The sequence below is a fragment of the Acomys minous genome, assembly GCF_964271855.1.
Source record: "Acomys minous genome assembly, chromosome: 5".
Lineage (NCBI taxonomy): Eukaryota > Metazoa > Chordata > Mammalia > Rodentia > Muridae > Acomys > Acomys minous.
Window position 1 is genome coordinate 116,214,772 of NC_140494.1, and position 215,174 is coordinate 116,429,945.

The window sequence follows — 215,174 nt, forward strand, 5'->3', positions numbered from 1 at the left end:
AGGCTGCAAACTGTTTCTCTATCCAAGGACTCACAGCAATTACCAGCCATGGTGACTCATGGCAACGTAAATCTCTGCTACAAAAGCTTATAATGTCCAGGGGTGGTAGCGTGCATCTTTAGTGCCAGCACTTGGGAGGCAGAGGCAGGTGGATCCCTGTGAGTTTGAGGACAGCCTGGTCTACAAAGTGAGTCCAGGACAGCCAGGGCCGTTACACAGAGAAACCCTGTCTCAAAAAACAAAATAACAAAACAAAACAAAACACATTCTACACTCTGTGCCTCATGCCTGTAATTTCAACACTCAGGAAAGCAAGGCAGGTGGATCTCTGTGAGCTCAAAACCAGCCCGGTCTTCTATAAAGCAAGTCCAGGATAGCCAAAGCCAAAGCCAAAGCCAAAGCCAAAGCCAAAAAAAAAGAAAAAAAAAAAAAAAAGAAAAGAAAAGAAAAGAAAAAGAAAGAAAGAAAAAGAAAAAGAAAACCAAAAAAGGGAGGGGGGAAGGGGGCTGGGTGGTTGGTGCACATCACATTTTTGTTTTTTTATTTTTGGTGGGTTTTTTTTTTGTTTTTTGTTTTTGCTTTTGGGGTTTTGTTTTGTTTTGTTTTTTTGTGGGGTTTTTTGTTTGTTTGTTTGTTTGTTTGTTTTTCTTGACAGGCTTTCTCTGTGTAACGGCCTTGGCTGTCCTGGAACTCACTTTGTAGACTAGGCTGGCCTTGAACTCACAGAGATCCACCCGTCTCTGTTTTCCAAGTGCTGGGACTAAAGGTGTGCGCCACCACGCCCAGCTCACATCACATTTTTAATTCCAGGTCTCAGGACACAAGTTTGAGGCCAACCTGGTCTACACAGAGTTCCAGGTTAGCTATGGCTATAATAATGAGACACTGTCTCAAACAGACAGACAAACAGACACATACACAAATGGGGGAGTAAGGAGAATGCGTCTGGACAGAATTAGAGTAAGGGGTGGGTATAATCAAATTATGCTGTATGGAATTCTCAAAGAATCAATAAAATATTTTTTAAAATAAAATAAAATAGCCTAGGCAGACCAAGAACAGCAGCACAAGCATGTTGTTCTAGCGCTCAGGAGGCAGAAGCAGGAAGATCAAGAGTTTGAGACCAGCCTAGGGTACAAATCAAGACCCTGTCTCAAAAAAGGAGGAGGAGGAGCAGCAGCTGGAGCCAGAGAGATGGTTATACCCACATCTGCTGCTCTTACAAAGGGCCAGAGTTCAGGGGACAGCTCATTCCTGCCAGTAATTGTAGCTCTAGGGCACGCCAGGCCCTCTCCTGGCCTCTGTCGGTACCCTCACTCATGTGCACACACCCCAACACAGGCACATAATTAAAAGCGGTAGCCGGGTGGTGGTGGCACCCGCCTTTAATCCCAGCACTTGGGAGGCAGGGGCAAGCGGATCTCTGTGAATTCAAGGCCAGCCTGGTTTACAAAGCGAGTCCAGGACAGTCACGGCTACGCAGAGAAACCCTGTCTCGAAAACCCAAATTTAAATAAATAAATAAAATAAAAACAAAGCCAAAGAGGGAGGAAAGCAGCAGCCCCTGCTGCTCAGGAGAAAAGGGATTACATGAGGCTGAACCTATCTGTGCCCTAGGCAAGCGCTTGTACCCTCTGGGACTACCTTACTTTAGCTAAACCATGAACTCTACAGTCCCTCCAGGATGCTCTGTAGTCCCAGGCCTGTCTCAGGTACACGAAGCACATCCTCCAGGTGATGCTGGGGGAGTCAGCCCAAGCCTCCTTCCTTCCTCCTTCCCCCTCTACATCCTTGACCCCGATGGTCCAGTTCTTGGACGGTTCCCTCCTCCATCTGCCTGGTGCAATAGATTCCAATACACTTGGTTTCTGCGCTTAGTCTGCTATCAAATCACCTCAATGCTGCTTATCTGAGAAACTGAAGAGAACCGTACCAGCTACTTAGTAATACAGACCTTGCTGGCTCTCAGGAGAGGACACTTTTTATGACAGGATAGCCATTTCTAGGCTTTTCTTCCCCCAAATGCCCACGTGGGCAGAACAAGCTGGTTGAGTCAAGTTCAGCTCCAGGCTCTGTGTCACATCAACATAGAGACCGACAGGTGAAAACTCTCCAAGGTCACCTCATGGGTGAGAGCCCTTCAGGTCTGGTCTCCTGACTCCCCAGCACGGGCCTTCCCTAACTGTTCCCTCACATGCCCACCACTTGTTCAGATGTCTAGACAGGATGGACAGAATCCTGGGATCCAGGACCAAACGTCCTGTTCTTTCTTTGAGGAAGACCTCTATCTGCAAGGCTGGTACAGGATGCTCTCGGGCTGCAGTTTTCAAAGCCTGCCCAGTTCTGTCTTAGACTAACTCCAAGCTCTCCTCTCAGACTCACTCTAGACTCAGGACAGAGCTCAGAACTCAGAGAAAGCAAGGCTTGCACTGCGTGAGAAATGAAAACAGCAGCTGTTTCAGGCTTCATGGTCTCTCCAGGCCCTGACTCAGTGGAGACTGAGATACGGCCTCTCCTACCTTTCTGCCTATCTGAGGTAAAAAGGACAATATAGCTTTATTCCTTCCTTCCTCCTCCTCCTCCTGCTCCTCCTCCCCATCCCCCTCCAATGAGAGCTAGGAGCACCAAGTGTGTGGTAGACACGAGGTTGCTTGCCCTTTTGCCCCAAGTCTGGCCTAAGTGAGAGTCTCTAGCCACTGAGTCGGGGCAGCTGTTTAGTCATTGTGCCTAGCCTCTTGCTGCCCACACAAAAACATGCCATCCGAGGAGCTGGTTAAACCAGCTTTCCCAGGCCTAGCACAGTGTGGGGCTCCACTTCCGTACAGGGAGGCACCAGCCCTGCCAGGCTGGGCCCACGCTACCTGCTATCTCTGGCCTGAGTGCAAAGGCAGATCTATAGAACCAGCCTGAGGCGCAGGGCGGGCCTTCCCCCAGAACCTCTGCTTTGAAGGCCTAAGGAGATAAGGTCCAGGGACACAAGGCACACTGGGTGCAAAGCTGCTTGAGAAAGCAGGCTTTGAATCCCTGAGGCTGAAAGGAGGGGAAAGGTAGGAGGAGACGTGAGGGCTCAGCAAACAAAAGAGGGAAAGGAGGAGGTGAAGGGGGAAAGCTGCCTGGAAGCCAGAGACTGCTCTAACAGCCACCTTCCTGATTAAGACAGGGGCCTGGGGAGTCGAGGTGACCTATATGCTGTTCCCTATGCTCAAGACAGAGGGCCACCCCAGAGTAAAACTCTCTGACCTCAGGCCCTAGGGTCCTGGGAGCCAGCTCCACGCCCTACATATATTCTTCCTGAGTTACTAGCCCCAGGGAGAACCACACCTTCTGCCTTGACGTCTGCCGTCCCTCCCTATACCCCAGGACTCAAGGCCTGACTCAATCCATAACACAAGAGAAACCCAGCTTGGGAAGGGGAGCTAGATTGGCCCAGGTGAAGAGAACCCTGGACCCCTGGTTGCATTCCCCCCCCCTGCCCAGCTAAGTGCCCCATGTGACCCAGGATGAGTCACTTCGCTGGCAGTTCCTTAACACTTCCAGCAGCAACAGGCAGGGGCTCATCCTGTCCCTCCCCCACACAGGGGGCCATGAGAACTGACAATGTGATAGGCCTGGGAGGCTGCCAATATGAATGTGTCCTTGGGGAGCTGGAAGGAGGAAGGGATAAGTCCCAGCTGAGGCACAGACTCGTGTGCAACCACTCTGCTGTGGACACAGACTTCATCTGCAAAAACAAAAACCAAAACAACAACAAAAACAAGGACAGAGATCCTCCTGCGCTGATAGTCAGTCACTAGCCAACAGGGCAGAGGCAGAGTCTGGGCTCAGATGCTGCAGACGTAGGAGTGAGCCTATGAGACTGAAGAGACAATTGGCATTGTGTTCTTACCTGTGTCTTGGTCTTGGGTTCATATAAGGCAAGTCCTGGGACCTGGTTATCTCTGTGTTCCCAGAACCCAGAGTGATACCTTGGGGTTCACTGCATGGTGGGGTAAGTGGGAGAAAAGAACCCAATGGATAAGAAGTATACACCGAGCTCAGTGAGAACAAAGGCCAAAGCTGTCCACACCAGCCCTCTGCCTCCAACAGCACCCTCCAGAGAGCCACCTCAATACACTTGTTGAGCCAGGGAGGGAGACGGAGACAGGGAAAGATCATGAGCCAGCTGTTTATCATAAAACAGGCCGTTGGGTCTTCCCAGGGACCAGCAGAGCGCCACACTCAGGAAGGGCTTACCTTTCTGCAGGTGGATAATGTCAGGGAAGTTGGAGAGCAGGCCCTGGTAGAGAGACAGCGTGTCAAGCATTTGGAAGAGGTCATTCTTGGGCTGTTCGGCAAACATCTCACCAACAGTCTCATAGGTCCGGCCGGTGTGAGAAATGGCATTGTTGAGGGCCTCAGAGCTGAAGGGAGGATCCATCTGGAAGGCATGGCTAATGGCCTGAAAGGCGCTTCCCAGCTTCTGGAACTCCTTGCGGAAGCCCCCCACGTGTTTCCGCACGAGCTCCGAGGCCACGGTGCTGAGCTGCAGGACGCTGTCGTCCATCTTCTTGCTGAAGGCCTTGAACGTATCGACGCGGTCCTCTACGTCCTGCAGATCTTGGTGCTCCGTGGGGATCTGGAAGGTGAGCAGGAAACTGGCACCCACCATCTCGTCCTTTTCCGCCCGGCGTTTACCCATCTTCCACTGCTTGTCATCCAGGCAGCTGAGGAAATGCTGGAAGCCCTCATACTGGGACAGCACAGGGTGGCTGGTCATGTGGTCCATCCAGAGGATGAGCCTCCGCTTGCGTTTCTCAATGAAGTCCTCCTCAAAGCGGCCCGTGGCCTGCTTCTCAGGCAGGTGGGGCACCGAGATCACGGTGAACTTGTGCAGAAGGCGGTTATAGAGCCAGTCGAAGTGTTTGTAGCGCCGGTACACAGGCGAGCCAGCGTGGGTGGGTGTCAGCTTGTAGGAGATGTAACTTTTGATGCCTTTGAACTTAGTCTGTTTGGTGGGGTCTTCTATGGAGCAGGCAAACGGGTGGGGGTTGGCTTTCCACTGAGGGCCTCGGGGGCCCATCTCAATGGAGTATGTCTCAGCAATCTTGGCCATCATGGGCACGTCACCAAGGATGAAGGCCTCCACTCCGGAGCGCACGAAGCATGAGAAACGATTGAGGTTCCTCCCTACCACACTGCCCCGCTTGGCAGACGCCAGACTGTCCTGCCTTTCCAGGGGTGCCTTGGGTCGGAAAGCCATATGCTGGTTGGGGTAGGCACCCGGGTAGGAGAGGTTGAGTGGGGGGTGCCCATTGGTACCTAGGCCACCAGCCCGTGGCTCCTCTACCACTGTGCACCCATCGTCCCAGTCATCCCAATCATCGTCATCGTCATCCTCAAAGCTTCCTTGGTTTGAGAGGAAGCCACTGCCCCCACCACCCCTGGCTGGACTGGCCATACTTGGAGTGTTATACAAACTCACCTGGGTGCCCAGGGAGCCTGCGCCGCTGGCGTAGTAGTCCATATGGTTGGTGCTGATGCCAGGACGGACAATCTCTACGTAAGAAGCAGGGAAGAGCCCCGTCTCCCCGCGGCTGTTCTGACCCTGCAGCCAGCCGTCCAGTGAGGTCTCACTGAAGATAACTAGATCTTCATCTTGCTGGATGCTGATCTCCTCCTTGTTCTCGCTGTGGAAATCATAGAGGGCTCGGCCTTTCAGTGCCATGGCTAAGCGATCTGGTGGTCAGGATTGGGAGGGGGAAAAAAAAAGTCTTACCCAGACCCAGGATGCTCAGCGGGGAGCCAAAGATGTACTTTGCAGCTCAAAGTCCTGTATACACCCCCCACTCAGGCCCTCAGGAAGGGCCTCAGCATGCACAAATGCTGTCTAGCTGCCTTCTTTTCAAAGATCCGTCCATGGTCTAGAAAGTGCCTATCCAGCCTTGGGGTATCTATCTGCCTGTGAGCAGGGAGGGGTTGGTCATGACCACAGTCTTTCTCCTCTCCCTGGGCAGCCCCTGAGAAGGAGGGAGTCTCTCCCTTCTCTCACACCAAGTAGAAAAGTCGAGTGACCTAGAGAAACGAGCTCTGCTAGAAAAAGAACAGGAAGGACACTGTCCACTGAAACAATGTTGTGCGACAGAAGAGAATCACGCGCAGACCACAGTCCCGAGAACCCAGGCAAAGTTCTGCTTCCCTTGGCTCCCAGCTCCTACTGGCTGCTCCCGGCTTTGGGAGGCTCTCACATTCCTCTGAAGATCTGCTCCTTCCTCCTTCCTCCCCGGGCCACCGCGTCTTCAAGAATCCAGAAAATCCAAGAGGGGAAGGGAGAATAACAGCAGAGTCCTGAACCAATTCCAAGGGTGGATGTGTTCGGCCTCCAAACGAGCCCGGCCAGGAAAACAAGGGCCAAAGCCTGCAGAACCGGCCGATAAATACTGGACCTAGGGGGTGCGACCCCGTCTCGCCTGGTTTGGTGCCCTCTTCCCGCCCTGCAAGTGGCCAGCCCCGACCCCCAGAGAACAAGGGGGCGCGACAAGCCTCTCAGAGGACTTCTGGCCTCTCTCTGTGCTCCTCTTTTGTTTGCCTAATTCCTCGGCAGTTTCGGAGTACGAAGCTGACCCGGATCGGAGTCCCAGAGCCCTCGTCCAGAAGTAATGCTGGTGGAAACCTCCACCATCACCACCCCCACCCCTGGTATGCCATCAAACACTCAGCAGCAGTTGGTAGATGGAGCTCCGTCGAATAGATGGCGTGCCCGGCTGTTTGTTCGTCCGTCCGTCTGTCCGTCGGTTCTTTCTCCGCGATGTCCTGTGGATCCGGAGCGCCAGCCTCCTTTCCCCGCACTTGCAGCTCCTCAGCGCTGCTGCCAGCAGGAATCTAGATCCAAAACAAACACCGCCCCCCCCAAAAAAAGGGGGGGGGAAGGAGTCCAGGAGGTGGCGTCCCGAGGAAGGAGGGGAAAGCTGTAGGGGAGGTGAGGGGTGGAGAGAAAGAGAGGGAGGTTTGAGGGAGGGAACGCAGGCTAGGGAATTGAGCAAACTCTACCGCACTTCCGCGCGTCCTGGTGAGGCAGGGACCGCGCAGCTCCGCCCTCCCGCGGCGAGGGTGGCACCGGCGGCCTCCCGCCCTCTTTCCTTGTGGAGGACGCCCTCCCTCCCTCGGGTTCAGTCCGGGTGGCGAGGATCCAGGAAATGGACCTCGGAGTCTGGGAGCTGCGAGCTTTCAGCCGCCGAGGTGCCGGCGCCGGGAGCCACCTCTCGCCCGGGTTGGAGCGCCACGCGGGGGAGCTCGCCAGCCGCCGCCGGACTTCGCCTCCTAGACTCGGTCACCCGCCTGCCTTTTCCGTGACGCAAGTGCAGGGAAACTCCGAAAGTTTGCGGAGCACGGAGTGGCAAGGAGGGAGCTAAAGGCTAGGAGAACCGCGTCGGCTGCAGGGGAGCCAGGAGCTGTGGACTCCCTTTTCCCAGTCTCCTCTCCCGTCTCGCGTTTCCCGATCAATCTAGGGGCTAGTACAGCTCTGGGATTGTTCTCAAACCGAGAGGCAGTAAACTGTGCGACCCTGGTGTCCCGCTATGCGAAACCCGATGCCGTGAACCTGATAGGGCCAGGGGCACCCCTGCCTTGGGCAGTTTCCTTTGGTATATCGGGCGGGGGGGGGGGGAGGGGGCGGGGGTTGCCGCAAGACCACATACTTCTGCAGTGACAAGTAGCAAGCTTAGGCATGGACGGATTCTGGGTTGCTTTGTCCTTTCACGGGAGCGGGATCTTCCATTCTGGCTAGCAACAGCAAGGAGAGGGAGGAGTGATTTGGTGGATAGCCTCTAGGCTTCCAGGACTTGACCCTCCAGTTTATGCAGAAAGAGGTGAACTCTGAGTAAGACAGGGATTGTACTGAACTCTGGAGCAAATAGCGCAACGATTAGCACTGCTGCCTTGCCCCTCTGGTCTTTAATTCACAGTCTGTCTCAATCGTTAAGTTATGTATTCCAAACAACAAATTAACCAAGTACCGCTAATCTGCCAAGCCCCTGGACTACAAAGACAATAAAGTAAGACACCGTGCTTATCTTCTGGAAGCTCGAAAGTATCTTCACACGTAGGCAAGATGTTCCTGCCTAGTGTGGCCAGTGCCGTGAAAAATGCATGAAAAGACACTTATCTCAGCCTCAGTGGAACACATATCAAGGACCTCCTCGGCAGTGGTGGAGACAGAAGCAGAGGCAGAGGCAGGCGGATCTCTGTGAGTTTGAGGCCAGCCTGGTCTACAGAATGGGTTCTAGGACAGCCTGGGGCTACACAGAGAAACCCTGTCTCAAAAAACCAAAACAAACAAAAACAACCTCCTTTTCTCTTGGAGATGTCTAGGAGTCAGACAAAGATTTTAGCCCCGACCCTTTTCCACGGTAAGCCTTGTTTTCCCGCTCTGGTGAGAGCTTGCTACCTCTTCATTCCTATAACCGATTAGCTGATTAACTGGTATAAATTAGTGCTGCTAAAGGTTGAGGCCTTTGGCTGTCTTGAGGAACCCATTTTCATTGGTAAAAATCTGAATTGGACTCCTTATAAAAATTAATATCTGGTCGTGGTGACACACACCTGAGAGGCTGAAGCTGAAGGGTCCTAAGTTTGTGGCCATAGTAGGGAGTGCCAGGACAGCCTGGGTCACATAACAAGGTCTTACCAAAAGTTAAAAAAACAAAACAAAACAAAAAACCAGGGAGCTGACCCAGAACTGTCATTATTTGGAGGCTGGACAACTGTGTAGGCTAAGCTATAATGTGAGACCTTTTCTCAAACAAACAAAAAACTAGCCAGATGTGGTGGTGGACACAGTTAGTCCCAGAACTTGGGAGACAGAGGCAGGTGGATCTCTGTGAGTTCTAGAAGACCAGCCAAGGATATATAACAGGACCCTGTTTCAAACTATAAATTGAAGAACCCTGGGCATGCCCATAGTCCTAGCACTTGGAAGGTAGAGATCAGGGATCGAAGATCACGAATTTGAGGTTAGCCTTGATTCTATGCGAGTTGGAGGGTCAGGGTGGACCGCTTAAGAGCCTGTCACAAGGGGCTGGAGAGATGGCTCAGAGGTTCAGAGCAATGACTGCTCTTCCAGAGGTCCTGAGTTCAATTCCCAGCAACCACATGGTGGCTCACAACCATCTATAATGAGATCTGATGCCCTCTTCTGGCTTGCAGGTGTACATGCAGGCAGACCACTGTATACATAACAATAAATAAATCTTAAAAAAAAAAACCTGTCACAAAACAAAATTGGGTGTTATGGTACCTTCCTGTAAACCCCACCCACTCGGAAACAAAGGCAGGAGGAACACTGTAAATCTTAATTCAGTTTTGTCTATATAGTAAATCTTAAGCCAGCGAGAACTATACAGAGACCCTGCCTCAAAAAAATAAAATAAAATAAAGGAAAAAGTGAACAAACCATAGACCCAGAAAAAGCAGGTGTGAAGCAAAACCTTTTTGCATCAATAAGCAAGAGTTGACATTGCTCCTTGGAACACAGAGTGACCAGGTTAGCCCTTGAACCTGGCACATCACACACTCACACACACACCTGGCAAAAAACTTGGTACCTTCCCATATGGTTAGCCTTGACCCTAAGGATGCATGTTTCTCCTAGCTGCTTTCTTTTGTTTTGACAGGGTCACGCTATGTATGTAGCCATAGCTGGCCTAGAACTGGCTACAAGACCATGCTGGTTTCAAACTTGCAAAAATTTCCCCATCTCTGCTGGAAGCATTCCCCTACCTGCTTGAGAGTCTCTTTTCCCTATAATCTCTTGTTCATGGACCTTTCTCCTAGTTGAGGCTAACAACAGCAACTATCTCCTTAGTGCTTGCTGGGTACTGGGCATTGCTGTAGACACTGCCCCCCTCCCCCACCCCCCACCCCTTCCCTCCCCCCACCCCCCACCCCCACCCCAGTGAAACTAACTTAATACAATGGATAGGCTTTCCTAAGAATAGGGACATCCCTACTCAGGGCTTTTGGGGATCCTGCTTGAGGTTTAATTAAGACAGAGACATCTATATAGCTTAAGGTTGTTGGGCTTTGCTAGAGTTTTAATAATTAAAAATAAGAAGCCAGGCAATAGATGGAGAAGTTTATTAAATGAGCACGAGGAGAGAAGAAAAGGGGGGAGGGGTACCCCAGGGAGAGAGAGAGAGAGAGAGAGCACGGGAAAGTGGGTAAGAGGGGAGGCCCGAGGTGGGTCTGTCCCTTTATGTATTTCACAGGGCCACGCCCTCGGGCCAGGTAGGCAATGACATCACACACAGGCAGACTGAAGCAGGGCAGTGTCTCGGCTTGCTTCTAACTTAACCAACTCCACCCACTGTGTCTCTCCACGTGTTCTTGCTGTCTGCTTTCCAGCTCCATCCAGTCTCCCTTCTGCTTGGTTCTGTCTTTTCCTGTGTCCCTCAGCTTCTCCCACTGGGAGTCCTTCCTGACCCAGTGTTGGCTGACAGCTCTTTATTATGCAAAAAAGCCACTTTCTTTACTTGGTTGGTTTTGAAGGGGGCGGATACTGTGTGGAGGGTTACCTTCCTTAGGACAGTTTGCCTTTCTTTCAAAGGCAGGTGAAGAAATGACACAGTTTTCACATCCTGCATCCTGGTGTCAGGCTCATACTAACAATTGAAAATACCAGCTTCACATGGTGGCACATGCCTTTAATCCCTGCAGAGGCAGGTGGATCACTGTGAGCTTGTGGCCAGCCTGGTCTGCAAAACAAGTCCAGGACAGCCAATGTGGGGGAAGGTCATTCCAACATACTCCCTACCTTGATTGGTGTGTGTGTGTGTGTGTGTGTGTGTGTGTGTGTGTGTGTGTGTGTGTGTGTGTGTGTGTCTGGGAATTGAATCTAGGGACTCAGGCATGTTGGGCAAGTGATATATCATTGAACTCAGTTATCTTTTGAGTTAGAGTCTCAGTACATTGTTGCCCAGACTGGTCTTGAGTTAGCTCTGTAATTCAGGCTCATCTTCTTGCCATTGTGGCCTCAGTCTCTGTGGTAACACGCTTGCTTCCTGTATTGTCTTTACTTTGCTTTCAAACACTTCAGTCACATTTAAATGACAGACATTTTAGATTTATATATGATCTGGGTATGTTTTTCCTAACTCCTACCCTCATTTCCATGTTCTTAGGAAAAACAAGCATTTCACCCTAGAGAGATTTCCAGAACTCCTTAAACCCCAGGGGTCCTCTTTAGCTCTAAGGGTAACAGCCCCATGGTTACCAGGAAACTGCACTGACCTTTATGATTTCATTGCATCCTGCTCATCTCTTCGGAAAGGATCCCCTTTCTTTTTATTTGCTTGTTTGGTTGATTCTTTTGTTTTGTTTTGAGTCAGGGGTTCTCTGTGTGACAGAGCCCTGGCTGTCCTGGACTTGCTTTGCAGACCAGGCTGGCCTATGCTTATGCCTCCCCAAGTGCTGGGATTAAGGGCATGCACCACTATGCTCGATCCTTTCTTCCTTTTGATTGGAACATGTTCTCCTTCCTACTGGGGCCTGATTCATAGGAAAGAACACTCATCTTTCACCCAGGCACGAGATGGAGTTTCGTCGTTTAGGAACGGGGAAGGAAGCCCGACTAAGCGGCAGTACAGAAGACACACTATTACTGTGTAGTAGCCCAGGAAGCAATGAGGAGGGCCTGTAGTGGGACAAAGGTAATGGGCTCTGCACAGTCAACCTGGCAGGCTTTTGGGAGGCAGACTAAGCTAGAACGGTGATCACATATTTGAAAAGATTTTCTCAAAAGCTGGGCGTTGTGCTGCATGCCAGTAATACCAGAATTTGGGAGGCTGAGGCCACAGTATCAATATAGTTAAAATGACCAGGCTTTGTGGCATATGCCTTTAAACCCAGCGCTCTAGAGCCAAAGGCAGGCAGATCTCTGTACATTTGAGACCAGTTCGGTCTACAAATCAAATTCAAGGCCAGCCAGGACCATGTAGTGAGATCCTGTCTCAAAACAAACAACAAACAGGAGTTAAAACGACAGAAACTAGCATGAGGCACAGGCAGGGAAATGGGTAGGTCGGTCCAGTTGTGTCGCGAGCAGAGAGTTTACACTCAGAATCCGGAACAAAAGAGTCAGGCCAAGAGCAAGTGGTACGATTAACAAGAGAGGTTTATTAGCAATACAAAGGCAACTACAGCAAAGGGCAGCGGCTAAGGCTCCAAGGCCAAGCCACCAATACCATTTCATTACACTCTTAAAACTATCTTAATTCTAATAGGAGTAGCATTTAGCATCTTATAATATCAATGTTCTGGGAGTTTATGCCATTAGGGTATACGACCTGATATCGCGAAGTTCTGCCGAACAGGTTCGCTGCTGCGACTTGATTCAGTTCTCGGGTTGTTTTCTGACAGCATGTCTGTCTGCTCCGTCCTGGGAGAGCGCCCATCGGCTGGTAGCATTTTAGGTAATCATGGTGACAGCGAGAGAGAGAGAGCTAGAGAGCTAGCGAGCGAAGAGAGCGAAGAGCGAAGAGCGAAGAGAAGAGCTAAGAGAGCTGGCTGCTTCTTCTCAGGGTTTTTATACTTACTTTAGCCTTACCCTCTCTAATTCACACATCTAGCTTTCTGCGGCACTCTTATCACCAACTTGCAGTCCTGGCTGCTCCTAGGTCAGAACTTACTACTAAGGTTTTATCTATCACTCACACATCTGGTCAGACGTCAGCTTTTTGGGCTGTCAGCTATTTTCTACGCTGGGCCTTGAAACAAGCCCTGACATGTAGCTGCTTCCTACACTGGGCTTTGAAACAAGCCCTGACATGTTTATTACAAGTTGGCCTAGTTGCCTCCTCCTAGTTTCAGTCACATATTGACAGTCCTTATAACCTTTAGGCAGAGGTGCCTCTTAAAAAGAACAAAAGCAAGCTTGGTGCAGTGGCACAGGCCTGTAATCCCAGCACTCAGGGAGGCAGAGGCAGGCAGATCATTGTGAGCTTGAGGCCAGCCTACTCTACAAAGCCAGTTCAAAATAGCCAAGGCTACACAGAGAAACTGTCTCAAAAGCAGCAAAAAAAAAAAAAAAAAAAAAAAGGTAACAAACACAAAAAGCAGAACTCTTCATATATATATATATATATATATATATATATATATATATATATATATATATATATATGAATTGTATGTGAGTTTCACATCATGGGCCCCAATCCCACTCATCTCCTGACCCTTTGTACCCACCCTCCACCATTGCAGGCTCCCCCACAATAGAAAACAAAAAAACAAAAAAAGAAACCCCAAAATGAAACAAACAAAATATCTTGCCTTAGAAGATGCATGTGTCAGGCTGGGCAGTGGTGGTGCACACCTTTAGTCCCACCACTTGGGAGGCAGAGGCTGGCAGATCGCTGCGAGTTCGAGGCCAGCCTGGTCTACAAAGTGAGTCCAGGACAGCCAAGGCTACACAGAGAGAAACCCTGTCTCAGGAAAAAAAAAAAGAAAGAAAGAAAGAAAGAAAAAAGAAAGAAAAAAAGAAAGAAAGAAAGAAAGAAAGAAAGAAAAGAAGATGCATGGGTCACACATTTTGCCCACACATCTTTATTTTCAAATGCTCATTGCACTGAGTCATTGGTCTGGTTTCAGGCCTCTGGCTTCTGCTGCACTATCCACACTGGATCCTCCCTGGGAGTCCTCTCAGATGTCCTGTTGTTGCCCTGTGTCATGGGGATTCTGCAGGTGCCCCAGCAATTCATAGTTGGGGTGGAGCCTGGTCATAGTGGTGCTGGTCCCAGGACTCAGGATTAAAAGCAGACTGGATCTCTGTGAGTTAGAGGCCAGCCTGGTCTACATAGCGAATGCCAGGACAGTCAGAACTAAAACAGAGAAACCCTGTCTCAAAAAGTAAAAAACAAAACAAACAAACAAACAACAACAAGCAAAAACATAGTTGGGGCCAATCCTGATGGTATGCATCTTTAATCCCAGCACTCAGGAGGCAGAGGCAGGCAAATTTCTGTGGGTTCAAGGGCAGCCTAGTCTACAAAGTGAGTCCAGAACAGCCAGGGCTCTTATTACACAGAGAAACCCTGTCTCAAAAAAACAAAACAAGGGGCTAGAGAGATGGCTCAGTGGTTAAGAGCACTGTCTGTTCTTCCACAGGTCCTGAGTTCAATTCCCAGCAACCACATTGCTCACAACCATCTATAATGAGATCTGATGCCTATTTCTGGCATGCAGGTGTACATGCAGATAGAGCACTCATGCAATAAAATAAATAAAAGCAAAGACATAGTTGGGGTGGGCCAACTCAAAGCCTTGGGTCTGGGCCTGGGTGGAAGTTGAGTTGGTCAGCCCACAAGCTCTTTAGCAGTGGCATCACCTGAGTCCAGCATCTGGCAAGGGGCAGGGCCTGCTTTCTAGCTCACAGGACCTGTCAGTTCACCCAGGCCACAGCCACCAGGATGAGCACTGCTGTGTTCCTGAGCGTCTCAGTCAGTGAGGGGTAGAGTGAGCTCTGAGCAGCCCTAGGATTTTTTTAAATATTTATTTTTATTTTATGTACATTAATGTTTTGACTGCATGTACATCTATCTGTGTGAAGGTGTCAGATCTCCTGAGACAGGAGTTATAGACAGTTGTGAGCTGCCATGCGGGTCCTGGGAATTGAACTTGGGTCCTCTGAAAGAGCAGTCCCTGCTTGTGGAGAGCCACAGATAGCAGCGCCCCCTGCTGCTTCCCCGGCGCAATGCGCCCCTTATGCGCATGCGCAATGCGCCTTTGCGCGGCATCGACACGTGCTCTTAACCGCTGAGCCATCTCTCCAGCACCCAGCCCTAGGATTTCAACATGGTCCCAGGTGGCAGCCCAAACCGGTGACGTCAGTATGGCCTTTGGTGGTAACATGGGCCACAGACATGAACACAGAGGCTTGCTGCATGGCAAGGGACCTCAGGGGCAGCATGGGACAGACTTTCCATAGCCTTCAGGGGCAGCACAAGTTACTCGCATCAGGCTGTTCCCCAGCACCCTTGTGTCTCTAATTCTGCCTGTCTTCATAGTGCTCAAACAGTTGGTCTTCTCTCTCTCTCCCATCTCTCCACCACATATTTGCATATCGTAATGGCTTCTGGTTCGGTGGGCCAGGTGGTGGGGTGGGCCTCTGGGTTCCTTCCCCCTGTGTCTTCTGATATTTGTGGCCTCCAAGGAAGGCATCCTCTGATCTGCTGCCTTGGTTCTTACCATTCCCTTTGTTGAAGAAGTGACCCTAAAATCATTTAGGAACCAGATCAGGGGCCAAAACATTTTTGGCATTTCTCTGGCCTCCAGTCAGGACATTTTTTTTCTTTCTTTTTTCTTTTGGTTTGTTGAGACAGGGTTTCTCTGTGTAATACTGGACTCACTTTGTAGACCAGGCTGGCCTCAAACTCACAGAGATCCACCTGCCTCTACCTCATGACTGCTGGGATTAAAGGAGTGCGCCACCACACCTGGCTCAGTCAGGACATTTTTGAGTCATTACTGAGGACATGGATTGAGATCCCTATCTCTAAACTGCCCCACTTTTTTGTTTGTTTGTTTGTCTGGTTTTTTTTTTGCTTTTTTTTTTTTTGAGACAGGGTTTCCCTGTGTAGCCTTGGCTATCTTGGGCTTGCTTTGTAGACCAGGCTGGCCTCAAAGTCTGTGTCCCACTTTTTGTTGTTGTTTGGTTTGGTTTTGGTTCTAGACAGAGTTTGCCTGTGTAGCCTTGTCTGTACTGGACTAACTCTATAAAGCAGGCTGGCTTGGAATTCACAACGATCCACCTGCCTCTGCCTCCCCAGTGCTGCTGTGTGCTGCCATGGCCGATGTCTGTCCACTTTTTATCTCCCAGCCTCATCATTCCTGCCTGAAAATGGCTCTGTCTGCCATTTAGGAACTTGGGATGATGTTGTTTATTATGTTTATTTGGGTGTGTGTGCATGCATGTGCATGTGTGTGTGTTTGTATGTTTGTGTGTGTGTGTGTGCCCATGTGCCGGGGGACACTTGTAGTCTGTTCTTGCCCTCCAACATGGGGCTTCAGAAATCAAAATTAGGGTTTCTCCAGCCTCCTCTGTGCTGGAATTAAAGGCGCTCATCACTATACTTGGCACTATTTAACTTGGAGTAAATGTTTCCAACCTACCGTATACCTAATGGAATTTCTGATCTTGACCATGCCCAGATCTGTTCTGTATGTCTATCTTCTTTTCCCATCTCACGTGGTGTGTGTGTGTGTGTGTGTGTGTGTGTGTTGTCTAGCTGTTGATGTGTCAAAGTCATCTTTGACTTTTGTCATAATTTTCTCATTCCCCCTTTACAAGCATCTCAGTACTGCTTTTCTGGCTTTAGGTATCTTCTTTCTGATCTGAACTGGATGGCTATAGTAGCCTCCTTATACTTTCTGTGCTTCAGTCCCTACACACACACACACACACACACACACACACACACACACACGCACCACTGTTCCCAACACAGAATTTTTTTCAGATTAAAATTGTTTTCATTTTTGTTGTTTGTTTTTCAAGACATGGTTTCTCTGTGTAACAGCTCTGGCTGTCCTGGAACTCACTCTGTAGATAGGCTGGCCTCAAACTCACAAAGATCTGCCTGTGGCCAGGTGTGGTAGTGCCTGCCTTTTGTTTTGTTTTGTTTTGTTTTGTTTTGTTTTGTTTTGTTGTTTTTTGTGCCTGCCTTTAATCCCAGCACTCAGGAGGTAGAGGAAGGCAGATCTCTGTGAGTCAAGGCCAGCCTGGTCCACAAAGCAAGTTCAGTACAGCCAAAGCTACACAGAGAAACCCTGTCTTGAAAAAAAAAAAAAGATCTGCCTGTCTCTGCCTCCTGAGTGCTGAGATTAAAAGCATGTGCCACCACCACCTGGCAAGATTAAAATTTTTGTATTGCCTTTATTTAATTGGTGTGTGACACAGTGCATGTACTGGGCGTCAGATGGCGACGCGTGGGAATCAGTTCTCTTCCTCCCACCATGTACTTGCTGAGCCTCTCCCTCTGATGCGAGCTGGCGTACCCTGCCCAGTACCCTGAACTTCCCAGCTCAAGGGCAGGAGCTTCCCCTCCCCCTTCACTATATAAACCGTTCATTTTGGGTTCTCTCTCCTCTCTCTCTCTGTATCTTTCCTATTCTTTCTCCTACCCTTCCCCTGTATGGCAGCCAAGAGCTGCTTCCAATAAACCTGCGGTTTTATACTTTTTGTCTTGCCTTAGTTCATATTGCCGCTTCAAGCAAGTTTGCCAAGTCCTAGGGACCGACCTCGGATCATCAGATTTGGCAACAAGTATTTTTAACTGCTAAGCCAATTTGCCTCAGCTCCCTTTAGAATCTGTGGCCCTCTAAAAAGGCTTGAAGTGTATTTCCTTCTAGGTCTGGGATGCCTATAGAGCTAGAGAGACAATGCAGCAGTTAAGACTGTATACTGGCTTGGTTGGTATACATGGATGGCTGTACCACATGCATGCTCTGCCCTTTGTTTCAGACCCAGAAGGACAGCAAAAAAAAAAAAAGGGGGGGGGGGCAGTGAGTGTCTCTCTGGCGACAGGAACAGGGGGACTGATCCATCGACTGTTTAGGTGGTAGCAAGTTGAGGGATTTGGAGAAAGGGGAGGAGGAGAGGGAAGAAGAGAAGAGGAGAGAGACCATGGAAGGGGCTGGCACTGCAGCTCTAGAGAAACCCTCTGAGGTTTCAGTGTTGGATTGGAGTGAACCTGGGGATAGGAGCTGACTCTTCCATCTCACTTCTGAAGTGACGATTGTGTGCAATGGCACCAGGAGCTTGATGTGTGGTAGGGTTTGAGCGGGGAAGAGCCTATCAGGGTGAGTATAGAGGGATTTTAATTCAGAACATGGCTGCTCTGGCAAGAGATCACAGCCAAAGACCTTCTCGGTCTGTGTGAACCAGCAGGAATACAGACACACCTTTAATCCCAGGACACAGAGGCAAGCATACCTCTGAGTTCGAGGCCAGCCTGGAATAGAACAAGTTTCAGGTAAAGAAAAGCATAGGTCTAGTCCCAGCACTCAGGACACAGAGGCATGCAGATCTCTGAGTTCTGGTCAGAGCTGGTCAGGCAGTTCGGTGGAAAGGGAGTTGAGAGGCAGTGCAGTAGAGTTGACTTTGTGGCAGCTCAGTTTGTGGATTTCAGAGGCAGTTTTTACTGGAGAGTTTTACAGATAGAGGTTGAAGAGAGAACAAACTAGACACAGGTGAAGACAGAACAAGCCAGAGAATGAGAAGGAGCCAGAAGATTAGAACAGATCGCTAGAGTTAGTTTGAGGCCAAGCAGAGCAATCCAGTGAGAAACTGAGAGAAGCCAGATAAAATCAGTCATCTTGGAGAGGAGTTTGAACCACTAGCCAGAGTTCAGAAAGAACTAAGAAAAAGTGAGCTCATTCAGCAGTAAGTCTCAGAGGCTGAAAACATTCTAGATTGTACAGAGGCTTGAAGTTTCCAGGACTAGGTCTAGGTTAAGCCTTCAGAGATAACCATTACAGCAGGCAAATAAAAGATACTTTTACAGGTGAGGGCTCAGTAGAAAGTTTTCTGGCCTTAGTTCTGCTTCTGTGATTTCAGATAGGAACTGTTCTGGCAGAGTTTCGTAAGCTTGGGAGTTTCTGGGCAAGGGTTTGCCAGACTGACACATCTTCATCCTTTACAGACAAAAGGATTAAGACTTGTACCTACACTCTGAGTTTCTCATATTCAGTGAGCATCATTAATTACTGAGGATTGTTGAAACACAGAACTCCCAGCCAGGGGTGGTGGCACATGTCTTTAATCCCAGCACTCAGGAGGCAGAGGCAGGCGGATCTCTGTGAGTTCAAGGCCAGCCTGGCCTACAAAGTGAGTCCAGGACAGCCAAGGCTACACAGAGAAACTGTCTTGAAAAAAACAAAAGCAAACACAAACAAACAAACAAACAAACAAACAAAAAAGTAAGAAACACAGAAACTCCAGATCAACCTGAGTAACATAAAAACACCTCTAAAATAAGTTAACAGCCAGGCATAGTGAAGCAAGCCTTTAATTCCAGCATTCTGGAGGAAGTGGTAGTTGCATCTCTGTAAGTTCTAGGCCAGCCTGGTCTTTGTAAAGAGTACCAGCATAGCCAGAGCTACATAGTGAGGCCCTGTCTCAATAAAATAAAATAAGTAAGATGGCAATGGTGGCTCATAATCTCAGCATTTTGGAAGACTGAGGCTGGTTGGATTGTGATGAATTTGTGGCTGGCCTGGGCTACTCTGTCTCAACAGAGTAGAAGGCAGATGTCAAGGGTGTTCCCCATCCTGATTATAGGTTTGGTGCTGCTCAGTACTACGTGGCAAGGAGAATCCCTCTGCCAGTCCAGTGACAGACCTGACACTTGCTAGAGCAAAACTCTTTGTCAGCTCTAGGGACCACTGGAACAGAGAAGTTTGCACAGTTCTAACTTTTTTTTTTTTAATTTTTTTAGACCGAGTTTCTCTGTAGCCTTGGCTGTCCTGGACTGTCTTTGTAGACCAGGTTGACCTCCAACTCATAGTAATCCGCCAGCCTCTGTCTTCCTGAGTGCTAGGATTACAGGCGTGCGCCACCACTGCCTGGCCTAACTATGTTTTGTTGTTTTTCGAGATAGGGTTTCTCTGTGTAGCCTTGGCTGTCCTGGACTCACTTTGTAGACCAGGCTGGCCTTGAACTCACAGCGATCTGTCTACCTCTGCCTCCCAAGTGGTGGGACTAAAGGCGTGCGCCACCACGCCCAGCTCTAACCATGTTTTTTAGCAAGAAAAATCCCCTCAAAGGCAGTCACTCTTCTGAAACCTGGTACCTGTAGCTATTGAGGGAGCGACTCTCTTCAGAGTCACCAATGGCAGATATTTGAGATCAAATTATTAAAACAAGCCGGGCATGGCGGCACGTGCCTTTAATCCCAGCACTCGGGAGACAGAGGCCAGCCTAGTCTACAAATCGACTCCAGGACTGCCAAGATAACATAGAGAAACCTTGTCTCGAAAAACAAAAAACAAAACAAACAAACCCAAATGTATTAAAGTACTAAACTATGGGCTGGAGAGATGGCTCAGAGGTGAAGAGTACTTGACTGGTCTTCTAACAGTCCTGAGTTCAACTCCCAGCAACCACATGGGGGCTCACAACCATCTACAATGTGATCTGATACCCTCTTCTGGTGTGCATGAAGACACAACACTCATATAAGTGAATAAATAAATCTTTATTTTTTAAGTAAAGCACTTAACTAGAAAATGTCCCCAAGCTGTTTCACAGGGTACGCCTCTCTGACCTTCCGCTGGCCTTTCTCCGCGCTCCACTTTCCAAACAGGAAGTTTCTTGAGCAGGGCCAATGAAAAAAGGGGCGTGGTCTTCCGCTTTCTTTTTATTGGCTCAGGGGTCTGAGCGGCGGGGTTTTCTCGCGTCCCGGCGGAAGTTGCCCTGCGTTCTCCTCAACGTGCTCTGTTTCTCAGTCATTCTCCATCATGGTGCGGAAGCTTAAGTTCCACGAGCAGAAGCTGCTGAAGCAGGTGGACTTCTTAAACTGGGAGGTCACCGACCACAACCTCCACGAGCTGCGCGTGCTGCGGCGGTACGGGCTCCAGCGGCGTGAGGAGTACACGCGCTACAACCAGCTGAGCCGCGCCGTGCGCGAGCTGGCGCGGCGCCTGCGCGACCTGCCCGAACGCGACCCATTTCGCGTGCGTGCCTCGGCGGCGCTGTTGGACAAGCTGTACGCTCTGGGCCTGGTGCCCACGCGCGGCTCGCTGGAGCTCTGCGACTCGGTCTCAGCGTCGTCCTTCTGCCGCCGCCGCCTGCCTACTCTGCTCCTGAAGCTGCGCATGGCGCAGCACCTCCAGGCTGCTGTGGCCTTCGTGGAGCAGGGTCACGTCCGCGTGGGCCCGGACGTGGTCACCGATCCCGCCTTTCTCGTCACTCGCAGCATGGAGGACTTCGTCACTTGGGTGGACTCATCCAAGATCAAGCGGCACGTGCTGGAGTACAATGAGGAGCGCGACGACTTTGACCTGGATGCCTAGCGAGTGGCTTCTCAGCTGCAGGTCACTGAACTGGGGGGTCGGGGGGAATTGCCCCAGTGTTTCGGGAAGTTTTCGTTGATTTTCGGCTGATTAGTGACTTGTGTCTTGAGAGACAGTTGGGAAGAAGCGGTTTTGGATTGCACCGGGGATCGGTAGCTTCTTCTGCCTTCAACATTGTGGTATAAAAGTAGGAATGTTACGCCTTCTCTTCTTGGCTTTATCGTCTTAAAATAGGACTGTACAGATGGAGAATTTGAGTTCATTTTATATATATTATATATATATATATTTATATCTATATGCACACACATGTGCGACTTGACTAAGAACTGGTGTCGCTCCCTCGTTTAAAGAAATCCTTTCCTATGCCAATAAATATCTCGACCACCTTGTGCAAATTTTTGTCTGGTCCATCTTTTTGCCTAGGCTCTTACCTAGCCCTATCCATTTTGCTAGCTTAAGAAAGCTAAGAATAGGAGTAGTATTGTAGGCGTGAGGTCTGCCGCGTGGAGGCTGCAGGGAAGTACAAGCTGGGCAGATTTGTCGCTTTACCAGCCCTTTTCTCGGAATGAGTGTTTTGGCAGAGCTTTTATCCACAGGACTTCCTGTTGATATTCCAGCCCCAGGAAATACCATATTAAAAGCTTGGAGTGTTTGCTTGCCTAAGGAAATGTTCACTCTGTAGTTTGGCCAGCTAGTGGTTAGAAGTGACCCAGGAGGTTCCTGAAAACAGATGTTCTTAGGAGTGGAAAAGTAGGAGCTTAGTCTTAGGAAACAAGGTCCTGGGTTCAGAGTTAAGAACTCCAAAAACAAACAAAAGCAGTGGTGGCGCGCGCGCTTTTAGTCCCATCAGCTGGAGGCTGAAGCAGGTGGATCTCTGAGTTTGAGGCCAGCCTGGTCTACAGAGTGAGTTCCAGGACAGCCAGGGCTACAGAGAAACTCTGTCTCCAAAAAAAAAAAAAAAAAAAAAAAAAAAAAGAGAGAGAGAGAGATTGGGCTGTAGGTAAGTCTGTGTAGGACCTTTTTAAAGATTTATTTTATGTATATGAGTGCTCTGCGTGCACACTAGAAGAGGGATTCAGATTCTATTACAGATGGCTGTGAGCCACCATGTGGTTGCTGGGAATTGAATTTAGGACCTCTGGAAGAACAATGATCTTTTTTGTTTGTTTGTTTTGTTTTTTTTGAGACGGGGTTTCTCCGTGTAGCCTTGGCTATTCTGGACTCACTTTGTAGACCAGGCTGGCCTCGAACTCAACAACGATCCCTCTGCCTCCTGAGTGCTGAAATTAAGGGTGTGTGCCACTAAGCCCTAGCCAGACAGTGACCTTAACCCCACCCCCCCACCCCCAGGGTCTTTTCTTAACTATTGATTGATATGGGAGGGCCAGCCTATTGTGGGTGAGGCGACTCTTGGCCTGATGGTCCTGGGTTCTTTTAAAAATAAAGCAGGCTGAGCAAGCCGTGAAGAACAAGCTGTAAGCAACACTCCCATCATGACCTCTGTATCAGTTCCAGGTTCATGCTCTGTTTGAGTTCCTGTCTTGACTTTCTTCCAGGATGAATAGTGATGTTGAAATGTAAGCCAAATAAAATCCTTTTTTCTCCAGCTTGCTTTTTGCCTTGATATTTCATTACTGCAATAGTAACTCTAAGATAACCAGTAAGCCATCTTTTCAGCCCTCAACTCAAAAGTTTTTAATTTTGATTAACCTATTTTCAATAAGCTTGGTAGCACAGACTTGTATCCCACCTACTAAAGAGGCTGAGGCAGGGGCTCTAAGGTTTAAGACCTATCTGGACCCTGTGTGGGTTCATGGTTAGCCTGAATAACTTAGTGAGACTGTATCTCAAAATAAAAAGTAAAAAGAGGGCTGGAAGGGGACTGGAGATGGCAGAGAGGTTAAAAGCATTAGCTGCTCTTACACAGGACCTTGGTTTGGCTCCCAGAACCCACATCAGGTGGCTCACACCACAGTGTAACCTCAGCTCCAGGACTCACTGCTCTCTTCTGACTCTTTCGGGCACCAGGCATGCTTGTGGTACATAAACAGGCAAAACACACACATACATGGAAAATAAATCTTCAAACAATAAGTAGAAATTGGGCCTTGTGGTGGCGGATCTGTAATCCAAGCCACTTGGATGATAAAGCTGGGGAGCGTAGAGTTACGCCTTCCTAGACTTAAGTGTGAGTCTGTGCTAGTCTGGGCAACTTCATGAGACCCTATCTGAAGATGAAAATTCAAAGAGGATTGCCTCTAAACGGCTAAGGTTCTCCTTAGATTAATAATGGAATGGCACAGTTAGCCCGTGCAAAGCACTAGCTTAGAATGTTAGGGTTCAAGAACACCCACATAGCTGGGCGTGGCGGCGCACACCTTTAATCCCAGCACTCTGGAGGCAGAGGCTGGCGGATCGCTGTGAGTTCAAGCCAGCCTGGTCTACAAAGTGAGTCCAGGACAGGCAAGAATATACAGAGAAACCCTGTCTTAAAAAACCTAAAAAATTAAATTAAAAAAGACTAGCCACATACCAACCACTTTAACACCAGACTGGGATTAATGGACGTTTATTTGGACTCTATGAATTTAGACTGTGACATTGGTAACAAGACTGACCGGTCAGGGCCAGGGCCAGAACTCTGGAATCAGACTGTGACATTGGTCTGCTTAATAAGGCAGGCTTTTTGAGACGGGGTTTCTCTAGGTTGCCCTGCCTGTCCTGGACTCACTTTGTAGACCAGGCTGGCCTTGAACTCACAGTGATCCATCTGCTTCTGCCTCTTGAGTGCTAGGATTACAGGTCTGTGCCACCTCGCCCGGCTGTGAGATTCTATCCCTTCCCTTCCTCTTCCCAAAAAGAAGGAAGATGAAGCCGGGCGTAGTATAGTCCATTGCAACCTCAATAGGTGTTAAGGACTTACTTCCCAGCTGCTCAGGAGCACGAGGCAGGGGTGTCCGCTAACCTCCCTCATCTCCAGCTTCAGGGCTGTGACGTGAAGTTCAAGCTTAAGTAGAGGGCAAAAGTTAAGCCTAAGAAACGATGGTTAAAGTGGTCTAATAAGTTGTTGGAAAAGTGTCAAGTCTCTTTCCAGGAAACAGTTTCTTTCTCTGGCTGGCACCAGGCTTCAGCTACCTTTTCCCCTCCCCGACCTCCCTTTCCCAAAATGGGATTCCTGGGGAAATTCCAATTCCTGATATCCGAAGGTATATCTACCTCCCCACCATCCAGGACTTAGATCTGCCCCTCTCTGCTCGTCCTGGCTATGGCCCTGTTTGCCTTGAGACCCTCTGATGTCTGCCTCAGTTTGGGTTCTGACAGAATTCACTTCCTCTAGCTTGGTGGCATTTTCTTCTCTCTTTTTGCTTTTTGAGACAAGGTCTCACTACGTCGTAGTCCTAACTATCCTGGAATTTGCCCTTGAACTCACAGAAATCTGCCTGCCTCTACCTCCAAAGTTCTGGGTTAAAGGATATGCCATGATGCTCAGCTGTCATATTTTGCTTTGGTTACTAACCATTGTCCCAATTCTTTCTTTTTTAAGATTTATTTATTATTATGTATACAGTGTTCTGCTTGCATGTACAGCTGCACACCATGTACACCTGCAGGCCAGAAGAGGGCACTAGATTTCATTATAGATGCTCGTGAGCCACCATGTGGTTGCTAGGAAGTGAACTCAGGACCTTTGGAAGAGCAGGCAGTGCTCTTACCCTCTGAGCCATCTCTCCAGCCCAATTCTTTTCTTTTCTTTTTCTTTTTTCCTCTTTCGAGATAGGGCTTCTCTGTGTACTCCCAGCTGCCCTGGATTGGATCATAGACCAGGCTGGGGTCGAACTCAGATATCCGACTGTTTCTGCCTCCCAAGTGCTGGGATTAAAGGCGTGCACCATCACCACCCGGCCATTGTCCCAATTCTAAATCCTCAAGTTTAGGTTCATGAATGGGGATTTTTCTCCAAGTAGGGATTCTGAGTCTACTCCAGAGATCCTAAGGTAGATTCAAGTGTAGATGTCTGCATTCTGAAAGAGCCTCAGACATGACCTCGATAACCTGCCAGATGGTAATCACTGACTTAGTTTGGGGGGTGGAGAATGGGGAAAGAACGTTTATCAGTTCGGAACTTGAAAATCATTCAGAAAATCGCATAGGTAAGACAAAGGAGCTGTCGGCGCATCTCTAGAGCTTGGGCAGACCCGGAGAGGTGGCGCCCACGAAGTTACAGTTTTGTCTGCGACAGGAACCGGGACAATTTTGTGCTCAGGAGTAAAGCCTCCGCACCACTAGTAATCTAGCCTGAATCGCAAACACCAAGTCAGGAAGCCCCTCCCTGGTGAACAAGAGGAGCCCCACAGTTCAGGGAGGAAGTAATGGCCTGCGGCGACTCAGCTCCCGTGATGCACCACGGCAGGCGGAGCCGGAAGTTTCGCATGAGGAGTCTGAGGGGGCGGGCCTAGCCCCGCTACGGCAGCTCATTGGTCATCCCGCGGAGCGCCGGCGGAGTGAGCGTGTGGCACCTTGGTACGGTAAGTCAGAGTTCGGCCCTGTCTGGTTTGGAGTAGTCTCTCAGCCGCAAGCTGTAACTCCTTCCGGCGGACCAGGACTCTGGTTTTCCAGCAGTCGACCAGTCTAGGGTTCTCGGGTTTGGCCATGTTTCTGTCGTATGCTAGGCAGTTTGGCTCCAACTCATGCAGGAACGTTATTGTGTGGCCGGGCGAATTCTGTAACCGAGAGACAGACGACCCCATTGCCAGAGACAGTGGCGAGGAGGACGGCAGAGTCCACGGCCGCCTGGTGGGAACATCTGTAGGCTGGGGAAGAGGCTTTACTGGGTCCGACACTTAGGACTTAGCTCTGTTTCCTTCCTGCGCCTCCTGCCTTGCTCCCATTGTAGGCGTGTACCAGCCCCTTGGGTACCGTTAGGGACAGTTTTAATGACATACTGTTGGGGATACCATACGGGGGTGAGGTGAGGAGCTCAATAATTCCCCACGGGATACTCCTGGTTATGTTACAGATACTTTGATACATTAATTAACACTGATAATATGTCATTCTTTTTTTTATAAAGATTTATTTATTTATTATTTGTACAGTATTCTAACCGCATGTGTGGCTGCATGCCAGAAGAAGGCACCGTTATAGATTGTTGTGAGCCACCATGTGGTTGCTGGGAATTGAACTCAGGACCTTGGGAGGAACAACTAATGCTCTTAACCCCTGGGCCATCTCTTCAGCCCCTAATATGTCATTCTTAACACATTTTCTTTAAAAAAAAAAAAAATCCCATTCTTAGTGGGCCGTGGTGGCACATGCCTTGAATTCCAGTAACTCGCCGGCAGATCTCTATGATTTTGGAGGCCAGCTTGGTCTACAAATCGAGTTCCAGGACAGCCAGGGCTGTTACACAGAGAAACTCTGTCCTGAAAAACAAACAGGGTTTCTCTGTGTAGCCTTGGCTGTCCTGGATTCACTTTGTAAACCAGGCTGGCCTCGAACTCAGAGATCTACCTGACTCTGCCACCATGCTTGGCTCAGAACTGTATATTTAAATGGTGAAGATGGTGAGTCCATGTATGTTAGCCCCACCCACCTCACATTCAATCAAAACCAAATACTGTCACTGAGCTTCAAAGCCAGTTGCTTAGCTACCTTGATTGACTGGATTGCAGAACTGGGAACTGAACCTGAGGACATCACACATACAGTGGAAACACTCCTCTATTGAGATATAATTCCAGCTACCTACTTAAAAAAAGGTTTTATTATGTGCCTAGCTGTATGTATGTGTATAGAGGCCAGAAGAAGGCATCATATTTGTTGTGGGCCACTGTATTAGTGATAGGGATTGAACCTAGTTCTACAGGATTGGCAAGTGTTCCTAACCCCAGAGCCATCTCTACAGCCTGTTTGTTTTTGTTTTTGTTTTTGTTTTTTGAGGCAGGGTCTCAATAGGCCCACACATGTCTAGAATTCCCTGTGTATCTGAGACTGGCCTTGAGCTATGGATCCTCCCTCCCTGCCTTCATCTCCCAGTGCTGGAAATTTAGGTATTAGTGAGCCTGGATCCAGCCCCTTTTCTCTTTTCTTTCCTTTTTTCCTGAGGTAGGGTCTCAGCAAGTTACGGAGGCTGGTTGTGAGCTTACTCTATAGGCCAGCCAGGCCTTTAACTCTTCCTCTTTCTCTCCCTGTGGAGTAGCTGAGATGAGATTACAGGGCTGACTCACCACATTTTTGTTTTTGTTTTGGAACAGGGTCTCTCTAATGTATTTTTGGCTGGCTTGGAACTCACTATATTATAGACCAGCTTAGCCTTCAATTTGCAGTGATCCTTCTGAATGCTGTGGTTATAGGTGTGTGCTTCTGCACTGGGCTACCTTTTTTTTTTTATCATATCTGTAGTTATTTACTTACTAATAGCAAATAAAGACTTAGGTGTCATTGTGGTATATTCAGACAAAATCTGTTTTTATTGTTTCTTTTCCTACCATCTCATCCTGTTCTGTCTTTCTCCCAGCCTTCTTTCTGCTCTCACTCATGTCATATATGCTCTTTTTTTGTCCCTTCCTCCTTTAAAAGGATTTCTTTTTATTTACTATCTTCTGTGTATGAGTGTTCTACCTGTATGTATATATGTGCAACATGTACAGGCCTGGTGCCCTCAGAGGCTAGAAGAGGGCATCAGGTCCTTGGAGCTAGAGTTACAGATGCTTTTAAGCTGCCGTGTGGGTGCTGGGAACTGAGCTCAGGTCCTTCAGAAGAGCAGCCGGTTTTTGTTTGGTTGGTTTGATTTTGAGACAGGGTCTTTCTTAGCACTCACTTTTAGACCAGGCTGTCGTTGAACTCACAGAGATCTACATGCCGCTGCCTCCCATGTGCACCACTAGGTTCTTTTGTTTTTCGACACAGGGTTTCTCTGTGTAGCCTTGGCTGGTCTGGACTCACTTTGTAGACCGGGCTGGCCTCAAACTCACAGAGATCCCTCAGCCTCTGCCTCCCGAGTGCTGGGATTAAAGGTGTTTGCCACCACACTGGGCTCAAAAGTTATCTTTTTAAGTCTTCATTACTTCACTTAAAATAATGCTTTACAGAGCTATCCATTTTCCTTCAGATTTCAGCCTTTATTGCTGAATATGTATGCTGTATATACTCTTTGTCTCCTTTTTTCCCACGAGACAGGTTTCTCTGGGTAGCCTTGGCTGTCCTGGATTCACTTTGTAGACCAGGCTGGCCTCGAACTCACAACGATCCCCCTGCCTCCTGAGTGCTGAGGTTAAAGGCGTGTGCCACCAACACCCGGCTCCTGTATGTTTTTTTTGGGGGGGGAGGCGTCTTTTATTCCACTGCTTTCCATGTATGTTTTTGTGCCTGTTTTGCAACTTTAGTGTAATTTGGGATCAGATGTTGTGATATCTTCAGCAGTGTTTTCTCTGCTTAGTATTGCTCTGGCTATGGGTCTTTTTCTGTTTCTATATAGAGTTTTGATTTTTTTTCCCCCTAGTTCTGTAGCAAGTGTCATTAGAATTTGGAAGGAATGTTCATGGAAATTGCATTAAATTTATGGATTACGAGCCAGGCGTGGTGGCGCACGCCTTTAATCCCAGCACTCGGGAGACAGAGGCAGGCGGATCGCTGTGAATTCAAGGCCAGCCTGGTCTGCAAAGTCAGTCCAGGATGGCCAAGGCTACACAGAGAAACCCTGTTTCGAAAAACAAAACAAACAAACAAACAAAAAAAAACACCAAAATTTATGGATTACTCACAGAGATCCATCTGCTTCCGCCTCCCAAGTGTTGGGATTAAAGGCAAGTGTCGCCATGGCTAGCCCTGTTTTTGTTTCCTGAAGCAGGGTTTCATATAGTGGAGGCTGGTCTTCAGCTTCCTCCCAAGCTGAGGATGGATGGCGCTGGTTTTCCCCTCCTCCCCCATGAGCCTGCTTCCACTTCCCAAGTGTGAGCTGCCATACCTGTCTCCTAGGGCACTTCTCTTCTTTCTTTCCTTCTTTCTTTTGTTCTTTTTTTTTTTTTTAAAGACTATGTCTTAATCTCAGCACTTGGGGGCAGAGAGGTAGTTGTATGTGTGTGTCTGTGTCTGTGTATCAGTATGTTTGAAGTCAACTAGGGTTACAACACAACAAAAGTTTTCATCAGAGTTATATTTGTTACTGAGTGATGCCTCTTTAGAACTATTTAGGAAAAGAGTTAAGATGCTCAGTCACGCTGGGCACGGTGGCACACGCCTTTAATCCCAACACCCGGAGGCAGAGGCAGGAAGATCACTGTGAGTTCAAGGCCAGCCTGGTCTACAAAGTGAGTCCAGGACAGCCAAGATAACAGAGAAACTGTCTTGAAAAACAAAACAAAAACAAAACAAACAAAAGATGCTCAGTCACATTACTGGATGGCAGGAGTTGCTCATTACAATGGAAAATAGAAAAAAGCCAAAGACTAACTTTATTCTCTCAGTTATTAAACTTAACATTATTGAAGTGCTGGTAGAAAATAACATTATTATTGCTAATACATGACTCATTTATCATTTTGCCTTCTTCCACAGAAACAACTAATTTTTAGTTCCGTGAGCTTTTTTAAAAAAGTTACGTCATAAGTGCCTGTCATCATGGGATGCAGTGAACTAATGAGATATTTTCTTGATGTTTTTCTTTATAGGGAAGATGGAAGAACTGAGTCAAGCCCTAGCTAGTAGCTTTTCTGTGTCTCAAGACCTGAACAGCACAGCTGCCCCGCACCCTCGACTGTCCCAGTACAAGTCCAAGTACAGTTCCCTGGAGCAGAGTGAGCGGCGCCGCCAGTTGCTGGAACTACAGAAATCGTGAGGGTGCTTTCACTCCCTGGGCTCCTTTCTCTATGCTGGGAGCTGCGGATCATTTGTGGGCAGCTAGACTTATTTCCATAGAATCCCCTTCACAGAAGGCCATTCCTGTCCAAGGTTGGGTGGGTAAATTCTGTCACAGATAATTATTTTTCCCCCTACATTTTAGGAAAATAATGAGGGAAAAACTGAACTTTTGAAGCAAAAGCTCAATTGTTTGGTTAAAATCTTTTATTTTTCCTGGCAACAGTATTGAACTTTGCAATTTAGGGATTTGAAAAAGCCATGCCGAGACGTCCCTCCCTGGATTGCTCGTGTGTGGCTTCTCACTCATTGTGATGATAGTCTTGGTATGGTCCTCCCATCTGCCTTCAGCTCAGATGTTTCTGTAGTACCCTTGGGAATTCAAGCTAATTCCATAGCGAACCGGGCAATGTTTCCCATACACTTAATACGAAATACAAAAGTGAACAAATAGGAAAAAACCCAAGACAGGCGTGTTTTAGGCTGCCCTCTTTGAAGCCCTGTCCTTTTGTTCTCAATGCATCTTTAGCCTTTTTGGGGTCAGAAGTGAAAGGAGTGGGAATCAGAAGAAACTAGCCATGCTGTACACTTGCATTGACTGCGTTTGGTGAAGTGCTGTGTCAGGAGATGAGTTTAACACAGACAGTTGTTTGTGAGCTCTGAGCTGTTTGCTGATTACAATCCCAGTTCATCCCAGTTCACTCTTTTTCTTCCATGTTCTTCTTTCCTTCCTTTCTGCTTAATTTTCTTTTTTTGTTTTTTGTTTTTGTTTTTCGAGACAGGGTTTCTCTGTGTAGCCCTGGCTGTCCTGGGCTCACTTTGTAAACCAGGCTGGCCTCAACAGAGATCCTCCTGCCTCTTCCTCCTGAGTGCTGGGATTAAAGGCGTGCGCCACCGTGCCCGGCCTTTTTGTGGTTTTTTAAGACAAGGTTTCTCTGTGTAGACCTGGCTGTCCTGGAATTCAACTCTAGATCAGGCTGGCCTCAAACTCAGAGATCTGCTTGCCTCTGCCTTCTGAATGCTGGGTTTAAAGGTGTGAGCCACCACCACTGCCTGGTTCTTTCCCTGTTTTCTTTTTTTTAACACACACACACAAACACACACACACACACACACACACAAACACACACACACACACACACACACACACACACACACACACACACACACACAATCTGCATGTACACCTATGTGCCAGAAGAGGGCATCAGATTGCATTATAGATAGTTGTGAGCCACCATATGGTTCCTGGAAATTGAACCCAGGACCCAAGAAGAGCAGCCAGTGCTCTTAAACCAGTGAACCATCTCTCTAGCCCTCCTTCTCTGTTTTCAATTGTAATTTATTATTTTCAAATTAATAACACAGTCATATGGCTCAAAATACATAGAAAAGTGAATGGTAAAATGCTCCTTTTTTCGGGCTTGGTGACGGCACGCCTGTAATCCCAGCACTCTGGAAGGCAGAGGCAGGCAGATCTCTGTGAGTTTAAGGCCAGCCTGATCTGCAAAACCACAACAACTACAATGGCTGGAGAGATGGCTTAGAGGCATATATACACATGTGTACATGCACACACACACAGAGAATAATTAAAAGAAGAAACCATATTGGTTTTAGTGTCTAATATCTTCGCTTTCTGGAAATTGTAAGATATATGGTATTCCTAATTAGTCTGTAACAATTATGTTTGAAAAATTTCTTTCTTCCAATTTACTAGAATATATTGGGGTTTTTTTTTTTGTTTTTTGTTTGTTTGTTTGTTTTTAGACAGGGTTTGTCTGTGTAGCCTTGATTGTCCTGGACTTGCTTTATAGACCAGGCTGGCCTTGAACTCAGAGATGTGCCTGCCTCCCCCTCCCGAATGCTGGGATAAAATATGTTGTTTTTAATAAATAACTTGGGTATATCGATGCACGCCTGTATCCCGCATTAAGGAGAAGGTAGAGGTAGCAGAGTTACAAACTAAATTTTAGGGCTGGAGCGATGGCTTAGTGGTTAAGAGTGCTTGCTGTTCTTAGAGAGGACCCAGGTCCAGCTCCCAGCACCAGTGTTAAGTGGCTCACAGACGCCTGTACCTCCAGCAGCCAGAGCAGTGGTTCTCAGCTCCTCATGCTGTGACTCTTTAATACATACTTTTTGTTTCTACTTCATAACCATAATTTTGCTTCTGTTATGAATCGTAATGTAAGTATCTGTGGTTTTGGATGGTCTGAGGTGACTCCTGTGAAAGGGTCATTCAACCCTAAAAGGGTCATGACCCACAGGTTGAGAACTGCTGACCTAGAGAATCTGATGCCTTCTTCCGACCTCCATAGGCAGCTGCACACATATGCACAGAGAGAGTGTCATCCTGGGCTAATAGCGAGTTTCAGATCAACCTGAACTACTTGAGACTCTGCCTCAACAAAACAAACCAAAATCCTGGGTGTGGTGGTACATGCCTGTAATCCTATCACTTAGCAGTTAGAAGCAGGAGGATCTGTGAGTTCTATGCCAGTCTGGACATTGTAAGTTCTAGGACAGCCAGAACAACATAGAGAGAGAGAGACCATTTCTCAGGGAAAAAAAAAAAAAAGGACTGGAGCGATGGTTCAGGGCTTAAGAGCACTGGCTACTCATTCAAAGGTCCTGAGTTCAATTCCAAGCAACCACACGGTGTCTCACAACCATCTATAATGTGATCTGATGCTCTCTTTTATCCGATGCTTGCTTCTGTTATGCAGGCATACATACAATAGAGTGCTTAATACATGAATAAATAAATCTTTAAAAAAACCAAAAGACAAAACAAAAGGTTGTGGCTGGAAGGTTCTCATTTATCTCATTTATTTATTTAATGAGTGCAGGATCTCACTCTGTAGCTGTTCTGAAACTCACTTTGTAGACCAGGTTGTCTTTGAACTTGGTGCTGAGATCAAAGATGTGTGCCACTACATCAGGATAGATGTCAAGTCTGAAGCCAAGTAACCTCTTTCAGAAGTCAGACAAGAAAAGCCTGAGTTTTGAGGTTTTTGTTTGTTTGCTTGCTTGTTTTTATCAGCATGCTATCTGAAGTGGAAAGCCCCAGAAGATGTTCTTGGTTTGGACTTCTCACTGAGTTTAGTGTTTCCTCCTTCCCTTCTCTGAGGCCTTTGATGAGTCTGCCAGGCAGGAAATGTTAACTTCTCTTCTGGAGTGCAGCGGGGTAATGTGGGTTCAGTTTACTCAGCCAGTGAATCTTGGAAATTTCTTTAAAAATAAATATTTTACTTTAAACATTCTTAAGAAACTGAGGGAGGAAAAAAAAAGAAAAGAAAAGAAAAAGAAACTGAGGGAGGCTTAGTATGTTCAGAGGGAGTTTCCTGATTCGGAGCTATGAGGAGACAGTGACTAGTTTAACTTTGCAAAGGAAATTCTGTTATTTCCTAGTTGCTTCCAAATTTGTCATCCTTGAATGGAATGAAATCTGTCACATTGTGGGATATCTTTTTATGGTATGTTTAGATCTGACCTTGTCTTTTTCTCCTCCAGCAATCGGTTGGATTACGTGAACCATGCCAGAAGACTGGCTGAAGATGACTGGACAGGGATGGAGAGTGGAGAAGAAGAAGATAAGAAAGATGAAGAGGAAATGGATGTTGACCCTGGCAAGAAGTTACCAAAACGCTATGCTAATCAAGTGAGTGGTCCAGAGTTCTGCACCTTCCACAGCAACAAAACCCACCAAAATGAATGCTGATATAGCAAGAGGATCAGCAAGGCTAATGAATAAGGACTTGCTGGTGTGTTTGTGAGACTGGATGGTTGCTGGCTTATAGTTCTGATGGCTGACTTAGGAGCAGTGATGAAGTTGGATGTGGTGGAGCACCCCACTTTTAATCCCCGCAATTGGGAGACAGAGGCAGGTGGATTTTCTATGAATTTAAGGCCCAACTGGAATACATAGTAAGTTCCAGGACAGTCAGGGCTACATAGAGAGACCCTGTCCCAAATAACACAAATACAAAAACAAAGAAAGCGCTGATGAAGTCTGTGGACAGTGATTTGGAGTTACTAGCCTATGGTAACCGGACCGGCTGGCTATGGAAGTTCCTGAGCTGGGTCTCTAGTAACATCTTCGTCATCCTTGTTCACTTCTTTGGGCAGGGAATATAATCCAGGGCTTTTGTGTGCTAGGAAAATGTTCTTCTGTCACTGTTGAACTGGAATCCTAGCCTCCTTGTCTTTTGCCCTTGTTGGTTTTTGAGATATGGTCTTTCTGTGTAACTCTGGCTAGCCTGGAACTACTGTGTAGACCAGGCTGGCCTTGAACTTATAGAAGAACCTTCTTCTTCTGTGATTATGGGCATGTACCATCATACCTGGCCTTCCATGTATTTTTATATATATGTATATATTTTTTTTAATTTTAATTCTTATTTGCTTGCTTTTTGTCTGTCTGTCTGTTTGTTTGTTTATTTATTTATTTATTTATTTATTTTTGAGATAGTGTTGGCTATCCTGGAATTAGAACTCAATGTGTCAACCAGGTTAGCTTTAAACTTATAGAGATCTGCCTACTTCTACTTCCCAAGTAGTAGGATTAAAAGGTCTGTGCTACCACACCAGCTTTTTTATTTTTAAATAGACACTGTATAGTTGGCTGGGATGGGGCCTACCCACCACCCTAGTGTCCTCATGCCTTCCTTGGTTGGTAGTCTTTCCCAGCTATAATATTAGGAGGCCAGTCTTGGCAGTGTACACTGAAGTGGTACTGGGCAGGAAGTACATCTGCCCTTAAAGAAAGAGATCTTGTGCAGAACAGCCAGTTGACTAAGGTACTGTTGACCATGAAACAACCAATCACTATGCCACACTCAACTAAATGCTCTTATTATGGCTTGTGGTGCTACTGAGGAAACTGGAAAGAGACGGTGCCAGGCAGTCCTGGTGTTCCAGAAGAAGAAAGGCTGTGGGTCTGAGTTGAAGCAGGAGCCTTTCCTGTGTAATATACCACTTTGTAGAATCCTCTTGCCTTTAGAATTTAGAAATACCTGTTTACCTGCTTCTCTCTTCCAAATATAGTACAGCTAATACCTTCTGTGAAAAGGTGCACTTCAGGTTTTGTTTGTAACAAGGTTTGGCTGTGTAGCTCAAGTTGGCCTTGAACTAACATTGAAGGACTTCCTGTATGCCACCAGGCTTCATTGTGTGATGGTCATAGACCATAAATAGCCCCTATATTCTTAGAGTAAGTGTAGAATATAACTTTTGCTATAAGAAAACAAAATTCCTGAGCCAGATGTGGTAGCTCCTAACCCCAGCTACCCCAGCATTTAGTTGAGAGGCCAAAGCCTTGGCTGAGGATTGCCAGGGGTTCAAGGCCCACTTAGGCTACATAATAAATTCTAGATCAGCCTGATTCTCAAGGGAGAAAGAGAATACTACAATTCTATGTCTTTTTAGTATAAGTCATAGGACAGTGCAGCTATGACCATTATTCAATTCTAGGATATTGTCTTTCTGTTTCAGAGTATGTTTATTAGCTATATATGCTTGTTTACAAACATATACTCACCCTTCCTCACCTTTCACCTTGTCTTATTACATCTTTCCCATCCCTGCAACTCCCCTCCTCACTACAAATCCCTTCCCCAAATTCATGTCTGTCTGTTTTCTGACTTTCTGCATTTAACCAGGGTCATGCTTGTGCCTGAATTTGAATCTGTATACTGGAGCCTGATGGGCTCATATGTGCATGTGCATCTGAGGACATTGACTCCCCACTCCCAGGATCCGCCACAGCCTCTAGTTCAGCATGGAGGTGTAGGCCCTGTTGACAAGGCCAGTCTTTTGTAAGCTCAGTGTGCTGGGTGTGGTGATGCACACTCCCAGCACTCGGGAGGCAGATGCAGGTGGATCTTTGTGAGTTCGAGGCCAGCTTGTTATACAAAGCGAGTCCAGGACAGCCAGGGCTATTACACAGAGAAACCCTGTGCTGGGCATAGTGGCACGCACCTTTAATCCCAGCACTAGGGAGGCAGAGGCAGGAAGATTACTGTGAGTTCAAGGCCAGCCTGGTCTACAAAGTTAGTCTAAGACAGCCAGAGAAACTGTGTCTCAAAAAAAAAAAAAAAAAAAAGAAAAGAAAAGAAAAAAAAAGAAACTGCAGTTGTTAGGAGTTCATGATTGCAATGGTTAGATCATGCCCATAAGATGGAGAAGATGGCATTTTATAGCCCTTCTCCGCATTTTCTGTTCTTTCTTTATCCTCTTCTAAGATGTTCCCTAAGCCTTAGACAAGGAAGTATAAATGTCTTATTTAGGACTGAACATTCAAATACCACTTATTCTCGGTACCTTGAGTGGTCAAACATCATTCTCTATGAAGAGAGTCAAGGGGCCATGATTGGACCTTGAGGTTAGAAAGCATCAAAAGGACAGTTCATTATATCAGACAGCATGACAGGGCCTTAAAGAGAAAAAAAGGCTTCCTTTTAAAACCTGGAAATGAGACGTGTAAATAGTATAGTCTTTTTATTGCAGTATGAGAAGCAGAGGCAGGCAGATCTCTGTGAATTCAAAATCAGTCTAGTTTTTAATACCGTGTTATAGACCAGCCAGGGTTACATAGTGAAACATTGTCTCAAACAAAAACCTAAACAAACAAACCCGGAAAGGAGACTCATTTAAACATGATTGCTTAAAATAAAAGAGTGATAGATTAGCTACCATGGACTGTATGACAGAGGACCTGAAGGGTCCTGTGGGGAAAAGGCCTCTGAAAGTTGTTCTGTCACGACCACATGTGCACACTCAGGATGCACACACACAATAATAAGCAATGAAACTCTTTATTTTTATTTTTTATTTTTTTGGTTTTTCGAGACAGGATTTCTCTGTGTAGCTTTGACTGTCCTGGACTCACTTTGTAGACCAGGCTGGCCTCGAACTCACAGTGATCCACCTTCCTCTCCTGGCAGTGCTGGAATTAAAAGCGTGGATTAAAGAATGAAACTCTTTAACAGAAGGAAAATAAATGTTAAATGGTAGAACATTTTCCCAAAGGGTATATACACATGCCTTGGGTGGGCAGGCTAGGAGGAGTAGGATGGCCTGGTGGCAGGTGTCTTTACCCATCTTGCTAATCAGAGTTTTTGTTTGTTTGTTTTAATATATATGTATGTATATATTTTAATACAAATTTCCGATTTTTAAAATATTTTATTATTTATTTTCTTTTGTGTGCTGACTATTTTGCCTATATGTATGTATGCACACCACATATATGCCTGGTCCTTGTGGAGGTCAAAAGAGAGGGCATCAGATTCCCTGAAACCAGAGTTATGGATGGTTATGGCTACTGTATAGGTGTGGGAAACTGAACCTTGGTCCTCTGCAAGAGCAACAAGTACTCTTAACTGCTGAGCCAGCTCTGTAGCCCTCACAAAAGGTATTTGTAATGTAGACTTACTTGCAGGAGTTAACAGAAAGAGAGGCACTAATGGAAAGAGTAAGGCACACCAAGAGCCTAGATGTAGACTTTTCAAATAGAGTTGCCCTTCAGTTCCCTTATGATAGACGTACATAGGATTTTGATGAGCTTTGATGTTACTGTCTTTAAAGAGTTGCTGGAAGGAGCTGGAGAGAGTGCTCAGCAGCTAAGAGCTGCTCTTCGGAGGACCTGACTTCAATTCCTAGCACCCACAGGATCATTCACAGCAGTCTATAACTCCAGTCTGAGGGTTCTGACACCCTCTTTTGGCCTCCTTGAGCACCAGGCATGCATGAGGTACACAGACAGACATGCAGACAAATACCCATGTACATAAAGTAGAGTAAAAATAAAATTGCTAGGAGATTTAAATGAGATCACAGGGTAATTCCTGAAACCTATGGAACAGGATTATACTTTGTAAACAGAACTGTAGATCACAGGGGTACAGGAAGTTAGGATATTGTCACTGTAAGTAAAACTGCATAGTTTCCTTTGTGAGCATCACAGAATATACTTAAAAAGAGTAAGGTCATATCCAAGATATATGCTTAGGTATTTTGTTAACATTCTTATGTAAAGATATCTTTATATCAAAGGAGCTCTTCCCCCCCCCCCAATTTTTTTTTTTTTTTAAGAGGGAAGGTCTCACTATGTATCCCTGCCAGCCTGGAATTCACTGCGTAGACCACAGATGGGCCTCAATGTACACAGTCTTGTGTACCATGTGGTTGCTGGGAATTGAACTCAGGACCTCTGGAAGAGCAGCCAGTGCTCCTAACCTCTGAGCCATCTCTCCAGCCTGGCCTGTGATTTTCAGAGATCCTCCTGTTTCTGCCTCCCAAGTGCTGACATTATAGTGTGGGCTGCTACACCTGCATCAACCAAAGGGGAAAGAAAAAACATTTTTTATAAATTATTTATTTTTTATTTTATGTGCATTAGTGTAAAGGTGTCAGATCCCTTGGAACTGAAGTTACAGACAGTTGTGAACTGCCATATAGGAGCTAGGAATTGAACCTAGGTACTTTGGAAGAGCAGGCAGTGTTTTTAACTGCTGAGCCATTGCTCCAGCCCCTGAAAAAAAATTTTTTAAAGATTTATTTATTTATTAAGTATACAATGTTCTGCCTCCATACCAGATCTCATTATAGATGTGTGAGCCACCATGTTGTTGCTGGAAATTGAATTCAGAACCTTTGGAAGAGCAGCCAGTGCTCTTAACCTCTGAGCTATCTCTCCAGCTTGGAAAGGAACTTGTTAAAATGTTGTTTTGGGGCCTAAGAAATGGCTTAGTGATTAAGAGCACTTCTTTCAGAGAACTTGAGTCCAGTTCCCAGCATCCATATTGTGACTCACAGCCATCTATAACTTCAGTACCAGAGAACCCAAACTCTCTTTTTTATCTCCTCCAAGGGCACCAGGGGTATGATGCATACCTGAAGGCAAAACACTCACACATAAAATGAAATAAGTGAATCTAACGTAGCATTTAAACGTGTTTTCTATGGGTGAGTAGCCCTCACCAAAGCTATGGGCAGTCATAGTGATTATGCCTATGCCTACACCCGTGTCTGTGCCCCAAATGCATGTAATACGCTGGGATTCCACCCCCTCTCCCAGACAGGATTTCTCTGTGTAGCCCTGACTTTCCTGGAACTTTCTCTATAGGCCAGACTAGACTCCAATTCAGAGATCCACCTGCCTCTGCCTCCCAGGGCTGGAATTAAAGCTGTATGCCACCACTGCCAGTTCAGGCCTGCATTCTTAGCATTCAGGAGGTAGAGCCAAGAGGATCCTAAGTCCAGAGTCATTGTCACCTACATAGTGATTTTAAGGCCAGCCTTAAAAATTTGAGATAACAGGCCACGCATGGTGGCACACGCCTTTAGTCTCAGCACTCTGGAGGCAGAGGCAGGCAGATCACTGTGAGTTCAAGGCCAGCCTGGTCTGCAAAGGGAGTTCAGGACAGCCAAGGCCACACAGAGAAACCCTAATTGAGATAGCATCTCATTAAGTTGTTCAGGCAAGCCATGAATTTGGCAATCCTCCCACCTGCGCTTCTCAAGCAGCTGCGATTGTATACCTGTGTCACCATGCCTGCTTCCTAACACCTTTTTATCGTAACGCCTGGCATGTGAACTTGGGAAATGATAGTTAAGTCTGAGCATGACTCAAGATGAGTATTCATTTCCAAGGCATAAACCCAGAATGTAGTAGTTATGCTGGTAGGCAGTTGGCAAATAAGGGAAGGGAACAAGTCCCTGACTTCTGGTCTTGAAGTCAGGGAATAAGTAGGATGCAGATGGTGATACTAAGGGCAGATGCCAAGTCACCAGGGAATGCCTTCCACCTGTCAGTTATGCTGGAGACCTCCTTGCTTCCTGAGAGTGCCCTGGGGGGGATGTACCTCTGTTCTCAACTTTATCTGTATTTATATTATGTGTGTAGGATGTGAATGCTTTCTTCTTGTAATGTTTGAGTGACACACTCCTGCTAATCTTATAACGCCATTTTTTTTTCCCCCTAGTTAATGCTTTCTGAGTGGTTAATTGACGTCCCTTCAGATTTGGGGCAAGAATGGATTGTGGTTGTGTGTCCTGTTGGGAAAAGAGCCCTTATCGTGGCCTCCAGGGTGAGTAGCTGCTTCTTGCCTCTCATGCCTCTCATCTGCCACATCAGCTGTGCCTGGAGTTGGCCTCACAGTGCTTTCCTGCCAGAAGAGGTGGTTGCAAGCTATTTCTGGGCTAATGGCAACCCTATAGAAGAGAGAAGCAAGAGCCAAGGGTGCCTATGAACGCCTAATGAGAATGGTAGTTTCTCCCTACAGGGTTCAACCAGCGCCTACACCAAGAGTGGCTACTGTGTCAATCGGTTTTCTTCCCTTCTGCCAGGAGGCAACAGGAGAAACTCAACAACAGCCAAAGGTACCCAAATCTCATGCCTATTTACTATGTGTTTTGGTCTTTCTCCCCCACTATCCCTTTGGTGCTGGGGCTCAATCATAGAGGACCTCTGAGACAGTCAGGCACCAAGGTGCACGTCTTTAATCCCAGCACTGAAGGAAGCAGAGGCAGTTGGATCTCTGTGAGTTCCAGGACAGCCTGGTCTACAAAGTGAGTTTAGGACAGCCAAGGCTACACAGAGAGACCTGTCTTCCAAACCAAAACCAAATCAACCAAACACACACACACACACACACACACACACAAAACCAAACCCAAAGGATCTCTGAGGCTTAAGGGGCCAGCCAGCCAATTCAGTAGGTGAAAGTGCTTTTTATCAGGGGCCGGAGAGATGGCTCAGAGGTTAAGAGCAATGGCTGTTCTTCCAAGGGTCTTGAGTTCAATTCCCAGCAACCACATGGTGGCTCACAACCGTCTATAATGAGATCTGGTGCCCTCTTCTGGCATGCAGGCACACATGTAGGTAGAATACTGTATAATAAATAAATAAATCTTTTAAAAAAAGAAAAGAAAAGAAAGTGCTTTTTATCAAGCCCACATAACCTGAGATTGATCCCTAGAACCTACAGTGAAAGTTAGAGAGTTAGCTCCTAAGAGTTGTCCACATGCCCATACACATGCAACAAACACAGAAACAAACAAACAAACAAACAAACAAACCCTTTAAATTACTACAGTCCCCAGTTTTGTTTTTCTTGAGATAATGTGAACATGTGTCTTAGTTAGGGTTAATATTGCTCTGATGAAACACTGTGTCCAAAAAGCAAGCTCAAGAGGAGAGGGTTTGTTTGCCTTACACTTCTGCATTATAGTTCATCATTTAAGGAAGCCAGGACAGGAGCGCAGAAGCCATAGAGGTGTGCTGCTTTACTGGCTTGCTCAGCCTGCCTGCCTGCTTGCTTTCTTTCTTTTTTTGAGACAGGGTCTCTCTGTAACAAGAGCCCTGGCTGTCCTGGACTCAGTTTGTAGACCCTGCTTTCTTCCTTTTTTCTTTTTGGTTTTTTGAGACAGGGTTTTTCTGTGTAGCCTTGACGGTCCTGAACTCACTTTGTAGACCAGGCTGGCCTCGAGCTCACAGAGATCCACCTGCCTCTGCCTCCCAAGGACTGGGGTTACAGGTGTGTGCCATCACGCCTGGCATGGGTTCTTAAACCAGAACTACCAGAGCCCAGAAGTGGCACCATCCATAATGGGTTGGGCTTTTCCCCATCAGTCACTAGTTAAGAAAATGTTCTACAGGCTTGCCTACAGCCTAATCTTATGGAGGCAGTTTAGTTTCTTTTCTTTTTTTTTTTTCTTCTTCCTTTTTTTTTTTTTTTTTTTTCTTTTTGAGACAGGGTTTCTCTGTGTAGCTCTGGCTGTCTGGAGCTCACTTTGTAGACCAGGTTGGCCTCAAATTCACAGTGATCCTCCTGCCTCTGCCTCTGCCTCTCGAGTGCTGGGATCAAAGGTGTGCGCCACCACCACCTGGCTTCATTTTTTCAAGATTTATTTATTTATTATAGATGGTGTGAGCCACCATGTGGATGCAGGGACTTGAACTCAGGACCTCTGGAAGAGCAGGTAGTGCTCTTAACCTCTGAGCCATCTCTCCAGCCCCTGGAGCCAGTTTCTCTCTTTTTTCTTTCTTCTTCTTTTTTTTTTTTTTTTTTTTGGTTTTTCGAGACAGGGTCTCTCTGTGTAGCCTTGGCTGACCTAGACTCACTTTGTAGACCCGGCTGGCCTCGAACTCACAGCGATCCGCCTGCCTCTGCCTCCCGAGTGCTGGGATTAAAGGTGTGCGCCACCACCACCACCACCACCCGGCTAGAGGCAGTTTCTTAATTGAGGTTTCCTCTTCTCAGATGACTTTAGCTTGTGTCATGTTGACATAAAACTATCTAGCATACCTTGTAACCAGGCTGACCTGAACCTCCTGATCTTCTTGCCTTAGCCTCCCTTGTGCTAGGATTACAAACTGAGATTATAAGCATGTACCATTATACAGAGTTATTTACTAAGTGTTTGTCATTTTTAAAAAAATGTCTTGGGAGCTAGAGAGATGGCTCAGTGCTAAGAGCACTGTCTGCTCTTCCACAGGTCTTGAGTTCCATTTCCAGTGACAACATGGTGACTCACAACCATCAATAATATGATCTGATGCCTTCTTCTGGCATGCGGGTGTACATGCAGGGATAGCACTCATTTACATAAAAATAAATAAATATTTTTTTTAATATCTTGTATAGCCCAGAAATATCTTGTATCTTCAAGCCTTGAAGATTGAACCAACACTTGAAATCTTTATCTTCTTGATCTATTTCCCAAGTAGTAGGATTATAGGCATGTGCCTTTATGCCTGATTTATTTGCATTTTTTATATTTTTGGTTGTGAGCCTAGCCTTTAACAGCTGAGCCATCTCTCCAGCCCTTACTTGCAATTTAAAAAAAAATATTTTTATTTAATTTTTAATTTATGTGTATTGGTATGAGGGTGTCAGATCTTGGAGTTACAGAGAGTTGTGAACTGCCATGTGGGTGCTGAATTGAACCGGGTCTTTTGGAAGAGCAGATGGTGCTCTGAACCACTGAGCCAATTCTCTAGCCCCTTATTTGCAATTTTTAAGAAACTAGTACAAGATGGCTTTTGCTTGGTTATTTTTGTTTGGCCATTTGTGTGTGTGTGTGTGTTTCTTTTTTCCCTGTAAAATTTTTAAAATATATTTTATTATCTTGTATTTATGGATATTTTGCCTGCATGTATATTTGTGCACCATTTGTATGCTGTACCCGAAAAGTTCATCAGACCCCCTAGTGCTAAAGTTATAAGCTACCGTGAGTTACCATGTGGATGCTGAGAATTGAAACAGGATTCTCTGAAAGAGCAGCCTCTGCTCTTCTGAGCCATTGCTCCAGCACCACGGTTTTGCTTATGAGACAATCTCATATTGCATTGGCTGGCCTTCAAACTGCTCTGTAGCTAAGGATGATCATAAAGTTCTGATTCTTTTCTCTCTGCTCCAAAGAGATTGTAGGCACTTGCCACTAAGCCTTGCTTTAATAGACCGAGTATTGAACCCATGCTTTGTGCTTACCAGACAACTACTTTAACAGTGGAGCTACATCCCTGACTCTATGTGTTCCTGTTGTTTGTCTGTTCAGTGAGTTGCAAATATTCTCTATGGGAAAAAGCAGAAACAAACCAGACAGTTGCACTTAGCATTTCAGCTGGTGACAGGAAGAGTGGGATATTTCTGGCTACTCAGTGTGAGGGCCGTGAGAATTGAGTGAAGCCAAGGAAGTTGGGGGAGGAGCTCTCATAATTTGGGTGGATTCCTAGGGCTAGTGATGTAATCTTGGAGCATGGGATGGATTTCAGGAGCAGGGAGGTGCATTTCCAGGGTCTGAAGGTCAGACAATGAAATGAGTGAATGGCTGGATGTGGTGGGTTGATACGTGAATCAGAGAGTTGGACACCCAGTGTTAAGGTGGAGCCTAGGAGCTGGTCAAGACTGCTGGAGCAGTGTGGGGCCTGCGGTTAGAGGCAGACCAAGCAAGGTGAGAGCCAGAACTGATTCATGCTCCCTGGGTCTTGAAGAGACACTGGATGGGACTGGGTGCTTATGTAGAATTGGGGTAAAAACTAATAATTGGCAGGGCATGGTGTCTAGGACAGCCAAGGTTACACATAGAAACCCTGTTTGGAAAAACCAAAAAAACAAAACAAAACAAAAAGCCTACTAATTGTTTTTTAGTTCTAGTGGATCTAAAAACTTGTCTTTGGCCTTGCTAGTCTTTCTGCTTGGCACCTTGAAGACAACTGGAAGGGCTTGGTCCCTGAGCAGTTACACTGCACTGGTTGAGGCCTCCGTCTTCTGGTTACAGCAGACAGGAAATGGTGGAAGTGCGTGTTGGCATCCCAGGCTGTCCATCTAGTACAAGAGGCTCTGTGCCCTCTGCTTCTTTGCATCCCAGGCTGCTGACCCTTCTCTGGCATGTTAGCTAGGTGGGGCCTCTCTAGCTTCCATGGGTGCTCTCTGGGTCAGGTTGTCTGATGCTTCTGGCCTCCTTATGTAGAATCAGGCAGAGTTTGCATTGTAAAATCCCAGGTGGTTTTCTATAAAATATGAGCTGTCATTGATTTTGATATAGTCTTGGGGCTAGCAACTGTTGGTTTTCTTGTTTATCCCTGTTGCTTTCCAGGGAGGAGGCCACATCCCCATTCCTAGTCTTGCCTCCTGGTCAATGCTGGAAATCCATGGGGGAAGGCCTTGGGCTTCAGAGACAGAGGAAACGTCCTGAGCCCTCACCATCAGAGCGATGCTACAACTTTGCTGTGTGCATATACAGGGCAGACTTTGGTTAGTTGTTTTAATGACCCACTTTGGAAGTATCCTCCCTTCAAGATCTGGTCTCAGTTGCATGATACACACAGCTAGCTCTGTGAGGCTCACTAAGCAGTACGTCTTTGAATGAAGGTTATCATGCCTTGGGCTTTTTATTACAAAATGACATGCAATTTTTCCCATAAATGTCCCTGAGAGAATTTCAAGTGTAATGGCACAGTGAGCTGTTTCTGGGGATTCCCAGCTCAATTTCCTTTCATCTTTGGTTCCGTTAGCTACCTTAGCTTTCCTTCTACCTGGCCTCAATAGGTGGACTAGGGTTATAAGAATTAAATAATGTATTCTTGGTTGGTTTGAGAGGAACTGGTAAAACTGCTCTGTTCTCTACCTGCTCAGGTTTGTTGAAGATTTCTCCTGTGTTGCTTATGTAGTAAGGCTAGCTTTCTCTTTTGGGCTGGCTCTTTTGTTTGTTTGTTTGTTTTTGTTTTTGGAGACAGAGGTTCATGTAGGGGTCAGGTTGGTTTTGAAGTCCTGATCCTCTTGCCTCAGCCGTCCAAGTACTGGGATTACAGGAAATGGAACTGTAGTCTTCCTCTTTTACTCTGGTTTTCTCCTACTAGAATTCCTGTTGCTCATAGTGTATGTTGTACAACTTAGCTATTGCCTCTTTCTCTGATCGTCTAATCTCTGTTTCCTTAAAGAAAGTGAGCTGGGTATGGTGGTGCACACCTTTAATCTCAGCACTCCGGGAGGCAGAGGCGGGCAGATCTCTGTGAGTTCGAGGCCAGCCTGGTCTACAAAGTGAGTCCAAGACAGCCAAGGCTACACAGAGAAACCCTGTCTCAGAAGAAACAAACAAACAAACAAACAAGTGACAAATTGACAATTTATACTTGATACCTCACAGGGCACAGTACTTAGGATAAGAATGTAACAAGTAAGGGGTGGTGGCCCATGCCTGTAATCCCAGCGTTTGGGAGGCAGAGAGGCAGAGGCAGAGGCAGAGGCAGGCGGATTTCTGTGCCATCTTAAAATAACAAAATAGCAGGTTCCATCTTAGCACTTGGGAGATGAAAGCAAGACCAAGATTTCAAAGTCATCTTCAGGTACACAGTTAATTTCAGGATAGTTTGTCTTAAAAACCAAAACAAACAACAAACCAAAACTAAAACCTGAGCTTCTTTAAAAGTAATGTCTCATCTTGTTTAGAATTCCCATTTGTCTAAAGTGTTGTCTTGATCTCTCATACTGTCTTATGTCACAGCAGCCTTAAACCATGCCAAGTAGCTCCCGGGAGCTATGTAGAACTCTCTCCTTGATGAGTCTATCATCTTTAGTACTGGCAATTCCCATAAGTCCTGGGATTGTTCAACTTGGGCCTCTTAAGATGGGGCTCTTAGCTGGGCATGGTGATGCACACCTTTAATCCCAGCACTCGGGAGGCAGAAGCAGGCGGATCGCTGTGAGTTCAAGGCCTGGTCTACAAAGCGAGTACACACGACAGCCAAGGCTACAGAGAGAAACCCTGTCTCGAAACAAACAAACAAACAAACAAAAACCAAAAACAAAACCAAGAAAAGATGGGGCTCCTTTCCTCATGGTGGATGGAACCCTGGCTGAAGATGCGTTCTGTGTTGACTTTCTTCCTTGTATCTGTAGACTACACGATTCTGGACTGCATTTACAGTGAGGCGAACCAGACCTACTATGTTCTGGATGTGATGTGCTGGCGGGGACACCCTTTTTATGACTGTCAGGTAAGGATTGATAATCTCGTGTCTTTCCTGTGTCCTTTCCTCCCGGGAAGGTGGTTCTGCATGTGGGTTTGGTATGTGACCAACTTCTTGGTATGTACAGGATGTGGTAATCAAGAACATTATCTAATGCTCCCTGCATCTTTGAGGGTGCTTGAATTAGCTTAATTTTAAAGATAAATATGAGGAACTAAGGGAAAGATAGGAGTTCTTTTTGTGGTGGGTTTTTTTTTTTTTTTTTTTTTTTTTTTTGTGATATAGGGTTTCTCTGTGTAGCCCTGGCTGTCCTGGAACTCACTCTGTAGACCAGGCTGGCCTCAAACTTAGAGATCTGCCTGCATTTGCTTCCTGGATGCTGGCATTTAAGGCATGCCCCCCACCACCTGCTAATATAACAGCTCTTAAGGAGGAAGGACCAGCAGGGTGCAGGCTAGGCCTATGTGAGCAGCTGTGAGTGCCCCCTTGCCTCTTTCCAGAGGATGGGAAGATTGTTGCAGGGGTGGTTGAAGGGTAAGAAATGTACTATCTTATGCAGACAACACCATTAAATAAACTCCTGTCCCTCTTTCACCCACTACATCCTGTCCCTGAAAATGCCAGGTCATTCTTTGTATGAAACAGAGCCTCCATTCTCAAAGCTTGCTCTAGGAAGAGATTACAGGCATAGACCACTGTGCCTAGTTGTAAAAGTAGCTTTTATTCTCTTGACTCAATTGTCTTACTGCCTCTATCTGCTAACCTAGGACTAGTCCTGGAAGCTTCCAGCCTTTGTACAACCTAACCTATGCCTAGAATGTTTTCAGCCTCTGAGTCTTACTACTTAATAAGCTCACCCTTTCTTGTTCTTTTATTATTATTATTATTATTATTATTTTTTCCCCCGAGACAGGGTTTCTCTGTGTTACCTTGCCTGTCCTGGACTCACTTTGTAGACCAGCTTGGCCTCAAACTCACAGTGATCCGCCTGCCTCTGCCTCCCAAGTGCTGGGATTAAAGGTGTGCGCCACCACTTGGGAGGCAGAGGCAGGCGGATTGCTGTGAGTTCGAGGCCAGCCTGGTCTACAAAGTGAGTCTATGACAGCCAAGGCTAACATAAGAGAGACCCTGTCTCGAAAAACAAAAACAACAACAGCAAAGGTGTGTGCCACCACGCCCGGCTCTGGCTCAAACTCTTCTCCCAGCTGTCTTACCTAAAAGTGCCTTCTCATTTGGCCTGAAGTTGCTCTGCTTGGCCTCAAACAATTTAGTAATCTGCTCTAATCTTCTGGCTTCTTCTCATCTTCTGGCTCGTTCCATCTGAGTTCTTGCTCTGCAACCCATTTTTCTATTCTGTCCTGGTAAAACTGCCTCCTCTTTCTGAAAATCTGCCTCTTCAGTAGCTTTCCTTTCCTCTCTTCTCCTAATAGTTGGGTGTATCCTATTCTGTCATTGTCTCTGATTTGTCACCTTTTCTGCCACTCAATTAGACATCACTTTCAAACATGGTGCTTCCTAACTTTACCTTCCTTTGGAATCAAAGGCATGTATCACCAGCCCTGAATCTAAGCTTTTCTTTATGGGATATTTGCTCTATACCAGGCTGGCCTTGAACTCAGATCTGCTTGTCTCTGTCTCCTGGATTAAAGGCGTGTTTGTATTCCAGCCAATCACACAGCCTTGGATCTTTGGATGTGATCTCTTGGGATCACATAGACCTAGAAGGTCTTTGGATGTGATCTTGCCTGAACAACCATGTTCTGAATTAACATTCTTCTACACCTAGCTCCAGATTGATTGATTTCCTTCCTTCCTTTCTTTCTTCCTTCCTTCCTTTTTTGAGACAAGGTCTCCCTATGTAGCCCTGGCTGGTCTGAAACTCAACGATGCACCTGCTTCTGCCTCCTGTGCTGGGATCAGAAGCATGTACACCACACCTGGATAGACTGCTAGACTGCTTCTTTGTATAGCTATTATCATATAGTGAATTTCAGGAATGCCAGCTGATGATGATTTGGTTTCTTTGTTTGAGAGAGATTCTTGCTATCTAGCCCTGCGTGGCCTGGAACTCATTAAGTAGCATATACCCAGCTTTGTTTTTGAGACAAGAAGTCACTATGTATCCCAGGCTAGCCTCAAATCTATGATCCTCTTCCTGTCTTAATCTCCCCAAAAGGTTGGGATTATAGACTTTGGTCATCATTCCTGGTACCAGGCCTTCCTTCATTTATTTATTTATTTATTTATTTATTTATTTATTTTTGGTTAAAAGATATTCACCACTTGTAGTCACCATGAACAGATTTTTTAATTAAAACCACACATAAAGCTATGCTATAAGGAAAAGACCAGTTTGGCTGTAGCGCATGCCCGTAGTCCCTTAGTTGCAGGCTGACACTGGAGGAATGTCATGAATCTCAAACCTGGACTGGCTTTTCCTGTCTCTGCAAAGCAGGATGCAGCTCCGTTGGCAGAATGTTTGACTGCTTTATTCCTATAGCCTCCATAGACATCTCTAATACATAGCAAGTTTGAGGCCAGCCTGAACTACATGAAACCTTGTCTCAACAAAAACAAAGAAGAAAAAACTACTTTTATTGTTTCAAATTTCCAGAAGCAAAATAAAAGAACAAGGAGTGTCTCATAACTATAGAAGGCTACATATCAATAATTCAAAGAATCATTACTGAGGAAAAGATTCCGCTGTGCAGCATTTTTAATAGCCAGATTAAAGTGAAGCAAGGGAGTTAGTATAATGTGCTTTGGAATGGAAGAATCCTAGGGCTCACAGGATTTTCTTTGTTCACCCAGGCAAGTGACTTCATCTTTCGGATTCTAAGTGTCCTCAACATGTAAAATATCAATAATGACAATATAGTCCCTATAGGGTGTTGAAGTTACTTATTTATTCATTTATTCATCTATTTATTTGTTTGTTACTTTTTTTTTTTTGAAACAGAGTTTCTGTGTGTATCCCTGGCTGTCCTAGAACTCTGTAGAACTGGCTGGCCTCAAACTGGAGAGATTCACTTGCCTCTGCCTCCTGAGTGCTGGGATTAAAGATGTGTGGCACACACCTTTAATCCCAGCACTGGAGAGCCAGACAGATCTCTTATTTGAGGACCAGCTTGGTCTACAGAGCAAGTTCCAGGACAGCCAGGACTACACACAGAAAAGCCCTGTCTTGAAAAACCAAAATAAAACCAGACAGTCTCATCTGTAGCTCAGGCTGGCCTGGAGCTATGTAGCCCAGTGTGGCCTAATCTCGTGGGCAGTCCTGCTTCCACCTTTCCAAATGTGGAGATTTCAGGCATGACCCACTATATCTGAATGAAGGTTGAGTTGCTGTTACTGTTTGAAGCAGGCTCACCCTATGTAAGAAGTTGAAGTTTAATTAATTAGATACACAGGTATTGACTGGGTCAGGTAGCACATGCCTTTGATTTCAGCACCCAGGACAGGCAAGTGGATCTTTATGGATTTGAGGCCAGCTTTAATCCCAGTACTCAGCAAGCAGAGGCTGGTGGAGCTTTGTGAGTTCAAGGCATTAGATCTTGCTACATAGCCCCGGATAACCTCCAATTTGGGGTCCTTCTGCCCCAGACTTCTGATTGCTGGTCTTACAAGCGTGAGCCCACATATCTAGCCATTCTAAGTGTTTATTTTTGAAGGAGAATGGAGTCGAGACAGGCCATATGCAGTGAAGTCAAAAGATGATCTGTCTCTACCTCCTGAATGCTGGTATTTGTGCAGATTTAAACTACTATATCTGGCAGCTTGCTAAATTTTAAAAGAAGAAAGTCTTTAAACATATACTTCTATACAAATGTTTTTATGTAATACAATACTGTGTATGATATAAACAATGAAAATATATTTCATAGAATTTTATTTATCATTATTGTGTGTATGAGTGATGTGTTTGAATGAATGCACCCAGCACATTGAGACCAAAATTTCTTTTGGGTGAAGGTTTTCTTCTTCCAAGTGTGGGATATAAAAATCTAACTTAGGTTATCAGTTTTGTTTGTTTTTTAGAACATTTGGTTTTTTTTTTCTTAAGATTTATTTATTTTATGTATACGAGTACACTGTCTTCATGAACACCAGAAAAGGGCATCAGATCCTATTGCGGATGATTGTGAACCACCATTATTGCTGGGAATTGAACTCAGGACCTCTGGAAAAGCAGCCAGTGCTCTTAACCTCTGAGCCATCCCTCCAGCCCTGTTTGTTTTTTGAGACAGGATTTCTCTTTGTTTTTCTGGATTAACTACTGTAACATCTTCCCATTGCATACTTTTATAGAAAAAGTATGACTGGGAGGTAGCAATTGCTTTGCATAAGAAAGGCTGGGTTTAAGGGCAACCAGGGCTAGATAGTCGGACTCTTTTGTTTTGTTTTTGTTTTTGTTTTTCTTTCTTTTTTTTTTTTTTTTCTTTTTCTTTTTGGTTTTTCGAGACAGGGCTTCTCTGTGTAGCCTTGACTGTCCTGGACTCACTTTGTAGACCAGGTTGGCCTCGAACTCACAGCGATCCGCCTGCCTCTGCCTCCCGAGTGCTGGGATTAAAGGCGTGCGCCACCACGCCCGGCCTTGTTTTTGTTTTTCAACACAGGGTTTCTCTGTGTTAGCCTTGGCTGTCATGGACTCACTTTGTAGACCAGGCTGGCCTCAAACTCACAAAGATCCACCTGCCTCTGCCTCCCTGAGCACTAGGATTTAAGGCGTGCGCTGTGGGGCTGGTTATCAAGTTTGTATGGTAAGCATTTTTAGCCACTGATCCATCTTACTCTTTGAAACACACACACACACACACACACACACACACACACACACACACACACACACACACACCCCTACACACCTTAAGATCTTGAAAGATTTGATAAACTATGGTTATAAATGGAAATGGGGATAGCAACAGCAGAGCTTAGGTCTTTATAAGTCACATGGCTATTAGAATGAGATGTTTTATTGATAAAAGAGTTTGAGATGACAATATTTTATCTTTTTACTTCACCTTCTCATGGTAGACTGATTTCCGATTCTACTGGATGCATTCAAAGTTACCAGAAGAAGAAGGACTCGGAGAGAAAACCAAGATTAATCCTGTAAGGCTGTTGTTGTTACGGTTTGTTTTTGAGACAAGGTTTCATATGGCCCAAGCTGGCCCTGAACTAGTTAGCTATGGCCTTGGTCTAACTGCCTTAGCTTCCCAAATGTTGGGATTATAGGCATGAGCCACAATTCCTTTTCTCTTTCTTTCTTTCTTTCTTTTTTTTCTTCCTTTCTTTTTTCCTCCTCCTCCTTCTTCAGATTTATTTATTATGTATACAGTGTTCTGCCTACATATATGCCTGAAGAGGACACCAGATCTCATTATAGATGGTTGTGAGCCACCATGTGGTTGCTAGGAATTGAACTCAAGATCTTTGGAAAAGTAGCCAGTGCTCTTAACCTTTGGAGCCATCTCTCCAGCCTTGGAACTTACTATGTAGACCAAGCCAGTCTCAAACTCAAAGAGATCCACCTGCCTCTACCTCTGAGTGCTGGGACTAAAGGTGTGCACCATAATGCCTGACCCAAAATTATTTTATGTGTACAGGTGTTTTGCCTGCCTATATGTCTCTACCACTTGAGTGCCTGGTGCCCACAAAGACCAAAAGAAGATATCAGATCTCCTCAAACTGGTTGGGAGCCATAATGTAAATGCTAGGAATCAAAGCCAGGTCGTCTAGAAGAGCAGCCAGTGCTCTTAGAAACTGAGCCATCTCTTCAGCCCCAGATCTGCCACCACTTTTTTTTTTTTAAGATGTATTTATTTATTATGTATACAGTGTTTTGCCTGCATGTCGACCTGCAGGCCAGAAGTGGACACCAGATCTCATTATAAATGGTTGTGAGCCACTGTGTGGTTGCTAGGAATTGAACTCAGGACCTTTGGAAGAGCAGACAGTGCTCTTAACCTCTAGCCATCTCTCCAGCCCAAGCCACCACTCTTGATTGATGAGTTTATTTTTTCAGGCAGCATATTATAATAGCATAATGGGAAGACTATGTATGAGTTTAATAGTCATCCATATTTTATTTTTGTTGTGTGTTTAATGATTACTAGGGTAAAAGCTGGAGGTATGACTCGACTTGGTATACAGAACTTGTCTAGCATGGGTAAAGCCCTAGCTTTAATCCCTAGCACCATTAAAAATAATAATGTAGCTGGGGTGTGGGAAGGTGGGAGGAGGGGTGGAGAGGTGGCTCACGCCTTTAATCCCAGCACTTGGGAGGCAGAGGCAGGTGGGTCTCTGTGAGTTCAAGGCCAGCCTGGTCTACAGAGCGACTTCCAGGACAACCTACAGAGCTGTTACATAGAAAAAGCCTGTCTGGAAAAAGCCAATTAAAAAAAAAAAAGAGGAATTATTAGGGTAGTAGCCTCATTTGCTTTAATTTTTTTCATTTGCAAATGATATTAATAAGCCAGGAGAGGTTATTCATGCTTGTAATCCTCCCACACAGGAGCCGAGGAAGGAGGAGTTCATGTTTGGCGTTAGCCTAGACAACAGTGTGAGATCCCATTTCAAAAAATAAAGGATAATATCAAGAGTTACCCAAAGAACCAAATATAAGCTAGGTGTGGTGGTGCACACCTTTAATCCCAGCACTCGGGAGGCAGAGGCAGGTAAATTGCTGTGAGTTCGAGGCCAGCCTGATCTACAAAGTGAGTCCAGGACAGCCAAGGCTACACATAGAAGCCCTGTCTCAAAAAAACAAAACAAAACAAAACAAAACCCCCAAATAACCCAAAACCAAAAGCCTCACATATATATTCTCATAGTTTAATTTTTATGGTAAGACACTTAGTATATGATGCTTAATGCTGTGTGTGTGTGGTATATAGTAACGGAACCCAGAGCCTTATGCCTGCTCAGCAAGTATTCTACCACTGAGCTGTACTTATGCTATGAGACAAAATTTTGGAGGGGAGACACAACACATATCTACTTACCCCAGATAGGGAACCCATGATAGATCAAAGTATGATACCACCAAAGTCCAACATGATGAACCAGTAGGTTTTACTGGGGTTGCTTAGAGGAACATGGGTGAGGGGTTGCTTATAGCAGCACAAATTACTCCAAGACAGCTGCATCGCCAAAGCCTACCTCAGCATGGGTGACAGCTCACAAACACTGAGAAGTCTGAGCATCTGTAGGTTGCTCAACAGGCTGGACACCGTCCTTCCCAAGTAACCTGGTTTAAACCCATTCTAAGTTTTCATTGCAGCTTTGTTCTGAATGTTCAGCTTTTATTGTTTCCTCTGGCAGGGCAGGGCTTAGTGAATCTAGTCAACTTCGGGGACTTCCTAAAGCTATTTTAATACCTTCCTGCTTAAGGAGATTTCCTGTAGGACAGAATATTTCAACCTCGAGGAAACTATTATACAACAACCTATTAGGTTTTTTTTTGGTTTTTGTTTTTTTGTTTTTTGAGATAGGGTCTCACTTTCACTGGCCTAGGGCTTGCTATGTAAACCAGACTAGCCTAGATCTCTGTGGCTGTACCTGGGACTTGGTGAGATATATACTTCTGGAATTTTCAGAGTGCTGGAAGTGGAGTCCAAGCATCTGGATTTTTTTTTCTCTCTTTTTGTTTTGTTTTGTTTTGTTTTTTGAGACAGAGTTTCTCTGTTTAGCCTTGGCTGTCCTGGTCTCGCTCTAGAGACCAGGCTGGCCTCGAACTCACAGCGATCTACCTGCCTCTGTCTCCTGAGTGCTGGGATTAAAGGCGTGAGCCACCATGCCCAGCTATTCTCTCTTTTTTAAAAGACATGGTTGACCTTGAAATGTGAAACTCATAGTTATTCTCCTGCCTCAGTTTCCTGATAAAGCTTTTGGATCACTAGAACTAGTATTATTTGAAACATTTATTAACTGTTTGTTCTAATTTACATTTCAGTTTAAGTTTGTGGGGCTAAAGAATTTCCCGTGTACTCCTGAGAGCCTATATAAGGTGCTGTCTATGGATTTTCCTTTTGAGGTAACAAAACCATTGTCTATTGCTCTGAATGATTTATACAGTACCAGGTGACTTGGGCACATGCAATCTTAAGAAATCCTCTGGTTTGTTTTGTTGTGTTTTGTTATCTAAGCATCAAAACAGGGCTGAAAATTAATTATAAGGAAATGATGTCATTGCTACCCTCCAGATTTCACTCCTACTACATAAATCAGAACATCAGAGTTGAATAGTCCCCCGCACCCCTGGAAAGCTGAGGCCTACAGAAGAGCAGGGCTGTCCTTTATTCTACATCATCTCTGGGTGCCTTGTTCCCATAAGCACAAGAATCAGGCCCCTGGTTGTAAAGTAAGTCACATGGGTATATGTGGCTGACTGACCCCAAGAAATGTTTGAACCTTAGATTCTCTTTTTTGTTGTTGTTAAAGCACAGATGGTTCCTGGTATAACCATGTTTACTAATCAACGGCATGGTTGTTGGGCCAACCCATTGGTTTCACCCATACTTGCCACCTATTAGCACTGAAAATCTGTCCCCAGGAACTCCTGAGTCTGGAGTAGTATTTTATCCTCAGAACCTACAGTTACTCTCTTGGCTTAACAAGTAGAGTTTCTTTGCCTGTTATCCCTTTTAAAATTCTGCCTAGTTCTAGGTGCGGGGGTGCACACCTATAATCCCAGCACTCTGGGAGGCAGAGGCAGGGAGATCTCTGTGAATTCGAGGCCACCCTGGTCCACAAAGCAAGTCCAGGACAGTCAAGACTACACAGAAAACCCCTGTCTTGAAAAACAAACACAAAATACTAAAATTCTGCCTAGTCACAGTCAAGTTTTTGTTTGAAGTGTTTTTTATTTTTATAAAGGATAACAGCTTCCTGGATAAGGAAATAACAAAGACTAAGTTGCTTCATTTCTGGCAGTCAATTAAGAAGGTGGTAAGAACACCATCTTTATTTATAACCCTTATATCCCAGTGGCAAGAAATGCTTTTTAGGGGTGAGTCACTGAATCACAGAAGAGGAAAGTATGGGGATGTAGGAGGTTTTCCCGGTTAGAAACACTGAGTTTCCCAGAATATGGCTCCGAACAGCCTGGTGGGGGGAGGTGTTTAGACAGCAGCAGTAGCACGAGAAGCAGGGCCTCTGAACAGGACTGTCCCTGTCCCTGATGGCGATGTCTGCATCTCTTGCTTTCACCCTATACAAGGAGCTCAGCCTTACTACTGAGACTTTTGAGTGTAGAAAGTGTCCAGAATGTGAGGACAAGACATGGACTCAGTTGAATTTATGCTTCATACTTTCATCTTTATGGAGGAGCCTAGAGTTTTCTATGGTGAGAAATCCCATCTCCCAAATAGCCTCTGCAAACAGAACAGTGTTTTTTTATGTTTTATTATGAGAGCTTCTCTCCTTCCACTCCTTCTTCTTTTGGATAATTCACTATGTACCTCTGTCTAGTTGACCTTGAGTTCTTTCCTCCTTCATCCTGTGAGTCCTGGGATTATAGGTAGGTGTATACCACCATTTCTAGCCCCAGCCCTTTCTTTATTTGAAGAAACTGCATGTGAAATGCAAGGAGTCTTTTTTCCACTTGCATTAGCTTAGAATAAAAAAGGAAAAATTGGCTGGACATGGTTAGACACTCCTTTAATCCCATCGTTCAGAAGGCAAAGGCAAAGGCTGGTGGGTCTTTGGAATTCAAGGCCAGCCTGGTCTGCATAGTAGGACAGGTAGGCTACATAACAGTTTTGCTTCCCCCCCCACCTCCCCCCCCCAAATAAATAAGGACCCACAAGAACTGCCTCTGTGTAACTGTCTTGGAAATATGTGGCCCCGAGTCATTATGATTCCTGATCTCTCCTATAGGTAGACGGACTTCTTTTCTACCACAAACAGACCCACTATAGCCCTGGGAGTACTCCCTTGGTGGGCTGGCTGCGCCCCTACATGGTGTCAGATATTTTAGGTGTAGTCGTGCCAGCTGGCCCGCTGACCACCAAGCCAGAATATGCTGGGCACCAGCTCCAACAGATTATGGAGCACAAGAGGAGCCAGGAGGCCATGAAGGAGAGACTCACACACAAGGCTTCTGATGGGCACTATGAGCTGGAGCACCTGTCTACTCCCAAGTTGAGGACTCCTCCCCACAGCCCTGAGAGCGTCATGGACAACTAAAGTGGACAACCCACGAAAGAGTGGGGACGAGGACAGTGATGAGAGGTGACTTTATTTCAGAGTACGCTTTCCAAACTCACACTACCAAAACCAGCCTGATCCTTGTCTGGAATGTTGGCTCAGACTATTGGGGGTGGGTCTCTTTTGAATGGAGTTGGAATCTGGGTAGATTTGAATATCTCTTGCTGTGGTAAGTATGTCCCAGGTCTACAAGGTAAATATATGCCTCTTAAGAAAAAGTTGCTTGTGCTTATTAAGATTTAGAAATGTTCTCACTTTCCCATTACTCCCTAGGACACTTACAGCACAACTGTTCAAATCTTGGCCCATCTCACCCCTTTTAGTACTCAAATATTCTGCTGAGTTTCCAGCTGCTGCTGTTGGTAATGCCATTTTCTGAAAGGTCTTACCAGGAACTGCAGTTCTTGGTATTTGAATATGTTCCTTCTTCTGAGAAAACAAGTGTGATTTTTCTACTGTTTAGACCTTTCCAGAGATAAAATGCTAATGGGCTTCATTTACTTTAAGAAATGTTAGAGCCCCTATCAGGAGATAAACCCTGTGCTAGGCCTCTGAGATGTAGGTTACTGAGGCAGACAAGACCTTGAGGGGTATGCCATCCCCTGAGAAAATAAGCACCACAGCATGTAGAGCATGGTGAAGAGATTGCTTAGTGCAGAAAAGTGCCCGAGCTTAGGAGCAGAGGAAGAGCAGATTTCACAGAGGTGCATGGAACGGGGCTGAGCCTCCAGGGAGGGACCTAGTATACTGTGCAGGCCATGAGGAAAGCCCGTCCTCAAAGAGTGACATGATATGTAGCACACTCCCCTAGAGCAGGGTGGGACTTGGTCTGGAATCAAGTAGGTTCAACATGAGTCCAGTATAAAATAGGAGTGGAAAGTTAGGGAGAGGAGGCTTGAAGGCAGAGGGGAGCTTTAGATTTTTTTTTTTTTTTTTAATCCTAGTGAAAGAGAATTAAGGAAAAGCCCTGGGGCAAGATCCCTTCAGATCCGTGAACCAAAGCTCTTCATGAGCTATAAAAGTAGGAAATGGTGTTTAAAATTACTTAGTTTTTATTCTGTTCACAAAGTCTATTCCAGGTCCTGTGGCCTCAGTCTGCAGCCCACACTGCTTTCTGAGTTGCTAGGACTTCTCTTACTGGACAGACTGGCATCATCATTCTCTTCAGCTGAAATAGTGTCCTGTGGAAAGAATTTCAAAGGGATCCAAGTCAGGTTTTGTGACGTGCAATGACCCATTAGAGTTAATTAGCTCTGAGGACAGATCTGGCCAGTAGTGGTTAAGCAGAGCCTGGTTACACAGGTCAGTGCATCTAGTGGAACTCCCGAAGGATCTGCTCTTATAGGGGTTAAGCTCCTGTAATCAGACTGGGAGACGCCCTGTTCTTACTCTCACCCAGGGATAGAGCCCACTGGCTACAGGGTTAGGCATTTGTCTATATAAACACTCTCCAGTATGTAGGCCAGGTTTGCAATATGGATATAGTAGCCTTACTTATGTTAAGGGATATGTAGAAATGTTAGAAAATTAGTGTCTGCAAGCTGGCCTTGAATTTGCTTTTCAGCCCAGGCAAAGCTTTGACAATCCAGTCTCAGCCTCCCAAATAGCTGGGGTTGTATGCCTTTACCACCAGGCCCTGACTTGTTTCTTAGTCTTCTGAATTCTTCACTTTTCTTTTAGAAGCCAGCTTTATCAATATGGGGATTGTGCAGGTCAGTGTCACAGCAACTGGGCAAGGCTTGGCTTTGGGTATGGTGGCTTATGCTTATTTATTTATTTTTGTTTTTTTGAGACAAGGTTTTTTTATGTAGACTAGACTGGCCTCGAACTCAGAGATCCGCCTGCCTCTGCCTCCCCAGTACTGAGATTAAAGGCATGCGCCACTATGCCTGGCTGGTGGCTTATGTTTACAATCCCAGCACGTAGGAAGCTGAGATAGGATTGCTATGAGTTTGAGGCCAACCTAGGCTATAGTGTGAGACACTATCTCCAAAGTAAATATAAGTAAGTAAAACCCAAAACAAACCTAGAAAGTCCTCAAATTACTCACTGTGGAGTCAGATGCATGTATAAGTCAAAACATGTTATCAACTAAATTTAACAAGTACAATTTGATTTTTTTTTTTAAAGTTTTATTTTTGAGACAGGGTTTCTCTGTGTAGCCTTCGCTGTTCTGGACTTGAATGGTAGACCAGGCTGGCCTCGAACTCACAGCTTAGGTCACACAGTGGTTTGCCAGTGAAACCTGTCATCTTCAATTAGAGCTGCAGAACTTTGGCTGGAGAACCAAATCCCTCTAGTATGCTTTTTGCCTGGCTCTTCATTCTCCGAGTGAGTCAAAGCTCCAGCTGAACACTCTGGCAGCAGGGGAGGGTTGTCTCTTCATTTCACACTGCACACAAGAGCAGGGGCCGCCATCAGGCGTGGTCTATTGCCTCCTCCCAAGTCAACTTAGTTCTAGAAAATTTAGTAGGGAGAAAACGTGTATTTGTTACTTTTAAAATTATTTTTGGGTTTTTCGGTGTAATAGTTCTGGCTTTCCTGGAACTCTCTTTGTACACCAGGCTAACCACCAACTCATAGCTATCCACCTGCCTCTGCCTCCTGAGTGCTGGAATCAAAGGCTTGCGGCACCAAGCTGGGTGAAAACATGTATTTGTTTAGATGACTGTTTTATTTATTTATATTTTGGTGATAGGGTTTCACTATGTATCCCTGGCTGTCCTGGGCTATATAGACCTGGCTGGACTCAAACTCAGAGATCCTCCTTGCTCCCTGTGCCTCCTGACTTTTGAGATGAAAGGTATATTTCACCAATGCCTAGCCTAAATGACTATTTAAACATACACAAGTTAAGCTATGCTGAGCTAAGACAGTGGTTGCCCTTCAAAGCAGAAGTGGCTGGGAGGGACAAAATAGGACTTTGTTAATGTCTTATGATAACTATTGCTGTGAAGAGACATTGTGACCATGGCAACTCTTAGAAAGGAAAGGAAAACATTTCATTGGGGCTGGCTTAGTTCCATAGGTCCAGTCCATTATTGCCATGGAGGGAAGGATGGCGGCACACAGGCAGACATGGTACTGGAGAAGCTGCTGAGAGTTCTACATCCTGATCTGCAGGCAGCAGGACACTGTGTGCCACACTGAGCATAGCTTGAGCATATTAAGGGACCTCAGGCTGGGTATGGTGGCGCACGCCTTTAATCCCAGCACTTAGGAGGCAGAGGCAGGTGGATCGCTGTGAGTTCGAGGCCAGCCTGGTGTACAAAGTGAGTCCAGAACAGCCAAGGCTACACAGAGAAAGCCTATCTTTAAAAAGAGAGAGAGAGAGAGAGAGAGAGAGAGAGAGAGAGAGAGAGAGAGAGACCCCAAAGCTTGCCCCCACAGTGACACACTTCCTCCAGCAAGGCCATCCCTAGTAATGCCACTCCCTGTGGGCCAACATTCAAACACCAGTATGGGGCTATACCCATTCAAACCACCATAGTTAAGACGGGAAAATTCTATTTCTTTTTTAAGACTTAATTTATTTAGTTTGTTTGCTTTTGGAGGCATGCTTTTTCTGTGTAGCCCTGGATGTCCAGGAACCCATTTTATAGACTAGGCTGGTCTTGAAATCTGAGATCCTCCTGTCTCCCCAAGAGCTAGGATCAAAGGTGTGGCCCACTGCTGGGTGTGGTGGTGCACCTCTTTAATCCTAGCACTCAGGCAGCCAGAGCTCTGTGAGTTCAAGGACAGCTTAGCCTGTAGATCAGTTCCAGGACAGCCAGAGTTGTTACACAGAAGAGATCATGTCTGAAAAACAACAAAACAAAAAAGGTGCAGTACTCTGTCTGCATGTACCTGTGCATGCCAGAAGATCTCACTGTAGGTGGTTGTGAGCCACCATGTGGTTGCTGGGAATTGAACTCAGGACCTTTGGAAAAGCAGCCAGTGCTCTAAACCGCTGAGCCATCTCTCCAGCCCTTTTTTTTGGCTGGGGGAGGGGGGCGGTTCTTTATATACCAGCCCTGGCTGTCCTAGCGTCGACTTGTACACCTTGCCTCCAACTCAGAGATCCAGCTGTGTCTGCCTCCCAGGTGCTGGCATTAAAGGCGTGCACCACCACACCCTGCTAAAATTTACTTTTATTTATATGTACCTTTTCTTATGTGTGCACAGGTGCCTGAATTGGCCAGAAGAGGGTGTTGGATATGAGGGAGCTGGAATTGTAGAAGGTTGTAAGCTGCCTGATGTGGGTTCTGGGAACAAGGTCTCTGCAAGAGCAGCAAGTGCTCTTAAGTGCTGAGTCATCCTCTCCAGCTCCAAGTTCTATATCTTGATTTGCTGGTTTCATGACTATTCAAGTTTATTAAAAACTCATGTGGCTGTATATATTTTGATTTTCTGTTTGTAAGTTATATATTAATAAAAAAGCAAACAAAATGTATTAAAGTCTTCCTTTCAGCTGTTTGCTAGACTGCCAGTTTCCTTCTGAAAACAGTTACCCTTCTTGTGTATTCTTTTAAAGTTTTTTTTATATAAATGAGCTTACAAATAGATACTTTTTTATATAAATGACATTTATATGTTATGCACACTATTTGAGTCTTGCATTTTAAAAAACGTTTTTATCTTTATGGGTGCTTTTTTCTCTCCTGCATGTATGTCTGTGCAGCCCATGTTCCTTCAGAGGCCAGGAAAAGGTGTTGTTGGATCTGGATCCCCTGGGACTGGAGTTCCCCAAGGTTGTGAGCTACCATGTGGGTACTAGAATTGAACCCAGGCCTCTCCAAGGTCAGCCAGTATTCTTAACCACTGACTCATTGCTCCAGCCTCTGAGTGCTTCTGTTTTTACTTCCCTGATACATCTTCCCTAATCTTATACTGCCTAACTTTAACTCCAGTGCAGTGCCTGATATTTAAATATCCTTGTAACTGACTGTCTTCCTGTCTTCCCAACTCCTGAGTGGGTTCCTGAGTTCATCCTAGAGTCCATTTTACTGGTGGCAAAAGACAAACTAACCTAGCTAAAGTGGCTAGAAGGGATGGGCACGCCTTTAATCCCACCACTCTTGAGGCAGATCTCTGTAAATTCAAGCCTAAGCCTGGTTTACACAGCCAGTTCCAGGACAGCCAGGGCTACATAGAGAGATCCTTTTTCAAAAACAACACCTCCACCCAACCCCCCAAAAAGAAAAACTTAGCAGGGGTCACCTGAAGCTGCTACTGCACTGGTGCAAAAATGGGGTTAAGAATACACTGTGAGGGCGCTGGAGAGATGGCTCAGTGGTTAAGAGCGCCACCTGCTCTTCCAAAGGTCCTGAGTTCAATTCCCAGCAACCACATCGTGGCTCATAACCATCTGTAATGTGATATGGCGCCCTCTTCTGGCTTGCAGGAGTACATGCAAGCAGAGCACTGTATACATAATAATAAATAAATAAATCTTTAAAAAAATCATTTTCAGTTACAAATATTTAAGGTTAGGTGTGGTGGCACATGCCTTTGATATCACCACTATGAAGGCAGGTGGATCTCTCTGAGTTCAAGGGCAGATAGGTCTACAAATGTCTGTCACTAAGGGGTACATAGAGAAACCCTGTCTCAGGAACCAGAAACAAAACCTACATATATCTGAATCTCAATCACTTGAACCCAATAGGTCAAAACCAGCCTGAGTAAAGGAGGCCAGATTCCATCATGCTTTTAAAGAGTCCTCCAAGATGAACATCAAAACCCAACCACTTTCTTTCTTTCTTTCTTTTCTTTTTCTTTTTTTTCCTCTCTTGAGACAGGGTTTCTCTGTGTAGCCTTGGCTGTCCTGGACTAGCTTTATAGACCAGGCTGGCCTCGAACTCACAGCGATCCACCTACCTCTGCCTCCTCAGTGCTGGGACTACAGGCGTGCCCGCTGCACATTCTTTTCTGAAGACGCTTCCCTGGTTCTTTCTGCGCTTCAGGCCTGGGGGAGTAACTGTTGCACTCCGTTTTCTTGATATCCTTCTCGAATACTTAATTTTGGTCTAAAACTATGCACACTAACAGCAGGCCCAACACTACCTTCACAATGCCGCTATCCGGAGACCCAAACTTTGCCCCCACTTGCTCTAGAGGAAAGCCGAACATTTACAAAGGCCGTGGGCTTCCTGGATGAATTCTGATATAGGATGTCTTTTTCTTGTACGCGATTAAAATTAGCTACAATGATGCTGGACTACAGGATACACTGAGCAAAGAAATGTGGCCCTTGCTTATCTGTCAGATCCTAGGCAGCTGAACATCTTGGACCTCTCCGGCAACCTTTAAGACACTAAGATGTGGGTTGTCACGAATTAGTGGTAGCCGCCTGTGGACGCCGGGGAGAGTGCCCGGTCGCTGCATAGTTTTAGATCCTTTTTAACACTCGGTCCGGTCTTCCTCCGGCTCCTGCAGGGGAGTCGCCTCTTGTCCCCCGCAGCCCCTCCCGCGCCGCTCCGCTCAGCCTCCCCTCCTCCCAGCTCCTCTCTGTCTCCCCCTCTCGGACAGCGTCCCAGTTCGGCCCGGCCCTCCCCGGCGCCTGTTTGTGAATGAGATGCTCAGTTTCTCAATGGAGCCGCGGGGGGCTCGGGCGGACGCGGCGCAGGCCGCAGCGCTGGCCCTGAGCCGGGAGGGGGACGCCTTTTCCTCGCTCGCTCGCGCCCGCCCTCCCTCTCGCCGCCGCGGCTTTTGAGGAACTGGGCCGCGAGGCCGCCGCGCAGGTCGCAGGGCCCCGCATCCCCGCGGACGGACGCCCGGGCTGGGCGGTCTCCAGGCGCCGGCGAGCTCCGCGGGGGAGTGAAGACGCTCCGGAGGCCTTCGCGGTGGGCTTTAAAAGTTGTCGATTCTTTTAAAAAAAAGAAGAAAAGAAAAAAGAAAAGAAAAACCAAAACAAACAAAAACCAAACCTCCGGCTGCTGCTAGTTCCTCGCCCGCACTGCACTTTCTCCTCCTCGGGAGAGGAGGGGTAGCGTGAGGAAAGGAGTGAAGCAAAGAGGAGGCATTTCCTCCCCGCCGGGAGCGACAGCCGAGTCTCCGCGGCCAGCGGGAGCGGCGTTGGCAGCCGTCGCGGGCGCCGGGCCGCGCCGGTCGGTCCCCACCATGCGCGAGCCGGCCGAGAGCTGCTGAGGCTCCGGGCCGCAGAAGCGGAGTTGGAGTGCGGCGGGCTCCCGGCGCTCGCAGAGCAGTCCTGTCCCCGGGCGGCGGTGGCGGCGGCGGCGGCGGCGGGATGGAACCCGCGACCGCGCCCCGGCCGGACATGGCGCCGGAGCTGACCCCCGAGGAGGAGCAGGTAAGCGCGGCCGCAGCGGTGGGTGTGTCCGAGCCTGCGAGGCCTAGGCCGGCGTCTGCTCGCCTAGCTGCGCTCCTCACCCCGGGGCCCTCCGAGCTCCTGCTCAGGTTTCAGGCCTGCAGGCTGGCCTCCCCGGCCGGAGACCGCGCCCCAGGCCGCCGCCCGCCCAAACCCGGGAGCTGCGGGACCCCTCGCTCTGAGCTGCTTATGTGCGATCCCGAGGCTACCGTCGCGTGTTCACCACCCTCCCCCCCGCCCCCCGTGCCGCTCCATTCCGGAGATTATTAAAGTTCCCCGAACTGGGGTAGGCTCCCCACTGGATGATCTCAGAACACCTTGGCCCCCGGCCCTTCTACTCTTTTATAAAGCTTTTGCTTTTTTTCTTCTTCTTCTTCTTTTTGAGGGTCGGTTTTTTCAAGGGCAAGGAAAGCCATTTGGAGGAGGGTCCTTAGGTGGTTATCTCCCTTCCTAAGAAGGGGGTTGGGGGGGCGGTATGTAGCGCTGGTAAGTAGGTGCCCCAGATTCTCAAAGGAACCCTTCAGGCTTTTCAGGCTGCTGTGACAGGCCTACTTGGACAGATTCTGAAAGATCTGCCCCATCTCTAGCTCCCCAAGTCCCTGGCGTTGACCCCCCTCTTCTGCTTTCCCAGGCTGGGCTCTTCCCCTCCTCCCCACTTCCCTGCCCCCACCTCAGCAGACTGTCTCCATCTTTCTGAAGCCCACATTGGAGTTCCATTGTCCCCTTTTAAAGCTCATGACCTTAAATTCCCAGAAAGGAGTGACTTGCATTATCATTTGAGGGGTTTCAGTAAGGGAGAAGCCCGCCGCTCTTGTAACTTTCCACCCCACCCCCACCCCATATTCCAGCTGTGGAATCGCTGACTGCTTCTGAGGAAGATGAGGTTCCCGAACCTATGGGCTGGGCTCTTGCTGTCTCCTTGGCACTGCACATACCCAAACATAGCTGTGCTCAAATATGGCCATAATCTGGTTGTATCTTTAAAAAATAAATAAAATAAATGAAAGAGGAAGAGGTGAGGCATGCTGGTAATAACCCATTTCATGCTCTCTAGCCTTTGTTCACAGGGTCACATTTGTTAGCACAGTCTGTAGCGGGAAGACCGACCCTTTCGACAAACCAGTGTTGGTTTAATGGGCTTATTTGAGACTTGTTTTTTTAAGGGGGGGTGTGTTTGGTTTTTTTGATACAGAGTTTCTCTGTGTAGCTTTGGTTGCCTTGGACTCATAGATCAGGCTGACTTTGAACTCACAGAGATCCTCCTGCCTCTGCCTCCCTGGGTCCTGGAATTATAAGTGTGGGCTACGTTGCCCAGCCTGTTTTGTTTTGTTTATTTTTAATAATTTATAAAAAAATTTTATGTGAATTGGTGTTTTACCTGCATGTATATCTGTGTGAGGGTGTCAAGTTACTTGGAGCTGGATTAGGGATGGTTGTGAGCTGCCATGTGGGTGCTGGGAATTGAACCCAGGTCCTCTGGAAGAACAGCCAGTTGCCAGTTCTCTTAACCCCTGAGCCACCTCTCCAGCCCCAAGAACTGATTTTTGAAAAGCCTTTGACTTTTCTTTTGTTTTGGGTGGAAATTATGTTGTTTGTATTTGGTTTAAGACCATACTCTTAATGCCTTTAGATAAACTTGGCATGAGTTTTTTAAAAAATGTTTTACAAACAGTGGTAACACCTTGGTAACTGCAACTGGATGTTTCCAAAATGCTAGTGTGCTGGTGCAAGGAGGTGGTCCAGGAACCTACTTTCCCAGAACTGGGGAGATGCCTCTGTCCTAATGTGTTATGCAGATTTATTTGTTTTGTTTATTTATTGCTGTCTGAGTGGCTTATTTTTCTTTCATTCCCAAAATGATTTTAAGATATTGCTGCATAATAGACACCACTTAGCCGGAGAGTGGTGGCGCATGCCTTTGATCCCAGCACTTGGGAGGCAGAGGCAGGTAGATCTCTGTGAGTTCGAGGCCAGCCTGGTGTACACAGTGAGTTCCAGGACAGCCAAAGCTGTTACACAGAGAAACCCTGTTGGGGTGGGAGGGGGGAGGAAGGAAGGGAAGTAGACCTCACTTTATAGTGACCCTTCCTTCTTCTCTTTTCAGTTTTGAGGATTGAATCCAAGGCCATATCTCCATCCTTCAGAGCAGTTTTTATGTACCATTCTCTTTCATGCACAAGATTGCGGGCTTGTTGAGGCAGGGACTTTGTCTTTCATCTTTCTAACACCTGTGTATGTATGAATAATGAGGGCTAAATATATTGTGTAGTCACAGAGTATATTCAGGAAAAGCTGAAAAATCCAACACCTACTTTTGTTATTTTCTTTCCATTATTGATTTAAAAAAAAAAGAAAGAAAGAAGGAGAAGAAAATCCTGTCAACTGTAGAAGCATTTTTTAAACTGCATGCTGATTATCTTTTAGGAACCCAGAGACACCTTCAATCCCAGCGCTTGGGAGGCAGAGGCAGGTGGATCTCTATAAGTTCAAGGCTACCTCATCTACAGAGCAAGTTCCATGACAGCCAAGGCTACACAGAGAAACCCTGTCTTCAAAACCCAAACCAAACCAAATAACAACAAAAAAGAAAAAGAAACCCAGAGTCAACCATTTTTTTTCCTTTTTATTTTTTCATGGTCCCGACTGGTTTTATTATTGATTTTTAGAATGAGACAAATCTTCATTCATAAAATAAAATAAGTGCCACTGTGGGCTGAGGAGAAGTTTGGTTTTATAGTTAAAGAAGAAGAAAGCAGAACCAAGAGCTAACAGGAGGTTGACCCTGTCAAAGTGAACTACTACTACTACTACTTCTTCTTCTTCTTCTTCTTCTTCTTCTTCTTCTTCTTCTTCTTCTTCTTCTTCTTCTTCTTCTTCTTCTTCTTCTTCTTCTGTTTTTTGAGACAGGGTTTCTCTGTGTAGCCTTTGCTGTCCTGGACTCCCTTTGTAGACCAGGCTGGCCTCGAACTCGCAGAGATCCTCTGCCTCTACCTCCTGAGTCCTGGGATTAAAAGTGTGCCCCCCTCACCACCACCACCTGGCTATACAGGGTAATTATTTACTTTTGGTTGTTTCTCTGTGTGTCTCTGAGTGTCCTGGAACTTACTCGGTAGACCAGGCTGGCCTACAGCTCACAGTGATCTGTCTGCCTCTGCCTCCCAGAGTGCTAGGATTATAGGTGTGTGCTATTGAGCCTGGCTTTTTTGTTTGTTTAGTTTTCTGTGGTGTTTTTGAGGTAGGGCTTCTCTGTTTAGCCTGTCTGTCCTGGACTCCATTTGTAGACCAGGCTGGCCTCAAACTGACCCTGTGGTTCTTCTTTTCTATTTCTATTTGTTTACTTAGTTTTTTGTAGAAAGGAGGATAAAAGGCAGAGCCTTGGTTTGAGGCAGGCACTGCACTGTTCATCTATACTCTGTCATGGAACCCTATTCTGTAAGAAGGTAGATTACACTGGATTAGTATATACTCAAAGGGTGGGGATGTGTTTTTTTTTTTTAAATGTTTCAGCTGCTTTACAGCCACTTGAAGACTACTCCCTCCTGAATAGTATGTTTTTCTGTAGTCATGCCAATGAAAATCTTGGATACTTTATTGCCCTTATCCATTGTATAAAATGTATCATTAGCTTTTCTTTTTTGTTTGTTTGTTTTTTGCTTTTGTTTTTTGAGACAGGGTCTCTCTGTTTTAGCTTTGGCTGTCCTGGTCGATTTGTAGACCAAGCTGGCCTTGGAACTCATAGTGATCTGCTTGCCTCTGCCTCCCAAGTGCTGGGATTAAAGGCGTGCGCCACCACACCCACGCCCGGCTCTCATTAGGTTTTCTTAAGTATTTCTTTCATTTATCAGTGTCAGGCTATCTGTCACCCTCACTATGATCACAATCACCCTCGTCCAATTACTGTCTTATCCTAATAAGCGTTTACTTAAAACTTCAGTTTTTTTAACGTTTATTTGTGTGCGTGTGTGCGTGTATGGGTGCACATGTGCTGTGCTGGGAGTGTAGAGGTCAGAAGAGGATAACTTTCAGGAGTTGGTTTTCTCCTTGTTCCAGGTGTGATACATAGATTACACTGAAGTGGCAGGCTTGGTGGCAAGCATGTTTACCTGCTGAGCTGTTTCTCTGACCTCCAACAAGAGATGGGATTTGTTTCTTATCTGTTCCATCTATATTTGAGAAGCTAAAGTCAAATTGCAAATCTGATTGCATCTTCCCCTCAGTCAGCCTGCTCTCCAAATTATCACTACAGGGATGATTTGTTTGTTTTGATGGTTCTGGCAATTGAATGTCTGGCCTTGCATGGGAAAAGCATGAACTGTAGTGTTCCTTTTAAGAGTTTTTCATTTTTCATAGCTGGGCGTGGTGGCGCACACCTATAATCCCAGCACTTGGGAGGCAGAGGCAGGTGGATCGCTGTGAGTTCGAGGCCAGCCTGGTCTACAAAGCGGGTCCAGGACAGCCAAGGCTACACAGAGAAACCCTGTCTCGAAAAACCAAAAAAAAAAAAAAAAAAAAAAAAGAGTTTTTCATTTTTCAGATTTTATTTATTTATTTTGTTGTTGTTGGGGGGATTGGAGGGTTGGTTTTTCAAGACAGGGTAGCCTTGGTTGTCCTGGACTTGCTCTGTAGACTAGACTAGCCTTGAACTCACAGAGATCCACTTGCCTTTGCCTCCCCAAGTGCTATGAATACAAGCGTGTGCCACTTTTATTTATTTATTTATTTATTTTTAAGATGTATTTTTGTTTATGTGTATGTTGGTATGCTATGGGAGCCAGATACCTTGGAGCTGGGGTTATGGGTGGTTCTGAGCTGTCCAGGGTAGATGCTGGGAACTAAACTCAGTTCCTCTGCAAGAGCAGAACTCACCGTTAAATGCTGAGCCATCATCTCTTTGGCCCTTCACCCTGTTTCTACCTCAGGCATATTAACCGCACCGCCCTCCATTTTTGCTGTTTGCTCCTGCTGTAGCGTCTGTACAGGCTGCTTTCTGCCTCTGGAAATGGCTCTCATTTGACCTCTGCCCTTTTACCTTTAGTTTTTAACTTCCTGGTGGAAAAGCCTTAGGTCTCAGGTTTGTTGGCTCTTACTTAGCTCTCTGTCCTTTATGTTGTTTATCACGAGTTTGCACTTCTCTGGTTTCATGGCTATAAACTTCACAGAGTTGAAACATTTTGCTTTTTCTCACCATCATATGCAAATTGCCTCACAAGGCTAGAACTTAAAGGTCAGGAAGTACTTGTGGAATGAAAGAAGAGTAATGGTCCCTTTAGAATCATTTGTTTTTGCTTTTTTCCTTTTAAAAAAAAAAAAAAGGACATTGTCCATCAGGGATGGTGGTGCAGGTCTGTCACCCCAGCACTGTGGAAGCTAAGGCAGGGAGATTGGTTTGAGGCAACCCTGAGCTACAGAGTGAGACTTTGTCTTAAAAAAACAAATAACAAGGGGTTGGGGATTAAGCTCAGTGGTAGAGGGCTTGCCTAGAGGCCCTGGGTTGGATGCTCAGCTTTGGGCGGAAAAAAGACAAAACAACTAAAAACAAACAAACAGAAAAGACAATAGAACTTTAATATGTATTTTGATAAAATTTTGTTTTTTGCTTGTTTTTATGAACTTAAACCAGGCTCCATGTTACATGCCTTTAATTCTAGCACTTGGGAGACAGAGGCAGGTGAATCTTTGTAACTTTGAAGCCAGTCTGGTCTACAAAGAGAATCCCAGGACAGAAAAATTAAAATAATAAAAATAAAAGCCGGGCAGTGGTGACCCACGCACTCAGGAGGCAGAGGCAGGTGGATCACTTTGAGTTCGAGGCCAGCCTGGTCTACAAAGTGAGCCCAGGACAGTCAAAGCTACACATAGAAACCCTGTCTCAAAAAAAAAACAAAAAACAAAATTATTGAAAAAGTACTGGGAGTGGTGGCACATGCCTTTAATCCCAGCATAGAGGCAGGTATATCTCCTGAGAGTTAAAGGCCAGTTCTACCATAGTCAGTGCTATATAGAGATAGACCCTATCTCAAAAAACCAAACCAAACAATAATTGCTGAAAAGGCATATGGATGTTTCCATGTATATTGTGTGTTCCTGTGTGTATACATGGGTGTTCTTGTGTATGTATGGGTGTTCCTGTGTATGTATATGGAGGGCAGAGGATAACTTCTGGTATCTTTTTAAAAAAATTAATTTATTCAGCCAGGTGTGGTGGCGCATGCCTTTAATCCCAGCACTTGGGAGGCAGAGGCAGGCGGATCCTTGTGAGTTCGAGGCCAGCCTGGTCTACAAAGCGGGTCCAGGACAGCCAAGGCTACACAGAGACCCTGTCTCGAAAAACTTTTTAAAAAAAATTAATTTATCCATGTTACATCTCAATTGTTAGCCCATCCCTTGTATCCTCCCATTCCTCCCTCCCTCCCGCTTAACCCCTACTCCCTTCCCCTATGTCTATGACTGAGGGGGACCTCCTCCCCCTGTATACGTTCATAGGGTATCGAGTCTCTTCTTGGTGACCTGTTATCCTTCCTCTGAGTGCCACCAGGCCTCCCTATCAAGGGGACCTGGTCAGAAATGGGGCCCCAGAGTTTGTATGAAAGTCAGACCTCACTCACCACTCAACGGTGGAGAATGTCCTGTCCATCGGCTAGGTCTGGGTAGGGGTTCGAAGTTTACTGCCTATATTTTCCCTGGCTGGTGCCATAGTTTGAGCAGGAAGGACCCCAGGACCCAGATCCGCCTGTCATAATGTTCTTCTTGTAGGTTTCCAGGACCCTCTGGATCCTTCTATTTCCCCATTTTCCCATGCTTCTCTCACCTAAAGTCCCAATAGGATGTCCTCCCCTCTGACCCACTTTCCTGGTAAGTAGTCTTTCATGGGACCTAGCCCTTGGGCTAGTGTCCTGATATGAGTATATATCATTTGTCTCTTTTTGCTTCTGGATGAACTCACTCATTATGATCATTTCTAGTTCAATCCATTTGTCCACAAATTTCGGGAATTCCTTGTTTTTAATAGCTGGATAGTATTCCATAGTGTAAATGTACCACAGCTTACACTACCAAATCAAATAACCCAATTTCGAAATGGGGCTCAGAACTAAACAGACAATTCTCAACAGAGGAATAACAAATGGCTGAGACACTTAAAGAAATGCTTGGCCTCGTTAGTCATCAGAGAAATGCAAATCAAAACGACACTGAGATTCCCTCTTACACCCATCAGAATAGCTAAGATCAAAAACTCAAATGACACCACATGTTGGCGAGGATGTGGCGAGAGAGGAACACTCCTTCACTGCTGGTGGGAATGCAAACTAGTACAACCACTTTGGAAATATATCTGGCGCTTTCTCAGAAAAATGGGAATAGGGCTTCCTCAAGACCCAGCTATTCCACTCCTTTGAATATACTCAGAAAATGCTCTACCACACAACAGGGACATATGCTCAACCATGTTCATAGCTGCCTTATTCATAATAGTCAGCACATGGAAACAGCCTAAGTGCCCCTCCGTGGAAGTCTGGTATCGTCTTTAAGAGTGCCATTTTTCTTAGTCACTTTTCTTTTGCTGTCACAAAACATTATGACAAAGCAACTTATAAAAGACAGTGTTTAATTTGGCCTCTGTATCTAGAGGGTTAGAGTACAGGGCTTGAAGGCAGCAACGGCTGAGAGCTAACATTTTAATCCCCAAAGTAGGAGGTTTACAGACGGCATGGGGAATTGCAGAAATCTTTTCAAATCTCGAAGCCTGTTCCATGCCACACCTCCTCCGTCAAGGCCACCACTCCTAATTCTTCCCGAATGGTTCCACACTGGGGACCAAATGTTCAAACATTTGCACCTTTGTGGGCTGTTACCATCCAAACCACGACACCATTCGTGTTCTTGGGGTTCATCTGTTAGACTGGGCTGGTGGGCCAGTGACCTCAAGGGCCTGCTTTCCTCAGCCCTCCTAGCCTTGGGCTATAATTGTGTGCTATCAGGTCTGGCAGTTTTACGTGGGTTCTGAGGAGGAGGCCAGGTCCCTGTGCTGGCAAGGCATGCACTTTACCAACCAAGCCGTGCTCCTGTCCCCTCTTCCCTCACTTTCTTTTGAGTTTTTGAAATGAAGTTTCACATGGCCCAGTTTGCCGGCTATGTAGATGACCTTGAACTCTGATCTTCCTGCTTGCCTCCACCTCCTCAGTGCTGAGATTGCAGTGATGAAGTCACCATGTCCGATTTTATATGATGATATGATCAAAGCCAGGGCTTTGCAAGTGAGGCAAAAACTATAACAGTTATAACCTGTGCCATTAATTGTATTTTTAATTGTATTTATTTATATATTCTTTTGAGGTTTTTTTTGGGGGGGTGGGTTTCGAGACAGGGTTTCTCTGTATAGCTTTGGCTGTCCTGGACTCGCTTTGTAGACCAGGCTGGCCTCAAACTCACAGCAATCTGCGTGCTTCTGCTTTCTGAGTGCTGGCATTAAAGGTATGTGCCACCATGCCTGGCCTAAGATTTATTTTAAGTTAAAAAATTGGGGGAAAAATTAGTGTGTGTGTGTGTGTGTGTGTGTGTGTGTGTGTGTGTGTGTGTATGAGTACGAGTTATGTAAGAGAACAGAGGCATCAGCCTGGTATGGTGGTGCATGCCTGTAATCCCAGCACTCTGGAGGCAGAGGCAGAGGCAGGTGGATCTCTGTGAGGCAGCCTGGTCTACAGAGCAAGTTCTAGGATCTCCAAGGCTACACAGGGAAACCCTGTCTCGAAACACACACACACACACACACACACACACACACACACACACACACACACACAGAGAGAGAGAGAGAGACAGAGACAGAGACAGAGACAGAGACAGAACACAGAGGCATCAGATTTCCCTACATCGGGAGTTACAGGGCTTGTGAGCTGTCCAAAGTGGATTTTCTGGGATCTGAACTGCAAGAACAGTACTTGCTCTTTATCACCAAGCCATTCAGAGATGCACCCGCCTCTGCCTCCCGAGGGCTGGGATTAGAAGCGAGCAGCTGCCTTGGTCCTTATATGCAGGCCAGAGACAACCTCAGGTCCTCACTCGTCACTCTTCTCATCGTGTTTGACACAGGACCACTTGGCAGCAAACTGCATAGGCCAGGCTAACTGGCCTCTGAGCTTCTGAGGAGTCTCCTGTCTCTGCCTTTAGTCTTCCCTTTATTTCAGGGCATTACAGATGCATTTGCTCCTCTTCTGGCTTTTATGTGAGTCTGGGAATCGAAGCATAGGTTGTCAGGCTTGATGGTGAGTGGCTCCCATCTCCTCAGTCCTCTTTGTTACTTTATTTGCCGCCCTAAAGGTGGACTTGAGGGCTGTGCGTGTGCTAGGCAGATGGTTTTACGGAACTACTTCCTTCCCAGGTGCTGGGATTAAAGGCGTGCACCACCACGCCCAGCCGTGGAGTTAAATCTTATCATTTTGCAAACAAAATTCAGACTGAAAGAGGAAAATGACCCAATATGACTTAACTAGCAAACGATGAACTGTAATTTCTACCCATGTCTATGTTATTTTGTCAATACTGCAGTATTTACTCCATTTAAACCTCATTATGAAGTAAGTGGCTAGTTTATTCAGATTCCGCTTGGGCCGGCATGCTCCTTAAGGCAGCATTGGCGGCTCTGCATCTCAGCTGTGGCCACAATCTCAATCAAGTTTTGTTTTCTTTGTGCCTTCTTTTTTGCTTTAACACAATAGAAATACCTATTATTCAAGCCTAATATAACAAATATTATCTCTTCAAATTAAAAGCTGAGTTGTGTTTTTGTGTTAATAGCCACTTTTATAATGAGCTTGTGATTTGTCACTGTGAGAGGATTTCTTTGTTTTCCTTTTTTGTTTGTTTGTTTTTGAGACGGCGGTTTCTCTGTATAACTATGGCTGTCCTGGACTTGCTTTATAGACCAGGCTGGAACTCACGAGGATTGCTTGCCTCTGCCTCCCAAGTGATAGGAGGATTAAAGGCGTTCACCACCATGCCCTGCTGGGTTGTTTTTTGTTTGTTATTGTTGTTGTTTTGGGGTTTTTTGTTTGTTTGTTTGTTTTGAGACAGGGTTTCTTTGTGAAGCCTTGACTATCCTGGACTCGCTTTGTAGACCAGGCTGGTCTCAAACTCACAGAGCTCTGCCTGCCTCTGCTTCCCTGAGTGCTGGGATTAAAGGCGTGTGCCACCATGCCTGGCTGTTTTCCTCTTTTTATTAAACCTATTTACTTTATTTTATGTGAACAGAAAGTTGTGATGTAGATGCTAGGACCCTAACTCACTCTTCTCTAAGAGCAACCAGTGCTCCTGATTGCTGGAGTACCTCTCCAGTCCCCCAAAGGGTAATTTTTATATATCACTGTTAACTTTGATTTTCATTTTGTGCAACCTACAGAAGTTAAAATGGGTTTTGTTTAGTTAACAGTTTTTTGTCTGTAAGGACACACTGTCCTCTTTGAAATAAGCCATCAAAGTCATGGTGGCTCACAATGTAATGTAAACCTGGGAAACGGAAGTTGGAGGATTGCCATGGGTTTGAGGCCAACCTGGACTAAACAGTGAGGTTCCATCTCACAAAAAAGGGACGGGCGTTGAGGAGTAGTGTATTTAGTCAGGTGCTTGCCTTGTAAGCATGCAGTCCAGATTTGATACCCAGACCTCACAAAGACGTTCTGGGTATGGTGGTCAGCTCTGTCATCGCAGAGCTACGGAGGTGGCAGCAGAGAGTCCCTGGGCTCCCGGCCAGACAGCCTGGCCTAATTGTTGGGTCCGAGATTAACAAGACACGGTACACACACACTGAAAAAGGAAGAAACCGGAAGTAGTGACTCACCTAGAACTCCATAGTGATAGTTAAAAGTTAGTAAAGTGAATTCATGAGCCAGGTGCAGTGGCGCACACCTTTAACCCAGCACTCAGGAAGCAGAGGCAGGGAATCTCTGTGAGTCTGATGCCAGCCTGGTCTAGAGAGTGAGTTCTAGCTCAGCCAGGGGCTACATAGAGAAAACCTGTCTCCAAAAACCAAAATAACCCCTCCCCCCAAATCCCATTGTTTCACATTGTATATAGCTCAGTTTGTTCTGGAACTTGCTATGTGGTCCAGGATGTCCTGAAACCTACAATATAGTACAAGATGGCCTTGAACACTTGGAAGTCTTACGCCTCGACCTCCTGAGAGTTGGGATTAGAAATGTGAGTGCCCATGTCCAGCATGTGGTTTAGTTTATTCGTTTTACTATTTTAGTGCTAAGGATTGAATCCAGGCCCCCAATTAATGCTAAACATGCACTCCAATATTAATCTATACTCCTAGTTCCTAGTTTTATTTTAATTAATGACTTTTTTTTTTTTAATTGGCTCAGTGTTCTCACTATGTAGACCAGGTCAATCTAGAACTTGCCAAATAAATCAGGCTGGCCTCAGATTCATATTCTTCTGTCTCTGCTTTCTGAGTGCTGGTATCAAAGGTCTGCGTTACCATGCCTTGCTTGAGTTGTTTTTTTGTTTGTTTGTTTGTTTGTTTGTTTTTGTTTTTGTTTTTGAGACAAGATCTCATTATGTGACCCGATTAGCCTTGAAAAGTCACTGCTATGAGTTACCTATTAATATTTATTTGCAAAGCTTGTAAAGAAAGTCCTTACTTAAGATACCATAGCATTGTAAGGACTAAGAAGAACTCACTGGAGCGCTTAGTGTGATGCTTACATGGTAAACAGTCATGTTAGCCGTTATTACATGCCTCTGAGTAGTGGACTTCTCTTGATTTAGTTACTTAAATCAGTCCTGAGGAGGAACAAGGATTTGAATTCACCCTGAGGCCTATATATTTTGTAAAATGTTTTATTTATTTTTAAGAAATATTAATATTTAATTAGTTGGTTTAGTTTTTTGAGACAGGGTCTTACTGTGTAGCCTTGGCTAGCCTGGAACTTGCTTTGTAGACCAGGCTGGCCTTCAGCTCAAAGATTATTCCTGGCTGATTTTATACATATACATAAATTATGTGGACATGTGTGTGTGAATGTGGGTTTGTGCATGTGAGTGGGGTGCCTGGAGAGTCTAGAAGAGGGGTGTCCAGTCCCCTGGAGCTAGAGTTAACAGGCAGTTATGAACCACTGTGAAGTTACTGAAACTGACCTGGGGTCCTCTAGAAGAGCAACACCCACTCTTAACTGCTGAGCCATCTCTCTAGCCTTTCAGTGTTTTGTTTTTGTTTTTGTGTGTGGATGAAACTCAGATTTGTGTATTCTGGGCAGTTTCTTTACCTCTGAGCTCCAACCTCCAGCCCTAGTGTGAGCTTTTCTGAAAGCCAGAAAGTGGGTACTTTGAGTCTTTATAGTATAGCTTTCAAAAAAGCAATTCTAATTTAATGCTTTGGTTTTTATTTTTATAATAGAACATTTTAAAGTTAAATATTATTATTATTATTACTATTATTGTTGTTATTATTATTGAGACAGGGTTTCTCTGTGTTGCCTTGGCTGTCGTGGAACTTGCTCTGTACAGCTTGGCCTCGAACTCAGACATCCTCCTGTCTGCCTCCCAAGTGCCAGGATCAGAGGTGGGCTGGCTAACATTAAATATCTAACTGCTGTAAAGAGGACTTCAGGGATTTTCTTTCCTATGGGCAGGAGTTTGTCCTTTTTATTTTTCCTTTCCTTTTTTGGTTTTTTGAGACAAGGTTTCTCTGTGTAATAGCCCTGGCTGTCCTGGACTCACTTTGTAGACCAGGCTGTCCTCGAACTCACAGCGATCTGCCTGCCTCTGCCTCCTGAGTGCTGGGATTAAAGGCCTGCGCCACCATGCTCAGCTGAGTTTGTCCTATCTTGTGGCTAAGAACTTTCCTTTCCCACAGTCTTACATGTCCTGTGCTGAATGTCATCTGTCCCTCTGGAAGGAACCAGATGTCAAGGACCAAATGATTCATGATGTTAAATTGAGACTTTCCTGAGAAATTACTATGGAGATCATTAGAGAGAAATGGCGGGAAAGGTGAAGGGTTCTTTATTTCATCACTGTAATTACTAAGTATGTAATTAGCAATTAGGTAAGGTGTTACTTGGGTTTTAAGTATATTTGGATATAAGAGTAAAATAAGAATTTTACTCTTACAATTTTGGAGGCTGAGTGTTGGAATTAGTAATTTTGTAAATATTAAGCACCTGTAGGTTTTCTCCTATAATGTGACCTATTATTTGCTAATTCCTAAAGCTTCAGTTACTGATGTGAGCTTCCAGACCTGGCAGGCTTAGTGTATGGGAATAACCTTTTCTAAGTTTGGCTTTATTTTATTGGAAAAGACATAAGCTTTATTTTATATCAGAAAAACTGGCGCATTACAGTCTCAATACTCTGGAACTGAGTCCTAGCTCTGGTATTTTATCAGCTATTTTACATTGTCTATTTTGACCATCCTGCTTTAAAAATCCAAATGATAGCATATTTTGTTTTTCTGGAGTAACTAGTGTAACATTTTCCCATTGCACACTTATATAGAAAAACTCAAAAAGACTGGGAAAGAGCAATGGCCTTGCGTAAGAAAGGCTGGGTTTGAGGCCAGCCAGGGCTAGATAGTGACACTCTTTTTTTTTGGTTTTCAACACAGGGTGTAGCCTTGGCTGTCCTGGACTCACTTTGTAGACCAGGCTGTCCTCAAATTCACAGAGATCCACCTGCCTCTGCCTCCCAAGTGCTGGGACTACATGCGAGCACCACTGTGCCCTGCTGAGACTCTTTTTTAAAAAGACAAAATAAAACCAATTCCTTGCTTGTCCCCCTTGGCTGAGGGGTTGATTGCAGGTTTCTGTTCCTGCTCCTTTGGAACAGGGTGGAGAAACTCCTGTGCCGGGTAAGAGCCCTGGAGTCAGCTGCTTCTCTGCCTGGTTTTGGAAGGGATTCTGCGTGGGGGGGAGGGGAGCTGGCCTGTTGCAGCCCTTCGCTAGCATTGCTGTGTTCCAAGGTTCATCAATAGCACCAAAACAGAAACGGAAAGTTACTGTTGGATTTATTTCATTTGGGGGATAAGGATCTAAATATGTAGTTTAGACCGGCCTCCATTCCGTTTTCTGTTGTTTTGTTTTCTTTTTCTTGTTTTTAGAGGTTAAGTCTCACACTGTAGCCCAAGTATTCTGACACTCTTCATGCTTTTGCCTCAGGAGGGCGGGGATTACAGGTGTGCGCTGCTACACGCCAAGGCTCTAGGCTTCTTGACTCTCCTCCTCCAGCCTCTTAAGTGCTGGGCTTTCCCCCTTCCCCTAACCGAGATAGTATCTTTTCTATTGTTGCTTTGTTTAGTTTGAAACAGGGGGTCTCTGTGTGGTCCTGGCTGTCCTGGAACTTGCTCTGTGGACCAGTCTTGAACTAAGAGATCTCCGGCCTCTGCTCCTCAGTTGCTGGAAGTAAAGGTGTCTGTCACCACGCCTGGCTGAGCGTTAGGTTCTTACACATGGAGATTAAGAGCAGGAATAGGATGTGAAAACTGGGAAGCTCCATGGCCTATGGGAAGCATTATTTGTTCCAGGATTATTCTGGGATGGTTCTTTTGGTCTGGACTGTAAGAGGCTGTGACCCAAATAGTAGATGAGAGATCACTTTTTAAACTTAGGTGTATGAATGTTTTGCATGGATCTCTGTGAGTTTGAGGCCACCCTGGCCTATAGCACTAGTTTTAGGACAGCCACAGCCACACAACCCTGTCTCAAAAAGTAATAATAAATAAAACAAAATAAAATAAAATAAATTTGCTGCTAAAGGCTCCTCTTTCCCCATAGTGTACCTTTGAGATATTTCTCTTCTATGAGAATGGCTTTCCAAGGCTCCCTTTGGTTGTGCGGTTCACTTTTCCTCATGTGAGGTGACCAGTGGACTTGCTTTTTTCAGAATGGTAAGGAGGTTCCTGTTCTTCAAATGCTTGTTCCCCTTTTGTCTTTGTCCTCGTCTTTGTCCTATTTTTTTTTAAAGATAGTTTTTAAAAATTTATTACATATACAGTGCTCTGCCTGCATGTACATCTGCAGGCCAGAAGAGGGCACCAGATCCCATTATAGATGGTTGTGAGCCACCATGTGGTTGCTGGGAATTGAACTCATGACCTCTGGAAGAGCAGTCAGTGCTCTTATCCTCTGAGCCATCTCTCCAGCCCTAACAAAAATTTTTATTTAATCACTTACTTATTTTATTTGTGTTGATGTTTTGCCTGCATGTATGTCTGTGAGAGGGTGTTGGATCCTCTGGAACTGGAGTTACAGACAGTTGTAAGCTGTCAGGTGGATGCCAGGAATTGAACTCAGGACCTCTGGAAAAGCAGCCAGTGCCCTTAATGGTTGAGCCGTCTCTCCAGCCCAAGACAATTTAAAATTTTTGTAGTTGTTGAATTTTTTTCTGTTGTTTCTGGGAGCTCTGTATACTTTCACAGTCTGTGCTGGAATTGTTTATCTTGTCTGTGCCTCCTAGGCAAGGCCTCTACCTATGGGGCTGCAGCTCCACCACCTACCTCACCCCTCGCTTTATTTATTCTACTTAATTTTTTTTTTTTTTTCTGCAAGCCTTTCTTTTTAAGTTGCCCAGGTTGGCCTACAAAATATGATTCTCCTGCCTTAGCCTTCTGAGTAGCTGTAATTACAGACCTATACCCCCAGGCCTGAATTAGTAGTTTCAGAGTCTGGCAGGAATGTTTATAAACATTAGCAAATGCCTCGAGCAGGAAAGTGAGTATGGCACATGCAGAAGGTTCCTGTCTACGACTAGAGGTTCAAGGTCTTATGGGCTTGCAATGACGACTGTCAAAAGACACTATCAGTTGGTAGAAGAGTTTAAAATTTTTTTATATTTTATTATATATATGTTTTTAGTTCTTAGGTGACCCAGAATGGCCTTAAATTCTGTAAGTAGCTACAATAAACTTGAACCCCTTATGTTCCTTTATTAACTCCAAATTTTGGGATTATAGGCATGTGCCACCCACCCTGCCTGACTTAATTTAAAATTATTGTCTGTGGGTAGAGGGGCCAGAGATTCTACGTTGGGTGTCTTCTGTTGCTTTCCACATTAACTTTTGAGACAAGGGCTCCTTCTGAACCTGGTGGTTGCTGGTTGAGCTCCTGGCTAGATAAACAGCTACCTTCCAGTGCTGGGATTACAGGTTCACGCTACTGTGCTTGGCTTTTTGGGGGTGGGGGTGGGGGTTGTTTGGTTTTTCAAGACAGGGTTTCTCTGTGTAGCCCTAGCTATCCTGGAACCCACTCTATAGACCAGGCTGGCCTTGAACTTAGAGAGATCCCCCTGCCTCTGCCTCCCAAGTGCCACTGTGGCCACCCCTAACCTAGCCTGTGCTTGGCTTTTCATCTGAAAATTTGGGTCACACACTGTGGGCCTCATGTTTGTGTAGCAAGCTGCTGATCCACTGAGCTATCTCTTCAACCCCTGAAAATCTTTTTAAAATATTATGTTTAGTTAGGTGTGGTAGTCAAAGCATGTAGGAGCTGAGCTAGAAGATCTCAGAAAGACAGCAGGGTGGTGGCGCACGCCTTTAATCCCAACACGTGGGAAGCAGAGGCAGGTGGATCTCTGTGACCTGGAGGCCAGCCTGGTCTACAAAGGGAGTCCGGGATAGCCAGGGCTACCTCTCTTGAAAAACAAACAATCATGGGCTGGAGAGATGGCTCTGTGGTTAAGAGCACTGCCTGCTCTTCCAGAGGACCTGGGGTTCAATTCCCAGCACCCTCATGGCAGCTCACAACTGTCTGTAACTCCAAGATCTGACAGCCTCACACAGACTTACATGCAGGCAGAACACCTATGCACATAACATAAAAAGAAATGAATTATATAAAAAAGAAAAACAAACAAAACAACAACAACAAAAAGATCTCAGAAAGCTATCTGTGAGCTAGAGCTGTATAGTGAGTCTGTGTCTCAAAATAAATAAATAAAAACCAAAATTGGCAAGATGACTTAATGGGTAGCAGTTTGCCTTGTAAGCTTGGAGGCCTGAGTTCGATCCCAAGGGTTGTACACTTGAAGGAAAGAGCCAATTCTACAAGTGTTTCTTCTGCTCTCCATAGGTGTGCTGTGACGTCCACCTCTAGTCACGTACACACACCATAATAAAAATCAAAAATATCTCCAGAGATTCCTGGTTATGTGTCTCCTTCCAGAGTAACTTCGTGCTGAGACAGACCCTCATGTTCCTTCCTTGTGAGATGGATACTGTAGATCTTGTAGTTCCTCAGGCTGTCTGTGGAGTGGGAAGACTGTTCTGAAAACATTTGGATTCAAGTTTAACGGTTGATTAGCTCAGTGACCTCGGACACTTCGCCCACATGCTGTGAATCTCTTTTTTCTTCCTCCCTCTTTTTCTCCTGTCCTCTTTTGTTGTTCTACTCAGGATCAACCAGCCCTTCTCTGTCTTCCTCCCGAGTGCTGGGATCACGGTCCTGAGCCATCATGCCTGACTTCAAGTTGTCTTTACTATGATGTGTGACTGGCAGCCAGCCTTGAACTAAGTGGTACAGTCTAGGGGTCTTGATTGAGTTAGTTTTCTCTGCCAGGTAAAAAATTAAAATACAAGAAAAATGTAAACTTAAACAGCTTCTAACTCCCGCAGAGAGAGAAGGACCTCAGTGTAGCTCAGACAGTAGCCCACACAGAAATAGGGCCAGTCGCTCTGCCTTAGGGTCCCTGATCCACAATGTTGTCCACCTGGAAGAGAAGAAACTTAACCATCATCCAGTTTTGTTTTTAAACAGTAATTGGTCTGTCTTAGTCTTAACATTGCAGAAGAGTCAGGATAGGAGAAAAATCTGAAGCTATGTCTGTCTCCCTATGAAGAGTAACTTTAAAGGTTTCCCTAAAAAGTTTCCGAGTGTCTCCTTTAGACACCCAGGTCAGGTTTGGTTTACCCTGGCGACTGAGATAACATCACCAGACCTTAGGTTAATAGTGCAGGCTTAGTGCCCTACATCCCCCACACTTCCAGTCGGGTTTTCTCTGTGTAGCCCTGGCTGTCTTGGATCTTGCCTGGAACTCAGAGATCCTCCTGCCTCTGCCAAGTGCTGGAATTAAGGGTAGGCATTGCCTGGGAGGATCAGGTTTGGGGTTTTTTTTGCCACTTAAAAGAATTAAAAGGCAGGAGAGATCTGAACTGCAACAGGCGGCAGCGGAGAATTCAGCAAGGTCCTGCCACAGAAGCAGCGGTTTCAGGAAGCTGTTTAGGGTGGGTGAGGAAACACTCGTGCAGAAACCACAGAGAAAAAGGCTCTGCAAAGCAGAGGTGGACTCTGGACACCAAGAAGCGCAGTGTCTTGAGGGCTGGGGTCTTACAGCGTCTGGAGGGTTTCCTCCCTACTTTAGGGTTGGTTAGTTTGAAGACAGGATGGTTGATTGGTGTGCAGCTGGGGTGACAATCCTGAGCAGCCCTTGAACTTGTTGAGCCAGTCCATCGGTAGAGGACCAACTGCTAGAGCAAAAGCTGCCAGGTTTTTGTTTCAAACCGGAGGGTGAGGAAGAAGCTGGCAGTGTTGGAAATGGACCACCTTTGTTACCTAGCTGTGGCCCCTCTCCCTGTCTGTCTGCCTACCAGGAAGTCCGTCTAACCCTTGCTTTCTCATAAGGAAGACAGAAGACATTTTGTGTGTGTGTTGGGTGTAGGGGAAGTTGGGGGGGGGGGTGGATGGTACTGGGAATGAATCTAGGACTTTAGTCATGCCACAGTCACTCAACCACTGATGTACCTATATCCCCAGGCCAAATTTAGTATTTACAGGGGGATAGACATTTTCTGTTTGCCAGGTGTTAAAGACGCAGTGGGCCTTTAACACTTGGCTGTTGGAGTGTTGATAAGCCTTACTCCTTCCTTCCAGTGGAAGGAAGTCATTAACGCTAAAGAGCTTTTCATGTTTAATAGCCTAATTAACTCGGGGCCTTTCCTTGTAGCATGAAGCTTTGGGGAGCTTTACTAACTTGTTCAGCCTTGGTTCCCCATTGTTCAGTTCTCAGTGTGACGTAAATCTTTTAATTGTACTTAGCTTTTCCCCCTTTGGTTCTTGTACAGTGATTGATGTCATAAGTGGGAGTGTTCTGAATTTCAGACCATTCCCTTTACTTTCATTTAGAGGGTGGATGGATGTTAAGCTTTTCTTCATAGTCATTTGGCCTTACGATCTTCAGAGCTTTGGCCAGTGCCACTGCACACAATCACCTTTTCAGAAGTGCAGTTGTAGCCGGGCGTGGTGGCACACGCCTGTCATTCCAGCACTTGGGGAGTCAGAGGCAGGCAGATCTCTGAGGCCAGCCTGATCACAATGAAGGAAAGATGGGGAGGCAGGGACAAGGGAGAGTAGTTTACTACAAGCATCTGTTGCAGGATAGCAGGGGAAATAGCATGCTATTGAAATACAGAAGTAGCTTCAAAATACCAGACATTGAGATTTTTTTACTTATTTAGGTCGTCAGTCTTGGGTGTCTGGCTGTACTTTCCTCCTGATGTTTGTCTTAGCTGAAGTAAGTCCTTTATGATGGTAACGAGCAGTCTCTGAGTTGGAACAGTGTTGTTAACAAGATCTTGTGCTCAGTGCTGAGTCACTGTTCTATTGCTCTGAAGGGTCAGGTGACCTAGGCAAGTCTTACAAAAGGAAGTTTTACAGTGGGGGCTCTGTCCATTATCATCATGGTGGGCACCATGGCCACACGCAGGCGTTGGAGCAGTAACCTGTACGTCTTGATCAGGCAGCGAGAACCTGGACCTGGCATGGGCTTTTTGGGGGGGGGGGATGGGGGGTGGTTTCTGGTGTTTTGGAGACAGGGTTTCTCTGTGTAAGCTTGGCTGTCTTGGACTTGCTTTGTAGACCAGGCTGGCCTTGAACTCACAGAGGTCTGCCTGCCTCTGCCGCTGGAATTAAAGGCATGTGCCATTCACCCCCACCCTATCCCCACCCCCCACAGCATGGGCTTTTGAAACCTCAAAGCCCACTCCCAGTGACACACTTTGTCCAACAAGGCCACACTTCTTAATCCTTCTAATCTTATTAGAGAGTTCCACTCCCTGGTGATTAAACATTCAAATATATAAAAACAAAACAAAACAAAAATCCATTTAAATATATGAGCCTGTGAGGGCTGTTTTCATTTGAACCGGGATAGTAGGCTTGGTGCTCCAGGCTTGTTATTTCACCATCATAGAAAGAATCACAAGTTTGGGCCTGGAGAGATGGTTCAGAGGTTAAGAGTGCTACATGCTCTTTCTTTCTTTCTTTCTTTCTTTCTTTCTTTTTTATAATTTATTTAATTTTATTTTAGTGTGAGGGTGTTGCCATTGGAACTGGTTTTATAGACAGTTGTGAGCTGCTGTGTGGTGGCTGGGAATTGAACCCGGGTCCTTTGGAAGAGCAGACAGTGCTCTTAACCACTGAGCCATCTCTCCAGCCCCACTGTATGCTCTTTCAGTAGGCCCTGAGTTCAATTCCCAGCAACCACATGGTGGCTCATAACCATCTAAAATGAGTTCTGGCCGGGCGTAATGGCACATGCCTCTAATCCCAGCACTTGGAAGGCAGAGGCAGGTGGATCACTATGAGTTTGAGGCCAGCCTGGTCTACAAAGTGAGTCCAGGACACAAAGACTACACAGAGAAACTCTGTTTCATAAAAATAAAAAAATAAAAGAAGAATCATAAGTTCATTGCTTGCCTGGGCTACTGAGTAAGTTCAAGGCCAATTTGGGCAGCTTAGGGATGTATCTGTTCAAAATAGAAGGAAGAAATCAGCTGGGCATGGTAGTGCACACCTTTAATCCCAGGACTAGGGAGGCAGAAGCAGGGGGATCCCTGTGAGTTCGAGGACAGCCTGGTCTACAAAGGGAGTCCAGGAGAGTCAAGGCTACACAGAGAAACCCAGTCTGGGGGGGGACACCAAACAAACAAACAAACAAACAAAAAACCAAAAAAACCCCACCAAAACCAAACAAAGCAAAAAACAGAAGAAGGAAGAGGAGGAAAAGGAGGAGGAGGAAATGAGGGGCTGGGAACACAGGAGAAAACAGTTAGTGCTTGGATGGCAGTGTTAGTCATTGGGGCTGCCATTATCGTCTGAGAGCAGAAAGCACTTAGAGAAGGGAGTGGAAATGAAAATTCTTCCTGCTGTAACTGCCCTGTGTGGATAAGGAAGAATTGCTCCCTTGGAGGCTCTCCCTTCCCTTTGTCTTCTTTCAGATGAACACATACTGTAGGTTTCTATTTTGAAATTATGCCATCGGGTATAATGGAGTAGAAAGGCTGAATTGATTTAGGCTGCAGGGACAAAACAGGAAACACAATTCTAAGGAACTCTCTGTTGAAAGAAATTTTGTGTGAAACAACTGGATTAAAGAAAAAGCAAACAAGATGGGCTTGGTGGCGCACGCCTTTAGTCTCCGCATTTGGGAGGCAGAGGCAGGCGGATCTTTGGGTTCAAGATCAGCCTGGTCTACAGAGTGAGTTCCAGCACAGCCAAGGCTACACAGAGAAACTCTGTCTTGAAAATCCAAAATCAAACCAAACCAACAGCGAAAAGTCACATATTCAGAGATTATTATGTGCCAGGTTTGGTAGTAGAGTCTTTCTCCTTCATTGTTCCATTAAGCCTTATCTTTTCAGAAGAAAAAATTTAGATTTAGAAAGGATCAAAGCGAGTCCAGGACAGGCACGGCTACACAGAGAAACCCTGTGTAACATTGAGCGAGTGAGAGGGTGAACTCTACTTTACTCCCAGACCTTCTCTGCATTTGTTCTTTGATGATTACATGGCTGGGATCCCAATGGTTGGTTGGTTTTTACTTTTGTTTTTGTCTGTGTATGTACCCTCCTGTGGAGGCCAGAGATCTTCCATCGTAAGTCTTCCTCAGTTACTTCTCTATCTTCCTTCTTTGTGACACTAAGCCTGGAGCTCACCAATTGGCTAGGCGAGCAGCCAGTGAGCCCCCATAACCCTCTTGTTTGTATTCCATCCCCAGTACTGGGATTATGGGCACACATGGTCATATCTGGCTTAATTTGGGTGTTGAAACTGCATATTGTGCAGCAAAAATTATGACCCGTTGAGCCATCTCCCCAGTTCTGTGGGGTTTAAGGTAGGGTCTCTCACAGGGACGTGGGACTAGCTGTTTAGGGTAGACTGGCTGCGGCCCATTTGTCTTTGCCTTGCCAGTTACCACAGACAGCTCTGTAGGTGGTTGTTGAGGATCAGACTTAGGTCCTTCTGCTCTGTTGTCCCAGAGCTAGAAGCAGCTGTGTTCTTTTTAAATATATGTTTGGTTTTTAAAAATGTGCATGTGAGTGAGTGCCCGAGGTGGCCAGAAAAGAGTGTTGAATCCCATGGGGCTGGAATTACAGGGGGTTGTGAGCTGCTTGATGTGGGTGCTAGGAGCCAAACTTGGTTCCTCAGCAAGAGCAACAGTGCTCTTAACCTCTGAGCCGTCTCTCTCCAGCCCCTGGGAGCAGCTGTCTCAGAAGTCTGTTCTTTACTCTTCTGGGTTATTCTCCAATGTGGGAGTCAAGATTACTGTCTGTGGAACTGAGAGTTCCAATGTTTTTTTCTTGATCCATTGTTAAGGTTAGTCTCTTGCCCAAACTTTTTTTAAGTAGCAGCTCTTGAGAGTTTGGTGTAATGTTGAGACTATGTTTTGTTTTTGTCAAGACTATGTTTTTGCTATTTTTGTTTTCTTTCCTTCCTTCCTTCCTTCCTTCCTTCCTTCCTTCCTTTTCTTTCTCTCTCTCTCTCTCTCTTTTTTTTTTTTTTGAAACAGTGTTTCTCTATGTAGTCCTGAATGTTCTAGAACTCACTATATAGATCAGGCTGGCTTCAGAATTCACACAGATCCTTCTGCCGCTGCCTCATTGAGTGCTGGGATTCAAGGTATGCCACCATGTCCAGGTATTTCTTTTATTTTTTTTGTTTTTTAAAAACTTTTTATTGAATGTCTATGATTTACACATCATGCACCAAAATCCCTCTCCCCCAGTAAAATAAACAATCAGACAAACAAAAAAATCTTGTCACAGAAGCTGTAGTGAATCATGCAGTATAGACTTTTGTCCATATATGTTTACTTTCAGATGTTCATTGCTACGAGTCATGGGTCTGGTTGGAGGCCTACACTATCGTAACCAGATCCTCACTGGGACGGCTGTTGGATATCCCGTTGTTGCGGTGTGTCAAGGAGATTCTTAATCTTTGAATCTGCAGGTCTGGCCCCTTCATGTGTTGCAGCAGGTCATACATGGGCTAGATGTTGGAGTGAGGTCAACTCAGAGCCCTGGATCAGGGCCACCTCCCTTGTTCTCAGGGCAGGGCCTGCTTACCCGCTGTTTCTTTTATTCCTGAAGAAGTGTTTTGTTAGCCGGGCGTGGTAGCGCACACCTTTAATCCCAGCACTTAGGAAGCAGAGGCAAGTGGATCAATGTGAGTTTCAAGCCAGCCTGGTCTACAAAGTGAGTCTAGGACAGCCAAAGCTACAAAAAAAAGAAGAAGAAAAAGTTTTGTTAAAGATCACTAGATAGGTAGGTATGGCCAAACGTTGTTATCTTCTATCCCTTTCCAGCAGTATAAATGGGATGCTTACAAGTGGGCACAATCCCCATGGTGGTTCCCAGGCCTATGGAGTGAAGGCCGTTATGACTGGAATGGGCAAATGGAAGCCATCAGAGTTGCTCTTCCTGGGGAAAACAGTGAACCTAAAACAGTATCACATCCCTAGAGGGATTAGAGAAATTATTGCCACCTTCAAAGGCTTTGAAGGTAATGGTGACGGTTCCCACCATGTCCCCCTTTAGCCCTCCTATTTGGTCCCTGCAAACAATAGATGGAACATGGAAAATGACAATTGGCTGTCACAGAGTTAGCCATGTAGTATCTCCAGTTGCAGCTGATGTGCCAGATGTAGTGTCTTTGAGCAGATCAATACACCCCCTGATACCTGGCATATAGCTATTGATCTAACAGATGCTGTTCTTCTCTATACTTGTCCACAAGGACCAACAGAAGCAATTTGCTTTCATGTCTTAAGGCCCACAGTATTCCTTGACTATTTTACCTCAAGGGTATGTTAACTCTCCAGCCCTGTGTTATAACTTGGTTTGACAGAATCTTGATTGTCTCACTCTTCCACAAGGTATCACGCTGGTCCACTAAATTGAAGACATTATGCTAACAGGACCAAATAAGCAGGAGGTAGCAACCAGTCTGGACCTGGTATCACATATACTTAGAGGATAGGAAATAAATCCAGTAGAAATTCAAAGAGTGCTCTAGTGCAGGATGTGTAGAGATAGATGTTCCTTCTAAGGTAAAATAAAATTTGTTGGACTTGATCCTTCCCATCATCTGAGAGGAAGTATAGTGTTTGGTGGGCCTGCTTATCTTTTGGAGGCAGCACATTTCTTGGTTGGGTGTGCTGTTCTAGTCCATATACCCAGGGATCCAGAAAGTTGCTGCTAGCTTTGAGTGGGGCCTGGAACATGAGCAGGTTCTACAACAGGCTACAATATAGGCTGCTCTGCCATTTGAGCTATATGAACCAGCAGACTCAGTAGAGATGCTGTTTGGAGCCTCTGACAGGTACTCATAGGTTAATCATAGCGGAAACCCTGTGAAGCAAGGCCTTACTGCCATCTCAGGTAACTGTTCTCCTTCTGAGAGAGAGCTTTAGTAGAAATAGAACATTTGATAATGGGCTACTAGGTTACCATGTGGTCTGAGCTGCTTCTTATGAACTGGGTATGATCTGATGTGCCAAGCCATAAAGTTGGATATATGTATCAAATGGAAATGTGATCCTGCCTGAGAAGGTCCTGAGGGCAAAAGCAAGTGGCATGAAATCACTTTTTGTCATAGTGTTTGTTATAGCATCAGAAAGCAATATAGAACATGCACTGCATCAGGCTTTGTGCTTGGGTTCCATGAACCAAACTCAGGTTATTTTGCTTACACAGGAAATGCTTTTACCCATGGCCTTGGAATGTATGTTTAGTAAGGAAAAGTGAGGAGTGGTTCCATGGGAGGAATTTCTAGCATTTCACACATACATACATACATACATACATACATACATACATACATACATACATGGGGCTTGAGAGATGGCTCAGCAGTTGAAGGCACTGGCTGCTCCTCCAGAGGACCAGGGTTCAATTCCCAGCACCCACATTTCTCTCACAGCCATCTGTAACTCTAGTTCCGGGGGATCTGACACACGCTTCTGGCCTCCTCAGGCACTGCACACATGTGATGTACAGACATACATGCAGGCCAAACACCCATACATGTAAAATAAAAATACATCTTAAAAACATAGTCTTGTTTATTTGTTTATTTGGTTTTGAAGCAAGGTCTCATGTATCCCAGCTGGCCTGGAATTTTCTGTGTAGGCCTTCAACCTTCTGAACGGTAGGATTTTAGGCATGTACTCCCATATATAGTTTATGTGCAACTAGGGATTGAACCCAGGGCTTTGTGTACTTTAGCCAGTTGCTATGACAACTGCACTAACTCTCCAGCCTTATTTATTCTTGACACAGGGCCTCACAGTCTAGCCTAGGCTTGCCTTGGAATCATTGTCCTCTGATTCACCTTGAGCTAATGGTAATTCTCTTGCCTTAGCATCCTGGGTGCCAGGGTTGCAGGTGTGTGCCACTAACATGCCAGGGTTGCAGGTGTGTGCCACTAACATGCCAGGGTTGCAGGTGTGTGCCACTAACATGCCAGGGTTGCAGGTGTATGCCACTAATGTCCAGTCTTGTTGGTTTTCTTCTCTCTGTACGTTATTTCAGCACCAGTGGATAGCATCCAGCATGTCATCTGCTTAATTTCCAGTTTTCTCTGCTGTTTTATAGCAGGTTCTCAAACATCTTTGGCCTTGCTGCTGTAGTAAGCGACTTGCTGGCCTGTGATCCAGCCCTTGGGAGGCAGAAGCATTGAGATCTCTAGAAGTTCAAGGCTAGCCTGATCTACATAGAGGAGTCCCAGGCCAGTTAGGGCTACACAGTGAAACCCTCAAACAAACAACCCCCACAAAAAACCCACTTCAAAATAAACTCCAAATAAACATGATTTGTGGAGTGTAGTTACACTCTCTGTCTTTTGCTTGTACTGGAACAAATCTTAACTTTTACTGGAAGAGTCAGTTGAAGGGGATTGTAAGTGATAGTACCAGTTTTTCAGTATATTAATTCAGATCTTTTCCCAAAGGAAGATCAGTGCTATTTGAACTGTGACCCCTTGTAGCTACTTAGAAGCCAAGATGTATTCCAGCATTGACCTTGAGCTGAAATAGTTTCTAAGCTGTGACTCATCTTTTGGCCTGTTCCTTTTTTCACCAGGAAATACATTGAGAATTAATTTGAAGAATTTCAGTTATCCCTCTTGAAGAGTATGTTGCTTGTCAGAGTTTCTAGGACGTGTTTTTTTCTGGTGATCAACAAGGAAACCACTGAGTGTACACACACACACAACACACACACACACACACACACACACACACACACACACACACACTCATCTTATTGGTGGTACAAAATTCACATGTAAGAAGATACGTAAATTTATCTAGAAAGACTGTGAAGATGAGACTACCCTTTCTGACTTTTTTCAGGTTTTATCTATTTTGCCAGAGGGATGGAGATGCAGGAGTCTGAGGCCAGACAGAACAGGTGGTGTGTGTGTGTTTGTATCTGTAAACATCACATCACTGTTTACAGTACATTGGTCTCTCTTCATTTAGGGCCTGTACAAGCCAAACCAGGAGGAATTGTTCCCGTGCTTCCAGCCAAGAACAACATCCTGACCAGCAGGGGGACAGAGGTCAGCTTAAGGCAACAGCTATTGGGAGAGAGCTGCAGGACATTAAGAATTTTGGAGGAACTGAGTTTGTTAAAAGCAGACACAGTGCAGAAAAGAACACTTGATCTTAACCAAAAGGCTGAGAAGTAATTAGAGAAGAGCCAACACTGCATGTTCTCATGTATTTATGGAATTTAAAGTATTTGAAGTCCAGAGTGGTGGGCACCAGAACTGGAAGGGGAACAGAATGGAGAGATGAAAGTACAACCTGGTGTGAGGTGACAGAGCTCCTGCATAGGGTAGTAATTATAGTTCATGGTAAGGGTAAAAGTAAAATTGCTAAGAACACATGTGAAGTGTTTACATCATAATAAAATAATTAAGCCTGGCATGGTGGCACACACCTTTAATCCCAGCACTCACGAATCAGAGGCAGGTGGATCTCTGTGAGTTCCAGGCCAGCCTGGTTTACAAAGTGAGTCTAGGACAGCCAAGGCTACACAGAGAAACCCTGTCTCAAAAAACAGAAAGAAAAAAAACCAAAAAAACAAAAAACCAACAAAAAAAGGAACCAAACCAAACCACCCCCCCAAAAAACCCAAAAAGAATAAAAATAATTATTTCAGCTAATAATTTGCTTGATTTAATCATTCTGCAGTGTATGAATATGTACACATGTAGGTATAAAAACATCATACTGTTCCCCATAAATATATCATTAATTTTTCATTACATATTAAAACAATACAAATTAAAAACATGAAAGATTTTCTATGCAAATGAATTTTAAAATTTTATATCCTGGGTATGGTGGCTCATGCCTTTAGTCCCACCACTTAAGGGGCAGAGCAGGTGGATCTGTATGAATTCAAAGCAAACCTAGTCTACAACGAATTCCAAGCCAGCCAGGGTGTCCTAGACTAAGTCTCCAAAAAGAAAGGAGAGCTGCGCACGGTGATGTACATCTCAGCACTCGGGGAGGTAGAGACAAGTGGATCACTGTGAGTTTGAGGCCAGCCTGGTCTACAAAGAGTCCAGGACAGCCAAGGCTACACAGAGAAACCCTATCTCAAAACAAAAACAAAAACAAAAACAAAAAACAAAAAAGGAAGAGGAAGAGGAAGAGGAGGAAGAAAGTTTTTTTAAAAGGCAAGATATGAGGGCTAGGGAAATGGCTTAGCGGTTAAGAGCACTAACGGCTTTTCCAGAGATCCTGAATTTAATTCTCAGCAACCACACGGTGGCTCACAACCATCTGTAATGAGATCTGATGCCCTCTTCTGGTGTGCAGGCATACATGCAGGCAGAACATTGTATATGTAATAAATAAATAAATCTTAAAAAAAAAAAAAAAAGGCAAAATGTACTTTGAAGGAAGTATATGAAACTGCTACTCTGGCTGGCCTGTTACTTGCTATGTAGACCAGGCAGGTCTGCCACTTGTGAAGATACTTCTGCCTCTGGCTCCTGAGCACTGGTATAATGTGAGACCTTATATCTGACTTTGTTTTGCAGCAGTTGCCTGGGAATTCAAATTTTTCATTTTAGAGCAGTGGTTCTCACCCTGTGGCTCATGACCCCTTTAGGTTGCATATCAGATAGCCTGCTTATCAGATACTTACATTACAATTCATAACAGTAGCAATAAAATAATTTTATGATTGGGGTCATCACAACATGAACTATATTAAAGGGGTTACAGGGTTAGGAAGATTGAGAACCACTGTTCTAGAGGGAAATTTTGTGTTGTTTTGTTTTGGGGTTTTTTTTGGGGGGGGGTTTAGTTTTTTGATTTTTGAGACAGAGTTTCTCTGTGTACCCTTGCCTGTCCTGGACTCACTTTGTAGAACAAGTTGGCCTCAAACTCACATCTATCTGCCTACCTCTGCCTCCCGAGTGCTGGGACTACCCACATGCACCATCACGCATGGATCTTAGACATAGGTTTCTTAGGACTCAAGAAGTTTTGCCGGGAGTGGTGGTGCACACCTTTAATCCCAGCACTTGGGAGGCAGGGGCAGGCAGATCAATGTGAGTTCGAGGACAGCCTGGTCTACAAAGCAAGTCGAGGACAGCGAAGGCTACACAGAGAAACCCTGTCTCAGAAGGAAAAACAAAAACAAACAAACAAAAACAAACAAACAAAAAAAGACTAAAGAAGTTTTAACATGTAAGTTGAAACATTCCTTCCAGGAAGGAGAAGAGGTTCATGAGACTCAGGAAGTAACAACTCACAAGATTCAAAAAGTTCCTGAAGCTAGCAAGAGGCGTAGAAACCGTTTCCCTCTTACCCACCTTATAGAAGTAGGAACAATTGTTAGAGGTAAGAGTGGATGCAGAGCCGGGGAGTGGGGGCTCACGCCTTTACTCTCAGCACTTGGGAGGCGGAGGCAGACAGATCTCTCTGAGTTCGAGGCCAGCCTGGTCTACAAAGTGAGTCCAGGACAGCTAGGGCTCTTACACAGAGAAACCCTGTCTCAGAGAGGGGGGCAGAGAATGAGACTGTATGAATATATATATGAATAAGAATGAGAATGCAGAGCGGCCTGGAGGAGGCTTTCTGACCTGCTGTGCTGCATGAAAATTGTGCACAGAGCTCTAAGGCTGTAGCTTTCCAGTGTCAGCAGCCAGGTTGAGAGTGATATAGCTGCCTTTGAACTAATTGTCCCTGTTCCTATGACTTAATCCCAATAACCTCACTGGCTTACCAAACTGTAAGTCACTTTCACTTGTAGTTGGTTACTTATCTGGGATAAATAGACATTTGGTTGTCATCTCTGCAGTGTCACCTAACAGGCTCCTAGGACGTGGCTTGTCACAATGAAGGGTCATCTTACCAGTTGGGTATGTGTTCATCATTTCCCCTTCTGGCCATTCAGATTTCCCCTTTCTACACAATGCTTGATGCATGTTCTTACAGCTAAGCAGTGAGAAAGGTGTGCTCTCTTACTCTAGTGTTTTATTTACAAACAACATCGGAAGTCCATTATAAGACTAGATTTAAAAGGTGATGTGTTGAAGCCGGGCGTGGTGGCGCACACCTTTAATCCCAGCACTCTGGAGGCAGAGGCAGGCGGATCACTGTTGAGTTCACCAGGCCAGCCTGGTCTACAAAGAGAGTCCAGGACAGCCAAGGCTACACAGAGAAACCCTGTCTCGCAAAACCAAAAAAAAAAAAAAAAAAAAAAAAAAGGTGATGTGTTAAACTGGGTGTGGCTGCACACACCTTTAATCCCAGCGTTTCTCGGAAGCAGAAATCGGAGGATCTCTGAGTTCCATGCCAGCCTGGTCTAGGTAGTAAGTTCCAGGCTGCCAGAATTACACAGTGAGACCCTTTCAAGAAAAGAGTAAAAGGTGATATGTTCACCAAAAAGCATGCCCCGTTTGAAAAGTTCTTGGGGACCTTCCTGACTGGCTGGGGCTTTGTCTTGGCATCGGGTGTCTGCTTTTCTTTCTTTTCTCATTCTGATGCTGGGTACCCACTCTACAGATAAACTCTAATGGTTTTCTTAATTTGTTATGTTGTCTTCTCTGAGACTCTCTGGTCTGGCTTCAGCTGGTTGTGGGTAGTGTGGTCTTCTGAAAGCTTTTCTTGATGGTCTGCTCCTTGACTCTTTCCGTGCTCTGTGCTTGTTGGTTTTCTGCTTCTTTTTCTGAAGTGATATGTTCTATTTCCTCACTTGCAAGGCTCAACACTCAACTGTGCTCAGGCCTTGGACTTTCCTCTGGGTTATAAACATCCTTTGTGCTTTCCTAGAAAATTGGGGCTGAATCGGGTGCTGTGTTGTAAGGTATGCTGCCTCTCCTGGATTCTAGTTTGGTAGTTGGTTAAACAGCATGTAGCAGTTGTTTAAACAGTATGTAGCAATTTGGACTGGATTGCAAGGGAGGTTGTTGCCAAGTCTCTGAAGTAGGTCATAGCCCTTAGCCTTTCCCCCTTGTTTTCCTTTTGTTTGTTTGATAGGGTCTTGAGTGGTGTAGGCTGGCTGTGTAGACCAGGGTAAACTTGGGGACTCTTTTGCCTTTCTCCCCCTCCTCTTCTTCTGGTTTGTTTGTTTGTTTTTTACTTTTGTTGGCTGTCCTGGAACTCACTCTGTAGGTCAGGCTGGCCTCAAACTCAGGGATCTGCCTGCCTCTGCCTCCCAAGTGCTGGGATAAAGGTGTGCGCCACCACTGCCTGGCCCTTTTGTTGCTTCTGGAATGATGAAATTTCAGGCATGTATAACCCTTATTCCCACCGCCCCCACCCCCCTCGAGGCAGGGTCTCTATTAAATAGTCCTGGCTATCCTGCTTGATATGTAGAACAGAATGGCCTCAAACTCCCAGAGATCTACCTACCTGTGCTGGAATTAAAGGCATGTGCCACCATGCCTGCTTCCCCCTTATTTGTCAACCGATAACTTAGTAAGAGAGACTTCCCAATCCATAGTCACGTACTAAGTAGGGCCTCACACCTTTGGAGTAGCTTCAGCTTTATATTTTTCCTTGGTGTAAGTTAAGAAAAAGTATGGCTTAGTTTGAATAGATACATCTTTTTGTTGTTTTGCTTTTTTTGAGACAAGGTCTCACTATATATCTGTGACTGTCCTGGAACTCACTATGTAGATCATGCTGGCCTTGAACTCATAGAGATCCTCCTGCCTCTCACTGCCTGCTGAGTGCTTATATTAAAGGGCTGTTCCACTTTGCGCAGCTGAATAGATACAATCAACTGTGAGTTGATTGATTGATAATGGCTACACTTAAAATTCAGAAATTTCATCATTTTCTAGACTAATAGTCAAGAATGTTTCTAAATTGTTAGAACAGAATGGCAGTGCAGAAATCTTTTAGCTACTCAGAATATACATGCACAAAAAAAATCTTAATTTAAATAATTCTGAAATGAAGAGACCGAAAGATATTTTGTCTGAACCCAGGGGTGCTGGCAGAGTGCTCTAATCTCAGTTGTTAGAAGGGGCTATTTCTCATTAGGGGCAATCCCATGTCCTCTCTGAACTGACTATACTTGTTACCCTAAAAATAAAGAATAAAATTATACACATTTTTTTGTTTTGCTTTGTTATTTTGGTTTTTTGAGACAGGGTTTCTCAGTGTAGTCCTGGACTCGCTTTGTAGACCAGGCTGGCCTTGAACTCACAGAGATCCACCTGCCTCTGCCTCCCGAGTGCTGGGGTTACAGGTGTCTGTGACTGCACCCAGCAAAGTTATATAAACTTTAACCATTTTAATTTTTCGTATAAATTAAAAGTTAAAATTACTCTTATTTCTTTGTTTGCATGCTTGCATGCATGTGGAGTTCAGAGGACAATTTGTAGGGATCTGTTCTTTTCCTTCTGCCATGTGGCAGGTGCCTTTATCTGTCAAGTCATCTTTCTAGCTACCCCTCTCCTCTTTTTTTTTTTAGACAGGGTTTCTCGGTGTAGCTTTGGTTGTCCTGGACTCACTTTGTAGACCAGGCTGTCCTTGAACTCACAGTGATCCACCTGTCTCTGCATCCCTGAGTGGTGAGGTGTGGGCCATCTCCCCGGCCTTCTCCTCTCTTTTGTGAGACTGGCCTAAAACTTGCTGTGTAGCTAAGTCTTGTTTGGGGAACAAATAATAATTTTTGCCTGCTTCTTCCTTTGATGTTTCTAAACTGTGTTCTCTTTTTGCTAATTATTCTTACTTTGTGTGTTAAACAGGCTACCAAGCAGTTTCTGGAGGAGATCAACAAGTGGACGGCTCAGTACAATGTCTCCCCACTCTCTTGGAATGTGGCTGTCAAGTTCCTCATGGCCAGAAAGTTTGATGTGCTCCGGGCCGTGGAGTTGTTTCACTCCTACAGAGTGCGTGGCGCAATGCTAGCTAAGTGTCTGGGGTTTTTTTGTTTTGTTTTGTTTTTGTTTTTTGTCTCCTTCATACATATTGATTTTCTAGTTCTCTTTCACTCTGTTAAAAATGGATCAGTGTCCACCATTCCTGTGAGCACCTAGGGTGTGCTGGCCAGTCTGGGAATACTACTCCTGTGCCCAGAGTTTGCTCCTTGTGATGATGAGTACCGTGATGTCATCCTGTGACAGACTTTTTCCTGGAGTTTGAGCCCTTGCTCCCTTCTCTGCCTCCTGGCTGACATATCTGGTATATTTCACAGGCTTAGTTTACAGCCCCCTTCAAGTTTTAGAAAGCTGTCGTTTTGGTGAACGATGAGCTTAGAGAGTCATTCAAGAAAAGGGTGGGGGGTGTTAGTTCTGGGAAAGAGGACAGCTGTATTAGGTCCTGTTAAGAGCAGTGTCTGTTTTGTTGTTTGCTTTGTTGACACAGGGTTTCTCACCAATGTAGACTTCCTCTGCCTCCCTAGTGCTGGGATTAAAGGTGTGAGCCACTACCACCTGACTATGTTTTTAAAAAATACTTCATTGTTTTATATGTATGAGTATGTATATTTACCATGTGCATACCTGGTGCCCACAGAGGTCAGAAGAGGGCATTGGATTTCCTAGTTCTGCATTTACAGGTAGTTGTGAGCTGCCATATGGGATGCCAGGGCTGGAATCATGTCATCTATCTACAAAAGCACAAGTGCTCCTAACTGCTGAGCCAACTCTCCAGCCCCCTTAGGACGTTTTGTTTGTTGTTTGTTTTTGAGACAGGGTTTCTCTGTGTAGCCTTGGCTGTCCTGAACTTGCTTATGTAGACCAGGCTGGCCTCAAACTCAGATATCAGCCTTCCTCTGCCTCCCTGAGTGCTGGGATTACAGGCATATACCACAGTGCCCAGTGTGAGAACTTTTCTTTTCTTTTTCTGAGACAAGGTTTCTCTGTGTAATAGCCCTGGCTGTCCTGGAGCTCTCTTTGTAGATGAGGCTGGCCTTGAACTCACAGAGATCTGCCTGCTTCTGCCTCCTGAGTGCTGGGATTAAAGGCATGTGTCACTACACCCAGTCAAACTTTTTTTTCTTAAGTAGAGATAGTATATTTCTTCAGAAAAATTTTCTAACCATGAAGTAACATAACATACAACTTTTGTTTGTTTGTTTGTTTGTTTTTTGAGACAGGGTTTCTCTGTGTAGCTTTGGCTGTCCTGGACTCCCTTTGTAGACCAGTCTGGCCTCGAGCTCACAACGATCTGCCAGCCTCTGCCTCCTGAGTGCTGGGATTAAAGATATGTACCACCACACCCGACTTGCCATAGTATTTTTGGAGGGTGTATCTCAATGGTTATCCTGGGGCCAGAATGGCAGTATTATTAAGTACATAATGTCAGAAGAGGTGGAGAAAGTTCTAGAGTTCAGATAGGTAGGAGCTGCTTAAACTGGTATGTGAGGAAAATGAGTCAGATATTCTGGGTTGAGACTTCTGTGTCAAGATCAGTCCTGGTAGCATTTATTAATTTTGGAAACATTGAAGTGGAGTGGATTCATATAGAAAGAAGGTCATGAGTTTGGTTTGTTTATGCCTTTGGGCTAGCCTATGTCCTATATCATATAGACGTGTGTCCTATAAACAGAGTCTGAGTGTGAGGTGCAGAAATGTGTGCTAGAGCTGGCTGTGGTGCTACACCCCTATAATCCCAGCACTCTGGAGGCAGAGGCAGGAGGATCTCTCTGAGTTCAGGGCCAGCCTGGTCTGCAAAGTGAGTCCAGGACAGCCAAGGCTACACAGAGAAATCCTGTCTTGAAAAACAAAACAAACAAAAAGAAAGAAAGAAAGGTGCACTAGAAATAGATAGTTTTGAATGACCAACCTAGAGCTGACTATTAGAGGCATCTGATAAGGTAGCTGTGGACAAGAATTTTGGCAACAGTTACCTGCCTTGGGATACTAAGGCATGGTACAAAGGAATTCACAGTTTGTTTAGTTGATTTCTATGTACCTTAGCTCTGAGATGGCAACATAATGTTGTTTTGGATGTTTATATTTTCATATTAGTTCATCTCTTTATTGTTTCCTTTTTAGGAAACAAGAAGAAAGGAAGGCATTGTGAAACTGAAGCCTCATGAGGAACCTCTCCGTTCTGAGATCCTCAGTGGGAAGTTTACCATCTTGGTGAGTCTTTAGAACCTGACTTGGGTTTGTAGCTGTTTTCCTAGTTAGATTTTTGTGTCTACATTCCTAATCAACACATTTTGCCACTAAATTATTTGAATAAAAATTGGGTTATTGCTAATTAAAATGATTAGACATTAATAATAGTCGAATTATTGAGTTATGGAGCAGTAGACTTAAAATTTTTTCTTCATTGATCCATCAGAGTTTTTGTTCAGCATCTTGGGAAGTGTAGATAACGTGTCAGAATACATCCTTACTTACTTAGTGGAAACTCTTCACTTATTAGAGATCTCTTGGTCTCAGATAAATATGTGATAATATGTTTAAGGTAGCATGGAAGTCATTATTTTGATCTTTTTCTCTCCATCATGCCTTGGAAATTAGTTATAAAACCAGTGTAGAATTAACCTTTGATTCTTCTGCTGTTGAAGAAAATGTGCCTTTTTTTTTTTTAAGCCACATATGGCTCATTGGAATGCTGAGAGAATCAGGTGTAGCGTAGTGATAACAGTTCTCACTTTTTGGAAGAATGAATACAAATCAAGGAAGTTCTGTTAGTAGCTGCTTTCTTCATGTGTCAAACCTTTATCCCAGATAATAAGTCTAAAAGATTGCTGTGAGTTTTTTTTTCTCATTTCCTGATTTATTTGCTATAGAATGTTCGAGACCCAACGGGAGCCTCCATTGCCCTTTTCACTGCCAGATTACATCATCCTCACAAGTCTGTCCAACATGTGGTACTCCAGGCCTTGTTTTACTTGCTGGACAGAGCTGTGGATAGGTAAGCAGTAAGATTATTTTGTGGGTATCTACCTCCTTTAGGAAAGTGACAGTTTTTGAATTGATTAAACTTAGAAGTGCTCTCACTATGGCCCTAGGATACAGCCTGGACAGTCTATGAGTAAAAAACAATCATGGTTTTTGTTTGTTTGTTTGTTTGTCTGTCTGTCTTATTTTTTGCTTTTATGTTTTTGTTTTGTTTTGTTTTTTGGTTCTTTTTTTCTTTTTTTCTTTTTGAGACAGGGTTTCTCTGTGTAGCCCTGGCTGTCCTGGACTCACTTTGTAAACCAGGCTGGCCTGAATTCACAGCGATCTCTGTGCCTTTGCCTCCCGAGTGCTGGGATTAAAGAAAGGCACATACCACCATGCCCAGCTACAACTCATGTTTTTAAGAATGTGTGTATTTCTGGTATCATCAGGGTGCTGGATGCTCTTTGTTTGCATCACCTTGCCTAGTTGAGGATTAATAGAAGCTGAGAAAGATAATTCATAATAGTTGTTAATACACTGAGAATGATTTATTTGAAGAGAGTAAGGAAGAAAGGTACTCTGTTGATTCCGTGTGTGTGTGTGTGTGTGTGTGTGTGTGTGTGTGTGTGTGTTAATATATGACCTCCACATGCTAATATAGGACACAAACTCTTACCATTAGCCTATATCCTTAGCTCTCTCCCTTTTTTTTTTTTTTTTTTAAAACCTTTAACTTTGAGATGCAGCCCAACTTAGTTACCCAGGCTGGGCTTGAAATCATTCCATAGTTCAGGAATTTAGTATTTTCCTGCCTCAACATCTCAAATAGCAGAAATTACAGGCCTGGGTCACAAGGCCTAGGTCATCTTTGTGTTAGTTCTGTTCATGTTAAAATGCCCTGGGGGCCAGGCAGTGGTGGTGCACACCTTTAAGCTCAGCGCTCACCACTCACCGCTTGGGAGGCAGAGGCAGGTGAATCTCTGAGTTTAAGGCCAGCCTGGTCTACAGATCAAGGTCCAGGACAGCCAAGGCTACGCAGAGAAATCCTGTCTCGAAAACAAAAGACGCCCTGCAAACAAGTTTGAGAGATATTAGGCCAGAAAGCTGAAGATGAGGCTCCAACGTTATAAAGTGTTTTGGGTGACTGGTCAGGCAGTAAACTGTCTTAAGTCAATTTGTACATTTTGGAAGCTGCTAACCCACACTACTGGTTCACTCAGGAATTTAAGTTTTATTCCTTCTCAAGTCTCTGAGGAGCATTGAAGACAAGATAGTATAGTTTTACAACCACGCTTAGTTGGTTAGGGGACAAGATCATTTTAGATCAAGATAAAGAAGTTAAGCTATTAGAGTTGAGATAGGGTAAATATTGAATCTCATTCAGAAATTTAGACCCAGGGGCTGGTGAGATGGCTCAGAGGTTAAGAGTACTGACTGCTCTTCCAGAGGTCCTGAGTTCAATTCCCAGCAACTACATGGTGGCTCACAACCATCTATAATGTGATCTCATGCCCTCTTCTGGTCTGTAGATGTATATGTATACATAATAATAAATAAATATTAAAAAGAAAAAAAGAAAAAAGAAATTTAGACCCAAGAAGACAGGAAAAACACTTACTTCAAATGAGACAAATGCAGATGGCCAAGTCACTATGAATGTAACATGTATAGAACTCATTATTCTCATGATTGTCACATGGTTCTCCCTGCTGTATGTACTTTGTTTTATACACATGTAATAAAATAAAAGTATTTTAAAAAAAAACAAAGAAAAAAAAAAAGAAAACAAAAGATAAATAAGATACCCAACAAAAGCAAATGAACACTCTCTGAGGGCTAGAGAAATGGCTCAGGCTTGATTCTTAGCACCCACATGGTAGCTTATAACCATCTATAACTCCATTCCTAGGAGACCCTGGATTGCCTGGTCTACATAATATATTTCAGGCCAGCCAAGGCTACATAGAGAGAATCTCTCTTGATAAAAACTAAGACAAGCCGGGCATTGTGGTGCACGCCTTTAATCCTAGCACTAGGGAGGCAGAAACAGGTGGATCCCTATAAATTCGAGGCCAGCCTGGTCTACAAAAGGAGTCCAGGACAGCCAAGGCTACATAGAGAAACCCTGTCTCGAAAAACCAAAAATTAAAAACCAACCAACCAAACAAACAAACAAAAAAATCAAACCAAACAAACCGATCTGGGTGTTGGGGTTTTGTGGCTTAGTGGTAGTCAGTTTGCCTATTGCCCTGTGTTTAAATACCCAGAGCTACACAAATAAGTAAATAGCATGCCTTTAATCCTAGCATTCTGGAGGTACAGGCAGGTGGGGCTGTGTGATTTGATGCTAGCTTGGTCTAAATAGTGAATTCCAGGCTATGTGGAGCTATGTGGTAATTCCTTGCCTCAGAAAAGGGGGGTGGGTGACCAGGATGCCAGAGATAGCTCAACAGTTAAGAGTACTAGCTACTCTTTCAGAGGACTGGGTTTCTATTCCCAGCACCTACGTAGTGGCTCACCATTGGTAGCTCCAATTTCAGGGGACCCGAGACTCTCTCTGACCTCTGGTTACCAGGCATGTGGTGCACATACGTATATGGAGGCCAAACACTCATACATAACAACAACAACAACAAAACCCACTTATCTTGACCCATTATACCTGTAATCTTGGCATTTAGTGGGTGATGGGAAGATACTTTGATTTTGAAGCCAGCTTAGGCTTTGAAGAGAGACTCTGTCTCAAAAAACAAAAACAAAACAAAACAAAACAAAAAACCAAAAGAAACAAAATAGCAACAACAGCAAACCCTGACCACAGCCTCTTGGGTCACACAAAGTTTAGTATCTTAGAAGACTAAGGTGGAGCCAGGCGTGGTGGCGCACGCCTTTAATCCCAGCACTCGGGAGGCAGAGGCAGGCGGGTCACTATGAGTTCAAGTCCAGCCTGATCTACAAAGCGAGTCTAGGACCCCTGTCTTGAAAAACCAAAGGAAAAGAAAAAAGAAAAAAAGAAGACTAATATGGTGGTATCGTGAATTTAAGGCTAGCTTCAGCTACATAAAGAGTTTTTTTTTGTTTTGGTTTTTCTCTGTGTAGCCCTGGTTGTCCAGGAACATGCTTGGTAGACCATGCTGGCCTTGAACTCAGAGTATCCTGCTTCTGCCTCTCCAATGTGGGATAAAAGGCAATGGTCGGCCTGGTTTGTTTTGAGATGGGTTTCATAAAGCTTTGCCTGGCCTAGATTATGGATTTACAAATTGAGAACAGCCAAGAGATTGTCTGAGGTGGGGCTCTCTGAATAGTTAACTAGTTACTGTCTCAGTTGTTAGGTTTTTTTTTTTCCCCCAGTTTTTTGAGGCAGAGTTTCTCTGTGTAGCCTTTGTTGTCCTGGACTCACTTTGTAGACCAGGCTGGCCTTGAACTCACAGCCATCTGCCTGCCTCTGCCTCTCGAATGCTGAGATTAAAGGCATGTGCCACCATGCCAGGCTGACAGCCAGGCTGACTAGTGAACAATAGTCTCTGTGGGGTTATAAAAAGGAGTCAAGGGGATGGAGGGATGGCTCAGTGGTTAAGAGCGCCCTGCTCTTCCAGAGGTCCTGAGTTCAATTCCCAGCAACTACATGGTGGCTCACAACCATCTATAATGTAATCTTATACCCTCTTCTGCAGATAAAGCACTCATATGCAATAAAAAAATAAATCTTTTTTTTTTTTTTTAAAGTCAAGATTAATAGCAATGATGTAGGGGCCAGTAGAAATGAATTCTGCCTGAAAAAAATTCTGTGCATTTTAGAATTAAAGTTTTTTTTCCTATAAAGCTAATTGACTGAAATTGAGGAATATAATATTAGACACACAACCAATTTTAAACTTACATACTTGAACTGAAATTTGTAATTCTTAATTGGCAAGAATTTGAGATTATTTTAATGTTAACTCTTGAGGCAATGCTTCCTCTTAGGTTTTATAGACGAAAAATGGCCTGGGTCTTACAGAAGGGGATGCAAAGACATGGACACAAAATATGAACCTTGAGGTAGCTCATGCCTATAATCCTAACACTAAGAAGGAAGAGTCAGGAGGATTGTCTTGAGTTTGAGGCTGAGCGGTGTTTCATAGTGAGTTCAGAGCCAGCCTGAGTGCCATGAAACCTTCTTTGGAAAAACTACCACAAATATGTGTGAAAACTTTTTTATGTAGAAATAGTTTAATCAAATAACTTAGGTATGGACTGACAGGATGGCTCGGTCTCTGAAAGTACAGGGTTTACAAACCTGAGGACCTGCTCTATAGCTCTGGATCTCATGGTGTAAGGAACAGATGGAACTGATACCTGAAAATTTTCTTCTGATTCCCACACTTACTGTGGCAGACTACACACACACACACACACACACACACAGAGCACGGAGGAGGATAATAATACTTCTAATAAATTTTGAGTGTGCAAATTAAAAGCATGTAAGGATCTGGCTTAGCTTTGAATGAAGCCTTTGTATTGAATTAAATGCTTTGTTTAATGATTGGTTTACAGCTTTGAAACTCAAAGGAATGGACTGGTGTTCATCTATGACATGTGTGGGTCTAATTATGCCAACTTCGAGCTAGATCTTGGCAAGAAAGTCCTAAACCTGTTGAAGGTAAGGTTATAAAGGGGAGTCCTTCTAAGTATTCTTTTTTTTTTTTAATTTTTAATTTTTTTTTAAATTTTTATTTATTTATTATGTGTGCAGTGTTTCACCTGTATGTATGCTGGCACACCAGAAGAGGGCACCAGATCTCATAGATGGTTGTGAGCCACCATGTGGTTGCTGGGAATTGAACTCAGGATCTTTGAAAGAGTAGCTGGTGCTCTTAAGCTCTGAGCCATCTCTCCAGCCCCTTCCCCCTTTTTTTAATTCATTGGGAAAATATTTAGAAAAATGTTAACTTCATATATTAAGTTTTAAAGGTCACTTATATACAATAACCAATATCTGCTTCCTTAGACAAGAAGTGGTCTTAAAAGTCAAGTTGAGCTGGGTGTGGTGTGGCACACCTTTAATTCCAGCACATGGGAGGTAGAGGCAGGCGGATCACAGTGAGTTCGAGGCCAGCCTGGTCTACAAAGTGAGTCCAGGACAGCCAAGACTACACAAAGACACCCTGTCTTGAAAAACCAAAAAAAAAAAAAAAAAAAAAAAAAAAAAAAAAAGTCAAGTTGAAAGCTTTGAGATGGCCTAGTGGCTCTTACATGAGATCCAAGCACTTGGGAAGCAAATGCAAGAGAAATGCCATGGATTTGAGCCTGACTCAACTACATAGTAAATTTTACTTCAGCCTCAGCTACAAAGGAAGATGCAAACCAGCCTGAGCTACATATGGAGTGAAATCTTTTCACAGTAAAACAACAAATAACTAAGAAGGAAATAAAACTGAAAAATCACAGACAAATCTTAGTCATAAAAATGTCCCTTTTCCTGAGTTTTGTGGAAAAGTAATCAATAAAGGCCTACCCTTTATTTGACAACTGTGCTCAATACCATCTAGCCAGTGACTTTTTAGAAATGTGTTGGATGAAGTGTGTTGTGTGTTTCACCTTAGTGCATGTAAGTTTATTTGGTCTATTTATATTCATGTAGAATCATGCACATATGTAGATGTATAAAAGTCCTATACACATTGCCTCATAGTTCCTTATATCCCTAAATCTTAGGCCTAGTGGCTTATTTTGTAAATGTATGTGTACATGTATGTATGTGCATGCATGTGCTTGTGTGTATACAGGTGCATTTGTGTCCTTGTGTATAGAGAGGCCTCAGACAACTTTAGGCAAGAAAGTCCTAAACCTGTTGAAGGTAAGGTTGTAAGGCATGGTATCAGTTTTTTGAGATAAAGTTTGTCATCAGGCTCTAGTTCACCAATTAGGCTAGGCTGGCTGGCTAACACGCCCAAGGGATCTTACAAATGCATTCGCCACACTTAGCAATTTTACATTTGTTCTAGGTATTAAATTCAAATCCTTGTGCATGTGAGGCAAGCACCTTACCAAATTAGCCGTTTTCCCCCAGCCACAAAGTTATTTTGCTTTTTGTATTTTAAAAGATAATGAGGTACGGCTGAGGATATAGTCCAGCTGGTGCAATGCTTCCTAGCGTTAAGAGGGCCCTGCGTTTGGCTCCAAGTGCCTACCGTCAGGAGGTGGAGGCAGGAGGATTAGAAGCTCAAGGCCTTAGAACATGGCTGGTCCTATGACATCATAGGCTACTCTTCTGTTGGTGAGACAGCACCATGACTGAGGCAGTGTATAAGACAAAGTGTTTAATTAGGTTTATGGTTTCAGAGGGTTAGAGTCCATAATGGTGGAGCACAATCCTGGTGGTATTACCGTCTGAGAGTTCCTATCTTGATCCACACGCTGAGAGAGCATGCTGAGAATGGTACCAGTCTTTTGAAACTTCAAAGCTTGCCTTTAGAAGGTGCACTTTCTCTAGTAATGCCACACTTCCTAATCCTTCCTAAACCGTTCCACCAAGTTGGGACCAAGTATTCAAATAGATGAGCCTATGGGGGCCATTGTTTGTTGATGTTAGGTTTTTTGTTGTTGTTGATATTACTTTAATGAAATTATGTTTGTTTCTCTTAGTTTGTCTCTTAGCCTGGCTATCATACAAATAACTGATACTCTTATATTGCTGAGCTTCACAACACAATCTTGAGTGGTTTAAGTCTGTTCTTAACCAACTATTTTGTCTTAATCCCAGCAAATGTTCTAGAGATACTTGCACTTTGTAGCTTTTTTCTGCTCCAGCTCCTTCCTCCTGATCGTCCCTGGACGTCTCCCGTGGCTGACTCCCTCTCCTTCTTCCCCTGACTCCTCCTCCCCTGGCTGGCAGGAAGTCCAGCCCTAGTCTCTCCCCTGCTCATGGATGGGCTGTAAGCTGCATTATTGGCACAGCAAGGGGGCAGTTGGGGAGCAGAGTTTACGTAACATTTAGACAGTAAATTCTGAGCACAACGCTTGCAACCAGACATGAGGGGCATAGAAATCAGCATGTAAACTACACAGTAACCTTGTGCCTACACATTCTCATTCGAACCCTAGAATGGGCTGTATGACATCACATCACAAACAGTAACGCCCTCCACCAAACCCCCCTACATTTTAATGTAAAACTATTTAATATTACTGGAGAAGATTGATTGGATGGCATAAAAAAGAGTGTGCATGCCAGTTATGGTGGCACATGCCCATAATGTCAGCACTCATCTTAAGGACGATCATGCATTCAAGGCTATTTTAGATACATACTCAGATCCTTTGTCTCAGAAAGCAAGAATAAAAATATACAAATGGGGCTGGAGAGATGGCTCAGAGGTTTAAGAGCACCGTCTGCTCTTCCAAAGGTCCCGAGTTCAGTTCCCAGCAACCACATGGTAGCTTACAACCATCTGTAATGAGGTCTGGTGCCTTCTTGTGGTGGGCAGGCACACGTGTGGGCAGAATACTGTATAAATAATAAATAAATCTTTTAAAAAATATATACAAATGAACGTAAATGTTCAGGAGCCGGAGCTGGGATGTACTCAGTGGTAGCGTATGCACTTGGCATTTCAAGTATGTTGCAATGGGGTTATAACACTAGCACCTGGAAGCCAACGCAGAAGGACTGCTATCACTTTAGGACCAGCGTGTGCTACATATGAACACCAGACCACTCCAGGGGGCTATCTACAAAACCCTGTCTTCAACTTAGGTAAAACAACAAAACAAAACAAAAAAAAGAGAGTATTTGGGCCAGATGTCCTAGCACCTAGGGGAGGGGAGGGGAGGATGGGGGAAGATGGGCAGAGACAGGTGGATCTCTATGAGTTCAAGGCCACCTTGGCCTACATAGCAAGTTTCAGGCCAGCCAGGACAATATAGTGAGAGCCTTTCCTCAAAAGAAAAAAAAAAAGGCATTTGTGTTTCAAGGATAGCTTTTCAGAAGTTGAATTGATTAAAGGGTGTATGTACATTTTAAAGACTATATAATGGGGGCTGGAGAGATGGATCAGTGGTTAAGAGCACTGGCTGCACACAACTATCTGTAACTCCAGTTCCAGGGGATGCAAGACGCACACCAATGCATTAAAAAAAAAAAAAGAAAAGAAAAGAAAAGAAAAGAAAAAAAAAGAATATAAAGCCAGGCAGTGGTGGCACATGCCTTTAATCCCAATACTCGGGAGGCTGAGGTAGGTGGAATTCTATGAGCTCAAGGCCAGCCTGGTCTATAAAGTGAGTTCAGGACAGGTAAGGCTACACAGACAAACCCTGTCTCGAACCCCACCCCCCAAAGACTATATAATGGAAGATGCCTTTCTAAAGACACTATTAATGAACAGGTTTTCTAAGACTCTATAAGGTAACTTCTTTTCTCTGTTTAATCTTACTGTGAGACAGGGTTCCTACATAGTATAGGCTTGCCTAGCACTTGCTGTGTAAACCAGACTCTACAAACCCAATGCTGGTACAGTATAGTTGTTTAAGTGGACTATGTCTGGCTCTCTTATTTTTTTGCTGTGATGAAGATGTAGTGTAGTGATTTCTGCAAGCCATCATTTTATTGAAATAAAGGTATTTCTATAACTTGATCAGGCAGTTAAAGGGGTTTTGGGTATTTAGGTATTGAAATAAATTCTTGCATCTTGGGCTAGAGAGATGGCTCAGAGGTTAAGAGCACTGTCTGCTCTTCCAGAGATCTTGAGTTCAATTCCCAGCAACCATATAGTGGTTCATAACCATCTATAATGTAATCTGATGCCCTCTTCTGGTGTGTAGGTGTACATGCAGGCAGAGCACTGTATGTATAATAATAAATAAATAAATCTTTTTTTTTTAATTCTTGCATTTTTGAAGGAAAGGATTAAAAAATAGTTTTTAAGTCTGAATGAAGAAGCCTTTGGAGAATGTTGCGGATATTGTGTATTCTGTCTAAGGGACTGTGTGTCAGTTTCTCTAATTTAGCAGAACCAAGATTAACTAGAAAGAACAGAGAGTAACAAGTGAAATTGATGTTAGTTTATTCAAAGTGGAAAAAAAATTAGGGTAGGAGATTTGTAAAAAATCTGCACTTGAAGCCAGGCATGGTGGTGCACGCCTTTAATCGCAGCACTTGGGAGGCAAAGGCAGGTAGATCTCTAAGTTTGAGGCTAGCCTGGTCTACAAAGTGAGTCCAGGACAACCAAGGCTACACAAAGAAACTCTGTCTCGGAAAAATAAAAAAGAAAAGAAAAAGAAAAAAAATCTACACTTGCCCACCCCCATTTCTTTTTAGCCAATTACTGGTAACTATTTACTTACTTAGGATGTATGCCTTCATGTGCGTGCAGGTGCTCGTGTGTGTATAAGTGAAGGCCACGGATCAACCTTGGGTACCGTTCTTAGGACCTGCACACCTTGCCTAGGAGACAGGGTCTTCCCCAGGACCTCGGGACTCACTGGTTACTAGGCGAGGCTGCTGGTCAGCAAGTCCAGGATCATCTCTGTCTTACTTGTGCTGGTCTGACATGCTTGGGCTCTTAATGTGCATGCTGGAGATGGAACTCAGCTCTTCTTTACGTGTGTGTGGTACACACTTTACTGATTGAGCCATCCCTCCAGCCCCTGTTTTCTTATTATGTGGTAACCCTGCTCCTGAGAAAGGCCAGAATGTTAAAAAGTGGAATGAAACAGCCACTGTGGCTTAACAGTGATATGCCATTTTTATGTCTTGTATAACTAGCATTATCTCATTTTTCCCTTCTAAGAGTAATTTATGTAATTTCCTTTTCTTAGACCTTGTTTGTACTTGTACACACTAGATTGTATGTATGTATACATATGTATGTATGTATTTTGTGGTGTTGGGTATCAAACCTAGGTCTTGTGCATGCAAAACACATACTATCACTGAGTTATGTACCTCTAGCGTAGATTGCATATATTGGTTTAATAAATAAGCAAATGAGAAAAGATTAAAAGTAGAAATATTATATATGAATGGATATTGAACTAAATGAAGATATAAACAAAATATCTGTTCTCAGTTTATTAAAATTTTATTTATTTATTTTTTGTTTTGGTTTTTCAAGACAGAGTCTCTGTGTAACAGCCTTGACTGTCCTAGACTTAGTAGACCATGCTGGCCTCAAATTCACAGAGGTCCACCTTCCTCTACCTCCCGAGTGCTGGGATTAAAGACATATGCCACCACGCCCAGCTAAAAATCTAATTTTTAGTAAGCTGAATGTTTGCAGGATGCATATATATGTGCTGGTTCGTGATATGTGTGGCATAAACAGAAAAGTCAGAGCCATGAGATGACTCAGTGGATAACGACACTTGGCCATGAAAAAGCATGGTGAGGTGTGCTCAATACTCAAATCCATATAAAGGCAAAAGGAAGAAACTGACCTTCATATGCATACTGTGGCACATGCCCCCACTCACCAATAATAAAAAGTAAAATAATAATTTTGACCCCTAAATTATATGGTTAACATGAACTTAACATCATTACATTTAAAGGTAGATTACCTTCTAATTTCAGGCATTCTCTGTGTAGCCCTCACTGTCCTGGAACCAGGCTGGCCTCGAACTCACTGAGACCCACCTGCCTCTGCCTCCCCACTGCTGGGTTTAACGGCATGGGCCACACTGCCCGGCTCTTTTAATCACCTTTAACCTACCTATTTGCCAAGTTTCTCTGTTGACTATGCATGAGGAAGAGTGAAAAGAACCCATGCTTTGGGTTGAACAGTTACAGGTACCATTGGGCTTTAACTCTTCATACGTTTCCTCCACAGGGAGCGTTTCCGGCTCGATTGAAGAAGGTGCTGATTGTAGGAGCACCCATGTGGTTCCGAGTGCCCTATTCTATCATTAGCCTGCTCTTGAAGGACAAAGTCCGGGAGAGGGTAAGGCGAGCTAGCCTTCTCTTTTTCTTTCTTTCTTTTAAAAAAATTTTATTTTCCCCCAAGACAGGGTTTCTCTGTGTAACCTTGGCTGTCCTGAACTCGCTTTGTAGACCAAGCTGGCTTGGAACTCACAGAAATCTGCCTGCTTCTGCCTCCCAAGTGCTGGGATTACAGGCGTGCACCACTGTGTCCAGCTTGGCTTTTCTTAAAACAATTTCTCATTGCTTCCAATTTAAAAATGTTCACAATTACTCTGTTCCTGTAATTAATGTCTTGAGTGTTTTATGTCTGAAAGATTATTGTCTCTGTCAGTGACTGTAGCTTTTGGAAGGAGTGAGTGGCGTCCCGGCATTAGAGAGCACAGCACGACCGGGCATCCATTCCTACTGTCTCGGCACCTGGGAAACGCTGACAGGAGCCTCTTCTTAGCTACACAGTGATGTGGAAGCCAGTTTGAACAACATGAGATCCTGTCTCAAAAAATACTAAGATAGAGCCGGCGTGGTGGCGCACGCCTTTAATCCCAGCACTCGGGAGGCAGAGGCAGGCGGATCGCTGTGAGTTCGAGGCCAGCCTGGTCTACAAAGTGAGTCCAGGATGGCCAAGGCTACACAGGGAAACCCTGTCTCGAAAAACCAAAAAAAAAAAAAAAACAACAACAACAAACCAACCAAGATAAAATAATAGAAATAAAGATGAGGTTTGCATCATCAGCTTTTTATGGTAATGAAATTATGGAGTAAAATTACCAATGCAAATCTCTGTAACACTTGATGCTAAAACAGCTGCTTAGCAGTGACTCAGATCAGGACAGCGGCTTCTAAGGTAGTTTTTCTTTGCTGTGCTGATTTTGTTTTGCTTTGTTTTGTTTTTGAGACAGTCTCCCCGTGTCTGTTCTAGTATTCACTTTGTAGGCAGTGAGTTGCAGTGTCAGGAAATTGCAGTGATTCTCCTGTTTCTCCTGGAATTACTGGCACTTGCACCCGGCTCTGGATGGTGTGGGTTGCTGAAGCGCTTTCCTGAGTTTGAATTCTAGGAGTTACATACGAATGCACATACGAATGCACAAACTGAAAACGTGTTGAGCACTTCCTAACGTCCAGCCCCTGTGCCCTGGGGATTGAACACTGAGTGACAGTCCTGACCCTTGCGGAGTTCACGGTTCTGATAGAGAACACAGAGTTCATGAGGCAGAGGGCTTGGGCTCTTTGGGAGCATGGAGGGGAGAGCATAACCTTGACTAGGCTTCATAAAAGAGGTGGGCATAAGCTGCAACCTTTTGTTTTTAAGAACTGGTTTTTTTGGTTTTGCATGTATTTTACCTACTTGTATGTCTGTGTATCACGTGTGTGCCTGGTGTCATCAGAAGCCAGAAGAGGGCATCGGATCCCTTGGAACTGGAGTTATGACATGTGGATGCCGGTAACTGACCTGGGTCTTTAATATCTCTCCAGCTCTTGTGAGTTGGTCCTTTAACAGCTAGAGGAGGAAAAAGGATAGCTTTTTTTTTTTCCGAGACAGGGTTTCTCTGTGTAGCCTTGGCTGGCCTGGACTCCCTTTGTAGACCAGGCTGGCCTCGAACTCACAGCAATCTACCTGCCTCTGCCTCTTCAGTGCTGAGATTAAAGATGTGCGCCACCTATGCCCGCCTGAAAAGGGATAGCTTTTTAAGAGGTTGATGGTGGCATGCTGGAGAGGTGCCTCAGGGGTTAAGAGCATGTACCTAAGTTCAGTTCCTAGCACCCAAGTTGGTTGGCTCCTAACTATAACTACAATTCCAGGGATCCAGTGCCCTCTCCTGGCCCCCCATCATCTGCATGCAGTATACATATCTCACACTCAGACACACACACACACACACACACACACACACACACACACACACTCTCTCTCTCTCTCTCTCTCTCTCTCTCTCTCTCTCTCTCTCTCTCTCCCACTCTCACATACATACTCACACACACATTCACACACACTCACACACACACTCTCTCTCTTTCTCACTCTCACATACTCTCACACACATTCACACACACATTCACACACACTCACATACACACACTCTCTCTTTCTCACTCTCACATACTCACACACACATACTCACACACACATTCACACACACACACACACACACTCTCTCTCTCTTTCTCACTCTCACATACTCACACACACATTCACACACACACTTATTTACTTAAAAAAATAAACACGAAGAGGCACCAGCAATGGGGATAATCTTTTAGGAATGGCATTCCTGTGCTACAAAGATTTTTAAGGAGAACTAACTAGGCCATCTTGGCCTAGCATGGCTATATTTAAGTGTGTAGTTACTCATCTAGTGTTTTTCCTAGATTACTATTTCTAGGTGGCTTTGTCTTTCCTTCACAGAAGTCTGTCTTTGAGGACATTCATACCAAGCTGTGAGTAAAATATAAGCTAAGAGACTTAGAATAGGTTGCGTTGGCCTGAGATTGACTAAAGTAGCCGCTACCTATGCATTCTTAGCTTCCAAAAAGAAGAGCGCCGGCAAGAGGTGGTTCTGAAGAGCCTCGTTAGTTGGATGAAGCCTTTGTTCACTGAACTTTACTTCAGAAGAGAAATAACTTGGACTCTCCTTTCAGGAGTGAATTTGATAGACATTCTGGGAATTCAAACTTAGCTATCTGAGAAATTAATAGGATATTAATCCCAAGCAGATATGCTTCACTCTGCCTCTTTTCAAACACAGTGTTTCCAGCCGGTCTCGTGTGATTCCCAGACCTAATATAAGCTCGTCAGGATTTTCTTGTCTGTATGTTTTATCACCTACAGCCCCAGTACTCAACGCAGCTCTTTCTGTCCTTACAGATTCAGATAGTGAAGACGTCTGAAGTTACCCAGCACCTGCCGAGGGAGTGCCTTCCAGAAAACCTGGGTGGGTACGTCAGAATTGACCTCGCCACGTGGAATTTCCAGTTCCTGCCTCAAGTGAATGGCCACCCAGATCCCTTCGATGAGATCATCCTGTTTTCCCTACCTCCAGCCTTAGACTGGGACTCAGTACATGTTCCAGGTCCCCATGCCATGACCATCCAGGAGTTGGTAGACTATGTGAACACCAGGCAAAAGCGGGGCATATATGAGGAGTATGAAGACATTCGTCGTGAGAACCCTGTTGGCACTTTCCACTGCTCCATGTAAGTAGGAGAGTGTTGAGTTGGCAGTCAGTTACCAAGCTGGTGACTGCAGCTGTTCCTTCATAGCGGATTTCCTTGGTGTTGGGAAGTTCACAGGAAGGCTGACCGTGGCGGTTCGAGCCTTTATTCCCCACACTTGGAAGACAGACGGAAGCCAATCTCTGTGAGTTAGGAGCCAGCCTGGTCTACTTAGTGATCTTCAGGCCAGTCAGGGAAACATTTAAAACAACAAATGCATATAAACGCTTCATGAGGAGTAGGTAAGTGGGTAAGAGCACCTGCTCTGCAACATGAGGATCTCAGGTCAAATCTCCAGCAGCCATATAGAAAGCTAGGGATGGCTGCAACTCCAGCATTGTGCAGCGGACACAGGCAGTAAGGTGGAGAACAACAGATGAAGGCGCCTGACGACCTGCTTTATCTTCTGCACACACACACACATACACATAGGCATGTGCATTTCTTTCTTTTCTTTTTTTTCTCCGAGACAGGGTTTCTCTGTGTAGCCTTGGCTGTCCTAGACTCAATTTGTAGACCAGGCTGGCCTCCTGGCCTCAAACTCACAGTGATCCACCTGCCTCTGCCTCCCGAGTGCTGGGACTAAAGGTGTGCACCGCCACCACCCAGCCGTTAATTCTTTTTTTTCCCTTTTTTTCATTTCTGCACGTAGCTGTGCACAATACATATGTACCAACACACACACAAAAGCTTCACAGTCACTTTAATGGTTTCATCTAGAGTCACCTCCTGCTTTGGGCTTGTTGCTGATGCCTTTTGCTTTGAAATGTCTGGTGGTACCAATAGGGGAACCTTGAAATGATGAATATGCATTTATATATTTCCTTTTTTTTTTTTTCTATTTGAAACAGTGTAGCCCTGGCTGGCTTGAAACTCACTCACTTTGTAGACTGTTTTTAAAAGGCTCAAAATGTAATATGATACTATATCTTGTCTTGCATTTAAGAGGATCCCATGACAGAAGAGAGAAGAGTTGCTTTTTAGGAATTTAACCTATTAGGACTTGGCTTCTACCTAAATCTCACCATAAAATCATCTGGCTGGTTTATCACTGACTCATAGTGCTTGATGAATATGGTTGCAGCATAGGACATTTCTCTCCATTTTGTTTTAGGATGTATTTGTGTGTATTTGTATCTGTACATCTGTAGAGGTCAAAATTCGATGTTAGCTTTTCTACCTTGTCTTTCATCTATCTATCTAGCTATTTATTTATTATAATAATTAGTTATTTTGTTTGAGATAAGATCCTGCTATATAGCCTGGACTAGCCTGTAACTCACCAAAACGGGGGGGGGGGGGGGGCGCCTTTTTTATTTTATTTTCATTTTTATTTTTTAATGTACAAAGCTGTTTAATTAGGTCATTAGCAACTTAGAACACCAGTTTGTGAGGATACAGCCTATTTGTCCAGGAGAACTGAGATTGCAGGTAGCCCTGCAGTTGAGGAACTGTGAGTCCACAGTTTTCTCATCAGCCTTGTGGTGCTCTGTAATCTCATATTTCTCCTGTGTCAAAGAGCTCGCCCTCCTGGTGCCTTGGCTTATGCAGCTGCTGCTTTTTAGACAGTGTAGTTGCCGGACTGAGAAAAACCTTCATAGGCTTGTGTTTGAAGACTTGGCGCCCCGTTTGTGGAATTGTTTGTGAAGGATTAGGAGGTGTGGCCCTGTTTGAGGCGGTGTGTCAGTAGGAATGGGCTTTGAGGTTCAAAAGACTTGTCTCATTTCCAGTGTGTCTCTCTGCCTCCTACTTGCTATTGAAGATGTGAGCTCTCAGCCATTTTACTACTGTACCTTTGTCCCGCCATCATTGACTCTTACCTCTGAAAACAGAAGCCCAATTAATTAGACTCTTTATTTTATAATTTGTCTCAGTCATGGTGTTTTATCACAGAAATAGAAAAGTAGCTAAGACAGACAGCATCCCTCTACACAGCCCTAGCTGTCCTGAACTTGGCTATGTAGACCGGGCTGACCTTGAACTCTGCCTTTCCTTCTTGGGGGTTGGAATTAAAGGTGTGTGCCATCATGCTCGGCTTTTGATAGAATTTTGGGAGAGGGAAAATAATGTCTCAATAACTGAGAAGAGGCAATTCTCTGTGTGTCTGTGTGTATGTCTGTGTGTTATACCTCTGTGAGATATATATGCATGTGTGTTTGATTATATGGTTATATATATTACAAACATAGGCAATATATACAATATGTGATATATTTATAATTACATATACCTATATATAAATATAATATATCAATATATAATATAATATGTCTTATTTAAAGTCCAGATCTGGACAAATAAATTAGCAATTAAAAGCAGTTGCTGTTTTTCCAAGGGATCAGAGTTGAGTTTCCAGTACCCACATGGGCAGCTCATAACAGCTTATAACTCTTTATAACTGGAGCTACAAGGGATCCAGGACCCACTTCTGGTGTCTGCAAGCACCCATACACACATGGCATATAACCACACACACATATATACACATAATAAGATAAAAACAAATCTTTAGGGGCAGGAGAAATGGCTCAGCAGTTAAAAGGACGTGTTGCTCCTGTAGAGGACCTAGTTCAGTTTCCAGCACCCATATGGTGGTTCCAAACTGTGATCCTAGTTCCAGGGGATCTAATGTTCTCGCTGTACTTGGTGGGCATCAGACATACATGGTGATATATATATAGGCAGGCAAACACTCAACGCGCATAGTTAAAAAAAAAAACTTTAAAATTTAATGCAGGCTTTTGGGGTGGAGGCATTTCCAGACAGGGTTTCTTTGTGTAATAGCCCTGGCTGTCCTGGATTTGATTTGAAGACCAAGATGGCCTCAGCTCACAGAGTTCCACCTACCTCTGCCTTCTGAGTGCTAGGATTAAAGATATGCATCACTAGGCCCTGCTAATTCAGATTTTTAAAAATGAATTATGAGACAATTATATATTCATATTGTGAGTTGTTCATAGGAAATGAGGCAGATTATATGTAGACTTACCAATTTATCTGTTATATCTTCTGTCTTTCATAATTGGTATAATGTCATAGCAAGGATGTTGACATTGAATCACTGATTTGATTCAGATTTTACCAGTTTTACTTGAGTGTGTGTGTGTGTGTGTGTGTTGTTTGTTTCTATTCAGTTTTGTCATGTACTTTAGGTTTGTATGTCTGTTGCCATATTCAAGATCCAGACAGATTTATCACCACCTATCTCCCTCTTACTGTTCATTAAATTTCTTTTGAGATTTAATTTTTTATTATTATATGTGTATGGGTATTTTTACCTCTATGTCTGTGTACCATGTGTGTGCCCTCGGAGGCCAGAAGAGGGCAATGGAGCCTCAAGGATTGGTGTTGTTTTCAGTCAAGTGGGTGTCAGGAATACAGCCTGGGTCCTCTGGAAAAACAGTCTGTGAGTGCTCTTAACTACTGAGCCATCTCTCCATCCCCCGTACTGTCTTTTAATTAGTATGCTTGGCTTTTCTGTTGTTACTGTTGTTTTGTTTTTTTCAAAACAGGGTTTCTTTATGTAGTGTTGGCTATCCTGGACTCTGTAGAGCAGGCTGTTTTGAACTCACAGAGATACACCTGCCTCTGCCTCCCTGAGTCCTGAGATTACAGGCTTGTGCTGTTGGCCTGGCTATACCTAGCTTTTGACACCTCCCCATTTCTCTCCCTCTCCCTCTCTCCCCCCCCCCTCTCTCTCTCTCCCCACCCCCTTCCTCTCTCTCTCCCTCTCCCTTTCCCTCTCTCTGATATTTTGAGACAAGGTCTCACTATGTAGAGCAGGCTGGCCTCAAACTCACAGATTCTGCCTGCCTCTGCCTCCCAAATGCAAGGATTAAAGGCATGCATAGCTATGCCCTGTGTCTACATCTCTGTTTCTAACACTTTCACCATGAATCTACTGTCCATTTCTGTAGTTTTGTCCATTCTAGAGGGTTGGTATGTAAATACGATCATATTGTATTGTGATGGTCAGTTCCTTTTTATTCTGCTTGATATCATAGGGTATGGATGTAGCAGACTATTTAACTATTTACCCATTGAAGAATGTCTAGATTGTTTCCAGTGTCTGGCTAATTACAAGTTATTATATATTTGGTTCTTTTCTTTTTTGAAAAAAATTTTTTTTTAAATATTTATTTATTATTATGTATACAGTGCTCTGCTTGCTTGTACATCTGCACACCTGAAGAGGGCATCAGATCACATTGTCGATGGTTGTAAGCCACCATGTAGTTGATGGGAATTGAACTCAGGGCCTCTGGAAGAGCAGACAGTGCTCTTAACTGCTGAGCCATCTCTCCAGCCCTTGAAAAAAATTTAATATATTTTTATGTGTATGATTGCTTGCCTGCATGTATGTATGTACATCAGGAGCATGTCTGATTTTTTCAGAGGTCAGAAGAGAGTATCTGGTCTCCTAGTACTGGAGTTAAGGATAGTTTGTGAGCCATCACGTGGGTGCTGCGCATGGAATCTAAGTCCTCTGCAAAAGCAATAAATGCATTTAACTGTTCAAACCCAGTAAGTGCTTAGGTTAGTGAGGAAAATACATTCCCCTTCTATGGCACAAATGTCCAGGGAAGCAGTTGCTGTGTGCTGTTGTAATTGTCAGTTTTTTACAAGAGGTTGCCCAGCTGTTTTCTAGAGTGCCTGAGTCATTGTACATTCCTACCAAGTGTATGAAATCCCATTTCTTTGCATCCTCACTTGTGTTGAATGGTGTTACTCTTCTGTTGTATTGACAGGTGTTTTGTGAGACTCACTGTAGTTTTCCTTAGCATCTTGCCAATGGATAATGATATCAAACATCTTGTCATGTCCTGATACACCATCTGTACATCTCCACTTTATAATTTGTTTTCTTTTAAGCTATTAAGGTTCTAGAATTCTGAGGGGTGTGGTGCATGCCTGTAAGCCAGTCGTTACAGGAGGCAGGAGGACCAGAAGCTCAATAGCATTCTTGACTACATAGCAAGTTGGGCTAGCCTGGGCTCTATGAGATTCTGTCTAAAAACAGAAAGACAGTAGAAAATAACAGGATTTGAGAATTCTTTGTAAATTCCAAATATTCATTTTTAAAAATTGGGTTTGTGGATTTTAAATTTTATTGCTTTTAAATTTACCTTTTCATCTTTTTAACAAAGCTTCTTGCAAAGCAAAGATTTTAATATTTATAAAGTCCCATTTATAAATATTTTTGTAAATCATTTTCCACATACAAATCTTTATTTTTTAACTGTAAAAAATGTAGCCAGTGCTGGGCGTGGTGGTGTATGTCTTTAATCCCAGAACTCGGGAGGTAGAGGCAGGCAGATCGATGTGAGTTCAAGGTCAGCCTGGTCTACAAAGTGAGTCTAGGACAGCCAAGCCTACACACAGAAACCCTGTCTCAAAAAACAAAGCAAAACAAAACAAAACAAAAAATGTAGCCAGATAGTGGTGGCATACACCAGTATTCCAGTATTCAGGAGGAAGAGGCAGATTGATCTCTATGAGTTTGAGGCCAGCCTGTTCTACAGAGGAAGTTCACAGTCAGGGCTATACAGAGAAACCCTGTCTCAAAGAAAAAAGAAAGAAAAATAAAAAGAAAACAAACAACCCCCCACCCCGTGCTTGACGACATGTGTGTGTGTGAGTGTGGTGGGGTTCTCTCCCTGCACCTTCGCCTCATCCTGGTATTGTACACAGGTTTTTGGGCCTGTCCGTGGAGCTGGCGTCAGCCCCAAATCAAAGAGCGTTTTACCTTAAAAGCTGATAATTCTTTTCTGGATTTTTTCCCCCTCAAAGTTTTGTGATTTCAATTTTAATCTATGGTCTAGTTTGAATTATGTTTTGTAGAAATTGTAAAGTTTAGATAAATATTTATTTTGCCATTGGATGCAGTTACTTCTTCATTAATTTCTTGAGTAGGGGAATTGTCACATTGAATCATCTTTCTTACTTTTTTTTAATCAACTAATTTGCATGGGATGAGGGGAAGTTTTGCTTTGTTTTGTTTTTATTTATGTGTGTTATGCGTACAGGTACCTGCAGACATCAGAGGGATATCCGACCCTTAGAACTGGAATTGCAGGCAGTTCTAAGTGTTAACTGCCAAGCTATCATTCCAGCCCCGAAGGAGAATTTAAGATGTAGAAAAGAGCCAGGTACAGTGGCTCGGAATGTAAACCCAATACTTGGGAGAGTGCAGGAGAATTGCCAAGAGTTTGAGGCCAACCTGGACTGTAGTATGAGAGCCTGTCTCAGAACAAAACAAAACAAAGACCAAACACCAATAAAGGGAGCAGTGAGGTGGCCCTGTGGCTAGACATGCTAGTGCCAAGCTCAGGACCTGATGAGTGAAAGGAGACAACCAACTTCTGCAGTTTCTCTGACTTCTATATGGGCCCCCTGGCACCAAGTAAATAAATGAAAATTTACATAAAAAAGATGAAGTAAAACTATATGTAGAAAAGTACAAGGTATGAAACCTCCAGTTGCTGTGATTAGAACTGACACTTGTAACTGTTTTGTCATATTTGTCATTTTATTATATGAGAAAATTCATTATGAAGCTGAAATAACTCCCAATCCTCACCCTCAGGTCTCTCTTTCTTTCTTTCTTTCTTTCTTTCTTTCTTTTTTTTTTTTTTTTGTTGTTGTTGTTTGCTTGTTTGTTTTTCGAGACAGGGTTTCTCTGTGTAGCCTTGGCTGTCCTGGACTCTCTTTGTAGACCAGGCTGGCCTCGAACTCAGTGATCTGCCTGCCTCTGCCTCCCGAGTGCTGAGATTAAAGGCGTGCGCCACCAGGCCTGGCCCTCAGGTCTCTTTCTTAACAAGCAGCTACTCAAATAGCTCCTAGTATGAATATGGTATGTTTCCAGCCATTTTGTTTATACCATTATGTATGCACATGTGTATAATAAAGTATAGAGTACTTTACTCCTTTGAGACTGAATCTCAAACTCTGGGTGTGGTTAAGTTTGACACTAAGCTTCTGATGCTCCTGGCTTTACCACCTGAGTCATGGCCTTAAGGCAAGTGCTGTCATACCCAGCTGATGCCATGACTGAAGAGCCAACCCAGTGTTTTGTGCATGCATAGAAAGCTCTGTTCCAACTGAGCTACACCTCCAGCCCTTCAGCAGTAGAGGATATTATTATATGTAAATGGTCTTGGTAAGTTTTTACGTTTTTGTTTCTTTCTTTGGTTGGTTTGATTTGGTGTTTTGAGACAGGGTTTCTCTTGTCCTGGACTCACTTTGTAGACCAGGCTGGCCTTGAACTCTCGAAGATCCGCCTGCCTCTGCCTCCTGAGTGCTGGGATTACAGGTGTGCACCACCATGCCCGGCCAAGTTTTTAGTTTTTAATCGATGATATATCTAATTTTTTTTCCAGAATCAAATAGTACAAAGCAAAAGCAGTGAGTGTTGAGAAAACACTGAGGTGCAGCCTCCTTTCTCGTCTGTGTTTAGAAAAGGAGTCATGTGTAGTGCTGGCTGTGCTGAGGTTCTGCATACAGCTGGGAATGACCTCGGACTCCTGACCCTCATATTTTACCTTACTTTTTAACTTGCCTCTCATTTTCTTCAGGTCTCCAGGAAACCTGGAGAAAAACCGATATGGAGATGTACCCTGCCTGGACCAAACGAGAGTGAAGCTGACAAAACGAAGTGGCCATACTCAGGTAAATAGAGAAATGCCATTTTTTTCTCAGCACCGTGGAAAATTAAATCCCTTTCAAGGTGAAGGTTAGTTTTGTGCTGCAGAAGGGTGAGATGGACTCTAAAGCCAGAGGTGAAGTCTGAGTTCTAATTTTGTTATGTAGTAGTCTGAGGCTAGAGACAGTCCTTAAATATCCATGTTAACCATTCTGAAAAGAATAAATCGGTTTTTGTTTTGCTTGTTTGCTTGTGAATGCCAGCATTCTGACATATTACGAGTTCTTTTTTTCTTTTATTTAACAGTGTCTCACTAGTCCTGCCAGGCCTGGAACTTGCAATATAGACCAGGGTGACTTTTGTTTTTTTGGGGGGTGGGGGGCATGTTTCAAAACATGGTTTCTCTGTGTAGCTTTGGCCGTCCTGGAATTCACTCTGTAGACCAGGCTGGCCTTGAACTCAGAGATCCACTGGCCTCTGCCTCCAGAGTATTGGGATTAAAGGTGTGTGCCACCACCACCCGCCCAGCCACCAGGTTGGCTTTTAACTCAAAGAGATAGGCCTGTCTTTGCCTCCTGTGTGCTATCATTAAAAATGTATGCCATCAGTTGGCATGGTCACACATGTCTTTAATGGCAACAGTTAAGAGGCAGAGGCAGGCAGATATCTGTGAGTTCCAGGACAACTTGGTCTACATAGTGAGTTCCAGGACAACTAAGGCTCTGTAGAGAGACCCTTCTAAACAACACCAAACACACACACACACACACACACACACACACACACACACACACACACACACCAACAGACACACACACAGGGTATATGCCATCACGCCTGGCTGTTATGTATAGTTTGTGTATCCGTACATGGGCACATGTGCCACAGCACCTATGAGGAGGACAGAGGAAAGCTTTTGGGTGTTGGTTCTTTTTTCCTAGTATATAGGTCTTGGGGCTGAATTCCTACTCGGGGTTTGTGGCAAGTGCCGTTATCCTTGTGCTATCTTGACAGCCAAATAGTTTTTTGTTTATGTTTCTTTTTTGTTTTATAAAATTTTTTAAAAAGGATTTATTTATTTATTTATATGCAGTGTTCTGCTTGCATGTATGCCTGCACACCAGAAGAGGGTACCAGATCTTATCCTAAATGGTTATGAGCAACCCTGTGGTTGCTAGGAATTGAACTCAGGACCTCTGGAAAAGCAGCCAATGCTCTTAACATCTGAGCCATCTCTCCAGCCCCTGTTTTTGTTTCTTTGAGACAGGATCTTACTATGTAGCTTCAGCTATCCTGAAACTTGTTATGTAGACCAGACTGGTCTTGAATGTGGAGAGTTCTGCCACTGCCTCTCTAGAGTGCTGGCATTGAAGGCATGTGCCACCATGTGTGGCTACCTTTTTGTACATTTATTTCATTATGTGTTTGTGTGTGTGTATGCGCGTGTGCATGCACTGAAGGCTCAGAAGTCAACTTTCAGGAATTGTTTCTTTTCTAGTAGGTGGGTTCTGGGCACCAAACTCAGGTGGCATCAGGGTCTTTACCTGCTGAGCCATCTTGGCCACCCTATTTTTTTTTTTTTTTTAAATCTGACCATCATTTGTTTTTTCTGTTAACCTCTGTAATTGTAAACATATAACATTGGTGTGTTCTTGGGGGGGGCTAAGGCAGGAGAGTGGCAAGTTCTATATGAGCTTAAACTAAAGAGTTTGCAGCCAACCTGGGCTATATAGCAAGACCCTCTCAAGTAAAATAAAATGTAGCATAAAGCCATCCAAATCCTGGCCTGGTTATGGTTTAGCAGGTCAAGGCATTTGCTGCCAAGCTTGACAACGTCAGTTCAGTGCCCATAACTACATGGTAGAAGGAGAAAAGTGAGTTCCCTTGAGTTGTCCTCGAACCTTTGTATATGTGTATGCCACACAAGTGCCTGCATGTGTGGACACACACACACACAAATAATAATAAACAAAGGTGGATGGAAAACATAAACAAACAACTCCTCCCTCCCCACAAATTAGTATTGATTATAGTTCCTCCTTCAAAGTAAAGGAAATTAAGAGCATCTATTAACATGACTTGCACTGTAAATATTGATGTATTAGCCCTTACTTTGCTTGAGGATAATTTTGAGAAAAATCGTGGCTCATGGCGTCACACTTTCTTGACCCTTCTCTTTGAGGCCTTCAGAGTTCTGCTTATGTAGCAGTTTCTTCTTTCATGACAGAGCTAACTAAGCTCCTTGCTCATAGTCCTCCCAGAACTGTCCTACCACATTCTTTTCAGCAGTGGAGGATAATGATTGAGTTGGGTCTCTAGAGTCAAAAACAAACAAACAAACAAAAAGGTGACTGTTTTTATCTGCTTTGTTGAGTGCTCTGTCACCAGTGTATAGAACAGTGCTTGACAAGTTTTAAGAAATATTTGTGAGTGAATCCCAGTGTTCTAGGAGATTATTCTAATCATCCTATGATTAATCTGAGGATTAGTGCCTGGTGTATATGCAGGTATTGGGAATATGTCTGTGAATTAGCATATTCACAAATATTTGCGAATGTGTAAGTCCCAGTGCAACAGGAGAGAATTCTAGTCATCCTGTAGTTAATCAGAAGATCGTCATTGCCTGACGTGTAGTTCCGTTACTACAAATCATGCCAAAGACTGTTTTAACAGTAAAGAGAAATTTATGTTCCTGCCCTTGAATTTTCTTTTTTGAAGTAGGATGTTATATAGCCAGGGTGGCCTCCTGTCTTACTCTCCAGCATTTTTGGTTCAGAAACATTTACCACAAACACACCAGCTTTGATTATTTACTTCTTATTTGTTTACTGACAGGGTCCCATGTAGGCCAGTGTGGCCTCAAACTTTATATGTAGCCCAGGATGGCCTTAACTTGGATCCTCCTGCCTCTGCTGGCCAAGTGCTAGGGTTACATGTGTACTTGTAAAAGACTGGGTTTTTTGTTTGTTTTGTGGTGCTGAGAATTGAACCCAGGGCGTCTTGCATGCTAGGCAAGCACTCTGGTCACTAATATTCATAGCATAGGTTTACGTTTTGAAAATGATGTCTCCTTTATAGTTTCAGGGATGTGTTAGTATGTTCTCTTCTGTTGCTATGATAAACACTGACTTAAGGGGCTGGACAGTTGGCTCAGCAGTTAAGAGCACTGTCTGCTCTTCCAGAGGTCATGAGTTCAATTCCCAGCAAACAAATGGTGGCTCACAACCATCTGTACTGGGATCCGATGTCCTCTTCTGGTGTGCAGGTGTTCATTCAGCGAGAGCACTCATGTAAAACAAATAGTAAGTAAGTAAATAAATAAATAAATATTTTTTTAAAAAAAGATTGACCTAAAAAGCATTTTGAAGAGTGTGGCATACTGGCTTCTTCCACTACGGCTTACTCAGCCTACTTTCTTCTGAGAATTTAATTATTTTAACATCTTTCTCTGAGTATTCGTTCTATTTTGAGGTATTTTTGGTTTTTTTAAATAAGTTTTCATTTTTTATTTTTTTAGATTTTCAAGACAGGGTTTCTCTATGTAACAGCCCTGGCTGTCCTGGACTCACTTTTGTAGATTAGGATGGCCTTGAACTAACTCACAGCAATCCGCCTGCCTCTGTCTTCTGAGTTCTCGAATTAAAGGCATGCGCCACCAAGCCCGGCCAAATTCTCTTTCTTGTTTTTGTTTTTGTTTTTGAAACAGGGTTTCTTTGTATAGCTTTGGCTGTCCTGGACTCACTTTGTAAACCAGGCTGGCCTCGAACTCACAGCAATTCACCTGCCTCTGCCTCCTGAGTTCTGGGATTAAAGGCCTGCATCACCACACCCGACAAGTTTTCCTTTTTAAACAGAGGATCTTTCAGGAGCTAGAGAGATGGCTCAGCGGTTAAGAGCACTGTCTGCTGCTCTTCTCCCCCACCCCACCCCCCTGCTGGTTTTTCAAGATGGGGTCTCTCTGTGTAACCTTGGCTGACCTGGACTCACTGTGTAGACCTGGTTGGCCACCAACTCACAGAGATCCACCCGCCTCTGCCCCTCTTCCAGAGGTCCTGAGTTCAATTTCCAGCAACCACCTGGTGGCTCACAACCATCTATAATGGGATCTGATGCCCTCTTCAGGAATGCAGGTGTACATGCAGATAGAACATGCATACATATAAATAAATGAATTGTTTTTTTAAAGAGAGACAGGATCTTACCATGTGGCTCTGTTGGCTTAGAATTTACCACTGTAGACAATGGTAACTTGAAGTGATCCTTCAGCCTCTGCCTCTTGAATGTTGGGATTACGGGCATGTGACACTATGTACGACTTAAATTTTGTGTATGATATGATGAAAGAGTCATTATGAAATCCATCCATCCATCCATTCTTCCATCCACTCATCTTCCATGCATTCATCCACCCATCCATCCATCCATCCATGCAGTTGTTCTAGTACATTTGCTGAAGTGAAACAAGTGGCCCACAGCAGCACCCTTCCACTCAGTATACCCCTGCCTCCTCTTTACACCCTTTCACTACCAATAAAAAGTAACTCAGAATTTTAACCCCCACCAATGCTAAATTGGCCCTGTTACTTTTTATTTTCTGCTTGACAGGAAGACAGTATCCACTCCTTGAACTGAACTTACCCAGCACGTAGATCATTTGGTGAGCCATATGGCATATGCACACACTTGCAATAATGTCTCCCTTTTATTATTAGACAGATTACATCAATGCCAGTTTCATGGATGGCTACAAGCAGAAGAATGCTTATATTGGCACACAAGGTAAGCTATTTTAGCCTTACATGCTGATTTTTGTGCCACCTGCATGTGGTTATGTATTTCAGGTGATTTTTTAAAAATTGTGGTTATATTCATGTGAATGTTTGGTCTGCATGTAGGTCTGTGTACCATGTACACAGAGACCAGAAGAGGGTGTCAGATCTCCTGAACCTGGAGTTGCAAATTGTTGTAAGATGCCATGTAGGTTCTGGGAATTAAGCCTGGGTCCTTGGGAAGGACAGCAAGTGTTCTTCACCACTGAGCTATCTCTCCAGTCCCTATCTCCAGCTTTTATGGAGGTCCAAATCTTAGCCCTCAGGATCAAGCCGCAAATGTTCTTAGTTGGTGAGCCATCTTTCCAGCCTCCAGGTCATTGTTTGGTTGGTTGTTTGTTTTGGTGTGTGTGTGTGTGTGTGTGTGTGTGTGTGTGTGTGTGTGTGTGTTTGTATGTGTGTGTTTCACTGTGTAGCCCTGGCTGTCCTGGGACTTGCTCTGTAGATGAGGCTGATCTTGAACTGAGAGGTCTACCTGCATTTGCTTTTCCATTGCTGGAGTTAAACGTGCTGTTACACCCAACTCAGATAGCATAATTCTTTTTTGTTTGTTTGTTTCAGATGGCATAATTCTTTTGTTGTTGTTGTTGTTGTTTTGTTTTTGAGACAGGGTCTCTCTGTGTTAGCCTTGGCTGTCCTGGACTTGCTTTGTAGAGCAGGCTGGCCTCGAACTCACAGCAATCCTCCTGCCTCTGCCTGGGATTAAAGGTGTGGGATTAAAGGTGTGAGCCACCACGTCCAGCTCAGATGGCATAATTCTTAAAGGAAATGTGTGGTAACCAGTCTCTCATAGAGTGTGATAGTTGAAAAGGACAGATAAGTTTGGAGCTTCAGTTCCAGACATTCATGGAAAGTCACTACCAAGAGAAAACCAGAGATGTAGGCCTCTAAGCCTTTGGACTATGTTTTAGTATAGAAATCCAAAGCGTAGGGTATCAGAGCTCAGGAGTTTGCACTCACATATACATCATGCACACACATTATAAAAATTTGACTCAGGCTGGGATGTTATTTAGTGATTAGCACATGCCTAGAAGATTTGAGTTTGATTTCCACCACCTCAAGAAAATAGTAAGAATAATCAAAAGAAATCTGCATCTAGTTATAAGTAACAAATCAGACAAATCCAGATTGTTCAGCACAAGTACAAGAAAACTAGCTCAGGCTAGATATGCTGGTATGTACATGACTCAGAGGGTCCCAAGTTCAAAGCCTGCCTGTTCTGCATAGTCAATTGGAGGTAAGCCTGCGTTAATCAGCAAGACCCTATCTTGAAAAGAAAAAAAAAGTAAGTCATGAAAAAAAGAAGAGAATGTTCTAGACTACTAAAGAAAGAACTAAATGTGGGGCTTATGATGTGTCCTCTGTAGGGAAAAAGTGGCATTAAGGACAAATTACTGGACAGTTGTGTAGACTTTCTATCAGTTAAGGATGTATCAGTGTTCCATTGTGGTACTGTCATGGTATATAATGATATATAAGAGGAATGAATAAATAAGTATATTTGCATTGCATATATAAGTTCACACACCTTTGGGGGTGTCTCGTCTATATTGGGCTCTTTCATACTGTCTGTGTAGCTAAAGATGACTGAACTCCTGATTCTTCTGCCTCTACCTTCTTTTTTTGGTGGGGGGGGTTTCACATGCTTTATTCATCATAGATACACATACTCATTTATCATGAGATAGATATGCATATGCAACACTTAAACAGTTCACATTGTATTTTCATTATATGTACACGAACTTCATCATAGGATTACATACCCCACTCATAAATGGTCTTAAAGCCGGGCGTGGTGGCGCACGCCTTTAATCCCAGCACTCGGGAGGCAGAGGCAGAGGTGGGCGGATCGCTGTGAGTTCGAGGCCAGCCTGGTCTACAAAGTGAGTCCAGGACAGCCCAGGCTAACACAGAGAGACCCTGTCTCGAAAACAAAAACAAAAACAAAACAAAACAAAAAAATAAATGGTCTTAATGCTACACTCATCATGGAATCACCATGCTCCATTTCCTGTGATGCTCATATGCTCCACTTATGTTGCGTATACATGTTCCATTCGTCACGGAATACAGAGGAATCATATGCTAAAAGAGATAATTATGCAAGAAATAATCCTAATAATTTACTAGCCTTTACTCTCTGAAAACTTTTTTCCACATAGAGAGCAAGAGAATTCTAAAGACTACAAGTATAATATTGGAACGTATAGGAGAGATATATGAGAAAGAGAAGGCCTGAGTAACTTAGTAATATTTATTTAATCTTTCATTGCATATGCTTCTTGTAGGAATAAGACAAACAAACAAAAAAGCATGGGAAATTCTGTTGGTCCTCAGTGAATCATTACTTTAGAAAAGCCCCATTGGTCTCTAAAAGGTAAAGGAAAGTATGTAGTTCATTGGATTAATGTTACCAACATACTAAGCAATGTTAGCCATGAGAGTCAAAGTGGTATTAATTCAGTTTTCAAGGCAATTCAAGACTGAGTTGCCAAAATGGTAATGTCCATAGTATTAATATTATCTATGCTTATTTGGATAATTATAACACAAGTGAATGAGTGAAAATGTGATTATTATTATGAATAAAGTTTATCTTTTTAAAAAATATATTTTATTAATTTATTCATATTACATCTAAATTGTTATCCCATCCCTTGTATCCTCCCATTCTTCCCTCCCTCCCATTTTCCCCTTACTGCCCTCCCCTATGACTGTGACTGAGGGGGATTACCTCCCCCTGTATATGCTCATAGGGTATCAAGTCTCTCCTTGGTAGCCTGCTATCCTTCCTCTGAGTGCCACCAGGTCTCCCTCTCCAGGGGACATGGTCAAATATGGGGCACCAGAGTTCCTGTGAAAGTCAGACCCCCTGCCTCTACCTTCTAATTGCTGAGATTACGCGCATGAGCTACCACCATACATGACTCTAGTAGTCTGATTCTTACATACACATACATGCATGCTAGTAATATTTCTAATAAGTCATCTGTTAAGAATATATATATATTTATTATATTTTAAGAGCATAATTTCTTATTATTAGAGTAAATCTGTGAAGGGGTGTGTGTGTGTGTGTGTGTGTGTGTGTGTGTGTGTGTGTGTGTGTGTGTTTATATAAGCAAACAAAGCCAAATTGGTTAGGTGACCTTGAACACACAGCTAGTAGTAGAACCAGAATTTGAATCCATGTCCAGCTCAGAAATTCTTAAAAGCTTGTGTCAAAGTAAACCACTAACTTTACATCTATAGAAGTTCACTTGTGTGTGTGATAATAGTATATGCTCACATGCATACACATATGTGAGAGTGTTTATTTTCATGTGTGGGCAAATCTAGAGGAGAAAATCAGGTGTCTTCTTTGTCATTCTCCACCTTACTCCTTTGAGATGGGGTCTGTCACCGAGCTTGAGCTAGGCTGGTAGCCAGCAAGCTCTAGAGAGCCCTTCCTTTCCCTCCAAGTGCTGGAGTTAAAAGCATGTACAACCATGGCTGGCTTGTTATGTGGGTTCCGGGGTTTGGTTTGGGGTCTTCATGTTTGTGTGGCAAGAACTTTTACCCACTGAGCCATTTCCCCAGCCTTTTTTTTTTTTCCCCCTTTTTCAGACAGGGCTTACTGTGAAGGCCTTGTTGGTTTGGAACTTGCTGAGTGTGGTGCTGCACTTAGTGATTCCAGCAGAGGCATGGGGCTGGAAAGGCTCTGGGCACTAGGGATCACATTCAGGGGATCACATTCAGGTCCTCACTCAGTAAGCACATTACCAACTAGGTAATGTGCTTCCCCTTGGTGGTTTTGCTGTTGTTTGTTTTGAGATAGTGTTTCAGCCTGTAGCTTGGGCTGGGCTGTATGTAACTCACAGTGATCCTCCTGCCCCAGGACCCAAGTGTAGAGATAGGCATGAACTACCATACCCAGCTTCACTTACATCTTTTCTTTATCTTTTATTTTATCTATTTGTTTGTTTATTTGGTTTTTTCGAGACAGGTTTCTCTGTGTAGCCTGTTCTGGATTTGCTTTTTAGACCAGGCTGGCCTCGAACTCAGAGAGATCCGCTAGCATCTGCCTCCCGAGTGCTGGGATTACAGGTGTGTGCCACCACGCCCAGCTTATTTTTTGTTTTTCACTTTCGTTTTTTGAGACAGAGTTTCTCCGGGTAGCCTTGGCTATCCTGGACTCACTTTGTAGACCCGGCTGGCCTTGAACTCACAGAGATCCGCCTACCTCTGTGTCCTCAAGTGTTGTAATTAGAGGCATAAGCCACTGCACCCGGCTACATCTTTTGATTTTTTGAAAAGGGTTTTATGTAACCTAGGCTGTCCCAGAAATCCCTATGTAGTTGAGGATGAATTTGAATTCCTGATGTTGTTGCCTTTTCCTTCCATGTACTGGCTTGTACTAACATCTTACGATATTAGAATTGCTTCTTTGCAGAAACAGGCACTGACAAAGATATTTAAGGTCTTAGAATGACTCTAAATATCAAAGAACATAATATGCATTAGATTACAGCATTTTCAAAATTCTCATACCCAACAAATTCATTTGTAAGAGCTGTACTTTAAAACAGTTTTATTTTATGTATTTTGCTTATATGTACGTCTTGTGTGACATTTGCTTGTCTGGTGCCAGTGGAGGCTAGATGTACTGTTGGGTCTCCTGAAACTGTAGTTACAGGTGGTTGTGAGCCATCTTGTGGTTAGGAGTTAAACCCAGGTGCTATGGAAGAGCAGCCAGCACTTATAGCTGATGTGGTATCTTTGCAGTCTTAAGAATTGTAGTTTTCACCATAGAAAGCTACATTAAAAAGATTTACTATTATATGGGGGCAGGGGCTTATTCTATTAATATTTTATTTGCATGTATCTATAAGTATACAAAGAAAAGGTCTTTGAGATGCTGGAAAAAAATAATATTATCTCTGGATCCAAGAGTTAATGAAAAAATATATATATATATAATGTATACAGTGTTCTGTCTGTGTGTACACCTGAAGGCCAAAAGAGGGCACTAGATCTTATTATAGATGGTTGTGACCACCATGTGGTTTCTGGGAATTGAACTCAGGACCTTTGGGAGAACAGTTAGTGTTCTTAACCTCTGAGCCATCTCTCCAGCCCTAATGAATAATTTTTATCTTCATTTTCTTTTTTTCCTTCCTTCCTTCCTTCCTTCCTTCCTTCCTTCCTTTGGCTTTCCCCCTCCCTTCCCCCCCCCCCCCCCAGACAGGCTTTCACTGTGTAGCCTTGGCTGTCCTAGACTCACTTTGTAGACCAGACTGGCCTTGAACTCACAGCCATCCGCTTGCCTCTGCCTCCCGAGTGCTGAGATTAAATGAATGCACCACAACACCCTGCGCTTCCTTTGGCTTTTTGAGACAGGGTTTCTCTGTGTACCCTGGCTATCCTGGAACTTGCTCTGTAGAGCAGGCTGGCCTCAAACTCACAGAGATGCACATAGCTCTGCCTTCCAAGTGCTGGGATTAAAGGTGTGTCTCACTGAGCCCGGCTTTAATCTTCATCTTCTAATAAATTACAACAGATATGATTTACTCTAATGTGAACAAAAAGAAAGCAATAAAAATACTTTTCTCTGTCTCTAACCCCTGTCCTCTTCCAAATGCTACTACTTGTAGCTCTCATATACTTTATTATTAGATTCCCCTCCCACCCAGTTCTAATGTTCAAACCCTGGGCCTTATCTAGGACAAGCAAATATTCTATCACTGGCCCACATCCATTCTCATGTGCTTTATTTTCCATATTCAAACCATTAGCAATGGCTAAGTAAGGATAATACTTGCTGGAGGGTGAGGCAGTAGGATCATAGGTTCAAGACCAGCTTGTGCTACACAGCGAGACCCAGTCTCAAAAGACACTCCCCCCACGCAAGCAGTGACTACGGATGCCAGAATACAGTATCAGCCCCTGGAACTGCATGGTGGTGGGCCACCATGTGGGAGCTAGTGTCAGGCACTTGTTATCCCAGTGCTAGGGAGGCAGAGGCAGGAGGATCCCTGGGGCCCAGGGGCTGTCTAACATAGCCTGCTAGCCCCAGGTCCCAGGCCCCAGGTCCTAGGTCCCAGTGAGAGACCCTGTGTCAAAACCAAAACAAAAACACCACTAAATCCTAGGCCAGGCGTGGTGGCGCACACCTTTAATCCCAGCATTTGGGAGGCAGAGGCAGGTGGATCTCTGTCAGTTTGAGGCCAGCCTGGTCTACAAAGCAAGTCTAGGACAGCCAAGGCTACACAGAGAAACCCTGTCTCGAAAAAACAAAAAACAAAACAAATCCCCCCAAAAACCACTAAATCCAAAGCAAGGAGGACAGCAGCTGAAGAATGACACTAGAGGTAGCAGTGGCTTCCACATGCATAGGTGAGTGGCTGTTCACACACACACACACACAACACACACACACACACACTCTTTCTTTTTCAGTCTTCACACACAAAATGTTAGTGCTTACTAAAAGGCTTTCACAGAAATAGTAATGGAACCAGTAGGCTTTCTGGTCCAGATTAACCTTCGCATTACCCTGCTTCTCTGAAAATGGAGAGGGAAAAACACTGGAAAGGCATGAAGAATTATCTTGAGGAGTCGTTACAAAGACGGATTTGTTGCAGAGTGCTCATCCTTGTGCAGGTTCTGATTATAAAGGGCAGTTTCACAAAAGGCATTTATCCTCCACATCCTATTTACTGAACTGGAGATCTTCTTAAATGTCTGAGGTAAGATGCTCTAATTTAAATGGTTGAAGTATCTAGGACCAGCCGTGCCCTCTGCAGCTTAGGGGAGAGGAAGTCCTTTGAGTGTCTTGGTCAGGGAGAACCTAGAGGAAGACTGAGAACTTAAAAATAGATAGAGGGACTGGAGAGATGGCACCGCATTTGCTGCTCTTGCAGAGGACCAGAGCAGTTCCCAGGAACCCTATGGGGCTGCTCAGAACTTCTGTAACTCTAGGCCCAGGGAATCTGGCGCCCTCTTGTGACCTCTGGAGGTGCCCACTCATTTGGTATGCACTCTTACAAACACACACATGCACATAAATAAAATGTAAAATAAATCTTGGATAAAAGGGGCTGGAGGGATGGTTTAGAGGTTAAAAACACTGACTGCTCTTCCAGAGGTCCTGAGTTCAATTCTCTGCAACCACATGGTGGCTCATAACCATCTATAATGAGATCTGGTGCCCTCTTCTGGCCTGCACATGTACATGCAGGCAGAATACTGTATACATAATAAATAATAATAATACATAATAAATACATCTTTAAAATGGATGAAATGGACTGTATTACAGGTGAGGGAGACAATACAGAAGATTAGAGTCAGGGGACACTGTGTCGGTATTGTGATGAAACTTTTTTTTTAATATAAGACTGTATGGGAAAAGAGATATTAAGAAAAGTATATTAGAATGTTATTAGTAACTTAGACCAAAAAAACGATTAAGTCCTTGTGGCAATGAAACTTAGTGTAAAGAACAGGGCAAAGGGCAGGGGCTAAAGAGTAAAAGCAAAAACACTCTGAGGCTGGGCTGGTCTACAAAGTGAGTCCAGGACAGTCAAGGCTACACAGAGAGACCTTGTCTCAAAAAACCAAAAACAAACAAACAAACAAACAAACAAAAACACTCTGAGGGCAAAAAATTACTAGAATTTGCTTGACAACTGGGAGAGGATGGAAATGGGTATGTTAAAGTTGACTTCAACTTTGTTTTGTTTTTGTCTTTTGAGGCAAGTTTTTCTGTGTACTCTTAGCTGTCCTGGAACTTGCTTTGTAGATATATCTGCCTCTGCCTCCTGAGTGCTGGAATTAAAGGTGTGCACCACCATACCCAATAACTTTAACTTTTTTTTAAAAAAAATTATTTTTTTATTTTTTTATTATTTATACAGTAGTCTGCCTGTCTCTGAGCCAGCAGTCCAGAAAAGGGCACCAGATCTTATTATAGATGGTTATGAGCCACCATGTGGTTGCTGGGAATTGAACTCAGGACCTCTGGAAGAGCATCCGGTGCTTTTAACCTCTGTGCCATCTCTCCAGCCTGTACCTTCAACTTTTTAAAAGAGTAAATAATTTAGAGGCTGGAGAGATGGCTCATCAGGAAAGAGCACTGACTGCTCTTCTAGAGGACCCAGGTTCAATTTCCAGGACCCACATGGCAGCTCACAACTGTTTGTAACTTCATGATCTGACACCCTCACACAGACATTCACATGTAGGCAAAACACCTATGTACATTAAAAAAATGAATAAATAAAAAAAAAATTTTAAGGTAAATAATTTAAAAATACTAAGATGACTCATACACAGAGTAAAGGTGCTTGTAGTACGGGCCTGCTGACCTGAATCAAAGTTCTTGGGCCCATGTAAGGTGAAAGAAAACAGACAAATACAAATCCTTAGCATTAGGGTGGTCTCATATCCATATGTGTACCATGGCATGCCTGCCCACCACATCATACCCCCATACTTACTAACAAAATTGATAGTAGGGATAATTTTAATAAGGAATACTAGAAGTCTTATTAGAGATTTTAAAAAATGAGAAAGAAAGCTAGCTGTGGTGGCACATGCCTTTCTCTCTGCATACTAGCAGCTGAGGCTTCACGAGTTTGAGGCCTGTCTGAGCTCTACAGTAAGATCCTGTCTCAAAAAAGGAAAAGGGAAAGAGGGAAGGTAAGTACATCAGTAAGCTGAACAATAAAATGAACTATGAAGACGACTAGGTCTTTGTCCTAAGGATTTGAGACAATGGGACATAGAGGAAACTGGTTTAATAGTTACTGTATTAAAAGGCTGAGGGCTAGGTAAGGTAGAAACAGAAATGGACAGGCAGGTATTTAGCTGACACTGTTACCATAGATGTGGTTGCTGAGGCTCTGTGGCCCGGGTTCTGAGTGGGTCTTTAACAATGCTTCCTACATATGGCTCACTTGGACATCTTTTTGTTTTGTTTTGTTTTGTGTTTTGTTTTATGAGACAAGGTTTCTCTGTGTAGCCTTGGCTATCCTGGACTTGGTTGGAGACCAGGCTGGCCTCGAACTCACAGCGATCCACCTGCCTCTGCCTCCTGAGTGCTGGGATTAAAGGCGTGCACCAGCACACCTGGCTATCAAGTGGTCTTAACCAATGTTTCTTCAGCCTGATTTAGTGTGTGTGTGTGTGTGTGTGTGCGTGTGCGTGTGTGTGTGTGTGTGTGTGTGTGTGTGTATGCACATGAATGCTAGTTCCTATGGATGCCAGAAGAGGGCATTGGATCCCTTGCAGCTGGAGTTGCAGGCTGTTGTGAGACACCTGTTGTAGGTGCTGGGAACTGGGTTTCGGTCTTCTGCATGAACAGTATGAGTTTTCAACTGCTGAGCCATCTCTCCAGCCCGCTCATTCTGTGTTTCTAATACCCACCCATACAGAGGTGATATGGTTGGTCTGAGGACCTCCCTGAAGAAGCAGAGACAGGACAAGGCTCATATGAATACTTGGAATTGCAGTACTTGGGATGTGGAGACCTGAGGAACAGGAGGTCAACATTGTGCTGGACTATATAGTGAACCTGAGGCTATATGAGACCCTAGCTTAGAAAAACAGTAGGGGCTGGAGAGATGGCACAGAGGTTGAGAGCACTGGCTGCTCTTCCAGAGGTCCTGAGTGCAATTCTCAGCAACCACATGGTGGCTCACAGCCATCTATAATGTGATCTGATGCCCTTTCTGACGTGCAGGTGTACATGCAGACAGAACACTATATACATGACAATAAATAAATACATCTTTTTTTAAAAAAAAGAAAGAAAGAAAAGAAAAACAGTAAAAGCGGGGGAAACAGTAGGGAGCTCACACCTATGCTTTGGAGATACTCCTTGGAGGATGAGTCTAAGAAAGACAGGCATGCTTCTGAAGGCTTTGTTGTCTTTTCCTTCCACGCCAGGTCCTTTGGAGAATACCTATCGGGACTTCTGGCTCATGGTTTGGGAGCAAAAGGTTTTGGTGATTGTCATGACCACCCGGTGAGTTAGTCGTCGTCTTCTTCGTCGTCGTCGTCTTCTTCTTCTTCTTCTTTCTTCTTTCTTCTTTCTTCCTTCTTTCTTCCTTCTTTCTTCTTCTTTCCACAGACTCTCCCCATCCCCCTAACCCAAGCTGGAGTGATTAGGAAAGCCATGGCACATGCATAGTTCACATGCTAGGGCATGGTGGAGGCGGGGCTAGCCTTGCAGATAGTTAGTCTATAATCCTAGGGACCTGGGGCTAGGTGAAGGCTATCCTGGGTTCTGCCTTATTCATTGAAGGAAGTGCTGGGAAACAGGAGTAGCTCACCTTTAAGCTGCCTCTTGTCTTGTCTCAAGAGGAAAGATGTCTTCCTGGCCGCTGATTTACCAGTTCCCTTTGCTTTTCATTTCCTGCTTCGTTTGACTACTTTTCTGTTCATTCCTCTCTCTACCTGTAAGGGAACAGAAACGAGAGGTTGACACATGAGCCAGGGAGGTCTGAATAAAGGGTTGTTTTTGAAATTTGGCAGTTCTGCCAAATTTAAGAAATTTCACATTTTATTAGTTCCATTATTAATTATAACCTATTTCAGATGGGAAAGAAAGAAAAGATGTTTGCTCAGTTCTCTTCCTCAGGGCGTTGCTAACAGCCACCCATAGTTGGAAGAAGTACTACCCCAGAGTAGTGTGAGGGCAGTCACAGACGGTGAGAGGAAGTGTGTGGACCTCCTTAGTCACATCCAGGGGTTGTGTCTTTCCCATCTCTGTGTCAGCCAACGGCCCATGGTGGAAGGGAACTGTATTTTTTTTTTCAACTGTATTTATCCCAGGTAAGTGAGAAATACAGCCAGGTACCAAGAGGGAGACCAGATGATACAGTGAATGCACAATGCATGTCTGCTAACTGGACAGCTAGCTGTAGCTGCTTTAGCACCTGTGTAGAGTGAAGAGTTTTCCTTCTTTTTCTGCCAAGCATCAGTGCTGTACTTCAGGAGCAGTGCAGATGACGTGGCTGCCCGGGAGCTCAGCAGTTTGGTGGGAAGCAGCTTACTGGGGGTTCAAGAGAGAAGGCCTAACTTGCTCTCTGTGTCTTCAGCTTTGAGGAAGGCGGCAGGAGAAAATGTGGCCAGTACTGGCCTTTAGAAAAAGACTCTCGGATCCGATTTGGCTTCCTCACAGTGACAAATCTAGGAGTGGAGAACATGAGCCATTATAAGAAAACGACTCTAGAAATCCACAACACAGAGGTGAGTGCAGCTTTCTATGTTTTCACTTTTTTGAAAGTAGGGAAGCTCCTTTACGTAGAGTCTTGTTGAGGGTGGTGATGCACACTTTCAGTCTCAGCACTCACTGAGAAGAGGGTGGTGGATGTCTGTGAGTTCAAGGTCTGCCTGGCCTAGGTAGTGAGTTCCAGGCCATCAAGAGCTACATAGTGAGTCCTGTCTCAACAAAGCAAAACCAAACAATAGCAACAAAGGAACTGTCTGGAGGGAATAGTTAGGATTTTAGGGAGACTATAAGCTTCTTTTGATTTTTTTTTTCTGGAAACAAGATGAAGATACTTAACTGAGAAGCCCGTTATGTAGTGCCCCTCTTTAATCCCAGCATCCCAGAGACAGGCAAGCGGCTCTGAGTTCAAGGCCACCCTGGTCTACATAGTAAGTTCCAAATAGAGACACCTCCCACCTCTCCTTTCCAAAAATGATACTCAACTCAGAACTAATATAGTCATCACCTCAATACAAGAATGGCAAAAAGAGAAATAAAAATTTTAACATTGGGAATCTGGATCCTAAGCCGTGCTTATTAACCTATCATGTAGGAGGCTGAGGTGGGAAAACACGTTTGAAAAGTTTGGACTGCACAGTATGGATCTTGAATCAGAAAACTACAATGAGCGCCTGGAGAGATTATGTTTCAGCTGTTAGAGTACTTGCTACTCAGTCATGAGGCTGATGGTTCAAATCTTAGCACCCATGCACCCAGCTTCGAGTCCCGTTCCTGCCTGCAACCAGCTGACGCAGGGAGAGGCAGGAGGGTTACAGGGCTCTCTGGCTTATAGCCTAGCGAGGAACAGGCAGAGTGTGCTAGAGGAGGGCACCTGATGTTCTCCTCTGTGCTGCATGTGTACACCTGCACGCACACTCATACGCAGATGTATACACACTCAAAAATGAAGAAAGTCAGTAAGAAAATAAATATGTTACTATTAATTTTGAGACAGAGCTATGTAGCTTTGGCTGACCTGGAACTTGCTGTATAAATAGACCAGGCTGGGCTCAAACTCATAGAGATCCATCCACATGCTTCTGCCTCCTGAATTCTGGGGTTTAGAGGTTTACTATGCCTGACAATACATTTTTTTCAAGCAAGATTTTTTTGATATTATAATTTAATTACAACAGTTCTCTCTTTCTTTTCTTCCCTCCAAACTCTCCCTGTTCTCCTTCAAATGCATAGCCTCTTTTTTCACTAATTGTTATTAATGCATATACATATTTGTATATATATATATTTCTAAATATAACCTGTTGAGTCTATATAATTACTTGTATTACATTTTCAAAGCAGACTGTTTGGCACTGGACAAGTAATTAGTTGGTGTGTTCTTCCCCGGGGCTGGCCATCTCTCTGGCTAATTTTTTGTTTTGTTTTTAATAATAAAACAATAATAATTTAATAATAACAATAATAAACAAGATCCTCATGCCCTGCCTTTCCAAACACTTAGCCCTTCCTTTGGGTTTGAGGTAGAGAAACAATTGTGAAGAAAGTTGAGAGCAGATGGAACCCTTGTGGGTATGAAGGCTAAGGTTTTAAGAGTCTGGAAAAGCCAAAGGTAGTCAGAGTAGAGCAGTGATGGCATTAACTGTTGTTTCTTTTTTCACGTAAGGAGCGGCAGAAACGCCAGGTGACCCACTTCCAGTTCCTAAGCTGGCCGGATTACGGTGTCCCTTCTTCAGCAGCTTCCCTCATTGACTTCCTGAGAGTGGTCAGAAACCAGCAGAGTGTGGCTGTTGGCAGCCTGGGAGCACGAGCCAGAGGGCAGAGCCCTGAGCCGCCCATTGTGGTACACTGCAGTGCAGGCATCGGCAGGACAGGTACTGTGCCTCTTACACTGGTGATGTATCCAGAGGCAGTGGGGGGTGGAGAGCAGGAACCGAATGCTAGGGCATGTCTGTGATTAGAGAAAGAGCCCATTCAATCCTTTGGTGGCAAACTGCTATGATAATCACTTTTTAATTTAAAATTATTTTTAAAAATTTGTTCACTTTATGTCCCAATCCCTCCCTTCTGCCCCCTCCCTTCCTCCTTCTTCCTACCATGCCCCTCCCCTAGTCCTCAGAGAGGGGAGGGCTCTCTTTCCCTATCAACTGACCGCAGCCTATTGAGTCTCATCAGAACTGCTTGCATCCTCTTCCTCTGTGACCTGCTAAGGCACCCGGCAGGGGGAAGTGATCAAAGAGCAGGCAACAGAGTCCATGGTGGGGGCAGCCCCTGCTCCCTTACTAGGGGACCCTATGGAGACTGAGCTGCCTATTGGCTACAGCAGAGCAGGAGACCTAGGTCTTCTAGATGCCTGGTCCTTGTTTGGTGCATCAGTCTGCTCCAACCCCCTGGGCCAAGATTTGTCTGCTCTGTTGGTCTCCTTGTAGAGGAAATCAGTCTTAATGTCCTTTTGTATTCCTTATACTGGGGATACTACTTGCCAAAATACATACTGTACAAACCGAGTTCTTGGGGTTGTTCATCACCTCGATTCTGGCCCTCTCCTGGGGGCTTCTTCTCCCTATGCTGGTCTTGTCTTTTCCTTCTCTTCACTCTCCCCCCGCCCCATCCCTCCCTCCTTCTTTGTTGTTTTTGTTTGATTTTTTTCTTTTCTTTTTCTTTTTCTTTTTTTTTCTTTTTTTTCTTTTTTTTTTGAGACCAAGTCTTACTATGAGGTCCAGTCTGACCTGGAATTCACAGCAATCCTCTGGTTTTAGCCTCTCAAATGCTGGGATTATAAGCTTGTGCCATCTTCCTGGCTTCTGTGTTCTTCCTTACGGAGCTTTGGCTTAATGGGATGCATGCTGCAGGAGTGCTGGCTTTACTAGCTCAGAGGCCCCTATGGGAGAGTAATCAAGACCTCTAGAGAGTTACAGGCTCTGGAAACTGGGTGTGGAAGTACTGTTGTGCTTCGAAGCAGGAAGTCCCTCTGTGTCGATCACCTACTTATTCTTACTGTGAACGCCATGTATGTATGTCCTGAGAGACAGGAGACTCTCATTTCTCTGACCATGCCCATGCCCTGTGATACTCCTGTCGTCAGACCCTTTGCCTTTGAATTCATTCATCAGTCCTGCATGGTGATTTGGTAAAAGAAAGAGGATAGGAAAAGTACACTCGTGTGATCATTTCCTTCCTTCTTCAGGTACCTTCTGCTCACTGGACATCTGCTTGGCACAGCTGGAGGAGCTTGGCACCCTTAATGTGTTCCAGACAGTATCACGCATGCGGACCCAGAGGGCCTTCAGTATCCAGACCCCTGAGCAGTACTACTTTTGCTATAAGGCCATTCTGGAGTTTGCAGAGAAGGAAGGCATGGTTCCCTCTGGTCACAGCCTGCTGGCCATGGAGGGCCAATAACTGTTGACGAGTTTCTTCTACCTGCTGGCCAGCCTTCCTTAGACTACCCTGGACACCGCTGAGCCTATAGGTTGCCATCAGTTATGCTGAAGCCATGGATCAACGTCTTTCTTGTGTCTCCCAGCGCACATGTGCACGCCAGGCAGCCTTTCCCTTTGGCTAGATAAATGTGGTGGAACTGCCACTAGAAAGGGCCAGCAGCAATGTGTTCTTAATTCCTAGCACCTGCTATTGAACTGTGCCTTATTAAAACCAAATTGTGGCTATTGATTTTTGCCAGGGTCCCTGAGGTAAGTGGGGAAGGACACCCCCATGTCCCAGCACCGTTCTTCTTCTGAAAGTCTCCTCCTTCCCTTTGCTAGGATTTGACAGGGAGGTTTGGTGAACATTCACCTTCCTGCCCAGAGAGCTTGACCAAGTTACATACTCTAGAGAATGTCCCGAGTGCCAAGCACGTTTATACATAGGGCGTGTAGTCCAGTCTTTTCTGTCATTGTGTGTGTGCGTGTACGTATGTGCACTTATATGTATGGATCCATATGTATGTGTGTACATAATATCTACTGTATGTGATAATATGGCTGTATTCTATAAATACATATACACACAGATACTCTTTGTAGAAATTTCTGGGGCTCCATGTTGCAGTTCAGCATTCCTTGCTTCTTGGACCCTGCTGATGATGCTGGACTAGCCAGGGTTGGAGGTCATGGCTCATGATGTCAGCAGCAGAGTAATAAAAGACAACACATACTTCTTTTCCTGAGCCACGGCCCTCTTCCTTAATGACATCTTTCCCTCTGGACTCCATGCTTGTTGGAGCCAAAAATACTGACTTACGGTAACGCTGGTTCAGCCTGGCATGGACATCCTTCATCTAACAATTCTCTGGTTACTTTGCTGACTTGGGGAATAGACCTCCACTGTGATTCCAGACTCTGTCTTATTACCCCAGCGATGGGGACCAAGGCTAGAGATGAATTTACAGAACTGCCAGAGCCAAAAGTAATCGGTACGAAGTTTTAAATGGAAAGGAGAGTCCTGGAGTGAACAAGAGGGACCTACTATGAAGTTCCCTTCCAGGGGTGACAAACTGGGGCCCCCTTTTCTTTTATTGGAAGATCCCTTTCTTTATGCAACTCTTCCTTGTCTACTGAGATGCCCAGCTTTCCCTGTCTGCTAGCCTGCCAGGTCCTAGACCTGAAACGGGATGGGTCTGTGTCCTTATAAAGCGTATAATCCCCTTGGCGGGATGAAAAGGTTCCTTGTAATCACTCGTCCCCTGCCCATCCAACTTGTTCCTGTCTTTTCCCAGTCTGATTCGCCAGAAATGGAATCAAGAGTTCCCAACGCTCTATGTTCCCACAAAACCCCCACAGAACCCCTAAATCTTCCCTTACTCCAGAACATGAGGTTGGCAGCTGGTCAGAGCTCAATAATTTTATACTGTAATAAGATCTTTGAATGTGTATATTCTTATTTTTTACAATCATTTCATTTTGTATTTAACATCAATGGACTGAGTCAGATTCAGTAAATAATTGTAATGTTCATATTCAATATCTTATAGTGGTACAGTTTTGTATTTACATACAAATATACCAACATGATTAAACCATTTTAGCTTCATCAATTTAACAGTCTGGGGTCGGGAAGGTGAGGAGGGTGTCCAGGAGTTGGTTCTGGACACATTGGGGAGGCAGGAGGTGACGGTATCCAAAGCTTCAGTACCCGAGATTCAGTTCTGTAAGGTGCCTATCATTCTGTAGGCTGTGGCCTTAGCTTCGGACAGAGGTACCAACCAGTACCAACTGAATGTTTGATGTGTGGCAAGCTTAGTGATAAGAGCTTTGTTTCTTCCATTGCTTCATTGAAAGTTCACAATTCCAGTGACGATCCTCTGTCCTTCCTACACATCCTTCTCCTGTTACTCCAGTGGGATTAATTAACCCCAGTTGGGATTATAGACATGTGCCACCACATTGGCCAACGTCCACCCAATTCTGTATAAACGAGAAAGGTGAGGTTCAGAGGATTACAGTGATTTGCTCTAAAACTGCAACCCAAACTGATGTGCTTATAAAGTCTGAAATGGAATGGTTCTTGTCTTTGGGGACTTAGACTGTTGTTGTGGTTGTTGTTGTGGTTGTTGTTCTTTTCTCACCCTGTACCCTGGAAGGCAACCTTTTTTTTTTTTTTTTTAATTTTTATGTGCATAGGTGTGGGGGTGTCAGGTCTCCTGGAACTGGAGTCATGGGCAGTTGTGAGCTGCCACATAGGTGCTTGGAGTTCCGAACCCCAGTGCTCTGCAAGAGCAGCCAGTATTCTTAACCACTGAGCCACCTCTCCAGCCCTGTTGTTGTTAGTTTATAGTAGAATTGCTTTAACATTCTAGGCTGGCTCACGGTCTTGTTTGAGACAGTATCTTACCATGCAACCTAGGCTGACCTTGAACTCATGGCCGTTCTACCTCAGTCTCCCAAGGGCTACTTCACCCAGCTTAGGTAAACTGACCTTGAGCCCGTGTTCCTTGTAGTGGACTAGAAAGATGACAGAATTGGTGACATTCTCCCAGATGGGGATCTCTTGGTCTGTCCTCAGGTTTTACAGTACCAGCAGGTTTATTCTTCCAGAGAAACCCACAAACACTGTCCTGCTACTTGTTCTCGGGACACGCTTGACATCACATGCCTTTACCTAGTGACAGCCTGCTCCATTGCAGCAGCTGTGCCTGCAACGTGCAAATATTAGGGTGTTGTAAAGAACAGTAATAGCAAACAACATTTAATGGAAACTCTCCTTAGTCTAGGTCCTGTTCAGAGCACTCTGTACATATGAACACATTCACTCTCAGCAACTACATGAAAATGGGTACTGACAGAAGTGAGCCACTGAAATACCAGAATGTTAGTTTGCCGTGGCCATGGACCTGTATCCCAGAGAACCTAAGGATCTGCTTCCTGATCTGCCAGCCAGCACATTGTTCTTGGTGTTCTTACTGTACCCAAAGACTAAACTGCTGCATGTGGTATACTATGACTGTGACCTCAGTATTGGAAAGGAAGAGGCAGAAGGGTCAGGAGTTCAAGGCCAGTGTTGGCTATACCAGTAGTAGGGAGCCCAGCCTGGACTGCATGAGACACTGAAGGAAAAAAAAATATGGTAGCAGATTAAGACAGAATCTCTGAAATTTGAAATCAAAGGGATTACATTGAAATTTGAAATTAGAGATATTACAGAAATACTTAGGGTTGGTGAAATATACCAGAAACATCATTAACCATTAAAAAAAAAAGCCCAGAAGAGGTGATTTAGAACTGTTATTTGTTCAAACATGCTGTACCTTTGCCCTGTAAATTGCTCAATTCGACATTGTGCAGTAGTTCCTAGGTGCAAATTCCTGGGTCTACCCACTTGGTGGTGGAATGAATACAGGATGACCCAGGCTTCCAAAGTGTCCTTTAACTCACATCTCCAGTTCTGGACACAGCCAAGGATGTCTCCTGGATATTCAGTAAAACCCTGAGAGAAAAGTGTTCAATAGTTTTCCACTAACTGCTATTGTACATAGCATTATCTTTATTAGTACTTACATTTTGAACAAATTTGGGTGGCTTTTAATTTTTTATTAATTAATTAATTTTTTGGCTTTTCAAGACAAGGTTTCTCCATGTAGGCCTGGCTGTCTTGGAACTTGCTCTATGGACCAGGCTGGCCTGGAACTCCCAGAAATCCACCTGCCTCTGCCTCCCAAGTGGATTAAAAGCTAGGATTAAAGGTGTGCACCACTGCCACCAGTGCCAGACTAAAAGTTTTTTTTTCCAAAAATAATTTAGTACGTGTATGTACATCGGTACTTGGCTACCATGATGCACTCGTGATTAGGGTACAATTTTTGGAAGTCAGTTCTCTCCACTTTGTTGAGGCAGGGTCTGTTTCTCTGACTAGTTGGCTTCTAGGCTATTCTTTCTCTGCCTCTCACCTCTTTTATAGGAGTGCTGTGATTACAGATGCATGCTGGCATTTTACATAGGTTCCAGGGATCAAATTAAGGTCAGGTTAGCTAGGCTAGTGTCTTCACCCATCAAGCCATTTCCCCTGCTCTAATAATTTTCAAATTTTTTCAATTGTTTGTTTATTTATTTATTTAGTTTTTTGAGACAGGGTTTCTCTGTGTAGCCTTGGCTGTCCTAGACTCACTTTGTAGACCAGGCTGGCCTCCAACTCACAGTGATCTGCCTGCCTCTGCCTCCCAAGTGCTGGGATTAAAGGCGTGTGCCACCACACCTGGCTCAACTTTTAATTTTTAATTTTCTTCTAAGAAGTTATAAAAATCCTCCTGGCTCAGCCCTCTGAGTGCTGAGATCACAGGCATGTGCAACTGTACCGTTATTTTTAGAATGAGTCTCACTAAGTTACCTATATTGGTATCAAATTTTTGGGCTCCAAGTGATCCTATTGCCTGAACTTCCTATGTAGCTGGGACTACAATAGTCTTGTCACCACACCTGGATGTTTGTAGCTTTTGCCAGTGTGAGCTTACCTGTGGTAGGTTTTAGTCTGGAGGTTTCGTTTGTTCTGAGACAGGGTTTCTCTCTGTAGACCATGCTGGCCTGGAACTCAAATCCATCTGCCCACCTCCTTTAAGCTGGGGTTAAAGGTGTGTGCCATACACCTGGGTTGGTAGTAGACACCAGCGGAAACTGAGGAAGATTTGAGGGGTATCACATAGGAGGCAATGAATAAAGCTAGGGAAAACCTGTATTCAGGGAGTGAAGAACATCGTGGGTGTGCACTTCTGCTTCTGACTGGATTATCCCGCAACATTCCTATGGTTCCTAATTCTTCAGGCACCAAGGACATCTCTCTGCACTCTGTATTGCTTCCTGCGGGTAGGATGTCTTACAAAATGATACCCCAGCATCTTCAGTCTAGGAGAGCTGCTATTGCCAATGCCTGTTACTCTGTGCTAGGCAATGGCAAGAGTATGATTTTGGGGGGTGGAGGAGTTTGGGGTGTTTGTAGCAGGTAGACTATGTGGTATTATAGCCCCAAAGAGAATTGACTCTTGCTCATAAAAGGATGCACCCAATCTCTGGGGCAGTCCTAAGAACAGGAAGCTATACTTTATTATTAGTGTGAGCTGAAGGAGGTGAGCCGTGAGGCTAAGGTCCATGCATTGGCTGGAAAGAATGGTTTTCTTAGAATGACTGAGCTCTTCAGTAGTTGTGAGGTTTTAACCTACTCAACCCAGCTAAGTCCTAGTTCCTTTCTGTAAAAGGGGTTACTTTTAAGCAATCACATACTTTGGGTCCACTAACCCTAAAGGTTTAGTTTGTTGGCGTTATCAGGCCCTGCCTTAGGCTGGATTAGCTCCCACTTGAGCACTTTACACCAATTTCTTTATTTTCAAAAGGTCTTCTTTCAGACTGTTGCTATCTCTTCACATTCTCTCAATTCTTTTCTACTTGGCTTAAAAAGTGGAAGACTTGAACTGGCCATGGTGGCGCATGCCTTTAATCCCAGCACTCAGGAGGCAGAGGCAGACAGATCGCTATGAGTTCGAGGCCAGGCTGGTTTACATAGCGAGTCTAGGACAGCCAAGGCTACACAGAGAAACCCTGTCTCAAAAAAAAAAAAAAAATCACAAAGTGGAAAACTTAGTTAGAAAGTAGGTTAAGGTGGTATAGATATTTAATCCTAGCACCAGGAAAGCAGAGGCAGGTGAACCTCTTGAGTTTGAAGTTTACAGAGCAAGTTCTAGGACAGCTAGGGTTACATAGAGCATAGAGAGATCCTGTCTCAAAAACCGAACAATCAAAACAAAACAACCGAAAACTAAATGAAACATAAGAGGAAGTAGAGGAAGAAAAGAAGAGAAAGTATATCAGAGGTACCCTTGAATCTCCATCAGTGAGTTTGGCTTCCCTGTTGTGCCCTATAGCCTAACAGGCGTCTGAGAACTATAAAATTCACTTGCCAAAAGCCAGGCGTGGTGGTGCACGCCTTTAATCCCAGCACTTGGGGATCATCACTGTGAGTTCAAGGCCAGCCTGGTCTACAATGTGAGTGCAGGACAGCCAAGGCTAACATGGAGAAACCCTGTCTCGAAAAGAACCAACCAACCAAATAAAAACCCAAAAATTCTTGCCAAGCATCCCAGGGCTCCTAATCGACATCTTAGATTTGTCTTGGGCCTAGATCTTAGTCCACCGGCCACAGGTGGGAATAGAGGGTCCCCCAGCCAGGAAGTCAGGCTTTCCTTTGGGAGCTACCCATCCCATACTTAAGCATCAAGCGATTGTTACCCTGTACTTAACTGAGCAGAGGAGACTGAGGTCCTCTCTACAGATAGGAATTTACCATGGGGAAAACAGTTTAATCTCTGTCTGTTTTTTGTCTTTTTTTTTTTTTTTTTTAAGACAGGAGTTTTCTGTGTAGCCTTGACTCTCCTGGACTTGCTTTATAGATCAGGCTGGCCTCCAACTCACATCGATCCTTCTACCTCTGCCTCCTGAGTGCTGGGATTAAAGGTGGGCGCTACCACGCCTGGCCTCCCTCTGCTTTTTAACTACAGCCATCAGAGCACCTTCCTCCTATTTCAGTTACACTTGGCATACTGAAGTGTTAAAGACTCATATTTTTTAGTCTGAGGCCTTGGAGGTTATAGCTAACTACAGCAGAATCTCACTAGGGAAGATAGGTACAGGGTGGGAGCTGTGGTGCCTGTTTTTTTTTTTTTTTTTTTTTTAAGATTTATTTATTTATAGCCGGGCGTGGTGGCGCACGCCTTTAATCCCAGCACTCGGGAGGCAGAGGCAGGCGGATCGCTGTGAGTTCGAGGCCAGCCTGGTCTACAAAGCGAGTCCAGGACAGCCAAGGCTACACAGAGAAACCCTGTCTCAAAAAAAAAAAAGATTTATTTATTTATTATTATGTATACAGTGTTCTGCCTGTATATACAACTGCAGGCCAGAACAGGGCACTAGATCTCATTACAGATAGTTGTGAGCCACCATGTGGTTGCTGGGAATTGAACTCAGGACCTCTGGAAGAGCAGTCAGTGCTCTCAACCACCGAGCCATCTCTCCAGCCCCTGTGGTGCCTTCTTAACAATTTAAAGTAGTTAATATGTTCCTGATGGCTGTTGAGACTCTGATGATTAGAGTCACTAAAGGTCTCTCACTTTAGACTGACTTCTTTCTACCTGTATACCATTTTTTATTGAATTCTTTTTTTTAAAGATTTATTTATTATCTATACACTGTTCTGCCTGTATGTATGCCTGCAGGCCAGAACAGGGCACGAGATCTCAACACAGATGATTGTGAGCCACCATGTGGTTGCTGGGAATTGAACTCATGACCTCTGGAAGAGCAGCCGGTGCGCTTAACCTCTGAGCCATCCCTCCAGTCCTCTTACTGAATTCTTGTAGTTTTCTAAGCCACTGCAGAGTTTTGTTTTGCTTTTTTTGTTTGTTTGTTTGTTTGTTTTTGGTTTTTGGTTCTGGTTTTCTGAGACAAGTTGGGCCAGGTGCAGAGCGGAACAGAGGTCAGCCACTTCATCTTGTGGATGTCTTCATTTGCTTCCCTGACTTGAGTACCTACTTGAGTTCCCTACAGTCCCTGTAGGGAAGAGGCTTGAATGACCAGGCTCGGATTATGGGCAATGCTCAGACTGCCTTCACCATCACTCAGACAAGGGATACCTTTACCTCTTCCATAGTGGGCTTCTCATTTGGATTATATTTGAAGGGGAGGGGGACGGACCTATTTTAAAAATAGCCAACCAGCCGGGCAGTGGTGGCGCACGCCTTTAATCCCAGCACTTGAGACGCAGAGGCAGGTGGATTGCTGTGAGATCAAGGCCAGTCTGGTCTACAAAGCGAGTCCAGGACAGCCAAGGCTAACACTGAGAAGACTTTGTCTCAAAAAAACAAAAAACAAAACAAAACAAAAAAACATTATAGATGGTTTTGAGCAAACATGTGGTTGCTGGGAATTGAACTCAGGACCTTTGGAAGAGCAGCCAGTGCGCTTAACCTCTGAGCCATCCCTCCAGCCCATAACCTCAATCTTTAAAACCTTGAAATCTTGAAAAAATTCCAATCCTACAATAAGAAATAATACAGAAAATGCCATTGAAGATAGCTAGCTAGCTAGAAATTAGAGTATTTTCTTTGAGGTCTGCAATGCCAGGGACTTTGCATTGAAATGACTAAGAGAGGAGTGTGATAGCTTTGAGAAAGGAAGAAAAATTGAAGGATTCTTTGTTGTTGTTGTTTGTTTGTTTGTTTTGTTTTGTTTTTTGGGACAGGGTTTCTCTGTGTAATAGCCGTGGCTGTCCTGGAACTCTCTTTGTAGACCAGGCTGGCCTTGAACTCACAGAGCTCTGCCTGCCTCTGACTCCCGAGTGCTGGGATTAAAGGCGTGTGCCACCACGCCTGTCAAGCGAAGAATTCTTGATTATATATTTGTTTTAAAATTCCCAGCTGCCCACTGTAGTACAGAATCTTGCCGGGCGGTAGTGGCGCACACCTTTAATCCCAGCACTCGGGAGGCAGAGGCAGGCGGATCGCTGTGAGTTCAAGGCCAGCCTAGTCTACTAAGTGAATCCAGGACAGCCAAGGCTACACAGAGAAACCCTGTCTCGAAACACCCCCCACACACACAAAAAAAGACAGAATCTTACTTACTAATGAATAGATAAATGATTTACTTAAACAATCTAGCTAGGAAGAGGTTAAACAGATTCTGATCAATAGTTTTGAGGGTTCACTACCCCCTAGCTTGAATCTAGGGTTTAGATAGAAGGATAAAAAGTTCAAGGTCACGGGCTGGAGAGATGGCTCCGGAGTTAAGAGCACTGGCTGCTCTTCCAGGGGACCCACATGACAACACACCACTGTCTGTAACTCCGCTCCAAGGGTTCTGACTCCTTCACACAGACACGCATGTGGGCAAAACACCAGTGCACATAAAAATTTTAAAAAGTATATAAAAAAGCTCAAGGTCATCCGTGTCTAGTTCTTGGCCAGCCTAGGGATGAGAGACCTTGTCTCAAACCCTCTAAGCCTAGCAAGAGTTAGAGTGGAGCTCAGAGTTTCCTCCTAGATGGTGCTGAGCTAGGCCTGCTGATTGCTGTGACTGTCAGCAGGTCGTGTCAGCATGCGCTGAAGGAAAAGCCCTAATACTGGACTCTTGTGGCAGGAACATCAGAAGCAGAGGGTGCTCAAAGTCCAGGCTAGGCAACTATCAAGATCCTGCCTCAGATTTTTTTAAATGTTAAAAAGAGAGCTGACATTTGTATTACTAGTATTGAGGACTCAGGAAGCTTGGGCAGAATCATCATGAATTCTAGGCCAGCCTCGGATGTGTGCAACCCTGTGTCCAGAAAAAAAAAAGTGTGTTGGGGCAGGAGACAGGCCTGAGAGATTGCTCAGTAAAGTTTTTGCCACACAAAATGAAAACCTGAGTTTGATATCCAGCACTCATGGATGAACACGGGTGGCAGATGCTTTATTTTATTTTATTTTATTTTATTTTATTTTATTATTTATTTATTTATTTATTTATTTATTGGTTTTTCGAGACAGGGTCTCTCTGTAGCCTTGGCTGTCCTGGACTCACTTTGTAGACCATGCTGGCCCCAAACTCACAGCGATCCGCCTGCCTCTGCCTCCCAAGTGCTGGGATTAAAGGCGTGCGCGGCCACGCCTGGCTTTATTTTATTTTATTTTTCAAGACAAGGTCTCTTTGTGTAGCCTTAGCTGTCCTAGACTTGCTTTGTAGACCAAGCTGGCCTTGAGCTCACAGCGATCCGCCTGCCTCTGCCTCCCGAGTGCTGGGATTAGAGGCGTGTGCCACCACGCCTGGCTTGGTAGATGCTTTTATTTCCAGCAGTAGGGAAGAGAAGATAGACCAGCGATGCTCTGATCTGTGAATGAGGGCGTGTGTACGTCATGTCCATCGAGTAAACGGAGGGAGCTGGGATGACAAGTTTGAGTATGTGTATTTTGAGCTGAAGACCAGTGTCTGTGTGTGGCTGGGAGACAAACCTTGTACAATTTTCTAGAACCATCTGATGACAATGTGCTGTTAGAATTGTGGAGGTAAGGTTTGTACATACAGAGGGAAGGCAGAGTGTTTTCTCCAAAGGCCCCAGCTTGGATGGTAGTCTGAGTGTATGCAGAAACAGCATATGGGAGAGTGAACTAATTTGGGATTTGGACTTAGATAAACTTGCCTGGGCTACTTCTTGCAGGCAAGTCCCTTTACTGCCTGAGGCCTCAGTTTGCTCAGTCATAATTAAGGGTAATAATGTTTAACTTTAAAAAACTTCTAGTGTATTTGACACAAGGTTTTTCCAAGGGTGGGGGACACTTATCCCCAGATACATGCAATTGGACCTTCATTAGTAGGGGAGTGAGAAATGGTCAGAGTTCACATAATTACCGAGTCTGAAAGTTACTTGGTCCCTTCCTGGAGTCCCTTGACTTGCATTGATACGGAGACCCCCCAAAGGTAAAGTAGATAACGTGGTTGTCCTTAAAGATCTCAATCTAAGGTGTGTTCAGAGGCTATATCAGCCATATCTTTCTCCATCATGAGGGTAGTGAGATGGCTTAGTGGTAAGAGCTCTTGTTGCATAAGTATAAGGACTTGAATTAAACTTCCCAGCCCCATGTAAAAAAGCCAGTATTATTATTATTATTATTATTATTATTATTATTATTATTATTATTATTTATTTTTATTTTTTTTTTACACACTTACCTGTAACCCAAGAGCTGGAGGATTTGGGATGGCGAGGCAGGAGGATCCCTGGGGCTTGCTGACTACCAGCCTAGCTCCAGATTCAGGAAAGACCATCTCAAGGAATAAGACAGAGGCTGATGGCAGCCATTTGCCATCCTTCAGATAATGCACTGGTGCACACAGTAGTCTGTGAGTGCATACACTGGCACACACAGTAGTCTGTGAGTGCATACACTGGCACGCATACACACGTGTGCACACAAAATTAAGTAGCTTTATCTGCTGCATGTCACTTGTTGTCCAGGATAATAGCCAAATGCCTAGGCTTCTGGCCTCCGCTGAGACCCAGAACTTTACTCGGTAATAAGTGCATTGATCCTTATAATGAAAGAATTCTCCTTAGAGGAGGCTGCACCACTGGTAAGGGTGAACTAAATAGGGGCCAACATAAATGGGACTCAGTGTTTGTGACTAGTGCTCTCTCTGTGGCATCACTGTGCCTCCACCAACACAGCATCTGCTTACCCCTTCAGCTGAAAGTTGATCCTCATCCTAGGGAGGATGAGTGGTGACTTCCACGGCCCAGCCGGGCCTCATACTGAACCTGTCCTCATCTCCTGGCCTTTCCCTCTACACTGTTGTTGCCAGTTACCTCCCACATTCCAGTCCCCGCGTACCAGGTGGAATGGCCAGCGACCTTCCCAAGTTGGTACTTCTTCCCACCTGGCCTGTCTCCCTCAGTGCCAGCCTCCCACACCAACTCGTGGGTAAGGGAAAGATCCTCACATTATCTGAGGACTCCTTCTCTCTGTACCCACTCTCTCCCTCGATCTCTTGGGAGCTGAAGCCCTGAGCCAGGAAGAGATTCACCTGAGCACAGCACTGGCTCTGCTTACTCTCTTCTGCTAACCACAGAAGGCCATTGGCTACCTCTTCTATTACCTACACCGACAGTTATATACTCTTGGATTTTTCTCAAATTTGGCTCTCTTTAAATGAGAATAGGTCCCCTATGTAGCCTAGGCAGGCTTTGGACTCAAGATCATCTTCCCTTTGCCTCCCAATTGATGGAGTGACAGGAATTTGTCAATATATCAAGCTTGGGTTCTTATGAGTTCCTTTTTTTTTTTTTAAATTTCGAGACAGAGTTTCTCTGTATAGCCTTGGCTCTCCTGGACTCGCTTTGTAGACCAGGCTGGCCTCGAACTTACAGCGATCTGCCTATCTCTGCCTCCCGAGTGCTGGGATTACAGGCATGTGCTACTACGCCCGGCTCTTAGGAGTTCTTATGAGTACCTTGGGTTATTGGAGCTGTCGTCTAACTGGCAGAGTATTCCTTTCTGTTCACATCCTACCTGATACCCAAACTAACTCCCTTTCTTTGTGACCTCCAAAACCAGTGTTTCTTGGGCCCTGGGCTGCAACTGTGTCTGAAGAGTACTTGCCTTGTGTGTATGAAACCGTAGGTTTGGGTTCCAGTACCACATGAAACCGACTTGGGTGTGCACAGTTGTAATCCAAATACTTGGGGAGGTTGAGGCAGGAGAAAATGTCATTTGCTATGAGTTTGAGACCAGCTGGGCTACATGAGATCTGTCTCCAAAGCCAAACCGAAGGAAACAACGACAAAAACAGTCTCTCTTGCTCGCACTCTGCGCAGCTCTTCTGAACAGATGCGCTACTGACCAGCAAATGAGGCAGGTAAGGATCAGATCCAGAGCTTCAACTGAGAGGTGTTGAAAGTCAGGGAGCATGTTCTTGGTTGGGTGGTTAGAAGGAGGATAATTTGCCTTTGCTTTCCCCATCTATCCCCCAACCCGGGATGCAACTCTGAAACCTTGTAAACTCATCCTTACAACAGCCTCTCTACCTCCCTTGCTGCCTGTTGGCACCCTTAGTTAAGTCTACTCTGAGAATCTATTCAGCTGCTAGCTAAAGGGAATTACCCTTTGGAGTAGCTGTGGATCTACGTGCACACACACACACACACACACACACACACACACACACACACACACACACACACACACACACACACACACACACACACACACACGGCAGCAGGAGGGAGGCCTTGCCTTACCTCCTGCAGCATCTGCCTGGATCTGAAGTGTTCGGAGGGTAGTGTGAGCATCTCAGCCAGTTTAAAATTGCACTAGATGGCAGATAGTGTGAAATGTCTGATTCACACTCCATAGAAGCTCAAACAAGTGCCCGTTTCCCCGGCTTTCGGATTTCATAGCTGACAGGTACCTAACTATGTAGGGTGGGCACACGTTTAAGCCAAGCAACCAGGGAACTCTAGACGTTGCAGCCAGTCCCTACCTGCAGGTAGGTAGGGTACTAATCCAGGTACTAATCAGGCCGGACTCTGCTTAGCTTCTCAGATCTGACGCGTCTAAGTGGTAGGGCCACAGACCACAGACCCCTACACATTTCTCCCGACACAGCTCCAAATGGGTTGTGTGTGTGTGTGTGTGAAGGAAATTGGGGCCGAGTTGTTAAGTGCACCCACTTTAGTTTCCACCTTGCGGAACTCCGAATCCCAAAAGGCCTAGTCCAAAGTCCTGGAAAAACTGCAAGCGGCAGTGTGGGAGATGCAAGAGCCTCTGCGTCGGATGCGACTCTCACTCGTGGCCAGTTTAATTTATTTTTATTTTTGTGGAGGCTGGGGGAGATCAATGAAGGGGAAGGGGCGGGGAGAGGGAGGAGGCGGACCTAGAGTGACTGACGTATGCGCAAGAGGGCCAATGGCTGGTAGGGGGCGTTCCCTCCCATTCAGGACTCCTCGCCTGGTTCCGGAGGTATGTTAAACAGCTGCTTTTAATTTGGTCTCCCCAATTTCGGTCTTTTGGGGGGCTAGGTCTTTGGTCGTTTGCTTTGGCTGTCCTAAAGCTGTGTGGGTGCCGCGGTCCCCAAGACCCAGCTGCGGGAAGGCTGGAAGTACCGCGGCCGAGGTAGGCAAATGGGCAGGCCAGGAAGGAAAGCTCTTGGCGCCGCCCGCTCATAGTGTGTTTCTAAGCTGGGCTGAAGCCGTGGGGAGGGGGCCGGTCCGGCCTGGGGTCGCCCTTGTGCCTGCCGCGCCGCCCAATTTATTTTACCAAGCAGTCGGTTTCGGTGGGTCTCGGTAGCTCATTGGGGAATGGGCCGACAGGAGACCAACTGCTCTTGTAATGCTTTAAAAAATATTTTAAAAGAAAAATCTCATAAAGAAGAAAAAGAGGGATTTCTGTACAACGAATGGAACAGGGCCCTGGTTGCGGCGAGCGGGCTCGGCAGGGGGCGGCGGCTGCAGCCTGGTCGCTCGGGCCCACCGAGCTTACAGTGTCCCGAGTTGGTCGACCGCTGGAGTTTAGAGCAAGCCGGGCTCGGCGGTCTTTCTCCGCTAACCACGTTGGACCAGTGCAGCAGCCGCCTCGAGGGTTTGCTTCTGCCGGCAAACTTGGAGGGGTCGGTGGGCGCGCTCTGGGGAGACGCGGGCACCGTCGGCCGGCGGTTGTTAAGGACTCTGGGGGCGGGGGCAATGTTGTATTTGCCGGAGGAGACCGGGGCGGGAGAGGTTCCAGCCACTAGCCTCGGAGCCGCCTGTGTCTCCGAATTCCTGAACCGTGGCAATCTAGCAAGTATTCGGCGCCAGAGCGGGTTAGGCTGCGATCCGGCGGGGAGCTCTGGCTGAGTGTAGAAAAGCTTTAGGAACTCGGTGGATTCGATTCGCATCCCCAGCTGATCCCCTGGCAAACATGGAGCTGCCTCCTTCCCCGCCCACCTCGCGGCGGAGGCGACTGCTCCCCCTCCCCGAGTAGTGTGCTGCCCGGGCTCCCTCTTTCCGCGAGGTGCCGCTGCGTGCCACTGGGCCGCGTACGGGGTGGGGGCAGCCGAGTACGCGCGCGCGCTCACGAGGGGGTGGCCTGAAAGGGGCAGTGAAGGTCGGAAACTGGGAAAACAGACTCCACGCTTGGAATAGGGAAAAGGAAATGCATCAGCGGGCGGGGAGGGGCGCGCCTGTCAGCCGGATGGCGGCTGCGGGCCGAGAGGCGGGGCGCCGGCGCAACCTGCGGGTAGTGGCGGTTCAACGCGGGCAGGGGAGGTGCAGGGCCAGTCCTCAAAGTGCGCGACCACCTCTGCCTCCACAGCCTGGCCAAGACTGTTTACTATCTCCAGCCGGGAGCTTGTGCAACCGGCCTGGAGGGGACCGGAGAGGGGCGGGGACATTTCCTCTTCCACCCACTTCGGGCTTTCCAGAGGCCCCGCCTTCTCTTGTCTTTCACTGGTTGGAACCGAGTCCCTTTTTTCCTTCTTGTGTATAGATTGGATGGTATTTTCTAGAGCTCCGCCTATCGGGAGGCTGGACAGGAGTTTAAGTTGCTAAGATTTTTTTTTTCTTCTTCGAGGGGCGGAGGGAGGATTCCTGAGCCGTACGTGAGGTACAAGTCCCCGCCCCTACTTCTGATTGGCGAATTGGATAGGCCTTCCCCTTCTGGGACAAGCTAGGAGGGGACATTCTCCTGCTCCCTGCCCCCCCTTCTCGTGAGCGCGCTGGGCACATGGCTGAGGCCCTCCTAGTTCCCTGCAACTTCCCTCCCGCCCGGAAGTCTCAGGCTCCGCGCCCTTAGTAAGGGGGGCGGGGAAAGCCTTGGAGGCACACAAAGATTCTTCCGAGTCTTGAGATCTGGTAGCCCTCGAGGTGAAGCCCGACTATTGGCGCTGTTGCTCTAGAAAGCGTTGCTCCGGGGTTGCTCCATTGAGGGGAGGGGAATGAGTTCTGCCTTCCGGCCGGGTCAACCTGTGCTGTTTTTCTCCGTGCCCCTTGACTTCCTTTAAATTTAAGCTTGAAAAAGCTTGGACATTGGCTTTATCCTTAATTCCTTGGGCAAGACAGTCGTGGTACTTAGTCGGCGGAATCTAAGATTATGACAACCTAGGGATGGACCCTTAGGCAAGATCTACGGTATCTCGGTCGGTGCAGTGAAGGGAAGTCCAGGAGGTCTATTTCTGGCATGAATTCGGGGGGTGGTGTGTGTTTGTTGTTGATAACCATGATTGTTGTATGTGTCTTGTATGGTAGGTATTCCGGCTGGTGGGTAAGGTGATTCAGTTCAGGGTAGGCATCTGTCAGTTACGGAGTGCTGCTTTCTCAGCCTTCGGACAGTTTGGCTCTGTTTTTTCTTATTTTAGAGCCCTGTTCTGGAGCAGGGCTTGCCTTGGTTACCAGTGTGGCTGCTCCCACCTGTCGGTCACTCTTGGAGTTCACAACTTATTACCATGGCCTCCCGGCGTGAAGCCATCCTAGGAGTCAGACCCACCTGTTGCCAACACTTGTTTATGGCACTCTCCGCAGGATTACGGGAGGGCTGCACTGGATTTACGAACGATTCCCCTTGCCGTAGTATCTCTTGGTTTTATTTCCCTCTTCTCGCTTTTTTCCCTCTTTGCGCGGGAAGACGAGTCCTGCTTAACTCCTCTTGGCTCAGGGAAAGCCTCCCACCCCACTCATTCCCCCCCACCCGCCCCGTTCACCCCCTCAACAAGGTCGGCTTTGGGCCCACGCTTTATTGCTGAATAAATTAAACCAACTAGATATCTCAAAGCACGTTGTGGGTTCCAGGCATTGTTACCTACACAGAAGACCGCCATAAACTCACTGCCTAGGAGCCAGCCAATGGAGGGCTTCCCGCCGCCTTTTTTGTTTTACCCCCCTTCTTTCTTTTTTGAAGAGTGACCTAGAGTTTCTAAATTCGAACAGCGTTTCTGCCTTCTCGCGAATAGTTGGGGTTACAGGCTCTCAAGACCATACCCCCTACACAACCTGTAGTTTTTAGTCATTTTCTGAATATGAATGCACCCTCAAGGTTTACTTATACCGTCGTCTGTTTGAACTTCCCTGCATCTCTGTCCCTCCAGCCTAAAATGTTTCTGGATCTACCCTGCAGATAGGGAATACATTTTGCCTCATGCTCCGCCTTCCGGAGGCTTGCCCAGGCGGTGACATTTAAAGGCCTCCGCCCCCTGAGGACTGCATATTCAGGTTGTCCCGGTGTCAGTGTGTAGCCAGCCCTTGGCGACTGGCTAGTAGGGCTCCATACCTTAATTTCGGAGTCTACTTGTTGAAAGTAGCTACTGAATGCTCCAGATGGCTGTGCTTAGGAGACAGTGTAAAGTGTAAAAATAAGTGGGTTGGAAGGATTGGGTTCTCTTTCGGACATTGTTTAATCCTCCACGGTGGTAATACATTTTCCTCTTGAACTCTCAAAGCCTCGGGTTTCGACAGCTGAGCTCCGCGCCATCTCCAGTCTCGGCCTTGGAACGCCGAGCTTCAGTCTCTAGTGTAAACATTCCACAAAAGGACTGCTAAGGTTCAGCATCCTCGCGCAGGGCGGAATGGGCTCCTTCCTGGACCGGCGCCGTGTCCAATGGCGGCTCCTACCGGCGCCAAGATAATCCAATCAGCTCGCTGGGGGGCGGGGCCTGGCCCAGCAGAGTAGTAGGTGGAGTCTGCCTTACTTAAGGACATTTTTACCCCACATTGGTTACTTACCTTCCTGGGGCTGAGAGAGAACCAAAGGTGGCCTTCCAATGCGGTGACCGGCGGAGGCGGGAGCCGATTTGTTAGGCCTGTGGCTGGGGTGGTATGGGGAGGGATATGTGAGACTCTCCAATGAGCTATGACGAGGTGCTCTTCTTCCTCCAATAGTATTGGAGCCTGGGGGAGGGATTCGGCAATCAGTCTCCAATAGGCGGGGTTGAGTTAGGGACGCTCCCCGCCAATAGGGGCGTGGAGAAGGTGAGCGGCTCGCTCTCCCCTCCCAGCGAGGGAAGGGGGCGGGAGTAGGCCTGTGAGGCGCGGTGGTTGGCTACATCTTTGACGGATGGATAAAATATCCCGTGGCGGAGCGAGGTTAAGCCTTCCCTCGGCGGGGCGGGCCGGGAGAGTGGGCGGGATTTCCCGGGTAACAGAGAAGCGGCCGCGGCGGTACAGGCGGCAGAGACGGTTTCTCCATCTTCCCCCCTCCCCTTCCCCCCTTAGAGTTTCCCTCCCTCCCTCCCTCCTTCCCAGTCTGGACACTCAGGCCCGTGACCGCTTCGTGGCCGCAGAGGAGGTTGCCAGTCCGCTCTTGCGGGCCTGTGCCCGCGCCGTTCCGGGGCCTCCGTGCTGGGTGCGAGGCTCACGCCGGGAGCGACGCGCAGGCTGAGGGGCTGGAGCTTTTGCGGTGAGAGCACGGCCCGTCGCGGTCCGCCCGGCAGCTGGGTGGCGGGTAACCCGGGACTGGAGGGCGTGTGTTTTTCGGGGGGGCTGACCTCGGCTTCCCGTGCGTGGCTATGGGGGGCGGAGCGGGGCCGCACTCCGTGCGGGAGGGGGAGGAGAGCGTAGTCCCGGTGCGCACGGAGGGGCGGGCCCTAGTCCCGCCGATCAGAGGCGGGGCCGGCGCGCGTGCGGTGGTGGAGAAAGGGGCGGGGCGGGCTCTCGCTAAATGCCCGCGGCTGCGGCCCCGCCCCTCCTCCCCTCCTTGTGGGTGGGGCCTCTGGCTACACTGGTTTGGGCCCGCGGGCGGTGCGGGATGCCGAGAGAGGGTCTCCGGCGTGCGGCTTTCAGGGCGCGGCGGCGAGGGGGCGTGAAGCCCGTGTTCCCCCGCCTTCGCGGGATCCGGTTGGCCGGAAGGCGCGTTCGGGGCTGCGATGCCACGCCCCTCCCGCCCCGCCCCCGCCGGGATTTCCGCCTCCTTAGCAGTGAAGCGGCGCAAGGGGAAAGCCCGCTGTCGCGTCTGGCGGGGGTCTGGACGCGGCGGTGTCTGCCCTACCCTGCGTCCCTGAGTCTGGGAGGGGCCCTTGCAGACTGGGGGCTATGGAGGTGTCCGGACTTTATGCTGTGCCTCCTTTATCCATTCTGTCTGGGGTATTGGGGCCCGGCGCTGTAGTCTCTACTTTGCTCCATGCGTCGTGGATGGCGCCGTAACAGCTAGGGAGAGTAGATGCGTGGTCAGCTGCTCTTTTTAGTTGTAATTATTGGGACGAGATGCTCAGCGTCCTCCCCGGAGTGTCTGCGGCGGGGCGCGGCTGGTGCTGTGCCCATGCTTCCCTGGCAGTGGCTTGGTGGGGGAGGGGCAGAATGATGAGGGGCTGGAAATGTGGAGGGTGCCAAGCTTTCCTGGAGTTTCCTTGATGTTCAGCTGCTGTGTGTGTGCGTTTACAGAGCTGAGCTCCAAACCAGTGGGGCGATGGATAGATAGCTAACATTTGCGACCGTTTTTGGTACCATAGAACTTTAAACCTAGTTTTGCCCTTCGAGCTCCTTACAAAGCCGAGATTTTATTTAAAGAGAAAGGATTGCATTTACATTTTAATCTCAAAGCTGATCTTTGACAAAGATGATTTTTTTAAAATGATGGTGTGTGTTGGAGTTTATTTAAAGCACTGCTCCATCACTAGGCTATACCTCAGGTCTGATTCTTTTTTTCTTTTTTTCAGGTCAGGGTTTCACTCTGTATCCCTGACTGGCTTTGAGGATTTTATTTATTTATTTATAAGTAAAATACTCTGACTTCACTGAATTTTTTTTTTCTCCGCTTACAGAACATTTTGTTAGGCTTAGCTTCAGAAAGGTAGATTAGAGTCCTGTGTTCTGTTTTGGTTTTAGGTAATTGATAGTCCTTAAAGCTTAGTGTTGCTCTTTTTAGATAGAAAATAGGTTGAACTCCTGTATGAAACCTGTGTAGCATAGCCTACCAACCTGTGCTGGAGAGTACTTTGGCCATTATGGACTTACTACACAGGAAACCATATTAGATGGATTGTTGGATGATCTTACTTATTTAGAGAAATGACTCTTCCGTGAGAAGCAAACATTGAATCCCTACTTATTGCACTGGTGTCCAAATGAGTATGCTTAAATCACTTTTAAAAAAGATTCAGTTTTAAAGTATGTGTGAGTGAGGCTAGAACAGGGTGTCAGATCGCCGTAGCTGGAGTTAACAGGTGGTTGTAAGCCACCTAACGTGGGTTCTGGGAGCCCAGCTCAGGCCCTTATGTAAGAGCAGTATGCAGTCTCTCTAGCCCCATAGCCTATGCTTAATCATACTGAAGTTAAGTTCTAGATTTGTACTTTGTTCAGTAGAGGCTGGAAACCATGCTCTGTGCTGTACATAATGAAGAGGTTAAGTATTCACTTTTCAGCTAATGCAGTGACAATAGCAATGGTAATAGAATTGACATAGGAGCCAAAAAATAACCTGGATGTTTTACAGATGTATACACTTAAAAAGGTAGTAGAGAGTACTTTCTTTGCTTTTGAGAAAAGTTTGGCCAACCTGTAGTTAATTCTACCATATGAAGTGTAGTCTGGAAATACAGATGACCGTGTGTGTGTGTCTGTGTGTCTGTGTGTCCTGCTTAAGGTTAAAATACCTTAGAATTACTAACATTTGAGACCTGGGACATGGCTAAGTAGTGAAGAGTGTGTGTTACTTTTGCAGAGAACCTGAGTTTGAGTTTTCAGCACCCATGCCAACTCAAGTGCCAGGGGCTAACACCTCTGGCCTCTCAGTTCCTGAATGCAGGTGCATATTCCCCACATTTATACACATAATTACAAAATAATAGAAACATATCTTTAAAATATAAAATATTAGCATTTTAAAATTCAGGGTTTTTTTTTTTTATCAAGATGGGGAACCATGTGCAGTCCCACACGCCTGTAATTCCAGCATTTAGGAGGCAGAGGCAGGTGGATCTCTGAGTTTGAAGCCAGCCTAGTGTATAAAGTGAGTCCAGGACAGGCAAGACTACACACAGAAACCCTGTTCCAAAAAAACAAAAACAAAAAACAAAAAAAGAGTCAAGATGGATATTATTTGACAAAATTCCTGGGAAAGTACTTGACAGTGCAGCAAGTACACTGAAAAGCTGTTCATGGCAGATTGAGTCTGGAAATTTTACTTAGAAATTGGAGGTTGTGTTCATGACCTTTAGTGATCTAGTATAATGCTTTCCAGTTTCAGATCCTTCCCCCAGCTAAAGCTATATTTGAATGGTCTTTTTTTTTTTTTTTAAAGCAGTAGCTTTATCCCATTTGTCATAAGGGCTTACATTTATTGAACTCTGCCCCAGGTACTTGCCAGGCACTGTACATTTGCTAATGTGTTTACTTGTATGTACGTGTGTATGCACATGTCTGTGTGAGTGGTGTACACACATGTAATTTAAGTTTTGTGGTGGTTTGGTGAAATGGGCAATTCATGGCCCCTTAGAACTCAGTGATTTTTCTTGCCTTTGTGTTAGCTAGGACTATATCTCTTGCTTTGAAATGCATGCTTTAAAAGTGAAGCTATCTGGGGAGGTAGCTTCAGTGGCAGAAAACACTTGCTATGCAAACTCTTAAGACTGTTAAGTCCTAGGAACTCACTGTGGAAGGAGACAGCTAACTATTGGAAGTTGTCCTCTGACCACCACATCTGTGCCACCTTCCCAACAAGAATAAATTAAATATTTCAAAGAAAACAAAGCAAGGGTCCAGGAAAATGTCTGTCATCAAAAATGGCACTCAAGCAAGAAGATGTGTCCTATTCCTGGGATATACTTGAAAAGCTGGCCATGTAAATCTCAGTGTATGGTAACCTGGATTTGACTTCGTAACACTGGGGAGCAGTGGATTGTAGGGGGATCTGTGGTACTAGCTTACCTGGGCCAACCCCAGGCCAGTGAAGGAACCTGTTTGAAAAATCAGGATGGGCTGTAGGAGTTCCGGCTGAGGTTGACCTGTGGCTTACACTTGCACACACAGAGTAAGCAGGGCAGCATGGCGTTTACACTTGCACATACACAGAGTAAGCAGGGCAGCAGGACATTTACACTTGCACACACACAGAATCAGCAGGGTGTTTACACTTGCACACACATAGAAGCAGTATACTTGCACACACACACAGAATCAGCAGGGCAGCAGAATGTTTACACTTGCACACACACAGAATCAGCAGGGCAGCAGAGTGTTTACACTTGCACACACACAGGATCAGCAGGGCAGCAGGGTGTTTATACTTGCACACACACAGGATCATCAGGGCAGCAGGGTGTTCCAGTGGGCACAGCATTTGCTATTAGAGCTTGAAGATGTGAGTTTTGGTTTCTGGAAGCCACATAAATACAGCATAGAAATGTGTGCCACACAGCTGTTCTTTGACCCTGTATGAATGAGTGCACATCAGACACATATACAGTACTTTTTCTAAACTGAGGAAAAAGCCAGGCATACTTGTAACTCCAGCCATTGGGTGCTAGAGTCAGGAAGACCAGGTGCTCAAGGCAGTCCTTGGCTACTTAGGGAGTCTGAATCAGACCGGACTGCACAGAACCTGCCTCAAGAACACAGAATGAGTGACTGAGGAAAGTAGCACAGAGAGGCTTAGACCACACAAGTGGTCAAACCAGGATCTGAATCAGGTAGCCTGCCTCCAGCTGCCTACCTGTGTAAAGTGCCTCTGGTTTAATGATAAAGTAATATGTAATATATATGAGTGTGTGTGTATATATATATATGTGTGTGTAAATATATACTACATATTATGCATGTATTAAACATTTTTATTTATGTATTTTTTTTTAAACACAGAGTGTTCTGTCTGCATGTACACCTGCGTGCCAGAAGAGGGTCATGAGCCACATGTGGTTGTTGGGAATTGAACTTAGGACCTCTGGAAGAGCAGCCAGTCCTTTTAACTGCTGAGCCATCTTGCCAACCCATATGTATATATTTTAATCACAACAAAAGTGTGTACTTAAAAAAATTAGACTGGGCATGGTGGCACACACTTTTAATCTCAGCACTCATGAGGCAGAGGCAGGTGGATCTCTGTGAGTTTGAGGCCAGCCTAGTCTACAAAGTGAGTCCAGGACAGCCAAGGCTACACAGAAAAACCCTATCTTAAAAAAACAAAACAAACAAACAAATTACTTGTGTGAGCTCATTTTTTTAGAGTGCTTGCCTAGTGTGCCCTAATCCCTGGGTTCAGCCTCCACAATCTCATAAGCCCAGATAGGGGGACAGGCCTGTGATCCTAATACTTGGGAGCTAAGTTGAAGTTCATTTTCAGCTACACAGTGAGTTTGAGGCCAGCCTAGGTTACATAAACAAATCATGGGCTAGCGTGTTGGCTCAACAGATAAAGACACATGTTGCCAAGCCTTGAGCTTGACCCCTATGAGTCACATGATAGAAGGAGAAAACTTAAACACACATGCACACCCATGCATGCTCCCCCAAATATAGATAGTAAAAACTAAAAATATATAAAACAAACTATTATTTAATTTTTCATCTTTTAGTTCACTTCAGTGGCATTAAGTACAGTCACATCCTTGTGCAGCCTTCAGCACCACCTACCTTCAGAACTCACTCATCTTCTGTTGGAACAGTAAGTCTCTCTTTTTTAAGATACATTTTTTATTGTCTTAATTATACACGAGGATGCAGGTGCCCTTGGAGACCAGAGGCAGTGGATCCCCTAGAGTTGTGGTTAAGATGGTTATGAACCACCTGACATAGTTGCCAGGAACAAAACTCTTGTCCTCTGCAAGAACAGAAGCAAGTACCCTTAACTGCTGAGCTCTCACCAGCTGCCACCCTCTCTCTTTTTTTGGCTACAGGTCTCTCAGGCCTAGAACTCACAGAGCTCTGCCTCTTGAGTGGTAGAGTTAAAGTCACGTGCTTGCCATCATAACTGTTTTTGCTTTTCTTTTTTTCTTTTTTCTTTTTTGTTTTTTATTTTGAGACAGTTTCTCTGTGTAGCCTTGGCTGGCCTCGAGCTTACACTGATCCACCTGCCTCTGCCTCCCCAGTGCTGGGATTAAAGGCGTGCGCCACCACTGCCCAGCCTGTTTTTGCTTTTCCAGACAGGGCTTCTCTGTAGCCCTGCTTGTCCTGGAAGTCGCTTTGGGGACTAGCCTGTCTTCTTTTACCAAGTTTTGTCCTCCCAGTTCGTCGATGCTATAGTAGATGTCAGCGTTTCCCTCTCTCGTGTATGTGCACACCACAGTTACTCATCTGTCTGTGGATACGTTTTTTCTACCTGTGTTTTATTTGTCTACATGTATGTATGTGTATCATGTACATACCTGGTGCCCAACAAGGCTAGCAGAGGGCCTGAGAGTCTTTGGAGCTAGAGTTACAGGCTGTCATGACCCTCCGTGTAGGTGCCGGGAACTGAACCTGAGTCCTGGAAGAGCAGCGAGTGCTTCCCCACTGAGCCATCTCTCCAACCCTACCTTGTATTTTTATGAAAGTTCTCTGGGAACATGGTATACAAATATTGTTCAAGTCCTTCATCTTAGTTCTTGGGTCAATATCCAGAGGTAGAATTGTAGTAATTGTGTTTACTTTGAGGATCTATTAGTGTCAAGACTTTTGGCTTTGAGAAAAAAGATTGGGGGTGGGGGCACTGCTGGAGAGTGGCTCAGTAGTTAAGAGCACTGGCTGATCTGCCAGAAAACTCAGGTTTAAATTTTAGCATCCATGGTAGCTCTCAACTGGATGTATTGTAATTTTAGTTCCAGGTGATCCAATGCCTCTTAGAATCTTAGTAGCACCAGGGCAAAAGTGCTGCACAGGCAGACATGCAAGCAAAGTAAATCTATTTTTGTTTTTTAATTTTGTTTTGTTTTCAAGACAGGGTTTCTCTGTGTAGCCATGGCTGTCCTGGAACTCTCTGTAGATCAGGCTAACCTGATCTACAGAGGACTTGAATTCTGAGAGTGAAGTTTGTGGGCAGTCATTTAATTGACTACCTGCTTAAATAGGTCTGGGCCAAAGCACAACAGTCTTTGTTTGTTTTTTGTTTTGTTTTGTTTTTTTGTTTGTTGTTTCTTAAGACATGGTTTCGAGGCTGCCCTTGAACTCACAGAGAGATCCACCTACCTCTGCCTCCCGAGCGCTGGGATTAAAGGAGTGCGCCACCACTGCCCAGCTGGAATAAAATGGCCTTGTGCCAAGTCCTTCCTGTAATAAATAGCAAGGACTCTTACTGAGCCATCTCTCCAGCCCTTGTGAGGCTTTTTTTTGGTTTTTGTTTGTTTTTGGGGGGGGCATTTTTGTTTTAGATTTACTACTTTATTTCTGTCTCTGTCTCTAAACACCCCCCCCCCCCGTGTGTGTGTGTGTGTGTGTGTGTGTGTGTGTGTGTGTGTGTGTACATACATACATACATGAGATTACAGTGTACGTGCTTATTGCCTGGCCTGTTTTTGTTTAGCATGCCTTCAGTTGAGGATGAGCACTGATTCCCATAATATTTGTTCAGTTTCTATAATATGGATATAGCTCAGTTAGCTATGCACAGCATTTTGCTTTTTGTACTCCGCTGCAGTAATTAGATTGGGAGATGTGTAGGACAGAGACCTAGAATTGGGTAGCTTAAAGAGTGTACATTTTAAATTTCCATAGAATACCGACAACTCAATAGGCTATTTCTTTCTTTCTTTCTTTTTTTTCTTTTGAGACAGGGCAGGTGAATCTTTGAGTTTGAGGCCAGCCTGGTCTACAGACCAAGTTCTAGGACTACAGAGAGAAACCTTGTCTCCAAAAAAAAAAAAAAAAGGCACATTGCCTAAAGATTAAAGTGTATGGGAGAATAGCTGGAAAATACACAGATTATATGTAAATATTACACTGTTTTCTATAAAATTTGAGTGTTCATGGATTTTAGTGGCCAATAGATGAGTGGTTCATGTTTTAGAACCAGTTTTCTCTAGTGTGGGGAGTGCCTGCAAAGCTAATGAGATTGAACCTGTGGCGCAGGCATGCAGTTCCAGCTCCCCAGGTGTCAGGGGCTTCTAGCACAGCGTGAGTTGGAGGATAGCCTGAGCAACATAACTTGTCTCCAAGTAAAAAATGGGGTAGCTGGGCTTGTAGAGTAATGGCAGAGCACTTGCATCATATTAAGTTGGCTCCAACATTGATGTTGCCTCCTCCCTACCCCACCCCCAAAATTGCTAGACTAGGTGAAGGAAGGAATGGGTTCTGGAAAATGAAGATTCTCTCCCTCTAGACATACCTGACTTTCAAAGAAGGGGTTTTTGGTTTGGCTGTCTTTATTTTTGAGTGTGTGTTTGGTTTATTTTTGGTGCTGTTGGTTTTTTTTTTTTAAGCGGATTCACTGTAAAGTTCACTGAAAAGTGTGTGTAAACTGTTGAGTAATTGACTCTAAGATGAAATTGATCAGTCTGGAGGTCAGACCTGGGCAACTGATCGTAAGTTATGTATGCCACACTGAAGTGAGATTTTATTTTTGTGTCCCTTTTTGGTTTTTACAGGTTTTGTAGCGCATCCCTGAGCATGAGTGCAGAATGAAGCGGCGTTTGGATGACCAGGAGTCACCGGTGTATGCAGCCCAGCAGCGAAGGATTCCTGGAAGCACAGAGGCTTTTCCTCACCAGCACCGGGTCCTTGCCCCCGCCCCCCCTGTGTATGAAGCAGTGTCTGAGACCATGCAGTCAGCTACCGGCATTCAGTACTCAGTGGCACCCAACTACCAGGTGAGCAGGAGCGGCCTGAGAGGGTCGCAGTAAAGGGAGCGTGGTGGCTTCATTCATTGAAAGTGACTTTAAAACACAGAGCTACCTTAGAAAAACAACATGAAGTGTGTATGAGATTGTTTTAAGATGTGCGCCTATGGTAGTGTGAGAACTACCAGCTAAGTTTAAAGCAGTAACACAAAAGTCAAGTCCTGACCTTGTGAAGGTCTCTGGTATTGCCTGTTGGCTCCTTTCCTCCCCTTTATAGGCACCCCTCGTCTTCCCGCTCTTTTCCTCCCCTTTATGGGCACCCCTCGTCTTCCCGCTCTTTTCCTCCCCTTTATGGGCACCCCTCGTCTTCCCGCTCTTTTCCTCCCCTTTATGGGCACCCCTCGTCTTCCCGCTCTTTTCCTCCCCTTTATGGGCACCCCTCGTCTTCCCGCTCTTTTCCTCCCCTTTATGGGCACCCCTCGTCTTCCCGCTCTTTTCCTCCCCTTTATGGGCACCCCTCGTCTTCCCGCTCTTTTCCTCCCCTTTATGGGCACCCCTCGTCTTCCCGCTCTTTTCCTCCCCTTTATGGGCACCCCTCGTCTTCCCGCTCTTTTCCTCCCCTTTATGGGCACCCCTCGTCTTCCCGCTCTTTTCCTCCCCTTTATGGGCACCCCTCGTCTTCCCGCTCTTTTCCTCCCCTTTATGGGCACCCCTCGTCTTCCCGCTCTTTTCCTCCCCTTTATGGGCACCCCTCGTCTTCCCGCTCTTTTCCTCCCCTTTATGGGCACCCCTCGTCTTCCCGCTCTTTTCCTCCCCTTTATGGGCACCCCTCGTCTTCCCGCTCTTTTCCTCCCCTTTATGGGCACCCCTCGTCTTCCCGCTCTTTTCCTCCCCTTTATGGGCACCCCTCGTCTTCCCGCTCTTTTCCTCCCCTTTATGGGCACCCCTCGTCTTCCCGCTCTTTTCCTCCCCTTTATGGGCACCCCTCGTCTTCCCGCTCTTTTCCTCCCCTTTATGGGCACCCCTCGTCTTCCCGCTCTTTTCCTCCCCTTTATGGGCACCCCTCGTCTTCCCGCTCTTTTCCTCCCCTTTATGGGCACCCCTCATCTTCCCGCTCTTTTCTGCTCACTCCTCAGAGCCTTTTCTCTCTGTGAAACAAGCTAGGATCTCATTATATAGCCCAGACGAGCCTTAACTGTTTCTGTCCTCCTGCCTTCTCGTCCCACTTGTGTGATTATGGGTTGTGCCACTTTGCCTCACTTGTTTGTGTTAGTTGAGGTTGAGGCCCTTCTTTGTGTCAGACAGGTATTCTGTGACTAACCCATGCCCCTAATCCTTCTTGGTTATTAACTATTGTTAGCTATATCTCAAGTTAACATAATTTTAAAAAATTTATTTATTACATACACAGTGTTCTGCCTCCATATACACCTGTACATCAGAAGAGAGCAGTAGATCTCATTATAGATGGTTGTGAGCTACCATGTGGTTGCTGGGAATTGAACTCAGGACCCCTGGAAGAACAGACAGTGCTGTTAACTGCTGAGCCGTCTCTCTAGCCCCTTAACATAATTTTTTATTCAGGTATTTTTGTGCTTTATGTAAGTAGAAGTATTTACCTTTTTCATTTTTTACTTTAAGTGTTTATTTTATTTTTTGTTTTTTCTGAGGCAGAGTTTTTCTGTATAGCCCTAGCTATCTTGGAACTCATTCTGTAGACCAGGCTGGCATCAAACTCAGAGATCCACCTGCCTCTGCCTCCTTAGCTCTAAGATTAAAGATGTGTGCCACTATTACCCAGTGATTGTTTTTTGTTTTGTTTTGTTTTTGTTTTTTTTTTTTTGGCAAGATGTCACTATGTATCCCAGGGCTGGCTTGGAAAATCTTGGTTATAGACCAGGCTGCCTGTCTCTGCCTCTGAGTGTTAGGATTAAAGGCATGTACTGGCTTGGTTTTTATTTAAATTTTTATTAGAGCTTGTAGAATTAATTAAAAAATAATTTTTTTTCCTTCTTTGAGATAGGTCTCTTATAACCCAGACTGTCCTTAGATTTGTTATGCAGCTGAGAATGACTTAAATGTCTGGTCTCCCTGCCTCTGCCAACTGTTGAGCTTACAGGCCAGCACTAGTACATCAAGTGTGAGTTGTAGAGATGAAGCCCAAGGCTCAACTGATCCACATTTCCAGCTCCTTAAATATTTTCTTACCTATTCTCTTAAGTTTTTGGTTTTTGAGATAGGGTTTCTCTGTATAGCCTTGGCTGTCTTGTACTTGCTTTGTAGACCAGGCTGGCCTCTGACTCACAGCGATCCACCGGCCTCCGCCTCCCTGAGTGCTGGGATTACAGGCGTGCACCACTGCTCCTCTCAAGTTCTCTATCTGATTTTACAGATAGTTGCCTTATTCTCTGTTGCCCCTGCTCAGGGTAATCTTTATAAATTTGTGAGGATTTGTGAAAACCTTGATTGTTTTCTAAGATGAGGTGTATTATTTATATGTCTTAGAGAAAGTAAATTTTACATTGCTCAATCTCTTTATTTGGGGATGAAACAGTCAGCTATACTGATAGTAAAACAACACACACACACACACAATTTTCTTGGTTTTTTGTTTTGTTTTGTTTTTGTTTTTTGTTTTGTTTTGTTTTGTTTTAGAGCCCGGCTCTCCCTCTGTAGCTCAGGTTGACATGGAATTCTCTATCCAGTAGCCTCTGTAGGCCTCAAACTCAGCCACTTCTGCTTTTTAAACGCTGGGAATACAGGCATAATTTCTCACTCTTGGCTTTGATGAACAGTTTTGAAATAGGAGAACAGGGGCTCAGAGGTTAAGAGCACTGTCTGTTCTTCCAAAGGTCCTGAGTTAAATTCTCAGCAATTACATGGTGGCTCACAACCATATTAATGAGACCTGGTGCCCTCCTCCAGTATGCAGGCACACATGCAGGCAGAATACTGTATAAGTAGTAAATAAATCTTTTTTTAAAAATTTATTATGTATACAGTGTTCTGCCTGCATGTGTGCCTGCCCACCAGAAGAGGGCACCAGATCTCATTACAGATGGTTGTGAGCCACCATGTGGTTGCTGGGAATTGAACTCAGGACCTTTGGAAGAGCCGTCAGTGCTCTTAACCTCTGAGCCATCTCTCCAGCCCCAAATAAATCTTAAAAATGAAAAAATATAGAACAGAAGTGCTCTGGAAATTTATTATTAATATTATTATTACATTTTGAGATAGGGTCTTAGTATATAGCTCAGGCTGACCTAAAACTCAAAGATATGCCTGCCTCTGCTTCCCTGGTGCTGGGATAAAAGACATGTGTCACTGTGACCAACTTAAATGGAATGATTTTTAATATCTGTAAAACATTAAATTTACATGGGCTATGGCATCACTAATTCCTTTTTCCTTTCTCAGTCTGTTTATGCATGCAGAAATATGTATGCTTTGTGCATTTGTGTTATTTCTCTAGATAAACTTGGAGAAGAATGTACAAGCCTTAATTTGTTTTGTTCACCCCAGGTTTCAGCTGTGCCACAAAGTTCTGGCAGTCATGGAGCCAGCATAGCAGCCGTTCATAGCAGTCATCATCACCCAGCGGCTGTGCAGCCTCACGCAGGCCAGGTGGTTCAGAGCCATGCCCATCCAGCCCCACCAGTCGCACCAGTACAGGGACAGCAGCAGTTTCAGAGGCTCAAGGTAGTATTCCGGTTATTTCCTTGGATCACTTTTTCTTCAGCAGGAAATATTTCCTTAATCTCAGAGAGTGGAGTTGGAATTAGAAGAAGTTTTGCTTTGTTTTTGTCTGAAAACCTGTTTATTTCCCCTTTTCACCAGTGTCTGATCCAAAGAAACATACACTCATAAAGTGTTGGCTGTTAGCATTCATGTACTCAAACATGCCAGAATTGAAGAGTTATTGTCACGAAGTGCACATATGTCTGGGTGCAGACTAATTTGGGTATAGCAAGTTAGTGCCATACTCCATAATACAGTTTAGACTTAATCTCTTTCTTGCTCTTAACAGCTGAACTTGTGGGCATCTTTAAGTCCATGCTTAGTAAAACATGCCACTTTTGAGACACCCTTGATGATAAAGTTTTCGGAGAATAGCAGAGTGAAGTGTCAGTGTTTTCATGTGTTCTGAATGCATTGTGTTTTCAAATGCATGAGGCAAGGATTTATTGAAGCTTGTATTCCCAGCTAACTTTTTGTCTCTTTGTGTATTGTGTTTTGAAATTTGTGGGTTTTTTTTTTTTTTTTTTTTTTAAGTAATAGCTTAGTTTTCCACTTTTCTGATTGACCTTTAGGTAAATTAGTTTGAAATCAAGTACAGAAAACCTAAGTTAAAACTGAAGTGATGAGATGTTTTCTCTTCATTTGGTTGTAATAGCCTAATTCTGTCTAATTCTATCATTGTAGGAGTGAACAGTATACCCCAAAGTACATTTGTGTGTCAAAATATATCTACTTTTTGTTTTCCCTAATGTAGTCTCCCTCTTATTTGAAAACTTGCTTTCTGCTATTTCAGTTACCTATAGCCAAGTGGTTGAAAATTGAAATAAAAACTTTCCAGAATAAGCAATATATGTTATAAATGCTGTGCCATCAGGAATAGTATTTTGATGCAATCTCCCACTGTCCCTCTATCCAAATTGTGATGTAAATCATCCTTTTACTGAGCATACTCCTTATCTATTCTGCCTGTTAGTCACTTAGAAAATCAGACCATAGGCCCAAGCACAAGAATATTAATACTCATAATTGAGGTATCCTGAAGAGAAGCCATAAAGTGCCTTCACAATGAAAGTGTGGCAGTTCTTAACTTGATAAGGTAGGAAAAGATAGGCTGAGTGAGGTTGGTAAGAAAGGTGGTCCCTTATCAATATTTACGGTGTCTAATTTCTCAGTCTGATTTTATCATAAATCTATATAGAGAGGAACAAAAACAGTTTAGTAGGGTAGGGTTCAGACTGTGCATGTTTCAGGCATCCACTGAAGAACTGATTTTCTGTCTACAAGAGCTGCTGTACTGCTTAGCTGACGTCTGTGATGCCTGCCTCATGATGTCCATTCTAAGGAAGTTAATATTGGCCTGAGGACTCTACATACAGTGTAAATAGCTTGTGAAAACACCAAAGTTAGACAACATAGAGAATTTTATGAAATTTTCTATCTATCTATCTTGGTTTATGTAATTTTGGAGTAGTTACTGAGGAATAGACTGTAAAGAAAGCACAGGTTATTTGTGCTATTTGAGAAACTTGGATGTTTTCACATTCTGCTTATAGAGTGAGTGCTGTGCTGCAGATGAGGCACTGCTGTGAGCTTTACATTTTACTGAGTCTGGGGAAATTTTTGAATTCTTCATTTGATGTGACTTATACTGTGTTCTGTAGATGATGCCTTAATATTCTAAAACCTTTATAAATTGGTCCTTAAACTTCTAGAACCCTTCCTAGATAGAGGTTAGAACTTTTAGATAGAGTGTCACTGTGTCAAGGAGAGTGTCGTGGTGAAGCACTAACCCCGGGCCTGTTGCTGCAGGCTTTTCCAGTCAGCCCCCCAGGACATTGTTTCTTTCGCCTGCTTTCCTTGAGGGAGTTGTGTATATAAGTATATGGAACATGCTTTATTGTTTTTGTTTTAGTTTTTAAGAAAGAGCCCAGGACTGGGATTGTAGAGTAAATTTTGGGTAGAGTGGGGATTTTTTTCAGTTAAAAGATCTTGATTGATAGGATTTCTAAATATAATAATTTGTTGAGTTTTTCTTGTGGGAGTGTAGGTTGAGACAGCTCTTGATTCAGATTGCCCTGAAAGCTGCAGTTGAGGATCACTTTGACTCTGCTTCTGCTTCTCATGTGCTGGGGTCACTGCCATGTACCAATCCCCCATCCCTTTTTTAAAATTGGAAAAATTTAAAAGTGTGTGTGTGTGTGTGTGTGTGTGTGTGTGTGTGTGTGTGTGTGACATGCAACTGGCAGCTCGTTCTTGGAGACCAGAGAACAGCTTTCGGAGGTTAGTTCTCTTTCTGTGCCATGTGGGTCTGCAGAATTGGTGGCGAGTACCAGCGGAACCAACACAGCAGCCCTTGAATTTTTTGCATCTCTATAGAATTTAACAACTATGTAGCCTCACGTTGCCAGTTTTAGTTTTTTGCTTCTTTCTCATGATAGTACTGGACATTGAACACAGGCCTCACACACCTCTAGACAAGCCTTCTGCTACTGAGCCTAGCCCTTGCCTGCCATTGGGTCAGTGTCTGTGCTTGTATGTATGTCTCTTACTTAGTTACTGTTTTACTGCTATGAGCAAACAGTTTATTGAGAAAAGGCATTCAGCTGGGGGCTAGCCTGTGGTTTCAGAGGGCTCGTCCATGGTCATCGTGGGGGCATGACAGCAGGCAGGAATGGTGCTGGAGAAATGGCCGAGAGCTCACCCCTGATCTGCAGGCATGGGGGTGGAGGAGACAGACTGGGCCTTGCATGGGCTTTTGAAACCTCAGAGTCTACTCCTAGTGACACACCTACTCCAACAAAGCCACACCTCTTAATACTTCCCAAACAGTTCATTAATTGGAGACCAGACATGAGCCTGTGGGGGTCATAGTAAAACTTTGTCTCTTAAAACAAACAGCAGGGCTGGAGAGATTGCTCAGAAGTTATGAGCACTGGCTGTTCTTCCAAAGGTCCTAAGTTCAATTCCCATCAACCATATGGTAGTTCATTACCATCTATAATGAAATCTGGTGCCCACTTCTGTCCTGCTGGCTAACATGCAGGGTGAATACTGTATAAGTAATAAATAAATCTTAAAACAAACAAAAAAGCAACAACAACAAAAATACCCCAAACAAAAAACATTGCATATGGTAGAAGATAGAAGGCTCAAAACATCAACAAAAATTCCCTCCAAGTCCTCTACCAAGTCACTTCCTCATGGTGTCTGTCTTCTACAGGCCCCATTTAATACTACCCTGAACGTCAGCTAAGGCTATACACTAGTTGACAAGTGAGTGAATCCTCAGAATCCAATCTTAAAAAGCTGCAGGTGGTGGTGGGGGCCTGTGCTGTAATTCCTTGGGGAGGCAGACATAGTACAATCGCTTGCTGCTAATTAGCCAGCCAGCTTGGTCTACTTGGGGAGTTGCAGGATGGTGAGACTCAGTCTCGAAAAGATGATGGATGGTACCTGAGGACTGACTAAGATTTGTTCTGGCCCCACACACATGAATACTTGTCAGAGAGAAGAGGAGAAGCAGGTAGCTTTTGTCATGGACTCTGGGGGTGTGGCTTAGTGGTAGAGACCTTGTTTGGCACATGTAGCTTGCTGGCTTTATTTGCTGGGGAGGGGGGGGGCAGGCTCTGATTTTCACCTTGGTTCTAGGGAGCATAGGTAAGTAGCAGAGTGCTTATGGTCCTTAGCATGACTCCCCTTGTTTGCACACGCACACACAATACACCTAAGAGGTTATGGACTAGGGCCATGTAGCTTAGTGTAGAACACTTGCATAGCATGCAGCAGCCCGTAGATTGAATTCCCAGCAAAACAAAATAAAAACTAAAAGCACGTTTCTAGGTGCACAAGTTTTAGAGGCCACTCACACTGTTAACATCATTTAGTGGTTTAATGAACATAAACATTTTGTTTCATAGTATATTGAAAATTCTAGCTTATTACAAAATCAGATGTTATTCAAACTTAGTGCAGTTTAAAATATTATCTCAGACTGTGTAATAGGTGTTTCCCTTGGCTGTCTCCTAAGTATTATAACATCCCAAGTTACACTCATGTATTTCTAGCCCTCCAAATTCATTTGTTTGAGGTAGGTCACTTTTGAATGCTCAATTTCTCTTGTCTTTTATATTCAGTTAATCCTCAAATCCTACCACTTCTTGCTAAAAGCTTTTGAATCTGTTGAGTTTTCTGTACTTTTGACGAGCACTGTAATCAAGCCTTTCTCACATCAGTTAGAATTATCCCTTCCTTCTGGCTCTTCCCTTCGTAGTTTTTGGTTTTGGGTTTTATTTGTTTGTATGTGTGTGGGGTGTGTGTGTGTGTGTGTGTGTGTGTGTGTGTGTGTGTGTGTGTGTATGCTTCTATGTTAGCGGGAGGGAATGCACCTATTCATATGTGTGTAGGCCTGAGGTTAATATTGGGTGTCTTCTGTATTTGCTTTATGTCATACTTTTTGAGACAAGGTCCCATTTCTGCCAGTGTCTGGCCAGCCAGCTGCCCTCTCAGATCTACTTCTGTCCAGGTACTATCTACAGCACCTGTGCTGGGCTTACAGAGCTAGTAATGTGGCCAACTTTAATATATGTTGTGGGGATCCAGTCTCAGGTCCTCATGCTTGCAAGGTGAGCATTTTTCCCATTGTGGCATCTTTATAACCCCATTCCTTCCTTCCTTTTAGTCTGTCCTATGGTTCTATCAACTGGAAGACATGAAATGGAAAAGATAAACATCTAAGTTGGTATTTTGCAGGACTAATAGGGTCCTTCATGATCTGAATCCTGCCTTTTTTCATCTGTCTATTCTTCCTCCCAATACTTAACTTCTAGCCAAACTGAGCTGGTTTGGGTTGTACACATGGACAACATGAGGTCACACCCCTGCTGCTGTCGCTGACATTATTCACAAGTACCTGTCCTTAGGTTTCAGCTTATAAATTACTTCTTGGGGTTCCCTCACTTTGGAGGAGAAAGTGATGCAGTTTCCACGTGCTGTTACACCTCTCAGTGGTTATTTTACCTCCATTGTGTTAGGATTTTCACTAGACATGAGTAAATTTTATGGATTTATGATTTTAATTTGGTTATTGAATCTTTAACACCTACATTGGGTCTGCTGTGTTGTATCTTAGCAAGTACTTAGGAGATAGATAAGTGAATACTATGGTAATACAATTATTAGTCACTGATCATTCCCTACAGAATTATCCAAGGCTATAGGGCTTTGTGTTGTTTTGTTTTAGGAGACAGAGTTTCTCTGTGTAGCCCTGGGTGTCCTGGCTGGCTCTGTAGACCAGTCTGCATAGAGATCCGTCAGCCTCTGCTTCCCAAGTGGTGGGATTACAGGCATGCAATCTTCTGTTAAAAGTTTTGACTTCTGGCCTGGAGAGATAGCCCAAGCTGTTAAAGAGCACTGTCTGCTCTTCCAGAGATCCTGAGTTCAATTTCCAGCAACCGCATGATGGCTCACAACCATCTGTAATGTGATCTGGTGCCCTCTTCTTGCCTGCAGGTGTACATGCAGACACAGCATTCATATAAAATAAATAAATAAATAAATAAATAAATAATAAAAACATCTTTTTTAAAAAGGTCTGACTTTCTTATGTCTCTTAAATGTATCCCTGCCCAGGTGGAGGATGCCTTGTCCTATCTTGACCAGGTGAAGCTGCAGTTTGGTAGTCAACCTCAGGTCTACAATGATTTCCTTGACATCATGAAGGAATTTAAATCTCAGAGGTAAAGATTATATGAAGCCGCACATAAATTTATGCTTGGCATGTTGATTTTTAGGTGGAGTGTGTGTGTGTGTGTGTTTACTCTTTTTATAGATTATTGTTTTCATCGTGGGACTGCTTTTGAGGCAGTCTTGGTATATATAGCTAGAGTGACTTGAACTTTGGGAAGTCCTGTTGCCTCAGCCTCTCAAGTTCTAGGCTTAAAGGAATGTAGAACTATGTAGTGCTGTATTTTGGGTTTAAGGTGTTAATTGTAGAGCACTGGGCTATTTTTATTTTTATTTTTATTTTTTTTGACAAGGTTTCTCTATTTAGCCTTAGCTGTCTGGAACTCTCTTTGTATACCAGTCTGTCCTTGAACTCACAGCGATCCACCTGCCTCTCTTCCTGAGTGCTGGGATTAAAGGCGTGCTGGCTGGCTTTCTTTTGCTTTTTTAAAAAAAATCTATACTAAAATATTTCTTTGTGCTGTTTCAGTTAGGAAAGTAACACTGGTAAGTTTTTGGCCACTTGTTTTTGGTTTTGTTTTGTTTTTTTCCCTTCAAGTTAATGTAAGATAACCTGGGATATTCGGGTCTGTCTCATTGTTTTGAGAGTAACTTCCCTGAACAGTCTAGACAGAAGCCCATTAAGATCTGTACTGACATATCCAAGGTTGGGTGTGGCTTGGAAACAGTTTACGTGTACTGTTCGTACGTCTGCTTGATAGAATTGTTGCCTTAAATGTATATTTTACTCAATATTGTGACAAAGCCTAAAGTGGCTTTGAAATTTGACTTAGCCTTTACTATTATGTTTTGCTGTTTAGAGAAAACGTGAAAAGTTAAGGGTTTTTGTCAAGCTTGCCTCTCATCACTTTTTTGTCCTCTTGTTTTTTGTCAGCATTGATACTCCAGGAGTAATAAGTCGAGTGTCTCAGCTATTTAAAGGCCACCCTGACCTGATCATGGGCTTTAACACCTTCTTGCCTCCTGGCTACAAAATTGAGGTGCAGACTAATGATATGGTGAATGTGACCACTCCTGGCCAGGTTCATCAGATTCCCACCCATGGCATCCAGCCCCAGCCTCAGCCACCACCTCAGCATCCTTCCCAGCCTTCAGCCCCGTCAGCTCCCACTCCTGCTCAGCCTGCTCCTCAGCCCACACCCGCCAAAGTCAGCAAGGTGAGTTGTGGGAAGGACACACTGCATCAACTAGAAAGTCCTTGTGACAAGCTCCAACGATGTCATTAGAGAGGATGTTGTCAGCTCATTGCTGTTGAAAGGTTCTCATTTATAGTCTGTATTACTTAGATGCTCACTTAAATCATCATGTAGCAGATTCTAGGACTTGTTTGCCCTCAGCTTCTGTTGGGTGAGCCTCTGCAGTGGCTTTGTAATAGTCCTTTGACACCACAGGTAGGAGTAGGGATTGTGTGTGGTTAGCTTTGTTATTTGACTTGGGTTTTCTGCATTGCCCAGGCTGCTTGTTGTTGTTGTTTTGTTTTGTTTTTTTAATCTTTTGCTTATTTGTTTTTGTTTTTCAAGACGAAGTTTCTCTGTGTGTAGCCCTGGCTGCTCTGGAACTCGTTTTGTAGACCAGGCTGGCCTCAAACTCAGATCTGTTCGCCTCCCTCTGCTTCCCAAGTGTTGGAATTAAAATTAAAAGTGTGCCACTGTGCCCAGCTCCAGGTTGGTCTTATAATCCTGGGCTTTGGTGGTCCTGAGTAACTGGGAATCTAGATGTTGCCATCACACCTCATTGAGAAATGATTGTTTTTATTATGGAGAAATTAGACTTTCTTTGTATGATTATCACTTTATAAACATCGTTGCAGAGCTGGGCATGAAGACATCTCTGTAAATCTCAGCACTTGGGAGGTCGAAGCAGAAGGATAAGAAATTTGAAGACATCCTGAGCTGTTTTAAAAACTAACTCAGCCGGGCATGGTGGCGCACACCTTTAATCCCAGCACTCGGGAGGCAGAGTCAGGCGGATCGCTGTGAGTTCGAGGCCAGCCTGGTCTACAAAGTGAGTCCAGGAAAGCCAAGGCTAACACAGAGAGACCTTGTCTCGAAAAACCAATAAATAAATAAATAAATAAATAAATAAATAAATAAATCTAACTCAAAAATCTACAGTAAAGTTAATCTGTTTGCCAGATGAGCTGATAATCGCAACACGTGGAAGATAGTTTTGATCTAGATATGATAGAATAGTTGCTAGCCACGTAGGATTCAGTTAGTTCAAGCAAATTCAGTGTTTCACTTGCATTAGCTAAATTTCAAATTCTCAAGACCTAGCGTGTAGCTGGTGAGTCTTGTTTTGGGTGGCATAATGAAAGAGCATTCTATTATTTCAAAGCATTCTGTCGAACAGAGCTGGTTTAGAAACATTTCATGTTGGATTACAGGAACAGTTAAATTGTTGTTATCCTGGATTAGAAAAATCTGTGTAGGATGAATTTTCTTTTTAATTTGTACCTGTTAAGGTAGTGAGCTTAAAAAACTGCATATGAAAATTGTGTCCCTATAATTAGAAATGGCTCCTTATTGAAGGGTGTATTTAGGAAATTTGAGTCTGAGATAGTACTGTCACTACATCTCCTGCCCTGTCCTGTCTGATTTGAGCTGAACTAATATGGTTTGGTTTAATCAGTACTTAATAGCGTAAATGAGTAAATAAAGGACATGGGTTCATCAGATGCCTTGGATTTTTTGGTTTTGTTTTTGTTTGAATTTCCTTCCCCAGTGTCAAACCACCTATGTTCTTGAGGAAAATACTTTTCTTTTCAGCCCTCCCAGCTGCAGGCCCATACTCCAACCAGTCAGCAGACGCCTCCACTCCCACCGTATGCGTCCCCACGGTCTCCGCCCGTCCAGCCTCACACACCAGTGACAATCTCCTTGGGAACGGCTCCCTCTTTGCAGAACAATCAACCTGTGGAGTTTAATCACGCCATTAACTATGTTAATAAGATCAAGAACAGATTCCAGGGCCAGCCAGACATCTACAAAGCCTTCCTGGAGATTTTACACACATATCAGGTAAGAGGGTTACTCATTTGTCCCTCCTTCAGCAGGTCTTATAATCTGGTGATCCTTTCGCCTCAGCCTCTGGTTGCTGCCTCCACACCCAGCTTAGAAATGGTGCTTTTTGTCATGGTAACATTAGGTTCTACTTACATGATAGTCAAACTCAGAGGGTACCTAGTCTGAGAAGATCTAGTAGTCATTGTGCCCAGTAATTCTTACTGGGAATATTAACTGCTGAGAACTAGACTGTGCTTATGAAGCCAGTTTTACTTAATTGCATTGCTTACCTGGTAGCATCTTGTCAGGATTTTTAAGGTCACTAGCTATGAAGAGAATGCTTGTTTCATATTGGAAATTTCTGAGGGTAATTTGTGTAGTGTGATTGATTTACAAGAGAACATGGAGGGAATTTTCTAGTGCGTCTGTCTTATCAGTTTAATTAAAGGAGCATTCATGTGTTTGCAGTTTTATAAAGACCTGTCATTTAGCACCTTCTCCTTTCTCAAAAGACTGCAATCAAAACAGTAATTAAAAACTTCCTTTAGTGTAGCTGAAGTAGATAACATATTTTACTCATATCAAAATCTTCAGAGCCAGGCGTGGTGGCACACGCCTTTAATCCCGGCACTCGGGAGGCAGAGGCAGGTGGATCTGGCCAGCCTGGTCTACAAAGTGAGTCCAGGACAGCCAAGGCTACACAGAGAAATCCTGTCTCGAAAAACTAAAAAACTTTAAAAAAAAAACTTCAGAAAATAATTGATCAGTGGCATAGGATTCAAAACAGTAACCCTCCTAATATCATTTGCACCTTCTTTCATTCTTCAGAAAGAACAGCGAAATGCCAAGGAAGCGGGAGGAAACTACACTCCAGCCCTGACTGAGCAGGAGGTGTATGCCCAAGTGGCTCGTCTCTTCAAAAACCAGGAAGATCTTTTATCTGAGTTTGGACAGTTCCTGCCAGATGCCAACAGCTCAGTGGTAATCTCATTTAGACAAACTACGTTATTTAAGATTGTTGTTGCCATAAGTTGGAAAGCTACAGGAAGAGGGCACTTTTTAGATGATACTTTGATTAAAGTATTAATTTGCCTCATATGTCTTAACAGCTTTTAAGCAAAACAACTGCTGAGAAGGTTGATTCTGTGAGAAACGACCACGGAGGCACTGTGAAGAAGCCGCAGCTGAATAACAAGCCGCAGAGGCCCAGCCAGAATGGCTGCCAGATCCGCAGGCACTCTGGAACGGGAGCCACCCCTCCAGTGAAGGTGAGGGCAGGCAGCGGGGAGGTAAGGTGTCTCATCCTGTACACCCAGGCCAGGCTGGCACAGTCACAGAGATTCCCCGCAAAGCAGGAGGTGGGTCAGAAGACCGCTGGCTGTGTGGATCACACCGTGTTTTCAGTTCTTTCATTTCTCCTATATTATCTCTTTGCTGTGAGCTTCTGGCTCCTTTTGTTTGTTTGTTTTGTTTTTTACCACAATGTAACTGTAACTAATGTTTCTCATGATTTGATGTGTGAAGCTTTCCTTGTGTTAGAGAAAGAAGATTTTTGGGGGGAGGGGGTTTGAGACAGAGACTCTCTGTAGCCTTGGCTGCCCCAGACTCACTCTGTAGACCAGGCTGGCCTTGAACTCAAAGTGATCCACTGCCTCTGCCATCCAGGTGCTGGGATTAAAGGTGTGCACCACCACGCCTGGCTGAGAAAAAAGATTCTTATAAGTAAATGAGTGACCTCTGGGACATTTCAATTATTTTATTTATTTTTAGGTTTTTTTAAGACAGGGTTTTTCTATGTAGCTCTGGCTGTCCTAGAGTTGCTTTTGTAGACCAGGCTGGCCTCGAACTCACAGCGATCCGCCTCCCGAGTGCTGGGATTAAAGGTGTTCACGACCATGCCCAGCTGTAATTCAGTTCTTGTGAACATAGTGCTCTGTAATGGCAGAGGCTTTTGTTCAGTGGCTTTGGCTAGAGGCCTATCCTCTAATTGACAGATCTTATCTACATTAGTTTTCAAGGAAAGAGCGTTGGTTTGTGCTAGAGGGAAATCTTCAGTTTGTGTTAGTAATACTATAGTAAACACTGATGACGTGTCCATAGAAAGCCCAGCTTGCTGTCTTTGATTTAGTGTGTCTAGGATAAGAAGGAAGCTGTATGCAGTCAATGTTGAATTTCTCTGGGAATTCTAAATTATATAGTATGAAATAGAGGTGTCTACAGAATTTGATTAAAAAAAAAAAGACAGTGGAAGACAGTGGATATCAACAAGTAAGTGACTCCAAGGATCGATGGACTCTGAAAGAGTCCATTGTTTGTGTGCTTGCAGTGTTTCTTGGTTTTGGAATCAGGTTAAATATAGTAATGGTTTGTTTGTTTGTTTGTTTTTTTAACTTCAAATAGTCTATGGATTGTAAGAATCAGCTAAATAGCTAAGAGCTTGCTTTAGGTCTGTGTCCTTGCATACTGATGATCCACAGGTAGAAACAGTACGCTAGCACACAGTTTTGATATCCCATAGCTAGCAGGAGCTGTGGGCTGAGCCTGTGTGCTCTGAGATAGCTGCTGTTCACAGACCTTATAGTTCCTCACAGGCAGTAAGATGGGGGCTTTTTAAAGTAAGTTTTGCCCAATGGGGTTACATTACTGCCTATTCATTTTTGCTTGTTTGTGGTGGTGCGTGGATGCATGTGTTTGTGTGTGTGTTAGAGAAACAATCTCACCAGGTAACCTTCACTAATTTGGTAATCAGTAAGTAGTTCAGTCTAATTGCCATCCTCCTGTCTCAGACAAATGAGCGAAGGGAATACAGGTGTGTGCCACTGTAACGACCTTTTTTTTTCTTCCTTTAAAATAAATGTTAAATTATTAATCTGACTAGGTGCTGTAGTGACACCTATAATGTCAGCACTGTGGTGGGTGGGGCAGTAAAAAAGCAGCCAGATTTCTTGAGCTTGAGGGCAGCCAGGGCTACCAAGTGACACTGTCTTTGGAAAAAAAAAAAAAAAACCCCAAAACCCAAAATAACAACAAATAAAGCCTGAGTGGATATGCTGATAAGATGATTATTCTGTCTGTTGGGCAATGAAGTAGTGTAGATTAAAGATTTACCCCGGATAGTATGTGCCAGCCCGGAAGCAGTTAGTGTGGTATTAGAGCCCAATAAAGATACTTTTTGGCTTAGGGAAAGTGTCTTAGAGTGACTACTGCTGTGATAAAACACTGTGCCCATAAGTGTTGAATTAGTTTTATATACATCTGTGTTTGTTTCTTTCAGCTTATTTTAAAACCTGGCTATCAAACAAATAATTGAGGCTTTTTTTTGCCCCTGAGAGAGGGTTCTCTGTGTAACGACTCTAGCTGTCCTGGAACACTCTGTAGACCAGGCTGGCCTCGAACTCACCAAGATCCTCTTGCCTGTTCTCCCAAGTGCTGGGATTAAAGGCGTGTGCCACCACAGCCTGGCTAAATGTGTAGTCCAGGCTGGCCTTGAACTCGTGATCCTCCTGCCTCCACCTCCGTCAGCAAATGCCACCACAACCAGTGAGACTCTTTTATAATATAAGACCTCACAAAACAATCTTGAACAGCTTAAGTCTGTTCTTAACCCTCTATGCTATATTGTCCTACTCCCAGCAAACATCCCACTTGCATAGCTTTCCTTGGCTCCAGCTCCTTCCTCTTCAACTTCCTTTTGGCTCTCCCCAGCCTCCTTCTCTAACTCCTCCCCCGCTGGCTGGCAGGAAGTCCAGCTCTATTCTCTTCTCCCTGTTCATCGATTGGTTGTAAACTGCTTTATTGACATAACAGGGGCAATTGGGGAGCAGATTTTACACAACATTTAGACAGAACATCAGAATTTAAACTACACCATAACCTTATGCCTACAAAAAGCAACTTGGAAATGCAAGGGTTTATTTTGTTTGCACTTTCACATCATTGTTCATGGCGAAGGAAGTCAGGGTAAGAACTCAAGCAGGAACCTGGAGATCGGAGCTGATGCAGAGGCCATGGGGAGTGCTGCTTCCAGGCCTCTCTGGGCTTGCTGCTCAGCCTGCTTTCTTTTAGCTGCCTGGGTGGCTCCACCCACAGTAAGTGGGCTGGGCCCTTCTGCTTCACTAGTTAAGGAGATGCCTTATCCCTCTGCCTACAGCCTGATCTTAGAGGTCCCCTTCTTTCAGATGACTCTAGCGTGCGGCAAGTTGACATAAAGCTGGCCAGAACAACTGACCTTGTCATCTTGACACACAAACATCACTTTTTAATTAGAACCATTTCTTTTTCATTTATCCCCAAAATAGCCTATTAATATTAGTATCATAATATAATAAAACATAAATAACTTTAAAAGTTCTACGGTCTTTATAAATTCAAACACAATTAAAAGTTCAGTCTCTTTAAAATAACCAGTCTCGAAAAATCTGAACTTCCTTTAAAAGTTTAACATCTCTCCACTACGGACTCCTGTAAAATCAAAACTGGGTCAGATGTTTTCTTGCTTCAAGAGGGAAGAACCAGGGCACAAACACAGTTTGAATAAAGCAAGACCAAACTCTTAACTGCGTAAATAACCATGTCCAGGCCTGGAGAAATGGCTCAGTGGTTAAGGGCACTGGCTGTTCTTCCAGAGGTCCTGAGTTCAATTCCCAGCCACCACCATATGGTGGCTCACAACCATCTATAATGTGATCGAATGCCCTCTTCTGGCAGGTAGGTGTACATGCAGGCAGAGCACTGTATACATAATGAATAAAAAACAATTTTTAAGGGCTGGAGAGATGGCTCAGGGGTTAAGAGCACTAACTGCTCTTCCAGCAGTCCTGAGTTCAATTCCGAGCAACTACATGGTGGCTCATAGCCATCCATAATGATGGATGCCTTCTTCTAGCGTGCAGGTACCCATGCAGGCAGAATATTATATTTAAAAAAAAAAAAAAAAACCCAAAATTTGGGTCTATTATCTGAGATGTACTTTGAATCTTCTGGGATCCTCCAAGTGGCTTGGGCCACTTCTCTGTCTCTGACTGCTGCAGCACATGCAGATTGTCTCCTAGGTTCAGGCTAGTTCCACTCCACCACTACTACTTGGTGGTCCTGCCATAGTATTAGCGTCTACAAAATGCTTGGGTTTTCTAAAGCAACTGGGCTGCCCTTTCACCTGTAGCCTCTCCCGGGCTCCTCTCATGATCCCTTCAGTCCTTGGCTTTAGTTGCTACTCCAGCTGCAACCTTAACCAATGGCTTCTCTCAGTGCTAAGCTTTGGCTGCTCTCTACAATGTTTTCGTGCCTTTAAAACCAGTATCACCTGGGAGATGAAATTTGGCTGCCAGTGCGAAGTATGACTTTGGCTATCTCTAGCAAAAATAAAGGTTTTGCTTTATTCTAGCAGCTTTTTTGTGCTGATCTTGAAGGAACACTTCCCAGAAGATGTCACTTCTTTGATGCTGGTCTCTTTTTTAAAAAATATTTTTTATTTAATTTTAATTTATGTACATTGGTGTGAGGGTGTCAGATCTTGGAGTTACAGACAGTTGTGAGCTGCCATGTGGGTGCTGGGAATTGAACCCAGGTCCTTTGGAAGAGCAGGCAGTGCTCTTAACCAGTGAGACATCACTCCAGCCCAATGCTGGTCTCTTCTTAATTGCCACTAATTTCTCTGCTCCAGCTGACCAGCGTTAAGTTGTGTCAGTAAGGTGAAGGTATCATTTTAGTGGTGCTGGTCTTTTAATCACTTCTCACTCTGGCTTCAGCTAACCAGAACCACAAGCCTTAATTCAGAATAGGAAATGGCTCCAGTAAAGTCTTTCAACTTGTGTCTGAACTTCACAAGCCAGCTTGGCTTATGGTGAGAAATTCCAGTAGGATTTTTGAAGGGAGCAGAGGCAAGAGAATCATGAGTTTAAAGCCAGCACAAAAAGGGAAGGGCATTAATTCTAAACATTGTTCAAAGGAGAGGGCATCTGTAGCCTTTGAAGAAAGGAACTGTCAAGAAAATTAATAGAAACAGAGTTATGATATAAATCTTTGACTACTGAATTCTCATTTCTTCTGAGAAAATTGTTAGCTTTAGCAGAGCTGTTTTAGCAAAGTCAGAGGAAATACAGAGTTGTTTGTGTTTGTTTTCTTTTCTTTCTAATTCCAGAAAAAGCCCAAACTTCTTAGTCTAAAGGAGTCTTCGATGGCAGATGCCAGTAAGCATGGTGTTGGGACTGAATCATTATTTTTTGATAAGGTAAGTAATGGGCAACACTTGATACAGTTGTTAAGAACAAATGACAAACACATAGTGCCCAAGATTTTGTTTCAAAACTGTCAACTGATTAGGATTTTTTTGGCATGTTTAATTCTTTGGCTTTGTTTTGTTTGGAGACAGAATCTTTCTATATGTAACTCAGATTGCCTCTGAACCCATTTGTATGTAGCCCAGGCTGGCGTACAGTTCCTCATTCATGTTTCCCTCTCCTCTCTCTTCTCTCCTCTCTCTGTTTCCCCACGCCCCTCCGTTAGGATCTCACAATGTAGCATTACCTGGCCTGGAACTTACGATGGATAACAGGCTGACCTCAAATTCATACAATTCTGCCTGCCTCTACCTCCCTAGTGCTTAGGAATAAAGGTGCTTGTCCCTGTGCCCTTCTTTTCTTTTATTAGTGGCCCTGGTCATGGAGCCCAGTGCCTCAGACACGCTAGCATGCTCTCTGCTGTGCTTCAGGTGGCCTGTGATCTAGTTGCTGGTGGAACACAGAGTGAGTGGACAGAATCCTTGGTGTTTTGAGACAGGGTCTTGTACATTGCCCAGATATGCCTCAGGCTTGCTCTAAAGCCAGGGGTGACTTTTAACTACTACTGCTCCTCCTTCACCTTCCAGACAGGTATACACTACTGTGCCCAGCATGAAAATTCTGACTACTTGAGTGTTTTCAAAAATCTATAGGTGTTTTTATGTAATAGCTAGAGTTGAAATTTCTGCTGGACACTATGAATGCTGTTTTAGTTAGACTTTATTTCTGTATCTGATTCTGTCCTTGGAGCCGAGTTGATGATTAGCAGACAGATTGCACAGTGAAGTAGGCAGCTGGTGGGCTTCTCACGGGACTCAGTCTGAATTAGTCTGGCCATGGTTGCCCTAGCCTATATGTCTGGGTGTTTGTAGAAAACGTTATTTAGTGGCTGCATCACTGATACCTCCAGCTAGCTTTCCATCTCTGTCCTGATGATAACAATGGTGTTATCTTAGGAGTACATTTTTGTCCGTATGTGTATGTAGATATACATATGTATGTTACACACACACACACACACACACACACGTATTTATATAGTAAGGATCTTAAACTTTCTGTTAAGTTCATTGAAAGAAATGGTTATGGATGACACAAAACTTCCTATGTATTTATTATTTAGGTTCAGTGATTTGGTTAGGGTCTGCTGGGTGTCTTTCTGCTTTTTCATAGCTTTAAAACCCGATAAATTTAAGGCAAATAATTGGCATACGGTGCAAAAAGTATAGTCTTCTCTAATATCAAGGTCTGTGAATCTGTGAGTTCCAGGCTGTTCTCTGTAGGGCCTCCTGCTTCACAGGAGGAGGTAATCTGAACACAACGAGCAGCTGTGTTGATAAGTCCTGGGCATGAAGATGCGCAGTGCTAACAGTAGGCTTTTGAGAACTAAAACTACAGCCTTAACACCTAGCTAGGTAGTCCTTTTCTGTAAACTGTTAAAACATTGTAAAATTCTGAAACTTGAAATTGTTAGTCTTCAGTGTAGGATAACAGCCTATATGCACGCATATATGTGTGAGAGAGAACGTTGGCATGTTCACATTAAAGCATAGCTGGCTGCCCTCATCTTGCTTGGAGCAGAGTCTCTTTGCTGAGCACCACTGACAACTCGAGGTAGCTGGCCCTGGAGCTCCCAGGGAATCTCGTGTCTCAGCCTCTTGCCTCAGTGTAGGTGTGCTGGGATTGCAGATCAGCCCTGCTGCCTCTGGCTATATGTGGTCTCTGGAAATCCCAGCTCTGCTCTAAGACTTGCGTGGCTCATTGAACCATCTCTGAGCTGTGTGAGTGTGTGTGTGTTCGTATGTATGTGTGGAGGCCAGAGGTGAGTTGAGTGTCTTCTCTACCTTAATTTTTGAGACAAGGACTCTCTGAACCAGCACTCACTCCCTGATTGGCTACGCTGGCTGATCTGAAGCCTCAGGGATCTTCCTGTCGCTACTTCCTAGTCTTTATACTGCTGTGCCTGGCATTTTTATGTTGGTGCTGGGAACCTGAACTCTGGTCTTCATCGAGTTTGTGAAAGAATGTCTTAGCCATTTGAGTCACATCCTCAGCCTCGTTTTGTTGTTGTTTTTAAGATTTAATATTAGGTGTATGTTTGTGTGCTTTTATGAACTTAAATATGCTATGTGTTTGTAAGTATGGTTTTTAACCACTAAGCCATCTCTCCAGCCCTCTTTCAGCCCTTTTCTGCTTTTTAAGGCACTGTCTTGGTGCAAAGCCCTGGCTGCCCTGAGGATTGGTCTTGAACTTGAGGCGCTGACCCTGCTGCCTCTGCCGCCTCTGCCGCAGCAGTGCTCAGCTTCCAGTCATTCAGGAGCGGGAGGCTCCAGTTTAAGCGCTCCCCTTAGTTGTATAGCAACTGTAGGGTCTGCCTCTGCGGCATGACATCTTGCCTGAAACAAAACAACAAAAAAGATTTTACAATAAAAATATGAAAACTGCTGACAAAGATTCCTGTAAATATCTGTTAAGGTCAACAGAAACTTGAGTAACTGACATTCTGGAGTAGCATGCACATGGAAGGTGCAGTGCATGAGCTCATATTTTAACTGTGGAAATTTCTAAAAACATGTAAAAGGACCTGTGTGTTTACCACCTGGGCCAGCAGTTCCAGTGCTTCGTCAGCGTGCTTGCTCCACGGTATCCGTCTCCAGTTAGATGGTTTAGACAGCTTACACTGTCTTGTTCTCTCTTTAAGTGGTTTTTTTTTTATCATATCTAAGCAAAATACTATTGGTTCCTTGTAAATATCCCTTCAGATTTACCCTTTTTTTTTTTTTTTTTAAAATCAGGGACTGTGATTCTCCTTGTAACCATTTTTCTTGTGGTTGTTTCTATAAGGTCCGAAAGGCTCTTCGAAGTGCAGAGGCCTATGAAAACTTCCTTCGCTGCCTTGTTATCTTTAACCAGGAGGTGATCTCCCGGGCTGAGCTTGTACAGCTAGTCTCTCCTTTTCTGGGGTAAGTGAAGTGAGGAGCAGAGCGCCCGGTCCTTCAGTGTACTGACGCAGAGATTGTAAAGGTGTGCTGTAGACAAAGGTGACTGAGCTGTTGGTTGTCACAAGTGTCAGAAGGGCCCTTGGAAGCCTTGCATAACTTTCAGGATGGGAAAGCAGAGCTGGGTGTGATGGCACACATCTTTAATCTCAGCGCAAGGGAGGCGGAGGCTTGTGAGTTGGAAACAGCCTAGGCTACGTAGAGAGACCCCGGAGAGAGTGAGAGGGAGAAGGGTTTACAAAGTATTCTAGACCAGAGCTCTAGAATCTTAATTGCATTTGAGATCCTGAGAATTATGTGAACAGTGAAGCCATATTCTTAGATCCAAAGAATGGCTTCTTACTGTCTTGTTGGGAGAGCATTCTATAAAGAAAATGGAACCTAACTGGTTAAAGATTGTTTCTGGAATTTGTCTTTGGTAATGGAATTGTGATTTGATTATGAATTGTAATGTTCTTCATAATAACTGTCCTGCCTTGAATTGCTTACCAGCTTTTGCTTTGGTTCTTCAGGAAATTCCCTGAATTGTTTAATTGGTTTAAAAACTTTCTGGGCTATAAGGAGTCTGTACATCTGGAAAGCTTTCCAAAGGAACGAGCTACAGAAGGCATCGCCATGGAGATAGACTATGCCTCTTGTAAACGACTGGGCTCTAGCTACAGAGCCCTGCCAAAAAGTTACCAGCAGCCCAAGTGTACAGGACGGACTCCCTTGTGTAAAGAGGTAAGGGTCAGTCTTGGATCTTGAGCTTCTTCATATGAGGGTGGGGGTAGTGCTAGAACCAGAGGCTTTAAAGTTGTTATTTGATATATATGCATGCAGGCCATGATCTGCTTCAGGAGGCCAGAGACAACTTGTCAGAGTCGGTTCACCTCTGCTGCTTTGTGGGTTCCCAGGATCAGTCTCTCAGGTGGTCAGGGTTGGTGGCAAGTGCCCTTATTATCTGCTGAACTCTCCTGCAGGAAAGGCCAGAATTTACATGAATTGTTAAATCATCATGATGAACCTTCCCTTCCCCCCTACCCCCAAAGATAACCGGTATTCAGAACTTTTAGCCACTATATTCTTTTGTAAACTTGCATCCTTGTTAGGATTACTATGGCTGTGATGAAAACATCATGACCAGAGCAACTTGGGGAAAAAAGCATTTATTTGCCTTATACTTTCACATCACTGTTCATCTCTGAAGGAAGTCAGGACAGGAACTCAAACAAGGCAAGAACCTAGATGCAGGAACTGAAGCCGAGGCATGGCGGAGTGCTGCTTACTGGCTTGTTCGTCACGGCTTGCTCAGCCTGCTCTCTTAGAGAATCAAAGACCACTGGCTCAGGGATGGTGCTGCCTACAATGGACTGGGGCCTCCCCATCAATTACTAATGAAGACAATGCTTTAGAGCTGGATCATATAGTGGCATTTTCTCTATTGAGAGCCTCCGCTCATATGACTCAGGTGACTCTAGCTTATGTCAGGATTATATAAAATTAGCCAGGACGCTTAGCAAATGTAAAGTTTGGAGTAATGCTAGCTGGGCTTTTCTCCCCATCTTTGTAACTTCCTTTTTATCAACAAAGTCTAATTACCAGTAAGTTTTTACAGGCTTTTCTGCCTCTTTTCTACCCAAAGGTTTTAAATGATACCTGGGTTTCCTTTCCATCTTGGTCTGAAGACTCTACTTTTGTTAGTTCCAAGAAGACTCAGTATGAAGAGCATATTTATCGTTGTGAAGATGAACGATTTGAGGTATCGTTTGTTGTTTGATGTTTGGGGAACTAAGAAGATGTGAAATGAAGCGGTAACTAAATACTGTATATGCATTAGCTTTTTAAAAGAAGAGCTGACCCTGGCAGTACATTCCTGTGAAGCTTACGTTGTAAAGGTGGTAGCTGGAATGGGAAGATCTAGAACGGATGGATCAGCTGGTGGTGCCTTCCTGTGTGAAGGGCACTTGGGAATCTAGGCTCAAAATCTTGACAAGGTGACATTTACTAACACCACATGTGCGTTACACTGAGTTGACTGGCTCTGCTCTTTCCAGCTAATGGGAGAGCTTCCATCCCAGCTTAACTCTGCCAGTGCTCCTTCGTCCGAAACTGGCTGGTGGCTACCATCCTTTCCCCATCTTAGTTATGTTTTTATCACTGTGATAAAACGCCAAGAGTTTAACTTGGCCTAGGGTTTCAGAGAGTGAGTCCATGATAGTGGAGAAAAGGAACGGCTGATAGCTCACATGAGGTAGTGAGAGTGCATTGAGAATCTTATTAGTCTTTGAAACCTCAAGGCCTACCTAGTGATACAGTGCCTCCAGAAGCCCACACCTCCTTACCCTTCCCAGACAGCTCCACCAACTAGGGACTAAGTATTCAAACATAGGAGCTTCCTGAGGCTATGACCACCATAGTCATTACAGAAGACTAAAATGTAGTAAGTATTTATTTTTTCAAGGTTTTCAAAACAGGGTTTTACTGTGTAGCCCTAGCTGTTCTGGTGAATCACTCTGTAGACCAAGTATTAATTTCTATGGGAAGTTTTGTTGTTTTGGTTTTTGTTGTTTTGTCTGTCTTTCAGGTCTTCTTGTTTGTTTTTGGAGACAGGGTTTCTCTGTGTAGCTTGGCTGTCCTAGACTCACTCTGTAGACCAGGCTGGCCTGAAACTTACAGATCCACCTTTCTTTGCCTCCCTGAGCACTAGGATTAAAGGTGTGCGCCACCATTTCAGGCTCCATGGAAAGTGTTTAATCTAGCTGATGAACATAATTTTAGCTGAGGGCAATGGAGTATGCCTGTCATCCCTGTGGAGGGAGAGACAGACAGATTTAAGAACTTAAGGGTGCATGGTAGCACCCTCCTGTAATCCCAGCACTCAGGAGGCAAAGGCAGGCAGATCTTTCTAAGTTTAGGCCACCCTGATCTACAAAGTGTGTCCAGGCCAACAAAGGCTATACAGAGAAATCCTGTCTTGGAAAACAGACAAACAAACAAAAACAAACACAAAAAACAGAATTTAAGATCATCCTTAGCTGCATAGACAGTTAAGTGCCAGCCTGGACTACATGATACTATGTCAAAGGATAATCACTGATTTTGTTGCCATTGGATGTGAAATAGTAATTTAATATTTTTGTTTGTTTGGTTGTTTTTTTGGTTTTTCGAGACAGGGTTTCTCTGTGTAGCCTTGACTGTCCTGCACTCACTTTGTAGACCAGGCTGGCCTCGAACTTACAGCGATCCACCTGCCTCCCACGTGCTGGGATTAAAGGCATGCGCTGCACCCAGCATATTTAAGGGAATACCCCAAACCCTTTCATTGTTTGTAACAGGTTTTCACAATTTAAGAAAAGGTCATAGGCAAGAAGATATAGTGGCTCACATTTGTTATCCTAGCCTTTAGATGGGAGAGGCAAGAAGAACTTGCAAATTGGAAGCCAGTCTGGTTTACATAGTAGCAAGTTCCAGGTCATCCATAGTAAGACTTTGTCAGCATAAATGTCTGTTCTTAGGTCCCTCTGGCCTGTGCTCAGCAGTGCTAAACAGCCTGCAGTGGTTGTTCTAAAAGTGGGAACTGCTAATCATTTTAGGTGCTAGTATTAATTTATGACTTATGTACATGGGGTTTCTGCTAGGAAATCACCTTATGATAGTAGGAGTCACTGGTGATAATTTACCTGTAAGAGAGCCTTCCATGCCTTGTCGGAGAACCACAACTCCAGTCCCGAGAGCGTTGATGCTCTTTTTATTCCCCAACTCCGCTGTGTTCTGGTTTCAGGCCTGAGCGTACTCTTTTGTTCTTTTTTTTTGTTTTAAGCTTGATGTAGTTTTAGAGACCAATCTTGCAACAATCCGGGTTCTGGAAGCAATACAGAAAAAACTTTCCCGCTTGTCTGCCGAGGAACAAGCAAAATTTCGCTTGGATAACACCCTTGGAGGCACGTCCGAAGTCATCCATCGAAAAGCACTCCAGAGGATATATGCTGATAAGGCCGCTGACATCATCGATGGCTTGAGGAAGAACCCCTCCATCGCTGTTCCAATCGTTCTTAAAAGGTGTGTGTCTTCCGGCTTTTGTGTGCTTATGACGGCTTCAGTCAGTGTCCCATTAGATGGGGGTCCAGTTTTCCACCTGGTTATCTAATTAGAACTACAATTCTGTCGTTTTGGTAGTTAAACATCGGGGACAGAGTGCAGTGAGTGGTAGAACTTAGGGGTTTGTATATCAAATGGAACAAATCTTGACAGGTAATGGGTGAAGGACTAGAAATAATAGCTCAGTGGTAGAGTGCTTGCCTAACATGCGTAAGATCCTGAGTTCAATTTCCTGTGCCATAGAGGAAAAGTGAGTGATTTCGGGTTGATAGGGTGTTTGCGTTCATATCTGAGGGCTGTTTCAGTTTTTTGTTTCTCGGTAGAGGGGATCAAACTTAGGAATGTTTATGTAACATGCATGGAAGGGAAATTTTTTACCATATCCCAAATTCTGCGTGTGTGTGTGTGTGTGTGTGTGTGTGTGTGTGTAGTAACTTTGATTGGAATAAGGGCTCAGTATATTGGCCATACTGGCTTGGAACTTGAAATTCCCCTCCCTAAATGCCCTCTCTTGGACTCCGTCAGTACAGTAAACATCTGAGTCATGAAAAGAAGCAAGTTCCTTCAGTTTTTCCAGAATACTCACCATAGCTAGATGCAGTTATTCATGTTTACAGTCCCCACACTAGCACTAGGGAGGCAGAGGCAGGAAGATTGCTTTAAGTTTGGTAGCCTGGGCCTGGCATGGTGGTACACGCCTTTCTTCCTAGCACTCAGGAGGCAGAGGCAGGTGTATCGCTGTGAGTTCGAGGCCAGCCTGGTCTACAAGTTAAGTCCAGGACAGCCAGGCCTATATAGAGAAACCTGTTTTGGGGGGAAGTTTGGTAGCCTGGTCTACATTGTGAATTCCTAGTTATCCAAGTCTTCAAAGCCTTGTCTCAGAAATGCCTTCAAGCTCCCTCATGAAACCTCTTTTTTTAAAAAAAAAGGTTTTATTTCTTTATGTATACAATGCTGTGCCTGCATGTGCACCTGCAGGCCAGACGAGGGCATCAGATCACATTATAGATGGTTATGAGCCACCATGAGGTTGCTGGGAATTGAACTCAGGACCTCTGGAAGAGCAGACCGCTGAACCATCTCTCCAGCCCTGAAACCTCATTGTTAATACCACTCAGTTTCTGAGTGCTCATGGAAGCCAGAAGTGGTTCCTTGTGCCCTTAATGCCAGCATTGAGGAGGCGGAAGGCAGAGTTGCTGTAAGTTTGAGACTAGTGTGGTCTGTATCCATGATCCAGGCCAAGGCTTCACAGTAAGACTGGACTCAAAGAAAGCAAGTCCACATGAGGACGAAATCTCACTTAGATAACATCAAGGATATTATCTCTAGTACCAGCAGTCTTGACACAATTTTGCATAGGTTTGAGTTTTTATCACATAAAATAACCTGGCACATTTCCCATTTCTAAGCCCTCTAAATTCCCCCACACTGTGACTTGTTTCCTTCCTGCCCTGCTAGGTTGAAGATGAAAGAGGAGGAATGGCGGGAAGCGCAGAGAGGCTTTAACAAGGTCTGGCGCGAGCAGAACGAGAAGTACTACTTGAAGTCTTTGGATCACCAGGGCATCAACTTCAAGCAGAACGACACCAAGGTCCTGAGGTCCAAGAGCTTACTCAATGAGATCGAGAGCATCTACGATGAGGTGAGCTGGGCGACGGGACAGCTCCACCAGCCTGGCCTTTATGTCCCGCCTGGCTTTCACCCCTGCAGTTTCTGAGAGCTGCTGCTTGTTGCGTCATGACTAGAGTCCATCTTAGCTTTTGGGTCCTGGTCTAACTGTCTTAGACCTAACAGGGTCACACTCAGTCCTTCTCTGGTTTCCTCATTTGCCACCTGTCCTCAGTTTACACTTCTCTCAGCAAACACCTTGAATTCTTGGAGAGCATCTCATGTACCTCAGCTTCAAAATGGTGGGAACCCTGGTGTTTTACATGCCCACCAGGAGTACAAACAGCACCAGAAGCAAAGATTCGATAGGACGCTGCTCCTGTCTTAGGTGGAGAAAGCATAAATGTCATATATCAGGCTTTCTAAACATGGCTCTGAGTTGTAAAAACAGTAAGTGAAGTTCTATGTACACTTAATTGTTTGACGGTGTTGTCAACTTCCACATGATAAATTCCTCCCTGGTATTTTTCATCTTCCATACATGCTAATCTAGAATTTTAAGGCAATTTTCTTAAGTCCTCAATATCTAGAAGGTACTAATGTTTATATCAAGGTAATGTGTTCATTGTACCTATGAATATTTGGAAGAGAGACATTATTGTTGGGGTTAATTCCTGTATTTCAGTTTGGGTAGCCACTGTCATGTCTCTGTTTCTTTTGAGATAGGACCTCACTAGCCCAAATTGGCCTAGATCTTGCACCCTTTCCTGGCTTAGCCTCCCAAATGTTGGAACTATAGATGGATGCTACTGTGCCTAATTTTCATTATGATTAATGATAAAATGTGCTACTAATGTAGTTTTTTGGTTTGTTGGTTTGTTTTTTGAGGCAGGGTTTCTCTGTCTAGCTCTGGCTGTACTGGAACTTGCTCTGTGGACCAGGCTGGCCTCAAACTCTGACATATATCTGCCTCGTGAGTGAGTGAGTGAGTGAGTGAGTGAGTGAGTGCGTGCGTGCGTGCGTGCGTGCGTGCGTGCGTGCGTGCATGCTGGGATTAAACTACTGCCCAGCATTACTGGTGTAGTCATGTAGGTTTATTATTGCTCTATATGCCACACAATGCTTTTGTGTCTGTTCCTTCAGAGGCAAGAGCAGGCCACAGAGGAGAATGCTGGTGTACCTGTCGGCCCACACCTCTCGCTGGCCTATGAAGACAAACAGATACTAGAAGATGCTGCTGCTCTGATTATCCATCATGTGAAGAGGCAAACGGGCATTCAAAAGGAGGACAAGTACAAAATCAAGCAGATCATGCATCATTTCATTCCTGACCTGCTGTTTGCTCAGAGAGGTGACCTCTCAGATGTGGAAGAAGAGGAGGAGGAAGAAATGGATGTGGATGAAGCCACAGGGGCACCTAAGAAACACAACGGTGTTGGAGGCAGTCCCCCTAAGTCTAAGTTGTTATTTAGTAACACAGCAGCTCAGAAGTTAAGAGGGATGGATGAAGTATATAACCTCTTCTATGTCAATAACAACTGGTATATCTTTATGCGGCTGCATCAGATTCTCTGTTTGAGGCTGCTACGGATTTGTTCCCAAGCTGAGCGGCAAATTGAAGAAGAAAACAGAGAGAGAGAATGGGAACGGGAGGTGCTAGGCATAAAGCGAGACAAGAGTGATAGCCCTGCCATACAGCTGCGTCTCAAAGAACCTAGTGAGTGCTTAGACCGTCAACTTTCAGAATGTATGTTGGGGTGGATGACTGGCTCCAAGGCCTCATTAAGCCTGCAGATGCACTTAGGCCTTAGATCAGAACAAGGGCTCAGATCCTACCTCTTCAACTTAACTGGCTGTGTGACCTTCCTTAAGCCCAGAATCCATGAATGAACCAATACAGTGGAGGCAGTAATTATTGTTTTATGGGGTTGCTTGAGGGCTTAGGGTAACATGCATACAAGCACCTTGTATAATACTCAATTTATGGTCGTATTGGGTCCATGGTACTGTGGACACATGGGATGTGGGAATTCATTGGCTAGGTTAATGAGCTATGTTTCAGATGAGAAGAAATGCCCTAGTTCATCCCAGTCTATAACAAAAATTCCTTGTTATTGATGTTTATGACATATAGGAATTTTCTCAGCTATGTGTTAGCAAGCGTCTCCTTAAAGGACTTCATGGCTCATTGCTAGTGTTTTCTTTAAAGGAATTGAGACCTGATTGTACCAGAGACAGCAGAGGGATGCTAGTCATAGTTCGTGGCTAAAAATCTGTGCTTTGGACTCTTGCTTTATCCTAGTATATTTTTAAGGCTGCCTGTCTGTGACAAAACTCAAGCCAGTAGCTTGTTGTAAACAGCAATGTAAGACCCACCCGTCTTACTTAGGAGCGTGCTTCCCGTTGTTTGCCTTACAAATAGGTGGCCAGGAATCAATGAGAAGAGTTCCTTTTGTAATTAACATATTTGATAGCATTTTATTGAAGTACCACATATATGCAAACGGGACACAAATAAGAATTTGTGTCTGCCCATGTGCCTATGTACAGGAGGCTGAGGATGGCGTGGAGTATCGCTAGTATTCTGTACCTTGCTCTTGGAGATAGGGTCTCACTGAACTTGGAGCTAGGTCAGTGGCTAGCAGATCCTAGTGGTGTTCTCTCTGCCCACCCTCACAGTGCTGAGGTCATAGGTGCTAACAGCTAGGTTTTCACATGGGTGCTGGGGCCCCTTGCTTATGGAACAAGTGTTCTTATACACTGAACCATCTCCCCTGCCCCACAAGTAGAATTTTATGGCTCTGTATATTTTTCTGTAATGACCATACTTTCATCAAAAAAGAGACCAAGAAAACAATAAAGCTAAGACCTAGTAGCCTCCTTGTGCCACTATTTTGATTTCTAGTCTTAGAAATGAAATTTCTTTGGTATTTGAGAGTGGGTCTTCTATAAAAGCTCACTGCTGTGGTACTTTTTATATATTATGGTCCTCCTGCCTCTTGCCTTAACCTCCTTGGCAATTAGACATGGTGCCTCAACACCCAAGTTGAGGTTAGTTTTGAACTCTGTATCAGTGGGTACTATTTAAGTAAGTTCAGAAGACCCCATTCCTGTGCACATCCTAGTTGCTAAGTTTCTAGTAAGAGTCATTCCAGCTATTGGTTGAAGTGCTTTGTGTGCATCAAGTACAAATCATTCGGTGTAATTTATAGGGTACACTGTTGCAAATCCATTTTAAACAAAAGGACTTTGGTACACTCAGATTAGTTCATTGTTCATAAAGGTTAATTTTAATAACTTGTGTAGCCGAGGGTTTTCCAAGTATGGTAGCATCTACCGTAACTATGCCTGCCTTCTCTTGTCTATACTTTATTTTTCACTGAAATAGCCTTACGAGCAAATATTCCCTTCAAGAAATGGTTTTGTTTAAGGGGAGGAGCCAGCTCCTTGAAGGCTTCTCTTGGGATATTGTTTTCAGGTGGCACAGAACTCCGCAGTGTCTCTAGCATAGTCAGTTGTGTTGAAAGCTACTGTTAGAAGTTGCAGTCACTTCTTGTTCTTGGATGGACGATCCTGGTGATTATAGCCTCCTATCAGATTTCATCTCTGCAGTGGGTTTAGTTGGACGTGTTTTGTGTATCTGTTGCTATATAGGCCAGCGGTGGGATTCCTGCTGTCTGTCCTTGTCTTGTTTTAGTGGAGTAAGGTCTTACCTATCTAATCTTTCCTCAGTGGATGTTGATGTAGAAGACTATTACCCAGCTTTCCTGGACATGGTGCGGAGCCTGCTTGATGGCAACATAGACTCATCACAGTATGAAGATTCACTGAGAGAGATGTTCACCATTCATGCCTACATTGCCTTTACCATGGACAAACTAATCCAGAGCATCGTCAGACAGGTGAGACGGCATCCTGGAGGCTAGGGCTGCCAAGGGAACATGTCCTTACCTAAAGCGACAAAGAAAAAGCAAGATTTCTGTGGGAAAAGGAAAAGCAGCTTAAACATATAGCAGTGTTTATATGTTTGTAGATGTTGTAGATGTATGTCTCTGAAGTGGAAAGGGCCAAGTTAAAGTTAGGTCTGTTGTGTGGCTTTTCCTACAGAGACAGTGAACAAACATCTCTTTACCCCTTATGATGTGCTGACAACACACCAAAGAAATGATTCTAACCAAGTCTAACTTAGCAAACCATTATGTTTATTGGGGCTACTTAAGGAACCTGGGTAACCCAAAGGCAGCTGCAGCACCGAAAAGCCCACCATGCACATACCAGCCTGGCTGGCATTTTACAGAAACTGATTCCTTGCAGCTCATGCACAACCAGAAGGCAGCTGGACCTACTTGAGAGTCCTTTCCACAGAAGTTGTTAATGCTTTTATAGGAGAATCAGAAACTCAAGGCCATACTCAGCTGCATTCTAGGCCAGCCTGGGATACTACACGAGTCCTGGGGGGGGGTGTGTGGGGGGGAGTTAAGACAAATTTCGGGAGCTTTCTGAATTCTCTGTTTCTTTTACTTCCTGAACCTTGTACATTTTATTTTATTCACTTCATGAGTCTGTGTTCCTCTCAGAGAGAATAGCTAGTCAAATCTGTTCCTCCTGTTAACAGAGCATGAGTTTTCGAGTCCTGGAATCGGCTCTGATATTCTGAGTGTGTCCTTGCAGCAGCCTCCTCAGAGCCTGTCCCAACGGCTACTACAGAGAATAGATGGGTCCACCTCTTACCTGTTTTGAGAGGAACACATAGATGGCACACTGCCTTGTCCACAGATGATGATGACTCTGCATTTGCCTCATTTAGTATTAGAAGTCCTTTACAGTGCTCCACCCACCTCCTTTATCTGAGACTTGCAGTGGTTGCTTTTATGTTTTGTTCTTGGAAATTTTAAATATGTGGAGTTGTTTGTGGCAGGATCTCACTATTTAGCATTGGCTGACCTTAAACTAGTCTGTCTTCTGTGACAACTCCCTGAGGACTGAGATCGCAGCCAATGTTATCTCTAAGCATGTTACCCTTCTGACGGGGAGCTTGTCACAGGCTTTCTGCTGCATAGTTAGACTCCTGCTCCTCATGGTCTGATCCCCTAGGGGGTCAGAGTCTTGAGGTACATGACTCTGAGAGCTAAAAAAAAATAAATAAAAATAAAAAATATAAAAAGCAAACTCCTAACCTGAGTCTGCACTACCACTGTAGAGGGAAAGGCTTAGAGTTCTCTTGGGAAAAATATTGTCTCTTACAAAGAACGCTTGCCTTTTCCTTGGCTTTGGCAGGATCCATGCTCTATGTGCCCACAGAATCTAGTCAGGATTGGTGAAGAAAGCTGAGTGTAACTGAATCTTGGGTCTTACTGTTCTTAGTAAGATAGCTCTAAAAGTTGAAAAGGTACTAGGCCTTCCCATAAGAGTTATGGGGGTGACTGATGAAAATCATTCTTGGATATAGTGAGCCAAACTCTTAATTTGAGAGACAAATCCCTATTAATTACCTAAGTTTATATAAATTAGCAGTTCCATTTCCTCCATGTATGTTACTGCTTCCAATTTTACTTTCGACTACAGCTAGCAACACTCTTCCATAGTACTAGCCCAATATATTTAAAAGAAGCCAATGAAATTAACTTTTCATAAGTCCTAGGTTATTTTTTAAACAGATAATTTATTTACTTAGAAGAGTCTGACTATGAATTTGTTGTTAATACTAACAACATATTTTTAAAAACTGGAAAATAAGTTCCCCCCAGAAAACCCAAATCCATGAGTTTTAAGACATGTCCAAGCTTCTAGTTTAAAGTCTGCACTGAGCTGTGTCTGGTTGTCTTTTCATTTTATTCTGACTGAACAAGTTTCAAGGTCAAGCCATACATTTGTCTTAGTTTTTTCAGGCTGGGGCTTTATTTAGCTCAGTTGGTAAATTTAATTGCCAAGCATACATGAAGCCCTGGGTTGGATCTTCAGCACTCTTTAAAATGAGTGTGGCAGCATATACCTATAATCTCAGCATTTTGGAAAAGAAGGTAGGAGGACCAAAAGTTGAAGGTCATCTTCGGCTCCATGGGAGTCTCAGGTGTCTTAGCTACAGATCTCAGATACGACGTCATCATCTGATGCGCTGTCTGAGGAAGCCTCCCTCCACCTAGACCTCTCCAGTCTCATGCCCTCTGCACCTGCACACTCGTCATACACACCTGGCTTCTCAGCCCTCTTGAGACCTCACCACCTTGGTATTACCCAGCTTTTCCATGCAAGAGATCCTCTGTTTAAAAAAAAAAAATCTTGTGCTGGGGAGATGGCTCAGAGGTTAAGAACACTGTGCATTCAGAGGTCCTGAGTTCAATTCCCAGCAACCATACGGTGGCTCATAATCATCTATAATGGTAGATGCCTTCTAGCCTGCAGGCAGAATACTGTATAAATAATAAGTAAATATTTTAAAAAATAATTTTAAAACTTTATAAAACCCATTCCTACATTGTTTCTGGTTACTCACTCAACACGTAAATACTTAGATGAGGATGTGAATAGAGTCAGTGGCACATAGTCTACTTTAACAAAGTATGTGCCGTGAGGAGAGTGAGTTCACTTCATGGTGCCGAGAGCTCATCTTGGGTGGACTGTTTGACCTGGCTCCCTCTTCTCCCTCATTTCAAACTTTGTGATGCCCTGGGCGGTGGTGGCACACGCCTTTAATCCCAGCACTCGGGGAGGCAGAGGCAGGCAGATTGTTTTGGGTTTGAGGCCAGTCTGGTCTACAAAGCGAGTTCAGGACAGCCAAGGGCTACATGGAGAAACCCTGTCTTGGGGGAAACAAAAAAAAGAAAGAAAATTAATACTCGAGGCCAAGAATGTAACTTTACATTGCCCTGGGTTTAGTGTGACTCAGGTGCACTTGCTGTTGCTCTTCCTAGCACCGTTGGTGGCTCACAACCTCCTGTACCTCCAGTCTAGGGATCCGGAGTTCTCTTCTGGCCTCTGTGGCCACCAAACACATAGTGCAGATACACCACAGGCTCACACCCAATGTGCGTAAATACAAATACCAGCTTTTAAAAAATCATATGGATCTTGTATTGGGTACCTCTCTTAACCTCAAGCCTCATAAATTTTATCATCTAACACACAAAATTTTCTCACAGTAGGGTGTCCCTCCCATTCCACTCTGTTTTCCAGAGTAGCTATAGATTGGATAAGAAATATGTCTGAAAACAAAATTGTAAACAATTAAAAAATACATGGAGGGGCATACAAACCATGGAAGCTGGCGTGGTGGTGTCCACCAATGGTCCCAAATGTGGCAGGTGGAGAGGCAGAAAGATGAGGAGGTCAAGCTTATCCTCAGCCACACACTTAGTTTGAGTCCAGCCTAGACTGCGTTAGATCTGCCACAAAACAAAGCCAGTTAGCTGCAAACATTTTAAAAATACTTAGAATGACATTGTATTTACTTTGCTAGGAAACTTTATACCACTGAGACTTGGTTTTGTGTTAAGTATGTATGAGTTTTATGAAGTGTTAATAAAGGCAGGAGATCCTGACTTGATATTATTTTCCATTTTCCATGAAAGTGATTGTGTTTAATTCTCTATATTTTAAAAGAAAAAAGTGTTTTTAAGTTGCATGACTGGAGGAGAGACTGCCTTCCTGGCTTACTGGCCTGTACTTTGTTCCAGCTGCAGCATATTGTCAGCGATGAGGTCTGTGTGCAGGTTACTGACCTTTACTTGGCAGAAAACAATAATGGAGCCACTGGAGGCCAGCTGAACACTCAGACATCGAGGAACCTTCTGGAGTCCACGTACCAGCGGAAAGCAGAGCAACTAATGTCCGATGAGAACTGCTTTAAGGTAAGAGTTGCTCACGTAACCATGGCTCTTGCTGCTGCTGCTGGTCTGAAGTTAATCTCCAAAATTAAGTGTCCTTTGGATAGATAGTTTCCTTTGGATTCGTTCCATCCATCTCTTCATGCAACAGTCTCTTGTTTCTGGTGTGTGTGTGTGTGTGTGTGTGTGTGTGTGTGTGTGTGTGTGTGTGTGTGTGTTTTCAGTACCGGTGTGAATGTGTATGCATACATGTGCACATGAAAATCTGGAAACAGTTTACAATGGTCAGCATCGAGAGGTGTGCACCTTGTGGGTTGTGTCATTCTGCCCAGCCTCCACCCCTCCCTACCCGCTGTCCTCTTCCTTTCTTTTTTTCTTGCGTGGGCTAGCTGCCTCTCCAGCTCTGTGACCATGAGCCTGAGTTTTCTATGAGTTCTGCCGATCAAATCTGGTTCCCATGTTTCTTTGGCAGTACTTTACCAACTGAGCCCAGTTATCTTACTGCATTAAAATAAATACATAAAACAAACAAGCAAGCTTTGTTATATTCTCAGCTTTTAAAAAAAAATCTTGAAAAATGTTTATAAAATTTATGATCATTGTTAAAAACAGTGTAGGTAAAAATTTAACAATAACTTTTTTTTAAAGTAATAAACACTGAGCATTTCTAGGCTTTGGTTGTACATTTTTATTTTACATGTATGATTGTTTTCGTGCACGTGTGTGCCTGGGTCCCTCTGCGGTCAGAAGAAGGCATTGGATCCTCTGGAACTGAAGTCACAAATGGCTGTGAGACACTGTGTGTCTGCTGGGTCCTTTGCAAGAGCAGCAAATGTTCCTATCTGAGCTGTCTCTTCGGCCCCTTGAAAATGTACATTTTTACAGAGCTGGCTTACGGGTCATAACCTAGAATCATCAATACCATTTTTGCAGCGGCTGTTCCCCTTTTCCCTCCTCTCTTCTGCTCTTATGAGACAGGGTCTAGCTATGTAACACAGGCTGTTCTTAAATTATAGCTCCCCCTTCCTCAGCCTTCAGAGCGCTGGCATTACATTGTAAATAGGACCACTTTTTCTGGCTGTATTTCACTGGGATATAGCTTAGTTGTGGAGTACATGGGTAGCATATGTGAAGCCCTGAGTTTTTCCCATCACGTTTCTTTAAACCAACACTCAAGAGGTTAAAGTTCAAGGTCACCCTCCTTATATGAGACTGTCACCTTACCCGACCCTGTAAAAGAAATGCCTAAAATATGAGTATATTAGGTAGTTTTCATTGTTTGTCATTATAATATCTAATTATAAAAAAATTAACTGGAAATCCACATGCCTAATATACTGTAGAATTAAATTACAGCTTCTTTGAATGCCAGATGACATTTTATAATTCTTAAAAATTAAATACAGCCTAATCCAGCCATAATGACACACCTTTAATCCCAGCGCTCAGGAGGCAGAGGCAGGTGGATCTCTGTCAGCTCAAGTCCAACCTGGTCTACATAGCAAGTTCCAGGACAACCAGGGTACATGGGGAAACCCTGTCTCCTCTTTCCCCCAAAAGTTAAATACAGCCTGTTATGGCACTCTGCAGGGCTGGCCAGCCCTGGGGTGGGGTGAAGTGTTGATTTAATTCCAAGATATATCATTTAACTTGTTTTTTTATTGTTCTTACCGGTTTTGCTTATCTCCCTCAGATTTAAGTTCAGTGTATCAGTTTTCCTAGGCTTTAAGTTTTGGGAACAGATTGGGATTTTACAGCCTTTCTCCAAGCATAGCTGCCAGCTGACACTCTGCCTCTGCCTGATGCATCTGCCTGATGGGTGACGTGACCTTTCACAATACCCTAGATTCTGGTTTCTCCCTGTGTAAACGAAGATCTGTTTATTTTGTATGTGGTTTTGCCTGCATGTACTCCTGCAGGCCAGAAGGGGGCACTAGATCTCATTAGAGATGGTTGTGAGCCACCATGTGGTTGCTGGGAATTGAACTCAGGACCTTTGGCAGAGCTGCCCGTGCTTTTAGCCTCTGAGCCATCTCTCCAGCCCTACAAATTTACTTTCAAGCTCTCATTTTTCCCATGTGAATTTTATTTTTTTATTTTATGTGTATGGGTATTTTGTTTGCATGTGTGTGTGTGTGATATTGAGAGAGAGTTATGGTTCCAGAAAAGATTTGTTGATAGTTTTCTATAAAATGTGGTTGTAACTATACTTAACAGTTTGTTGCTTTTATAAATGAATGTTTTTAAAGCCACAGAAATATTACTAGCAAAATACTAGAATCTAGACGTTAAATTAAAATATGATTGGTGCTATTATAATAATAGTTGTAGCCCATGTCTGGAACTTTGGAGGCCATACTGTTGAAACAGTCCTCGCGCATCAGCCTCCGTGTGCTGGGACGATAGGTGTTGTGCCAGCACACCCTGCTCAGCAGAACCCTTTAAAGACTGTGTGTGTGTGTGTGTGTGTGTGTGTGTGTTGTACATGCACAGACAAGTACATTGGCATGTAGAGCTCAGAGGGCAATTTTTATGTTTGAATATTTCATACATTGACTACTATGTTTACATCGTTTCCGCCCTTTTCTTCTCCCCTTTCTAATTTCTCCAGTGTTCCCTTCCCACTCAGCCTCATCCATGGCCATTTCTTTAATTTTCTCTCTCTCTCTCTCACACACACACAGTCCATTTGGTGTGGCACATGTATTTAGGACTGACCACCTGAGATGGCCTATGGGGGCTTGTCAGTGGAGAAAATAGATTCTCCCTCTCTCACCAGCCATGGACTGTTACCTATAGCTCTTCATTTTATGGTGGACCTTTGTGAAAATTTCCCCATGCATGTTGGGATACCAGCTGATGTCGTTATGCAAATCTTGATTAGGTAACTATTGTTGAGATTTCACGGGTGTGACTTCCATTTTAATGTCTAGAAGACACCATCTCAACACATGCCATGGTCTTCTGGCTCTTGAAATCATTCTGAATCTTCCTTAAACTTTCCTGAGCCTTAAGTATAGAGCCTGCATTGCTGATATGTCAGTTGGATCAGGCACCCGTGTTCAGTTTTCCTCCACATTTTGACAAGTTGTGGATCTTTGTAGTCCTTTCCTGCTTCAACAAGACACTTTGATAGGGAGTAAGAGCTACACTTAGTTGGACTTGGGTGTCAGCCATGTAACCTGAGCAACCTTTTACTAATGTAATTTTATTAAAAGATTTATTTATTTTTATTTATTTTTTTAAGATTTATTTATTTATTATTATGTATACAGTACTGTCTTCATGTACACCTGCAGGCCAGAAGAGGGCATCAGATCACATTATAGATGGTTGTAAGCCACCATGTGGTTGCTGGGAATTGAACTTAGGACCTCAGGAAGAGCAGTCAGTGCGCTTAACCTCTGAGCCGTCTCTCCAGCCCTAAAGATTTGTTTTTATGTGTAGAGATGTTTTATCTTCATGTGTGTTTGTGCACTGCCTGCATAGAATGCCCTCAGAGGCCCAAAGTGAGTCACCACCATTTGGGTTCTAAGAGTTAAACCCAAGTCCTGTGGAAGAGCAGCCTGTACTCTGAGCCATCTCAGAGTTTCACTTTTATCTTTTTAAATCAATAGCTTTTCAATACCTTTCTTACCTCTTCTTGTTTTTTGTTTTTTTGTTTTGTTTTGTTTTGTTTTTTTTAAACATGCATTAGTATGAATGTGTCAGATCCCTTGGTACTGGAGTTAGAGACATGTGTGAGCTGCCATGTGGGTGCTGAGAATTGAACGCAGGTCCTTTGGAAGTGCAGACAGTGCTCTCAACCACTGAGCCATCTCTCCAGCCCCCCCCCCCCAATTTTTTGGGGGGGTTCAAGACAGAGTTTCTCTGTGTAGCTATGGCTGGCCTTGAACTCACAGAGATCTGCCTACCTCTGCTTCCCGAGTGCTGGGATTAAAAGCATGTGCCACCATGCCTGGCCTTACCTCTTCTTTGGAAAAAAGTTTTACAATTTTAATACCTATCTGGAGATTTTGTTTTGTTAGTTTACAGTCTGCTTCTCTTTTGCAGCTAATGTTCATTCAAAGTCAAGGCCAGGTACAGCTGACCATTGAGCTTCTGGATACAGAAGAGGAGAACTCAGATGACCCAGTGGAAGCAGAGGTATGGACAAGCCTACTTCACAGAGCACTTGCTGGGCACCCTGAGTTCTGGTGGGCTGTAGCTCCTTGGGGCTTTGTGCTCTTAGCCACTGTGCCATCTCTGCAGCCCCTCTATAGGCTGCCTTAGGGGTCAGGGTGTTTAGAGTGTAGGTCGTTCCAACCATGTCTGTTCATACTCGCTTTGGAGGCTCCAGTGGCTGTGGCTATTTAGGGTCAGCGCCCTCCCCTTTCATCCTCAGTAACATGGTTTGCAGCTTTACTGGCTTTGTTTTTTCCTAAATGATTAACAGTGAGGTGCATTTGTTTGTTTGTTTTGTGGTATCATTTGATACAGTATCATGTTTACTAACCCCCTCCCCCGCCAAGACAGGGTTTCTGTGTGTAGCCTTTTCTGTCCTGGATTCTTTTTGTAGACCAGGCTGGCCTTAAACCCAGAGATCTGCTGCCTCTGCTTCTCGAGTGCTGGGATTAGAGGTGTGCGCCTCCGTGTCCAGCTCATGTTTACTTTTTAATTGGGCTAAATGATCCCAAAAAGTTTGAACTCAAGGAATATATTACTGTTGCAAGGATAATACAAATTTTGGCTTATGTTGGCCAGAACTTGACTTTTCGCAAGAAGTCCAGTATCCCACATACTTATGTGGACATTATCAATGACACTATTTCAGTTTGTACAAACTCATTTTTGATAACTATCTCAAATGTACTATCTTGCTGGCTAACGGATTTTAAATATATATTGCAATAACAAGTACCAAGCATATCTTTTGGGGAAAGGGCATAACTCTAGTTTTACAGTGCTAGGGTTCAAAGGCAAGTACTTTGTCCCTGAGCTATAACCTGAGGGCCCTGTACCCCTTATTATTTGACAGACTTTTGGTCTCGAGGGCGCTATTTTGTTCTTGACATCTGTAGTCTTTGGATATTTGGTGACAGGATTAGGCTCCCATGTATAGATTTTTTTTTTTTAATGATTTTCCTCTGTTTCTCTTCCCAGCGTTGGTCAGACTATGTGGAGCGCTATATGAGTTCTGATACTACGTCTCCTGAACTTCGAGAACACCTAGCACAGAAGCCAGTCTTTCTCCCAAGGCAAGTGTGCAGAGTTAGCTCAGTTGGCAGTGCATACTGTGCACCGCTGGGGCAGCGAGGCAGCTCAGGGTCTTGGCTTTCTGTTGTTCTTCTATTCTGTCTGCTGAGGATGGGTTAGAGTGTTTGCTGGCTTCCCTATAAAACAGGGGCAAGAGCACTGGAGAACCTGTAGTCCTCACTGCATTAGCTGGCTGCCTATCTGAATGTGTCCATGGCTCAGTGACTCGCTAGCAGGACTCAACACATAGCCATTCTCAGAACTGCAGTTAGCACAAGAAAATACAGAGCACAATCAGCCAAAGAAAGAATGCGGGTGAGCTAGGCACAAGCTTCCAAGAGTCCTCTCCCAGTAGAGTCCTACAAGAGACTCGAAAGTTCCTCCAAGCCAGTGTTTGGAGTGCTGCCTCCAGAGAAGCTCTTTAGACACTGGATGTCAGGCTTTTTGTTGAAGTTGACGTGTGGACACCTTTTTCAGCTGGGTATGGCAAAGGCAGTGGATCTCTGTGAATTCAAGGACAGCTAAGGCTGCACAGAGGAACCCTATATTAAATTCCTTTTTTAAAAAAATGTGTTCAAGTATTACTGGGCTTAGTTCCCATGAGACCACAGGAAGGGGCAGGTCCTCCTCGTTGATCCATTTCACAGACTGTGAGCAGATGCTAGTCCACTCTGCAAGCTGTGCATGGACGCTGTGGCATCTTACCATGTTACAGTTTGAGATTTGGTTGGTTGGTTGGCTTTTGTCGTTTTAAGAGAGGGTCTCACTATATAATCCTGGCAGGCCTGGAATTCACAGAGCTTTATCTGCCTTTACCTCTAAGTGCATAGATTAAACACCAAGATACTACAAGAAACTATGTTTCCACAGATAATCTTACTGCAAAATAAATTAAAACAAAAAAGTTTAAGGTGACATTTGTTTTATATTTTGCAAATCTTTTTAATATAAATGAAGAAATTGTAGCCTAACTTGGGTATATACCTCTAGAGAATGTTTTCAGGCTTTTCAGATGATTGTAGGTCCTATTCTTTAACATGGTAAATATTCAATAAGTGGGCCAGGTGGTAGCAAATGTTTGATTTGCATGCCTGATAATAGCCTGAATCCATGCCCACTTGTAACTCTAATTCCAGGGGATATGATGCCCTCTTCTGGCCTCCACTGCAATGTATGTACATACATGTTGCACAGACAAAACACTTAGAAATATGAAGTGAAAACAATACAACTTTTTAAAAAGACATAAAATGTAACTATTTTATTATGTCTGATTTTTAAAAAAGTAAAACCAGCTTTGTTTGGTGTCCATGCATGGTCAGAAAAGAATACAAAGGTTTCTAAGTATCGATTGTAGTCCCCAGACACATTGCCATTTACCCACTCGTCCTCCAGTTTCAGGAAGGGTATAAGACAGGATGTAGTCCACCTTGGTGGGGGAGGCGAGATCGGCTTCTCCCCCCTTCTCTCTTAAAGATGGTCTATTTTGCCCTAGCTCCTAATCCTGAGCCTAAGTGCTGATATTACAAGGTAGACATACTGTGCTGCTTCTTATCATGATTACCTTACACTGCCAATCTAAATGTTGAGTGAAAGGGGGCAAATAATATTTGTTTCTTTCCATTTTTGGATTTTTGGGACAGGGTTTCTCTGTGTAGCCTTTGCTGTCCTGGACTTGCTTTGTATACCAGGCTAACCTCGAACTCACAAAGAACTGCCAGCCTCTGCCTCCCCGAGTGCGTCACTGCTTCCGGCTCAGGAAAACAGTTTTAATTTCATACTGCACCTAGGACTTTAGAATCTTAAGAGACTCAGACCAAAGTCCTAAGTCCTCAGACTTAAGAATTGCTCTTCTACAGGGACCAGTACAAATAGGTACTCACGTAGGCAATTTTTTTGGAGGGGGGACCAGGGGCCATCCTAGTTTAGGTGAACTCCTATTTAGAGTCAATGAAGGAATAAATAGGGATGTTGCTCTGTAGCTGTTAAAGAGAACAAGACATTGCTGTAATGAAGTGTAAAAGAAAGTAAGTGAAAAGTTGAGAACACATAGCGTGATCAAGACTGATTATATGTAAATAGAGTGAAACCATTGCACAGTTATGTAGTGAGAATTTTGGCTTCTTTAAAACACAGAAGTGTTATGGAATATGTTTTCATTTTAATCCCAGGTGTCGGAGCAGCTTTGATTTGCCTTGTGGCTAGCATATGCCTGATTTTGCCAGCTTCAGACAGATTCTGTGAGTGTGTGACAGTTGGAATTCTCAGGACTTTTCATAGAGAATAAATGCTAGAGTCCTGATAGTGTAGGTTGCTCACTGGTGGGTGCTTGTTGTTGGTCATATACAAAGAAACAACAAAAAGGAGAAATGAGATGTCCTGACAGCAAAAAACAAACTTGCCCCAAGGAACTTGATGCCCCTAATCAGCTGGAAGTAGTCGCCCCTTTCCCCTCTGTACTTTTTTTCTCTCCTATCTAGTGTTAGGGGGATGAAAGAGTGGAAGAAAGAACTGTAAAGTAGCATGAGCCAGCTTCACATTTGTAGTAAGTGTTCTTGAGGCACATAAGCAAAGTACATTTGATAGGAGCTGTGGGGATCTGTACACCGATGGTCTCCCAACCTCAAGGGCTTCCTGCTTTGTAGGAATTTGCGGCGTATTCGGAAGTGTCAGCGGGGTCGAGAGCAACAGGAAAAAGAAGGGAAAGAAGGAAACAGCAAGAAGACCATGGAGAACGTAGAGAGCTTGGATAAGCTGGAGTGCAGGTTCAAGTTGAACTCCTATAAGATGGTGTATGTGATCAAGTCGGAGGACTACATGTACCGGAGAACCGCTCTCCTCAGAGCACATCAGGTGAGAGCTGGGGGCTGGGCTTCTCTATTCCCTGCATTCCTATAGAACCAGCATGGTTAGTTCCCTTTCCTTATAAAAACCTGTCTGGGGAGCAGACAGTTGTTGTGTAGGTGTATTTGCTTGCTGGAGATCTATAGTTCAGTGGCAGAACACTTCTCACTATACCCAAAGTCTTCTTGGCATGGTCCCCAAATGCCTGCTCTCAGACATACATACATTATGTATTTTGAACCCCTGAAGGGAGAATGGCCGTTGGACTGTGTGCTTTAGTGTTTGTGGGTCATTCTTGGTTTTCTCTTGGTTTTTCTCTTTTCACTTTAAAGTGTCATGTGTTGAAGGATGAATGTATCGGCAAAGATGTCAGTGTAGGAAGTGGGGTGTAGTTTAACCTAGAGGATCTGGTGAGGACCCGGTGTTACTTCCTTAAAAACCTTGCATGAACTGTTTTCAAGAGCAGTCTCATTTGTTAGATAGCATGGGTTCTATATACAAAAATGTTATAAATGCAAGGTTGGGAAGAAAGGAATTGGCATATTAGTGAAAAGTAAAAGCTGGCTGAAGTTGAGAGCTGTAGAAAAAGGAGATGCGCAGTGGTGAGGGTAAGCAAGGTCTCATTAGCTTAGTCTCCGTGCGCCACGGCTTGGATTTTGTTTCAAGTCTACTGGGACCCTTGGTTTACATGTATTTGTGTGTATGTTCATTTATGTTTATGTGTACCTGTGTTTATGTGAGCTTGCATGCCACAGTGTAAGTGTGGTAGTCACTGGACAGCCTGTTCCGTTTCAACAGTCTGTTCTCTAAGTATGGTTTCAGGGGATGGATTACAGGTCATTAGGCTTAGTGTTGGTACCTTTACCCATTGAGCTATTTTGCCACCAGCATCACCCCCCTCTCCCTCTTTTAATTAAAGTAACACTGTATAGGGCTAGAGAGGTGGCTCAGTGGTTAAGAATACTGGCTCTTCCTCCATAGGACTCAGTTCAATTCTCAACAACCACATGGCAGCTCATAGCTGTCTGCAACTTCAGTTCCAGGGGATCCAGTGCCCTCTGATGCCTTCTGCAAATATCAGGCACATACATGGCATACATACACATGTAAGCAAAAAAGCCCACTGTATACATAAAGTAATAAAATTACACATGGTGACATATTTTTAATCTCAGCATTCATGAGACAGGGGCAGGCAGACTTGAGTTTTAGGCCAGTCTAGTCTACATAGTGAGTTCTGGGCCAGCCAGAATGAGACTCAGTCTCAAATAAAAACATAAACTAAAAACATAAGCAAAAATACTGAGTTTTACTGTTTATTTTTACTTTATATATGAGTGCTCTATCTGCATTTGCACCTGCAGGCCAGAAGAGGGCATCAGATCCCAGTATAGATGGTTGTGAGTCACCATGTGGTTGTTGGGAATTGAACTCAGGACCTCTGGAAGAACAAGATAGTGCTCTGAACCACTGAGACATCTCTCAGGCCTCTTAAAAGATTTATTTATGCTGGATGGTAGTGGCACATGCCTGTAATCCCAGGAGGCAGAGGCAAGTGGATCACTGTGACTTCGAGGCCAGCCTGGTCTACAAACTAAGTCCAGGACAGCAAGGCTACACAGAGAAAGCCTGTCTTGAAAAAAACAAAAAACAAAAAAACCAAACAGATTATTTATTATTTTGTGTATGTGTGTGTTCTATCTGCATGTACACCTGCATGTCAGAGAGAAGGCATCAGATAAATACTGAGTTTTGTATTTGAAGGGTTTGTTTGCCTATTGTATCCTCTCTCTCTTTCTTTCTTTTAGTCCCATGAGCGAGTAAGCAAGCGTCTGCATCAGCGGTTCCAGGCCTGGGTAGATAAATGGACCAAGGAGCATGTGCCTCGTGAAATGGCAGCAGAGACCAGCAAGTGGCTCATGGGTGAGGGGCTGGAGGGCCTGGTGCCCTGCACTACCACCTGTGACACAGAGACTCTGCACTTCGTGAGCATTAATAAGTATCGTGTCAAATATGGCACAGTGTTCAAAGCCCCTTAACTGCAGAGCCAGAGCAGGTAGCTCAGAGGTGTGTGTGTCTGTGTGTGCGTGTGTGTCTCTGTGTGTGTGTGTCTGTGTGTGTGCAAGTGTACTCACACACTGAAGAATCAAGGAAGATGCCTTTCAAGCCACCAGTGCAGCTTGGCACCAAGCAGAATACATACAAGGAATGTGGATGGCTACCTTAGGAAGCTGGAACTGGCACTTTCCCAAGGGTATTAGCCGACCCAACAGGAATTGACGTCATGCAAGCCCAGAAACAGGCAGCTTGCGTGCACACACCAGCAGAGCTCGAACTAGAACTTCTATGACCTGGGCAACCAGATGCTGTCACCATTCGGATGGATGGAGGTGCATTTTGTCACTGCTCCTCTTCCCACCCCCAAAAAAGGAGAGAGAGAAAAAAAGACTGGATTTGACGACACCCCAATTTGAGCACATCTAAGATCCCCGTTATATTTTATCTGAGACCTGCTGTTTGGCTTTGGGATTGATAACCTTGTGGATTTGGTTTCTGAGTCCTTGCTCCCCACCTCCTCCCTCTTCTGATTCTCAGTCTCAACAAATCCCAGTCAGTCCTCCTTTTTGGCTCCTATGGGACTGTTTTGTACCTGCTTCTTTACTAGTCTACCCTAGTGCCATCCACCAGCTTTACACTCTCCTCCTCCTCCTCCTCCTTTCTCTCTCTCTCTCTCTCTCTCTCTCACACACACACACACACACACACACACACACAAACACAATTTTAACTTGGGTTTTTCTTTTTTGTAAATAATGTACATACTGTCAATTTTTTTATTAAAAGAAATATGCTTTGATGTGCTAGCATAATTGCTCTAGCTTCTTGTGTACCATAGTACTGTGTGGCTTCAGATTTAGTACCTATAAACAGATGTATAAGACATTTATTACACTTTTTACCAAAGGGAAGATACCATTGTAGTACTTTTGTGTAAAACTTTGCCCCACCCCCAACTTTTCTTTTCCTTTTTTTTTTTTTTTTAAAGTGTAAATAAAGCTTGGTTCTTAAGGAAATAAGTACCCCAAGTCCCTTGTCCTCATCAGAGAGCTATACTAAAGTAGGGACTTACTTTAGTTTTTTTATCCAGGTTATAAATAAGATTTTGCTTTAAATAGGTACTTGGATGAGTCAAATTAACATGTATTAAAATTGAGGCCAATAAGATGGCTTCATACATAAGCCTGATAAGTTTGATCTCTGGATCCCATTGTGAAAGGAGAGAGCTGACTCCCAAAAGTGGTTCTTAGGTCTCTACATGTTCCCTGTAGCACTTGAGTGTCTGTGTTCCTGTGCACTCACGCACAGGTACACCCAGGGATTTTTTCCCCCTCAGAAATTTAATTTTCCTTACTGAGAATGAACCACTCGAGACACCAAGCTGAACTCTTGAGTTCAGGCTCAGCCCACTTTACACAATTTCAGGATAACCAGGGTCACAGAGAGACACTGTCCAAAAAAAAAAATCAAGTTTAATTTTTTTTTAACGTGTATTTGTGTATGTGCACCAAGGTTTAAGTGTGGAAGTCAGAACTTGGAGTCGGTTCTGGGAATTTAACTCAGGTTTGTCGGGCTTAATTGCAGTTGCATTCATTTGTGCTGTTACTCTCGCCCATCTCGCTAGCCTCTACTTCTTTTCTTTGTTTTTGTTTTTTGGGTTTTTTTGGCTTTTTTGGTTTTTCGAGACAGGGCTTCTCTGTGTAGCCTTGGCCATCCTGGACTCACTTTGTAGACCAGGCTGGCCTTGAACTCACAGCGATCCGGCTGCCTCTGCCTCCCGAATGCTGGGATTAAAAGTGTGCGCCACCATGCCCAGCTAGCCTCTACTTCTTTAAAGTTAAATTTGAACAAGAACATTAGGGGTCTTCAAATATGGTTGACCTAGACTTTCTAAATACCAAATTAGCCTTTACAGAACTCAGCCGCCGCCACCTAGTCATAGTTATATGAGCAGGTATCGTGTTGTTTTCCGATTAAAAGTCTCCAGCACTGGGACCAGTAAGATGGATCAGCTGGCTAGATCCTTGCCACTAAGCCTTAAGACCTGAGTCTGAGGCTAGGGCCTCACACAGGCATTGCCCTCCACCCAACCAAATACAATTTAACAGCAGTTTTTAAATTGCCAACACCACCACAAAGAAAATTTGACTCCTGGGCTTTCAAAATACAAAATGAGCCTCTTTTATTTATCTGACAGTCACACTTAACCCATGCTGCTTCAAAACTCGTGAATCCTGCACCAGACTCCCAAGTTCTGGGAGTATAGGTGTGTGTCACCATATCTGGTTTTAGAGTGTTTTTGTCACGGGGACAATACAATTTTTTTTTATTACATATTACATATACAGTGTTCAGCCTGCATATACGCCTGCAGGCCAGAAGAGGACATCAGATCTCATTATAGATGGTTGTGAGCCACCATGTGGTTGCTGGGAATTGAACTCGGGACCTCTGGAAGAGCAGCCATTGCTCTTAACCTCTGAGCCATCTCTCCAGCCCCAACAATACACTCTTGAAGGCAACAAAAAACCTAATGGAAAAGCATTGTAGAACAACGGGCTGAGGCAGCATGCCTGGAAGAGTAATCCTACTAAGGGTTTGGTTTTCTCAGCTATAGTTCGCCTCTTCCCCTCAGTTACCTCAAGACCATGCTGGCCTAGAAGGACTAGTCTGACTAGAGGCAGCCTGGGCAGTTGCTTACTGTGTACAGCACCTCCAACTCCCTGCGAGTCAGGTAGGGTTTCGGGGCCCTTTCACAAGAAGAAGCCCTTGTGACCTATAGGGAACTTTGGTCAAGTTTTCACAAGTAGCCGAGTTAGCTTTATTT

At 44.5% G+C, this 215,174-nt stretch overlaps 5 protein-coding genes and 1 long non-coding RNA gene across 16 annotated transcripts in view; 4 read left to right on the top strand and 2 right to left on the bottom strand.

Annotated features, from left to right (window-relative positions):
- The window catches only part of SNX33 (sorting nexin 33), a 13,989-nt gene extending 6,645 nt beyond the window's left edge, over nucleotides 1-7,344 (bottom strand). Inside the window, exon 1 of the mRNA XM_084782269.1 lies at nucleotides 4,234-7,344. Coding sequence (XP_084638395.1) covers nucleotides 4,234-5,704 — 1,471 coding nt within the window. The 5' untranslated portion in view covers nucleotides 5,705-7,344. The remainder of the gene's footprint in view (nucleotides 1-4,233) is intronic.
- Nucleotides 7,345-20,241: 12,897 nt separating this feature from the next.
- Nucleotides 20,242-21,440, top strand: IMP3 (IMP U3 small nucleolar ribonucleoprotein 3). Its single transcript, XM_084783401.1, has one exon. It carries the CDS (start codon nucleotides 20,488-20,490, stop codon nucleotides 21,040-21,042), a length of 555 nt encoding a protein of 184 aa, XP_084639527.1. The 5' UTR covers nucleotides 20,242-20,487; the 3' UTR covers nucleotides 21,043-21,440.
- A 3,712-nt stretch (nucleotides 21,441-25,152) lies between these two features.
- Nucleotides 25,153-56,805, top strand: SNUPN (snurportin 1). 5 transcript variants are annotated; one of them, XM_084782294.1, is made up of 10 exons: nucleotides 25,153-25,571; nucleotides 29,715-29,877; nucleotides 33,415-33,562; nucleotides 39,888-39,992; nucleotides 40,188-40,284; nucleotides 46,308-46,405; nucleotides 51,413-51,490; nucleotides 54,333-54,413; nucleotides 55,256-55,327; nucleotides 56,258-56,805. In XM_084782294.1, the coding sequence occupies exons 2-10, from the start codon at nucleotides 29,720-29,722 to the stop codon at nucleotides 56,564-56,566; spliced, it is 1,146 nt and encodes a 381-aa protein (XP_084638420.1). In that variant the 5' UTR covers nucleotides 25,153-25,571; nucleotides 29,715-29,719; the 3' UTR covers nucleotides 56,567-56,805. The 5 variants fall into 5 exon arrangements, with proteins under 5 accessions (XP_084638420.1, XP_084638421.1, XP_084638423.1 ...); XM_084782295.1 differs by lacking the exon at nucleotides 25,153-25,571 and adding an exon at nucleotides 25,582-25,839; XM_084782293.1 differs by lacking the exon at nucleotides 25,153-25,571 and adding an exon at nucleotides 28,975-28,997.
- Nucleotides 56,806-63,089: 6,284 nt separating this feature from the next.
- Nucleotides 63,090-142,309, top strand: PTPN9 (protein tyrosine phosphatase non-receptor type 9). 3 transcript variants are annotated; one of them, XM_084782266.1, is made up of 13 exons: nucleotides 63,090-63,878; nucleotides 96,389-96,532; nucleotides 98,642-98,731; nucleotides 99,391-99,515; nucleotides 104,024-104,129; nucleotides 110,296-110,406; nucleotides 113,251-113,579; nucleotides 121,172-121,265; nucleotides 125,952-126,018; nucleotides 136,005-136,083; nucleotides 137,159-137,309; nucleotides 138,956-139,163; nucleotides 140,477-142,309. In XM_084782266.1, exons 1-13 carry the CDS (start codon nucleotides 63,816-63,818, stop codon nucleotides 140,689-140,691), a joined length of 1,782 nt encoding a protein of 593 aa, XP_084638392.1. In that variant the 5' UTR covers nucleotides 63,090-63,815; the 3' UTR covers nucleotides 140,692-142,309. The 3 variants fall into 3 exon arrangements, with proteins under 3 accessions (XP_084638392.1, XP_084638394.1, XP_084638393.1); XM_084782268.1 differs by lacking the exon at nucleotides 63,090-63,878 and adding an exon at nucleotides 92,723-92,873; XM_084782267.1 differs by lacking the exon at nucleotides 63,090-63,878 and adding an exon at nucleotides 92,919-93,026.
- Nucleotides 142,310-154,173: 11,864 nt separating this feature from the next.
- SIN3A (SIN3 transcription regulator family member A) lies at nucleotides 154,174-213,159 on the top strand. Of its 5 annotated transcripts, XM_084782242.1 has the most exons (22): nucleotides 158,524-158,656; nucleotides 163,764-163,852; nucleotides 166,746-166,967; nucleotides 170,460-170,636; nucleotides 176,304-176,410; nucleotides 177,292-177,574; nucleotides 179,186-179,437; nucleotides 180,251-180,403; nucleotides 180,532-180,690; nucleotides 185,562-185,651; nucleotides 188,545-188,663; nucleotides 189,212-189,422; nucleotides 190,324-190,440; nucleotides 192,502-192,740; nucleotides 194,238-194,421; nucleotides 195,531-196,104; nucleotides 198,120-198,289; nucleotides 202,061-202,234; nucleotides 206,264-206,356; nucleotides 207,353-207,447; nucleotides 210,091-210,298; nucleotides 212,098-213,159. In XM_084782242.1, the coding sequence occupies exons 3-22, from the start codon at nucleotides 166,779-166,781 to the stop codon at nucleotides 212,326-212,328; spliced, it is 3,825 nt and encodes a 1,274-aa protein (XP_084638368.1). In that variant the 5' UTR covers nucleotides 158,524-158,656; nucleotides 163,764-163,852; nucleotides 166,746-166,778; the 3' UTR covers nucleotides 212,329-213,159. The 5 variants fall into 5 exon arrangements, with proteins under 5 accessions (XP_084638370.1, XP_084638371.1, XP_084638372.1 ...); XM_084782244.1 differs by lacking the exons at nucleotides 158,524-158,656; nucleotides 163,764-163,852 and adding an exon at nucleotides 154,174-154,252; XM_084782245.1 differs by lacking the exons at nucleotides 158,524-158,656; nucleotides 163,764-163,852 and adding an exon at nucleotides 154,284-154,405.
- LOC311597845 lies at nucleotides 157,061-162,335 on the bottom strand. Its single transcript, XR_014779363.1, has 3 exons — nucleotides 158,745-162,335; nucleotides 157,984-158,148; nucleotides 157,061-157,868 (listed from the first exon to the last, which is right to left on the bottom strand). It is a non-coding gene; the product is annotated as an uncharacterized lncRNA (long non-coding RNA).
- Nucleotides 213,160-215,174: the final 2,015 nt, after the last annotated feature.

Bases quoted from the DNA above. Each gene is read 5' to 3' on its own strand.
- IMP3 (XM_084783401.1), top strand. From the start codon at position 20,488: ATGGTGCGGAAGCTTAAGTTCCACGAGCAGAAGCTGCTGAAGCAGGTG.
- SNUPN (XM_084782294.1), top strand. From the start codon at position 29,720: ATGGAAGAACTGAGTCAAGCCCTAGCTAGTAGCTTTTCTGTGTCTCAA. The intron at 33,563-39,887 runs GTGAGTGGTCCA...TTTTCCCCCTAG, and splicing joins CAAAACGCTATGCTAATCAA to TTAATGCTTTCTGAGTGGTT. The intron at 40,285-46,307 runs GTACCCAAATCT...TTGTATCTGTAG, and splicing joins AAACTCAACAACAGCCAAAG to ACTACACGATTCTGGACTGC.
- PTPN9 (XM_084782266.1), top strand. From the start codon at position 63,816: ATGGAACCCGCGACCGCGCCCCGGCCGGACATGGCGCCGGAGCTGACC. The intron at 137,310-138,955 runs GTGAGTGCAGCT...TTTTCACGTAAG, and splicing joins TAGAAATCCACAACACAGAG to GAGCGGCAGAAACGCCAGGT. The intron at 139,164-140,476 runs GTACTGTGCCTC...TTCCTTCTTCAG, and splicing joins TGCAGGCATCGGCAGGACAG to GTACCTTCTGCTCACTGGAC.
- SIN3A (XM_084782244.1), top strand. From the start codon at position 166,779: ATGAAGCGGCGTTTGGATGACCAGGAGTCACCGGTGTATGCAGCCCAG. The intron at 180,404-180,531 runs GTAATCTCATTT...ATGTCTTAACAG, and splicing joins CAGATGCCAACAGCTCAGTG to CTTTTAAGCAAAACAACTGC. The intron at 206,357-207,352 runs GTATGGACAAGC...TTCTCTTCCCAG, and splicing joins ATGACCCAGTGGAAGCAGAG to CGTTGGTCAGACTATGTGGA.